General features: G+C 41.3%; 8 protein-coding genes and 2 long non-coding RNA genes across 19 annotated transcripts; 3 read left to right on the top strand and 7 right to left on the bottom strand.

Moving 5' to 3' along the window:
* The first annotated feature begins 42,057 nt into the window (after window positions 1-42,057).
* LOC143172702 (uncharacterized) lies at window positions 42,058-44,084 on the top strand. The gene is made up of 2 exons (XR_012997394.1): window positions 42,058-42,214; window positions 43,157-44,084. It is a non-coding gene; the product is annotated as an uncharacterized LOC143172702 (long non-coding RNA).
* A 4,595-nt stretch (window positions 44,085-48,679) lies between these two features.
* Window positions 48,680-49,196, bottom strand: CARTPT (CART prepropeptide). The gene is made up of 3 exons (XM_076362653.1): window positions 49,050-49,196; window positions 48,872-48,955; window positions 48,680-48,787 (listed from the first exon to the last, which is right to left on the bottom strand). Exons 1-3 carry the CDS (start codon window positions 49,194-49,196, stop codon window positions 48,680-48,682), a joined length of 339 nt encoding a protein of 112 aa, XP_076218768.1.
* A 6,959-nt stretch (window positions 49,197-56,155) lies between these two features.
* Window positions 56,156-95,445, bottom strand: MCCC2 (methylcrotonyl-CoA carboxylase subunit 2). Its single transcript, XM_076362019.1, has 17 exons — window positions 95,305-95,445; window positions 90,601-90,667; window positions 87,505-87,589; window positions 87,161-87,262; window positions 86,455-86,582; window positions 83,277-83,389; window positions 78,461-78,574; window positions 72,157-72,221; window positions 71,122-71,221; window positions 70,087-70,182; window positions 68,753-68,825; window positions 68,471-68,547; window positions 66,315-66,381; window positions 65,886-66,042; window positions 64,982-65,096; window positions 63,654-63,739; window positions 56,156-56,593 (listed from the first exon to the last, which is right to left on the bottom strand). Exons 1-17 carry the CDS (start codon window positions 95,443-95,445, stop codon window positions 56,476-56,478), a joined length of 1,704 nt encoding a protein of 567 aa, XP_076218134.1. The 3' UTR covers window positions 56,156-56,475.
* A 782-nt stretch (window positions 95,446-96,227) lies between these two features.
* On the bottom strand, window positions 96,228-154,121 carry BDP1 (BDP1 general transcription factor IIIB subunit). 6 transcript variants are annotated; one of them, XM_076362973.1, is made up of 43 exons: window positions 153,904-154,121; window positions 149,332-149,881; window positions 148,579-148,682; window positions 147,491-147,550; window positions 146,979-147,122; window positions 145,953-146,086; window positions 144,843-144,937; window positions 144,186-144,240; window positions 143,359-143,502; window positions 141,438-141,716; window positions 140,929-141,106; window positions 139,768-139,927; window positions 133,966-134,042; window positions 132,377-132,521; window positions 132,133-132,209; window positions 131,381-131,540; window positions 130,865-130,947; window positions 129,402-129,633; window positions 128,724-128,911; window positions 127,210-127,426; window positions 126,529-126,716; window positions 125,760-125,970; window positions 124,158-124,273; window positions 123,231-123,450; window positions 122,522-122,706; window positions 119,697-119,913; window positions 118,436-118,653; window positions 117,066-117,462; window positions 113,941-114,039; window positions 113,762-113,791; window positions 113,585-113,621; window positions 111,032-111,115; window positions 110,137-110,368; window positions 108,982-109,139; window positions 108,184-108,325; window positions 107,426-107,606; window positions 106,153-106,213; window positions 104,402-104,591; window positions 102,726-102,942; window positions 101,789-101,831; window positions 100,612-100,906; window positions 99,053-99,293; window positions 96,228-98,681 (listed from the first exon to the last, which is right to left on the bottom strand). In XM_076362973.1, exons 1-43 carry the CDS (start codon window positions 154,074-154,076, stop codon window positions 98,553-98,555), a joined length of 7,146 nt encoding a protein of 2,381 aa, XP_076219088.1. In that variant the 5' UTR covers window positions 154,077-154,121; the 3' UTR covers window positions 96,228-98,552. The 6 variants fall into 6 exon arrangements, with proteins under 6 accessions (XP_076219088.1, XP_076219090.1, XP_076219091.1 ...); XM_076362975.1 differs by having other exon boundaries at window positions 117,066-117,459; XM_076362976.1 differs by having other exon boundaries at window positions 126,529-126,713.
* A 1,125-nt stretch (window positions 154,122-155,246) lies between these two features.
* SERF1B (small EDRK-rich factor 1B) lies at window positions 155,247-161,420 on the top strand. Of its 2 annotated transcripts, none has more exons than XM_076361883.1 (3): window positions 155,247-155,356; window positions 160,253-160,361; window positions 160,902-161,420. In XM_076361883.1, the coding sequence occupies exons 1-3, from the start codon at window positions 155,350-155,352 to the stop codon at window positions 160,972-160,974; spliced, it is 189 nt and encodes a 62-aa protein (XP_076217998.1). In that variant the 5' UTR covers window positions 155,247-155,349; the 3' UTR covers window positions 160,975-161,420. The 2 variants fall into 2 exon arrangements, with proteins under 2 accessions (XP_076217998.1, XP_076217999.1); XM_076361884.1 differs by lacking the exon at window positions 155,247-155,356 and adding an exon at window positions 157,650-157,788.
* A 1,052-nt stretch (window positions 161,421-162,472) lies between these two features.
* Window positions 162,473-168,009, top strand: LOC143172604 (survival of motor neuron protein-like). 3 transcript variants are annotated; one of them, XM_076362227.1, is made up of 9 exons: window positions 162,473-162,528; window positions 162,645-162,716; window positions 162,804-162,929; window positions 163,216-163,389; window positions 163,813-163,956; window positions 164,986-165,057; window positions 165,592-165,702; window positions 166,618-166,703; window positions 167,764-168,009. In XM_076362227.1, exons 1-8 carry the CDS (start codon window positions 162,490-162,492, stop codon window positions 166,672-166,674), a joined length of 795 nt encoding a protein of 264 aa, XP_076218342.1. In that variant the 5' UTR covers window positions 162,473-162,489; the 3' UTR covers window positions 166,675-166,703; window positions 167,764-168,009. The 3 variants fall into 3 exon arrangements, with proteins under 3 accessions (XP_076218342.1, XP_076218341.1, XP_076218340.1); XM_076362226.1 differs by having other exon boundaries at window positions 167,418-168,009; XM_076362225.1 differs by lacking the exons at window positions 166,618-166,703; window positions 167,764-168,009 and having other exon boundaries at window positions 165,592-165,795.
* A 1,018-nt stretch (window positions 168,010-169,027) lies between these two features.
* Window positions 169,028-205,325, bottom strand: NAIP (NLR family apoptosis inhibitory protein). The gene is given in 30 exon segments (XM_076362349.1): window positions 169,028-169,350; window positions 169,353-169,388; window positions 170,364-170,528; window positions 171,256-171,342; window positions 171,456-171,617; window positions 172,552-172,719; window positions 174,070-174,624; window positions 174,627-176,186; window positions 178,047-178,104; window positions 179,356-179,431; window positions 179,719-179,818; window positions 180,352-180,471; window positions 180,960-181,010; window positions 182,725-182,808; window positions 183,280-183,378; window positions 185,547-186,129; window positions 194,406-194,445; window positions 194,747-194,849; window positions 196,798-196,901; window positions 197,785-197,848; window positions 199,048-199,155; window positions 199,708-199,795; window positions 199,961-200,051; window positions 201,081-201,186; window positions 202,017-202,071; window positions 202,534-202,584; window positions 203,424-203,510; window positions 204,139-204,175; window positions 204,883-204,960; window positions 205,052-205,325. Coding segments are annotated over 30 exon segments (5,295 nt in total). The 5' UTR covers window positions 205,108-205,325.
* A 5,864-nt stretch (window positions 205,326-211,189) lies between these two features.
* On the bottom strand, window positions 211,190-219,132 carry MARVELD2 (MARVEL domain containing 2). Of its 2 annotated transcripts, XM_076362390.1 has the most exons (6): window positions 217,826-219,123; window positions 216,223-216,255; window positions 214,944-215,080; window positions 213,890-214,061; window positions 213,426-213,476; window positions 211,190-212,502 (listed from the first exon to the last, which is right to left on the bottom strand). In XM_076362390.1, the coding sequence occupies exons 1-6, from the start codon at window positions 218,945-218,947 to the stop codon at window positions 212,386-212,388; spliced, it is 1,632 nt and encodes a 543-aa protein (XP_076218505.1). In that variant the 5' UTR covers window positions 218,948-219,123; the 3' UTR covers window positions 211,190-212,385. The 2 variants fall into 2 exon arrangements, with proteins under 2 accessions (XP_076218505.1, XP_076218506.1); XM_076362391.1 differs by lacking the exon at window positions 216,223-216,255 and having other exon boundaries at window positions 217,826-219,132.
* A 32,244-nt stretch (window positions 219,133-251,376) lies between these two features.
* Window positions 251,377-260,055, bottom strand: LOC143172348 (transmembrane emp24 domain-containing protein 7). Its single transcript, XM_076361665.1, has 3 exons — window positions 259,808-260,055; window positions 256,746-256,991; window positions 251,377-254,307 (listed from the first exon to the last, which is right to left on the bottom strand). The coding sequence occupies exons 1-3, from the start codon at window positions 259,988-259,990 to the stop codon at window positions 254,071-254,073; spliced, it is 666 nt and encodes a 221-aa protein (XP_076217780.1). The 5' UTR covers window positions 259,991-260,055; the 3' UTR covers window positions 251,377-254,070.
* Window positions 260,056-270,937: 10,882 nt separating this feature from the next.
* Window positions 270,938-284,050, bottom strand: LOC143172370 (uncharacterized). The gene is made up of 3 exons (XR_012997336.1): window positions 283,663-284,050; window positions 271,116-271,264; window positions 270,938-271,015 (listed from the first exon to the last, which is right to left on the bottom strand). It is a non-coding gene; the product is annotated as an uncharacterized LOC143172370 (long non-coding RNA).
* Between the last annotated feature and the right edge of the window lie 4,308 nt (window positions 284,051-288,358).

Below are 288,358 nucleotides of genomic sequence, written 5' to 3'. Positions count from 1 at the left end.
CACTTTTAAAGAGGGAAAAAAAGCAGCCGCAAACTGCTCTGTGTTTAAGTTCAATGTGAAGCTGTTCAGTTGTGTTTTGTATTTAAAAGAAATAAGCAGAATTTACTTTGAGCTTGGAGAAAACAGTGGAAGTGCTGTTCCACCCTAAACCTATGTGAAATGGTATGTGCAACATAATGAATTGCGTGCATATTAAAGAGACACTGTGGAAAATTGGTTCAATTAGCTGTTCCTCACGCAAGAGGCTCTTCAGTTTTATTGGAAAGCAACCTTTAAGAAATCATCTGCCATTCTGCAGGCTGGCAGCACATTCGTTTCAAGTTTTCATTGTTTTAATATTGTTACTGTGATAGTCAACCAACTGGAACACTGGTCATTGAGAAGTAGCTGGTATGTGCTATTCATGCCTTTATCTTACAGGTAAATGAATTAATTTCACAAAGAATGTCTCTTTTACCCAGAAAGAAAGGACAAAAGAGTATCAAAGAGCACAGCCAAAGAAATATTTTACCAATACACACCGTATGGTGTTGACTAGCTCTTTCATGCTCTCTGCATCTCTGCATGCATCTCTTAGATTTCCTGAGGAAGGTCGGGAGTTTGAAAGTTACTCACTTTCTCTTGAACCCTCTTCTCCTTTTTGGCATGTCTGCAACCCCAGTAGTCTGTCTGAAGGTAGTGAAGAAGGGAGGTGGGTTGGGGCAGAGGAATAGGGCAGGTAAGCTGTCAGACAGGATGCTTCATGCTGTTTCTTATCACTCAAAAAGACCTACTATTGCCTCAAACTAGCATTTCCACAGAACTCATGGTTTCTGGTATAGATTTGAGACTTTCTGCATCTTATTAATGTCCTGTCTATACAATGCTTCTTATCACTTACTACTCTTCCCAATAAATAGAAAAAAAAGTGAGATCTAAGAAAAAAGTTAATTTCCATAAACCAAGAATTCTAAACATATAATCTCCTACACCTTTTTGCTAACCCAAGGCTTTCAAAAATCCTAAGTCAGTTTTCCTTTCCCCCTCCAAATCATGGGGTTAGGTTAAAAGAGCTCATACAAGATTAAGAAACACTGTCTTTTCATTCTGAACAAAAGTTCTCAGTAATTTTTAGTTCCCAGACATTAGTGCTTTAAAAGTCCTTTACTATAGGAGCACGGTTGGCTACAAAAATGGTAGAATTTTCAGGTCAAAAGAAGAAGAAAGATGCTCTTAAAAAAACTGAATTAAAACTCTAAACTGATAGGAATTTTTGATTCCCTGATAAAACTAATCAAACATTCCAGACAAACAGATAATTTTAATGAAAAATATAACTTAATTACATACTGAATTTTCTATCAATTTTTAAGGGGAAGTCAGCCCTGACCAGAGGGGATAAAACTGGGAGAGATGGCAGTGTCATGGAGCTGCTAAACTTTTTATAAGCTCTCTGTACCATTCTGAGCTGCCTTCTTTCTTTTGATGGACTGCATAAAATAAAGTCAGAGTAAAAGTTTACTTTGTGTAATATGTTGGTAAAATAACTATTTACAAACTGCTAGAAAAGCGACTGGAGAAATTTTCCCACCTCTTCTATGTTTGCCTTGCACATTGGACAATAACTAGAATTTACGATTTCTGAGTGACATCCTTACCTGTACTTTCACACTGTAATGTCAATGGGAAGGGCCAGAATTGTGTAAAACTCCCAGTTTTGCCTGAGAAGACAATATAGGTACGGCTGACCATGTGAGTGGCTTCCCCCAGACCATCTCAGATCTTGATGCAGAGGAGATGGCATGCTGCAGAGAATCCAGGCAACCAAGGGAGAGAGCTGTAATTTAAGATGCCATCCTCTCCACTGACCTCACCACCCAGAAGTTTCCAAATTCTACCAGGGAACTTTCCTGTCTTTCAAGGAGGTCAGCATACAGGGAACACAGCCGTCTGAGCTGACCCGTCCCGCTTTCCCGGGCTGCTCTGCTTTGTTTCTGACAAGTGAGGACAAAACCTTCTTTTTGCAGTTTCTTGCCCAGCTGTACCCCTGACGTGTTACATGACTTCAGCCGGCTCACTGAGCCCTGTTTCCTACCTGCAAAACACAGGTAACGGGTGACGTTTCAAAGAACTGTTTGCTTCGGTAGTTATGTCCTTGAGTAAAAACAGTTATATGCATGCAAAAAAGTTGCATTAATACACACTCACCAAACCTGGAGACTGGAATTTAAGTTTTAGAGCTTTAACATTCAACAGAAACAGGCAGAAGGAACTATGTGCAGTATTTCAAGCCAAGCAATGTATATCAAGATGAAAGTTTCTGTCAGTGGATTTGTAGGTGCTTCTAAAAATAAAGTGCTTTGGACAATTGCAGTTTTAAACATTAGGTGGACATACATGGCATTCAGTTTATTGACATTTGTTGAAATGAAATGCAGGTTTTCAACATAAAAATACAGTTATCCTTTTAGTATATTCCTTTATTCTTTCTCATTTAATCTACAATTTTAAGTAGTCTGAAAGCTTTCAGGTTTTGCCAGATGGGGAGAAAGACATACAGGACTGAGTAGTTTTAGTTTGGGATTTCATTTAAGATACATCTTTAAAACATCTGAAAGGTGAGAAAGCTGTGCTGTCATGAGCTTCTGAAGCAAACCCAGAACAAATAAAAAGCACTCCTGCTCAATAAAAATGTCAGAATAACTATTTAAAAAAAAATACTTAGCTTATGTCCACAAAGCACTTTATAATCTCTAACACATCATCATATCCTGTGAATCAACAAGCACGTATAGCTCCAATTTTACTACAAGGTAAGGAATAAGTTTGGCTGGACTACATACTAGTATCACAGTATGCATGGACAATATAAAGTGTTTTAACAAACAGCAGCAAAATTAATGCACACGCTACTTTGTAAACCCATGGAATCTGCAGTCAGTTCCTGTTGTATCCCAATTAACTAAGCATAAACAAAACCATGGGAAATTATAAGATCAACTTGATACACCCCATTTTTCAGCCTTGTGTAGTTGTCGTTGCTTTTCTCTTCTGAATAATCCTATTGATATCTAAAAGGTATGACTACAATTTAATCATTAAAATAATTACAATGCCACTCCTGCTAGGGGCCTGACTCCACAATAAGCTGAGTATACTCAACCGTCTTTGCAGAAACTAACTAGCCTTTAGGTTAGAAGACTGTTTGGTATCAGTAAGCACTGCAGAACAGTGCTTGGTAGTCAGCAGAGAACTGGCAAGAAGACAGTCTGGTTTGGTGGTCCCTTTCTCCAGCTGTTCTCTTCAGTTGTTCCTACGCTTAATTATAATTAAAAAAAAAAAGAAAAAAAAAAAAAGATTTTGCTGAAGGACACCACAGTTGCAGCCCTACATCCATGACCAGGATATTTATAGAATACTCCTCTAATATCACTTTTAAAGCAAGCAATTGCTGTGTTTCTCACAAAGTTACGCTGCATTAATTGTGATTGGAAGCAGAGGAAGCCTGATCAATACATGTGAATATTGCCCACGCCGTGGAAAACACCTGAGCAAGAGCTCCCACAGCCAGAAATGTCAGCAGTAGTCTCAAACCAGACTGAACTGAGTTGTAATGCACTGACACAGGTAAAAAGGGATTTTGCATGTGCTGGGAGGTCTGTCCAAGCCTTGCTTGGTCATGGAGTAAATCGGTGAGGGACTGCTTCTGTAGCTTACGTCGCTTCCCTCCCTCACCAAGCAGAAGGTGATTAAAACTGGCATAACTTTACAGTTGGTAAAAAACCTACGGCCAGTTGTTTTGCAAGGCAAAAAGCAGGGAATTAATGGCTATCCTGAGTAAGCAGACTTTCTTCTGGAAGACCATTGAGCCATCTCTTACAGAGGGCATTAAGGAAAAGCAGTCCACATGTGGCATAACTGAAAATCCTCTTACCAAGACACCTGAAGATTTTATCTCATTAGCTGCTCTGTCAGTTTTGTAGGTTTACAATTGCCTTCTTTTAATTTCAAAAGAATGTTTCAAATTGCTGTGAGAACACTGTACAAAAGAGCATGTCACTATGCAATTAACTGAGCATAGAAGGAAATATTGAAAATTACTATATACAAAGATTTGATAAGAGTACAAAACACAACTGGAATAAAGAAAAATATATTTGCCTAATCACTGCTTTATAGTAGCATGTGTTGGAAGTAAATGTAGTTAAATTTAGAAATTAGCATGATTTTTAATTAGCAGCATGCTTCTCTATGGTGTATGCCTGTGTACTTCTTGGAACGAAAGCTCAGAGCTGACTATCTCATATGGAAGTGTTACTTTGAAGGTCACACTTTAAATCTTTTTTTAGCTTTTCTGTGTTGCAGCTTCTAGTCTAACCTTTCCAAGTCAGACTGCGGGTAAAACATCAACGGAGAGAAATCATGAGGGTTCCCTTTCCATGAGTAACAGGATACAAACCCCACCTATCTCCCTGTTCCGCTCCACAGGTGTTCACTACCTTTATTCTCAAGCAGCCCGACGGATTACTTAAACAATTGTATCTAACCTTTTTGTTATTTTTAATCTTGCATTTTGCTACTTCTTTTCAGCCATGACAAGGAACTAGGTCCAAAACTTTGTCTGCATTTCCCAACTGTACTGGCAGGTTGTGCTGGTTTTGGCTGGGATAGAGTTAATTTTCTTCACAGTAGCTAGTACAGGGCTGTGTTTTGGATTTAGGGTGAGAACAATGTTGATAACACAGGGACATTTTGGTTACTGCTGAGCAGTGCTGACACAGAGTCAAGGCCTTTTCTGCTCCTCACACCACCCCACCAGCGAGTAGGCTGGAGGTGCACAAGAAGTTGGGAAGGGACACAGCTGGGACAGCTGACCCCAACTGACCACAGGGACATTCCATACCATATGACGTCATGCTCAGCATATAAAGCGGGGGAAGAAGGAGGAAGGGGGGGACGTTGGGAGTGATGGTGTTTGTCTTCCCAAGTCACCGTTACGTGTGATGGAGCCCTGCTTTCCTGGAGATGGCTGAACACCTGCCTGCCGATGGGAAGCAGTGAAGGGATCCCTTGTTTTGCTTTGCTTGTGTGCGCGGCTTTTGCTTTCCCTATTAAACTGTCTTTATCTCAACCCACGAGTTTTCTCACTTTCACCCTTCCGATTCTCTCCCCCATCCCACCAGGGGGGAGTGAGCGAGCGGCTGTCTGGGGCTTGGTTGCTGGCTGGGGTTAAACCACGACACAGGTCTGATGAGCAATGTTTTTTCTACACATACAAAAACTAAGACATTTGAGTTAAAAAGAAAAAAATTAAAATAATTAAGATGTGGTTGCCTTTACTACTGCAAGAACTGTAGAAAGGAGCAGTGGTGTTGATACTCTACGTAGACTGCAATGTCATGCCGGTTGCCCTGAAATAAACTGGAAGTGGCAAAAGCTGGTGAACGCTCGACGTTGGAAAGATTGTGTTTGAGATGTACATATTTGAAATAGTACATATAGTTGACAGTGTACATATTCTTGTGCGCGTGCATATGTTTACCGCCTGTATGAACAGTCTGTAACCAGGAAATCTGCTTTCCTTGTTGTCAGCTGCTGTCGCGACAGGGTGCAACACCTGGCCCCAGCGCAACCCCTGAAGCCCAAGCGCCTGTTGCAGTGGCGTTTGTGCACGCCCGCGGTCCCGAGTGACCCGCTGGCAGGGCCGCTCCTTGCTGGGCCCCTGCGGGGGACCTGCCGGCAGGTTTGGGAGCAAGGGACGGGTCTGCGGCCGGGATCTGCGGGAGGAAACACGCTCCCGGTCGGGAGCCGGCTGCCAGGCGACGCCGGCTCTCGGAGAAGGTGCTTCCAAGGCGAGCCTCCTCCGCGGACCCCGTTTTAGCGCTACGGGAGACGCGGCACGGCGCACGAGAAATAACACCTGGGACGCAGTGCGGCTTAAGGGGAAAAAGCAAACAAACCGACAAGAGGGACCGAGCGGGGGAGGCAGGACGGGGGGAGAAACGGCGGGCAGCGGGGGGAGAGGAGGGGGAGGCGGCCAAGAAGGGCCTCGCCGGCCCCCCGCCGCCGGGGCAGAGCCCCCGGCCCAGCGCCGGCCGGGCTGCCCGCCGCGCCCCCGCCCCTTCCCGCCTGACGGCGGCGCGCGCCCGCCCGCCCCGGCAGGGCGAGGCGTGTCCCCCCGCGGGCGCGGGGAGCGAGCGGGGCCGGTGGCGGCCGCTCCCGCGCGGCGGTGGCGGCAGGTGTGCGGCGGCGGAGACAGCCGGCCGCCCGCCGCGCCGCGGCTCGCCCGGTTCTCCCGTCCGCCGCTGCAGGTACGGGCGGGGCCGCGCTGCGGGGCCGGGGCGGGCGGCGCTGCCCGCGCGGGGCGACCGTTGGGGTCCCCTGAGGGGGTGGGGGGCTGCGCGGAGTCCGCAGCCGTCGCGGGCGGGACCGGCCTCGCTTTCCGCGGCCGGAGGCGACCCGCGGCGGGGAGCCCTGCCGTCGGGCGGCCCTGCCGGGCACCGTTTTGGTTTGGAGGGCGAAGAGCGGGGTGTCCCCCGGAGGAGGACCGGCCCCGGCGGGCCGGTGGCGACCGAGGCGCGAGCGCCCCTTGCCAACACCTGTGGCCGGAGGCGACGCGAATCGAGGTTTCGCTGTCCCGCAGCCTTTTAGGTGGGCGCGGGGAGGCGGCGGGAAGGTCGCTGGCTCGCTAACGGCCTTCTCCGGCGGGGTGGAGGTGCGTGGGCAAGGACGCGGGTCTCTCCGGGCCCGCCGGCGGCAGCGGCGCTCGGCTCCCTCCCGCCGGGGTCCCCGGCTGCGCGTGTGGTTCCTCTCATCGGCCGGAGAGTCAAAGTGCTAAAAGTCACTTTCTCGATAAACAGTAATTGCGCTAACGTGAAACGGGTATCGGGGTAGCCGGAAGGTGCTTAAGGAGGGAACGGTAAGGATTAAAGAATAAATTTCTCTTACCCGAGTAATGGGGAAAGGGATAAAGCCACAGCCAGACCCTGCCGTGGTTCTCAGGTGTGGTTTAAGGTAAATGCTTTCACAGGCCAACTACCGCATTTTACGGCTGGCTACTCGTAAGACGTACTGTTTCATCTCAATTATGTTTAGCCCTGCGCAGATCTCGGAAGTATCTCTTCCTAGAGATACTGTCAAACATACTGCTTTTTACTCACACGAGGGCTCCCCCATCATATTTACCTGGATCCTTTTATTCTTATGACTGGAGTTGAGGCCATAGGACAATAAATTTCTGAAAGCTGTGCTCTTACTAAGCAAAAACTTATAAACACTCCAAAATTTTGTGCTTCCCTGCTGTTCTTTCTCTGTATATACACTTCTTTTTTGTCTATGAGCTACTTTAGTAATATTTTTTCAATATGCTTTTTTTTGCAAGCCAGTAATCATTCTGTGCTAGTGTGTTTGAGACATTTCTCATACAGACTGCCACTGACATCTTCATCAGATGAGATCTCTAATTCAGCAAAACAGTGGCGGAGACTATGGACCTGCAGCTCGTGGTTTGCTGAAATCTCTGATTTTCATTTTTTGTATTAAGAAGGAACCCCTGAAGGCTATTGCAGTGTAACCTCATCATCCAGCTTCCCTTTGGCAGTATATCAGTTTAAGTCCACTTAGCTTAGTTTTTCAGAAAACTTCTTAAAATAAAACAGCAGCACTAAAATGGAATTAAGTGTTTGCTCTGCACGTGTACTCAGGGACACATAGTTTTAAGAGGGGATTTATTTACAAATTATTTCAAGATAGAACTTGTACTGGTGATGAATAAAATACCTTCTCAATAAATTTCTAAAAAGAAAAGATTTCAGTAACTTTTAACACTGAGGAGCATCTGAGCCCATGTGCAGTGGGATTAGGTACAAACAGGAGGAAAAAAATCATCTACACCACCTGACTAGCCAAAGTCTATTCTGAACAGGCATAATCTTTAATGCTTCAGTATTTAACATCTTGACTCTAAACCAGGTGTCATAGTTGTGTGTAGCCATGGATTTTTTTTTAATGCTTCCTGCATCTGATCTTGGGGGGAGTAAAGAAAAGTTAGATAGGCAATTATAATTAGCCCAGTTTATGATTGAATCCACAATTTAAACAAAACTTTGCTTCATAGGGAATGAGTTTTACACCTTTAAAGTCAAGAATGGATTTTGCTATCGAGTGAAACAAGGTGAGTGTTGTTTTCAAGGCAGCAGTCCACTGCTCATAGACAATAGCATTACAGTATGTAGAAACAGAGAAATCTTCAAGTATCTTTGTAGCTGTAAAAGTTGGATACAACCTTAAAGTTAAAAGGAAGTGCATTAGCACAATGATTGACCTCAGATTTTGGACTTTGTGCAAGTAGTTGCGGCAGGGGATTTGTGCTTTTTTTTTAACTTTGAAAAGCAAACAGGCTGCTTTAAATATTTGCAGCACACTCTGCAGTTACAGAAGAGTTTCTAGCCTGGGAATAGAATCTGGATTTTTGCTTTAAGGTGGTGTGTGTCAGTGTATTAGGATGCTTGGCCACACAGCAAAGAACGAGCCAGTGGTCCTGAGCTACAGGAAGCAGCCATGTCCCTGCTTAGTTTTGAGCAGTCCCTTGTCTTGAAGTTTCTCTTTCTTTGTGTTTGACCAAAATTATTCCAAGAAATGAAGAAAGCTATCCTCTTTTTGGAGGCTTCTTACAGCTCTAAAATCTCATATACAGGAATGATGTTTGTTCTAGTATGTGCAATTTTATTTTTTTATTTCTTAGTGCAGGAGTATTGCATGAAGGAACAGTGAACAGAGGGAGAAAGCACAGGGCTAGAAGAAATGAAAGAAATTGTATTTATGAGTAAAAAAGAAAGCCTTGTGTAAATCCTAATTGTTGTCTTAGGGGTTCCTTTTCTTGTGTTATTTCCATTTATTTCAGCAATCCATGTGGCTGTCATTGTGTCTCCTCAGGAAACCACTTGTTAAGCAGTGCTACTTCTCCTTAAAAATCAGTAGGGAGGACAGTCAAGTTCTGGCCAGAACAACAAGGCACTGCACCCCCTCCCATGATGTAAGAAATAACACGTCTGGAGGGTGGAAGAGTTACAGGATGGGCAGAATTAAGGAATCTAAGCAAAGTTTTATTCTTGGCAACTCAAAACCCACAATAAAAGTACAGTTCAGTGAAGAATAATACTGTGGGTTTGGTTGTTCTTTGAGGGGGTTGAGGGAAGAAGACAAAGGAATTTGCCTTTACAATATGGGTGGATTTTATGTCGGGCTCAGCTCAGAATAGCTCTGGCTGTCTCTTCTGCGTCTTGGTCTTCCTTCACTTGTTAGTGATGCTGCACGGTTGGCAGATGAACAGGTGCTGTGAGAACCTTCCATCAGAGGAAAGGTTAGGGGTAGGAGGAATGTCTTTATGGGAAGGAGCTATGAAAAGTTTGAGGATAGGGCAGATGAATGAGTTCTTAAAGTTTGCCATTTGGTTTTAAGAAAGACATGATGTTAAAAGATAGGATAGTGCTGTTCTACTGTACAGTCATTAAATCTTCCTTCTCTGGATTTTGTCTTTTGCTGCCTGTTTTCAGTGTTAGTAGATGTGTTGATACAAGTTATAAAATACTGTAAGTCAGATGCCATTCTCTTTTAGAAGAAATTACATCTCTCTGTTGTGACAAATAAAAAAAAAAAAGGGAAATTCACGACTTGCAAAGGCAAGAACTCCTGTTAAGAAATACCAGCATTGGTGGCACAGGCAGACTCATTTTCTTCCTGCCCTGGATCCGTGTACATGCATTATAAGCCTGTATATGTGTTGGCAAGCTTGACATTGCTATACAAATTGACTTTTTTTTTCTCCTATTAGTCCCACCTTCATTTGGTGAAATAATTATTCTCTACTTTTTTTATATCCCTCACCTGATTTATTTAATCAGGTCCTGGATTTATTTAATTTTATCCATTGTGCACCAAAGACCATTTTTAAAATTTCTTCCTAAATGTGCCTTTAGTACAAGCATTGTGTGTGATTTCTGAGTGTCTCGTAACAACCTAATTAAATTTCACAAGACCTGCAAATCTTGGGTAGATACTAGCGCAAATACGGTCAGATGCCTGGTAATTCTGGGTATCCTAGCTGGGTTTGAAATCCTTTCAGTGACTATTTCTGCAGCAAAGCAGAGCGCTTTTCCTCACATCTGTTGGTCTGTCTCTGTGTATTTCATCCTGGCTATTCAGAAAACAAAGTGCTAACAATTAGTAGGCATTTGGGAAAACTTTGAAAGAAGTCAAGTCCCAGCTTTGCATAGGAAATGTAGACTTGAGAAGGAATTCAGTTTGCCAAGAGGGCTTTCAGTGTCTGTACAGTAAGATCACTCTTTTCCTTTCTCCCGCCCTTATACTTAATTCACATATAGGCTGCAACTTCTGCAACAGGCAGAGCGAAGTCTGTCCTTTCGTGTACCACGCTTACTGATTTCCCAGAACGTAGTCTTTTGAATGGAGGTACAAGGTAGAAAACTTTTGAAAAGATATTATATGAGCATATAGCTAGGAACTATTGCTAATACAAATGCAAATTTCTTTCTGAAAGTCAGTGAATTAAAAACTAAGTTCATATTTGGCAGTAAATAAGTATCTGTTGCGATCTGATCTGGTAAAGTACTATGCACCAGTCATTTCCACAGACTTGGTTATCAAAATGAGCCCTGACATTCAGAGGAATTGAGCCAATACTTCATGTAGCAAAATACAAGAAGCAGTTGTTCTTACCAATAGTATTCACAAATTTTCAAGATAACCAGGAGATGAAAATTAGAGAGGGTAAAATATGTAAGGTTGGATTTTTAAAATGGAGCAAATGAGCAGTGAACTATTACTCTCTGAATGCGTTTTGAAGCTTCTTTGCACAAGCCAACAAACACACATTGGCACTTAAAATTAGTAAAATTTTACTCTAAAAAGAAAAAAAACAAACCCGTAAGACCAGAGTCTAATGTCAATATTTATACTATTTTAAATAGATGCAGCATTGATGGTTACTAGTAAGATGCCTTTTTTTTCTTGAATGCATGACTACAACACAAAAGGGATGTTTAGAAATCTGTTGATGGAGATCTCAGGACCACCAAATCCTGGTTTAATTAACTACTGTGATTTAGGAAAAAAAAAGCTGTTTCTTCCTGTGACTGTGTACATGTATATAACCCACTTCAATACATGATAACAGTAATGAGAAAATTTCAATCCATTGTAGGTTGGGTTTTTTTAAAATATAAAATATATGCCTAAAATTACTTTCTTGTAGGTTTCATTCTTTTATCTTAGAATTTAAAAATTTAGATAATGGCAACTCCCCTAATTTCTGAAGAACCGAACAAGGACTAAGTCAATATGTTTTCTGTAGATTTACTCAAGTAGACCTAAAAAAAAGAAGGTAGCTCCATATAAGCAATAGAATGCCACGGGATTATTTTCAAAATCCACTCCGAGGTTAACATTCCCTGGCAGTAGCTATGTAGACTTTCTCCAATGGGATACTGTTTTAGGCAAATCTTTCTGTTACTGGGTGCAACAAATAAATTCATTAACTGCACAGACTTTATGCTAAAACATTATTCTGGCAAATTAGTCATGCTCAGATATGTGGAAAACATTTACTGAGCATAAAAATCTTGTCATGTTTCTCAACAGGACAGGAAAAAAAAAATCAGTTTTCTTCTGTTACTGTGTTGGTCTTGACATCACTCACCTCTCAGAGACCAGTTCAGTGGGTCTTCTCCAGCAATGACTGCCCAAAGAATCCTCCAGCAGAAACGATCGTTCCCTCTGGAAATTCTTCTGTAGTGATGCCTTTTGCACCATAGATAGGGCTCAGTGTATATATCCACCAGGCACGCTACTTGTGTTCCCCAGAAACATATTCTTTAGAGGCTGCTGGGTTTAACCAGTTGTAGAGAGGGCTTGGTTCTTTAACCTATTCTGCATGAAGAAGAGTAATTCCTATGTGCTATCCAAACAATTTTTATTGGCTAATCATGGTAAAACTTTCCTTTTCCCTATGACTCTGTTTCAGAATTGCCAAGTTATTAAACTGTATCTATTTCCTTTAAAAACTCCACATTAAAGAAATACAAGAAAACGCACAATTCCTGCAACAATTTCTGTGTCCCCAGCATATCGTCACTGATTCACCTAAACTTCCAATAACCAGTCCTATCTTTACTGGCAGTGTCCGAAATGTAGGTTGTGGGATGAGTGGGGAGAAAGGCAGTGTTGCAGCAGACATTGGACAGCTTTCTATACAGTGAACTGAAAAGGTCTGAGCCCAAAACTGAAAAACAAAACTTCCATGGACTGGCCTGGAGCAGGATTAAACCATACTTAAAAATCAGAAATCCAGATCAACCCCAGTTAATTTGCCAATTTCTTTCTGATAAAGATGTTCTTGACACAGTAGGGAGCTTTACTTAATCAGTGTTTCTTAGACCTACTTAGGAACATGCTGCCCACAGCAAGCTATTTTAAGAACATTTTAAATTGCAAGAACACATTTGCAAGACACCTGCCCCTGTAAGAAGTTACCCAGGAAGAGTAATTAACACCTTTCTTTAAAGTGCAACAGAGAATTTCAGATAGGTAGGGTCAGGAACAGTAAAACAAAACAGCAAAGAACACAGAATAATTGATTTCATAACTAGATTAATTTAAAAAAAAGTTGGTTGCAAAATCACTAATGAGTAATGATGTGTTTTCAAATCTCCAACTCCATATAAGACTGATAGATGTCTGCACCATCTTTGCATTCGTTTGTAACAGGGTGCAGTTCTGAAAGTCCTAGTCTGTGAACTAGAAAAAGTGACAACAATCATTTATGTGGTGGGTAATAAAAACATGTTTCACGAATGTTACGGCTAATACAAACCAATCATAATGCAAAGGTAACTTGATGCATATTGTATACCTGCCTGAGGACTACACTGCAGTAACTTTCCCGAGAACTTCAGTGCTTTCCTGTGTTCAGGAATCAGTTTCTGGTTTCTACATTGAGTGGAAAAAAACGGGCTGAATAATTTGGACAACTGACAGCCTGTGAGCTGCAGAACAATTGATACTCTCATGTTGATGTACCCGACTTATATTTCCAGATTTAGTGGTTCATTTGTTAAACTGGGGAGGAGCAGAAGGTCAATAACTAATGCCACTATATGCATGCAAGTCTTTTATAAATGCCTTACAGTACAGTCCAAGTGAAACCCACAAGTAGAAATAACAAAAGGCTTAGACATTCTTAACAAATCACTGTGTTCTGCTTCTTGGCTCTATACATCTTTTGTTAGTTATCATAACCTATTGATGAGAGAGTGCTTTTGTCACACGTTTGATTTATTGTTCAGACCTGGCTGAGCCCTTAATTCAGCAGTGATACATCATGGTACAGTTAAATATAATTTTACACACCAAAGCCATTGTCAGGTGTCTTACCGTATCCCATGGCCATTCAGCATATGCATCCTACACCATCACGTACGAAGTGGGGATTTCCTTTTTCGGACAGCAGTAGTAACAAAGCAGTTTAGATGAACAGGACAATGAGGGTAACACTTCCATGTTGCTACCGCACATCTGAGTTTTTCCATTGTGCCTTGAGAACTGCTTCGTCTTAGTCTATTTGAACAAATAAAGGAAGTAGGCAAGGCTGTTTCTTTGCCAATAGAGAATATACAAGTATGTAGTTGGCTGACATTTTCACAAAACGGCATTTACCCTTGTCGCTTCACCTAAGAGTGTTATCTGTCATTTATATCAAACTTTGTTCCGAGCTGAAAGATGATTATCTTGTCAAGCAATGGGTAGAGAAGCTATCCATTAGATCCCCTTCACTGTGGAAGTATATACTAGCAGTAAACAAGATACTCCTGAAAAAAAATCACACCCATTATTTTCATTATTAAAATACTATTATCATGAGTCTTCCAGGGACAAAGCTAAATTTAATATGAGCTTATAGAATGCCCTGTTTCTATTTAAAGATTGCAGAATTTCCCATCATCACTGACCTCAATTCTAGCAATTTATTTAAGATACGTTTTATTGCATCTGGCTACACATTAGATAACTGACTTAATCAGTTCTCATTGGAGAAAGAGAAATATTCAGAGAATCTGAGCTACTTCATGTTTCTTTTTTTTTTGTGGGAACCTATTATTTCCCAGACATACTACTGCCTCACAGAGTGTGCTGGAATGACAGAATTCGTACAGGGGAGTGGAATACTGTTACCTGATTCTGTTTTCTTTCACATTCTGACTTCCAAACATAAGCATTAGTCTGTCCCTGCTTCCACCCAGTCAGTGGCAAAATCCCATTTACCCAGAAGGCTGAGTTGTCAGCTGTAAATAATTTGGATGTTTGGAGTTTTCACATCTAGTAAGGAGGAGAGATGTTCACATAACACTGACTCGGAATTCAGATATAGGGTTGAGAAATCTAAGGACCCTGTATTCTAAAATTCTTCCTACTGTATCACTTTTTTAATCTTAAAGACAGGTAAGAAGTTTAACATAATTGTGATAAACGTCTTTACCAGATTTACTGATGGCTGTCATCACTGCGTTTGATATTAAAAAATACTTTTATACCTACTTTCCTGCTTAGTCATGTGACTGACTTTACTGGTATCTCCTATAAGTTTATAGTTCAATTTTGGATAACGGGTATGATGACTGTCTACCTAAACAAAATTAAATATCTGAAAGTGTAGTATCACTTTTAACTTTTAAAAGTTGACATAATGAATGGACTTTATAGATAAGTTGAAAAGTTATTTGAGGAGCTGCATCCATCACCTGCAGTGAAGTTTAAAACCCATGGCTTTAGTCCAAGTATTTTTTAATGCAAGGGCTGACAATAAAATCACAGGGATTTCTTTTATGAATAAGGACTACAGGAGTATTGGTGTGTCTGTAGCATCGGATATTTTGGCTAGTTATATGTGGCACTATCCAGTTCTAGCTGATTCCATTGAAATTGTTTTTCTTCCCATCTAACTCATAAGCAGCGTGGCTCAAAGTTGTTCTTCATGTTGCAGACTTTACCATTGGAACATGCGAAGTGTATTGCTTAATTCAAATATTGATAAAATGTGTATTTTATTTATATCTGCATAAATATAAAAGTAAGTGACTGAAGTTAAACTGAAGTTACAGTCTTTAAACAAACTCACAGGTCAGTATTTTTTGGAAGTGAATAGTTAGAATCGGACACCTGAGTAAGGGTCAGCTTGCTCATTATCAGGTGAAGTCAGGGGTACTAGCCTGTCAAAGTTCAGTTCTTCATAGTTAAATGCTCAAACCCACCCAACTCACACACCTCTGTTCCTCGGTTCTGGCGCCACCTTTAAGATTGCCGATTCTCCCAGAGGCTTAGAATTCAGCAAAATCTGAGAAACCAGGCCTCCATGGATGCTTCAGTCTGGGATCTTCCAAATAATCTCTCATTTTGAAACTACACATTTTTCAGTGTCCAGAGGAAGACAGGTAACGCAACATTTCTCAAAAGACATAGTCTATACTATGTATCTCCATTATTCCCACGGCCACCTGCAAAAAGTTAGATATTTTTAAGGGCAAAAATTACAATTTAAAAAAGATTAGTTCAGCTCTCGAAATAATGTCCACTGCAAAGATCAAAGGAGCTCAGGCTAAATCTTATAAAAGTAATTTTAAATTTTTTATAGCTTGAGCTAAAAAATTATCAGAGGGATGGATATATTCATTTGTGGGGGAAGATGAGAATCAATCATACCTTAGCCAACTTCAACATGGAGACGTAAAGATCCACAAAAATTTGCACAGTCAATTTTTTTATTATTATTTTATAGATGCAAAATCAAGACATACCTTAAAAAAAAAGGAAAAAAAAAAAAAGCACATGTAGACCTAATAGGCTTAATTTGAAACCCACAGAAATTAATTGGAATCTTTTCAGCAGGCTTTGTAATCTGGTGCATCTTTTGAGACCGGGCAGGAAATTATGTGGATTAGGCCCTGAAGTAATCTCATAGGTGTTGGGAGCAGGGGAGAGAAAAGAGGAATTTTTTAATTTAGCCTGAAGAATACCCATGGAAAACTTAGCATGGAAGAATCGTGCAATTGCAGGAAGAGGACAGTTCTATTCAGTCAAATCCAATTAGAACTAATAATGTTTTATAGTGCAGTAAGTGAATAAATATTTCTGGATGAGTAATTTATAAAATTCTCTATGGCCAAGTAGTTTGGTGTGAGGGAGGAATATGTATGAATCCTTTTTAAAGAAATATGACAACACTCAAGTTTTTCCTCAATGAGTATTTTGATCAGCTGTATGTTCTTGTGTTTCCAGCTGCTGCTTTTTTATTGTTGATGCATTCCCAGGTGAAAACTTTTCATGTGAACTGTGATTGCAGGATCTGCTTAGAAAGTGGTTGCCTGCTCATTCCTTTCATCTGCTTCCTGGTGCAGAATGTTTTCAGATTTTCAAGAATCTACCAAACGTTCTTTGAGAACCCAGTCCACAGGAGAGCTGCCACGTCTTTGGCCTCGGTCTGCCTACGGTTTGGAGCACCTCCTGATTGTTCACCAATCCTGTAGGATTAAGAGTGTAACTCCTCAGCAGTGTTGTGTGTGCATATGTTGGGTTGGTCTCCTTGAAGTAAAGTATGTCTTTCCTTCAAAAATGTGCTTATTCTGCATTTAATGGGAAAAAATACTTTAGCCAGTGCAATAAATGAAAATTAATTAAAATGCAATTAAGTCAATTTATGACAGACTCTTATCTTTAGAAATTTCAGGCTATTATTCTGAGGAAATTAGGCATAGTCTCTATAATTAGTGAGAAAATATACTGAAATGGGTAATGCATGTCAGAGGCTGCCAAAATACTTGTTTTTAAAACAAAGATCCTTCAGGGAATGTCCCAAACTCCCAGTTTTATGGAGCTTCAGAATTTGTTTGCAGACCTTTGCATTACCAGGCCTGCATAATTACAGGGATTAAACCGTGCCTGTAAGGCTGCCTGCTTTCTCCTGATGCTTTCCCTCACACATGCACTGCTAATGCCAGTGCAGCTACTGGTACTGATAGTGAGAGCCCTATCATAGGAGAAGCTCCAGGCAGCTGCCAGCACTTTAAATACTGGTTGTCTAAACCTGCTCAGAGCAGGTCTATACACAATAAGCAGGTGATGCTGGGGGTTGGAAGGCATCTTTGCGTTCTCTACTGCAAGGTTCCCAGTGAATCAGTATCAACAATGGTTATTTCTTCCTTCCTTTCTCCCCTCCCAAAAGCTTAGTCTGCAACCTTCATGTGGAGTTCTTCCTTTGTTTCAAGATCCTTTTATACCTACAGCTTTGCTTCTGTGAGGTGCTGATTCTTCATCTGATTCAACCGCTTTTGCTGTCTCTCTTCCCTGCTCCAGCATGTTTGAAAACGTAAGAGCAGTCTGAGAGTGGGAAAGGCTTTAATGCAACAAATAAAGTCAGCCTGTAGCCTGTTTGCTTTCCCCTCTTATATTCTTATCTGGCCGTACTGAAGAGAAGTTGTGTACTGCTACTGAAGTTTTTAACAGAGAGAACAGATGAAGTTGGCAAGTCCTTAAGAAAATGCACTGTCTGCGTTCCCCCATCCCACCTCTGTTTTTATCAGTTACAATGAAATTTTCTACTTAATCAGAAAATGGTTCTTTGCACAGCTGGTTTGCTTTGTGCATTTGGTAGCATTTGATGTATTGCCAGGTAGTTAACTGTTTGTCTTGTTAGCTAGTAGGGTCTGTGGAGAAATCTACCAACTCTACAAAAAACATTAATTAGATTAGATTATTTACAGCTTCCTTTATTCTTTCACAATAAACTTTGTCTAAAATGAGCTGTGGCAGCAATGGTACTTTATCAGCAGATGGTCAGAATTGCCCTGGCCTGCAAGCTACTCATAGTAGTTCTGCAAGCTTTACACAGCTCTGCTTTCAGTTTCAGTGATAGATTTTTCAAATGGGATGTTGACTTCCAGAGGCAGCCCGTTACTGCTGCAAAGCATAGCCTTGCCGGTAGTTGGAACTGATTAGATTTTGGGTTGTCACAGCATGCCAAATCCAGTCTCTTTGGGTTAGTGGCACAGCTAGGATATGCAGCTTTGAAATAATACCTCCCTTGGCCTAAGTCCAGACTAAGCTGCAGTTCATATGCTGCCCTCCAAAACAACAGGCTTTGTTAGGACAGAAGTGATTGTATGAGACATCAGATTGGCAGGTCAGAGAACATCAATGTTAACACACCCTGATCTTGTCTGCTGACACTGCTGTTTAATTAATTCTTGTTTATTATATGTCATGTCAGAGTATAAGGACCCTCTACTGATGTGAGTACACTTACACGCAAACATTCTGCAGAATCAGATCCCAAATGTAGGCAGTGTTCAATTCAAAGAAGTCTTGGAAAAGTTGTTAGCTTAAGCAAATGCAGAGATATTACAGAAGTTTTAACATAACCATACTCATAAGAGATCTATAAGGTAATGGTAAAGAAAAGTTGTATATGAACATACCTGCTTCAAATATATTTATAATCGAAATTCTAAAGGCAGAAAGGCTTAGCAAACACAAAATAGGCAAGCAAACATGTTTTTTCTGTATATCCACAATTTCTATGAAATAAGCATTTTGAACTTACAAATCGCTTCCTATTTTGAAGAATTAAAACTTTTTCCCATCCTGAGATACAGTAACCTGAATAGAAGATTCTAATGGAATTCACTGATAATGTTTCCAAATGGCAGATTTAAGAGCTTTTCCTTAAACTGGATTTTAAAATAATTCCGAAGGGACTCTTTAAAATGTAGTGTCATTCACATGTCTTCAACTCTGCACTGTTTTCTTACAAGAGAGTAATTGGTGGGAAAACAGACTTTCAATTGACAGCTTGCATGTTAATTGTAATGTTAAAGACACAAGTGTTAACAAGGACAACAAAAGGTACTCTCTTGTGGTATTTTGAAATGTGATAAAGTGCTTAGTTCCATAATGGTTTCTATTCTATTTATGTAATACGGAAAAGTGTGCCTTCCTGTCTTCACTCCTCTTTTGGACAGTTCTGGGTTGTATATTGTTAAGTGATTTGATCATTGATAGCACAGTAACACCTGAAGGAGGCTACATTGTGCAACAACCACAGCTTTGAAAGGGTTTACCAAAACACAGCTTCTTCAGAGATTACTTACAAGATGTTATGCTACCAAGGTGTCTGGTGACCACGAATGCACTTGTCTTTTGTTAAAGATGTTATAGCCAATGTAAATAAATAACTTTTCCTTTGCTTTTCTCCTCATCCCCAAAAATCCAGTAGTAATCTGGGGGGGGGGGGGGGGGGAAGCCCCAATGCTGATATAACATTAAGGTGTCAGGTTTGAATACAGAGTTTGGAAATGAAAATTAAAGGTACAGTTGACAATTCCCGCAGTTGACAACATCGTCTGTTCAGTAATGCATGTGTTTGGTGTTGCGAATGACTGACCTAGTCAATGTGTTCTAGATACAGTTATCAAATGTCCTTAAGCTTATTAGACTCTTACGTTTCAGACTTGCTGTTTTGGCTACTGTAGAGCACCAGGTACATGGTAACAGAAATATATTCAAACATCTTCCCTCCCCCCCCCCCCCCCCCGCACCTCTTTTGTTTAAAAGAAAACAAAAAACAAACAAGCCAACCACCAAACAGCAGAAGTGTGGCACTGTGGGCAAAGTAAATTGCATGAGACTGTCTCCAGTTTTGTAACGACTACCACTTTCCTCCTGAAAATCTGTCTCCTTGGCAAATCTGCTGCCCAAAAAACCCCCTCTACAAGTATTTGTGCAAATGGAAATAGATTACAAGAAGGTGGCAGTGTGATTTCTAAGTATGAATGAAGCTGCTGATGTATTTTTATAACAGCAGATGTTTGTGTTTTAAATCTCTTCCTTTGGCATCACTTTTTTGTTTAGGTGAATCTAGGACAAAGAGACTGACCAAATCCAGAAAATGAGTATTTAAAATAAAGTCACTTGGGAATATATGCTTCTACTACAGTATATAGGATACATCTCTAGATCGACCATCCTCCCTCTTGGATTTTGTTGATGCATTGGTAAGGAAAGTCCTGAATACATTATTGCTTTATGAAAAATATTTAAGCAAACACTGTCTCTGCTCTGCAACTGTTATAGGCACAGAATTAAAAACTGGGCCCTTTGTCAGGGCTTTTTTTTAGCTCTCATAGCCTAAGGGGTAAAACCCAATTCACATTAGAGTTACTGTACACTGTACTGTGAGATTGATATTCTGATGTTTTACATAACAGTTTGAAGCTTCTACCTAAATTTTGGTTTTCTATTTCAGATCAAACAAATCACAGTAAAAGATTATACAATTCCCACAGATGCCTTTCCAAGAAGTTCCTTTATGCAGAGCTGGAAGGGAGGCAAGATGTTGGCATAGCTGTTGACCTAAAAACCTGCTATGCCAACATATTGTCATCTTTCCTGTCTGTTTGCGGCAGAGGGAAATTCTACATTGTAATGGGCATTTGGAACAGCTTTAGTCATTATAAATAACTTGAAATGCCATTTCTCTGGCCCTGATTTTGAGTCAATGTGGCAAGTGTTTATTAGTTGTATAACTACTGAAGGAGGCACAGAATTTGAAAGATTTTTTTGTTATTCAAATGACAAACAGCTTAACCTGCTCTGAAAAAGTTAGTGTAGAGATGCAGTAAGAAAGGGGCTGGGGAGGCTTGGGGAGGCCATCAGGGGACAGGACAAGGATTGAATGTTTCACTGCCTGACCCGTACGTGTTTGCAGAGACATTATGAGTTGTCAGTTAGCAGCCTGCATAGCAGTAATTCCGTTTACATATTTTTTCCCTAATTCTGATTATATACTCCTTCCCTATGTACTTTTAATGTTTGTACTTTCTGTTAAGAGCCATCTAGTAAAGCATTTAGAGCAATGAGAATACAGTGGTAGTCAAAAAATGAATGAGCACCTACTAAAGAAATGTTGTAGCTGCATTTCACTGATCTGTTTCCAATACTTAAATAAGAATAAAAAAAACAGTAAAACTTGGTCCTTATGATTGCTGTACAGGGAGCCTCAAGAAAAATGTAAATTACATGAATGATGAAATTGCTACATGTACTTATTCTACATAAGATGTTACTTCACAAAATTAGAGTTTTGCTTAGAGAATCTAAAATTAGAGTTGTGATTGGGAGTAGTAGTGCTACTTAAAAAAAACCGTAATGAAGCAGAACTTGATTCCAGATTGTGTGCATTTGAAGTAGTCCTTTTACATTCACAACTCTTCCTGTCACTTAAGTATTGAGTTTGACCTGTATATGAAAAAAAAAAAAGATAGATCTCTTATGACTAGGTTGTGTCATTGCCAAACCTAACTTTGGGTTAGTATCTGCACCCACCATAACAAAAGGATCACAAGTTAAATGTTTCTATCACTTTCAGCTATCTAGTATTAAATTTTATTTAATCTCTACACTTAAGCCAAGTATCTGCAGTGGGAGGTCACACAGGTAATCTATGAACTTCTTATTTTAGTATTCTAATGCACTCATGATCACAAACGTAGAACAGTGCACTAAATACAGTTTTAGAAAATTCCATCATTCTTGCAAACATACAGAATTCTCCTCTCCTGATCCACGCTGAAATTAATCTGGTATATAAATAACAAGGTCTGAAGGCCAAAACACATTACATTACTTTTGTTCTTAAAGCAGGATGCAGACACAACTAAAAATTCAGCTCCCCTCCTGCCCCAAGCCTACCATGGGTCCACAGAGCAGCTGTCATCTTTCTTGCGGCAAGATGACTTCTTGCTCTCTAACAAGAAGTAGCATCCCATTATTTCAGTGCCTAGCCTGTTGTTACTGGACCTTTTGTCAGTGCTACTGTTCTAATAATAAAATAAATCCTACTTGGTTTTCTGAAAGGAAAAAATGGTGGGAGGCTATCCTGTTAGAATGAATTAAAGAGAAATGGAGAAAGGTGGTTGATATAGGAAAGCAACGATAATGATCTGGTCTTCATTTTGGTGGCAATCAAGTCTTCAAGTAACTGCTGTAGAATCAGTGTTCTCTCCAGCACCTCACAAGCAGAGATGACAAAACGCTTGTTTCTGCAATGTAACAAGTCTTCCTTCTCAAACCTTAAAAGAGAACTCGGGCCTCTGTATTACTGACTTTTTAATACTATGTTTTGTCTGGAGCTTAGTGAAATCTGCTAGACTACCATTGTTCATTACTTTCAAGGGAAGAAGTTTAAAGCATGTGTACACAATATTCCAGTCCTAAGCAAATTATACCACTGGTGTGATACCTGAATGCTAGCAACGGAAGTGGTTCTGCATTTCTCTTTCATTGCCTCAGGATCATCTTAACTCTGAAAATAACAGAATGGACCATACTTTGTACTTACCTATCCAAGTTTTGCTTGCTTATCCAATACCACAGACCTGCTGTCTGCATGTTGTCTTACTTTTTACAGAAATTCTTTCAAGTTCAGGTAAAATATACCCATTTGAGGATTGCATTATCCTAAATGTAAAAGAGGTTATTAAACAGACAGTGTACTCTTAAAACTTAATAAAATTGCACTCCTGCTGTCTTCAATAGATTCAATAGAATTTAGGCTTGGTATTTTATCATCAAAACCAAAAATTCTGATTTTTTTTGTAGTTTTGCTAATGTTTAAAAGCTTAAGCTTTTTAAATTTAAAACATAAATTCATTTTTCCAGCATTCATCAAAAACAAATGCTTCTCTGTTTAGAAAACACTTTCTCTGTGCTTTCCACAACAGCTATGGCTTAGAAGAGCAGCATAGTAACTCAGCACAGTGCCACTGACTCCTGTCTTAAGCCAGGGTATAACTATCTGTATGTCTGGCAATTGCAGATTTGCAGGGAATGTACTTCCTTGCCAGTGAGTTTCTAGGCAGTACCTTTTAGTTTTTGTTCCTAATAAGCAGTGGATATAGAATGCAATACAAGTACCAGAAAAGCCCAGTTTTGGAGTAGCCATCTAAATAACAGGCCCTGGGTCTTGCAAGATAAAAGTTTGTGTCTAAAGGATAGTTTGCAAGTCCTAAGACAGTTTTTATCACAATTCTTAAGTGTGACATATACTCACAATATTTTTCCTTTCCCTCCTCTCCTCTAAACTCACAAGATTTTCAATAGCTATTTGTATTTTTTTCAACTTATGTTCACTAAACATGTGACACTAATATTTTTTCTGTATTTTTTGTCTCAATTTAGGCGCAGATAAAAGTTGTTAAAACTCATAGCACCATTTAAGAAAGTAGTTGCTTTTTTTCCCTTTGTATTTATTAAGAAGTTATTTTACATCTGCATACTAATATTTCATAGATGTTTCATGGCAGCTCTTTCATTTTGAGCTCTGTTTATGATTATGTTGCTGAATTGTATCATCTGTATTATGATAGAGCGGTGAATAGTCTTGCAGTTGTGGGCAGGCAGCCTTCTTTCTTCCCAAAACTGCCACAGAGCCTTAAGTCTGTTGCGTGTCACCTCATGAACCAACTAAATTAGAACAGGTCTCAAAAATCCCAACCAAACCCAAAACCCCAGAAAATTGCAACTCCAAATTTAAAAGGAAAAAATTAATGTAATTCCACTTGAGACTCCTCAAGTGTTTAGTAACAGGCCAAAGACAGGTGAGCTTTTTCTTTTCAAATTTGGAGTCGCATTTTAAAAAAAAAAACCCACTCCATGAATCAAATACTCTTTGTCTGACCTTTCTCCCAAATAAATGTCACTGTCATAATGCAAACATGTTACTCCTACCTTGTAACTTCAAGATGTTAAAAAAGATGGTTCCAGGTAAAACAACCCAGGCAAGACATACTTGGATCTGTACTGACATGCAGACTATAGTTTTCTTATGCCTTTCACTCTGAAAAATAAGGCATTTCAACAGCAGTTCATGAAGAAGTTTTGCTGTGGGTATTGACTGAACTGACTAAAGCCTTAACCAGTTAACTAGATGGAATGTAGCAGCATTTGTTACGAAAGACAGCATGTTATAGGATGCTTTTGATGATAATCTGACATTATATAATATTACAAATTCCCAGAGTTTATCAGAAGATGCAACTGTTTAGATATTTATTTTAGTGTGTTAGGCATTTCCTTTTGTCTGCTGCTTTAAACTGGATTTCATTCAGGTAAGAATGGATTGGAAACCAAAAGTCGCATCTTGTGAAGCATTCAGAATTTTTTGAGGTTTGGTGGACTGGGTCAAGAAGTTAAAATTTTTTAAACATTCTGAAAAGTTTTGTCTTGGCATTTCTGAAAAATTGCGTTTCAGCTGCACTGAAACTTTTTGTTTCAGCTCCAACTTTACACAATGCAATGTTTTAGTAATACACCTGTAGAAACTAAACAATACTGGGCCTTATCCTCAACAAACTACATAGAAATCAGCATATTCTGTGAAGAGAGATGAATTACGGCAAAATCTTATTATTTCTGTAGGAAACAACTGCGCTGTAGAAACAGCATGTCTATTATACTATAGATACTGTAAATCATACCTACTATATCATAAGAAACATTCTCAATAAGTACACTTCAAGTAAAGGATAACTGGTTTACGTGTTTTGTGTGTGTATAGATTTAAAATTTATGTTAGAGGTGGTCTGATGTGTTCAAAAGAATGATAAATGGTGCAGAAAAGAGCTGAGCAAGAACAAAGAAAATGATCTGTATCTTTCTTGCCAAAATACAAGACTGGGCAGAATTATAAGGAAGGGGAAGGCAAGGGCCTGGGGTGAGATTCTGACCTTGCTGGTGTCAGCATAACTACCGTTCCATCCTTGTTTAGGATGAAGATACAGCTGTGGAATTAAGTTCGCTGTTAACGAGGTCTGTTTTATAACTTTTCTTTTATGAACTACAATCCTTAAAATCCATTAAAAACTGTGTTTCACTTATCATCCTTACAGATATTCCTTGTTACTAGTGCTTATATACTCTTCTCCCCCTTGCACACAGCAGTAGAGAGGACTTGGAGGCCTCTTTGTGCTGCCAGAGAAGGAGATAATTTGTCCGGGAGGGAGCTGGGGAATGCAACACATAAGCACTCCACCAGGCAGACCAGTGGGCGACCTTCATTAGTCAGCAAGATTCAACAGCAGTTGTCAAGCTTGGCTCCTGTGATCATGGAAATACACTCCAAATATAGCACAAAGGTTGTCCAAAATAGGAAAATAGCACGGGGGGGGGGGGGGGGGGGGGGGGGGGGGGAGAGAGGAAAAGGTAATTGAAAACTAGTAACACAAAGTATCCTCAGCAATAAGTGGAAGAGGAAACAAAGAGACTTTGTATCTCCAGTGGTCCCGTTATCCTCTGGACTGGATTTGGCACTTAGAATCTGTATCTGATTTCACGTGACTACATGTTGTGTATAGCATTGACTTTACTCTCTGCTGCTACTTGATAATTTCTACCACAATTGAGACATGCAGTGAGGCAAGAAAAGGCACAGAACAAAGGTTTCTGTTCTTTCATACTTTTGTGATCATGGCACAAATAAAAACAAAATGCTTGTTTCAGTCTGTTGACTTGTCTGAAGAGTAGCTGTCAAAATTGTTCTGGAAGACAAAGGCCTACCCTCACCCAGATCAACTGCAAAACTTCTCTTCCAGAGGGATTATAACTGTTCTCTCATATCACACACAGACCTACCGCATAAGTCAAAACAAGAAATGCTCCTCAAAGCACTGTATTGGGAGCCGTTTGTCAACCATTGTTTGCTTCTTACTTTGTAAATTTTTTCAGTAAATGACAAAGATTTTGCTGACCTGCCATAATGAGTAAAATTAGAAGTATAGAAGATGACAAGGTGAAGTTACATCTTGATTAGAGAAATCAATTTGAATCTAGGTTGGCTGTTGGTAACAGTTTCTTAAAATATTGTCTTTCATAACCAAGTAATTTCTTAGATTGTTTCCAAGAGCATACACATGCTAGTACTTGAAGAATACTCAGTTTTCAATAGCTCCATTGACAAATATTCCCTAGCATTAAGTATTTTGGATGTACTTAGAAGCAGTTTCATTCATGGCTTCTGCCAGCTCCATAGAGCATGTCTGATCTTTAATCATTCAGGGATAAATTGGATTACTTCTGATAGATGGTTTCTACACTATTAACTGATTAGTTACCTATTTAAGTTGTGGAAGCTCACTTTTTATCTTCACTGTTGCATTTGTGTTCTTTTAGAGCTGAAAAGTTTTCCAGTGCTGAAATACATGCCTAACTGAAGAGTAAGGAAAAGGAAAATGGACATAATTGAGTAGGAAATGGAACAAAACTGTCTACTTATTGCCATTCAAGGAGGAAAAAGTAGGCTTACTTGGGAAACACAAGACAAGGTTAATAATGGTACTAAAGAAAGTAGTTCTGTTTGCTCAAGAACAAGAAGGAACTGGAGGAAAGTTGGCATATACAGAAGGAAAACTATTTCAAAGCTCTTCCCTCCTTTTCCATCACCTGATGAAACTTGCTTGTATCTGCTGCTGACCTGCGTGCATGTGTGTATACAGAAATGTTTATTGATTGATTCATAGGTAGGTAAGTATGTGTATGTGCACAGTAGCAATTCTGAAATATCTTGGTAAGGGTCTACTTAATGTATTTTAAAATTAACACAGCACCAAGTCATTCTTTAGTTAACTTTCCCACCTCAAAATCAGTCTTTCTTGAACCACAATAAACACAAAAAAGCACAAACACAAATAAACAGCTCTTTCATTCCCTTACACAGCACAAAATGGAGTAGCTACAATTTCTGTGAATAAAGGTAACATTTCTTATACCCCTGTTTTACAGTCAGAAAGCTGGTAAATAAATTCATGTTATTCATAAGAAATTATCATTAAGAGCACAAGAAATTGCTCGTCTATCTCTAAATGCCTATTGTTCTTCTCAAAGTGTGCATCTGGACTAACTTTAATTAAGGTGGTACCTCTTCAGGCAATGTACTGGGTTTACTGAAGTAACCGTCAGCTGGATGGTTGCTAATCTGGGCTCCTGGCTACTCACTTATGTAGATATCCCATTTTCAGGCATAATATACATAATGCAGCAAATTGATGTGATCATGACTCTACCAGTTGCTAAACTATTCTCCAACAATATCCCAACAAACACTATGCACACTCCACTACTTCCATCTTCTGCTGAATTTATAGAATAGGATGCAAGAATTCATCTGTGTATATATATATATTTAACAGTGCTTGGATAAGCATATTCTCATAATGAGGTCATAAAGCAGGTCAAAAGGGAGTAGAAAAGCTCATCCAGAATTTGGGTGGCATGAAAGGTCTCCAGTGCAGTGTTACTTCCGAGCAGGGGTGACTTTGCAAAAGCCTTGTCTGGGAGAGCTCTGCAGCTGCTTTATCCAAATGTCCAGACCTGCTGTAATGATGCTACAAGATTGCATCCTTTTTTAATGCTACTATCTTTCACTTTAGACAGGGTAAAAAAAGGACGAAGAAGGATGCAAACAGTAAAGACATAATATCCGTAAGCTCAGTACTGTTAAGGAAGCTTATTTTTGTAACTGTGATTTCATGCATACTGCTTACCTTGATCATGTCTCTTCAGTTCCCGGTATATAGCTCTTCAGGGCAGCATATTTCCCTCTAGCTTTTCCATTCCAAAACTGGGACAAAGTTATTTCCAAAAGCAAAAGTCTCCACAAAGTAACCAGCACACTCTTGTGTTCATGGTGTGCAGAGGCCAAACCCTGCACCAGTAACTCTGGATAACTCCAGAACCTCATTCAGTGCTCGGTGCACCTTCCCCTGCCCCTGATGTGATAGCAGGAACCTGAAGGCTCACACATGTTCCTCCAATAGCTGGCTATTGCCCAGACAGGAAAGCAGTAATTACCACAGCTACATGTACCTCACATGTTAATTTGCACAAACACCATCAGAAATCTTTGATCTGAACAACTTTTGCCCCAGTGTTTCTTTGGAGCTACCACCACCTTTCCAGGAAGCATGGAATTTTCCCAGAAGTTTTCACCATGTCTTCAACAGAAGGCAGAAAGTCCTCAAGGGGCTCTTCAAATCTCCAACACTTTGTAAATTGCACAAGAAATAGTGCAATAGCAATGAAATGACATAAGTAGATCCAAAGCAGAACAAATACACAGCTTGGCTAGGGTACAGCACTAGTATCTGAATAAAAGCACAACTGATGCAACTACCAGTGGATCAGTTCTCTTATTTCAAAAATGAAGACTGCCAGCCCCTAAACTGTCCATAAATTGATTTTTTTTCTGTTCATACTACTTCATACAGAAAATCAGAATTGCATATAGTTTGTAAACAGTTCTCTGTAGAAACTACTCAACACCTGTGGAGTTTAATAGACAACTGCGTATTTTTGCAGCTTTTCAAAATCCTCCTACAGAATTATGTAGCATATACTGTTCTTATTGCACAGCAGTGATTCTCCAAGCATCCTGCAGTATGATCACCACTTTCTGTTTAATTCTATGGGTTTCTCAATGAACGAAGTAGTCCAAGTATTTTGCACATAATATAACCGTATTTTATCAGGTTTGTATTAATGCCTATCTGCGAAGATCTTTGTAGCTGAGTCTTGAATAACTTTTCCACATAAGGTTATTAGTAAAACTAGGTAAATTTGGATCCAATTTAAATTCACAAGGTGCCAGATATAAAAAGATGTATAAGAGATTGTAGTAGGTGAGTTGAATACGTATAAAATATATTCTGAAGAATATGAGAAGCAACAATAGTGGTGAATACACTCATGAAGATATATTTAAAGAAAAAAATACTTCTGGCCACAATAATTAATTCAGCACCAGGGAAAAGACTTCAGTGAAATTTCTGGGCCTGGCACTGTGTCACAATTGCCATCAAAAGTAATTAAAGCATCTCAAAAAACCAGCTTTGTCTCCTGAACCACAGTGTTCCTTATGTATATAATGAGGGTGAAATATTACATACTAAAACCTGCTAGATCAGCTCAAATGAGGGTGTGATATATTCCAAAGTTCTGTCATCTAATGTGTATCAGGAATACAGCAATGTATAGGTATGAAGGGATGAGCAGCTGGCAGCCTGCTCTTGCAGCCTAGGTAGGCCACAGTGCACCCAACGGAGGTGATGTGCCCTCACATCTGCTAGCCTCCATTGGTGCATTATGGAGCACTACCTGTACCACTAGTGTTTATAATATACTGTCAGGAGAAAAGAAGGCCAGGGTTTTTTGGTGTCATACCTGTTGCTACAAATAAATGAGCTAATCCATCTTTGATTTTGCACTTTAAGAAGACTTAGAATCGCCATCTTTTGCCTACAAAAAGTAGCTTGAATAACATAACACCCAGACTGTATTGGTCTGTTCTTCAGGTGAATTTAGTAATACAGTTTAAAAAAAAAAAATAAATCTGTGCTCAAATGCAGAAAAATATCTCCCCCTGCTGGACTTTGTAAAGATGACTCAATTTCATGAATACAAATGAGAGGTGAGGTTATAATAAAACTACAGCTTGTACAGCATCCTCAATGGATATGGCGCACAAAAAGTTATAAACTCCCAATCGCCTTTATGCTTTTCATTATACTCTTAATTTTAGTTGTATTTGGTTTAATACATCAGCCCATTGTGATCATTAGTTTCATTTCAATGATCTCTGTTTGGCAAGGGTGAGCACATTGGTCTGAAGTGTTACCTGTTTTATGGATAAATGCAACCAGATAACAACTGCCAATGTCGTCTCCCAGATTCACAGCCAGAATTCAATTATACTTTAAACAACTCTGTAGATTAAAGAAGGGTTTATCTTGGCCTGGAAGATACTGAAGCAGACCTTTTAATCCTTAGTTATTGCATTTGTCAATTGGCTCTGTGGGGTGGTTTCTTTAATTCCTTATAGACGTTACGAAAAGGCAATAAAAAGAAAAAAAATGGCAAACCTATAAAGGAGAGTTCTAAAATTTGTTGCAAATATTCCTAAATGCACTGACTATTCTGAAGGTAAAAAAAAAGCTGAACAAATGCATAATTGCTCTACAGATCTTTTTGGAAAAAGCAGATAAATTTCTAGGTGATACGACACAAAAGAGTGTACCTGAAAATTGTGTGCCATTAATTAACTCTAAATACTTTGGAAATTCAGTCAGGGGAAGTGTACTTTGACCAGATCAGTGCAAATAGTCATGCCAGAATTCCAGCTCTAGAAGGGGGAAAATCAGCGCATCCAGTGTGACCTCTAATGTGAATAAGACTGTGGTTGGTGAAGAATGGTAGGGTATAATGTATTTTCACAGAATCATAGAATCAGTCATTTGGGCTGGAAGGAACCTCTAAAGGTCATCTAGTCCAACCCGTCGCAATGAGCAGGGACATCTTCAACTAGATCAGGTTGCTCAGAGCCCCCTCCAACCTGACCTGGAATGTTTCCAGGGATGGGGCATCCACCACCTCTCTGGGCAACCTGTGCCAGTGCTTCACCATCCTCAGCATAAAAAATTTCTTCCTGATATCTAGTCTAAATCTACCCTCTTTTAGTTTAAAAACATTATCCCTTGTCCTATCACTACAGGCCCTGCTAAAAAGTCCGTCCCCATCTTTCTTATAAGCCCCTTTTATGTACTGAAGGGCCACAATAAGGTCTCCCTGGAGCCTTCTCTTCTCCACAGTGAACAACCACAACTCTCAGCCTTTCCTCATAGGAGATGTGTTCCATCCCTTTGATCATTTTCGTGGCCCTCCTCTGGACCCGCTCCAACAGGTCCATGTCTTTCCTGTACTGAGGACTGCAGAGCTGGACGCAGTACTCCAGGTGGGGTCTCACCAGAGCAGAGCAGAGGGGCAGAATCCCCTCCCTTGACCTGCTGGCCACGCTTCTTTTGATGCAGCCCAGGGTATGATTGGCCTTCTGGGCAGTGAGCGCACATTGCTGGCTCATGTCCAGCTTTTCATCCACCAGTCCCCAAGGTCCTTCTCATCAGGGCTGCTCTCAATCCCTTCATCCCCCAGCCTGTATTGATACCAGGGATTGCCCCAACCCAGGTGCAGGACCTTGCACTTGGCCTTGTTAAACCTCATGAGGTTCACATGGGCCCACATCTCCAGCTTGTCCAGGTCCCTCTGGGTGGCATCCCATCCCTCTGGTGTGTTGACCGCACCACAAACTCGATGCCATTGATGACGATATTAAACAGTACTGGTCCCAATACAGACCCCCTGAGGGACACCACTTGTCACCGATCTCCATCCCGACATTGAGCCGTTGACCACTACTCTCTGGACACAACCATCCAGGCAATTCCTCATCCACCAAACAGTCCATCCATCAAATCCATACCTTTCCAATTTAGAGAGAAGGTTGTTGCAGGGGACCGTGTCAAAGGCCTTAGAGAAGTCCAGATAGATGACATCCGTAGCTCTTCACTGTCCATTGATGTAGTCACTCCATCATAGAAGGCCACTAGGTTGGTCAGGCAAGACTTGCCCTTGGTGAAGCCACATTGGCTGTCTCGAATCACCTTCCTGTCCTCCCTGTGCCTTAGCATAGCTTCTAGGAGGCATGTGCCTTAGCATAGCTTCTAGGAGGATCTGTTCCATGATCTTCCCAGGCACAGAGGTAAGGCTGACAGGTCGGTAGTTCCCAGGGTCCTCCTTTCTACCCTTATTAAAAATGGGGGCAACGTTTCCTGTTTTCCAGTCTCCAGGGACTTCACCTGACTGCCACGACTTTTTAAATATCATGGAGACTGGCTTGGCAACTACATCGGCCAATTCCCTCAGGACTCTGGGATGCATCTCGTCAGGTCCCATTTTGCTAAACCACAGGTTCGTTTGTCTACTTCAGACATTCTTGAAGTGTGGTGTACTTTCTTAATTTGGAGATCAAGAGAGCTGATGACAGTTCAAAAAAAAAAATATTTCTCAAAGCTGCTAAAATACCATTTTTTGCCATTAAACCAAGCCACAGCCAAAAAAGAAACCAAAGAACCTTTACAGAATCTAAGCCAACATAAACTTAGAGGAACAAAGTGGATCTCTAGCAACTTTGCAACATCTAAGATTTTTTTCCACAGAAGTTCTTAGCTCTGATTTATATAGCTAAAAGCAAGTTTTGTGTGTCATATCTAAGTGTCACAGTCTCTTGTTTAAAGGCAGTGATAATTTTTTTTTTTACTGACATGAAAAAAATATGTTTGGCTATATTAACTACACCTGGAAAAAACCACCTTCTTTGCTCTTTCAAGTTAATCTGTAATTAGGAGATGATTTCCAAAGTACCTACTTTGTGCCCCAGTCCTCTGTTATTTAGCATAATAATTTCTGCTTTCATATGTCAAAAAGCGGCACAGAAAAAAAACCACAACTGTTATATGTTAATCTAAACTGAGTAATGAAAGGATACATTCGTAATGCTCTATCTTTAGAAAGGTAGTCTAAAGAACCAAAGGAAAGAAAACAACTTTTGAGGGCAAGAGGTGTGATCTAACAAGAAGAAGGGCTCTTTGCCAGGAAGCTTGCAGAGGGATGCCTGTCAAGAGCTGGCTCTGCCCAGACTCAGGAGGCCAGGATTCACAGAAATCAGCATGAGAAGAAACTGCTCCTCTTCCTTGGCAAATCCCTCACCCAGAGGGAAACAGTCCCTGTATACACATACAGGAGGCCCTATTGTGCTCTGAAGTACAGCGGCAGAAATCTAGAGCCCCTAAGCTTTTAGAGCATTCCGGCCAAACACAGTCGGTGTCTGAGAGCAGGCTGGACCATAGCACTGGTATGGCTGCGTGGGCACAGTTTTTCTTGGCTGAAGCCAAGATGCTGCTTAAGAGGAAGCCCCACTTCTTCTCCTGTCCAGCTCACATGAGTGGAAGATGGCACTGGCCTTCCAGCCATTAGTACTTAGCTCAGGCTGTCCCTGAAACACCCCCCTGCAGCGGGGTATTTACAAGCCCCCCCTGCCCCTAGCACAGTGGTGATGTGCTGTGCCTTGTTTCGTACCCTGGCAGACCACAAGGTTTGACATGCACCTGCCCTAAGTGTCGCTCTGCATGCTCTCAGCCCCCTGGTAGGTGCACAGAGCATGAAGTTCCTGTTCAAGAGGGACACTGCAAATGAGCAGTTACAAGCAAATGCTGGGGAGACTGTGCAAGGTGGCTGCTGATACGGTGAGTGCTGTGGACTGGATGCATGTTTTGCAGCAAGAGGTGCAGAGTTTCCACCCGCCGCAGCAGCAGGGGTGTGTAGGCACCTGGGAAAAAAGGCACTGGGTTTCATTCTCCTGCCGCAGAGCAGCCTTATCTTCTGGAAACACTGGATGCTGCTGCAGGTAGGAATGAAAAGCAGATGGGGGTGAGGGAAGAGCAGGATGTCTCTGGTCCTATTCATTCTCTTTCCTTTGATCTCAGAAGCACATTCTGACTTGCCCACCTGTAAGTCCTAGCTATTGCTTTTGCAGTGATTTCTCCTAACAAGGTAGGAGAAATCACTCCTAACAGCGGTTAGGAGGGAAACCATGTAATAACATAGCAAAACTATAATAGCAGTATGTGTGCATATGTCAATCAGCCCAACATGAAGTATAAAAACTGAACCAATAAAATGAACTTTAAGAGCGCAATGGGATTGGGCTGGCTTCAGCCCACATATTCCTACCTAGTGACTGGGGATGCTCATCTCCAGCACCGACTGTCTTGATGGCCTCCCGTGAAATCCCTCCAGTTTGTCAATGTCTTTCCTGTATGAAGGGCCCAAAGTGGACACAGTACCCAAGTGAGGTCTGACACACACTGAGCAGAGGGGGATACTCCCTCCTCTTGCTCTCTGGACTGAGCCCTGTTCACACCACCCTGGGTGCTGCTGGCCCTTGTTGCTGCCTGGGCACAAGGCTGTTCCGTGCTTAGCTCATGGCCCACCAGGACCCATGGCCCCACCCATGGCATAGTCCCATCACAGCCATGTTGGGGGCTGCCAGAGAGAGGCAGGACAGTTACCCAGACCCTGGGTAACTGGTCACATCCATGTTCCCCGCCTCTCTCAGGCCGGATCCTGTGTCTGCAGTGAGGAGTTATTTCTCAACATTGAAATTAGTAGCTGAAAGAAGGAGAACCACAACTTATAGAGAAGCAAGCACCCGCCTTCATTTCACAGTTAACCTGACAGTAGGGACTGGAGATTCATTCTCTCCTTCTTGTGGGATGATGACCTTAACACATTTTTGCCTCAGTTTTGCATCAGGACACTCCCTCATACATGACACACTTCACTGCAGTGTTTATGGACCTGACATACCTGTCCTTTTTCCATTTCCATGACCATATCTGCCCCCGAGTGTGGGAGGCGTAAGAGCAGAGAGGGTGGTCTATCCAGAAATGCATCTGTTGGACACTCTGTATCTGTCTCTATTTTGTGGTCACTACACTCTTCTGAACACAGCTCTAGAAAGCAAATCATGTGCAATGACGTGACTTCTCAGAAGTAATAAAACCAAGAAGCAAAACCCACCTTAAACCCTATACCAGTTTTCTTCTAGACCCTGTTCTGATGCCCTGTTCTCTGTAATGTCTGCTGCACTGATTGGAAGTGCTTTGGAAAATGACATCTCAGTCAGCATATTTCAGAAGTCAGAGTCTAGACCATCAGGTTTCAGCTCACCTTGAAGAGTAAACAGTTCTGGATAGAGCTAACTGTGATAACACAAGTGCAAAATGGGACACTGACAGCATTACCACTATCAGGTGTTACTGAAAAGCATTTTTCTTCATTGCATGTTTGTCCTGAGAGGCCATGGCAAAACACTGACCGCAGGATGAGCTGGGTTGAGTGAGCAATGTTCTGTTTCCAGCCCCACCAGAAATGCCCTTGAGCTAAGAGCATTGCTTTCAGAGCCTGTGCTTAATGTGCATGTGGAGGGCAGATGGTTAACATCTGCTGTGAATTTTATTTTGTGAATTTTGTCACCGAACTTTTGGGAAGTCTTCCAGTAGGAAAAGACTGCCATAGTGTCTTGAGCACTTACTTAGAAACCCTTTGGCTTTTCATAGATGCAGTAACACATTAAGGAAAAAGGATCAGCAGCCCCAGCCTGTGATGATCCTCTGTCCATCTCCGTACCTGTGGAGCTGTCTATGGGCACTGGTGACTCCTCAACTGAGGGATTTAGAAGGCAAGTGATCTCCTTTCCAAATACTTCCATGCAGTTGTTAATAAGGAACTCCACCAGCACTTTCACCTGCACACATAAAACCACTGATTTCAATCCAAGGGGCAGAAAATGCATCAAACAGCCTTTCTGACTCCTGACCCTTTCTTATGTGCAGAAAGCTGCAGCCACATCGCTGCTTTTACAAAAAGCTCCTCCACAAGCATTCAAGAGAGGAGACAAGCAAGGTACCTCACAACAGGAATGCTCTGATTGGCCCAGATTGGTGTAGCTGGTTGGTAAATTCAGCGTATCTTGTCTTTTACCTCCATCAGCACCTCCAGCGGGAGCAGGTTCTCCTCGCTCAACATATTTGGTCCAATGCAGATGGTAAGATTGCTGGAGTCCATCCTGCTTGTTAACGAGTTTTGCCTGATGCAGTGCAGCACAGACAGCAACCACTTGAGGATGAGGAGATTGGCTCTAGGCAATTTGTCAGCCACCCTGAGGGAACATGAACATGATGTAACACCACTTCAGTGGCTGCTACTGCTTTAAAAGCGTGTATTTCATTAAACTTGTAGAAATGACATGACTTAATGGTGGATGAACAAGCTATTCAACTATCTCTCGATGCGCTAGCTTCAGGTACCAGGTTATCTATTAGTCGGTCTTCTCAGGTGAAATCAGCAACCCGCTGCATATAAGATCCTACGTTACTAGCTTCAGGACCATTCTTTCCCCCTACACCCCTAGCACAACTTGCTCTTTTGCGCCTCTGGTTCCTAAAGAGAGGAAAGTATGTGCTTTTTCATGACTTAGCAGCACTACCATTCAAAAATCACCACCAGCAGCTCAGTAGTGGGTTAACTGTAAGATCTGCACTGACTTGCTAGCATTACTGAAGCCCATGTCTTTGAGGAGATCAACAAATTAATAAATCGTATGTTGCCAAGAGAAATCACTGCAGGCATTCCTAGACAGATGAAAGCCTGCAGTTGTGTTGTGTAGCTTTCAAGGTACTCTGAGCCAGGTTTCAAATCTACTTTTCAGGAAGGAAGCATAGTAGTGTTTGCTAGCTCCTGGTTTCACTCAAGCCCCCTCAAAGGAAGACTTCTTGTTCATGCCTCATTGACAACAGAGGGACTACCTTCACTAAGACACTGCAACTGCTGGCCACTTCTTACAAGAGTCATTTTGTAGAGGAATCTCAAGAGCCTTAAGGAAGTGTTCTGACTAAAGAAATGCTTTTCTGTGCCACCTTCCCCCTAAATCCCCCTCCACAGCAGCAATAAACAGCTGTCAGAACCAACAGGATTTTACAGGAAACTCAATTTGCGGGGAAGTCCCAGGCCTCTAGAATCCCTCCATACCAGTGGCACTACTTGCAAAACTTACTCCCTCAGTTCTTCCAATCTCTCCTCCTTGCTCAGCTTTTCCAAGGGTCACATCCAGTCCTTGATAGAGGTCAGCCAGCAAGAGTTTCAAGGGGATGTTTCGGAATAAGTCCTGCAATGCCAAGAGCTTCAGATAAGGCTTTGAATGCTCCCTCTGATATCACAGGGGACATCCCGATGACCCTGACTTGGAAGAGGCAGGTTGGTTTCAATGACCTTGTCTCCGAGCTACCCATCAACGCTGACAGAGCAGGCAGCTGCTGGGTTATGGGCTAAGAAAACTCACACTAGCCTGCTAACAGAACTCCCCGCTCTTCTCTGCCCTCTGCTCTCCCCTAAATCTCAGTGTGCCTCCCAGAGAAGAACACTCAGGAAGAGCATAAGTGAGTTTCCCATGGGCATGCCAGAAACCAGGGGCAGAACAAGAGGAATAGAAAAGGAGACAGAGAAGAAAAACACCAAACTTGGAATGGTAAGTCTGAGAAACAGAGTTTGGCTACACTGTGGCTTTAGCGTGGGCTCCCGGCTAGGTCAAAGCCAGTCACTGAAGTGGGACCTGCAGCGTAACAAGGAGCTCTTGCAGCCCGAAATCAAAAGAATTCACCTTCACAATCACTGCCAGCAGGTGCACAGTTTGGCTTTCCCGGTCAACATCCCCTCCTGTGTCCAGGGCCTCCTTCAGCTTCCGGTGTGCTTTCTTGCTGGCAGCTGGTCTGAATATCCCCTCAGCTGATGGTCCTTTCACGTACAGTATGTTCAGGAGTTCCTGTGGGAAACATGGGCTGGGGTGGGAGAATGGGGACTTTGATGAAGATAGGCCCTGTGGCATGTAAACCTCTCAGAGACAGAAGCAAGTTTGGATGGGGAGGCACACTCTGCTTTAACTGGGATGGGATCTAGGTGTTGCTCCAAGGAGATCATGTTGGGAGAAGCTTCATCTTCTGCCAGCACAGAAGTCATTTTGTGCTAGTGAACTCCCCTCACTGCCACGAAGACAGTCCTGCTTCCTTTCTTAGAAAGAAACAGGGCACAGGTCAAGCCTTCATGTCCAAATCTCTCCCTGTCCCTTCTGACTCAACCAAGCTAGGATGTGTCCCCCACAGAGACTGCTTAAAAGGGGAAAAAAGCCTGTCTTTTGGAAAAAATCCCCATGGTGAAACTGCCCAAGAATCTTGTTAGCCCAAAGACAGTGTTTAGATACAATCAGTGCTAGCCCATTGCTGAGGACTTTTTTTCTGGAAACACAGAAATCCCTGGAGGTTTCCGATGCTGAGAAGAGTTCTTTGAAGGCTTTCTGTGAGACCACAAAGATTCAAGCAAAAGACCAGATCTACTTCTCTTATTCACAGCTCTGGGTTTTCTCACCTGGAGCTTTCTTCCCACAGAAGAGGTCTGGGCCAGACCAATCCCCAGACATGGCTCCTGCCATGTTTAGGCTGTGACCTAACCTGCAGGCTGTGGCTGTCAGAAGTGTGTGCTGGGAGGAAAACACACAAATCACCCGTCTCCTGAGGTCCGTGGTATCTTTCCTAGGAATGCTGCCTCTCAGGAGAATCCCTCGCCAGGCTTGCTTGCCTGGATCAGCTGGGACAGTGTGCCATCTTCTCCACAGCCACCAGAGGCTGGACAAAGGATGCCCTTCTGCAGCCATATCCCAATGGCCCTGGCACATTATCTGTAGTAGTAGACGTCTGTCACAGAGCAAAGGGACAGGGTAGCACCTTCCTTCTCTTTGTGGTTTCACCTGCTGCAAATGAAAACAAAAATCAATTAAAAAAAAAAGTGAGTGTTCTCCTACCCTCCCCTGTGTGCCATGCAGTCCTAAGCAGCACAGCAGGAAAAGCAGGGAGCAGAGTTGAAACTGCAGCTCAGACTCAATGGTGTCTGTGGCTTCTGAAAGTGTGCCACGACGGACTGTCCCAGATCTCGCCCTGCCCTGCTGACGCTCTTCTCCAGGATGTTGACAGCAGCAGAGGCTGTGTGTGCTCAGAGAAACAAGTTCAGCCACTGCTGCCAAGAAGGTTTCCTTGCTCTTGCAGAAAACGTCCGCGCTTGGGGCACCAGACCTCTGTTGCAACATTCCCGGGAGAAGTAAGCACAGCTCCTTCTGCTGAGGAACATGGACCCACCCGGCTCTGAGGACCAGAGCTGAGGGAGTCACCACCTGTAGCTCCCAGCACTGTCCTCCCTGCCACTGAGCACAAGGGAGGGAGGTTCTTGGGGTGGGAGGAACCCTCTGAGGGCTCAGCTCTCTCACTGCTGCGTGCCGAGGGCTGTGACTTGCTCTGTGTGAAGGGCAGCAGGCAGCATGGGTTCAGCTGAAGGGGAGGAAAGATGGCCGTTCCTCAGGTTCTTTTTTAACCTCTCCTGGCAGAAACCTCCTCCACTGCCAGCGGGGACCAGCAGATGACAGTGCGTGGTGTCAGCCTGCAAGAAGCACGTGCCGGCCACAGAGCAGCCCCCCAGCACAAGGGGCCACCAGCGAGCTGCCTCGGCCAGGCGGGAACCCGCCAGAGGGCGGGCGGGAGCGCAGAGGCCTCCTGCGGCCGTCCGGAAGTCTCGCCCCTTCAGTCACATGTTCTGCTGTGATTGGCTGCCAGGAGCAGCCACCCCTTTCAGACGTCAGAACGGGAAGTCCCTCCCCTCTGTGCACAGGGAGCTGCCATTTTGTTTCAGCCACCATTTTATGGCAGGGCGCTGCCGCTGTCTTGCCCTGCGATTGGCTGATTGCTGTTCTACCCACGTGGGCTGTGGTCTCCCTCTGATTGGCTCCTTGCTTCCTTTGGACCAGGAAATGCTGAGATATGGAAATATATACATTCATATACAATACTTGCAATACGGAAGTCGATATACAAAGGAGTGTACAATTATGTATATATTTTATTTATTTATACATAGATACACTAGTTTATACAGATATATACATCTACATGTATATTTATGTATTGGCATATGTGTATATGTATGTGTTTATATGAATATGCGTTTATACAGAAATTAAATACATACATGTCTGTAAAAGCATAGGTATGAAGTAGATAAAACATCTTTTACTAACAGCTAACGGGATGAATAATAAAGTTTTAGTGTGAATAAAAAGTACTTAAATAGAACTAAAAGGCAGGTTTACCTCCTCCCCCCCCCCCCCCCCCCCCCCCCCCCCCCCGTGGCTGCAGAAGGAGCACCAACACACCAGGGGACACCAGGAGAGGAGCATGGACCCCTCCAGGGAACCGACCAAGGGGGCCCTGTGGATCAGTAGGAGCACTGGGGTGTTGCAGAGCTTTTCAGCTCAGACCATGATTATTTTGGGGCACAGAGGAGCAGGAGGCAGGATGGTGGAGATAATGGAGCTGTTGGGGCTTTTACTTCTGGGGCTTTGGCTTACAAGTCAGCAAAACAGGAAAAACCGTTGCAACAAGATGCTAATTAGGAAAGCTAAATGAATTTTACATCGCTTCAAGCGTCTTGTTGGCAAGGGGTTATGGGGACAAAAGGGCCCTTGATTGCAGACTGGCCCATGTGGTGGGCCAGTGAATGTCTCACACTGGGGCAGAAGGTGACCTCAGGAGTTAATATATGCATCACCCTCCTATCCAAGGGGAAAAAGGGTTGGGGGATCTCTAAGCCAACGAACAGTCTTAGACACGCCAAGAGCAGTTTCCTCCTTTTACACAATGAACATTATTGTGGTGTTAGGGATGTCAGAAAGGTATTTGGGGTAAGAAACCTTTGTGGGCTTTGGCATACACTGTGTAACTATGGCCATAGCTGTAAATATTATTTACAGCTCTGTTATTGCACAACTGTGCAGTTAACTTGGGGGCACAGATAAGGTGCTCTGGCTGCAGGCTGCTCTGCAGGTCTGGGGAGTTTTTACAGAGGCACAAGACCCTGGCTATTAAAACCCAAACTGATTGTTTGGCTATGATTTTCTGTGAGACATGTAAGGTCTGTAAAAAAACATAATGAATGTAAAGGCTGGAAGTGTGTAACGAGCTAGGAACAGATCTGTAATGTTAAACAAGCACCAGTGATCAAAAATCATGCCCACGATCAAAAATCCAGGAGCAGGGCAGGGTTATATTTTCTATGACATGGAACACACGCAGGAAACTGGGACACATTTCCCAAACTACATTTTTACATGGAGATATCCCTGGATGACCCTTCAGCTGAAGAAGGGGCAGAAAAGAAAATGGAAAGAAAATGGGTGTTTAAAGGGAACACATCTTGTGCACTTTATTCAGCTGTTTATTGACACAAAGTTCAGGGCTACGCTGTCCTAGCACACACTGCCAAAGGCTTTGATGGCTACTTTATTGTAGGTCAGTTTCTGAAGGAAAAAATGGATGTGCAATTAATCACCCAAGGTGATAAGCTCATTTATATATGTACCCAGCCTGCATATGTTTCATAGAGTCTTTAAATTTTTTACCCACAAAACCAAGCAGTCTCTCCCACGCTTTGGGTATCAAGAGTTGCAAAGGTTATTTACTCCATTTTGTGAAAAATGCTGAAAAGGACCACCTAAAGAGAAGGTGTTTTAACACATTTATGGGCACATGAGTGGGTTGCTATGACAAAATGAGCTGGCGAGCTTGCAGAGTGCTTAGCCAGGACCAAACTGCCTACACTGTTGATCCCCAGAGATGTGCTTTTTGGTAGCAGCATAAATGCCATTTGTCTGTGTTACAAAGCAGCCCCCAATGAAAAGCTATATTGCTGTCATTTTACTATCCTCTTGTCGTGGTTTAATCTCAGTTGGCAACTAAGCACCACGCAGCCGCTTGCTCACTCCCCCCTGGTGGGATGGGGGAGAGAATCGGAAGGGTAAAAGTGAGAAAAACTCGTGGGTTGAGATAAAGACAGTTTAATAGGTAAAGCAAAAGCCACACACGCAAGCAAAGCAAAACAAGGAATTCATTCACTGCTTCCCATCGGCAGGCAGGTGTTCAGCCATCTCCAGGAAAGCAGGGCTCCATCACACGTAACGGTGACTTGGGAAGACAAACGCCATCACTCCCAACGTCCCAACGTCCCCCAGCAAACGTAACCACCAGCAAAGGGAGCTCCTTGCCACCATCTGCACTGTGTGCCACACCTTGAAATGTAATTTGTGGTTCACAGACCCACCAGCTGGTTCTTTGGGTTGCCATGGGCTTTTTTGGGAATCCCATAGGGTCCTACCAGCCAATCACAGTGGACCAGAAGAGGGAAGGGACTTCTGGGACAAAGTCTGGCTTCTGTGTGGTCCTTCTGTTGCTCCCAGTAGTGCCTGCAGGGGAGAAGGCATTCCCTCCACACCATGCAAAATAGGCAGGATCTCCAACCTCCCATCCAGTCAGTTACCACATACAAAACAGTATTTGCCATTTACTAGGAAGGAATTAAAAGGGTAATACTTGAATGCTTAATCAATATTTATGTTTTCGTTTCTGATCTGATTACAGCTGCCACTGCAACAGACCACATGGAAGGGCTCCAGGCATGTCCCACACCCCTTCTGCACAATCTTGCCAGAATCATGGGTACAGCTGCTGGCTGCAAGAGGAAGGGCATGAATGAGCATCTCCTCCAACTGGCTGTCCAGGGATGCCAGGCTATTTCCCAGGTAAAGACACTGTGTGAGAAGTACCAAGTTCCCCAGGGCATGCATGGCCTCATCTTTTGGCTCCTCAACAAATGGCCACCTCCACCAGCTGTGACAGAACAGGGTCCTCAAGCCCCCACTTGCCATGGCATGGGGGCAGCTTATTGCTTACTCAAGAGCAAACAGGAGTGAGACCTCAGGCTGAGCAGCCTTAAGTCTCCCATGGCTGCAGGACCACTTTTTCATTTGCGCATAAGTGCTGTGCCTAAACATCATCACAGCAAGGGCTGTCTGCTCCCCAAGGGAAGGTGAGCTGGGAGCCAAGGTGGGCCCCCACACAGGCAGTGCCCTCACCAACAGAGCACAGCTGGGTGCTGGTAACAGGGTCTGTCACCAGTCCCAGAGAGGCAAGTGATGAACCAGGTCCAGAGTCCATCTGGAAAGTGCAGTCAGAGGAGATGGGGCTGGAGATGGGACTGGAGACAAGCTACAACATCCAGACGAGGGGTCCATGCAGGAGACAAAATGCCTACAGCATAGGTCTGAGCTGCCTCCAGGAGACAGGGCTGGGGACTGAAGGCCTACGCCTGAGCTGAAATGGGGCTCACACAGGTGGGGTGAGGGATTGGGGGGTGGGGTGGGTGGGTGAAGGTCCCAGGTAAGGCTGTTCAGGTCCCGAGTCCCTTTTTGTTCAGCATCCCTTGCCAGCAAGGGGTGTCGACACATCTTGCAGAGATCTAGGTTTAAAGGTGATTTGCTGAGGGTTGTAAGGGGTCACAGATCCTGTAGCCAGGCAAAGTGTGCTCCAACTTACTTTATAAAAAAAAAAATCCAATCCCCAAAATTGAATAATCCAGCCTCCCATTCATCACAGTTAAGCTAACACACTCATTTAGACGAGAGACAGCTGCTTGCTGAGAATTTTATTCCGTTACAACACTGCCACCTCTTGTTCATCTGCAGATTTTATTTTGCCCAGCTCCAGCCTGTGGTGCATCCACCACCAGCACAGAGGCATAAAGCCCCCACTACTTCTGTTAAACTGAAACCTTACAAGGAATAGCAACTGAGTGGATGCAACATCATGTACTTCCATACAAGTTACAAACAGGCAGAGAGCCTGAAAACATCCACAGACACGTTCTATCAGTGTTGACTGGTATGTTAACTGTTTTCTCTGAAGAGTTCATATTTCAAAGAATGAGGTACTGAAAGAAAGGGGGGAAAAAACAACAACAACAAAAAAAAAAACCCAGAACCCAAGCAGCAGCAAAACCTACCCCAGCAGAAAATGTCATGGGATTTTTCCGGGGAGTGTGAAATGTACTGTGTCCATGCAACGTTATCTCCAAACTCTGAGACTTCTCCTGATGTGAATCTCAATTGTCTTCTCAGTACTTGCCCCATCTTCTACCCCAGAGGCTGCCACCCAAAAGCATACATTTTCCTGATGCTGGTTAATGAAGAGCAGCACCTGTTCTGCCTCCACCAGGGACACCAAGTCCATGAATTGTGTGGAAACCTCCTGGAGAAGACTTGGCTGCAGATGAGCAATATAAGTTTATCATCTTTGAGTTTCTGACTAGGTGGTTTCTGGGAGGAGGTTCAGTATGCCCTAGAAGAAGGTGGACCAGAAGAAGGTGGATCACACTCTGTGCTAGCAGGTACAACATGGGGAAAGCCCACAGAAAGCAGGGAGAAGAGACAAACAGCACAATCCAGCTGGGCTACTTTGTCCTGCTGCTTGCCATTCAACTAGATCATTTGGTTGGGGTTAGACTAGTGACAGAGATGGCTTTTCTGCATGGGTTCCTTGATTTCTAGCACTATATTTCATTTTTATTTCCTTCAGGTGGATTTAGAGATCAGTAATAAATAACACCACCCTGAATTACCACTTTTTTGCTTTTTCATGATGTCTCTTTGTGCTTCAGTCCTGGTGTGTACAGTAGTTGAGAAGGGGTGCAATGCATTTAGCCAGACGCAGGTGCCTGGGAGCTGCCAGAAGCCCCAGAAGCTGATGAGGAGTCCAGGCCCACAGCAGTGATCCCCTGGGCAGTGGGGCCAGCAGAAGCTGCTGGTCAACCCACCACGCAGAAAGAAGGGACCTGCCAGCCAGTCTGCCAGGAGTAGTTTTCTCTTCACATGTCTTTCCAGCTGGAAGATCCAATCAAAAAGAAAATTACAATCTTGAAATGGAGTTGCCAGCAGGCAAGGAGTTTTACCATGGTTGAGTCCTAATGGGCTGACACTTGAGGCAGCTGGTTTTTTTTACTTCATACTCAATAAACACATTATTTCTGAACCATAGGGTTGAGTCCAAACTCTCTTACAGCTCTTTCTGCTGTCTAAGCCCAAGATGAATCCTCAAAAGCTGTGGTGCTTGTTTTGGGCACTCAGCAAAGTGGTGTGTAGAGCCCACCTTGGAAGTGTTAGTATGTTCTCTGGCCCCCTCACCGATGTTGACTAAGACAGCCTCGCCTTCTGTTCTCATAGGTGCCCCAATCGAGCCACAGGGCTCCATTAGCTTTTCTCCAGACTCTAGAGTCAGCAGAGGCACAGGATAGTCCAAGAAGGGTTTATTCCTGAATAGTCTTTCCACAACAGGTCAGAACCATGGCAATAGGCATTTGATCTCTCCACAAGCTGCTCTGGGAGGCTCTCCCCCTTTCTGCTGTCTGCAAAACTGTCCTCCTGTTTCATCCAGAAATCTGCTGAGGAACATGTCCTTGATGTTGATCTCATCACTGACCTTGTACTCTGGATCAATGCCCACAAAGAACTGGGTAGGATCCACTCTGCCCCCTCTCTCTTTCTTTTAGGTGGGTAAAAAAGGGATACCTGCAGAACCCAGACCCTTTGCAAAGAAGCTGAGACTGCTACAAAGCCTCATTAAGTTCCTGTTGAGCTGCATGGTCCTCAGCTGTGTGGTAGGACCCAACTCTCCCACTTGGGCCAAGAGAGCCTGTCCTGGTGCATGAGGCTATTCGTCCCCAGGGCATTTCCCTGTATTGAACTGCATGGTTAACTTTGGACCATTGCCCAGGTCATTAATGACGATGTTAAATGGTATTGACACCAGTGTTGCCCCTGGGGTACACCACTGACAGCTGGCCTCCAGCTGTCCATCTCCCACAGCACCTGTGGGTGCATCCTGTCAGGTGCTGGGGTGCATTCTGCAGGGGCTGCTTGGGGGCTGGGACCATTAGGGGCTGTCCCCAGGGTGGCAGGGCAGAACCTCACAGCCAGACCCATCCCACCCCCCAGGGAGCAGGGCTGGCCAGGGGGCATCAGGCACCTGCCCAGGGATGGGGATGGGGATGGGGGTGGACCAAGGCCAGACTGGCACATCAGCCCACGGGGCCCATGGCTGAGCAGGACAGGGCTGTGGGCAGCTGGAGACCGGCACCCTATGGCATCAGTGGGGCATGGGCTGAGCGCCCCAGGCAGGGGCCCTGCGATGGGCAGGGTAGGGAGAAGCCCTTGAGGCCCATGGTTGCCCCTAAGGACATTACAACTTCCTATTCGAAGGACACTGAAGACCCCCAGAGGTATAGGCACTCCCCTGCTTCTAAAACACCATGACAGAGTGTGTCCAAACCCCTCAAAAGGAAAGGTGAAATCAAGAGATCTTCTAAATGAAAAACAGTGTCATCTCATGTCATTGATTTTAGGAGTGAAAAATATGCAAATGCCACCTCTATCCTGACACAGCACAGGTTTCCCTCCTCACCTGCTTTTTTCAATCTGTGCAATAGAAATAACTGTAATGTAATCTAAGTGGTCATGAGCATAATCAAAGTGGTAAGAGCCCTCAGGCTGGTGCACACACTCATGCAGAGAGTATTCTCATAATGACAGCATCATGCAAGTGAACCATAAATCCCAGTTTCCTTAAGTTAGGTTTTAGGTTTATAACTTTGATCTTTATTTAAACCACGTTTATAATTTTGAGCACTATGATCAGGCAAAACAAGAACTATAAAATTAACACACAAGCTGAATCATTCTTGATATATTTTAGTCCAGTATTTCATGTTTCAGTCCAATTTTGTGTAAATAAACCTTCAGTAAAAATGTTACATGTTGAGATGATCTACAGTGGACCCAGTTCATTGAGATGGCTGTGGTACCTGGGGCTGGACTCAGCGCTGAGGGGACCACCAAAGAGCCAGCCTACGCGCTCCATGCCTGAAAGCATCCAGCACCTAAATATAAGTCCTTTTTACTGTAGGCATCGGGGGGAACCAAACACAGATGCAACAAAAATTATTTCATTATTCCACAAGAAATCAAGAGTAAATGCCTCTACAGTGTCTCTGGGAAATACCATAAAGACATCCAGAAGCACAGTTACCAATTTACAAAACCTAACACAAGCCTTCAGCCCTGCGAATACACTATCACACCTCTCCCCCACAGGCCAGCACCCTCCCACGGGCACAAAAATTGCAGTCACAGCTGGTCACCACCTCTGCCTGGAAAATCCCACTGCTCCATCCCTGCTCACTTCATATCCCTTTCTCTTTGTAAAGTCCTCCCTGAACAGTGTTCCCACCATTTGCACCATGGCTCCTGCCATACTTTAACACTCCCCCCCGCCCCCCGCAACCTACACAGCCCCTCAGACTGGTACTACCTTGCCCGTGCACGGCAATCCCCCAGCCCTGTGGCCCCACCCACTCCACCAGCCTTCACACTCTCTCTGGAAGTTTCCAGCTGCTGTTTATTTTCTCTTTCTCTGGGCTAAGAAGAGCTCATCCCTGTCCTGGAAAACACAAACAAGCAAACAAACAAACAAACAAAACCAAAAGAACCAACCAACAATAATAGTAACAACAATAATAGTAATAATGATAACAAAACAAACAGTGGCATGGCTCTTTTTGAAGTCAGTTGTTCTGTACCTGTTTCAGCCAGGCTTGCTCATGCGCTCTTACTCTTCAGGAGTAAAGCAAGTGCCTTGCAGAAATCTCTTTTTTCTCACAAGTCTCTGGGTTTCTCACTTAAGTTTGTGCTCTCTTCAGCACCAAATATGAAGCCTGTTTGGAGGAGTGCTTTTCCCCCCCATCTGCATTGGCCCATGCAGCCCCTCATCTCCCTGCTAGTAGAAGTAAGAGCTGATTCTGGCACAGACACCCACAGATAAATTGTGACCCAGGGAGAGGCACAAGTTCCTTCAGTGGTCCCTCTTTTACGGGAATAAAACGCAAAGCAGCAAAGATGATCCAGCCCATGGTGGTTGCCCCCCTGCATTGCCTCCCCAGCCCGGTCCCTGCAGCTGGGATGAACCCTGCCCTCTCCCAGGGGAAAACCTGAGGTCCAAAGTGTCTGCGCTCATCACAGTCCCCCTGGGCACCCGTGGGGCAGGGAGCAGCCATTGGCCGAGCCAGCGCCAGAAGACATGAACCTCAGTTTCCAGCCCTGTCCTGACCTGGCTGACAGCCTGGCTAAAGCACACAGTAATGCAGGTGGTTGCAGTAATTTTGGAGTAACCCTCAGCCTCTCCCTCCGAGTGCTAGGGATTCCCATGCGTGAAATTAAAACTTCTTCCAAAACACTGTCATCAGAACAGTGACTTTATTAAGAGAGACAAACAAAGGATTGAAACATGTTATGAGTTTGCTGACACACACAGTGTACCTGTGGAGGACAGACATATATATATACATCAGTTCATTGTAGAAACGTGAGCAATTTGGTCTAGATGACTAGGATATCCCCTGGTAGTTTGCAACGGATCCAGACAGCTTTCTCTCCGTGGTGGCTCCGGTAAAGCAACCGATTTCCCCCCAGCCCCACCCCAGCCAGGCTAGTGCCGGACCCCTGAACGCCACCGGTATCTCATGCGGGACTTTCTCCAGCACAGGGTGAGCATGGTTGGACTCGGCCTGAAACCGGCGGTGCAGACGAAACCCCGCCGCCGGCTGCACGCCGCTCCCTCTGGGGCGTGCCGAGTTGGGCCCTCTCAGCTGCGGGGCAAGAAAAAGGGGGTCAGAGTGCTTTGAACACACACACACACCCCCCCCCCCAACCACCCAGGGGATCCCCTTGCCCCGGACCCTCCGGCCGGCAGCGGGTGGATGTTCCCCGCCTCGGGAAGGAGCCGGGCACCCCGGGGCACGGCACGGGGCCAGCCCCGCTCCCGGGCACGGCTCGGCACGACTCGGCTCTGCACCGGTATGACACTGCAACTCCCGGTACCGGCACTTCTGCTCGGCAAGGCACGGGCTGGGTTTTTCCTGGACGGACAAAATCAAACGGGGAAGGAGGGGAGGGAGGGGAAGGCGGGGTGGGGAGAAAGAAAACAGCTCCACGGATGTCGGATGTCACGGACGGCGTTACACGGGCGACGCGGGGGCTTCTCGCTGCGTTTCTCGGGCGGACGAGTCGCGGGAAGTCGCCGCCGCTGCCCCGGGCCGGCACGTCGGGGCGGGGAGACGTCGGTGCCTGCGCTCCCGGCGGCTTGTCCCGGGGCGCCCCCGCTTACAGGCACTTGAGGAGGAAGGAATTGCACGAAGTCCCCCGGGGGCAGTCGCAGAGCTTCCCGATGCGGGCCCCCTTCCTCACGGCGCACTGCTCCCCGGCGTCGCACTGCGGGCAGCGGCAGGCCGTGAGGGGGGCGCCCCGTCCCGTCCCGTCCCGCCCCGCCCCGCCCCGCCCCGCCGGGGCACTCACCATGGGCACCTGCCCGAACTTCTTCTCGTAGTGAGGGACCCGCTTGCTCTTCAGCTTCTCCAGCACCTCCTGCAGCGCCTCGATCTGCCGAGAGACCCCACAGCCCCCGTTAGGCCACGCTCGGCCGGGCGGCGCCCCCGGCCCCTGCCCCGGCCCCGGCCCCGGTCCCCCGCCCCACCAGCTCCTTCTCTCGGGAGGCGCCGCCGCCGCCGGCGGGGGGCCCCAGGTCGCGGGCGCGGCGCGGCGGGGTGGGCCCCTGCCCGCGGGCGCCCAGCAGCAGCGCGGCCGCCACGGCGCAGAGCGCCAGCGCCCGGCAGCTCTCCATGGTGCTGCCGCCCCGCCGCCGCCCCGCCGCCGCCGCCGCCGCCTTTATAGCGCCGCGCCCGCCCCGACGTGCGTCAGCGCCCCCCGCCGCCGCGCCGCGCCTCGGCTCGGCTCGGCACGGCACGGCACGGCACGGCACGGCTCCACGGCTCGGCTCGGCTCGGCTCGGCTCGGCTCGGGGCCCCCCGTCTCCCGACTGCCCAAGTTTTTGCCCCGAAGCCAGCTGCTCCGGCAGGAGTTGTCCCCCGGCACGGCTCGCCCTCTGCCCAACCGGGCTCGGCACAAACGGCGGAGCCGTCTCTGAGGGCGAACGAGGGGAAAGCGCCCTGCCCACCCGCCTGCCCGCACACCCTGTGCCCGCACACCCTGTGTCTTGTCCACGGCGAAGGGCCGGGTCGCCCCCATGTTGTGCGAGAAGAGTGGGAGGCTCTTCCCTCGCCCGTGGGGGTCGGGAAGGAGGAGGGAGGGGGAGGCCGGTGGACACCCGGAGAAGCGAGTAGAGGTTGAGCCATCAGGGAGACCAGGCTTGGAAATCAACGCAGGGATCTGAGGGGAGGGAGAGTTAGTAGCCCTTGGGCTAAGGAAAAGCACAGTGTGAGGGAGCTGGGAGGAAGAGCCAGCATGGGAGGATTAACCTGAACGAGTCGGGGGGGAGGGGGAGATAAAGATGGTGAGCAACCAGCTGATGAGGATGGGATGCGTGAATGAGGACAGGTGGGACTGCCAACAGGGTGGGAAGGCTCAGGGCCATGCAGAGCAAGGTAAGAAGCAGCATCAAAAGGCCCAGGATAAAAATAACTGCTGGTATTTGGAGCAGAACTGTGAAAAAGTGCTTGAGGCTAAATATCATATTACTGAGCAGGTGCTCAGTGAGCATCATCCATCCTCTGTGTGTGAAATGAGGCCACCTCCTTTTGGGGAGAGAAGAAGCACAGTCACCAAAAGGAGACCTAGCATCAGTGCACTCATCTCCATTCAGACCTTCCTACTGACACTTGGCTCTGCAAGCTCAGTGGCCTCATGTTCATCAACACCGTGGCCGAAAAGCTCCCTGGCAGGCCCAAACCTGCCCAAGCCTCATGCTCATGGTTGGGCCAGGAGGAAGACAGGAGCAGCTTCCCCCACTAAGAAAAGCAGTGGTGCACCACAGAGAGCATGCAAGACGAGGGGCAGGGCTCAACCCTCTCCAGGCTCATGCCTCCAGGCCAAGGCTGGGGCTAAACGGGGGGGGGGGGAGCTGAGCAGCAGCTTTGCTGGCATGAGACATTTGGCCCTCTGGCATGATGGTTGTGGGGACAAAGAGGCAGCGAGCAGGGTTTGCCTGTGAGGAGGCTCCACTCCCAGCTCCCAGCTCTGCAGTGGCATGGGGATATTCCTGCCCTCCAGCCAGCAGCAGCAGGAGCTGGGCTGGGTCTCCCTAGGTGGAAGGAGAATCATGCGGAGAAGGAGGAATTTGGAAAGCCTCGTTAACAAAACTCTCCTAGCTGGTCGTTTGTAGAGGAGCTAGGAACAGCCTGAAAAGGCAAAGCAGTGTGAGCAAAAAAAAAAAGTTGTTTAAAGAAAATTAAACAAGCCCAGGGATGTATTTTTCCAGACAGGAAGGCAGTGTTTAAAGGGACCAAGAGGAACGTGGCTTAACCAGTAATTTTCAACAGCACCATTTTGTTTGAGGCAATAAAAAGACTCCGATCTCTCTGACTATCATGTTGCTTGTCTTCAGAGCTGCATGTTCACCTCTTGCTGTTACCTCCTCCCACACACTCCTATTGATCATCACATTCAGCAAAGGTCTCACTTGTAATTGCTGTTTGGAGTAGAGATCCTCTGTGTGTTTGCACGAATTCTCCAGTCTCCTTTTGCCACAGGGAAGGCTAAGATGTCAGACATCAGGCTGGTGGTAAACCACTCATAGCAAATCCCACGTCCCAGGCTGGAGCAAAAATGCAGCTACATGAAGTACTGGAAATGATGGGCTTGCCGAAGCAAGGTTTCTTAGAGCAGAGAAATAACACAGGCTAAGAAAAACGCAACACTTCATATGGAGAGGCAGATATATGGCCTATTCAACTTTGAAAGCAGCGTCTGTGAAGCCTGACCAAAAATTCAAGCCATATTTTATAGTACGAGGATTACTCATGCAGTGTTGAAAACACCACAGAGATGCTCAGAAAACATCACTGTGTTCTTTCCAACTTGCACTTCCAGTAAAAAGCTGAATTTGTTAGTTCCCCCAGTAAAATGATTGTTGAATGTGAAGGCAATTACAAATTCCTATTTCCAAAAGTCATTGTATCTGTCTGGCTACAGACACCCACAGAACTGTACGTTTCTGTGCCTGTTACTGCCTGTATCACACCATCTCTGCAAATGTCACTGCACCCTGCTCCTTATGCAGCCATTCTTGTAGACGTTGTCTCCAGCACTAGGGGGTAAAAAAAGGTGTAGGATGCAGGACAGCTGAATATTAAATAAGAATGTCAGAAGCTACTCTGTCAAGGAGCAGAACAAGGTCAAGGTATAAAAACGCAAAATGACTGTTGACAGCTTCAAAAAGGCAGGTGCTTTTTGGCAGCATCAGTAGCCAGTCATAAGACAACTGGCTATGAAATTAGGGGAGTCTGTGGCACTACAGAGCTCAGCTCCAGATAATCTACACGAAATGCCATCAGACCTCGGAGATGGACAGCTCTGTTCTAGCTATGCATTAATTCAAGCTTCTTAAAGTTAACTTACTTTCTCCATATGAATGTTATTGCAGATGAGGTACAAACAGGACACAGCCAATGTGCATTAATATCTGTGTATCAAATGGATAACTTTTGAAGTTGTACATGGTATATGCTTTTCATAATTACACTCTTCCATCATGATCAATTAATTGAATGTACTTCTAAAAGCAGGAAAATAATGGAGGTTTCTGTTGACGCTGGTGTCAAAATAATGGAGTATCCATTGAGCAGTTCTGATGCATTTATGCGTTCTAGTTTTGGCTTGACGTAGACACAGAGTTGGGTGGATTTTATGGCTACTAGACCATAGAGATTAGCGTGAAGCATTTGTTCAAGTGCTCTACTGAATCAGAGCCACGAAAGTGGACATCTGGCTTTAAGTGGATGCTTTAAGGCTTTGCTGAAAAGCAGTGGGCTTTTATAAGTGCTTTGTTGAATTGCCTTAATTTATAAACCTCTGTTAAAAAAAAAAAAAGTTTATAATGTACCATTGTTGGTTTTCTGAATCAAGACATTTCTTTGGCTGAAATCTGGAACAGCAAGGAAACATCTAAGACAAATTAGGGTTCTGCCACGTTTGAAGCAATAACAGAGTACAGAGGCATACTTGAAAGATAACATCTGTTTCAGCAGGAGATAACAATTCATCTTGATGAGTAACAGATTGGAAAAATGCCATCTAAATAAAAGATGGGTTCTCACAAGAACAGCACATACTCAAATGCCAACACAAACACTGAGGCTACAAACTCCCCATTAAACTAACCCCAAAATGGGTGGAAGAGAGGTGGGAACAGGCACCCAGTGGCTTCTCAGAAATTACATTTACAGCCTCTCCATTTCCACAGGCAGAGCTATTGCAGAGGCTGTGCACTAGCCACATCTCATTTCAGCCTTGGAAGCAGGCACACAAGCCTCACAATGATTGTGTATCAGAGGCTCTGCCTTTGACATTTGTTACACAAACTGCCACTGATTTTGGTTGGTGACCACATTGTAATTCCCAGTGGTTCCCAGCACCTTCCTAGTTGCCATGAGAATAAAAAGGAAAATGGCAATAGGTAGGTTTTTATGATCCATCCTGAATTCACCATCTCAGCCCAGGTAATTTCAGAAGCACCCTTGGTTACTGCGACGGTCCCTACGGACATGACGAGCAGCTTAGCCCACCTCATTCACAGCTTTCCACTTCCTTCTAGAGAGGCATTTGAAAACACCCTCAAGGTCACTGTTTTGGCCCTTTTAAACTCCTTGTACTGAAATGTTGACCTCTTAAATACGCCATGTACAGCTATCAAAGAGAGCTGGAACTAGGTAACCTCTTGGCCTTGCCACTGCTCTGAGGCAGAAGGGAGGCATACAGCTGAGAAGACCAATCCCCAAGGTGAGACCAGATGGGAGCAGAAAGGTCTCCTGGAAGCCTAGAGCACTGAGTTCGAGGTCCTGGTCCACCACAGCTTGTGCGCTTGATATGGCAAAGCCATTTCGCTTGTTCCTCAACTTCCATCTGAAAAATCAGTGTCATCCTAAGTATCATCCTTTCCAGTAAGTAAAGAGATTAATGGCTGTGGGCTGCTCCAATTCTATAGTGAATAGGTGACACTTACCAGAGACAGGTAGGACGAGTCTTGAAGTAGTCACCCACAGCTCTTACGTTGCCTCTGCCTTCAGGAATCTTACGCTCTTGCAGTGGCAGCTACCTTTTCTTTAGGTTTGTTAATCATGGACTCCACTACATAGTCATTCTCACTTCCCGTTGCCATTGCTCTACCAGTAGGGTATCTTTCGGATGTTCAATGAAAAGAAATGTTAAATAAACCTAAAGAAAAGGTAGCCACCACTGCAAGAGCGTAAGATTCCTGAAGGCAGAGGCAACGTAAGAGCAGTGGGTGACTACTTTGAGACAGCATAAATATATCTACCAATATCACTAGGTGTGGTACCAGCATGGGGTCCAACTCCTCGCTCCTGGTGGGTCCACAGAGATCAAGGTTTTTCAGCAAACCTCTGGGCGGTAAGAGGCCACCACTGCCATCAGGGTGCCATCGCACACAATGTCCATTGCACAGCCAGTGCTTACATAGGAACCACAGCATGTTGACCTGCAAAAGCTTTTCCAAAATAGTCTGCTATGCAGTGGGGGAGTCATAATTGCTGGCGATACCTTGAATCGTTCGTCTGCAGTGAAGGTCCGGCTTTGTAACCTCCGCTAACCAGAACATGCTGATAGGATGCTAAGCCCATGCTGATGAATTTCATTTAACAAGTTTCCAAAGATAAGTATTATTAAAGTAGAACATCCTTATTTATTCAGAGACATGTTTTGACTTGGCTTGCACACATATTTAGAGGAAGAAATTTTGATAACCGTAAATAACTGTCCTTTCAGATGTAACAAGCGATACGGAGTTATCATTCTCAGAAGCATGAATCCTCCCAAACATACCTACTTCCATTATCTGTATCCCAGAATTATCTGTCACTGTCTCCAACTCAGAATGATTTCATTATCAGTCTCATTGAAAGAATATATTCAAAGCAAAAATATTATTCCCAAGGGATCAATTCTCTTAGCAGAAAAAGGCAGTACTCCTTACGGCTTTGGGAGTAACAGACTGGGGAAAGTGACCCCCATAATTCAGAGCAGAAAGACATCAGGTGCCTGAACTGATTACTCAACTGTAGTAGGAGAAAATACAGAGTGTTTCTTTTTTATTGGAAGCCATTAATAGCAATCATTTCAGGGTCTGAAATCTTTGTTCTCCCTGGCCGTATTTTATATATATATTTAAAAGTAGGGTATTTTTAATGGCATTTCAGAAGTCCAGCAACCATAAATAATGTCACTGTACTTTCAGGATAGAGAAATCCCGGGGCCATGCCCAACGTTTACAAATTCAGGTAGTGAGACAAAACCAAGAATCAGTGGCACAAAAGCACAGCTCTGTGCCTCGTTGCCATTTACTGCAGTATTTTAAACTATTACTCTCTGCTAAATATATATTTAATATATGAAGAACACGCATGTGAGCCCGACAGTGAGATTACATGTGTGCAGACCTACAAAAGTAACCTTTCTAGCGGTGCAGAACACACCAGGTTTTGGATAGATTTCCTCTCAGTAAAATGAGAGAGAAAACTGGTCGTTTAGTGCTATGTAGAGGCGTACCAGAGACCCCACAGCTCACCATATGCTGGGCTGTCTGTATTCTACCTTGAATATCCCCATTCCAAAGAATTATTTCATTTTCACTTTTGCCTGAGACACAACTGAGAGGGCTAGTAGCTAGCAGACCCTCCTTCCCCCTCCTGGGTCCAAGGGGAACTCCTCTGCCACACAAGGACAGGAAGACTACAGCTAGCATGTTATCCAGGATGATTACTCCTATTAGCAATCTTTCTTCTCCCCACAGGCCAGCACAGGATAGGACCTCCATCCATGTACATTCACTCTTCTTGGGTTTGGTTCTCCGTCAACAGTGTTTCTGCCAACAGTTATCTGGGCACCTGTAGGGCAAAGCTATATAAAATCACCTTCCTAGTCCCAGCTAGCACAGTATTTGCCTCCTTGTTCTAGGCACACTACATGGCAAGCATTTACCTTCTACGAGGTGCAGTATTTCTAAAGAGCACAAATGAAATGACAGACACTGAATTCTTGAAAAACATTACACTGCAACAAACTATGATAAATAAGTAAGATTAACCAAAGCACTCCAGCATCTCAGTAGCCCTAAAGTCACTGGGATTCAGGCATGTACTCCGGGTGAAGCACTGATCCATGTGGGGAGAACGCTCTGTCTTCATGAAACTAAAATTGCCAGAGGGATCACAGAGCAAGATGTTGAAACATCTTTGCAGCCAAACCCTGTCCTCAGAAATGCTCTCAGCAACCTGCAGCTCCCACAGATACCAACATATGCTCCCCCAGCTCTTCCAGAAAACATTATGCATCCATCAGGTTCTCTTGTTGTTTTAACTTCAGGGAACCGTACAGAAGACCAATGGTTTTTGGATGAAAGCCAGAGAAAGGCCAAAATGCCAACAACTGCGTGAAATCTATAATTTCATGCTGTGTTAAACTCCCTGGCTGCCCTTACAGCACTTCTCTTCTGCAAAAATTATTTACTAGCAAATGTGGGTTTTTTTGTTGGATTGCAAAAGTATTTTCATTTGTAGGAGACATACAGAGAAGAATTAAAGAAATAAAGGAGCTGATAAGCACCAAATATGTAGCTTATTTTGCAGATTTATTTATATGAGATAGTATCAATGGTTTCTTGTCAAACATTAAACGTAACGCTAGAAGTTGCAGTTTATTCATGCAATGCAGTGTTATACAAGCACTGTAAGTGACTGATCTCAAATCACTATCAAAACACTGAAGCACTGTGTGATGATTACTCAGTGAAAATAAATAATTACGACATTTCTATTAAAAATAGCATTGTACAAATCTTTATTTTTTAATCACCTTAACATTGTAGTTAGTTTGCTCTCCAGCCCCTATTAAAATATACAGAGGTAATTCTGATGAGCGTATGTTTAATGTTACATCCTGAAAACCCCAAATTCTGTCTTCTTCGTAGGTGCATTTAATGCTGCACTGAGACTGAGGCCCAAAACCAGTCTTGTGTCAGCTGGATCAATAATTCCGTCATCCCATAATCTAGGGGGAAAAAAAAAAAATAATTAAAGGAAATTAACATATACAGCAGGTTTTCAAGCACATGAAACTGAAAATAGTTATACTAAAGGGAGTGGACTAAAGAGCTAAATTGTAGTTGAAACCACTGAGTTAATTCACCTTAACCATCAATACAATAGACTAGTGTGTATTACTCCGTGGAATTTGTTTTCTAGAACAAAGTATAAATTTTGGATAAATGAAGAACGTCAGGTCTACATATTTTAAATGAGATTCTTCATACTTATTTTTAGTATGAAGTCATCACCTTAGAGAAAAGAGACCCTCTTTGTTTTTTAATATTCACATGGAAAACGACCTTTTGTCAATGACTTATCTTCTTCTATTAAGAATGCCAGTATTTTAAGGATTATGTCACATCATCATTTCCATTATTCAGGTTAGTTCAGCTGCCAGATGAGGATGATACAAGTGTTTATTCTTTCATCATTAAAAGAGCCAGAGTAAATTTCAAGTATTTCCAGTATTCGTTGTATTTATTTTTCCTTAAGTCCAAACAACTGTAAGATAATACCCTCCTTAATCCAGCCCTAGACAATTAAATTATGAATGAACAATTACCAAATTCCCAAGTCCCCAAAATCACAAACACTTGTAAATACTCTCTTTGGTATTATCCAAAAATTAAAGTACTTGTGGCATCAGTTCTCAATGACAGCTCTATCCTACCCAAAATAAAATCCATGTCAAAACCCCCAGCAGGCCACAAAACTGTAAATACTGTATAACTACTACCTCCCCCGCAAGATATTTAAACAAGATACCACACTGCTCATTGCAACCCAGTCTCGCTTACATAAGCATGCATTTTAATCAGGGTCTGCAAAACATATGCACAGTATCTGGTTAAGACAGTGATGCTCCTCCTCCATCCCATCTTTTCCTAGGGAGACTTATTTTGCATTCTTTTTTGAACTTACTTCAGTGTTGGCTAATGTTTAATTATTCGTCTGTGGAAAATTTAAAAATACAAGAAAGGCTCAATGAATACAGAGCTAAGACTGACTCTACCAAAAGAAAACATAGCCATTCCTTTCTAACTGAAGTTTCCAGCTGCAAATTTCCAGCTGCAAAATTTCCTACTGTTTGAAGATCAATTGAAAAAAATCTGTTAGACAGGAAACGATGTATTTTGCACTCTTCCCTCAATACTAAATGTGCCAACCTCACCCCCAAAAGAAAGAGGACCGCAAGCTGTACATAAATACATGCTGATAAGCTCAAGGCAGCAGCAAACACTTCTGAGTGTTTTCCACCTTTGCTTTATTTTGCCATTTGCTGTGAAAGTAATATTCATCAAGTCAGATACAAATACTGAGAAATTGACAATGCATGCTTTTTATTTTACAACAATTGCATGTATCTAGGATGCACAAAGTGGAATTGTAATAAAGGACACCTGTAACAAGATGAGGCACAAGGGATCAGACTCAGCTTAGGAGCCTGTTTCCAGCTAGCAGAGAGAGAAGAAGAAAGATACCCAACTCAGAAAGAACGTTCTACTATAAATACATCTTATAATGGTGCAGCTCCCCAAGCAGAGGAGACTGCTACCCTAAACAGGGCACAAGAGTGAAGCTGAAGTACAAAAGGAGAAACAGGTTTGGAAAAGGGAAGACACTGCTGTTAATTGGGCAACATTACCCTGTTGCTTTTTTGGGACTGAAAACAAAAGCTTGATTAAAGAAATTTTACACCACAGTAGCTGTGGCACTCACTGACCTGGCTGACAGGTCCCAACCAGTATAGAAAGAAGTCTGGAAAAAAAAGAACTTCTTTCAATGGAAAAAAAAATGCTATAAATCCAAATAACAAATATAAGGAAACTGTAGCTCTATCTAATCTATTCTCATTTTAGGATTCTCAGTGAGTATCTCCTTTCTAGTGGGCTAGTAAACTGTGCATTGGAATATTCTAACAGCCATGCTTGTGTCTGCATGGAATTGGTACTAACAGCAAATTCTGTTGCAGAAGACACACAAGAATTGCCTGTATCATATTCTGGATAAAGTGCACGGTATAAGCTCTTCCAGTCTGGTTCCTGTGAATAACTCCTTTCCTAATTGTAGCTTTAAATTGCAAGTAGTAACTCATTAAAATATTCTGGCATATTTTAACAATACTCCCTTGAAAAGAGACTTTGAAAAGTCTTTGCTTCTTACCACACAGCAAAAACAATTAGAAGCTTTTTTGTTCAAAATAACCAAAGGACCTCAAGAGTTTTTTGAATTCTCTTGTTCTTCCCCAAGATAGTGGTTATACCCGTTCATATAGTGTGACAGAATGGCCAAGATAGAATCTTTCCTATACTTTCAACATCATGAAGTATGCATTACCAAAGTTTAATGCATGTGCTTTTCTTTCCTCCTTCTTGCATTTTAGATCTTGATTTACTTTTGATGAATATAGTCAGATTAATCCGCCAGAAGGATGGAGAGGATCCCTATTAATAGTGAAAAGCAAAGTAGTTTTGTGAGGTCAAATCAACCACAATCCCTTTGTTTTCTTAGGACTGTGAAAAAAACAACTGTAAGAACAATCTCAAATACAGTAATTTCTATTTTTAAGCAAATTTGGTATTTTTGACTGTTACAGCTTCGTTTGCTCTGCATATCAACTTTTTTTAATTAACAGTTGCAATTAACTTTTTTATTTATGAAACACATTGAAACTGAATGAAGGAATTAATACTTCTTAAAAGCGTTTAATAAGTCTGCTAAGGGCCTGGGGAGGGCAGGGATGAACTGAATCAAAAAGAACCACCAACTTAATGCGGTACCTTCCAAGCTGCAACTTCATAGTGACTGTAATAAACGCTTCCAAACATGAAGCACATTTTAATGGCAGATTTGGTTTTTGGTAACAACACAATAAACTTATATTGACAACCACAAAGATTTTATGTTGCATGGAAGTCAAGCTGCTTTCATATGGTCATCCCTGGCTTCTGCTTCTCTTTGTTTAATGAAAACTACATCCTCTACTGGGATGTAACATTAATAATTAAACTATCTATTAAAACCCCATTGCTAGAACATGAGTCACAACTACATTCATAAAATATTTGTAACCGAGACACTGTGAGTAAAAGAAATGAAGTCCCCAAAAGTAAAATGCTCATGTAATTTGTTAAGATGCAAACCGCTGCAGTTCTTTTAGAAACCTGTAAGCAGATTAATATAACTCATTAAAAAGGGTGCTGCCTAATGACTCCCGTTAATTAAGACTGCTCACTGTGAAAGGTTCTAATCAAATAATTGATTAAAGTTTGATTAGAAAATACAACTGCAGGGAACAATATTGACATCCTGTACATATAACAAGTTATAACTTATAAGCAAAATTATGTAAGCAGAGTAAATAGGGAAATTTGCTTGTATTTTAACATCATTAGGGCATTTTCCTTCCCTCTCACTATTACTGCTGAAAGCATTATTCAAAGCCTAACGACATCAACTGGAAGAGTCACACCAATCTCAATGCACATTAGGGGTGAGGCAGACTGCTCCCCATATCTTAGCAAGAGGACAGAGGGACCTGTCCAAAGGATCAGAGGGACGGAGCCTCCAAACTGGCTGCGCCCAAGCAGCAATACAGACAGCATTTTTTCTGCCCATCTATCATTCTTTCCCCTCAGTAATGGAAAGCTGTTTGTTGGGAGTTTTCTTGTTGCTCTTTTTGGTGGAGGGATCTAGTTAGCATCTGACAAAACCAAGGCTATCCAGATTCAGTTTCAATACAGCACCCTGACGTTTCATTGACGGTCAGCTGTTTTTTCTACCATGCTTGGGACCAGACAGGAAGCATTCTTTAGAACAAAGGGAACAGGTTACTTCTTCTCCCTGACCTATGGTTGCCAATAAGCAGCTGCTGATGTTGGCTGACAAATGGGTTTGCTCCAAGGTACAAGGTGGCTAAATCCCTCCCCCAGGTACATTACTTGCTGCAAAAACTGTAATCCTACTTCATCTCATTGTTTCTGCTTGGGCAGCCTACTCCACAGTAATGAAAACTTTTGAGCTATTGGTCTGAGATCTTGCTTAGGAATTAGCAGTAAATGACAAGCAAGGTACACATGCGATAATATTGGCAGGAAGGCAGGAAATCAGGACAGAAAACATAACAATATCTACCGATATACCCAATTATCTCTACAAGACAGCAGAGAGCAATTAAGAGCTCCTAGACAATGCAGACTGTACCTACATGAATTGAAGAGAGAGAGAAACCAGCCCAGACTGTCTTGACCTGAGCCAGTCACACACTGTTCTCACAAGCACTCCTCAGTGAAAAGGGGCATTTCAGTTTCATTGCTTTTAGCCAGATGAACCTCAGCGGGATTTCAGCTCTGACATTTGACTTCATGTCTCAGCTGGGCTTATTAGCTTGAGTGCAGCATCACATGAACCCAACCACATGCAACCCAGACCCATGCTAGTTCTCAGCCAGCTCACATCTGTGCACATTGTTTCCCTTCCAAGCTACAGGCACAATAAGAAGTACGTAACTATCCTGCTTTTTTAAATGAAGGACCAGACATGTAGCATTAAGAGCACTTCCTAACCCCTAGGCTAGGCAAACTTAGGCTATTTACTGAGGTGCCTTCTGGATTTGCAACCTAACTTCACAAAATGGCCACATATTCTGGAAGCATGAACTGGTAAAAGTTGCTCAGCAGAGAGCACAAAGCTGGTGTTAAATACTCCAGTTTCCTGTCTAAAAACCACTGGACAATATTAAAAATTTAGAATGTGATTTTAATTCTAACCTTTATCTTACATGTAAAACCACTTTCTTGCAGATTAGTAACTTACTGTTGTAAATATTGACAATGGTCTGTTGTTTTTTGGGAGAGAACAAGTTTTTATATTGCTAATATATTGAATACATTGAATGTTAAATCCAATTATTTTCAATCATGAGTACAAAGAGACTATGTCTGTGTTTCCAGTGAACATATAAAAAAGCAAATGTAAAAAAAAAAATCAAACCATTCATCTTCTCCTCCCTCGCAGGGATTAATTTTAAATACAGACAGTTTGACTCACTTTTTTAATGATGTTGTATCACTGGAAAATTCTTCTCCTTAAAATCCAGTTATAAAAGATGACAAATGTGTTTTCATTTTTGCCTCAGGGCACAAGGTTTTGTGACACAGGTACTAGGCTTGATCTTTAAGGGGTACTAAAAGAGCACAGTAGTTTTTAACAGCTGACACCATCTCTCAATTTGGGGAAAACCCTATGAAATTTAAATCGATTAAAAAGATTTAAAAAAAAAAAATCAAAACTAGTGTGCCACCAGAAAGTCCATGTCCATAACAACTCAGGATTTCACAAAAGTATCCTCATTGATTATATGTAGAAACCCCAATAAACTGTAACTTAGTAGCAGTGAGGGTTGTACACATGCATGAAACCTCAGGAAGTTGACAGTATCTATGACTCTCTGCAATACTACCACACAGGCCTCTGCCAGAAGCAGAGACCAAACCCAGGAGCAGAGTCCAAACAGTAACCAGACCAAACTCCTCCCTAAATCCATGACCCACATGCTATACGACTGCACCACTGAAATCTGCCTAGATGACACCACAAACCCTGTGCTACATATCCTACTGAGAATACTTATCCCATCACAGCACCAGCCAGGGCAAAATGGCAAGAGTTTCCATTTGATGAGGGCACTCATTTGATTAAACATTAAAATGAATATGGATCCCCCAGGTACGATTAATTCAGTTAAGTTCATTCCACTATCCCAACAGAAAACGGAGTAAAAGCTACCATTAATTTTATATCTTCCTTCAGATAACCATGAACAATGCATAAAGGAGCTCACTGATGCTATGCTGCTGCTGTTGCTGCTGTATCAAATTTGTCATACATGAGATTAAGCAGGTATCAAGTTAGACAAAAAGGCCCCAAACTCCTTCTCTTATTGGCATCTCTATGACATTGCAGAGCATCTTGCACCCACCTGTTCACATAATTTCTGCCCACGATGCCCACATCAAAATTTATCATAACCCAACCACTCTGTACTCAGTTTGTTTCCAGACTTTCCAGCTTGCAGGTAAGAAAATCATCAGTAATTCTAATTCAGCTACACAAACACATACACACAGCAGACTCCACAGTTGTACGAGACTAATATTCTTCCTGCAAAATGAGAAGCCACAGAGGCACAGTAAAGCCCCGTTATTATATGCAACCCTCTATCATCATTAGCAGCCAAGAGCCTGTGGAGAATTAGCTTTTGGATACCACAAACAGAAAAATGTGCAGGAAGATTAGTACAGACAGGATGAAACTAAGGTAGAGTAACAATCAGAGGCCAAGAAAGCCTCCAAGCTAGTTTCCAGAGGTAACACTCCAGGATGCCACCTTGCTTCATTAGCCTAACTAGTTCCTGGGCATTTACTAATATTCCATTAACCTGAGCACAAAATGCTGCAAAGCACTTCTCATCGAATATGCACCCATCAGCTAATGCTCTATCCAAATTGCTATCATCAAATACAGTCACCTACCAAGATCATGACCTGAGATTTGCAAATGGCTTCAGGTCTTCCTGAAACTTCTCCTTTACCACTGGCCTCTTCTACTTGCAGAATCCCACTAAAATGAATCCTTCCTAACACACATGCAGCCACTCATTATACTGTTCAGTGGGCTTTAGAAAGGTAACCAGATACTACATGGGGGAGAATGATATAAAACTTATCCAGAATAAAATACAAAGAATATAAACTCCATGCTACCGTATCATTACTTACAGAATCAGCAGAATAATTCCTGCAAGTGCATGCCTTCTTCTGACACTGTACATACTACCAAAGTCTCAGAGACAAGGCAGAGAAAACATTGATTTGAAACTTGTTGATTACAAAATCCTGCACATCAAACACAATCTTTGTTCCAGATTGCTCTGTTCTGCTGTTCTTCAACACCAAGATTTAGACGTTATTGTTACGTCCTGTGATTACAATTAAGTTTTGGAAAAGTCATTTATATGTTACCTTGCACTGGAATAATACGGGTTTCCTTCCTCCTCGAACCTCCTAATGATTGGCTCCTTCAAAGCTGCTTCATCTGCCTCAGATAACTAAAAAAACCAGGCAAATAAACACAGATAAGATACTCTTTAATATTTTCTTCCATGATGACAGTAGAGCTTTATATACAGCATCAAACTCAAAGAAACTGATTAAATGGTCTCCCCGAAGTTTTTCCCCCTTTTTACACACAATTATCAATTTAGTATATTTGACAATGAAATTAAAATACCCATTTTCAAAACGGGTGGGTGGGAAAAGGAGAGAAAATATACTTAGCTGAGTATAAGAATAATTGGGGATTAGCACCTGAAAAATTACTGATGCCACTGTACTGAATAAACCCTGTTCTGAGTTGCCTTTGGCAAGATTTTTTAATAAAACAAGTCTGTGCTATTCTAACACTGGGTTTCTCTATGATCCAGGGTGGTCACCATTATAATTCACAAAATTTTCAAGTTTCTAACACATTTTACTAACATTAACTATAATTATGTTTCTCAAACTTCTTTCTGGGTATGATCCTGTCCATCTTAGGGATTTGGGAAATTAAGACAGAGAGAGATGAGGGTGAATATATTCTATCCACAGAAAGCCCAAGTAAAATGTAGAAAAAAGAACTGTTGAGATAACATGTACACACCACTTCATTATTCTGAATAACTACTCATGATAAATACAAGCAATTTTAAGACATCACAGTAAAGGCACCAGTACAAACATAAACCATGTAATTTAAAAAACTCAGCAAAGAGTGTACAGAGAAACTAGAAAAGATTATTAAAGAAAATACCACTAATTTTCAATTAAAATGTTGAAATGAGTCAAAACCTTTTCCAAACCTCTACAGACTTTTGCTGTTACAAGTTTCATAATTCTCAGGTCACTGAATAATTCGAAGATCAGCTTTCTATAAAACTGCCTACTTCAAAAATAATTGGAAAGACACTTTGTTCTCACATATTCCTACTCATACTCCCAAACCAGGGAGGATCCCTGGCTGCTCATCTTGGGCAGAACTAATAATCTGGTGCACAAAATACGAAAAGAAGATGATATGAGAAATATTCCTCTTTTTAAGCAAAGACAAGAAATGTCATGAATGATATTCACATTTAGAAGATATAAACAATAACATTTCATAAATGCTTCATGTTTGTCAATGCACGTGTCACTGGGAGAATGATAGTTCATTGGTGTCTCACTCTGTAACATCCTTTCCTAGCTAATAAAGTGAGCAACTCCAGTGAAAGAGTAAATGATAATGACATTACTGCAAATGAAAGAAGTACCTGTTTTCCCTCCCTTGCTTTTTGGTCCTTAGCTATTGTAGCTAGAACAGTTGCAGCTTGTTCCCCTCCCATCACCGATATGCGAGCATTTGGCCACACGTAAAGAAATCTCGGACTGAAAAAGACCATATTAAATATTAAAATAAGACATTGCCTTATTTCCTAGTAAAGAACTATTTCTCACTCAGCTAAGAATTCATTTCTATGCATGAGAATCTTACAATGTATTGGTTTTTAAAGAATGCAAATTAATGTACTTCAATGCTTGCAGCATTATGTTTGAAAATGCGAAAATTCTGCTCATTTCCTATATTCAAGCACCTTAAAAATTTATTTCTCTCTTTCTTGAATCTCTTCATCTCACACCCCCCCCAGGAATTTTTCTCTTTAAAAATATCACCAACAACTTCAATAGTATCAGGGACCTTGAAAAATGAAAAAAACATTTATGTGAGTCATGTCCAAAGGGTCAAAAAAAAAAATCCTTAGGGGTTCTGCAAACATTACTCATAAAAACAGGCTCATCAAAGTGAATAAGGATTTTTTACACAAGCTGGTACTCTTCATATGAATGCAGATTGAACGACCAGCCCATACTGCCTAATGATTGTTAAAGGACTGTTCAATTTTTCCCCCAAGAGCTAAAATGGGAGAAAAGCATATCAGCACGTTTACATGTTAGAAGATCTCCTCCATCACCTAATTCAAGGTTAAACATGAGCCTATCAATCTCAACAGGTTTGTCAGGCTGTTATTTACTTATAACCATATTCACTGAGAACTGGTTTGTTTTCCAAATAGCACAACTTCTGCAAGAGTTTAGACAGTTTTTCAGAACGGTACTTCACGGTTACATTCTCTCAACTTAGTCTTGTCTCCTGTCATAATTTGAAGTAACACTTACCTATATGCTCTTCCACACATCCCATAGTTTCCAGCTCCGTAAGAACCACCGATAATCACTGTTATTTTAGGTACATTGGCACAAGCTACCGCAGTTACCATCTTGGCACCATCTTTTGCTATCCCTCCAGCTTCATATTCTCTACCAACCATGAAACCTAAAGAATTACGACATCAAAAAAAGGCTCGCTAACTTTATATTACTATACTGTGCTATATGTCATACTATCTGCTTTTTAGCACATGCAGAAAAAACTGAAGAACAAATCATAAGGCAAGGCCTTCACCAGCTGCTGACAGGCTGATTTCAGAAAAGGCTGGAGATATAAGTACAACAATGCACAGAAGATGCTGTCTAAAAGTCATAGCCTCAACAGTTAACAGCTAAGACTACAACATAGTGAAACTTCAAAATATTGAGCTTATTCACCTGTAATATTCTGCAAAAACACAAGGGGAATATTTCTCTGGCAACACAACTGGATAAAATGTGTACCCTGTGGAGAGGAAAGGGAGAAAAAAAAAAAGTAAGCCATTAATGTTGTATTAGTGAAGATACCACTACCAGCACTCTGAAGTCTGTGACAAGTCTCCTTCCACTGAAGTCCACGGGAGTATTTGCATCATGAAGTGCTGTACTACTTCTGCTTCATCCGAAGTCAACTGCAAAACATGCATTCACTCTAGCAGAAGTAAGAATATGCCAAAAATGTGTGAGACCAAGGGTAAAGCAGAAATAATATCCTTAAAAAGCATTACTGCTGATACTGAAAAGCTCAACTGTTTTGACTCAGCCAATGTGTAGTTAAACCACAGACAGCTTCACAGTGTGGCATCTGACACTGAGTTTTGTAAGACTGTCATGGAAATTAAGACAGCCAGTCAGAAAAAAAATACATCCCCATTTCCTGTACAAAAGAAAATTATTCTCTGAGACTGGGAAAGGCCCACATACACTATTTGCTCATGGCCCTGCCAATTGCTGTAACACTCTTTCCTTTTTCTCAGGGCAGATGCCCTCTCCCGATTTTTGAGGAAAAGACCATTTTCCTAGCAAATATACAAATAGTACATTCCAAGCTTCTGTTTCAACTAGAAATAATCTAAATCAATAAAGTTCCTCAGCTTATTTACACACTGCTGGTAAAAAAAAAAAAAGGTACATAGCCCAGTAACTGAAAAAAACTAACTTCTTCACAATACAAAACCAGCAAAATTTATGAAAAGAAAACAAAAAAGAGAGAAAAATCATAAAGCATAATCTTCAGCTAGCTTTTTCAGAGAAGCACTCGAAAAGCATAGTGATATTATGGGAAAAAGATGTGTCACAACTCATTACAAAAATGGAAAAGAAAAAAAGGCATATTGTTAGATTATGATGCTTACAGAAGCAACATCATCAACAAAGGTCTCTCTAGAAGTGAAACAAGTGAAACTAGCCCATCTCCTCTTACAGTACTGATATGCCAGCAGAAGTCAGCAGAGGAAGATTCCTTACATTTTTTCATTGGTAGGAAAAAAGTTGCAGCCCTAAATTATCAGAACAATACCGAAAGTATTAGAAATACTGAAAGAGTTATTTTCAATTTGGAAATTACTGTGTTAAACAAATACTAGCCAAAACCAATGTCACTTACTGCAGAGCTCCAAGTTGAAAGTATTCCTACAGTACATGAAACTCAATTTCGTTTATTATTTTATTAAAGCAACAAATCAAGTAAAATTACTTCCTTTCTCCAAATATCTCATCAAGGCTTCCTTTTTCCTATAGATTTTTAATACTGATTTCCTCACCATTAGTTTGAGGAGCCTGCTAGAACAAAACTACCATATATAATGGCTATTACAAAAAATTCAACTGACAGTAGTTTCCTGAAGAAATAAAGAACTAAACTAAACAACACAGAACAAGGTAAGTAACCACTTTGCCCAGAAACTCTTTATCACCACCAGTCCCCCAAGCCCAATCTGTAAAGCACTGTTAACTGTAATGCAATCACAATATTCCATCAAAGATGGCCTTTAATTCACAAAACAGGTATTTTAGTTCACAGATTTTATGAGACTGCACATGTTTTCACTCATTAGTCTAAGCCAGGAGCTGCCGCAGCAAAGTATGAAAATTAAATCTCTGGTAAACCAATGAACTGAGTAGTGGAATGCAGGTTTGAAATTTTCCAGTTATTACAAAAACAATGACATGATGTATTGTAGTACTTCACAGTTTAGAGGTTAGGAATTATAACTAATAGGGTATTTTATGCAATCAGCATGGACTTTTCTTGTACTTGCTGTAAGTTTCAGGATATACTATTTCAACTGTGTTGCAGTCATACAAATTCAAATGCTGTTTTTCTAACTGTATTTCCCTATTGACCTATTCACTTCATATCAGGAAAATCTACAGAACACTTTCTAAAATATGGTCAATTATTTTTACGGCTTATTAAGCTATTCCATGTTTACATGAAAAACGTGGATGCAGTCCACTTTCATTATTTAAAAAAGTTCCTCATTTCAAAACCAAGTTGTCCACCAGCAGCTTTGTTTCTCAATGACAAAGAAGCCAATAATCTATTTATTTACCTTTTTTGCTGATTCTGAGAAAAGAACTCCATTGTTTCCAATAATTCCTACTGGATAACCAAATATTCTTGCGAATCCTGAAGGAGAAAGATAAGTTTGTAAAATCTTCACATATATTTATTCTCCCACAGCGTATAAGGGTAAAACTTTCTCTTGGTAACAGAAACTGCCATTCTTTTGAAGAAAAATGTTATTAAAAATATCAATGGGTGAGCCAAACAGAATGAATCCAATCTATAAAACCAGTGGGAACATGTACAGAATAATTATATTTCTAAATACCTGTAATTAAAGTATCCCCATACAAGGCTTTGAATTCATCAAATTTACTTCCGTCTACAATTCTAGCAATGACCTTAAGAAAAAAGAGAAAAATAAAATGAAATTCCTAATCCTTAATAGTTTTTAATATGTTTAGAAAGAAAGATCATGCTAACATATAACTTAAAATAAATGCTTTCCATTTAGAGAACGTCAAGCAGCCCACCATATAAATAGTCTGGATGGCAGGCAAAGCCCATTTACTTTTTAAAGTGTGATTTATCTACATGTTTACAAAAAATGGAATTTCAAGATTAAGAATATTCTAACCGAACAGTTTAATTTATACAGGAACAAAGTTTTCCTGATTAGTTAAATTTCAAAGAAAAACTGCTACCTCTGGTTATATTAAACATTAATCAATAGACTCACATTTATAAAGAGAAAAACATATACAGCCATGAGTCACTTTCTCAGAGAGAAGTTTATTTTCAGCTTTGCTTAAGTTTGTGACGTGCAAAAATAATGAAGGTCTGCTCTGAGGTTTCTCTGAGATGCAAAGCAGCCATTTTATATAAATATAGATCCACTGCTAGCAAGACATTTGCCAGAAGATATTTATTTCAATTTTAAAAGAACATAAATCCAAGCTATTACAACTTTCGAGAGTGTAGTGTAAGTGAGAATCAATGAAAGTCTTCATCTTTTTTTCCCTTAACACAAAGCAAATCCTAGTAATTTCTGACAAAAGATTTCACGAAAGGTACATACTAAGACTCTTCCTAAAATAAATACTTGGTTGGTAGTGAAAAAGGCTCTGAATATGGGACCTATGCAAAATATGAGAAAGGATGTGGTCTCGGATGAAGGTACCGAGGCAAATAATTACACTAGACCTGCAGTAGAGTACAATAGTCTCCATATGTGGTTGGGAGAGCACTGAATTGTTTGGGGTGCTTACACTCCATAATTTTTTAAATATTTGATCTTTACTTTCACAGGATTAACAGAAAAAGAACGCTATCGCATCATTCGGCAAGTCTATAGAATGCTTTGCCAATGCAAAGTTCCCTATTTTCTGTCAGCTTTTTCAGAATGTTATCAATCTCTCATCCTTGCTCATTCTTCTTAAAAGTATAACCAAAAAGCATTATATTTTCAACATGTCATAGCATGGATCTGCTGGACGAAAATATAAAAAAATACATTAAAAGATTTTATGAAATTTAAATATTCACTATATACACCAAATCAGATTTCTGTAGACAAACCATGATGATATAAAGAGTGATTTCCTGCAAGAAAACTGAGTGCATGCATGTATGGGCATGCGGATCTTGCATTTGTATTCATACCTCTTTGACATCAAAGTTTCTTTTTAGCTTGTCGCCAACTATTCCATATATTTCATCAGCAGGAAATAAAGGCTCTTCTGATGGTTCTATAGTCACCTGTAGCAATTTAACAAATCAATTTACACAACAAAGAAATTATTAGTCCACATTATGACTTAAAAAAACAAACAACAATTATTTTGCCAACTGCTTTGAGCACAGTATTCTCTTCATCAACCACATCAAAATGCCTGTACTGGCTTGTCTTCATTTTGCGTAAAGATCAAGTTTCTCAAACTGAAGGTTGATAACACTTTCTCACTTACTGTTACCTTTGTTTCTACTCCTGCGTATACCTCCATACGTGCTCCACTTCTTCCATGTTATCAAAAATTAAGCATGCCCTCCCATTGCTTACCCTCCCCCTGTGCCCTATTAGGCAGGTAGTACTCTGAAAGAGCAGTGAAGATTTTTGCCATGCAACTGAATACAACATCTTGCCTTCCTTCAGCTGCTGAGCTTTAATCTTCAATTCACCCTCTGGTGTCTCCTGCCAAAATAACTTAAGGCAATTCCTCCCCCATATGCTATCCATCCTGTCTTCTACAAAGAATTTTTAAATCAATACAATACAATGACATGATTTAGGTCTATCCCCTCAGTTTTATACCTTTCATTAATAATCATAGAAAATGTGTATTCAAAAAGATGCTTTAGCAGGTATCCAATTTTAAGTCTATGGGAATGATCATGTGGGCTTAAAATTAAATTAAGCACCTTGCAAGACCGCGTTAATCTTAAAGCGTAATTCTGTGATTCTGAAGCACTGTTCTGGTTGCTTCACTCCTGCATGTAATCCCAGTGATTTTACTGGGAATAATGCAGCAGGAATGTAATTGCAGAACTGAAACATTAGAGAAATCTTTAAGGACAAGAACCATAATTTCCATTTTCAAAGTGTCTAAAGTCAGAGACAAAAAATGTGTTGTATAAATCAGACGAAGAAAAGCATTCCTAATTTAAACAATGCAATGTTTTCAGATTCTATACACTTACGTCTACTTTCTTTTGGAGATTTAAGCTTCTTACAGCTTTTCTTGCTAGATGAAGTGCATGATTGTCATCCAAAGCATAATGATCTGTTACACCAGATTTTCTGTACATAAGTAACAATAGCAATATGAAGACTTAAAAAAAAAAAATCTGACAATGAAAATTTGAAGTTTTAAAAAATTTTAAGACTTTAAAAGTTTTATATTTATCTTTAAAATATAGATGCCACAATACAGCTCCCCATGTTTTGTTATGGAGTTTATTTACTTTCAAAATAAAACCCATGCCTGAACTTTTTTTTGAAACAGTACATCTGAGTTATCAGACACGACATAGAATAGCAACTCTATGAAGTAAAAAATCTAAATGACAATATAAAAGATGACAAACATTGTTCAAATGAAATTAAAATTCATTTGAAATAATAAAGAAAACATGTTTACAGAAATGTTATGAACTGCCCTTAAAAATAATTATTCTCTTCAGTAAACTGAATTAAAATTAAGTACAGTAATACTTAACCTATTGTACAGTAATACCTAACTTTGTTTACTATTCTTTTCATTTTAGAACTAGAAAGTGCGTAGAATTCTTTGTTTTGATAACAAGTATTCCCTTACAAAAACACAAGCTATTTTCATCTTGTTTGTAACAGGTTCTAACTGACAGTAAGAAAGACACAATCTGCAAAATATGTTCTCTTTCTCAGTGTGTATTATTCTATTAACACTCAGTATTAAACAGTACAGAAAAGTCTTCCATATTATGCGTGATGCTGCAGTACAATAGACACAAAAGTATTTTAAAGTAGTAAATGAAAGAAACAAGATCCTAACTAGAGTAACTTAAGGTAACTATGCTACTCTAGCAATAAAATGATTCATCAGCACCAAATAAGGACACAGAAGATCTTAATTTTCAAGATCTAAATCTAGTTTAAAAAAGATCTACATATAAATTAAAAAAATAAAATAAAATATACCCTACTAAAGTCTAAAGGATGGAAGAAATTAACTCTGGGAAAATATTTCTTTAAACCTGCAGTGAAGATCTGCCCCTCCAAGATCCTCTGCTGATACCTCTTCACCTGTTGCTGCTTTAACCTACCACAAGAAAAGGAAAATGAGCTTTAGAGTTGACACTTGTCTTGCATTAATGTTTATACTGGCTTAATTATAGCAATAAGAGATCTTCACAAAATGCTTCTTCATTAATAACATTTCCTCAGTTACTCTCCCTCAGAGCATATAAAATGTGACAACACAGAGTCTTGTCAAAATTATTTAATTTCTCTGACTTTGTATCCTTATTCTAGCATTAATATGTAGTTTTTATTGAGAAAGATTCTCCACTTACTGTTGTATTTATTGCTGTGTCCATTATTAGTGTGAGTATACTTACACACCCTTTAGATATATGAACATGCATTTTCACAAAAAATTTTTTAGCCCTTAACAAGCAATTTCAAACATGATACTTTCCTGCATTGTTTCAAACAAACAATACCTCAGTTGAAATTTAGCATTCTTTGACTTTGCTTTCTCTATACAAACTCTTCTTCCATGAATTTTAACTTATTTAAATATTATCCATAAAACAATCATTAGGAGTTTTTATTTTCTAAATCTTCCATTAAACACACAATAATTTAGTAAGAATAATTTTCTTTAAAAAAGCATATTAATGGCATAAAACTGTTTGGATCAAGTATGACGTCTCCATAAAAATACCTGGAATGCACAATCTAAATCCTAGATCTGTCAAATCTTAGACCTGACAGGGTAATTCGAGAGTGAGTGCACTCCTCCTTAAAACAAAGCAGTATCATTTACTGCATGGTAAAAAACCAAACTTCTTGATGCATTTCTACTCTACCGTAAGTCCTTTGAAAAGGATTCCTTGCAAGCTGGTGAAACCATTATTCATCACGCACGGAGAGTACAGAGGTAGTGTAAGAGACAAGGGAAGAGAAAACTATCATCACTTCTAAAACAGATTTCAGTTTCCAAGTTTTGTGCCTAAAACCGAAGCACACTAAATACATAAATACACACACACGCACACCTCCAAACTGTCAAGTTTGTAAAATTAAGCATAGGTATTTCTTCACTAGTAGGATTTTTGCTTTTAAATTTGAATGGCTACCCATGTAATATGAAAGTGTGGCATTCTGATACTAATTAATGAAAAGTTTCTGTCAGAGACATAATTAACTTGAGTCTTCATCAAACAACAAACAGAAGAACATACTTTTAAGAGAAATTAGGAAAAATTTCTTCACCGAAAGGGTTATCAAGCACTGGAACAGGCTGCCCAGGGAAGTGGTTGAGTCACCATCCCTGGAGGTATTTGAAAGACATGGAGATGTGGCACTTAGGTACATGGTTTAGTGGTGGACTTGGCAGTGTTAGGTTTACAGTCAGACTCGATGATCTTAAGGGCCTATTCCAACCTAAATGATTCTGTGATTCTATTCTATGATTCTATGAAACAATTCTATATATCTCTCTTTATGTGTCTGACACAGTATGCAGTTATACTACAATTGTGTGACTACTGCAGAACTTTGAACAAATCTGAATAGAGCACTGATTTCTATTAGTGCTGAAATCTATACACTCATTTTAATGAACTTTACAAAAATGGCTTTTTTCCTCTTCCACAGAGGTGAAGTTTTCCTTCTACAAATCACAGAATCGGAGTTGTGGAGTCAGTCAGCCACCCTGGGAGATTGTCTAGTTTAACTCCCCTGCTCAAAGCAGGGTCAACCAGAGGAGGTTGCTCACGAGCATGTACAGTTAAGTTTTGAATATCTCCAAGGATGGAGACTCCATAACCTCTCTGGACAACTTTGTTCAGCATGACCACCCCTGCAGTAAAAAAAAGGGCACATTGCTGGCTCATGTTCAACTTGGTGCTCACCGGGACCTACAGTGCCTTTTCTGCCACGCATCTTCCCAGCTGGTTGGTCCCCAGCCTGTTCTGGTGGCCAGGATTATTCCTTCCACAGAGCATTTGCCTGCTGTGTTTAACTTCAAAAGGTTCTATTCAGCCCCCTTCTCCAGCCTGTTGAGGTCCCTCTGAAAGGCAGCACAATCATCTGCTCTATTAAAGACTCCTCACAGGTTTTTATCATCTGCAAATTTGCTGATGGTGAACTTTGGACCATTGTCCAGGTCACCAATGAAGATGTTAAACAGTACTGGTCTTAGTACTCCCCTCTGGGGTACACTACTAGTGACTGACCTCCAGCTTGAGCCCAGCAGTTCAGCCAGTTCTCAGACTACCCCACTGCCCATTTACCCAGTCTGTAGTTCATCAGTTTGTCGAGGATGTTACGGAAGACAGTGTCAAAAGTCAAAGTCAACATAAACAACATCCACTGCTCTCTCTGCTTCCCCTGAGCCAGTCATCTCAGCATAGAGGGCTATCAGTTTGGTCAGGCCTGATGTCCCCATTGTAAATCCATGCCGACTACTCGCAGTCACCTCCTTGTCCGTAGTGGTTTTGGAAATAGCTTCCAGGATTATTTCTTCCACCACCTTCCCAGGTACTGCAGTGCAATAGAGCATTCTACAAACCGTAGTTTAAATAGTACTAACTTTCTTAAAGTTCATTAAATTCTAACAGACTGCAAATAGAGCCTTGACAAGACATGTGAAGATTTTCAAAGAAATCCCTGTTCAAGCTACTTCAGCTAGCAATCATCAGGAGAAATAAACAAAAACTTTAGATAGAATGTGCATTTCCCACTATAGATCAGGCTGACACGTAGAAGAGTCCCCAGCATATAAATACACACGAATTTGACAAACTTATCCTTTTTTACCAGACTTTCCTTCACCACTGAGCACAGAAAGTAGCAAATTTTCCCTGGGGAAGGAAGACTCAGAAGTTTCTGGAATGGGATGGAGAAGCCTACAGGTCAACACAGCATCCTGAGCTACCAAGCAGTATTACCAAGGGTGAGGATATAGATTACTCAGCTTGGGGAGTGCAGAAGAATGGCCCTAGATATTACTGCTACTGTGACACTTCTCTTACTATTGAGATCTATCTGTTCATGAAGTCATTACTCCTCACCTTTCTAAAAAGAAGGCCAAGGAAACTTGTGCTTTATACTTTGGACTGCACCGGCAATTCACTTTTTTTTAGCATACACATCCCAATTATAACTATCATCAGGGATTTTCTTTCACTTCCTTAGGATGTTTTCTTTTAGGCAGGTGAGCGATAAAATCCAATCCAATTTTCTTCATATAGCAAAGACATTTTGGGGAACAGAGCATACACAATAATGGCTACAATATCTGCTACAACATGGAATGGAAGTTTCTATGGGAGCCTGAAGTAATTTTGATGCTTAGAGAAAGGCAAGCAAAATATTTTCAGTGAGAACATGAAAAGCTCTACCAAACAGAAAAGCTGACAGGTAGTGATATTGAAGTTTGATCTATACACACAAAGATAAGGATCATTACATCTGCAGGTTGCTAAGGAACAAATTAAATTGGAGGATAGTTGTGAAATCTTCCTCGGGAAGTGGAGAAAAGTTTTCATCCTTTCTAACTTCACAACATCCTTGCAGTCGCTGACTTGCCTAGTGAAGTCTTCCCTTTGAGACCCGACTCAGGCCACTCTTTTTCAGCTGCCTATCCTGGCAAAAGTCTCCTGCGCTACATCTCAGTGATACACATGTATGGCCTAAATTCCCTTGCGATGTTAAATGATTACCATCCTCCTAGAACAAGAGAGTCCGGTTCCCTTTTTTTCAGCTTCCTAGCCAGCTTCCTGGGTAGTACTGGGTATTAGCTGTCTTATTTTGTATCTGCTTAATGCTGGAGATTGAAAGAAACTTTCTTTAAGTAATCTCTCCAGGACACATTACTCCGTGCACCCAAGGGGTCTCCCAGGGTCTGATGAACCCTTCCAGCTCTAACATAGCTCCAAGCAGAATCACTCAAGGTGCACAGCACTCTGCAGCACTCTTGCCAATGGAAATGCCATGCCAGAAGAGCTGAGTTTACTCAGGTCTTTCAGATTTACTAGCTGAGCTTCTGCAACAGATTACTCTGAACCTGAGCAAGCCCTAGAGGCAGTACTACCACTTTATATGCCACTGGCTCTAAGCTAATGAACTCTGCTGAACCTAGAAACAGTTTGTACTTAAGACAGCTCAGGTGTTCCTAAACCAGGGCAGTTATTTGTAACACAGTAACAAAGCTAATAACAGCCTGATGTAAAAGTTCATTTCTGTCATCATACGAATTTCCTTATCTCAATAAGATGATGTATGAATCACCCAATGTTACTCACTCAACTAATACTATTCTCAACTAGGATCTTCATTCATATTTATGCCACTTTTCACCAAGAAACTCCTAATACCCAAATTACAGTGATAAATTTACAGAAAATTGCTTAATTTTGATGGAGGATTTGTCTTTGTTTACCTATAAACAACAAGCTGAAAGAGACTAATACAAGATAAAAAGGAACAGAGACATAGGTAAGACGTTTGAAACAATTACTGCCAAAGAAATTCCAACAAAGAAATTACAGAATTCTAAATTCTAATGAGCATTAAACAAATTAGCATTAAATGACATAGTTGCTATTAATTACTTCATCTGCTTTTGCTGATTACTTTGTTGTTCTTGTCAACTTGGAAAGCCTTCACTGAAATAATAAAATACTTCAAGCTAAATGTGTTATTTTATTATGGTAGACAACAAAGTAACCTTGTACTTAGAGGTGTGTGTGTGTCCCTGCTGCTTCTGATATGCCAGTTACATTCTGAATTTATTTAAGATGTTCTGGAACAGTAATTAGCATTTACCAGCCATAGAAAAGTATGTCTGCATAAATGATAAGACTTTTTTTTTTTTAATGCTGCACAAGAATTTAAAATCCATCTATACACTGAATTTTGGAAGAAAAAAAGGGTATAAAATGTTAAATCCACTTTTAGCATCAAGATGACACAGTGGGGAAAGAAACACCCTACAGTAAAGGCAAAGAATGAAATGCAAAAATATACTGCGGAAATGAGAGCAGTGCTATACAAGTAAACACGAAATGACATCAGAGGTAGGTTCTTCATGCTTTTAAGGAAATTAACACAACCATGCCTTAGGAACTGGTCAACAAAAAAATCTGTCAGTGGTTGTCTTCCCATAGTTTATGGGACCTGCTACATTTTCCCAGTATCTTAAGTGGTGGAAAGAAGTGACTTCCAGCAGACTCCCCTCCTCCATTACTACAGGAATTGAGTGGAGCAGTATCTTCATTAACAATGCTGTTACAAAGTGATTTCTCCATTTAGGCCTGCTCAGGTTGGAAGGACTTCTGAGAGATATTCGATTTGCACTTGGCTTTGTCACAGGAAGCACACCTAAAAGTTCCCAAAAGACTATAACCGAAACAGAGCCAACATGCTGCCTCAGACTGGTTCGTTCAATGAAGCAAATACTTGACTATTTCAAAAAAGCAGGTTTATCCAGTCAGACTTGAGACTAGAACAGTTGTGCTGGGTGCTGCCCTACCTGTTAGCTCTAGGACTAACATAACATTTACTACTGGAAATTCCTTTCTTCTCATAAAGCTTGTGTTATGTAAAATAATCTTTGTTAGCAAAGACTATTACTTGTATTGGTATAAAACTGAGCCTACACTAGAACATACACTGGTGCAGCTGTTTTTAAAAAAAACCAAACACTCAAGCACTCCCCTTCCTGTTCAAGCCAAGCTACTGTAATTTTAAAGCTGTCTTATGCTGCAACAGTTTGCACAGTCACAAATTCCACTATGAGTTCCACAATAAAGCAAGTTTTAATTCACAGGAGTTCTTCAGGTCAGTTTCCTTAGAAACAATTTCCTTACTAAGAAAGTAAGGAAATGATGACAAACTCCATCATAAGTCATCTCTTTTGTCTGTAAACTGACATAAAATATAGCAGATCAGTCCTGTTTCTAAAGTTCTCTGATCTTGACTCTGAGATATAATCTACATGCTTGTAATTTTGTTTTTTTTTTTTATTTCAAGTCAAACCTAGAGACTACATAATTGAACATAAAAAGCATATTTATCATTTAAATGTGCACAGCAATCTAAAAGCAGTACTATAAAAACACCTTAACAAAGTCTGATTTATATATACACTTGTAACAGAGAAGATTTAATTCAGGATATAAACATTCAGATATACTTAAAAAATGCAAACTAATCTACAGAATATCCAGAAATATCTCACCAAGAAAGGTCTCAATAGTTTAAGCTGTACAATTGTCAGCAGCACAAATTTTTTTGGGGCTATGTTACTAGAAACTTCTGTATCCTTACCAGTGGTGGCCCTCCCAAGAATATTGTTCCCTGTTTGCCAACAATAATACTTTCATCAGCCATCGCAGGTACATATGCTCCTCCTGCTGTACAGGATCCCATTACTACTGCTATCTATTGGGAAAACAAACCACAAGTTAATGAAATGTCCAACCCTTAAAAACAGCAAATGCACATGCTACTATTATATATTGTATTGATTTTAATACAGGTTCCGGACAGCACTTCAAGATTATTTTTGCCCGACAGAGCAAACTTTTTATTTATGTTTTAGCTTTTCTTCAAAAAAATAGGGCATCCCTCTAGTTTTCAGCAGTCTGTTAAACTATGATCTTCAGGTCACCCTGCAGGAAAATTCATATATGAAGTACCATGAGCTACGTATGTGAAACATTTGAAGAGGCGCATGTTCTACCATGAAATTTTTTACTGATGAATGGTAAAAAGGTTGAAACCGAGAGGTTGCTCCTGGTATTTACGCTTAAGTCAGAGCTTCAGTTGTTACTTATTGGCATAATTTCACCAATGTTAACATCCTTTGAAGAAAATTCCTCACATCTACTAGTATGTAACTTCAGTTCTTCAATGGATCAACTAATTAACTCTGCCCCTTCAAGGTGTGTGGAGTATCTTGTTATAGGCTTTATAGTACAAATAATCTCTGCTTCATCCTTATGCCTAATTTTGAGATGAACATCTACCCAGTGAACATTTTCTACCAGTAATATTTTGGTGACACTTTTACAAAACCAACTTGACCCCAGACATGATGAATACTGTAGCAGTATATGATCATGAAAGTGAAGTTTCTCACTTCTCCTTCAGGGGAGCTCCTCCAAAGACCCTTTCAAAACGGCTTGTAAAGCAGAAGAAATGGAATACTCATATGGAAAAGGCAGACAATAAGAAAGTAATTGTCTAATCTAACACTTTCTTTCACAACCGCAAAAAAACCCCCCCCACAAAATAATGTTATTTTGCATTGTTTGGAAATATTTCTAAAGCGACATCAAGTAGTGTTCTGTGTTAAATAATAATCTAATGTTTGCTCTTAAAAGAAAACAGCACACAGAAATAAAACTTCCAAATCACATTACCTGTATCTAAAGCAGGAGTAGATGAACTATGTCAACCTGCCATCATCAAATCAAATAGCTTTTTCAGCAAACGGTTTTCAGTATCTTAAATTATATTCAGAGTCACATCATTAATCAGCAGTATTTCTGTTGTGCATTTAATAAATACCTCCAGGTAAATACAAAGATAACATATGCCTCTAGATATGGGAGAAACTTGGGGAAAAAGTTAATTTGATTTTTTCCCTAGGATTTGTGGTTTTTTCCTACTCTTAATTTTACCATGCTCGTGTTGAAAAATGTGCCTGCATTTAAACTTTAACTCAGGTGTTACTTTTTCCAATACATAAATTGGAATATGTATATATTGGAAAAAACAAGATCTACTTTTCAAATAGCACAACCTCAAATTCCCAACTAATGTGCTACTTCCTGACTTCATTCTTTGAATTACTGCATAAGAAATTACTTAGCATAATAAAAATCAACAGTTCTGAATGCACGTACAGTATTTTATACCCACTGATCAGCTCCCCATTGTATCCATGCAGCATATGAGTGCGAGAGAGCTTAGGAAGCGGCTAATGAGAAGCTAATCACAGCTTTCTGATTCACAGCCATACAGATATCAATGCAATTTAAAGCTGCAGTAGGAGTATAATAAATTAGTCACAGGTAAAAGTGGAGGGGGAAATTAAAAGCACCACAGGCAACTGGAAAAAAAAAAGAAAAAAAGCAAGCACTTTAAGGGCAAAATTCAGAAGGGCTGATGAAGCAGACCTTCAGGCAGGCCACAACAAAGAACAGCACGTAGAAAATCCAGACTCCCGTGTCAGAAGAATTAACCAGAATGGAAATCAGAGGGAGCATAATTTCCTAACACCATTTCCTAATGAAATATCCTCTCAGACAGGGAAGATGATTCTAGCTACCACAGTCTGTTAGCACAGAATCAATGGCAGATTTACAAACGTTAATAGTGCCTTTCTGAAATGAAACAAAGGATAGAAATATCTGCCAAACAAAATACACCTGTATTGCATCCCTTAAATGAAGGAGGCACTTCAGTAAAACATTTTTCCCAGTCTTCTATAAATATTTTAAGAAAGTTAAACTTTCATCAGTGTCAGACCAAGAAAATTAAACTTTCATCAGTGTTATCCCAAGCAGAAATGTGTTTTATTAAAAGGCAAATCTTTCCTACACTTAGTTTTTATTGTATAGGAGTACAATGCCACTCTTAATGCAACACTATATGGTAATCGAAATAAAACCAAATTCAACTTTATAAGGAACTTTACAAATACGTTAAAGTTGTGTCAAGTTATTCAGGAAAACACCAGCATGACTTTAGGGCCAGGCATTTCCAGAAAGGTCATGCCTAACATCAGTAATTTCAGCCTTGCAAACTGGGTTTACATATTCATCTTTGAAATAACATCTAAAAATCACTACTCCCATACCAGATAATGAGTGGAGTCTCTAGCAAAAATAAGGTTTACCAAAACTTCTCAAAAGATAATTCAGCAAAACAGCCCTGTGACTGTCTCCTTTGACACCTGGTGTTCCACAAAAATGCTGGGACCAATTTTATTCACAGGTATAAATCTAAAGTACAACCTAGACCTATTAGTGACTCCGCAGGATAGCCAGCTTGTAAACTGTCTTTTTTCCTAAATATTTTTGTTCTAACTAAACAGTGCTTTTCCTCTGGAGACCTAGCTAATCACTACAATTGCTCCACTTTTATTGTTGGAAAGAAAAGAACTGCAGAAGTTAAATTATGTCAGACTTTCTAAAGAGATTTAGTGTATTGTTGGAATCTTCAGCCTTGGATTTCTCTGGAGGCAATGTATTTTAGGATTCGTTGGTAGAGGAAATTATGGTTGAAGTCTGACTTGCTTCCGAAATCTGCCAAAAAGGTACCAAGGTAACAAATGTAGTTTCCTCAGAAATCATGCAAAGCCAATGTCTGCCATGTAAGGAGGAGTCAGATGGAATACTGTATATAATACAGACCGGTGCATCTGCTTCACATAGAAATGAAGTATTAGCTTCTAGTTCCTCCTTTTGGACTAGGAGATTCAAACAAGCACAGCTTCTCACAAAGAATAAATAAAAATGGTTCCAGCCCAACCATGCCTCTCGATGACAGACGTTGGTAAGAATGAAGAAAATAAAGTCCTATTTCCACTTTACATTAATGATGAGTTCAGTAGTCAGGTATGTCAAAACAATAAGGTGGTGAAATACTTCCATGACAGTACTCAGATGAAACAGCAAGTTAGCTAAACATTTACTCTGCCTGAGGTTCCAACAGCTATTTCTAAACCTGATGTTCTAAAACAATTTTTCTTCTCAGGTGGAATATCCCGGAAATTTCCTTCACCTTCTTTCATCCAGCCAAAAGAAAGTGACAGGCATTGAATTGACAACTACACCTAGGAGCAGGCTCTTGAAATTAAGATAATTCAGTGAAAACACCAGCTCAGCGGCCAAAAAAATCAAAGATGTTAGGAACTACCAGCAAAGGAATAGAAAAGAGAATAGTACGTATCATTATGCTATTACATATATATCCATCATTAGTTGACATATTGAGTAGCGCAGTCTGGCTCCTTCATCTCAAAAAAGATATGACGAGACCTGGGAAAAGGTTTACAGAAGATAAACTAGGTCCATCAAAGGTATGGAACACTTTCTGTAGGAAGAACTGCTAAGTAAGCTTGAATTCTTTGGTCTGCAAAGGGGAGTAAGAGGCAGGTATATGAGAGGGCTACACAACCATATGAAGAGCCTGGGAGTTGACTGATTAGACAGAAACTCTGTAGGAATGACCTGATCGTCTGCTTTCCTGGAGCGTTCCTTTATTTGGAGGAGGTTATCTTCGAAGACCATGGACTCCCCTGCCCTCCCTGGCAGCCTCTCACAGGTCCCTGCTGACAATTCCCCTAACAAGCCCAAGACTACTCTCCTGAAGCCCAGAATCTTTATCCTGCTACCTGCCTTCCTCACCTCCATTGGGACCTTATACTCTGCCCTCTACTTTCACTGCAGCCAAGGCTGCCATCAGCAATCACATCCTCAAACATTTCTACATTCTTCATGAGTAATAGATCCAGAAGTGCACCTCCCCTAGCATGCCACTTGCATCAAAAAACTGACTGCAATGCACTCCTGACCTACCCATGACACAAAAACACTTCTAAATCCAGGAACTGTGACTAACAGTAATTCTGTGCATCACTAATACATTAGAAAATAACCTCATTGTTAGGGCAGTTTTATCATGCAGCACATCAGTGCAGAAATGAATATATAAATATACGCATACCTGTTAGTAGGAAGTATGTCTCATTTACTAGCCATCATCAAAGCGGTCCTCACCTTTACAGCGTTGATGCAGAATAATCAACTGTTCCAAGACATTTCCTAGTGCTTCCTCACATGGCCCTACATACCATGTTGTCAAGTCCCTTTTTTTCCCACTCCCAAGATAGGAGCAGGTAGGTCATGTCATTAACACTAAGGCCAAGAAAGAAGACAGCTTCTTCAAAACTATGACTTTTTGTGGACAGTTATTGTGTTTACAGTGCCTCCAAATCCCTAGACTGGGCCATGAGGTCAGCACAACACAGTGCTGTCAAAAACAAAGCATGGGTACAAGCCTTGAAACCAGATAAAAGCAGCAAGCATAAAAACTAATTAGTACATTTCATTCTTAAGTAAAAGCGAATTACCTGTGGAATTCCTTGTGAGGACATGACTGCTTGATTATAGAAAATACGGCCAAAATGATCTCGATCTGGAAATACTTCTGCTTGCCGAGGTAAATTTGCTCCTCCTGAATCAACTAGAGTGAATGAAAATATATTAACATGTCTTTGAACAATGTTATATACTTAAGTTGTTGGTAAATTATCTGCACATTACTTAAAATATACAGCAATTACTATCAGTAACACTGTATGTTTTTCCATAAATCTAGGTATATTAGGATATTCTTCTTGGAAAAAAAAAAGAAAAAGAAAACTAGTAATACCCCCCACGCAATAACATTCAACCAAATCATTCTAATGGAAAATAAATTCAGATGTGCTTAGAGATGCAATCGTACCTCCCTATACAAACTTCTAAGCCCATCTTATTGCAAAACATTTAAACTACAAACACTTTCAAAGTACAGTTTTAACTCAATTATTCTATTGCAATTCTGTCACAAGTTCCAGAAAAGGGCGAGACTAACCACTGAGTTCGAGAGGTATAGCATGTGTACTTTCACACCCCGATTATACAGACATACCGAAGACCTTATACTATTGTTGTGGATTAACCCCAGCCGGCAACTGAGCACCACACAGCCGCTCCCCCACTCCCATCCCCGGTGAGATGGGGCAGAGAATCAGAAGGATAAAAGTGAGAAAACTTGTGGGTTGAGATAAAGACGGTTTAATAGGTAAAGCAAAAGCCGCGCACGCAAGCAAAGCAAAACAAGGAATCCCTTCACTCCTTCCCATCGGCAGGCAGGTGTTCAGCCATCTCCAGGAAAGCAGGGCTCCATCACACGTAACGGTGACTTGGGAAGACAAACGCCATCACTCCCAACGTCCCCCCCTTCCCTCTTCTTCCCCCAGCTTTACATGCTGAGCATGACGTCATATGGTATGGAATATCCCTTTGGTCAGTTGGGGTCAGCTGTCCCAGCTGTGCCCCCTCCCAACTTCTTGTGCCCCCCCAGCCTACTCGCTGGTGGGGTGGGGTGAGAAGCAGAAAAGGCCTTGACTCTGTGTAAGCACTGCTCAGCAGTAACTAAAACATCCCTGTAATATCAACACTGTTCCCAGCACAAATCCAAAACACGGCCCCATACTAGCTACTGTGAAGAAAATTAACTCTATCCCAGCCAAAACCAGCACAACTATCTTTAGGAACCTTCATTTATTATGTGTCCTTGCCTCATGATGTGCCCTCCAGCTTACAGGTCTCCAACTGCAGCTGCCTCTCCCCTCCCAAATAATGAAAATACATCATGTTGTAAGACTCCAAAGAAGGAGAGAATACTAGCAGGAAACGCACAGGGAGGCCAAGCATCTCTGAGAACTCTGGCTCCTGGTAATTAATTTTTATCTACGAGCAACAGTCCACATGCACATTCTCATGTTGCATGACTGCAGCCAGTAATGCTCTACATTCAGCTTCACCACGAAGCCACATTTTGATTCTTTCCCCTGCCTTTGCAGAACTGCGCTCCCAAACCAGCATCAACTCTGGCAACTAGACAAAGTCCAACCTGGTCAACATACCAGTGTTGCGAAACAGGCCATCCCTGAACACAAAAGAAAATGCCCACACCAGTGACTGACTCAGTGACAAATGGCACCAGGTGTCCACATCAGAGAATTAACACCTAGGCAGCTACTACTGAGGGAAAAGGCGGTTCAAATGGCATGAAAATTACATGGTCAGCAAAGTGCTGACTGACTACAAAGCACTCCCTCTTGATCGCACAACTGAAACGAACTGAAACAAGCCCAGGTACAGAAACTGCAAAAGTAAAATAATTCACCAGTTTGAGCGACAAGCACTATATATGCAGGGACTATACATCTCAAAGGTGGCATAAAAAAATTAAACCTTTGTTTCAAAGGCGTATCCATGTCCCACAGTTCCTCATTTCGTAAGATTTTAAACCAGTAGAATCACACATAACTGCTCACTGATGACTCACTAAAAAAGTAAGAGTTGTCTGAACAAATAGAATTTGCTCATAATTCACACTAAAAAAATCATACAGTTGTTTTGCAAACAGCAAAGTTAAGTTTCTTTGGTTTTTTATGACTGAGACAAAATTTAGCCCTCCCCTTGCCTCCAAGACTCTTCCCATTGCAGTGTGACAATCCCACAAAGTCCCCACCCACAGTGTCCCTGTAGCCACCCCACCAATACTTTCAAGTTCACATTTCTCCTAATCCTTCTCTCAGTATTCTTTGCATGCTTGGCCTACCAGCAGGGCAAGAAATTACAAATGCTTATGCTGGCCAGGACCTACATTTACGTTGACTATTTAACTAGAACAAGCATCCCGACTGGCAAACCAGTTAATGCCTCTCAGCTGCTATGTAAGCTGCTAAGCCAAGGAGAACTGACAAGGACTAACCCACCCTGTTTTTTAAATGGAGACAGTAGAAAGGTCTTTCTCCTCTGATGCTGACTTATGCAAAATCCACAGGAATACACACTCTTTTAAATCTCTCTGCCAAATTTGACTGAAATTGGCTAATGGGTTCTAAAGTTATTGGATTGGGAATTGAGACTGAAAGACAGACATTGGCAGAAAGCATTTGTATTTGTTAAAAAACAGGCTAAGAAAATACTGCCTGTAATATACTAAAGATATTTAGCACTCTGATCTTAATCTTTAATAAAAGTACACGTAAGTAAAACTTACATGAGGGTTTGGCTAAATACTGATTTAATAGACTATACTCAAAATGCAAAATAATACATAATGAAGTTTCTGCTTCAGTAAAATTCATCCCAAATTGTAAAAATCTGTTATTTCAAATTATTATTGACACTTCTGGAACTGAGACTTTTTTTTCTTTGGGAAGTTTTCTCATACAGCTACATGCTCCACCAAAAGGCAAAATAACTTCTTTTTTTTTAAAACTGTAATTTGGATTAAGACTGGATGAGACTATAGAATGGATTGTTCAAGCATGACAGAAGGGAAAGGAATAAGAAAGAAGTGATACAGTGGCATAGTTATATCTGTATCTTATGAGCCCAGCCCTACAGCAGTGCAAAAGATAGTACTGAGAAGCTATGGGTACCCTCCGGCTAAGATTTGCCACCAATCTGTAGAGGTAACAGTATTGATGAAAAAAGGACATTTGCTATTTCTGCAATGGGACTTACCCAAATATAGGCAAGGGAGATGATTTTGCATTGCAATTTCTTGAGCACGTAAATGCTTCTTAACAGTGATGGGATAATAGGTACCACCTTTGACAGTTGCATCATTAGCAACAATCAAGCATTCCACCCTAAAAATAAGACAAGTTTATGAGAGAGAAAAATATTTCTAATGAATAAGTATGTTTGTTGGTTAAGAACTGCAACATGCCAAGGACCCTCGAAGCCCTGATGATCAAAAAGAGCCCTCCTCACCTGCATTCCCTCAAATGCACATTGTAACAGCAGTCTCAGCGCTATGATGTCCTGTTTCACAGCCTCTTAACTCCCTAAAATAATGCTGTATAGCATCATATTTAATTTCAACAATAGTCTTGGAGGTACTTTAGTGAGCAAAACTAATTCTTAGCCAAGAATACCACCCTATTTTTTGAAAATTGCCTTACCGAGGTACTAATCTCTCTCCCTTATCAGACACCAGAAATTGTGTGTTCTGCTTTCGTATGGGATACACTAACTAAAAAAAAAATAAAATAAAATCACTCCCTTTTAGCTAAGACTGAACAAATTAAGATACCAACTCTGTTAATTTTTTGGGTGTCAGAAATGAAAGACTAAAAATGCTAATAGCTTAATACTGGAAACTAACCAAAATTATACCTTCTTCCTTTTCATATCACCAATAATGTAGATCACTGGTATCTCTCACCCAGATACTCGTCCAATGCCTGTGATAATGCCTCCTGCCGGTACCTCTTCATTACCATACAACTGGTAACCTGCAAACTGGGAGAACTCCAAGAACGGAGACCTGAATAATGACAAATACAACACAATTTTAAAAAGGAATTGGCCATATTTGCCATTGAGCCTCACTTAAAAGGTTAATGAGGTTTGTTTTTTTTTTAAAAAGAGTATTTCAAAGAACACTTCTGTAAAATTTCAGCTGTGTTATTTGCCAGTGTTTATGGAAACTAAAGAGAAAACAAGCCTGTTGCAGTAGTTACCTACAAAAGAGAACCTGAAGTGTTTTTAAAAAAAGAAAGTACCTACCCGGGATCAATAAGCCTGTCGATTCTCTCTCTGGGTAACAGCTTTCCTCTTGATGTGTGAAGCTTACGAGCTTTTTCTCCACCTCCTGTGACACAACAGTAAATTGTTAGATTTAGTATGGACACAGATAGATAAATCACCACTTATATTAAAACCTGGAATGGAAACACTGATGAGTTCCCAGTTTTTGAAGTATGGACCTTAATAATGAATTTACTAAATAATGGTTTTCATTGCAAACAGATTTAATGTATTGATAAAAATGCTTGCTTTTCAGATCTACTCCATTTTCCCCCTCATTTTTTATAGTTAGCCTTGAGGTAAAGACTTTAATAAACAAAGTTGTCTGAAACTTTCTCCCACTGCTTGGCATTGAACAGAAGGGTTGAAAACACAAACACACAGACAGAAGCACAGCAGTGAGAACTACAAAAATACTATTCCCCAAAATTGGTTCAAAATAGCCATCTTGAAAGACTCTACACAATCTGGATTAATTTCCTTAGATTACTCCAAAACCGTAAGCAGAGTTCAGACACACAGCATTTAATATCAAGTTTATCTTTGCTTCACTTCAACTCTTTACTTGAGGTCATCCTAAATCATATCTTTTGCTCTCTAGAGCCTTATGTCATTCAATACTTAAGATTTGTTGACAGACCTCAGCCTCTTTATAACAACAGCTTATACAAATATTGTCTATGTAGACAGATCACTGATCCACCTCATCACTCTAAAATTGTCTCCCCTGTCCAAAATTAAGAAGGTACTATTTTGCTAACATTTCTCCTGAGACTTCAAGATTTCTTTGTCAGCTATGCACCACTGAAACAGAGCTTTTAAGCCTACCTTTCAAGCCCTTTCTCTTACCTCCTTCCTTGATCACTATGCACATCATTTCCTACCTGCTAGGCATGCCAGAAAGCCCACAATTTATTTCTGAGTCAGCCTGTTCTTTAGGTGTGTATATCCAGCCTAAGTCTAAATCTTGTAAATTCTTTCTGTACAAGTTTCTTAAGATACAAGCTCTCATATCGACCCACAGAGCTAATACTCTCATCCAAGTGCTCAACATCCCACACCGTAACTACATTTTCTCTGACCTCCCTCCATCTTGCCTTTCTCATTTACACCCAGAGTCATGCTGCAAAAATAATTTTCTATCCTGTGATTTTTCACCTCTGTGCACTCTGCCTCTTCACACACTAATTGTAAATGCTTGCTCTCTGGGCCCTGTAGCCATTCTATTGAACTTTTCTCTTCCAAGATCAAGACGTTCGCTCTACCCTATGCTAGCCTCCATTCTGTAGACTGTGAGAAGCAGCGTCCCTGACAACGAAACAAACTTGGAGGCATTTCATTTTAAATCCCTTCTTTAATTTCTCCTTTACAGTAATGTCTATAAAAACATCACTGTGACTGCTGATGTGCTATGATTGCTGCCAGTCAGAGAGACTAAAAGTATCTCAGTTGCTTCTTGTAGTTGTCATCAGAAATCCATCTGTTGTAACTTATTGTAGCCTGTAAATTCTTTGGGGTAGGGACCATTTTCCTGTTGCACAGCTGGGGATGACTCCGTAGAATGGGATATGGGTTCACAAAAGCCCTACCCACTGAAGTAACAGGTAAAGAATGAAGCATTCATTACAAAGGCATCAAGCAAGAGCTCACCCTCTGAAAGACAGCTCTTACAGAGAAAAAGATGTTGCACTTATCCTTCAAAAGTATTCAACATAAGTACCTAATTCTTCTCATATACTTAAATGACAGGCAAAGCAATCTCAATCGATGTCACTCAAAATGGTGTATTAACATCCTGGTAGATCTCCCTGAGATGGAGAAAAGATGAGGGCCACGTTCTTGACCTGTTGTCATGCAATGGGCAAGAACAGGAAAACGTGCAGCAGTGAAGGCAGCCATGATCATTAGTTCATGAGCCACATAGGGAATTCCTGAATAGTCTCTACACACATAAAAGACAGAGGTAGTCCACGGGTTTCAGCATCTCTTCAGGAAATCCTGGAGCTTTGTTTCACAGCAAGCAATAAAAAACACTAAGCACAAAATCTTAACTGTGCTCCGTTCCAAAGCTGTAAAAGAAACTGCATTATGTAAGAAACAGTATATGAAGAGACAAACAGTATCATGATGGACACAAGAAGGGGAGAATTAAAGCTGCATGCTCAACCTCTGGCACCACAGTTAAGCATTTATAAACCATTTTCATTTTATCATCCCCATTAATTATAGTCAACTGTAATTAATTCAAGTAGTCTTACAAGTCAAGAAGATGAAACACAGATTTCAATCTTTTAAACTATTACAGACTTGCTTTTGTTTGCCAGCACAACTACAGCTGGGGTCTTTGAAAATCCTCTTTGCACGTGAAGAGACTAACATGCAACTCAAACAGAAGCACATTTGCCAAACCAATTTGTTATAAAAGCAGGCAGCAGTGGATGAAGCAAGTGAAGTGGACAGTGTATCAGTAAAAGCCTTTTATTAATAATCCTATTTTAAAAATATTGCCATTAGAAACATACATTCCATTGATTACTAAGATTGGAACTAATTAAAAATTAACTGACTCTAAATATCCAGTTTTCACTATCTACTTGCTTACTTTTTGCCTCTCTGGCAATGAAATTAATCTTCTGTTTGCCTAAATCAGCCTTGCTTTCATTTATGTCTGCTTCTAGTAATTTATGGATTTGCTTGCATTAGCATGTTGCTCTGATACTCAACTGGCAAACAAAAAAAATGTGTTAACACACTAGATACTGTGGTAAACAAAGAAGTGCTAAGGGTATGGACATTTTTCTTAGCTAGCCTGAGTTACTAAAAAAAACCCTAAATTTTGAACAAAGTTAGCTTGGACATAAAGCTTTTAAGATTTTTCAACTGACAGAAGATGGTAAATCTAGATTTAAGCAGATGAGCTAAAATGTCAGTAGGACTACTACAGTCCAGCAAATATGTCCTATCTGAATGAACTGATTAATGAATGTATAGCTATAGGGGAAAAAATCGAAAGAACAAAACTGGGGTTTGGACCAAATTAAACAAGTGTTCTAAAATCTAGACTATCATACTTACCCAATCTGATTTTTTCTGCTTGCTCTTGGAGTTCAGTTACCAGTGCTTTCATTCGTTCATAGTTTTCCTAAGTGGGGAACAAAACAGCATTTTAAGTTTAACCAAGAGTGACAGTATTATTTTTTAACAAACAAACACAGAAAGTACAAGATTTATTTATCTTCCAAATTTCATTTAACCTTATTAAATACTGGCTCTGTATTGTCTTTAAAGTAATAACATTTCTACCTATGTATTGGCTTTCCTCAGGCATCCCAAAGCATTTAATAAACATGCTTCATGAGAAATCTCCAGTGCAATAGGATTGTAAAAGACTAGTTCCAAATTTAATAAACAAAAACAGAATTAGTCATTACAGAGTGCTATTCTTCAGGTTTTGTTAATTTTTTGTTACAGCTTTGTTTTTTTAAATCTAATTTTGTCAAAAACATCACAAGGATTCAAATTAAGTGCTGCTACGTCTCTTGTACCAAAAGATGAATGACCTAGACTAAACAGAATTTGGTAAACACTTTTTTACATTCCTGTTGTTTGGGTAGAATGTAAAGATAAAACAAAGCTTGTAAAAAAAAAAAAAAAAAAAAAGTCTGGTCTTCTTGCCAATATCGCTCTTAGAAAAACAAAACCTCTTAATTTTGAATATGTGTGATCCAGTACGGAGCTCACCATTTCTATCAGAATTACCCAAAACTGTGTGCTCATCACAGCAGTTTTTTACCATTTCTTAGGAATTAAAAGGTATTAGTCAAGCTTAATTTGTTTTCCAGACATATTAAGAGCTATGTTACCTCTTTGAAAAGTGTAGCTGCAATAAAGGAACATAATAACTGCTGCATAAAAAAAAATCATACTGTCTTGCCTAATTCTCATTTAGAAGGTATTAGAGACTACTTTGACAGAAAAAACAATCTGGTGACTCTATATTTGGACTTGAACACTCAGAATTAAGTTTTCCCCTAGAAGCAAAAAGCGTTGCAGTTAAGTTTGTTCAGCTCTGTCATAGCCACTGAAAGGCACAAAGATCCAAAGCAGGAAGAAAATAAAACCACGTACACAGGCACCTTGCATTCAAACTGTTTTAGCTGCATAGTAAAGACTGTCGAAAGAACACATTTCTCCCCCTTTGTAATTGCTACAAATAGATTAAAAATATGCTTTTACCTTTCAATAGAGTATCAGGTGAAAACAGGCCTTAGCAATTTTATCAGCTCGTATACACAGTCAATACAAAAGGTGAGCATTTAGAGGTCATCCAGCAAGACCAAGGTGACATACTGAAACACTAAGTCCAACTCTTGTGCCTCTGTTGGCTCTTGGGAAGGATTCCCCATGTTCTAACGAAGTGCCATCTGCAATATGGCTCACAGCCTGCACTTGTATGAATTTTGTACCACCCATTGCTAGCCAACACCTAACGCATCCCAAGATACCAACCTCAGTTAACAAAATCTCTCTGATGTGTGGTGTCACCCTGCTGCCCCCTGACTACTGAGGACATGGGAGGTCACCAGACTTTTCCATCTCCTCTCTCCCTTGTAAGGCTGTATCAGTATGTCCACCACATTATTCGCCTTTCAGTCTATTTCTTTTGACACTTTAATTCTCCCTCTCCCTGCCCCACCCACAGCACAGCTCCAACACCTACCTCTACAAATGTTTTTCTTCCTCGTAGTCTGTGAAATCACACTGCAATGACCTACCGGCAGTTTTACTACTGTCACAGCATCCCAAAAACCAAGAAGAAAACAAGCCACGTCCTGTTAATTTGACCGCCGCTCCTAGGAGAGACTACGAACAGCCACACAACCACATGCAGCACTGAAGAAAACAAAACCTGCTTTTAATCCTTTCCAAAAGACTCTGTTTACAAGTTAACTTTTTTCCCCTGTGAAAAATCTGTAAAACAGCCATGGTAATTCCATACTTCTAAAAATCTGCAGTTGTTACAACACCCAATTTTATTCTATGTTTGAGAGATCAGCTTGTCCAGCTGGCTCATTTCACAGCATTACACATATTTTCCCCATTTCTCCTTGTTCAGTTTTCTGTTTTCTCTAAATACACTCACCTTTTGCACACAGTACTGAGCTTAAAAACTCACCTTTCACATAGCAAAAAAAAAAGCAGCTAAAAATGGCAGAGTAAATTAAAATGGGCACAGCAATCACAATCATAGGCTTGTTCATTAGATTCTGAATTAACAACTCCCTGTAGCTACTTTAGCTACTCTACATGAAAAATTGTGAAAGGACTTTGCAGATCATCTATAAAAAATATTGTACTCAAATACCTGAGTTGCTTAAATTGACTTAATTTCTATCCTTATCTTCCATGCCTTTAACCAGAACGCAACATCATTGTACTTTACGAAGAAGTAAAGATGCCTTGAAATCTCAATGTAGGTTTTGAATACACACAGAGAAGGCTCCTCTCAGAACCAAACGTGCTAGTTCTACCATGTATTTGTGGGCTCTTGATTAATTAACGACAAAAAGGCCCGTGAAGTGATGCAAGTTCTTTCTGGAAGCTGGCCCTTGCACCAGTAAGTTCTATAAAATTCTGCTGTTAATATGAGGGCTTCTACGAACTTTAAAGCAAATTCACGAGGCAAAACCTACAGACTAATCCTACAGTTATTGCACAAGCTAAGTGAATTACTGCTACACAAGCAAAGCGGCTGCAAGAGCTAATCCTTGGAATCTTTACATAGGTTTTCCTTTATTTTCCAGAATTTAAACTTACTTATTTTTAAATTACATTTTTACCTGTCTGGTTTGAAAGACAGTTTACATTATGAAGGCCAGCCTGTCTAGCTGAATTCACAGCCCCAAAGGCAAACATTAGCTAAAGAAGGCAAGACCTTCATCATGTATCGTTATACCTTCTTGTGTTTGCACTGTTATTCCCTGTATTACTTTTATTTCAGATGGTTAAGTGCCTCACAGCAGGAACCTCAGTTCTTCGCGTCTGTAAAGCACTACATGCATTTACAGAGCTCCACAAATTATTTCTACCAAATACTAACACGATTAGCTATTTTACTGCTTGAATGACGTACCAGATGTATCCAACTAAGTGGGCTTGTCTAGCACAACTAGGCAAACTTTTCCTGTTTTCACATCCCATTGGAAACCGCTGCCAAAATACATGAACATCAAAAAAAAAAAAAAAAAGTAAAAAACATGTCCTATGAAAGTTACCAAGCCTTTTCTTTTGAGATCAAAAGGTACACACACACAAATGCAAATCCAGCGACAGCTTAGCTGAGTAAACACATTTATTAAAATATTACTTTTTTTGGTATGCACAATATGACTATACACACATATATACACACACACACTTCATACACACGTGTTGCATGTGTGTACATATACACATACACACTGAAATTTCACAAAAGTTTCAGTCACCTAACTTCTGTCCCAAAATTTTATTTCTGCAAAACCAAACACAGAACAAAAGGAAATATTTCAGTAAGAATACATGTTGCTTCGCTTGCTGTTTGATATTTTACTTGAAACAAATCTGAAAACAAATGCATGCCCTCCGACCAGTTTTGATCCACGCCCAAAACCATGGTTTTCTCAGCCTGTGAACACGATTTTTATCTTGAATACGATGACGTTAATAATGCCCCATTAAAAATAAAACTATTTACACCAGATATAAGTACTGTTCTCTTCATAAAGACAACTGGAGTTCCACCTATCCCTCCTCCTTCTCCTCCAAAGATGATTCTTTCTGCTGGTACCGTGTTTTCTGGAGGCATGCCCATGACTTTGTAAAACTATTCCACCCGTCTTCAACTCAGGAATCAATTTGCAAACACAAGAAAATTTCCGACTTTGAAATCACCAGACACCACCTTCAACCGCCTACAAACTCCCTGTCTCCACTTCATTAGTACAATATCGACTAGCTCTTCAACACCGAAAGTGCAGTAAGAGCTGGCATTTTGATGAAAAAAAAAGGAAGTGTAAAAAAAAAATCCATAACGAGGCAGACGATGGTACAAACCCACGTCCTTTTTATACGGTGCCTTTACACACAGCTTGAATGAAATAAACAGAACTTGGCATTTAAGGAGTCTGAAGGGGGGAGCAGCACTGTAAAACCGGCCTGCGCGCAAGGTGACCTGGGGCTGATTCACAGAAGCGCATGTCTACCACGTACCAGCGTACGTAGCGGCCACTGTGACACCAGCTATGAAGGGCCACTGCGGCACTTTCACTCGGAGCCCGCGTCCCCGTTTTGTTTTTGTTCTCCCGCGGACGGTCCCGGGCAGAGCACGCCCGGCCCACGGCGCACACGCACCCCGAGCTCCCGCAGCCCCGGGGCGCCGCTCGCAGGCCGCGCCTCACGGGTGGGGGCTTCCCTCAACAACCGGCAGGTTTGTCACAACTACGGCGTGGAAGCGGACGGCGGGCGAGCCGCGGGCCGGGGCAGGCCGAGAGGGTCGGCACCGGCCGCGCCCCGGCCCGCTCCCAGCCCGGCTGCCGGCGGGCAGGGGTGGGCGAGGCCCCGCGGCGGCCTGGCTGCCGCAAAGCCAGCCCCCGACTCCCGCGGGTCCCCGGGGCTCGGCACCGCTGCCCGCCCCCAGCCCCCGCCGCACGGGGAGGCGGCCCCCACCCGCCGGAGCCTCCCCTACGCGGCCTGCGGCCCATCGGGCGGAGGGAGCCGGGCCCGCCCGGCCCGGCCTACCTGGTAGAGCGCGGAGCCCGCGTCGGGGCGCGAGCCCACCGCCGCCACCGCCTCGCCGCGGTAGGCGCGGGCGGGCGGGGAGGCGGCCGCGCGGCGCAGCAGCCGCCAGAGGCCCAGCAGCCGCCGCGGGCCCAGCAGCATGGCGGCCGAGCCGAGCCGAGCCGGCCGTCCCAAGCCCGCCGCCGCCGCCACTCCCCCCCGCCGCAGCCAATGGGCAGAGCGGGGCCCTGGGGCGGCCCCGGGCGGCGGGGCAGGGCCGGCCGGGGCCGGCGCGCCGCGTCCTTGTCTGCGCCCGGCGCTGCCCGTCAGGGGGTGGGTGCGGCGCCGCCGGCCCCGCCAGCCCCGCGGCCGAGCCCCGGCACCCGGCCGCTCCGTCCTGCCGCTCGTGGGCTGGCTGTCAGTAGACCGCAGCTGCACGCTCCATTCAGTCCCCGTAGCACTTGGTGCGAGATAAAGCCAAAGAACTCCCTTTGAAAGAATTGTTAGTATGCTTCACTTCTCGGACAGGACTACATACTTGTGCAACCCAGAAAGGTCCTTGGCAGTCTTACCATTAACTGCTGAACTGCGACAGTAACAGTTGCAGATCTTTTTTAAATCCTAACCTCTTTGCTTGAGTTGCTTCCTCGTTGGAAAGCTTTGCCGTTTTCCAGCATTCATTTTATTTTGAACAAGGCTGTATTTTTTTATTTACAGAGAGATGGCATGGGGAAGCCAGATACCAAGTAAATTAAGCTCCATTCTAAAACAAAAACAGAACCACACAAACAGGTGTATTCAGTCTCTTGCCACCATACAAGCAGGCCTGTATGCATCCCACTGTTGCAGCCAATACTTTAGCCATTCATTTAGCCCACGCTTTTGTTAACTTACTATACCTATGAGCATGTAAAAAATGCAACTGATATTCTAAGAAATGGAAACACTGATAATATAAAATAATTTATTCACATAATTTACATACAGAATACGACTACTTTCTTTGAAACAGAAAGCTTATATGTGATGATACAGGGAGTCATATAACTCTAAGCAAAGCAGTCTTATGCCACATCTTTGTAAAAATGCTAAACTAATAGGCATTGAGATTTCATTGATCTTTTCTTACATCCTTCACCATTATAAAACTTTCATACACAAAACAGAACACAAAGTTGTCTTATCACTATTCAAATTAAATTTGTTCTTAAAAAAAAAATCCTCTAACAAAGTGCATGTGACTTACTGCAAGGGAAAAAAAATGAGTAGCCCCAATTAACAAGGTAGATAAGGCACCTTAAATCTTAGTAATGAAATAGTTGTGGTTTTTTTTTTCCTTGTAATATGAATGCAAGCTAAAATGTACACAACTAAATGTAGAATGGTTATCACCTCAGAAAGTACTTAGGGCAATTATTTTATAGCAACTCCCCAGAAATCTTATTTTTAGGCTCTATCAGTGCAAGTGATTTAAACATGCCACATGTATCAAGAACTAAACACTTGCATACCTAAAATAATATCTATAAGATATACAATACATGGAGCTTTATGTATAGATTAATCTATTTCATAATGTTTACAGTAAGACAATATTTAGATAAACATTTCAAGTTAAATGGATTAGGCAGAGCACAAGATACTGAACAGAAACTGGTGGTGGTGCTCATTTTGGTGTTTGTTTTTTTTTTTGGGGGGGGGAGGGATGTTGACAGTATGCTTTCAAGTAAGTTACTTTACACTGGGACTGTTAGTCCCTTTTCCATCACCTCAAGAAGATACTGCTGCTAGCAACATTTGATTGACAGAGGCCTGATAACATAGCAATCTGCAGTAACAGTAGCTTTTCTGTGTATTTTTCCTTGTTGACAAAATTTTAAAGGCTCCTTCAGAAGCCTTGCCAATAACTTCTGAGGAGGCAAACATGCTCAAACTTCAAGTTCTTCAAAATTAATTAGATACTTATATGAAAATATTTGCCAGTAAATGATTATCCAGTCCGAAGCTGAAGACAGATTTCTTGAGAGCATAACAATACCATTTAAACATCAGTTGCACTTTCATAATAAATCATTTGTTTTGCAAAAGTACCTGCTGGTATTAAGTAACAGGAGAAAAATTTAGACTACTTAAATCTATACACTCATTTTTGTGTAATAAGCAGTTTCAGAATAAATATTGAATCTTTCAACAACCACCTGACTTTGAGACTGCATGAACCTTGTTACCTCATCAAGACAATCTTCTTGATGAGGCAAGTAAAAAGTTAGACCAAAATCTAAAGCTACACCAGCATTTCATAGCGAGTTACAGTATAAGTAGACATGCAACATGAGGAAAACCATTCAAATTCAACTGCTTCAAAGTAGCAAATCCTCAAAGCAACCACATTGTATAGTCATGGTTTAAATCCAATCTTTGTGCTACTTTGCACAAGGGAAACCAAGGAAGTCAGCAGAGATAAACACCTACACATAAAACCAAGGAAAAGAAATGGTATCTATCCCCTTATTTTCAAATTTAGAAGGAAATTAGCATTTATGCTAGTAAACATTAACCTCTTCCTCCCACTCCAATAGGACAGTTGCAAAGATTAACATTGTGTAGCATCTTTTAGTAAATTGTGTTTTTCTGGTTGTTCTCAACACATTTTTAAGGAACTAAACCCATTTGGCTTTTCAGGTTAGGATCTTTTAATTTATGTAATTAAAAACTCTTACAAAAATATGCCATTTGGAGATGCTAATAAAAATACCTGCAGTGCTTGACATATGTATTTACTACACTACTTCCAGTATTTGCATCCTGATCTACAGAGATTACACTATGCATAAAAGGTTCATTCCTCCTTCTAACACACTAACATAACATACTTCACAAAAAGAAGTAAAGAACTTGTATAACCAGTACCACAAGCTTTAGCATTAAAATTCAAAGTGATATTTGTAACAAGATTAAGCATTTTTTCATTGCACTTTTCTGGAAGAATGTCATGGACCCGTTATTGGCGTCTAAACAAATGAAACTATAAGTGAGAAGCCGCTGGTCTGGTCCAATGACATCAATGTAGTGGTTTAGATGTCAACATTTTAAAAGTATCCAGGTCACTTCAGAAGGAATCCATTTCATCTTTATGGAATTTATTAACAACAGCTTGGCTGACAGTAAGTGTGGCATAATGAACATTAGAACAAATCAGAACTTTTAAAAAATATTCTTGTCTTGTTGCATTATACTATCAGATCCCAGGTTTTTATAAAGCCAATTTGCTATTCTGAATCATCCACTTCCATAAAGATGTCACTGAAAAAATACTCGGAGATTCTGGTTGGCTCTTCTTCCTTTTCTTGATCTTTAGCACAAAGGGGTGGCTTCTCACATGGCTTGTTACTTGGAACCTAGTAGAAAAAGAAAAGGCTGCTCTTAACAGTCTTAATCTGTTTGTGTGTAAGTGTGTGTGCATATATATATGTGTGTGTGTATATATATATATATATATATGCACTTAACTTCCTATCTAAATTAGAAGCTCTAGACAAAAAATTCAGAGTTTACTGAAAATGGCAAACAAGTAGATATATGTGCAGAGAAAAAACAACTTAGTTCCCTTATAAGTTTCCTAGACATGTACAAGTCAGGATTTATTCACTGGAGCAGGTATCTCTCTCAAAGCATGAACACTACATACCCACCTACCCACTCCTGAAACAACTAATTCACTGTTCTTCACATCTCAAAAATGCAAGGGCATTCAAAAGTAAACACATACCGTAACTGCAGCATCAGCAGCTACATTCTCATACTCCACAGATGATGATGTGCTTGTAGAGGGAAGGGAACAAGATTCCCTATCATCCTTAGTGGATGGAGTGGGTTTTTTTAGACTTCGCTTTGCAGTCACAATCCGAGGTTTTTGGATCTTCCCGCTATTCCCTTTGGTATCTTCTGCAGATTCAGAACTACTTTTTTTGCAAATTAAAGATAAAAATCCCAATGGTTTTCGTCCACCCCTGTTCAAAACAAATAGAGTCAGGATGTCATAGGATTGCTCCATAAAAGGAAGATGTAAATAGTATTACAGGAGTTCAATTCATTACACAGGAAACACACACCTCCGAGATCTATGAAAATTCCAAGACAAAAAACCCAAAAAGTCATTCTGAGAAAGGCTTTTGTGTTACTGAATACTCTGGCACAAGAGTTTTTTGAAGAGTTACAGAGACTCTTGACAATCTCCAACCCTGAGAACAGGAACCTGTAAAAAACCTCTACTAAACCAGAGCCCTGTAACAAGCTACCAGATCCTCAGAAAGAGATTCCAAGAGGAATGGAGACATACTCCTAAAGAACGAACTGAAAAGAGCATCCTTCATGTAATCAATGGAAAAAAAAAACCTGATTCCCAAGGATGGGGCCACAGCAGACTGTCTCAAACACTGGAAAGAAGACTATCTGCTGCAGGGTTTCAGCCTATTAACAGCATCATACCTAGTACCAGTGAACTTACGGAAGTGATAAGGGAAGTACAGAGAGTATCAACTTTTCATGTTGTTAAGAGTTTACAACTTAGAAAATAAACTTTAAGGCAAGAATTCTGATGTTAATGCATCATTACCCAATTGCTGTGGATGTCCCAGGTATAAATAACCAGTTTTGGTACTCACACAAGCAAAATGAAAGAATAAACGACAGGATCAGAAGAGACTAGTGGAGCACCACAATCAAAATCAGTGAGCACAAGAGCAATAGAGAGCAGGAACTCAAACACTTAAACATTATAGAAAGGAATATTAAAAAAAAAATCCACAGTCAGATGGATAGATAAGAGGAATATCCTCTGACCTGTCAAGATTGAAACTCCTCTGGGGAAATGACACATCTTAAGTAGTCCTAAAAATCCAGTGTGCTCAGTACTATACCAGTAACAAATCTTATTGGCAGGAGGACAAAAATCAAAACAAGTGGATGAGTGTATGTATCACAACATTAGACTGAGCTAAGGAAAACAACAATTATCTTAAATCCATATCATAGCCAATGGATGTCTGCCTCACGAGGCATCTGTCAGCGTCTAAATAGACATACTATACGTCAGTAGTGTCCCTTGGTCAATCTGCTCATTTAATGAATAAAATAATTCAAATTTCAAAGCAGACAGTTTGATCCTTTCTAATTTGCTGAGGAGTATAGATACTGTAACCCTTAGCCATTTAGATCACAAACGATGGTACTGCCCTTCTTGTAAGTGGAAAAAGGATATAAAAACCTCAATATGGAAACAAGGTCTTTTTTACAGAAAAGGTTGACAAAACATTAGTGCGTAAATACCTGAGTAATGGAGTTTTTGAAGATGATGCTGGGCTTCCAGAAAGTTCTAACTGTCCAGATTCATGCACATCCCCCTGCTTTCCTTGTCCACTTATTTCTGCTTTTCTGTTAGAGGTTAATCTGGACATCACCTCCTCTTCCTGTTTGGATGCTGAATTCTCAAGTGGTGCTTTCCCGAAGTTCTCCAAAGTCTCAGGCTGGCTGCTCTCAGCCAGTGGTGACACAGACTCAGACACCAACACAGAGGTAAGTACTTTTTCCTTTGCTGAAGCCTCTGTTTTTTGAAAAGGATTCCCTGTAAAAGGAGTTGAGAGTCATTCAAGGACTTCAGTTATGTAACTTCAGTGATAACACAACAGCCCAAAAGATGCATGTGACGTTAAGATGGCTCGCACCATTACAAGAGAAGGGCTGAATTTTTGTTCTTTTTTTTTGTCCTTTTTTTTTTTTTTTGAAGTCACCACTAAGAATTAAAAGTTCACGGTCTACTTTTAAAGGCTGTAAGATCTTAAAGATTTATGGGGGAAAGCTGGTAGAAGTGTGGTTTTACAGCACACTGCTGCCCACAGCACACCACAGAACTTAGTCAAGTCATCTAGCTGTTTAATTTCCCTTTAAAAATCTTTTTCAGGGCCAAAAAGTAGTTCTCCAAACCCTTCACAGGCTCAGATCACTGAAGATTGCATTGTCAGCAGTTCTGCTTTCCCTCTAATTCTTCAGACGCAGATTAAGCTTTCAAACAATTACATTGTGCATATTTTTTTTTAAAAGACAAATACAAAATAATATAAAAATAAGTTATTTTGGCATAGTATGGTTAAAATACCAGTTAATACCTTTGGTTATTAGTGCTCTCCAACAGGTGGAAATATTTGCTTAAGAGAAGATACCATGTTTAGTCAAAAAAACCTCCCAAATTTCACAAACAGACTATCTACAGCAATGTTTTTAGAACCACTATTAAATTAACAGCCAGTTATGTAATCCAACACATCTAGTTTATAGCAGAAAACATGGAATGGTGCTATTAGGGTATTACCGGGAAAATTTTTTTCTACTTTTATGTGAGATAGCATCAGACAGGACTATTTAAGCACAACAACAACCAGTATTAAACTGTGATGTAGTATGCATTCACATTTATTATACTTTGTTTTACGAGTTTAAGTTTACCTACCAGAAGCTATCACTAGAGCATTTGTGGATTTAACTGAATAACCCTGTATTTAAAAAAGAAAAAAAGAAGTTATTTCTCTATTTCTTTCAATATAGAAGAGAAAATGAAAGTTGCTAAAGTCATCTCATGCAGTTCATACCAGTGTACAGTTCTAAGAACAGGAGTGATACAGAAGACTACATCTTCATCACTTAACTCATTTCCTGAGCAGGCTTTTCAAGGTGTTCTTATGACAAATGACTCAAGACAAGGATGTCAAGATGAGAGGTCAAAGAAGGAAGAGGATTGTTATTCAGTCCTTCCTAGAAAAGCTTTCTGAATCACGTGGGGAATTATCACCCATTCCCTCACCCAGACACACTACACAATATTAGCCTACTCACAAAAATGAATGGTAGTCACTGTGACAAGCTTGGTCATATTCTAAAAGCACAGAGGGAAGCTGGAAACATGCTGGCCATTTTATTTGCAGCTTGTTCTTTTAAACTAATACCCGCTATGTTAAAAAATGGTAGGAACATATCTAACAACTTCTTCATGTAACAGACACCATGAGGAATCATAACATCATTCAGTGAACCTAGACAGTCTGCCAGTCATCCAATATACATCCAGAGTTTCCCCTCCTGCAATGTCATTGTTGGAAAGGCTGTCGTGAATAAACCAAACAAAACACATCACCAGTCTGCCTATTAGGAAGCCTAATAAAAAAACCCTTAGAGCCTACAGATTCTCAAAAAAATTAATACTAAATCAACAGCCCAAAAACTGTCATAAAGTTCAAAATAAAAAGCAATCTATGGGTGTTGATTTTCCCTTTAAGTTGTACAGGCAGTACATTTTTAAGCAAGTGACACCGTTAAACAATAAACATAATTAAAATGCTCCATTACGTGTTATGCATCTACACTATGCACTTACCAAATTACCATCTCACCTTGTAAGTGGTTTCCAAGTTACCTTCCACTACAACAGTAGACAGAGTTTTCTTGGCAGGAGGAAAATCATTCTCTTCAAGCTCAGCAGCTGACCTTTTTTGAGTTGTCTGCAAATTTGGAATGGCCTCTACTGATGCACTCTCTAGTTGTTTGGTTTCCATACTGCTGTTTAAAGGTGCAGCAAATTCATCAGGTGCAGTTGTCAAGGATCCAATGCTGTTTATATATAAAGTCATTATTGTGACCAAGAAGCCAAAATTTACCTTGTATAACATTTTTGTATGGAAATTACACATGGATCTATGGTGATACTCTTTCTTGCTTAATGTCAATATTAACTTCAAATGTACTATTTACTACCAAGAAACATTTTGCTGTGCTATCTTGAGTTAGAGAATTGAGTTTTTCTAGTAATAATTGAATCTAGTTACTTTAGAAGCTGTTCTATTTGAACTCCATGTGATATTTTCATAAAATGTAAAAATATGACAACTGATAAACTGCCCTAGAAAATCCTAAAATACAGTATTATTTATATGCGCAGCGGAATCTTCATCCTCATGTGCCCAGACCCTTCCCCACACACCCCTCCCCCCCAGTATGATCTCAAAAGACAGCAAGACATCTAGGGAAGCAGCTGAAACTAGGGAAATAGGGTAAAGCAGTAAGGGACGGTGAGACAGAAGATGTACCCTAACTCTGCCTGTCAGCAATTCTGTCTATCATCAGTAGTTCCACAGGAGTTAGAATTCTTACATTGTGTACCCAAAATTCATTGTATAGCCAAAATTCACTCAAAGACCTATCCTGTCAATAACTAAAGGAATGACATTAACATCTGATGTCACAGGGCAAGGTCTTCTACAATGATGTGGAATTGCATCACACCTCTAGTTATGATCTGATGACTTACATTAACATAGTAATAGGGGTTTTTTTACAACTTTGCAACACTTCCTATTCTTCAGAATGTCTTTTTCCTTTGATGTTGGGTTTTTTCCTCCCAAACTGATCAGGAGATTTAGTTCAACTGTAATGTTGAAATAACAATTTTGTTATATTGCATTGAGGAGTACTCCTTGTAAAAGAAACTCAAACCCTTTGTATCGCAGTACTGCAAACCAGCTATTATTCTGTTGAATAATTCATTTGTTTTTCAGCACTTCTGCCTTTTGAACATGGCACAAACTCAAGAGAATGATACCTCAATTTATGTCCACTGTTAATCATGTTCGCCAGAAGACCATCTACACTAAAACTTTGGAAGAGCAATTAACGGACAGCTACTTTACAAAACTGTTAAAGTACTGTAAAAAATGCAAACATGTTTAGATTTTTCATTTCAGTTACTTTTCATTTTAAGTATCCACGACAGAATAGACTCAGGCTGGACAAATGACTTCTACTAAAAAGGAAGACTTGCTTTAAAGGATAAATCACAATTAAGGTTGACACCAAAATCCCAGCTAACTAAAACACTAACTTTAAACCACTGATGAGATCTTTCCGAAATCTGATTAGAGCCCTTTTCACGTTCTTAATTCTCTGACCAGTCTGCCAAAATTATTTCCTCTTGCATTTCTTCTTTTGAGAAGTTCTAATCTGTGATGCACATTCAGGGAACAATCAAGGTTCACAAAAAGTGTTTCACTTTGCACAAAAAGAAAGCATTTACCTCTCCACTTCAGTCATGCTTGTTTCACTTGCATTTATTGGGCTGATAAGTATTGGGGCTGGTAGTAATGGTTCTGAAGTGTGTTCCAGCAAAGCAGATGCATCAAACTCTTTTGAGTCAGCTGGGATTTCCACCAATGTTAAAATGAATGTCTGTTCCTCCTCTGGACATCTATGATCATCGTTCACTACTATAATTTTTTCACAGAAACAAAGAAATAACAAAAATCTATTATTCAAGTTTGAAATTACACTGTTCTCTTCAGGCCCTCCCTAGCTTGAAGTATTAAATTTTAGGCACTCATTTCTCCATGGAAAGAGGCACTGGGGATATTCTTGAGACAATATGCTTCCTTTCTTCTTAGATGAGATACACATCATCTCCCCCTGGAGCCTATTCATTGCAGTGGAGTCCTGATTACCATTCAGAATGAAGAGTATTAAAAATGCCTAGTAGGGATGGAGCTTTTTAAATGGGTGTTCTTGCATTAAAGAACAATCTGCAGTTTAATTAAACTTATGTAATGGTGGTCAAATGGCCCTATGTCTTTAATTGCAACTGTCAGGTATTAAGAGTTACTTCTTTAAATGGCAGGAATCTGCTGTTTTGATGGTAAACACAAGGATTTTCCCCCTCACTGCGGACTTGAAGAAGAGGACCTGAGAATTATAGTCTTGAATTTAATAAATGAAAAATATAAATAATTTAGTCAACAGATGGACATTAACAGATAACTGCCAACTGCCATCCATTAGAATGAAATTAAGGAGAGAACATTTGTAAAGTTTTCAAAAGATGGAAAACAACAGTGCTGCTCCATTACTTAAGACAGCTCTCATTCCTGATGATGCAAAGCTGCTGTTATTCCAATCTCAACTCACTTTGGTTCTTTATTTAATTAAAGATGATTTAAGATGCTCCATCCCAAGATCCTTGCAACAACAGAGCGTAACAACAGATGTCTAAGAAGAAGTATTAGCCCTGTCTTTTGCACATGCTCTGGAGTTACAACTTCGGACTGCAGTTTCCATGTAAAGTAAGTATTCTGGGCTTCTGACGCAGTGATTTTCCCATACCTTAGACAAGTATTGGTTCCAAACCAGCTCCATTTCAATTTGTTTTAGGGAAAAGCAGCCATCACCTTCATACCTTTCATCACATCTAATCAGTTAGGAGTTAATCTGCTGACTCACTACAGCTAAAGAGGGAAGTCTGGTTGTTTTCTTCCTTTTTCTTCCCCTCTTCTCCTTTCTCCCCTGCTCCACACTTCCACAGTCCAGCCCCTCCTACTCACACAACTCTGACACTGGCATTCACTCGACAACTTCACGAGCCACTATAGCTCACTAAGCCAGTGGAAAACTACACAGGTCCTCTCCCTCTGTCACATTCGATTTTTGACTGGTAAGTGAGTCAGAGGCTCATAAAGGGCTCTAACAACTGCTAAGCTTTGCACCAGGTAAGCAGCAGGAGCTCACAGCAGGGAGAGGAGAGCAAGAAGTTGCCCTTCCACTGATACTTAAACTTAATGAAGTGCCATTCAAAAAGTTCCCAAGTCTAGTTTGTGTTAATGAAATGTAATGATGAGAGGCTAGGGAGGGGAATGGCACTGCGCTGTGGGTCATTATTTTTGGTAATGAAATTGATTGATTGATCAAGTCAATGAAAACATTTTTTTTAATTCAGCTTTGCGTAACCGCAATATACACAAGTGTGGGCTTTTGCTAACTTAGAATATTAGCTCATTATACCTGAAGTTTCTTCTGTGCTGCTTACACATAGTTGTTGAGAATCCTGAGCACAAGCTTCCTTCTAGAAATAACACATTTGAAATAAAACAAGTTAATAAATCTGAGAAATAACTCTAGAAAACAGGAAAGAAACAAAGCATGTCAAATGCTGAAGAGCCAAAAAATCTAATGACATCATCATTATTGCATTTTGTCAGCTTTTACTTCTAGCTATTCTAGGTTGAAGTTTATTAGCCTGACAAGGACAAGAAACACTTGGGCAATACAAAATTTATATGCAGCTCATTGTCTGTATTGATGGTTTGTCAAAATAAATTTATAATTCCTACAGCACAACTCTGTCAGAGATGACTCACATAATAAATTGCCCAGTGGCACTAAGAACACAAATTCCCCCAACCATTACAAAACCACCGAGTGCTAAAGAAAAACACTAAGCTCTGCAACTCATCTATCCCTTCCCTTTCATGGCATGTACCTTTGCTAAAAACAGGAATACTCCACTGCAAGTTGCCTCTTCTTACACTCTCTGCCAGTCCTGTAAAAGCCAAATAATTCTTGTACTTTGTTCTAACATGAGATCAGCCTTGACACACCAACAGGTTGCACTGCAGAAACAAGCTACTACCCATCAGCTGTTCCACCGTAGCTGCATGTACATTGATCTCAGGCAACACTAGAAAACCTGAGGGTACTCAGAATGAACCTTTCTCTCATGAAGAAATAGGATATTTCTTGTTTATACTAGAACAGGGATACATAAACCACTGCAAAGAAATGGATGTGAAAGGTATACTGTTTATCCATGATAATATGCATGTAAAACTCTTCATTGGGTTTTGAAATAAATGGGAAAGAGTATAGCAAAGGATGAAGTTTGTTTTAAACAAAGCAAATGAAGGTGACGATGAAAACGCTGCGTTCCGCAGTTACATTTTAACTTAGTTCTAATTTAAACAAATATAACAGTTAGAGGTCAGACTGAATGAATACATGAGTCCTAGGTAACTTCTTCCATCAAAACTCTTTAAAATTGCTCAAAATTTTGCTAATATATTAATCACTTACTGCTGAAACGCTATAAACTGAGGCTTGCTAAGATTACGTTTGTTTGAAAGATTAAGTTCGGTTATGCCTTTGCAAAAAAGTTTCATTCACCAGCTGAAGTACCAAGTCTTTAAAATGTGTGAGTACATTTGCACTGAAAACCTCTTCCTTTACAGAATTTCAGAAACTGGGCACTTCTAGACTGTAATGAAATTAAGTTCTTTACCTGAGTAAAGTTGATTGTGCATATATTGTGCTCAGGAGGACAAGGAATTTGCTCAGGAAGTCCATCCACAGAACTTTTATTTGGATAATCCTCTAGTCCAAGGTGAGATTTTTCAGCTTTTGGTGATGCAGTTACAGGTCTTAAATCTCCTGAATTTCCACAAGCATCTGTAATCTCTGTTCTGCAAGGTATATATCTAGTTAATTTGAAACCAATTGAAGATACCCTGTGCATGGGGCAAATTCTGTACAACTATTTATTTAATATGAAGCTTATGTAGTTACAGAGAAACAGGGCACCTGTTTAAAAACTACATCATTCTACTAAACAAAATGCATAATCTTTGAACAAGTCTACATAAAGTATTTCAGGAAAAAGCCTCCCTAACACCACTAATTGAGACTTTACTACTAAAAGCATGACCAAGCAGGAAGCCTTACAAGCTCATTAACATTTCCAAATTGATCAACTCTCTAACATTTCCTTTCAGACACAGTTTCATGGGAGACAATTAAGCAGCAAGGTGATTACTAAGTTCTGAAACAGCAAACATAAGTTAATGTTTTACCTCCAAAAGCTGTAGGATAACATGCAAGAGAGAAAAACCTTAAAAATAAAAGTCTAAACTGTACACTTACGTGCATAAACACACACAGTATCTGTAAGCACACCGTTTCCATCACAGACGCATGCACTTCAGCTGCATATTTTAAGAGACTTTGGGAACAAAGTCAGTATTAACTGATGATTCTTCCTACCTCTCAGTTTTGTCTACTTGCTTGGAAAGTTCCATACTTCTAACTGTAAAATCATGAAGAACTGAAGAAGCACCTGCAGCTGGTCTGACCTGTTCTAGTTCCACCTTCTGCATTTCTGCAGTACCTCTCAGGGTTGTAGACTCTAAGGTATATAAGAATAAAAATTAAAATAATTTTTTGTGTGTGTGCATGTGCATATATATATCATTTTTACATACAAGCTTTTGTATATTAAAATGTATGTATATGTAGATGTGTATATATAAACACACTACAAAATTATTAACAATTTTACTGTATATGTACACGTCTTAAATAAGTCAGACATACACATATCTCATCTTGCCTTTGGTATGTTGTGCATTTTGCCAGTGATATGAAGATAATTAAGAGTTTGAAGACCACCTTTTTTTGTAACTGCTTTAAGAATACCAAAACAGTTCTGTATATCTCCCCTTCTAGTTTTAATAGAAGGGAAAACAGTAATAATAGAAAAAAGTGCACTGTATTGTACTGTATATCTGTAATCGGCAGTTCAGTAATTTAAGGGCTTTCCAGATAATTTTAAGACCTGCACAGAAAAACTGCTATTCAGATTTCATTTAATTTTATACTGAAAGGTACACTTATGTATAAAACTATACCATAAATACATGCCCTGTGTTACAGTAGTGATGCATCATCTGTGAACATGAACAGAAAGTGAAGACTACTTTCAGCTTAGTTTTATTTCATAAAGAGATGTGAATCCATCAGAAGAAACCATTTTCAGAACCCTAGGATAAGAAACAAGCTTACCACTTTGAACTTGCTCTAGTTGTTCCACAAGTACATTTGTATTAAGTGACTTCTGAATTATGTTTTCATTGGACCTCAATACTCCAAAGTCTGGCTCAGGCTTCAGGAGTCTGCCTCTTGTCAGTCTCATACTATTCACCGTAGGCAAAGAGCTATCACTGCAAGTAAAAAGGAAAATTGCCATCAGCATAGTTCTTGATTTTTGACAGTTAGTTGTGAGATGAAATTAGTACTTCCAGCAAAGATCACTGTGCAGAGAAGAGAAGAGAGATGGAGTAGATGAGATGAAGAGCTGAAATACAGGCTGCAGCTGGCAGAGGAGACAGACGACTATTTAGCAGAACAAAAAATAAAGATCATCTGGGAATCGGAACAGGCAGGTATACTGCAAACTAGGATGTTCCCTACCTACAGAAAAAAATGAATAATTGAAATATTTTAAAAACATGAGAAGATCAGAAATCTAACACTGATCACATGGTAGTAAGCTCTGGTTAATAATATAATAAAAGAACCACTGGACTTAAGAGTAAAATATCTTTGATTATAATTTTTCAGAGGAGTACAATCTGATAGTTTGTTCAAGCCATCAACAAGTTAAATTGTCTTTCAAATAATACAACATCATCACTAGCAGATTTTTTCTGAAAAGGTGTTCCATCAAGCTGTTTCAACACTTACAAATGCTTGAACAAAATTAAAAACCATAAAGCATTAAAAAACACAGAAGATCAACCGGTTCCTTGACATGCCTTTGCTCTAAAACTTTGATCTATATCCCACAGCAGCAGTGACACTTAAGCAATTTGCCTTGGCCTGATTAGCTGTAAAGTACTTTGGGAAAATGAACCTGGTAATTAACAGTGATCCATACCAACTAAGTTTGAATATTCTTTTCTCCCCCACCAGGGTAAACTTAACTTTAGCAGTGAAGAACAAGTTCTACATCCCCAAAATTATATACCAACATCCCATAAAAGTTATAAGAAAGAGACAAGAGGGGTTTTCCAGATTACATACCAAATTACATAAACTGAGAAACCTTCGCTAAAGCAAGACTGCTTGCAATTCAATAAAAATGCCAGAAGGAACCTAGCAAAAGTAAGCCATGTCAGAGGATCTCTCTCTCTAAAGAAAATGAAGTAGTAATTTAACCTGGTATCCGTAGCATTTTTCTCAAAATACTCTTCGACACCTATTCTTGTGCCAGTACTTTGATCCTCTACATTAATGTTGCTTCCATCCTCAGAAGGGATCAATTCCTTGGTAGAAGTGTCTGAAGAAAGTAAATACTGACTAGGAGTTCTATTTTGTTTGCAGTAGGCATGGGTTACAAGGCTATTGGCCATGTCCAACTCATGTTGAGCAGGTAACATGTGTGTCCATTCTGGTTAAAACAATAAACAGAATAGAAAAGCAGAATTTAAGAGACTTGGGTTTGGCATGTACATAAAGCTATTTTACAGATGTTTAACTTCAAACCTCATTTAACAAAGCCTGCATTCTCCAAAGATGCAAAGTCAAATCCCAGGTAAATGCAGTCCTAAGATCACACTTTTGATAGTAAGAATGCAGAAACTAACATTTAACTAATGAAAGCAGATAATAAATTCTAAATAAAAGTCTATCAAAAAGTAGACTAAAACCAGGTAATTTCAGGTTGTAACTAGTTAGGTGGAAAAAGCTATGCTTCAGGTTAATGGTCTGAAAAGACCACTGATAGTTATGGTCATTTAAGCCTGATTCCTTTCTTTTGTCCAATTTATGTGACCAGATTAATTCAAACATGTCCTTCCTAAAACAGGTCTCAGAAACATCTTTCCAGCACAGTGATGTAGTTGGCAGTATCCAGTAAGGGGCCTTACTTTTGCCAGCCAGCCTGCATTGCTTAGTCTCACTATGCATTAAAATTCAGCAGGACTAAAAGCATAAAAGACTCTTGACCTCCTGCTATGCAGTGGCACGTGGAAGAGCTTTGCAGCCACTGCTGCATCCCTTAGGTGGACACAGAAAGTACAAGCAAGGCTTTGTCCCATAAATCAAATCATACCTTCAGTGCTTGTTTTTAACTGGAACATAGGATCACCCATTGCAAGTAAAGTCATGGCAGCTTCCGTGCTTCCATCATTAATTCCTACAAAGTTGTTCACACACATTAAAAGTCACAAGGATATTAACCAGAAGTCCACTTACTCATATTCAAAAAACATTTGACGCTATCATCAATATAGCGAAGCATATATTTTTTAAATTGTTGCCATTCATGAATCAAGATGCTTGTAGACAGACAGCAATTCTCATCCACTAAATTCAAACTATTGGAAAAACACTGAGCAGAAACATTGTTCCCTTTAATGGTGTACTGGCTACAGGTGGCAAGGTGTTGGCAGCAGGGGGGACTGCCCTGGACACAGCTGGTTCCAACTGACCCCCGCAGGACACAGCTGAGCCTGTCAGCCAAGATGGCGGCACCTTTGGGAAACATATTTAAGAAAAGGGGAAAATGTTGCACAGCAGTGAAGAGTGAGGGGAAAAAGAGTCAGAAACAACCCTGCGAACACCAAGGTCAGTAAGGAAGGAGGGGGAGGAGGTGCTTCATGTGTGGGACCAGATTCCCCTGCAGCCCATGGAGGAGACCTTGGTGGAGCAGGTAGATATTCCCTGAAGAAACTGCACCCTGTAGAAGACCCATGGTGGAGCAGACTTATCCTGAAGGACTGTACCACATAGGAAGGACCCCACACTGGAGCAGTTGGTGAAGGACTGTATCCCATGGGAACGACCCCACACTGCAGCAGGGGAAGAGCGTGAGGACGAAGAAGCAGCAGAGATGAAGAGTTAGGAACTGACTGCAACCCCCATTCCCCATCCCCCTGCACTGCTTGGGGGGAGGAGGCAGAGGAGTGGGAAATGAAGGTGTGAAGTTGAGCCTAAGAAGGTGGGGAAGGGAAGGTGTTTTAGTTTTTGTCTTTATTTCTCGCCATCTTACACATAGCTGGCAGTGTGCCCAGGCGGCCAACAAGGCCAGTGGCATCCTGGCCTGTATCAGAAATAGTGTGGCCAGCAGGAGTAGGGAAGTGATCGTGCCCCTGTACTCGGCCCTGGTGAGGCCACACCTCGAATACTGTGTTCAGTTTTGGGCCCCTCACTACAAGAAAGACGTTGAGGTGCTGGAGCGTGTCCCGAGAAGGGCAACGAGGCTGGTGAGGGGTCTGGAGAACAAGTCTTATGAGGAGCGGCTGAGGGAACTGGGGTTGTTTAGCCTGCAGAAAAGGAGGCTGAGGGGAGACCTTATTGCGCTCTACGACTACCTGAAAGGAGGTTGTAGCGAGGAGGGTGTCAGTCTCTTCTCCCAAGTAACAAGCAATAGGACGAGAGGAAATGGCCTCAAGTTGCGCCAGGGGAGGTTTAGATTGGACACGAGGAAAAATGTCTTTACTGAAAGAGTGGTTAAACATTGGAACAGGCTGCCCAGGGAAGTGGCTGAGTCACCATCCCTGGAAGTATTTGAAAGACGTGTAGATGAGGCGCTTAGGGACATGGTTTAGTGGGCATGGTGGTGTTGGGTTGACGGTTGGACTTGATGATCTTAGAGGTCTTTTCCAACCTTAATGATTCTATGATTCTATTTTATTTGGCAATAGATTAAATTTGTTTTCCCCAAGTTGAGTCTGTTTTGGTAAGTGATCTCCTTGTCTTTATCTCAACACAGGAGGTTTTCCATTTTATTTTCTCCCCTCATCCTGTTGAGGAGGAGGAGTGGGAGAGCAGCTGGGTGGGCATCTTGCAGCCAGCCAAGGTCAACCAACCACAAATGGAAAAGAAAGAGGTAACAGTTTAATTGCAGAAATCTATAACCTATAGTGTTGATCCATATACCAGTTTAGACTCCCAGTTCCTAACTTCTACCCAGAATACATCCGTTTGGTCATTTCACACAAAACATTTCCATCCTCAAAGCTATTGTACTGAACTAAATTGAAAGAACAAAGTAGGCTTCCACTCCTTCAACTAACACAGTAGCCCACTCAACTTCCAGTGCTTCCTAGGAAGATGTATTGAGAATGTATTTAAATTTAAAAGTGAAAGCTATTCTAAAAATTAATAGATCCATAAGAGTTTGTAGCATATCTCATACAGAAAGAATATTTGCTTCTGGAAGACTGTGATCACAGTCTGTCACACATGCTATTTTACCAGTTTAGGATATTAAAGTCAGAGACCACAGAGATGACAAAGCTATGAATCCGCCCACTCTTTGTATCACTCAACCGCACATCAAGCAAGCTGCAAGTAAGCACTTGCAAAGTTTCCTCTTCTCCTGGTACAACTAACCACAGCATTGGAAAGTGATAGACGGGACACACAAAGGGCACATTCTGACCCTGCAAAACAGAACCCTGCAATGCTTGGTCCCCCTACTTGATAAAGAACAGCAAGAAAGAAAATGGTTTAAATCTCCTCCAAAACATAGAAGCATCCAGTACCTCATGAGCAGATTTTTTTTTCTAAGATATATAAACCTCCAAACTTCCAGCTAGAATAACTACATATTGGTAGCACGTTAATGGGAAAGATATGAACAAGATTGTTTCATATCTACCTTTGTCCACCTCTGGATTTTCACGTATAGTTGTTTCCTTAAATAAAAAGAAAAACAATATCAAAGTTCTATATAAAATGAGTCCACAATTTTAATTTAATGCTTACGGGTAAATTCTCTGCCCAAAGATTACCTGGCTTTGAAAGGGTATTTTAAAGGCTGACAATATTTACTTACATAGTTTTCCCACAGCTGTGTCCTTCGTATCTGTGTGGGACAGGTAAGAGTCTATTAAGCTATACTGTTACAAGCAGACATGGCAACCAGACATTGTCCACGTAGCTTTGTATGTGCTATGAAACAAAAAAAAAAAACCCCAAACAAAAAGACATTCTTACAGCTGTTGAGGTGCTTACTTTTTCCTCCTTCTGTACCACCGGCTGCACAGATGCATATGAGAGACTTTCAGCATCAGTAGGCACCTGCACATCTGGTATATTCACAAGTATTTCCAGCTGTAAAAATAATTTAAAAAGTGTTTCAGTTCATCAGCCCCTACAGAAAATCTGTCAAATGCAAATTTTTATAAGCCACATATACTTTCCGGATCTTGAACATTTAGTGGGATCCTTCCCAAAAATCAAGTCTTATACTACATACCTTCTGATTTAAGAAGGCAGCAGTTATATGAACTGCTGGAGGCAGAACTGGTAGTGCTGCTTGTAACTAACTTGAAGCATCAGACAACCTAAGACCTTGTTTCTAATTGCTTACTACTCCACCAAACTAAGCTATGCGGCTGAGATCTTTCATGGTGGCCATTTACCTCAAATGGGGTTTGTTCGTTTTGACACTTTTTCTGCTTTTTAAGTCTTCAGGAAAGAAAAAGAGTTCAGCCTTTTTCCAAAGTAAGGCTAGGGAATACACACACACCCCCCCACACAGGCACACACTCATTCACCATTTTATGTTTTTTTTTTCTTAAACGCTGTCTTTTCACTGAGAACTTCAGATATTTGACGTTTTCAGAAATGAGGACTTGAAATTTGGCAGAAAGGTTACAATATTTCCAGTGAGGTTCTTACGAAAAACACTGCTCAATCTGGATAGCTTTCAAAGGCTTGCACTTTTACATATACTTTCCACTGATCTATTTAAATTTGACAACAGCTGAATCCTCAGGTATCTAACCATATCCCTTACTAGCACTCATGGCTCCTGTGTGTTAAACCAGGAAACTTGATCATCAACCCCACATGTAATATATTCCACATCTTTGAAATTAAGGGATTCGGCAAACTTTCTGTGCCACAACTTTCCTGTCCATTATTGTTCTAGAGTCTCCCTTGGTGTTTTGACTGAGCTTTAAATTCTCTTGCTGTTTCACCCAGAGAAAGAAACAGTGTGATTAATTCAGGAGACACAAAAGCAGGATTTCAATGGGAGAAGAGAGGAAGATGACTAGTAGTAGTAAGCAAAAAAAATTGGAGTGAATGGAAAGAAATAGTGATGAACATCTGAGGCATGAATGGAACAGACCAGACAAACAGATTTGGAATGAAGCAAAAAAAGAAAAAAAAAAAAAAAAAAGAGCTGTGAAGACACATCACTGAGACAAGACAGGCTAGAAGGGATAAAAAAAGCAAAGAAGTCATGTTGAATGATAAGGAAAAAAATAGAAAAATGTCTAAACCTTTGAGCACAATCCCTTTCAAGGCCTTGAACAGATTCCACTGTTCACAAACCTCAACAGTTCTCTGATGACAAAAAAGTATGCCATTTCCTCTCTAGTGACTGGTCTTAGTAAATATAATACCAAGTCTTGCTACAGTCTTACAGTCTTGAGTTTTATTCTAGTCTAAGAGTACAATTAAAGCATAGGCCTGCACTCTAGGCTTAATGTTTACAACTCTACAAATGGTCCATTTGTAGACCAAGAGTCAAAACATACAGCTTTTGAATAAAATTGACAAAGATGTAGATGGTCTCTCACTGACAGTAGCAGAGACTGAGGCCCATGGATCTGCCCATTGCAGACAGAGCAGGAACATCCCTGAATGGACTGCAGCCCATGGAGGACCCACGCTAGAGCACGGGCAAGGAGTGGAGTCTATTGCAACGTCAAACCCTACAGCCTGAACCAAAGGGACAAGGGCTGGAGATTTTAATGGATATATGTTTAAACATTTTGAACCCATTATTTGAGTAGTAAGCTATAGTAAGTACTATAGCAAGAACAACATGAATCAAGGGAAGACAAGCCTCACAAGAAACCAGGCAAGTGCAGTGGTGACCAACCTGAGTTGGCTTTGGCACCCAAAAACTCAACACAACATGCCACCTCTCCCAAGCAACCACGTAATACATGGAGCCCAAGGCATGGACCAAACTCAAAGGACATTTGATGGACATTTTAAGGGGGTGGCCCACAGACCAAGGGAATAATATCCATATATATATATCTCAAAGGACAGGAAGAGAAGTTGTGGTTAATAAGGATGTACTGGATAGTGTAGGACCTAAGCATGACAAATGGTATGAAATAAATGGTGAAGATTGTATTGGGTGTGGCTGGAATGAAGTTAATTTTCTTCATAGCAGCCCACATGGTGCTGTGTTTTGGATTTATGACTACAACAGTGTTGATAACACACCAGTGTTTTTGCTATTGCTGAACAGTGCTTGCACAATGTCAAACCTTTTGTTTTCCTACTCTTTGCTCTAGCAAGTAGGCTGGGAGTGGGCAAGAGGTCAGGAGAGCACACAGCTGGGACAGCTGACCCAAACTGAACAAAGGGATATTCCGTATCATATGATGCTGTGCTCAGCAATAAAAGCTCAGGGAAAGGAGGAGGAAGAGGAGGGCATTTGTGGTTACGGCATTTATCTTCCAGAGTAACTCTTACACAGGCTGAGGCCCTGCTTTCCAGGAAGCAGCCAGCCAATGGAAAGTAGTGAATAAATTCCTTTTTTTGCTTTGCTTTCACCTTTTGCTTCACCTATTGAACTGTCTCTATATCAATCCATAAGTCTTTTTACCTTCCTTCTATTTTCTCCTTGTCCCACAGGAGAGGGGAGTGAGGAAGCAGCTGTGTGTGTGCCTGGCTGTTGGTTAGGGTCAGCCCACCACACAGTTAAAGTTTCTTGGTGAGGGGGACACCACATACAGAAACATCTCTCTCACTCCCTTATTTCCTAACATTCAAATGTGAAATTGAAATGCTTCATTTGTTCCATCTTGGGCCTCAAAACACGTAATAAGCATGGTAGTCTGTGCCTACATTCAATCCCAATAAACAAACTGGTGAGCACCCTGCAGACCTATATACAGCTTGTAAACATAACTGGACCTTAGACTGATATAGTATTTTGTTCAAAACCAAGCACATGTGCCAAGTAACATCCCTGCTACTCTCAACACCATTCTTAACAAATTAAACTAAATTGCGCTAAAACCCAAGTACTCAGTGATGCAATTAGAATAAAAGCTGTTTAAATAACCAAAACAAAAGTACATATGCAGAACCCAGCTACATGATACCTCCTCCATGGTTTCCTCTATCTGAACAGGAACAGGTTTTGGAGATCGAAGACCTATAGGAACAAACACTGGAGCTTTGTTTACTTCCTCTGGTGCAAAGCATTCATCTTCATCATCAGGCTCAAAGTCATCTGCCGCTGCCTCCTCCTCCTCCTCCTCCTCTTGAGAAGCCCGGAGGGTCACCAAGGCTGTCTTTGAACTTCTGTGCTCCTTCCCAGATTTCTTCCTATGTGTAGTTTTCAAATTTTTCCCTCTAGTAACACTCAGTTTAACTTGTTGCCTTTGATTCCCCTTCTCATTGCAATCAGCCTCACATTCAGAGGCAGAAGAAGCAGTCCTTAGCTTCGAGACGTGTTTTGGCAGCGCTATCCGTTTTGATGACCTTCTGGACTGCCTTCTAGTACAGAAGTACAGAACAAAAGCATGTTTAAAAAACAATTAAGTCCAAGACATTCCAAAAAAAGGAGTACCACAAATCAAAACAAACTCAATGAATAAAAAAAGGATCATTGTGACCAACAATACAATCTATTTACTTCCTAACATATAGTGACAAAAATGCATCCACATACCATTTAATCAGAAATCCTAATTTCTTGATGCATGCACAAAGTACTGATTGTAAATGTGTATTAAGCAGTTTCATAGTGTTGGAAAGCTGTGCAATTAAATTTAAAAGATACAGAATTCTTTGATTAGAAAAGGATGAATTAATTTTCATTTTGAGGGACATGGAAGTCACATGCTTTTTACGTCATGGGAACATTTCCAGTTCTCTTTTGCTAAAGCTAAACTAGGAGCCCCAAACTATGATACTTTAGTTGATCAGACTAGTGTCTAGAAACTAGAACCATTAGATAATAATTAGTTATCTGCTCCGGTTTCTCAGACAGCAATCTCTTCAATAACCAACTGCTTACTGTTTCCCTCCTCAAGATGATGGGCACGACCACTTTGGGTACCAAAATTCTAAACTTCCCCCAGAAAACATACTCCTTGGTAAACTGGTGGGGAGGTGAAACAAATAGCAGCAGAGGACACTTCCAGCACAGAGTTTCTGTTTAGGTTAATCCCACAATCCCTGTGCCCCCAGTACAGGTACTTCAAAGTCCTCCCCTTTAAAATCAGGAATTCCTGTTGAAACCAAAGGTGGACCCTGGGATGGGTTGGTGGGAGTGCTGGCTGTGTTCATTTTATGAGCGTACAGGTAGGGTAAGAGACATAGGATATCTGCATGCATCTGGTAGAGTTCAGATGGAAGACACAAGGATTGACATCCTGCATGTGCTCTCATAACACACTGCAGACTAATAATTACTTTTAAAAATAAAAATCAGTTGAGCTTACAAGCCAAAATTAGTTTTTTTTACCTTGTGAGATTGTCTGAATTTTTTTCCTGAGAGGTAGAAAGCTGAGAATCATCTTCTTGTTCTACTTGACTCTCACTCTCTGATGATATCTCTGGAGACTGGAGTCTACTATCCTGCCTGATTCTTTTACAAGAGGTTTCTTCAACAGAGTCTGTAAAATTGTGTTTTCTTGTAGCCTCTGAGAAGGATGCATCTTCCACTATGTTACTGGAGTTTTGCTGAACAGAGGAGACAATTACTACCTTATTAAGTGCCAAACATTTTTAATCGGGTTTGGTGACAAAAAGATTTAAAGAACTGAGTTTGAGGTTCTTAAAAACATGTCCAGCTGTCATCTCTGATAGCTTGGGACATTCTTCCCCATTTTGTTTAATTTCAGGCTCAATAGCAGAAGTGTCGTTAGATGGTATTATCTATGATGCCTGAGTTCCCAGTGCTGCTGCTAGTTAATAGACCAAGGCCATGCTCAACTTAAGAGCAGGGACTCTTCAGAAGTTGGAAAGATGAATCATTTTCTGAAACTACCTACTAATTTAAAGAACAATTTGAGGGAAGGATGAATTATTTTTTTCTGCCCTGGGAACAAACTAGGAAGAAAAAACTACCATAGTTTACAGAACAGCTTTTAAATATTATTCAAAACACACACACAGAAACATATCCCAGAACATAAAAACCATCAGTAAGCACAGTTCTGTCAACTATGGATGCTTTGCTTGGCTAAAATAATATGTTAACTGAAAGATTTTAGTGATCCATCTAGAAAATAAGGAACACCAGATTCAGGTATTGCAACTTTAGACAGAGAAGGAACTAGTCTGGGCTAGGTTAGGACTGTTAAGTGAATTTAAGCAGAAGGAGGTCTGAACTTTGTTCACATACATTTCAACTTAAAAGTATACTTATATGTATTTTAGGTAGTATCTGATGTTAGACAGCTGCCTTAATTTCCATTGTTCAGTGAATAACAGACATTAAATTAATTGGTAACAGTATTAGCAGGTATTTATGATAATACAGACCTCTGACCATATAAACTCTAAGAGTTAAGACAACAATGTACATTAAATATTTCCACAGTTTTTAGATTCTAAGTCCATTTATTCATCATAATTTCCAATAGTAAATTAAAAAAAAAAAAGAAAGAATCACATTAACCTTTCACAGCCATATACTGGATTTCTGTGCCATCTATGGTTCCAAGAACTTAAACACAAGAATTGCGGTATAAATTGGCTCAAAACACATGATCAGCACTTACCATTGATACACCTGTTTTTTCTAACACCAAACACACTTCTGCATTTCTATTCTCAGCATTGTCCTCTTCTCTGTTTTCACCTTCTTCAGCATAAACTCTTTTTCTAGTAACTCTCATTAGGTTTGGCCTTGGGTTCCAGAGGGTTTCCCTCGCTTGATGCAAAGGTTTTGTATCACTCTTTTTACTTTCTTCTCCAGAACTTAATTTATCATTGGACCTACAAAAATATTTTTCAACTTTTACTTCTCAGGAACTACAAAATACACTCTACAAGCTTGGTTTACTATCAAATATTTAGTACTTCCAGCTAGAAACGAACTTAGATGTTCTGCATTTTTATTTAGGTAGTTGGTGAAGTTTAAAAAAAATAAGGGAAGAAAAAAAACAATGTGAAAAGGAGACGATTGGCTTTTCTGCAGTAGAGGACCTTTCTGATTACTTTTGGGAAAATCTTTTGGAAGGAACACAACATTAAGAAGTCAAGTAGAGCAGAAAGTTTCAGCTATACTACCATAGGTTCCAAAAATTAAGCAACCATAGGAACATTACATTAATTAATTCCAGTGTTCAAGGTACTACTGCTTTTAAACAGGATGAAATTCTTACATCTGTTCAAGCACATTCAGATCAGTAAGACAGAAATCTTGGGCTTTTAAACTCATGTCTTGGGAAAGGGCAAGAAGGAGGATCCAGGGAACGACAGGCCAGTCAGGCTCACCTCAGTCCCTGGGAAAGTGATGGAACAACTAACCCTGGAAACCACTTCCAGACATATGAAAAACAAGAAGGTGACTTGGAGTAGTCAGCATGGATTCACAATGGGGAAGTCATGCTTAACCAACTTGATAACCTTTATGATGAAATGAGTGGCTCGACAGATGAAGGGATAGCAGTAGATAGTATCTACCTTGACTTTAGTAAGGCTGCTAACACGATCTCCCCTAACATCCTCACAGCGGAGCTGATGAAGTATGGGCTGGATGAGCAGACAATGAGGTTCACTGAAAACTGATTGAATGGCCAGGCTCAGAGGGTGATGATCAGTGGCACAAAGTCTAGTTGGAGGCCAGGAACTAACAGTGTACTTGCAGGGGTCAATACTATGTCCAATCCTGTTCAACATCTTCATTAATGATCTGGATGATGGGGCAGGGTGTACCCTCAGCAAGTTTACAGTTGATGCAGAACTGGGAGGAGTGGCTGATACACCAGAGGGTCATGCTGCCAACCAGAGGGACCTGAACAGGCTCTAGAAATGGGCTGACAGGAACCTCTTGAAGTTCAACAAGGGGAAGTGCAAAGTCCTGCACCTGGGGAGGAACAACCCCAGGGACCAGTACATGCTGGGGGCCACCCAGATGGAAAGCAGCTTTGCATAAAAGGACCCGAGCGTCCTGGTGGACACAAAGATGAACGTGAGCCAGCAATGTGCCCTTGCAGCAAAGAAAGCTAACGGTATCCTGGGCTGCATTAGGAGAAGCGTTGCCAGCAGGTTGAGGGAGGGGATCCTTCCCCCCTATTCAGCGCTGGTGAGGCCACACCTGGAGTACTGTACTGGAGTGCCCAGAACTGGTCACAAGAGAGACATGGACATACTGGATAGAGTCCAGCAAAGGGCTATCAAAGGTGAAGGGACAGAAGCATCTCTCCTATGATGAAAGGCTGAGAAGAGCAGGGACAGTTCAGCCTGGAGAAAGAGAAGGCTTGGTGGGAGTGGGTGGGGAAATCTCATCAATGTATATAAATACCTGAAGGGAAGGTGTAAAGATAGACAGAGCCAGGCTCTTTCCAGTGGTGCCCAGTGACAGGACAAGAGGCAATGGGCACAAAATGGAACACAAGAGGTTCCCTTCTGAACATCAGGAAATACTATTTCACTGTGAGGGTAACCGAGCACTGGCACAGGTTACCCAGAGAGACTGTGGAGACTCCCTCCTTGGCAATAGTCAAAAGCTGTCTGGACACGGTACTGGGCAACCAGCTCCAGGCAGCCCTGCTTGAGCAGGGGGTTGGACCAGATGACCTCCAGAGGTCCCTTCCAACCTCAACCATTCTGTGATTCTGTGAAATTCCGCCATCGCAGAAGCCAAGATGACTGTAAGGTAAGGTCCTTGTCTTGTTAGCACGAAGCCTCTGGGATATGATTTCAATGTAAGTTATAGAAGAGATTTTAAGCAGAGGCTCAGGGACAGATGGGAACCAGAAGCTAATTTTAGAAAACAGCAGAAGTAAATGGATTTGAGGCTGCTCTGTATCAGATAAGATTGAGCAAAAGGTAGCTTATAACATAACTCAGAACTTTTACATGTAAATGGCACTATCTGCCTCATATTGCACATACATAAAAAGCATCCCCTCCACCAAAGAACCAGGACACTGCACATCCTTGCATGAACTTCTTCTGGAAAGAAAAAGTGAAGAGGCTCAGAATACATCTTAGACAGCAAGCTCATTTTATGTTACCCTGCCTACCCCTTCTCAATTATAAGTGAGTGCAAATGGCACTGCTCAGTCTTCCTTTCAACGGTCCACATTCATAGTGCACTGTACCCTAAGAACGTATTACTGAGAAATTCAGACAGCTAAACTCTGATTACTTGTGTCTACTCTCACTTGCAAAATACCTTCTAAAAAGGAAAACAGCCTTGAGAAAAATTCTGTTAAAAACTCTTCTATTACCTAAGGATGCCACCTAGTGACCTTCACAGCATGTAGCATATAACTAGTACAGCTCAGAGCCTACACTTCAAAAAGCAAGTGTTCTATGAAAACAACTGGACAAATACACAAAGAATTTTTTTTACTTTGTCAACAGGGAACTTTACCTTTCTATGGTATCCTGAACGCTCCCTATAGCGTCTGTAGATAGACCTTCTTGTTCTCCCTTGCTGTGGCAGTTAGGTGATTTTTTAGAGGAACAGAGCGTTTCTGACTTCATACTTTTTGGATTTATGTCTATATTATCATTCTTGGCCAAATTCCCCACAAACAACAATACTTCCATGTCCTCCTTAGATTTGAGAAAAAAACCCAACAATATTAGCACAAAATACATCATCTGTAAAATAAAGCATTGCAAGTTAACCTGAGACAAAACTTTGCTTAAAAACTTTCAAGTAGTTTATGGCACCCATCACTGTTACTTGTTCCTTTAGAGAAGGTATTTATCTAATAAAAACAGATACTTTAACCAATATAGTCTTTCATGAGCAACCACCAAGGAGCTCAGAAGAAACCCAGCAACAGAAATATGGCATGCAGGTAACTATTCATGTATCATGAACATGACTGAAGTTTCAAAGTTTAAGTGAAGTCTTTAGATTTGTTAACAGAAGTCTATATATTATCAATGTGTCATTAACAGAATTTTAGAAAACCTCATATTAGGGTGCAAATATTAAACAGGAATGTAATTCTTACTAGTCCAAAATTAATTTATGCATTTAAAACAGCTTATTTAGATGTCCTAAAAACAACTGGTGCGGAACCAAGCATCAGAAAGTGTAGTCAGAAATATCTGAACAGAATTCTCACTTTTGAGGAAAGAGGTTCCTCAGATACTTCTGTCTCAGGAAGACTCTCTCCTTTATTTGCTTCTTCCTTAAGTGGAGCAGCAAGTTTCTGTGCCACTGGAGATTCTTTTTCGTTATATGCTCTTTCTAGGTTTGGTCTAGTTCTCCGAGATCCATTCCTTATGAATTGTCCTGGTTTCAGAGCACCCAGCTTGCCTTCTTGGGAAATGGATTTTTCAGCACTGTTGAATTTAAAGCAAACAAACAAAAACAAAAAAAAAAATTATGTCACTTGACTTTGGTTGGGAGGGGAAAAAAGCAATTCTGCATTCATTAAGTTTTGAATCAACACTTATACAAAAGGGTTAGAGACTGATATACTGTTTTGTTTAAAATCAAGAAAATTATCTTTTCAAATATGTATTTCTCATTTTGGGCATTTATGGTTAACATGTGAGAAGGAATAATAAGATTTCTTTATCAAGGCATTTTTAGCATCAAGAAAAAAGTTGTGTTGCTACCCATACCAACATCAAAGTATCAGCAGTCTAATACATGCTTAAGATCTTATTTTAAGAAGAAAGGCAGTAAAATAGAAGAGCACGCTGGGCTCAGTGAAAGACAGATCTCTGACATTTTGCAAAGTTTATATTTGTTACATGTATGATCACTGTATAAGCAAATACAAACCCAATAAAAGAAAAGCTTGGTCAAAAAGAGCTATGAGCTCATACAGATCAAGTATGTACCAGATAAACAATGACAAGTAGTTCAGCTCAACTAAAAATGTGCTCTGAAAGCATGGGAAGAAGCTGCCTGTAAGCACTGAAAATTAAACATTAGGGAAAGACAGGTAACAAGGAACAAAAGAATTGACACTTACAAAGGTGTCTCATCATGCACCACATGAAAGCTTTTCAAATGCAATTTTGCTAAACTCTAACCTCACCTGCTTCGTTCACACAGTATGTTTTCAGAAATACAGGGCACCTGAGGCACCTCTTGCTGTTCCTGTTCCTCATTGCTCAATACATCTGCTTGACACAATACAGCTTCATTTTCACCCTTTAATTTCCAATAAAAAAAAGCATGAAGAAAAAGAGAATCAAGCAAGTTTTTTTAAAACAGAAGTGTATTTTATAAAAAAAACAAAACAAAAACCTACAGATCTCTGTGCTGTTTTCCCAATCTGAATCAAGAAAAGAATCTCATTATATTTATTAAGAGTAATCTGCCTGAGCACATAATTCAATCTATAGGCAAGTAGGAACAGAAGTATTTTTAGTCCTGGGCTACCTAGAGTTAGGCTTTTAAATACTATATGCACCCAGGCATTATGGGTAGCACTTTTCTATTCAGCATTCAGTCAACTCTCTTACGTGGAATACTACAGAAACAAAATACTTTGGCAAATGGAAAAACCTTTGAAAACTGGGCACTGCAGAGCACACACAGGCACACCCAAGCCACTATAACATAACCTCAGATTCAGAAGGCCTTATTAGTTTTACTTCTGTATTTGCCACACTAGTTCCACAAAGCAGCCACTCAAACACATCCCTCAGCACTCCAGGTCTGTGACAGCTTTATTAGTACAGAGAGGCATCAGACCTGCCATGGTTCTACAGATTTGCACAGCACAGAGCAGATGTATGTGCATGCTCCACAAGCCACAGGTCTAGAATAGCCAAAGCTGAACCGCAAGCAACTATCTCAGCTAGGGATGAGCTGACACTGTGGCACTGAGAGGGAGGCTATAGATGCAGTGCACCCATGCTCCTCTCTGGGAACGCTGCACACAAGTACTCCAAGCTAGCTCTACACAGGTTCAAGAACAAAACCAGCTATAACCACTCCAAAAAATGAGTCACTCTTACAAAGCTTAGCTATGTTTGAGATCTAAGGCAAGACTACACAGAGACAATTCACGCCCACATCCATGACATGATTCATGAGCAACCCACAAAACGGTTGCAGAAAGTTCATCATACTACAATGGCTTTCGAGGATTTCAATACCTTTTACAGTGCCTAGTAAAGTGTCTGTGGGGATAGACAGTGTAGGTGAATGACTAAATTAACCTATGTAAAGTAGAGGAGTGTCAGGCACTGTAGCGATAAAGCCAGTCAAAGCTTACCAAATTAATAAGACCTTATTTTTTACAGAAAAATAGCTATCCTCTGCCTTCTCTCGATACTCTATACTAGATTCGTCAACACAGACTTGATTCATCCAAACAGGAAAGATAAAATGAGCAAAAAAGCTAATTTATGTATTGCAATATATAACACATTTTTATTCTAGAGTTTACCTTAAATGTCCATAATCCTTTTTTCTATCATGCAATCCAATCAAAATCAGATCCTCGTTTGTAGACTTTACTGATTTCATACCTGCAATACCTCAACATACCAGGGTTTTGGGGATTTTCTTCATCTAGTATGGTGTCTCAGCTTCAGGGAATGCAACTCAAATGTTCTAATTTAACTTCATAAAATAGAACTTGCAACCATACTTTTGAAGGTAAAGCACTTATTCTTATTAGACTTACCATGACAGTATTGGCAGACTCATCTTTTTGCAATACTAACTGCTCTGCTTCAGGCTTTTTCTCCCTCTCATTTTCTGATATTTGTAATTCTTTCTTTCCAATAGCTCTTCCCAAGTTTGGCTTGTACCTCTGGAATCTGCTCTGCACTAACTGGACAGGCTGAAGAGGTGTTTGTTTACTTTCTTCTTCAGTGGTATTTTTGCTATCAATGCTAAGTCAGACAGAGAAAAAAAAGCTTTTGTTTTAAGTTTCAGATATCATTAACAAACACAGGTTCATTATATTTATATATAAAAAACAGCTGAGTTTTTAAAAGAAGCCATGTAAATGTAAAGTTCTGCTGAGTTTAAGTTACAAACACAAAATTTTGTTTCAGCAAAAATTGCAAAGCACTGGTCTCCTAACTACTTCCACAACAGAATTAACTAACTCACTGGAGGCATTAGCTTACTGTCTGCTTATTACTATAAAACCAAAGCAGTTTTCACACAGTTTCTCCAATAAGCAAACTACTATTCCTCTGCTTAAATGAAATGAATCTAGTGTTTCAGGTGATGAAACAGTTGTAAAATAATGCTCATTAATTTAATGCTTAGCATAGAAGTAACTGGAATTTTAGTATAACTAGTGTCGAAACTATGACAACTGAGATTTCGTTCAGTATTCTTGTTAGATTTTCTTTGCCAGTTAGCAATCCATCGACACAATGATTTCCTTTTAAAATACCTTCATTGTTACAGTCAAGAAACAAAAGTAGCTAAGCCCTTACTCTGCATTAGTAGTTGAGGCATCATCTTGGTTAATTTCAGGTAGACAAAACTTGAGTTCATCATCCTCTGATCTTGAAAGTGTCTTTGGGGACTTACAGCTCTGCCTCTCAGAAACCTCCTGAGAGCCAAATGACTTCCTCTTTCCTAAGGATTCCAGTGGTTGCAGGACTTCATATTTTCCTGCCTTCTGAAAAATGTAAACACCAGAACCAGAAAAAGTCATGATACTAAACCAAAAGGAGACATTATGATGTCCATGAAGTTTGGTACTAATCACTCTCTGAAGTGTTTCCTGCAAAAAACCCTCTGTTAACTCCTCACTAACAATTTCCCAGTCTTCCCAGGACAAACACACATTTGTTTCTTTTAAACAAAATAGCTTGAAATCTAGATTTCCTTCTTTGCCATCTTCGATTAATACTTTTCTTTCTTCACTGTCAACTCTACAAGGCCTCCTCAGGTCAGAAAGACATCTGGACGCATAACAAGAGATACAGAATGGATGTAATCTGTTTCTCCGCACAACAACCAAGTAGAAAGTACAGGAGTTTTCACGTAGAAAAATATAGCTTTTGAAAAATTTGTTTCAAAAAAGATTAACTTGTATTTTTTAAATAACCAGTACTTCATTTCACAAATCCAAAAGCTCAAATATAACTAAAGAAGAAAAAAAGCCTTACATCTGTATCAGGAAGGATGCTACATGCACTGTCACACTGTGTCAAACTCTCTGCCTTGTTGGTATCTTTCTGTGATACACCTTTATTATTTACATCCAGCACCTCCCTTCTAACAGTTGTCGTTCTTAAATTTGGCTTTGGTCTCTGGAATCGACTCCTCAGTAGCCGAGCTGATGATACAACAGTTTTCTCATCTTCCTTCCGAGGACCTGATTCCCTACAAAAACAAACAAAAGAACAATCGAAAGCATGGGACAACAGTGGTTCTCCAAGTTACACATGACATACTTACTTGTATGTAGCTCTCTTCAATACAGTAGCCAAGTATAAAAACTTAGCTTTCTTAGAGGAATAACAAAGTTACTGACATTGTGAAAAAAGATCCAATAAAAGCACATTGGACATCACCAAAACCCTGTGTATCTTATAAACAGATGAGCAAAGGTAAGTTAAAAAAAATACATCATTTCAGAACAACTGCAACTTCCAGTTGCACTTTGAGAGGAATATAAACATTTTACAAATGCCCTTCTTTGCCTAATCATGTTTAAAATTACCCAGCAGATTTACAGCACAGTTGTCTTTTTTTTTAAAGGACATTTTAATAGGAAACCAAACCCTATACTCAAGGATTTACATAAGCACACAGGGATGCACTGTTAGGACCAACATGGAGAAGATAACCAGAGGAACCGAGCATCAGAAAGACGTATTTGTTTGAAAACTGGGCTCACAGTCTAAAGACCAAATTAACATCCAACAGCATATAACCTCAGTGCTTTTGAGTTCTTGGGGTTTTGTTTGTTTGTTTAAGTCTATGTCCTGGTTTTGGCTGGGACAGAGTTAATTTTCTTCCTAGTAGCTGGTACAGTGCTGTGTTTTGGATTTAGCATGAGAATAATGTGGTAACACATGGATGTTTTAGTATAAACACTGCTTAGCAACAACTAAGTCAAGGACTTTTCAGCTTCCCATACTCTGCCAGCGAGGAGGTGCACAAGAAGCTGGGAGGGAGCATAGCTAGGACAGCTGACCCAAACTGGCCAAAGGGATATTCCGTACCATATGACGTCATCCTCAGTATATAAGCTGGGGGGAGTTGGCCAGGGTGTAGCGACCGCTGCTCGGGCACTGGCTGGGCATCAGTCGGCAGGTGGTGAGCAACTGCATTGTGCATCGCTTGCTTTGTATATTCTTCTATTATTATTATTACTACTATTTTACTTTATTTCAGTTATTAAACTGTCTTTATCTCAATCCATGAGTTTTCTCACTTTTACTCTTCCAATTCTCTCCCCCATCCCACCAGGGCAGGGGGAGTAAGCGAGCAGCTGTGTGGTGCTCAGTTGCCAGCTGAGGTTAAACCACGACAGTCTAGCGTTGTCTTGATTAAACATCTCATTATAGATATAAAACTTGTTTTTAATGCTGGAGTTGAATGTAAAAGTGTAGAATACCTAGAGATATTGCTGGTTTTGAACCATCCCTTCTCTCCATTTAAAAAATAACCTTACCCTGTATTGAAATCTGAAACCTGTTTCAAGACATCTGACAACCCCTTTTCACTTTCATAGCTTTCTGCTTCTGAGGACTTTTCGTGGGACCACTGCCTTGTATGTATTGAGTTCATCTCAGAATCTGTAGAAACGTCCCCTTCTAACATCACATTGCATGGCTGAGCATCTTCATGAACCGTCACATCCTAAAAGGAATAGAAGTTTCACTCTATTAAGATGAAATATTTGCTGGACCTCTCTTTTAGAAGAGCAGGGGAAAATAAAAAGTTTGTTTTAGTATCTTTTACAAAAACACTCAAAAAGATCTCGTTTCCTGTGCATCCAACTAATATCAGTAGCTACTTTAAAAGTAAAAATTTGTTATTTTTCTATATACTTTCTATCTGAAGTGGTCTCTTTTCCAAGAGACTTTTTTTCTCTGCACGTCTCTTTTCAGACCTGGTAGCACAAATAACCCAACAAAGGGAGATATAATCCATCTATCCATGGAAAACAGAACCCAAGTGCAAGCATGAGGAAATCCTATGACAATTCAGTTCATTCTAAAAGAATAAACAAAGCATGCAAAGGCTATGCTTAAAAATTATGTGGTATGTACCTAGATCTTTTTTACTAAAAGCTTCTACTTAGGCCCCAGCAAAACAGTGTGCCTAAGCAACTGCTCGAGAAACTTACATTTTTGAGGCATGGATCATTGTTTTCATCCCTATGGTGTATAACAGCTTTTTCTACTTCTCCACCTTCAGTCTTCTCCTCTTCAGGAACTTTTTCATCTGTCAGGTCTTTTTGCCTTGCAACAGTTCTTCCTAGATTTGGTTTTGGTCTCTGCACTCTGCCTCTCTTCAGAGGTGTTGGTTTCAGCACACTCTGTTTGCTGTCTTCTTGGAAACCAGCTGTTTCATTAGACCTGAAAAAATACATAACATCCATAAGTACATACCACATCTGAAAGCAGAGGAGTCTTGGAGAAGTGATACTTTTTTTCTTTTCTTTTTTAAACAGTTATTGACATACACTTATCTAAAATGGAGCTATGCATTACTAACTTCATGAAACAATAAAGTTAGAAGTTTATCTGCTAGAGACTGAAAAAGTACCTGACAAGTTTAAACTTATGTTTGCCCTGTTCTTTTTCTTTTCCCACTGGAGACAGGATACCACACTAGACAGACCTTTTTCTGACCCATAAGGGCTCTTCTTGTATTCCTATCTGGTCTAGAGGCAGATGGACCTAATTTAATGAAGGGTTAAAAATCATAAACATTCAGAAAATACATAAATATCTTCATAATCTTACTAACGTAAAAATATCAGATGCACATTATTACAACTGTCAGATACTTCTATGCCTTTTTACCCTGAGCACCAAGTTACATAGCATGTTAATGAAAGAAATAACTGTTAAAGTATTTTTCTGCCACATTATCAAACCCAGTTTACCTCCTTCCATCCTCTTCAACCATTCCCCTTTAAAAACAAAAGTTTGGGGGTTTTTTGGTGGCTGTTGTTGCTTTGTTTTTGTTTTTTGTTTTTGGGGTTTTTTTTTCTTTTTTGGTGGGGGTGGCTTTTTTGTTGTTGGGTTTTGGTTTCTTCCTTTTTTTTTTTTCTTCAATAATCTCTCCTGTAAAACACATTCCTCGTCTCACACTACAGCTGCCATTTCTCCACTGAAGAGAAATACAAGAAACACTTCTTAATTAACATGTGCATTAAATTGCCCACACGTTGGAATTTTTTCCCCTCATACCAGACACCAAACACTTAACTACACTTTAAGAACAAACACTTTTTCCTATTGTTTAAATACTTTACACTTTCCACCACTGAAACAGATGCATTTCAGTATTAAAGCTAGTGGAGAAGGCTTGTTTGAGTTTTCAAGGGACTAACTTTTCAGGGTTTTTTGCATTTATCATGACTGACATCTCATTTAAAAGCACTCCTTTAAAAACAAAAGCGTTTAATCTATTTGTTTCATGTGTTAAAAAAAATTCCTATTCTTCCCTCAATTTCTGTCTCATTGCAGAAGTTTCTTCAGAAACGTCTATAATTACCACACTATGTAATACTACCAGAAGTGAGAGAGATGGCGAATTGCTGGAGAGCAGCACATGTCTTCTCGTTTTTCATATACTTACTGAGACACTGTCTCCAGGACTTTATCATCTTTTTGTGCAGCTTCTTCACTGGTAGCATCAGACCTATTGCTTTGATCAGTATTCTGAATAGAAATAGAACATCAAGACATTAAGTCTCTTACATTTATAAAGTACAGCATTACCTAACAGACCAGGTAACTGTCCATTACAGGATAAAAAACGGATTGCTTATGACAGACACAGGCAATTACAGGGTACCTTTCACATAGTCAGAAAGGTGCAGTAAAATCTAGATCAAACAAGTAAAGCTGCATTCACTGCAGGACATGAAATATTATTGGCATCTACTGTTTGTGTGACAAGCTCCCAGCTTAGCTGAGGCCTCTAAGCAATATCACACTGTCACTGCAGGTTAAATAAGTGGTTGACTCCTGGTCATACTCAGCGGAAAAAAAAGGGGAAAAAAAAAAAGAAAAGAAAAAGATAATGTTGCTGTTGCACCCAGCAGCTTTTTAGCTAGCACATTATCTCCAGTTACCTTACTCTATTGAATACCTTTTCGGTTTCTCCCTTAGGCTGTGGATGGGACATTTTATCATTTCTTGCATCTTTTCCAGGCTCTTCTTTCCTTCCAGACGCTCTTGTAACATTAGGCTTAAACCTCTGTCGACATCCTCTAACTATTGCCTTTGCAATTACAGTTTTTTCAGGTTCTCTGCACAAAGTATCCACAACAGTGACATTTACTCCATAATATTCAAGCCTATGTAATATTCAATGACTTGCACAGCTTTCTTTACTGGAATTGAGTTGTCTTTGGAGGGATTTGCACAAACTTATGCAAGTTTCTTCACATGAGAACCAAACTTTGTTTAGTCTTACAGAGTGTGGAAACTCTATTTATCTACCTATGAAAAAGATACGAAGTTATCACACAGGGGAGGAACCTAACTAGACTGCATACCATAGCTGCTTCTGCAGGTGTCAGAAGCAGAACCATTAGCTGTCAACTGAGGGTGGGAAGAAGACGAAGACATAGTTATCACTTCCCTCCCTTCCCCCTCCCGAATTCCAAGCACAGATGGTACTTCATAAAGTAATGCTTTCCTCAACTGCCCAGAAAAGAAGTATGTACCTTCTACCATAGTACTACTTGATATCATCCAAGAAAATGCCAAAGTCAAATTTAAGATTTATATTAAAACTTCACAATTACTGTTGTCTTTTTATAGCGGCACTATATAGAATAAATTAACAGTTATAGTCAGTTAATTCCAGGAGACTGGAAAAGCGATCTCAATACTTACTCAGATTTAGTATCCAAATACTTGTTCTCTACTTCCATAGCTTCATCTCTGTTTCTTCTACTGTCTTCCTCAGAGCACTGGAATTGAGGCAACGAATATTACTCTTGGACAAGTGTACAAATACCTCAGAGGTAGTTCTCAGAATACTACTTATTAGACTGTAGCTGGTCCACAGTATCAGCATTAGTCAAAACAGATACAGCATCAAGAGCACAGCATATTAAGCAACATTCCTCCTTCTGACCTTTTCATCTGTATTCACAAGGTTTGGAGAGGAAGTCTCGGCCTCCATTTTTTCTTGGGTTGCTGCTTCTCTCCTTCCAGATGATCCCACTGAATTGGGTTTAGGTCTTTGCAAGTGCCCTCTGTCTGCTGGCTTCTCGGTTTTCCTTAAGATATAAAAAGAGGTGGTATATGTTATTACCAAAGAGAAACTTAAAGTCTTATATGGTCCAAGATGTACTTCAAGAGCACCACAGACTGCATCGGTAATGCAGCAAGAGAATAAACTGAAAAAAATTATATTACCACTTTCTGATATTAGAAGATATGCTACTACTTAATGCAAAGAACATCAAATAAACCTTAACAACTTTGCTGGCTTTCAGTGGAATCTACTTAAAAATATCTGAAGGAAGTGCTTCTTGCTGTTAAATAAATAGAACACCTCTTCTCCTAGGGATTCCCAACTGATGTCAGTGTCAACTGTGAACAGATTTCAACAGAAACAACAGAAATCTGCTCCAAAGTAGAGCAGATTTACTTTATATACAAAATTTTGCATCTGCCTTTCCTGTCCCTCCATCCCCTTTCACAGCTATCCCACTCACACAATTATGAACTGCTGTTTTCAAACACCTTGTCCTACTGCCAACATCCATACATTATTGAAGAATGGGGTACATACATCAATCTCTGTGTCCTTAACCATTGCAATGGAGTGTCTGTGGGATTCACACACTGTTTGACAGAGCCCTACAGCTTATCAATAATCTTCAGATTGGGAACTACTAGCTTTTCTTATATTCTTCCTAGGACAGGACAAATAAAGCTTTGATGGTCTTTACCATAAGAGTGAGCTGCCCTTCAATAAGGCAAAGACAGAGGCATGAAAAAGAATTTAACGTTAACTAGTAGCCCATCCCTAAATCACCTTTAAAAAAAATTGTATCATGGAATAGGAAGTTGCTGATCACACAAAAATGGGATCTTTAGGCACAGACTTGTTTAAACACCACTGCTCAGTTACAGCAATAAATGTAAGAAATAGTCACAAAGATTAACTTCATAAAGGAGCACAGGTAAGACAGAGACAGCTTGGAGTATCTTCTAGAGAGGTGTGTCTCAACTTAGACTCTTGCACTAAGTTCCAAAGAGCAACAGTTTCCAGTTAGGAAGGTATGAATACACCATACACATGATGTGTGCAGCTAATAAGCCCTGATGGACAACTACGAATTTCAAAGCATACAGTGAGGCCCTTTTATAAAAAAAAAAAAATTTAAAAAAAATCAACTTTCACAACCAAGGTTCACTCACAAAATGGCAGAACTTCTTCAGAGAAATCTCTTGTTCTTGCTAACTGTAGAGCAGCTAGCTTTTTTCTAAGCTTGGTTGAGTCTTCCTCCTTGTTCCCATGTAACATTTTAAATCTTAGTCAAAGCATTACTCCTCAGTGATCAAAATTTCTATCAAAGACTTCATTGAATATGGAAAAAAGTTACATGATCTATTGTCTAGTCCAACCTACTATGGTCAATCAAAATTATATCCAAATTAAGTAAATGCAGGTTTAGCTTAAGTACCACTGCAAGGTAAAATAATTCTACTTACATGATCTCAGACTGAGAATCACTTTCTGATGCACTCTGCTTTTCATCTGGTCTAAGTAAGTCAGGTATGTCTTTGTTCTAAAAAGTAATAAAAAAAAAGTTGTAGAAATGAAACGATAAATGTAGGAGAACTCTTTGCTTTAATGTAAATAAAAGCAGAAACAAGAACAAGATTCACAGAACGGCTGAGGTTGGAAGGGACCTCTGGAGGTCATCTGGTCCAACCCCCTGCTCAAGCAGGGCCGCCTAGAACTGGTTGCCCAGTACCGTGTCCAGACAGCTTTTGACTATTGCCAAGGAGGGAGTCTCCACAGTCTCTCTGGGTAACCTGTGCCAGTGCTCGGTTACCCTCACAGTGAAATAGTATTTCCTGATGTTCAGAAGGGAACCTCTTGTGTTCCATTTTGTGCCCATTGCCTCTTGTCCTGTCACTGGGCACCACTGGAAAGAGCCTGGCTCTGTCCTCTTTGCACCCTCCCTTTAGGTTTTTATATAGGTATTGAAGAGATCCCCCAGAGCCTTCTCTTGCTCCAGGCTGAACTGCCCCCGCTTTTTCAGGCTTTCATCATAGGAGAGATACTTCACCATCTTCATGGCCTTTTGACAGGCTATCTCCAGTATGTCCACATCTCTCATACCGGGGAGCCCAGAACTGGTCACAGTACTCCAGGTGAGGCCTCACCAGGGCTGAATAGGCCACAGGCTCGCCAAGCTGGTGAAGAGGGCTTTAAACTAGAGATGCTGGGGGAGGGGAACCTCAATCCATCCCACTCCTACCAGTTTGATGCCAGGGCCAGCAGTAGATGCCCAGAGCCTGGAGAAGGATCACAGGTCAGCAGGAGAGCGCCTGAAGGGCAGCACAAAGGAACTCCAGCCAGTAAGACAGCTTCATCGGGGGCCCAACTTAAATGCCTCTATGCAAACACATGTAGCAAGGGGAATAAACAAGAGGAGTTAGAGGCGTGCGCACGCCTGCAGGGCTACGACCTCATTGGCATCATGGAGACATGGTGGGATGGCTCTTATGATTGGAGTGTTGGGATGGAGGGATGCAGGCTCTTTAGGAAGGACAGGCAGGGGAGATGAGGAGGGGGTGTTGCCCTCTATGTCAATGACCAGCTGGAGTGCATGGAGTTCTGCTGGGGATGGATGAGGAGCCGACCGAGACCTTATGGGTCAGAATTAAAGGGAAGGCAGGGACAGGTGACATTACGGTGGGGGTCTGCTACAGGCCACCCAACCAGGAAGACCGAGCAGATGAGGCCCTCTACAGACAGATAGGAGCAGCCTCACGCTCACAAGCCCTGGTCCTCATGGGGCACTTCAACCACCCCGACATCTGTTAGAGGGACAACATGGCAGGGCATAAGCAATCCCGGAGGTTCTTGGAATGCGTCAATGATAACTTCCTTCTCCAAGTGGTAGAGGAGCCAACAAGGAGAGGTGCTCCGCTGGACCTTGTTCTCACCAACAAGGAGGGGCTGGTGGGGAATGTGAAGCTCAAGGGCAGCCTGGGCTGCAGTGACCATGAAATGATGGAGTTCAAGATCCTTAGGCCACCAAGGAGGGCACAGAGCAAGCTCACTACCCTGGACTCCAGGAGAGTAGACTTTGGCCTCTTCAGGGACCTGCTTGGCAGAGTGCCATGGGACAAAGCCCTGGAGGGAAGAGGGGCCCAAGAAAGCTGGGTAATATTCAAGGATCACCTCCTCCAAGCTCAGGAGCGATGCATCCCAGCAAAGAGGAAGTCAGGCAAAAACGCCAGGAGGCCTGCATGGATGAACAAGGAGCTCCTGGACAAACTCCAACACAAAAAGGAAGCCTACAGAGGGTGGAAGCAAGGACAGGTAGCCTGGGAGGAATACAGAGAAATTGTCCGAGCAGCCAGGAATCAGGTTAGGAAAGCTAAAGCCCTGACAGAATTCAATCTGGCCAGGGACATCAAGGGCAACAAGAAAAGCTTCTATAGGTAGGTCGGGGATAAAAGGAAGACGAGGGAAAATGTGGGCCCTCTCCGGAATGAAATGGGAGACCTGGTTACCCAGGATATGGAGAAGGCGGAGGTACTCAATGACTTTTTTGCCTCGGTCTTCACCAGCAAGTGCTTGAGCCTCACCGCCCAAGCCACAGAAGGCAAAGGCAGGGACTGGGAGAATGAAGAGCTGCCCACTGTGGGAGAACATCAGGTTCAAGACCATCTAAGGCACCTGAAGGTGCACAAGTCCATGGGACCCAATGAGATCCAACCACAGGTCCTGAAGGAACTGGCGGATGAAGTTGCTAAGCCACTATGCATCGTATTTGAGAAGTCGTGGCAGTTCGGTGAAGTTCCCAGAGACTGGAAAACAGGAAACATTGCACCCATTTTTAAAAAGGGAAAAAAAAGAAGACCCAGGGAACTACAGGCTACTCAGTCTCACCTCTGTGCCTGGGAAGATCATGGAACAGATCCTCCTGGAAGCTATGCTAAGGCACATGGAGGACAGGGAGGCGATTCAAGACAGCCACCATGGCTTCACCAAGGGCAAGTCCTGCCTGGCTAACCTAGTGGCCTTCTATGATGGAGTGACTACATCAGTGGACATGGGAAGGGCTACAGATGTCATCTGTCTGGACCTCTGTAAGGCCTTTGACAAGGTCCCCCACAACATCCTTCTCTCTAAACTGGAGAGCTATGGATTTGATGGGTGGACTATTCGGTGGGTGAGGAATTGGCTGGATGGTCACATCCAGAGGGTAGTGGTCAACAGCTCAATGTTCAGATGGAGGTTGGTGACGAGTGGCGTCCCACAGGGGTCCGTATTGGGACCAGTACTGTTTAATATCGTCATCAATGACATAGGCAGCGGGATCAAGTGCACCCTCAGCAAGTTTGCAGATGACACCAAGCTGAGTGGTGCAGTTGTCACACCAGAGGGACAGGATGCCACCCAGAAGGACCTGGACAAGTTCGAGAAGTGGGCCCATGTGAACCTCATGAGGTTTAACAAGGCCAAGTGCAAGGTCCTGCACCTGGGTTGGGGCAACCCCTGGTATCAATACAGGCTGGGGGATGAAGGGATTGAGAGCAGCCCTGCCGAGAAGGACTTGGGGGTACTGGTGGATGAAAAGCTGGACATGAGCCAGCAATGTGCACTTGCAGCCCAGAAGGCCAATCGTGTCCTGGGCTGCATCAAAAGAAGCGTGGCCAGCAGGTCGAGGGAGATGGTTCTGCCCCTCTACACTGGTGAGACCCCACCTGGAGTACTGCATCCAGCTTTGGAGTCCTCAGCATAAGAAAGACATGAACCTGTTGGAGCAGGTCCAGAAGAGGGCCACGAAAATGATCAGGGGGATGGAACACCTCTCCTATGGGGATAGACTGAGAGAGTTGGGGTTGTTCAGCCTAGACAAGAGAAGGCTTTGGGGAGACCTTATTGCAGCCTATCAGCACTTAAAGGGGGGCTTATAAAAAAGATGGTGGCAAACTTTTTAGCAGGGCCTGTTGCGACAGAACAAGGGGGAATGGCATTAAACTAAAGGGGGGTAGATTTAGACTAGATATCAGGAAGAAATTTTTTATGCTGAGGGTGGTGAAACACTGGCACAGGTTGCCCAGAGAGGTGGTGGATGCCCCATCCCTGGAAACATTCAAGGTCAGGTTGGAGGGGGCTCTGAGCAACCTGGTCTAGTTGAAGATGTCCCTGCTCATTGCAGGTGGGGTTGGACTAGATGACCTTTAGAGGTTCCTTCCAACCCAAACTATTCTGATTCTATGAATAGGGGGGAAGGATCCCCTCCCTCAACCTGCTTGCAACACTTCTAATGCAGCCCAGGATACCGTTAGCCTTTTTTGCAGCCAGGGCACATTGCTGGCTCATGTTCAACTTGGTGTCCACCAGGACACCCATGTTCTTTTATGCAAAGCTGCTTTCCAGCTGGGTGGCTCCCAGTACATACTGGTACCTGGGGTTGTTCCTCCCCAGGTGCAGGACTTTGCACTTCCCATTGTTGAACTTCATGAGGTTCATGTCAGCCCATTTCTTTGTCTTTTAATTGGATGAGGCTGATAACAGACTCCTTAGGCAGTATCAGCTATCATTACTTTCCAGGTATAGTATTTAAATAATTTTCCTAGAGAGCACTGACCATCACTCTGAAAATGAAAAAAATTAACAACCCAGCAAACTAATCACAATTACAGCAAAGATTTTATGGACTCTATTTCGTGAATTAAGGTAAAAGCCTAGTGCATAAAAACATTATTTCTCTACTTTATTTACCTCTTTAATAACATTAATAGAATCATGTTTCACATCACCGGTTGGCTGAGAATTTCTAGTTTTAGGTCAGTGATTATGTTCATATACTTTTAAAGTAAATTAACCACAGCAGGCCAAGAGAATTAGAACTGACATAAAAGGTCTTTTGAAATTACCAGTTTTAGAGATTATTATGCCTTTTTCTCATGTCAAACAGCCATAATTAATCAGCCAGAGAGCTTAGCTACTCTTGCTACTGACACCACTGTAATAGGCTGGTGTATATACATAGCACATTGCCCTGTTCAGTTCATTGATTTTTACAAACATTATTCCAACTAATATCAGGAGATTGTATTGTTATAACATTTCCAACTACAGGCATTTAGTATTTGCAAATATCCTAAGTAGCTGATTTTCTGTTAAGATGAAGACATTATTTTAGGTAACAGAATCGAAAATAAGGCTAAAGGACAAATAATGTGCCCATCACATTAGGGAAACACTAACACTTAGAATTTCCTAATCTCTCACCACAAACTTTAACCATAAGATTAACATGAGAAAATAATTCATTCCTCCTCAGCACAAGTCTTTAAAGTATGAAATTAAGTTCCAAAAATGACAATGATACAAGGATAGAACAATGATCAGAGGAATGGAACTTCCTCTATATGAGGAGAAATGTAAGATTAGGACTCTTCAGCTTGAAAACAATACTGTTGGAGAGAGGAAAAAGTGGCATTATAAACAAGAATAGCTAGAGAAGGTGAACAGGAACATCATAAAGATGAACAGGAACATAACAATGGAAGTACAGTGCATATTAAACTACTAGGCATCAGGCTTAAAACAGTAAAAAGGTGTATTCTTTGGATTAAGTGAAAAATTAAAGGAATGAACTCTCAGCTGTAGTATGCAATTCATGACAAAGGTAGAGATCAATGCAAAAAAGCAGCTAGACAAACTCATGACTAAGAGGTGCCTCAAGGGCTTCAAAAGAGCCAGACACAATCTCAGGAAGTTTCTAAGCGGCTGGACCTGATTAGAACATACCCAAAGATCATTCAATCTTGGTCCAGTTTCTTGTATCTTTCCTGAAACAGCTCTTGGCAGCCAGTACCAGTGGACAAGAGTTTACACAGGTTTTCATTCTGAGGCAGCACAAACAACCCAGTGCTCACCCTGCTCAAATCGGTTTCTAACATCGCACTAGTAAGTGTATGCCAGCAAAATCTTGCTCCAAGGTTTTACTGTTGATATTGTACTGCTTCACTTTTGAATAATTAAACTGTTCAGCTGTTTAAATTTTCTATAAGGTAAGCCAGGCATGCACAGTATACTCTCTGAATGAATTTAGTATAACAAACAACCCGTTAAAGCCAGCCAAATTGATAGTATTTAAATTTTGGTGATGTTTTCAGGCTTGTTGCCTTTTTTCCACCTAGTGGTAAAAACATCACAAAACCAACCAAAAAATGGCTTTGATTTAAAAAAAAAACACTTTTAATGGTAAAGAGGAAGATCTTAAGCAGCAAGAATTACATAAAAAATAAAAATACCTTTGTTTCTCTAGTTTCTTCAGATTGTCTTTCTTTGCTTCTAATCTTTGGAACCTGTAACTCTGAAATCTGGCTTTCCTGTGATGTATCATCCCTAATATTTAGGGTTCTCAGTTTAGCAGATTCTGTTTCTAGTATAACATCACAGCTATCTTCAAAGCTGAAATCAATAAAAGCACACAAAAACATTCTATTAGTGTATTTTAATGAAAAAGCCATTATTGTTTACAGATAGATCAAGTTGCACAGAAAAATTATGCAATTTTGACATTAAATAACTACATGAGTTTCAGAGAATCTGACAGGTTTTAGTGATGTTTGCAGGATATGAGCTTTAAAACAACTTTTGTACTTCTGCAATGCTGTTACATGAAGATGTTAAAATCTCATCTAAATATTCTAGACTAGACACTTTTTTAAAACAGACTTTACTAATATAAACATTGTATACAGAAGCTTTTTTTTCCTCCCTGACCTTCTGTAACAATCTATGTTGAGTTCAAAGACAAATACTGTTCCTTCATACGTCTCCAATGAGGTATTAAAGCACATAAAAGTTCTGGCAATCTATATGAAATAACAAACAATTACAATACAGCTAAATAAAACAATTAACATGCAATATTCTGAAGTAGCACTAACAGCTTCATAATGACTTTTTAGGTTTACCACTTTCTTGTATAACAAGTTTAATAAAAGAAATATTCAGTTTCTTTCTAGTAAAAGAATGACCAAAATTGAAACTAAAAGCTTGCCTCCCACCTAGGTGCTGCACAAATAAAGTCCAAGCAACTTTCCTTTCCCACAAGAACCATCTTATTAAAAACAGATATAAATTCCAAGTGTATAGCAACACTACTTAGCAACATTACCAAGCAGTGTTTTGAGAGAAATATTAGGAGTTAGAATAAACCAATAGCCTTCATGAATACCCTAAAAAAAAAAGTGAAAGCAGTTTTGGATGGGATTTTAGTATTAATGTAAATTAACTTTGCAAGGGCAGCCCATCAGGGTAGAGAATATGAGAGCATAAATTAAAAACAAAAAATCTGTCCATTCTGTGCCAGTTAACGTGATGGTAAGCATTTGAATAAATAAAACCAATATTAAAAACTTTAAACTATTTTTTATTTTGCCTAAGCTTTCCATTGTAAACATTACCTGCATAAATTGACATCACTTTCTCTCTCCATTATGTCATCCACTGATAAACAGGACTCTGATCTCTCGTCCTCTGTAACAGCTGTTTCATCTTGTTTTCCTTCAATGACACTATCCAGTTCTTCTCTACAGGTAGTACGACCATCATTGTTTGCATCACATACCATTTTTTTTTCTGCTAATGAATAATAATTAAATCAATTTGAACATTCTGGGCAACATCTTAGAATTCCAATTCTCACATCCTAGCTACAGTGAAGCAAAAGTGAATTTAAAACAAAAAATCCCAGTAGAAAATGCCTAAGTATTAAGATTTAAGAGAACTATTCTCAGCAAAAATAAAATGCTTAGATTTACTATGAAAGCTGATTTTGAAAGGCATTGTTCCACAACCTCCCAAGGCAGATCAGTGATAAAAATGAGAACTTGGGTTTTGATTTGTAAGTTTACAGTGTCTTTATATAAAATTTATATTTGAACATTTGAAAGTGAGCATTTTTGCCTCTTACTTTTCTTAGAGGATTTCCCTTCTTCAGCAATTTTTGAAGGGACAGCCATTTCTTCTGGAAGATTCTCCACTTCCTGTTCAAGACCATCTTTTCTCTTCTTTCTCTTTTTTGCTAACGCTGGCTCTAATGCAACCTGTTCTTCTGCCTGTTCAGAAATGCCCAAAGATTCCTCATTTTCTTTCTCAGCCGTCACAGCATCTGCTTCTGTTTCTGCATCAGAAATTCTGGCTTCCTGAAGATCATCTTGATCATTAGCAGCTTCTGTGCTGGCAGCTTTTGCTGTTGAGACAATATAGTTCCTGGTCAATAGACTGGTGGAGTATTAGGAGCCATAAATTGCAAAGATATTTCCACTAGCAACACCTTCTGAATTCATACATCACTGCCAATATACTGCCAGGCATATGAGCAGGACCATGAGAAGTCGGTCACTGACTTAACACAAAAGCTTCAGCATAGATTAACTTCAACTCTAAATGCAAAACACATTCCATCCACAGGACAACACTTCACCAGGGTAAAGTCAATATAGGATATAAAGCCAATTTAGTAAATGTTCTTGGTTCCTATACTTTTTAGCAGGTTACACAGTCACTTTTGGATGCAGGAAAAATAGGCATTGCTATTCCTGAAAAGAATTATCATATCCCTGCAGAAAGAGGTGATGATGGTTGCAGAAAGTATGCCATGAAAAAGTAATTTCAATCAACAGATGTACTGTAGTTAATCATTCTTATTTACATAAGAAAGCTGAACTATTATCTAGCTAATAATTCACAGGTTCTTTCCTGGGTTTGAGTTTCTAGAATTCTCCTCCCTCCCCTTTTCTGGACATTTTGTCTTGACCTTGTATTTATGCAGAACATCAACCACCAAGAACCTTTCCCTGTCCTTTTTATTATTCTTACATGAACTTGTTCCCCTGTAATTAAGAAATCCAAAATGCAAGAGAAGTAGAAAAGCATGCTCATATTGCTTTACACATAGTACCTTCAATCTACCGTTAAAGTCTATGACCAGAATTTCTATATGTAGCTGTAAGTCCTAATAGGTGGGACATTTTACTTAATCAAATCTGAAATGAAGGCTACAGAAAAGCAGCAGCTATGTCAATTTTAAGAATTAAACAGCGATGTTGCTTCCTAGCTAGCATCCCCTTTAAAAAGGTTGTTCACTTGTCTGTTCCACAATACCACTTAGAAGTGGGTTCTTGTGGAACAAACAAGTGAACAACTCAACAGAATTAGCACGGAATTTTTGAAATGGTATCAGTATAACTGTTTTTAGTTCAAGCACATCTGTGAAAGGTCCTTTCACAGGTACTGAGGTAGTAAGACACTATATGGTGATCGATAGTGATTAAACATAATCTTTATCCTTTTATTTTGAACAGACCAGAAAACTAAAACAAGTTTTACAGGACTCCTTGAAAAGAGTCACACCCTTCAGACTTAGGGAGTCAAACTATAATTAAAGGTGAAACAGAACCCTTAAAAGAAAAGGGTTTAAAATATAAGAAAAATTTAAATTAAAAGTCACAGAAGACCTTGCCAAAAATATGGGTTTGGCCCAAGGATTCTAAAAGTGAATTAGTTAGCAACTCATGGAGATACTTATCAACTGTTAAATTAGAATATCCTGTTTAGAATATCAGTGCTTCAGACTGTGGAAGAGCACTAATCTCAGTGTGGTCTCACATTCCTGCCCAGAGAAAACGCACCTCAGGAAACTGGCTGCTACCAATTATTACCATCCTGCACATCAGTAAACTACATCTGAAAAAGTTACACTATGAAGCCAGGATCCTCTTGCCCTGTCTGGAACAGGGAAGGAAAAGATTCCCTACGTGATGTTTCCTCTGCTAGCAACACATTACTGACCACTGCTCTGTAATGATCTCTCAAGCATTCTTTTGAAGTACCTTTTGGCTTCTTCCGAGGCCTTGATGGCTTCTTTTCCTTTGGCTTCTGGCTTTTAACAGTCTTTTGCTTCCTCTTTTCCTCATCTGCTAAGACCTTCTCAAGCAGCTGGGCAAAGAATTCAAAATCAAAGGGCCGCTTTTCTTCTATCAGATTAAAGCAAAGAAATAGAAAAGATTTCAAAGTTGATAACTTTTCCAAGTTTCTGCTTTGTAAAATAATCAGTGGTACATGTTATGATATTAAAAAGTGAAGGTTATATAAATTTAAACAGAGAATTGTTTTTGAAAATACTTTGTGTATCACTTGAGCACGGACTAGAGTTGACATGTATGTGGATTATGGTAGCTTGGTTTTAAAAAACAAGTAGTAAAAAGCTTACAGTACTTAGTAGTTTAGAAAATTTAAGAAGTGACAAATACATGAATTGTACCATAGTATCAAATAATGTATTAACATGCTGCTCTAGGACTTATGTAGCTCATTCAAATAACACACAAAGCTTTTAAGGATTCTCAAAGCAGTTTACAAAAGGTAACTGTGCTAGAAATTCCCATGAATCAGAATAATATTCAACTGAATATATATGGAAAAGTTTATATTAATCTAATTTATCAGACATATAGAAAAGCCAGAAATTAAACCTAAAGATCTTTACTGTGAACCATGCTTTTTATAAAAACCTAAGATTCCCCAGCTTCTGAACTCACCTATGAGCAAAAACTTCTTAGAATTAATTCAAGCAAGGCAAAGCACAAAAATTACCATGAAAAAAGATGCCTACCATTTAATGACTCATTGTAGGGTGGGGTACATTTACTTTACTTACTGAAAGCTTTGTCTATCCTCCATCCATTAGCTTTTTCCTCACGTTTGAACTTGTTCTAAAAGCAAAGGTATATTTGTCTTTTTCAGTAAGCAAGAAATGCAACAGAGTATTGTACAAAATGGCAGATCAAGATAAACCTTCAATGCAACAAAATCTTCTACCAACTAAAGTTGATTAAAACTTACAAGCACACTCACAGAACACGTTTGTAATTAATTTTTAAATATAAACCCTGTCACCAATAGATATCACCAGTCATAATTTTTTATTATTTTCAACATTTTTGTCCTTATTTCCAATCTATGCAAGGTTTGAAATATCAAAGATTTTCCCAGCTGGATACCACGAAAGAGGCAACACAGAAGACCCTCACCAAATATCCACTTATGCTTAGCAGCATTTTTCAATTAAAATAAAACCGAGACAAACTGTGTCTAGATATGCTAGATTTACGAGACAATTTGATTGGAATTCAACCCAGCATATTAATGTTTCAGATACTTACTACCTCTTGGAAACAGGTATTAAAAAAGCATTGCTACAGAGCCAGTTAGCATCAAAATTATCAATACTAATAGGAAGCACAGGAATAGCAAATGAGAAACAGAAAAGTGAAAACAGACGTTTAATTGCTTTATTGAGTGTTTTAATTTTTACCTTAATTTCTGCTCTTGCTCTATGAGGAAACAGCCGTCCAATCAAGGAGAAGTCTGTTCCTACCATACTGATAGCTAAAAAGAACATGTCTGTTTCTGGAGCGGAGCGGGGCGGGGTGGGTGGGAGAGATAAACACACTTAAGTATTTAGTTAACCATTCTTCTTGCTATCTAAAATAAAAACACCTTTCAAACTTAATGCAATGAGATAGGTAACTTAATCCAATGAGATAGGAACTGCGGCTGCAAGTTCAGCTGGGCTGGAGTATGTGTGTTATTTTACTTAAGTACCTCTAATAACATCTGCTGAATGAACTATTAACAGAAAGAACTGTCTAATCTATTATAAAACTGCAGAATGTAAAATACGTTTTGTAAAGCTAGTAAATCAAAGCCAACCAACTCGAAATTGCCAATGTTCATTTTTATGAACACAACCACAAACAGAAATCAGAAAAAAGCATGTGTAAAAATACCATCTCCATTATTACTTGTTAACAGGAAAAGAGTGCATTCCAAAAGCAGCACAGTGAATTCTGAAGCTCATTTTTGCACCTACAGTTGTAAAAAAACATTTCCAATTGTGAAAAGTCTTGCGCAGTGTTGTCAGCCTAGAGATAATAATCAATTCACAGCAGGCATAATAAAAAAAAACAACCCACCCACTCATAAAAACACAGCTGTCCACGTACACTGAAATCAGCCCACACAGAGATGGCTTATAGAATTTATTCCTGCCCATGCTGGAAGAACAAAATAAAGAAGCTGTTAAGAAGTGCTAACTGTTCCATATAGAGCTCAAATATTTGGACACCAGAATCCAAAATTATGCTTTTGATAAGGCAGACTAGCATTTCCACAGCATCTAAACGTCCATGACAAAAAATTCATAGGTAGCCTGCATATCATAAGGCACTGGATTTTTTAAACATGCCAGTTTTCACAGTAGACATCAGAGCTCTGCTTGTTGTAAGAGTTTGGAGGGTTGAGACTACGTCACATGTAAGTAGATCCATTTACTTCACTGGAAATAAACATTCTTGAGTACAAAGCATAGATGGAAAACAGATTCTTCTGCAGACTAAAAACTTGAAACCAAAAATATACTCACCTTTATTTGACCATGGTTTTGTGTAAAAACTTTTCCTGAAGCTGGAATATGTAGTTGTAGAGCCACGCTCAAAGATGGGATCATTTTCTTCTACAACACATGGACCTTTTGTTCTTAGAACTTCTACAGTTAAACTGGAAAAGCAAACACACAAAGAGAGTCATCTGAAAATATTGCTAACAAGACACATAAATGTTTATAAGCCAGCTACTCAGTTTTTTCCTGCCATAAGTCAGAGTTTGTACTGTAATCAGGTGTAATAATTACATTAACATATATTTTAATGGGCGAATGCAGCAAGAAATCATTAACCTATTCAGCTTGTGCAAGTAAATTTGCTTTTCCCTTTTTATAAGGTACAGTACAGACAGACATAATTAAATACCTAAAAAAAAAGACTGTCTTTTTAACATTCAAGAAAATTATTTTGCAAAACCACAAGAGCCTCTCCATATTTTTTTACAATACTTTCAAATTCCTTTACCAGGACTGCTCTGGCCTTACACCTTGGCCTAAACCTCATGCTAATAATATGTCTGGGGAACTGAACAATTTGGTAATCTAATACTTTTAAAAAAAATCATATTCTAAGCAAAGTTACCGAAAACAGGCAGCTGAATAAAGCAGCAACATGCAAGATGCAAAGCTGGAGCAAATCATACTGACAATTGAATAACAGTAAGCAGACACATGCAACTGTGAGAAACAAAGAAGTTCACTAAACAGAAGACACTTGGAAGTTGGACAAACATTCAGCATTCATTCACTGTAACAAAATACATCATCTTCCTCTCTATCTGCTTCTCCGAAAACATTTCTCAAAGAAAATTTGCCACTACTGAGATGCACATAACTGCTGCTTATACTTTGCCATATATTTGCGCTGTTTCCTAAGTTAGGATAGCTCAACTCTCAACACATAAATACACTTACGTTTGTCCCTGTCCAAAGTTAACTGTTCTCTATTCACAAACTAAGCAGCAATGTAGTATATATTGTCCTTGAGTCAGGCACAGAATTTGTTACCTTTCTTCGTCCAGAATAATTGAACCATCTTCTGCTACTTTCACACGAGGAACTAGAAGTGGACCGTCCTGACTCTCCTCCCCATTCTCTGCTTCTTCCTCCTCATCTTCCTCTTCATGGTCAGGGGAACTTTTCTCTTCCTGTCTACAATTTTAAGAGACCAAGCAAAAAATAATACTTTTGTTAGTGTTTTGAATTGCTGCTCCGTATGCCAGACATTTGACAATTTAATGAACCACCCAGAAATGCAACCCACCAGCAAGTTAGTCAATACATAAACTCTGTAATCTGCTTTTCATTCTATCGTAAAATGGACAAATCCAAAAACATAATATTGAAAGCAAAATGCTCTTTAACCACCCTCCCCTCCCAAATTACAATTTGTTATAAATAAGGGCTGTGACATCGAAACAGTAAAAAAAAAACCTACACTGTTAGTATTACCACAGAAACATGTTTTTTTCCAACATCAGAAAACTTTGACTATAAGTACTTCCATCACCAAGACTTACTCTTTCATTTGACCCAGCGCAGAATTTTTTTCTGTTCTCTTTTCTTCTGCCAGTGAAGACCTAGAATTTTATAAAAAGCTAGAGATGAACGTTTGTACAGACACATTTCTGCTTCATTCCACAAAAACTGGTTTTAGTGGATAACGGACAAAGAAACACAAAGCTTTTTTTCAATTCTTAAGTCTAACTGAACAACCACCACTGCTTATACAAAAAAATGCAAAATTCATTAAGCAAGGACAAAAAAAAAAAAAAGATATTTCAAGCAGTAATCCATTGTAAGGGTACAGGGAATGTGAGAGCGTCTGGTTCATTACCTGCTTAAGGACTACTCAGTGTGAAAGAAAAAATAACAAGGAAAGTGATAAATAAAACACACAAGCACACAAACATTAACAAGCAGGTGATAACAGACAATAACAGAAAACTCATCTGCTACTGAGAGGAAGAAGAGGACTTGTATAGCTGTACTTATGTTTATGTGATTGGTTTTGGTAGTTGCAGGAAAAAGGCCCTGCTCTGCCTGTGGTAGTCTGTGCAGCCAGCTGTGTTAGTGTTCCCTGTGTATGTGCACCTCTGGGATGCTCACTCAGCCTTGCTACTGGCAAAACCTGTAAAGGGAACAGTAGCAGCTACATCCATCCAGCTGGAATGGAGAGACCTCCTGGGTCTTGCAGTGCGTTTTGCACTTCAGCACCTAGGAAGGAGAAATGCTTAGCTTCCTGTAGTCCACCAGATTTGGCAGGCAGTCATAACATCCTTAGCAGCCATAACTAAAAAATTTAACAGCAGCAAGTTAAAAAAAAAAAAAAAAAAGACTTTCTGTTATTCTGCATTTGTACAGATACAAATCAACACTAGGGACAGGTTCATGTTTTTGTATTTCAACAAGTACACTAATCTCCATTCTCATTTCCATATGAAGACTGAGTAGATGTGAAAATGTCTAGAAGCTTTTGTTACCATTCCAACAATACTGTATCTGTGCTAATACTCCAGATTTAAGAATTCTCCTTTTCACAATTATTAAATTGGTAGAAAAAGAGAAATCATTTCACCTAAGGGGAGAGAGAGAGAGTCATACTTACTTCATAGGATTGTTTTCTGGCAGATAGTATATCAAGTCTCTCATGGTCATTTTAGAACGATCTGGTGGAGAACGTCCTTCAATTATTGGAGGCCTGTGTTTCAACTGTTTCCATAAAAAATAATAAAAAAACCCAAACTTAAATTCACCCTGAAGGTACTTTATATTTCACAAATGAATATTTTTCTTTGTTTACAAAGTACCCCATTGGTTCCCCCCACCCTGTCCCCAACAACTGAAATAAGTTTATCTTAAAAGTGTCCCTTTGTCAGAAAGGACACGACAGACCCTTAAGTGATGTACCCCCTCAGAGAAATTCAATACTTGGCACAAGTAAAAGTGAAAAGTTATTCAAAATTACAGAACTCTGTCAACGATGAAGTTGAAAAAATGAGAGAAACTCCAAATCCCAAGCTTCTTACAGCACACTTCCCCATTGTATTACCAACTGTGAAACTTTTAAAATTGGAACGTTGACTCTAATATAATAGCAGGTTTCACGTCAAAAAGGCTTGTGGGTCTAATCAAATGAAAAGATATACAATTTCTCACAAAATCTGTATTATGAGGGAACACAGTGCTACTACTGCTCATAAACAGGCTAAACCCATACAGAGTCATGAGATATCACGGACTATTAGCAGTAAGCAGCTGAAGATCATCAGAAAACACTACTGCAAAGAGATAATGTATGTTAGGTGAATCACATGTCTTTGCCCTTCACACATCAGCACTGCCTAACACAGAGGCCTACCATCCGCTCTTTCTTCAGCTCTTCTTTAAGCATTTCTCTTAACTTCCGAGCTTTGAGGATCCTTTCACGGTCAGAACACATCCGTTTCTCTTTTATGGGAACAGGTTTCGTAGGTAGCTTTTCCTCTTGTGCTCCTGATCTTTCCTGTGTTGGCCTCTCCTTGAGTGGGGAGGGTACATTCTTTTGCAAGGTATCATCATTTTTTTGAGCAGCTACACCTACACTTTGCTCTTTGTTCACTGATTTTTTTAGTGGGGAAAACTGTGGCACTTGTGGCACAGGTGTTTTCTTTTCGGGCAGCATAGGAGACTTTAAGGAGCTTTCAACATTACTCTTCTCTGATGGAGAGGAATCCTTCTGAAATGAAGCAGTGCCATCAGGAGCCTGTGATGCTCGCCTCTGCGGTTTTGATGAACGCTGAGCAGATGAAGGTCCAGCTCTGGGTTTGACAAGATTGGGCATGGTGGAGATCCGTTTTCTTCTCTGCGTAGGCATCTCTGCAGGTTTACTAGCTTCTCCAGCATCATTTGAGCTATCAGCCTTGTCATCGCTGGAAAATTTAAGAGAGTATTCTGAAATACTTTACAGTGACAGATTTGTAACTCTTACTTTCCAGATATGTTTATGTGCCAATCAATATAAACATAGTGCTACAGAAAAATACAGTTATATACAAGAAGCCACACTAGAGCCAACCTGTAGCTGGTACTTTCTCATAAACTAATCTGCTATAAGAACTGGTATATTATTTTCTAATATTAATTACTATTAATTAATGTTACTGTTACAAGCTAGTTGACCAATAATGCTAAACTCACATGTTCCTTCCCCACCCCCCTCTTTTTTGGAAGGCTCTCTACTTTCACCTGAGAATACCAAACATCATAATAAAGCTTTATAAAAAAAACCCCACATAACATAGGTGACATATTACAAACATTTTAATAAAGCTATATGCAATAAGTAGTTTGATGATTTTTCTTACAATCAATCTGAACATTCCTCTTACACATTTGCAAGTAGATGATATGTAAACTGTGAATTCCAAAAAAACCTCAGCAGCACAAGTAGCCTTTTAGAGGATTTAAGTATTTTTTCCATCCCTTAGGCAGAAATAATTTTCAAATTGGTTGGCGAGCAAAAATGCCAACCGTTATTATCATCCTAAATGTGCAGATTCCTCCAGTGTTTGTCTCCGTGGCTGTTGCTCACAGTAAGACTGCAGCAGAATTACAACTGAGTCATAAAGAGTTTTTTTTAATTTTACATTGGAACTATGCCTTGTTTCTGTACATAAGGACAACCACACCCATGGTTCATTTAGCCATCTTCAAAAACAGTCAGAAGCAAATGCCTTTGTAGGAATATAAGAAAAGCATAAATATACAGTGAAACGTTTCCAAATCCTCTCCAGCTACTATCTGACTCAGGCAAATGCTGCACATGATGTTTTTGTATTTAACAGCCCCAGCAGACTTTTCTGAACCAATTTGTCCCACACTGTGAGTTCATATACGTTTTTAGTATACATAACATCCCTCAGCAAGGAGTTCAGCAGCCTTACTACATGGTGCCTGTCTGCGTGTTTTGAATGAGATCCTTGAAAGTTCCATTCAACATCCTCTGGTTTTTGCACAGCAAGAGACAGTGGAAAGTAATTCTTCCTTCATCTTCTCCATACCAGCTATGTTTTGTGGAGTTTTTAATCAGAATGCCACACCAGATTTCTGAACAGTTAAATGTAATTTAGCAGAAACTGTATTTAAAAAAAAAATATCTTATGCTCAGAGAATTTTTCACGTCCCTGATAATCAACAAAACCATTCAGCATTTAGAAAACGAAATAAAGGAAAGTAACTGACACTAGAGATACAGGTTTGAGCAGCTATGAAGGAATGCCCTTAGGTTGGAAGGATAAATACGCAAGATATTTTCACATTTGCCTTTACTTTTCTTGCAGACCACACAACAAACACATTGTGCTGCATGTCACCAATTACTGCACTCAGGAAATTAAATTGTGTGACTTCCCCCAAATCCACTCTTCCTGAATCTTCAGAGACACCCAGGCAGCCAATCTTCAAGATGCATCATCTAGAGAGACAGCTCTCCAAGAAGCTAATACTGCGTACACTGCAATAAATCCCTAGGCCTGCTCTCTCCTATTTGGTTGCCGTACACCTTCAAAAGCAACCAAAAACTTTAAGAACCAGCTATTCAGTAGAATTTAGGGTGACCAAACAGGGGCAAGAAGGGAGCAGCTGTCACCTGTGCCTCTTCTACTTGCTCCCACGACTAAAAGTTCCCCTGAGAGTATCCCAGCAGTTTTAGGTTGCATACTACCTTCTCCCTCCAGCTGAGCTGTGGAACCCACCACAGCACTCCAGCAGTCCATGTGTCTCTTCTAATAAGTGCATCATTTTCCAAACCTCTGCTTCTCCAAAGAAGCTCTTTCCTAGCCACTTCCCACACATTTCACTGTGTTGGCAAACTGTGAGGTCTGTACGCTACATTCAACATGAACAACTTCCATCACAAACAGTCTTAAATTTCTTACAACTGCTCTACTTTTTCTTTAAAACAGCAGGATGTGGTTTTGTGGATTTGTTCACTTGGATATTTTCCGCATTTATTGAGGAAAATATTTTATGAGCCTGTTACTTATATGGCAAAGGTCTATTTTTCAAGCCACATGAATAGATTCCTTAGAAAATTCTCCCTTTTGGAACGGCATTGGTGTCTAGTTTTGAAACTTACAATTAGATTACACTGAAGCACCCATTAAATTACAAACACAAAAATCTTTAATAAATCTGCTGAATCAGCAACAGTACCACATAATTTTAAAATAGCAACTATATCTTCATTTAAGAAAAAAGTTCTGGATAACAAAAGATCCAGTAACCTGATCTCCGTAACACATAAATTTTATAAATAAAATTTGAAAGAAAAATATCCTTACACCACATTGCAAAACAAGTTTTAAGTAAAAAAAGATGGAAGATACAAGTTGAATAAAAGGCAGCATGGGTTTACCAAAGACATGTCATGCCAACTAGTCCGATACCTGAATTTCTAGCCACAGGAAACAGAAGACTGTAAGACAACCATGTATTATGCCACAAAAGACAAGTTTCAACTAAAAGAATACGGGTATTCATGCAAGATGCAAAACCAACTAGTTAAAAGAAGGAAGAAAGTTGTTCTGAAGAGCAATTATCAGACTGGGGAAATGTCCTGAAGAACTGGTCTCTACTGCTTTTGGCGGGAATAGAGTTAATTTTCTTCACAGTAGCTCATATGTTTCAGATGTGGGACCAAAACAGCGTAGACAGCACACCCATGTTTCAGTTATTGCTGAGTAGTGCTTACACAGCATCAAGGCCTTTTCTTACACCACCCTGTCAGTGAGTAGCCTGGGGGTGCACAAGAAGCTGGGAGGGGACACAGCTGGGACAGCCGACCCCAACTGACCAAAGGGATATCCCATACCACCTGGTGTCGTGCCTAGCAGTAAAAGCTGGGGGAAGAAGGAAGAAAGGAGGACATTTGGAGTGATGGCGTTTGTCTCCCCAAGTAACCGTTATATGTGATGGAGCCCTGCTTTCCTGGAGATGGCTGAACACCTGCCTGCCGATGGGAAGGGGTGAAGGCATTCCTTGTTTTGCTTTGCTTGCACGCGTGGCTTTTGCTTTACCTATTAAGCTGTCTTTATCTCAACCCACGAGTTTTCTCACTTTTACTCTTCTGATTCTCTCCACCCCCCCATCCCACTGTGGGGGGGACAGGGATGGGACAGGGACGAGCAGGCAGCTGCGTGGGGCTCAGCAGCCAGCCGGGGTTAACCCACAACAGGGAGGTCCTGAAGGACTGGTCCTAGGACCAGCCTTATCATGCATTTCCATTACAATGAAAAGCACTTAGAAAATTAAACAATCAAAAAAGAAAAAGCCAGAAAGTTCTTCCTCACTAATGCACGAAGAAATGACTACAAAACAGGAAGCGCTGTAAGAATGCAAAATCAAAGTCATTCAGTTATGCAGCGCAAAGAATTTTTGCTGTACACAGCAAACTGGAGCTCCCTGCTGCTGCAGTGCCAGAAAAACTGAGTATCGGACCACACTAGGCCCCTCCTTTGCAGTCTTAACTTATATACTATTTCAAGCACCTGCAGTGCAACCGCAGTAAACAAATGCCGGTTTTGCTTAGGTTGCAAATGCGTCAAACGCCCACAAGTCGTTGTCCCATTGCCACATACACCACTTTCACTAGGCACCGACCGGAGGGCAGTGCAGCAGCTCTGCTTCAGGAGGTCTTCAAGATGAGACAACTCCAAACCAAAGCAGGGACACCCAGGAGGTGACAGGCTGTGACAACACGCGTTACTGGAGAGCCCGGCACCACTACATCCCCAGGGGCTACTGAAGGGCGGCGGGCGCCCGTCCCACTCCCGGGGATCCGCGGCCAGGCGGTGGCAGAGGCCCACGCAAGACCCCGCCGGGGGAGCCCCGCGGCACGGCCCACCCCCCTCCCCACACCCTGGGTTGCCCGCGGGGCCTCGGTAGGACTCACCTCTCGGCCTGCCGCGCGGCCGGGGGGGGCTCGGCCGCCGCTCCCGCCGCAGCCTCCGCTCTGGCAGCCGCCGGGGAGCCCGAGCCCTGAGGCTCCGGGTCCGCCGCGCCGCCGGCGCCCCTGCCCGCGGGTCGCACGTTGGGCCGCACATTGAGGCGGGCCCGGCGGAACATGGCGCCGGCGGCTCGCTCCGAACACTCGGCAGAGACAGGCACGCACGAACGCGCCCGCCCGCCCGCGAGCTCGGCGTCAGCGACGCGCGGCCCGGTAACGCCGGGAGCTCTGTTGCCTCACGGCATGTCACCCGCCTCCGCGCCCGGCGCGCCCCGCAACGTCATCAGCGCGCGGCGGCAGGAAGAGGAGGGGCGAGAGGGGGCACCGCCCGCCCCGCGCGGGCCTAGGGGGAAGGGGGCAGAGGGGGCGGACGGGCGGGGGAGCCTGCGCGGGAGAGCGGACAACCGGCGGGAGTGCGGCGCCGAAACGGCCGCTAGTGCCGCAGCAGGCCAACAGCCGTCTCTCCTCCTTCGTTCAGACACCCCCTAAACAGCCTCCCAGGCGTTAGTTTTGCCCGCGACGGTGGATTTGGAAGGGTCGGGGAGGCTCCTGCCGTCGGCAGAGCGTTTTCCTGCGGGAGGGCTTGGGCCGTACTGAAACTAGAGCGCCCCCGGGTGGGAAAAGCGCGCCTCCGCTCTCCGTGTGGAAAGCTAGGCGGGGCAACTAGTGCCCCGAGAAGGCGGCAAAGCAAGCGGCTTGGGTTTCTCTCACGTCCCGCGGTGATTTTGGCTGGCAGCGGTCGGTAGTGGTTTCTTTTCCCGCTCGATTGTCCGACCAGAAGCCCCGTGCTCTTGCGCGAGGGTGTTTCGAAAACGTGTTTCCCTCCAGTCGCGTAAATACAGCCTCCTTTGAAATCTCCCGCTCCTGCCCGGAGCTCAGCCAGCTCGTCGCGTTGCCGCCGCTACCTGCTCCGGCACCGAGCGTGCCCGCCTCCCCGCCACTTCTCGGGAGCTCGACTCTCCCGACCCCCCCCCCGTCGGGAACGCCACGCCCATCACGCGCAGCATCCCTTCGGCACCTACACGGAAACGCTCGCGGCTGGAGCGGCGAACCCGAACGCCGCTGCCTGTGGCAGCAGCCCTGTGTCCCCCCGCCCCCACGGGGCGGGCGGGGGGGGGGGGGGGAGGCGCCCTCGCCCCGCAACGGTCGCCGCGCCTGCCGCCGGCCACGCCCTGCCAGCCGCGCGGCGGCAGCGCGCAGCCCGCTGGTTGGGCGAGGCATTTGGGCGGTGTGCCGCCTCCCGCGCGCCGCGGTGACGTTGCGGGGGCCGGTGAGGTCTTATACGGGGCGTCAGCGGCGGGCGGGGAGGTAGAGGGTTCTGGCAGCCGCAGGGGTGTGTCTGCTGCTGGCGGCGGCGGCGGCAGTGGTGCTGCGTGGCCTGAGCGTCTCGCGATGACCCGTGAGTGCCGGCAGCCCTCGGGGGGGGCTGCTCGGGGGCTCTCTCGGGGAGCGGAGCGGGCGGTGGGCCTGCGGCCGCTCCACCGGGACGGCCGCGGGCCGGTCGGCTCCAGGCCAGCGGAGAAGCGCGGCCTGGGCGCGACGCCGAAGGCAGCCCGGCGGTCGGGGCGGGGGTCGGGTCTTGGTCCTTGTGGTCGTGGCGTCCCGGTGGCGGAATCCCGCGGTGAGCGCGGGGGCTGAGGCTTCCCACGTCCTGCCGCCGTCCTAGGCTTGAAGCAAAAGCATCCTCACCCCATTCCCCTGGCGTAGCTGTATTGGGTGGCGGGGAGGAGGAAGAAAGATGGTCATCTGCGAGAACAGCAGTAACGCTGGGTTGCAGTCCTGGCTGCTGTCCGGTCTGGAAATAAGGGGCCTGTATATCGCTAACGAATAATTAATACTACGTTGCTTAAATGGTGGTTGTTAAGGCTGTCGTTGAAAGGGCAACAGGACTTGCTAATCATCACCTCATTCAAAAGTAACGTTGGTATATCTACTCTAAAATGGCGGACAACTGTGAACCAAACCTAGAATACTCCGGCTCACCTAACCGGCGGGGCTGCTGTTTTGGCTTCTGCGTATTATGCTTGGCGATAGAGAAACTGCCTGTGTTTAACTGCTTTTATGTTCACGCTTATGTACCTTCGAAGTCACTGTACTGCCAGAAGTGCAGATGGAGACCTGGATAGTAAACAGTTTGTGCACAGATCAGATCTTGAATGTGAGGAAGAGGCAGGTTTATGGCTTTTGTTGATTTCCCACACCCCCCCTGCTCTGCATGATGCTAAAATAAACATAGCTTAAGGTTAAAAAGAGGTACAGCATCCCACACCTGAACATAGCAGAATCATAACATTTCATTTTCGGATGATGTAGTTTTAATACAGTATTTGAAATACTAGAAGTGTAGAAGCTGTGGTGTGCTACCATACAGTCTAGTCTTAGCTTTAGTATGTGTGAGTTCAGCGCTTTGTTATCAATCACAGCTGGGCTAGACCCTGTGATTTCAAATGGATGTATAGTAAAATAGAATAAGAATGGATTGCTTATTAACAACTACTTGCTGTGCCTTCAAGCTCATAAATTCATGGTACTTGTTGCACTGCCAAGTTCAGGGTACCTGAAGACTGAATAAATTTGTGAAGATGGTGATGACTGGATGAATTGGAGGAGGGTTTTGTTGCTTGTCTTCCATTATTGCCTTGTGCTTGCATCAAAACTGCTCTTCTTACTTTTGCATTCTATTTTTGGGACATGGCGGCAGGCACTTTTCTTCTGCTTTAAGTTCTGACATGTGATTAGATCCTTTGCTGCTCAGAAAGAACTCCAGGGATGATGACCTTGGTAGCCAATCCTTACTGCCACTCTCTTTGACCTCCTTACAGTAGAGATGATTACTATTTGTTCCAGTGCTATTCAGAGGTCTTTTACTTATCTTTCTCTTCAAGAATAGCTGGATCTTGGAGTTGGAAGAGCAGGGACAGATTGCACTAAGGCATATGTCTTGAAGAGGCAGGCAGGGATGGGGGTGCTCAAGCATAGGTATAAGCAGGGAGGGTGTATTGGCCTTTATGTGGCAGTTCATGCTTGAATTTCACGTTACAGGAAGCTGAATTGTCTTCTGTCAGGACTGGACCACACTTCATGGAAGATTTAGGTTGATGTTACAGAATGTAGAAAACAGCACCGTCTCCCTTGGAGCTAGGGATACTCATGCAGCATCCCAGGTGAAGTACTGGGGCCAAACAGTCCTTGGCAATGTTTACTTGGAAGCAGGGATGGTACAAGTAAGTTTCTTTTCAAATAGTTGTTTGGCTCTGTATGCCTTGTGTGCACACTGTATTGCTCTACTTTTCTACCTGCTCTGCTTTGCTGTGCAGAAGTGGCAGCCAAGCTTTTCAGTGATGCCATTCAGTTTGGTTCTTTAAGTTTACAATCTTACTATGTGTATGGAGTAACTCTGCAGGCACCCGGCACAGTGTTTGCTTGGAAAGGAAGGAAGTGCATAAGGTTAAGGGTGGAGGATAACTGCTATATGAATTCTGACTATAGCAGTGTGTTTTGACTTTCTGCATCTTTTTCTTCATGATAAAAGAAGCTACTTCATTTCTTTAAGCACCGCAGAAGAGCTGTTTCATTGCTGCTAACTTGTTCATATGATACTCGTGCTTCCTGAGCACCACAAAACTCAAGAACCATTTATAGCTTGGAATGTATCATCTGCTCATGAGTCATCAAGTTCTAATCAACACCAGTACTGCCAGAGACAGACAGCTGGTTTACTTCAGTTTCTGAACAAATAGTGGCCCTTCTTCTACATGGACTTTGGGGACAGGATCTCACTGAATGCTAGTGAGGAAGATGGAGCAGGAGTTCTCTTAGCTTTTTCAAAAGGTGGTACTTGATGTCCTGTCACAGATGAAGTATATCTTCCAAGGCAGGAGCAAGCCCTCAGGAAGCAGCAGTCATAATATGCTGTTTTCGTTTGGGCTTCTGGCACCTCTTGCCAGACAGTACACGTACTGGTGTGAAGAATGTACAGAACCCCTGTTTCTGCAGGGCTGCTCTTTTCTACTTGTTGACATGGCAGGTACCTTTATCAGCTCAGAAACGGGGTGAGTACAAAGCTGTGGATCGTATCAACAGGTTGCTGTTTAAAATTGACCTAGTCCTAAACTGCTTCCATATACCTGAAATTACAGGCACCTGAAGATTGGAGAGATCTCTGTGTTCGAGATTGAAAGATGACGACATAGGTAGTCTTAAGACTGGAGAGAGACTGAAAAGAGGCACAACAGAAATTATGGGGAGATGGAGCTTTCATTTTTGAGCATAGAAAAATGTGATCATGTTTGTTCAACAGCACAAGTGTTTATGCCTAGCATATCTGGAACACTCTGAGTCCAAAAGAAGCAGGGCAAGAAGAAATACCAAGCAAGTGAACCAGCTCTGGCAGGTTCGAGCAGACTAGAACTGCCGTAAGGAGGTGCATACTAAGGAAAGATTGTCAGCTAATGCAGAAGAGCTTGTAATTGTGATAGCTGTGGCCGTTGCCTGGAAGACCCTGAGTATTTAGATGGAGAGTTGCATTTGCTCTGAGCAGCAGTTGTGTTGTGCTGGTTTTGATGTCATGCGTTCAGGAATGTTGTCTGATCAAAAAGATTGCATAGCTAACTTGGCAGCAGTTCAGGGGATTGGTAGTCCTGGCTGTTCCCTGAAGGTGTCCTCTATACTGGCAACAGTGATGTGTTTTTGTGTCTTTATATATATATATATATTTTATATATATATATATAATGTTTCTCTTTTGTTGAAAGTGAGGCTAAGCACTTGCTAAGGCCATGCTTAAGTGCTGCGCTTGATTTCAAATAAAAAAGTCTTTTGAGGTCACCTCTTTAATAGTATTTGAGTGTAATTAATTGAATGGACTAACAGTCCGTCACAAGGAAAGTAGGTAGAACAACTGTAACTGTGCCCTTGCTGCCAAGTTAAGGGAACACCTACATAGGGAAACTCATAAAATGAGGAAGATTGAAAAAAACAGACGTTGGTTTACAATGAAATCTAAAAAGCATGCATGGGAAAGAAAGCTGTGAACAGAAGCCCGTAATAGTGCATGGAAGGAACCTTGCCAAATGCTTGTTTGCTAATTCCTTCAATGGCATGAAAATACCGTCGCATGTGAACAGCATTAGGGTTGTCCACCCTGTGCAGGGACATATGCACACACCTGTTTTGGGAAAGTGGTAAGTCGTTTTATTCTGAACATGGTGTCTTGATGAAGAACTGGAGTTTTGGTTATGTGTTAACTTCAGCTTTGTCAGCCCCACTTCTTTTGCGGGGGGCTCTGTGGTATATGGTAGGTAAACAAAATCTTGGGCTGAAGCTCCATAGCTGCTGTAGCCTTACACTGCATACATGTCAGCTGCCTTGGGGCAAAAACGAATTAAACCTACATACAGCTGCTCGTGTACTATGTGTTCTTCTCTGCTTTCATGGTTCCCAGAGTAAGGCAACTTTAGCATTTGATAGCGTTAGCTGAGCTTCTGGGGCATGAGTGCACAATAATACATTATGAATCCTGTGTTAAATAGTTTTGGGGGCTTTATCCAGTAAAAAGTAAAGCCCAAGTTCCCATATGTATCAACTATACTGGTCATCTTCTAAGTGGCATCTGCAGAAGTGTATCCTTTCTACAAATACATGTAAGGGCCCTAACTGCTATTACTAAGTACAAGCAAGGCTTAAAAAGTTCATGGTGCTTGACCATGGGATGTGATGGAATCCGTCGGTGATTTTGCATGACAGTACTACAGACTGAAAGCAGGTGGATGTTTCTGGATTCCAAATACTTACAGCCATTTGCTTTTGATTTCTTAAAGAGCCTTGGGAAGAGCTTGAGGAATTTTATAAACTCTCAGTCTGACCTCATTTTAATGCTGTTCTTTCCGTCTAAAATTAATTTGTAAGCTATATTGGATGCCGGAATCTGTTTGAGATAGAGAGGATGGCTCCTCTTTGGATGAGTTACTGTCTTCATTTTGCCCGGGCTATTGATGGGAAGGTCGGCCTTCAGTCTTTTATGGGAAACTGCATTGCGTTTCCCATGGATTTTGGTCATCTCTTGGACATGACCTGTAGAAATGTAAATGTGAGAACTCACAGGCTTTCACGCCTCCCATTGTGCACTGAAGGGGGAGACTGTGATGGAAGATACTGCCATCTACAGCAGATACTGCAGTGCCAACTCTACAGATTGAGCCAAACCTTACCACCTTTATAATAGACTTCTACACAGGCAAACTGTGGGGGGGGGGGAAAGTAGTAGTACCTGTATAAACTGTGTATTACCTTGCAGGTGGGAACCAGCGTGAACTTGCCCGCCAAAAGAACCTGAAGAAGACTCAGGAGACCCACAAAGGGAAAAGGAAAGAGGATAGCTTGTCTGCTTCTCAGAGAAAACAGAGGTAAAATCTAGTACAGTTGAGTGAAATGGTTGGGCAAAATAGGAGGGGAAAATGGGTCAGAAAGAATCCAGTGTCTTGGCTGAAACAGCATTTAAGTACTTTGCCTTGATTCACAGTCCATTCACATGCCAGAGCATAAACCGTGGATGTAGGTTTTACTGTGTCTGCTGTTAAACAGATATATCTTTGGTAAGACCTGTAAAGCTTTTACTTCTTTTGAGCAGCTTTTTGCCTGGTATGAACAGGAAAAGATTGTGTAATACTTTCTTGAAGATGTTTGATCCATTGTGTCCTTTACTTCTAAAACTAAAAGAATTATATAAGGTCTACTAATCAAGTAACTTGTCTACCTCATGGGGTACTGTACTGAAAAAAAAGGATAATAGAAACAGTGTGCTCATGGCTAACTGAGAAGTTTTTATACTAATCTTTTTCCCTTCTTGAAATGGGGGTTGCTGAAGGGCAAAAACAAGGTGGAGGAGACTCTACTTAGAAAAGCAGCGAGCCAGTATCTGAAATCCAACTTTTTTTTCTTCACAGAGACTCTGAAATTATGCAGCAAAAACAAAAAGCGGCTAATGAAAGGAAGTCTCTGCAGGCAGGAGCAAAATGAGCTGCCTGTATGGAGAAGATAAAAGTGCACCAGTGAAGCCGAAGGGCCTAGAAGATCATTCATAAAAGTGTCCAGCCATTAAATGATTAAATGTCTATCTTGCGGAGTTGTTCAACTAGCAGTAGTTTAGAGTATTTTCTGGTTAGCATAGGCTTAGTTGTCTGGAGTGCTGTTTCAAAACTGACTACACTCTTCTGCATGCATATGAATAAAAGTACCAAGCAATAGCTTTACTCCAGCTTTTGCTGTATTTGTTGGTTTCACTTAATGGTTTCGGTAACAATGAATTTCTGAATCTACAGTAGACCAGATTTTCTTGTCTTAATTCTTGAAGTACGGCTTCATTCAGAATGGAACACACTTGTAAAATGTGCTTAACCTTACAGAGGTCTGAACTGTAAATCTCATCTTAAAGTATTTTTACAATAAAATGTTGCATGAAGTACTGTCTAATCTGAAATGGTTATGCTTGATAATCAGTTGATTTATAAGAAGTTACCAAGAACACGAAGAGTAGATAGAATTGTGGAGAAATGCAATATAAGTAGTAAGTATAAATAAAATTTATATTATAAGAAATGCGTATTATAAGCGGTATAATATGCCGTGGTAAGTCTGCACTATAGAAAAAGATGCCTATCGAGTTGCAGACTTCGTTGATGTACGTGACTGTGAATCTACTGCCGATACTAGCTTCAGAGAAGCTGCAGGCTTGAAGTTAATGAGTTGCAGATGTAAGCAGATGTTGAAATTGCTGCATCACTAAAATGATTTAAAATTGCTGCTTAAACTAGCCTCAAGAATAAAACTTGGTATGAGAAAACACAGCACTGGCTTTACAGACACACACTTGAGCGTGTTGAGTACTGACTGAGGTGAAACCGGTTTACATCTCCGGAAGGAGAGAACTTGGAGCTTATACAGGCAAAGGCTTCAAATGGATCAAAGCGCATTCATTGTTAGCAGGTCCCTGGCGCAGCCTGAGGCGGGTTTGAAGGAAAACGTAACTGGTTTTGGCAATGCCGAATCTGCAGTTGGTGGGAAATGAAGCGGGTTTTTTTTTGCTTGCTCTTAGTTGGCTCGGTCTTGGTTCCCGCTCTCAAGTTTGTCAGGCTTTTCAAGGTGGGTTTCACGGGTGTGAGCCCAGGGCGCTTGCACCCAGTTCAGCCAAACTCCTTCGGGACGGGGCAGTGCGTCCTGACCGACGCGGACTGCTAAAACTGAAGCTGGGCGGCGTTCTGCGCGGCGCCTCGGATGCGGTACCGTCAAATACGCTACCCAGCACGGCGGAGGGGACGAGCTCTACGGGAGAGCCGGTCCCCTCCCGGTGACCCGAAGGAAGACCCGAGGCCGAACCCCGCCGGTGCGGGCCCTGGCGGGCGCCCTTCCTCCGGGACGGGGCGGGGCGGGCAGCCGGGGCCCGCCGCCACCGACAACGAGGCGGGGCCGCGGCGCGCCGGAAGTGGCGAGTGCGGCGCGTGCGCAGCGGGCGGCCGCGCGGGGCCGGGGCCGGCCATGGCGGAGCGGGTGCTGTTCCGGCGCGGGACCGGGCAGGTGGGCGCCGGCCGGGGCCGGGGCCGGGGCCGGGGCCGGGGCCGGGGCCGGGGGGCGGGGGCGGGAGCGGAAGCGGGGCTTTGGATTGGCGGTAAAGCGGTCTGTGGCCTCCGCAGAGCGACGACTCGGACGTGTGGGACGACACGGCCCTCATCAAGGCGTACGACAAGGCGGTGGCCTCCTTCAAGGTAAGGGGGGCGGCCCGGGCGCAGCTAGAGCCTGGGCTGAGGCCGCCGGATTGCCTTTTATTGTCTTCCTCCTTTCCTTTCCCGCAGAACGCTTTAAAGAATGGAGAGTGTTCAGAGCCTTCGGACAAACAGGAGCAGCGCCTGGGGATGAAGAGAAAAAACAATAAAAAGAACAGAAATAGAAAGAAGAGCAACACAGTGCCTTTGAAACAGGTCACCTCGCCTGTAAATGCTAGTGGTGCTTGCGTGTTGTACTTCTCTGTGGTGCTAAAGAGTAGCTCTTTCATCACCTCGAGAATAACGTTCTGGGGTGGGGGAGTAATAGCGTTATAAACCTTATTTATAGATTACATTGAGCAATTTCACTAAATACAAAGGAAGAACTTCCGGGGTGGGAGTCATCTTTCTCATGGTTGGGACAAAAAGTATTTTAGAAAAAAGCATCTTTCTGCATCTTTCTCTCTGATCCCTGGTGTAGCCGCTCTTGCTTCTGTTGCAGTGGAAAGTTGGTGACAGCTGTAATGCTGTTTGGTCTGAGGATGGTAATGTGTACCTAGCAACTATTGCCTCTATCAATCAGAAGAAAGGCACATGTGTTGTTACTTACACGGGATATGGAAATCAGGAGGAACAGAACCTGTCGGATCTACTTCCTCCAGCCAGCGACGAAACAGTAAGTGGGATGGGGAATTCGGGGCGGGTGAGGGACACTTTTTCATCCTTCTGAAAAGGAAAGAGAAAGCGGGAGAATCAGCTTTTTCCAGTATTTCTGGTACCACTGTGGCGTTCAGAGTGAGAATCGATACCCGATTCCATTGTGAACGGACACAAGCTGATGGAGGGAATTAAAGCATCCCCTTCTTGAACTCAGCGTGGAAGAAAGGGAGGGCACAACAAGAAATTCATGAGTGAAAGACAACATAGCTAAAATGGCAAGCAGATAAGATTATGGGGTTATAAAATCTTTCCTGAGTAGGACTGGGAGGGCCAGAGAGAGGGAAAGATGTGGATGGGGCTTTCCAAGCTTTTTCACACCAAAATTGCTTGCTGTAAACTCCTGTTTAGTGCATCTCATAAAAATGTCTTGGTCTTCTAGAACGAAAATGAGACTCCGTATTCAACAGATGAAAGTGAAAAATCTTCCCAGTCACCTCAAAACAAAAACAACTGCACAAAAGCAAGATTCTCCCCTCAAAACCTACGTTTTCCCGCACCACCAGCAGCCCCAGGCCTGGGAAGGGTGAGTTCAGCCTTATCTGAAATAACTCATATACCTCTGTTAAGCCTGGTGTCTGAATTCTGAGACAGTAGGATGATATTTATTATTGTCTAGAAACCAAATAACAGCATTTTGAGAATAGATATACAGATAAGCATGTTAGAACCTGTTGATACGTCATTTTATAATAATCTGGCCGCAGTGTAGCCCTTTTGCAGTGCTGCTGTCTAGTGAGGAAAGCCTTCTCCCTAGCTAACACTTGCTTTGCAATTGCTGTGTAACTTAAAAGAGGGATGTTGTTCCCTAGACTGTGATAGTGCTGTTAATGATAGCACTGTTCACGTTTTAAGATTGCACTTCTTCTAGCCAATTGATATGTTTCAGTACACAGGACATTGAAGGCAGCAAAAGCAATGTCCAGATGTCAGAAGCTCTCAGCTGTAGCATCTCTGCTGAATTATGAGGGCTGGGGTATTGATATATTCTTCAGTTCTCCTGTTGTTGTAGGAGTCTAAATAATAGTGCAGTTGAATGCAGCATTATGTTTTCTAAATATTACTGTTTGTGCACGATTTCTTTATAAGGTTTCCTTTTTATCTTTTTTCATTCATATCAATAGATTTGTATCTAAGTTCATTTTAAAGACATTCACAAGCATAATGGAATTTAGTTAGCATATGCCCCCCGCCACACAGGAGCAGAGAAATTATCTGTTTGCCTGTGGGCAATATTAGATATGTTTCTTCATGTGAGAGTGCAGCCACTGACTTCTATTTAGAAAAAACTTTTTAAAATGCTTGTATTAACTAGAAGCCTGTTTCAGCACTGTTTATCTCAGTGGCACGTGTAATGTAGGTTTTACTTTTCCAGTCATGGAATGATCCACAGAAATAGCTACTGTGTGTTGTTATTGCAGTTTCATTAAATTGCTGGGATGTGTTGTCTTTAGTTTAACGTTTGTGAGTAGCTTCAAATAATTCTTTAAAATAAAATCCTAATGCCTGAAATTTCTTTAATTTTCACTATTCAATTTTTTTTTTTTCAATGTAGCCTGGATCAAAATTCAGGGCACCTCCATCGTTTTTATCTTGCTGGCCTCCACCCTTCCTAGCCGGACCACCGGTAAGTGATAGGAGAATGAGGAAGAAAGTGTCAGAGATGAGTACTGGTGATCTCAAGTTTTCTAACGGAATATGCTCACTGCCTGTGTTTTTAGAACGCATTTCTGCGTTAGAGTCTGTATTTTCCAGGTATTTGATAACGCATTCAGTTACAAATATTACAAGAATCTAATGCGCAAGGTCTGGTCTGCACTCACTTTGGTGATAGTGAAGCTGTTGGTAAGAATGTCAAGAGAAAAATTATTTGAAGAAACTACACCTTACGTTTGATTAACAGCATTTCACTGATGCAGATAAATATTTTCCCCTAATAAAACTTTTTTTTGTATGTTCAAGCTACAGGAATCCTATTTCTCCCAGGCTTTGGAAATTACATGTTTTCAGAAAATACTGTCTCATTTGACTCCTTTTCAGAGAATGCGTTGAGGATATGTTCCTATTTTTCAGTTTTATATTTTGATCATTTAGAATTGGTTACTAACTAACCTGGGATATACCCTACTGAAACACAGACGTTTCCTTTGTGTTTTCTTAGTTGATTCCTCCTCCACCACCTATGAGGCCAGACTCTCCTGAGGATGATGAAGCATTGGGGAGCATGTTGATAGCCTGGTACATGAGTGGTTATCACACTGGGTATTACCTGGTACGTGCTACTTTTGTCTTGAAATGTCTTTGTAATTTTGCTTTTGCGTTGCTGCTGCTGTTTTCAGCAAGAAGTTAGAGAGGGAGGGCTGCTTTTTAGATCTCTTACTCTAATTTATGATAGCTAAATTTAAGGGTATTTTGTATTGTGTAAGTGTTCTTGTCCTTGAGTAGGAGTCACATGAGCCAGCATATATGTGTAGTCAATGTTGGTTTAGTTCTTTGTTCCACTGGAGGGGTCCCATTAGGTACTTTCATAGCCAGTGTTTTATAGCCATTCTGAAACAACCAGTCCTGTCTTTGTGGACAGGTGGAGTAAATCTGAGTATGTTTATATTCAGTAGTTTTCTACGTGTTTTCTTTGACTATGAGTGGTGGTATCACATTTAGGATCAGATTTGGCATTTTTGCAGAGACTATTCACCAGTAATTGTTTCAGGTGATTGTGAAGGTCCAGCAGGAGCTGTCAGCATAGTTGTGAAAAATCTGTGACATGGAGTATTGATTTCTATTTTCCTTTGTACACTTATGAAGAAAGAAGATTACAGGAGGAATTAAACTCTTTGCATTGGGGAAGTTGGAAGCGGGGGATTGGTGCCATAGGGTATCTTCAAAAGACTAGTTTTGGAATTTCTTGCTTCAGATTATATATAATTGTGGATTGCTTTAATTTACTTCTAATTGAACAAGAAATACAGATTTGAAATTATTCTGTAGAGCCGGTGATTATAAAGAAGACATGTAGTTTGGCTTTTGTCCTCTTTAAACTGCCCATTCTGATTTCCCCAAAGAGTTAAAAGCTGTTCTTGATTTGTAAAGGGCTAACAAAAATTGTTCAAAAATGTTTTTGTTCTGCAACTAAAGCTTTTATTTCCATGTTAGTAAAAACAAGATTGTACTAAATTGTATCCTGTAGGGTTTAAAACAAAGTCGAATGGAAGCAGCACTGGAGAGAGAAACACATGCAAAATAACTGAATATCCATCACTGTTTTGAAGGATTGTAAGTATTGTAATTTTGTGCTAAATGAAGTTACAGTGTTGCTTGACAAATTTGTTTGAAACTACAGTTCATTTTACAAGCTCTCAACAAGTTTTGAATTCTGTGCAAAAACTGCAAACTTCGGGACTTCCATCCGCTCTTACGGGTCTCTACAAAGACCGCTTCTGCCAGTAGTGATCCCTTCTTTGCTTAGCAGCTGTGGAATGTTATTTTCTTGGCTAGAATGAAGGAAAGTATTTCATTGCTCTGAGAGGTTTAACTACAGCATCTCTCTACATCAGGATTAACAACACAGCTTACTTGAATTATTGAGTTACCTTCTTTGTTTATGGGCTGTTTTGAAAATAAAAGGTTGTTAAGTGAAATGCTTTTTGCATCTATGTACACATCTTCAGAAGCAACTGCTTCATTATACAGATGGGATAGCAGCATGTGCAGCTAAACTTTGTTTTCAGGACAAGATCAACATTTCAGTTTGATGTCATTGAGCAATTCTGTTCTCATTGCTTCAGTGCCTGTGCTTTTATTTGAAATCCTTTGTTTAGAATTCTCCAGTATATTGTTCAGTTCCTTATAGAACAAAACTATATTCTCCTGGGGATTTGTTTTTCTGATTTTCTGTGACAACATAATTTCTGTGCATTTGAGTAATTCTTGTTTGTTTGTTTAAAAACAAAAAGCTCTTGTATACTAATTTTTGCTTCTTTTTTAAAGCCAGGTACAAATCTTTCCCACTGAGAGGTGTATATCACTTATGCACTGATGGTTGATGGTGAAGATGAGAATTTTATCAAGACAGTTAATATTAACATTTTCTTAACATTGAGCTGTCCCTGATAACAAGTAAAGAAATAACTTAAGATTAGTAATTATATGTGCATTGAAATGAGCTATTTCTTAAAGACCTCTAGTCAAATGTATTTAGAAAGCACTGTGGCAATAAAATATTTTTTACTTCCCTGAAACAACTTTAAGTCTTTTTAGCACATGATAGATTTAAGTCTTTTAACCCCACATGATAGATTTAATCTCTCATTTTAACACCTCTTGTATTCCTCAGACTTTTTATCTGAATGACAACACCAGAACTAGCGATTACAGTAATTCTTTTAGGAGACAGCTATGGCAGCAATGTATGTTACAGTGGCCACTGGTGGCAATGGCCTGGAAAACGGTATACTATCATTTTAAAAGAGGTATCATCTTATGGGTCTGATTAGAATCCTGAATACCACAGCTGGATTCGGAAAGGCTCGGGTTTTGTTTCAAATGCTTGTTAATAAAGTTCTACTTTTCAAACTTTGAATTTAGGGGTGTGGTTTGTTTTGGGGTGGTTTTTATTTTTAGCTTCTGTAGACATCTGTCAGTTGGATGAATGGCTGAAATACACCAGAAAGTTTTGCTGTGTGGCCTTTTTCTGAGTACCGTTACTGAAAGCAAATTAAAAAAAGCAGACTGTGGAAAGGTAACGGTAAGTATGGACTTAGATTTCAGCCTTTACAGTCTTAACTCTTGTAGAGTAGAGGCTGCAGCCACAAAACTAGACAGTAATGTAGTTAATGCCACTGGTTTGCTTTTCAGGGAAACTAGCCAAATACAGGTCTGAACTTTGCTGCATTCAGTTCCTTTTCCTACTGTGGCCGAGTGTCAGAAAATGAGTTTTCCCACAAATAATTGAGCAAAAAGAGACAGACATAATTTTAAATTCCCTAAGCCACTTTGAAGGCTTTTTCTTAATCATCTAGCTGAAGTAAATTAAGATTGCTTGCAGTGATGCAAAGCTTCTAAATCAGTTGTTCAGCAGCTGTTCATTGCTGAAGATGCACAACTGCCATCTGCCTTAATCAGCTAGTCCTGTGTTAGTAACTGGCATTACATTACAAAAAGTGGCCTTTATCAGTTTTTAACACTGGTAAAATCTAGCATCCAATACTATTTTTAGTGCAGTACTTACCATAAAGGGTTTTATGATTTTTATTTCATAAGTGATTCATGTAATTGATTTCATTGCAAGCAAAACAACTGACTAGAAATAATTTATTTTAAATAGGCTTTAAGCAAAATTTTACATTTTTCTTTGGAAGGTAGCACTTGGGTACAATCTATAACCACATTTGCAAAGCAAGTCAGGTTTTCAGAGTTACGTTAATCCTGTCTCCTATTCCTTCATCCTTTTACGTTAACCTAACCCTGCTGTAGAATAGACTGGCATGTTTCATCCTGGTAAAAATTTTACAATATATGTTCATTTGCAGTGCAGGTGTATAATTCATAATACAAGAAGGAAGAGAAAAAAAACCAAACCCTAATGCTTTCAAACTGTTCTAGTCTTGAAAAATTGGTGGAAGTGGCAAGACCCATTGCCAAGATAATTTTAAACTCCTAGACTAGGGGTGCTGCTCCTTCATGATATCAAACATTTTAAGGTCCTCTGCGTCAAGGAGCCAACCCATCATTACTATTGTCACAAGACCAGGCAATCAAGAAACGCACTGGACAAAAGCCGTCACTGTTGATGCACTGGCTTTGATCTGATGTGTGAACATACGTCTAATGTCCGGCTCTTCTAAAGCAGGCGTGTTATTAAGTGTTCTACAGAAGTTTCTCCAACCAGTTTCTGTAACATCGTGATTTGTTAACAGAGCTTTTCAAGCTTCTGGAAACCTCCATGGTTTGCAACCTTTGCTGCAAAAATAAACAAGACATCAGTAAGGATTTAAAGATGCTCCAAACCCATATGAAATGAACAAAAATACAGCAAAGCTGAGGTTTTGCACATTAAAAATAAAACAAAGTTGTTGCTATTAGCTTGAAAAAAGTAGAACTTTAACTCAACTCATTTAAGCATTTTAATACCTCAGGCTGAGGAGACTGATACGATAGAGGATACTCTACTCAGCATTAATGTGCCTGCTAAAGTAAGATACCGATGTGTTTTACGAGTGCTCGAATACCACTCTTACAGAGCAAGGCAAATACAACGCCAGCTTAGGCAACCACTTGAGGTCAGACGCCAGATCAGCTTTGCACAGATGTAAGATACTGAGTTTAACCGTCTCTTTCCTGCCTGTGTACCATCACATACGCTCTTCCGTCTTGCCTTATGGTCAGCCTATTTACAAGATGGGACTCTTGTCATCAAGTCACTATTTATACTAAAATGTATGTCAAAAATAAAGAAAGATGGTATGACAGACTTAGCATTTGCTTACAAAGAAATTTCCCTCAGCCTATGTATGAGATGGTAGTTTTAAGACTATACTAAAGTAAAGTATTAAATTCAAGAAATATTTTGGTAATACACAGTTTTAACAGCTAGGGCATACAAGCTAATATAACTAGCAACAAAGTTATGAAGCTCTATTTTAAGTCAGTTTTTTTTCATTGATTATTTTTCTTGTAATTCACATTACTTTGTAGAAGACAAGGGGAACTAAGGCATTTCAAAAAAGGTTTCAGCAAAGTTTAGTGTATAAGCAGTCTGAATACACTTTGATGAGCAACAAATATTTTGGGCTGAGTATAGAACAAACAGGAATAAATGATACCCATTAAAAATGACAAGTAATTTGCAATTGTTGTAATGTATACAAACAGAAGCAGTATCTTCTCTACCCAGAAATGTTACTTCATGTTTGAAGTTCTCTCCTTCAAACTCACCTATTTCTAACAGGCTGTCATCATCCAGACATAGGATAAATGAGAAGCATCTGAGGTGCAGCAGGTGTAGACACTGCTGAACAATCAGTTTGGCTGCAGACTTTATTCCCTTCCCTGCAGGAAGGATGAGCTCCTCCAGGTTAAGACCACCACCTAAGTTGTATGCTTCAGAGAGAAGAAGATAACCTTTCCTGTTAAGATTAAACAAGTATATGTTTCCTAAATCTTGTAACACCAATGAGTGACAGCAGCAGAGCCAAGTAAAAAAAACATTTAGATTCTAGGCAATAGGTTACTATCAGCTTGCTTTCCTCAGGTTCGCCCCTGCCATTGTTGCGAAGGTCGCTTCCCTCTGTAACTTAATAGCTTGAAAAGGTCGTCAACAGAAAAGGCAGAACTACTTCTCCAGAAACGGTCTAAGAGGTCTCATGAGTCCTCTAGAGATAAAAGGAATATAAATAATAAAAAAAGAAATAAAAGGAATCTTCCATGTTGCCAAACTCAAGGGACACACAGGAAAGAAAAAGAAATTAGGGTAATCCTCCCCTCCCAAAATGCAAGCCTTTTCAACCTTTCCTTGTTCCCTATAGATATGGCTTTTGCAGGAGGACAATCTTGGCTTTCAGAGGTGCTGAACACCTCTGATTCCATAGTTTATAACGGCCATCCATCTCCCTCGGCTCATCCATCTCAGAAGGACATGAACACATGCCCTTCATCACAAACTGCTTTGTGAGACCTGGTTTAACATTCTAGTTCTAGACATGCTCCAGTATCTCAAATGGCATTTAAGCTGTTCAAGTTATTTCTTAAGATCTCCAAAAGAACCTGAAACAATAGTTCTGTCAAATGCAACAAATCACATCAGCCGAAAGGAAAGATATGTACAAACCAAAGATTTCACAAGCTTCCTTGTCATCAAAATATTGGCTTGTAAGATCCAACACTTTGAGAGAGACAAAATTGGGCAGAGCAGCAGCTAGGAGGAAAGAAAAAAAAGTATGCATTTTCATTCTTGGAACATAAAATTAGCAGTTTCTCTCAACTATTAAGTTTTAAAAGGTGAATTTTCTGTATTAAAAAAATTCCTACCTAAAGAAAGCAAATCTCGATCTGTCAAAAATGACCTGGTTAACTTGATTTCTTTTAATTTCTTGCGTGAAGAAATTGCTGCCAGAAGGGATTCAGCATTGAAGTAGCTGGAGCAGTCCAGGTGAAAAACAGAGAGGTCTTGGAAGCTCTTAATAAATTCAACTACAAAACAAAGTGTTGCAACACTGGAGATTCACTGTATAGTGAACAAAGGTCAAAAATCAAGAAGGTTTTGCTAGCTCCACCTGTGAACTTTACTGTGGAAGGAAGCATATTCTATCACAACAAAAGCAAATGAGAGAGAGAAAAAGATGAACGGGAGCAGCAGCTTGATTCCTCTGTTTACATGTTAAATCAGATGGCCTGTGTTTTATTTTAGAACTAGAATCATGATGGATCATTCTGGCCTTAAAATGCAAACAAGTTGTGCTATAGATTCATTTCTGGTTTCTTTCACACGTGAAAAATATTCTAGTTTTTCAACATTTAGTGGGACTGAAACTCTTTAAACACCTTCCCCCTAAAGTTATTAGTTTTAGGTACATTGTAAAACCCTATCCAATGGCCAGATATTGAGGGCACAGTTCACTGAATGTTGTTGATTTGTACTCTATGTTTATATTGAAGTAAAGCTAGGTAATTGTTATAGCATACAAAAAATGGGTTATCTAGGGGCCCTGAACTGAAGACTAAGCTTCTTCCTGGAATAAGGCAGCTAAAACAGAAGTCACGACCCGTTCATTGACATGTCAGAGCAGCTATGCACATCATCTGGACTCAGTTGCCAGTTGTGCTCCCTCTCTTCTTCCTCCCGGTGGACTGTGAGTGGTGAGAAGGGAAAATACTCACTCTAGGAAAACAAAGAGCACAGTCCTGCTCATTCCTCCATACAAACTTATTATGGAGGTCAACAAAGTTACAGCACTGAAAGGTTCAGTGCCTCTTTTGTTGCCCAAGGTAGAAGCTGTAGGGCAGAACCAACGGGAAGACAACTTGGAGATGCTACATGCCTATTAAAACAAGAAATTAAAACTGCTTCTCAGTATCAGCAAGTGCTAGTGGAATACGGTACCTAAAGTTTTAAAGTGCACCTTACCCAGCCTAGAGCTGTTTTCAAGCTTCATTTTGCTCATCAACAATTTCTTCATGTTACAGAGATTTTTGAAGCCATCAGCTATTGTATCAAATACATTGCAGTTCTCACATTGACTCACTCACAGTTCCTCCAGGCAGAGGAATTTGTCCAAATTTGAAAGAAGTAGTTCTATGACAAAGCCAGCCAAACATACAATGAAACTGGGTTGATCTGCTTAATCCCTCTGTTCTTCTGACAGTTTGCCAAGGTTTTTGTAGCTGAACTTCACTATCTCACATCCTAACGTCTTTGGCTTCCCTTCTCTTGACTGCTGCTTCCTATCCTCCTTGTACCACTGCCCTTCCCTGCCAACCCATCCTTCACTGAGGCTTCTGCTGCTTACAGCCTGAGCATATGCCTGGCAGGATCCCATAAATGCAGCTGTACTGCCCAATATTCTTCTATTTTGAAAGCCCAGTGCAGACCCACTCAGATTGCCCCAAGCAGAAAATGCATGTCTGCCAGTGCCCGCTAGCTTGTCCTCCATACTTGTGGTGGTGTGCTCCCCCCCGCCCCGCCTAAGCAACAACCACCAGTGGGGGTGGCAATGGCTGCATCCAGCTTATGCTGGGCTTCAGGGACGGATGGCCACACAGTAGCCAAGGGCTGTCCGGAGCAGAGAGCCGGAGGTGTTGCTGGTATGCAAATATGACTATGGGTCAATCCTCTTACTCTATAAATAGCGGACAGCCCAAGAGCCCTTTGAGCTCCTCTGCACGGCAGCGGGCTGCACGGCGGGATCTCCCCTGGAGTAGGGACGCCTCTCACAGTTACTCCTCGAGGTTGAGAGATTCCTTGCCACAACAGATCCTCGGTAAGTGACTAATAGCATGCTAAACTTTGAAATCTTAGCTGAGTGATATAAGGGATTGGTTGTGCTTATATAATCCTTTAGACATAAACTGTTGACCAAGTCTGGGACTAGGACTGGATCCAGCCGCACCCAGACTCCTCTCTGAGAAGGAGTCTAGAAAGCAAGGGGGTCCTTTCTGAACCTCACGGCTCAACGGGAGGGTCTTCCTGACAGTTTTGTCTGAGCCTGTCCTCTATGCAGTAAATAATCAAGTGTACCTTGCCATTGAATCTTGTTAAACCAGTGTCACATTTACCACTGAACTTTGTTAACTCACTGTTTTCTATCAATAAAGTGTATTGTTGCTTCTCTCTTATGAGTGAAGTTCAGTCTCACTCCACCTGCGACAAGACTGCACTATCCTCTGCTGAAGTGCAGTTCTGCCTCTGTAGTGACATACACCTCTTAGATCAAAAACCGGTATCAAGGTCATAAGCTGAAATTAGGGACCAGGATGGAAATCTGTTAATGCAGAATGGCTGCCTATCCCCTGAAACGCATACGGTAGAAGACAACTTTACTATTCATGGGTATGGAGCTGTTCACTTGTCAGGCACCAAGGGGAGAGGGAAAAAAAGGGAACTAGAGAGAAAAATTACATTCTGCCAAAATTCAGTGTGCTGTACCTGGCATTTCTTTTTCATCTATCTCAAGACATTCCACAAGAGACATCGAGAGAAGTAATTCTTGCTCTGTTATGCTCAAGTTAAGATGATGTAAGCTACATTTTTTAAAATGTTCCTCGTACTGTTCAATAGCAGGTCAGATAACTTCTATGAATCCAGGACTATTTTTCAGCTGAAGTTCAGTATAATCTGAAACGGAAAAGAGTGTCATCAAATTTCTGAGGTCAGCTTCCTGAAAGGAACTGATGTTGCTGAATATACATTTTAAAAGTGGCATCTTCCCTGTTGTAAGTAGGAAAGGACACACGATGGAGTCTGGTAGATGTCTTTGTATCAGTGAAAGAAAGCTATTAATGTTTTTTTCTTCTTCTTTCATTTTTTGTGCCATGTCATTAAAAAGTGTAAACACAGGAGCGTAATCCCGATCAATTGTTGACATCTCCAGTGAAGAATAGCAAGCACCTATTTCAGATACATTAAATTCTTATTTGTGTTCACTTCCTTGTACTGCAACCTGAATACTACTGGGTAGAGACAGCGATTCTGGGTAATCCTGAAAAAACGCAACTTAGATTTTTGTGATTATAAAAATGAACTTAACAAAATATCTTTGCCTCTTAGGAACTGAGAAATGATTGGGGCACACACAGAGACAGTATTGCTCTCATAAACTACAGAAATAGCGAAGTCCAGTAAATACTGAATGAAAACTGGAAGAAGCAGTTTTGGATCAATAAAACTTAACTGGTCAATGAAGAACATTCTTACTGGAAGATCTGAATGGTGCTGCAGATGTTCATCATTTTCTGACTGGCTTTCCAATGACTCCTTGTAGTCAATCAATTTAAATAAATAGGATATAATTTGGGGGACTGCTTTGGAAGAAAAGCTGCAAGTGTAAACCAATAAAAAATTATAGCACCCAGCAACTTCTCTAAATGTGTTGATTTGCTGCAAATACTGCAGCCCTCGCTCAAGTTTTTCTTTTTCATCAGAAACCAGGAGCTCACTCAGTCTTCTCCCTGCAAGAAACTCCTGGAACAAGGGATGAAAGAATTTATAAACTGGATTAAGCCTTTGGGCAGTAAATTTGCTGAGTAAACCCAGCCTAACAGCCTCATCTCCATCAACTCCTGCTTCAGATAGATCATACTCAGTGAAATCAAAGGATGGCTTGAAAAGACTGGTTAAGGCAAGTTCACTACGTGAGGAAAACATAGCCAGTACATGTTCTCTTTCTTCACCGTATTTTAGTAAGTGGTAGAACAGGTTGGCTTCAAAAATAGCCTTATCACTGATTATGTTACCCTTCGGATTCTGTATCCAATACACAGCCAGAGACACCATAAAAAGTGGTGTCTTTAGAACGGTCTGCATAGACTTTTCAAACTCCAGCTGAACGAGAAGCTGCTCCACAAGGTCAATATTGTAGGATAACAATTTCTTTAGTACGTACAGAGTGCTGGACAGAGGGAACTCTGCAATGCTTAGAGTGGTGGTTGCATACTTGCGAATTTCTCTCATCCTGTTAGTACGGACAGCAACAACCAAACAATGCTGGTAGAGGTGGTTCCTTTGTATAAGTTCTACAGTTTGGGGCACTGAATTCATCTCACTATAGTCATCCAAAAGAAATAAGACCTGGTTTTTCAGCGGCTGAATTACATCTCTTAGAGTTGTTTCTGTTAATGGTCCCACAAATCCTACTGGTTGATTGCATATAATATCAGTCATGCTCTGACCTGATCTTGCATAAGTCAGGGAGAGATAAAATACAAACTTAAACCTGCTCAGAATGGGGCAGCAGCCTGAGGCCCAAAGAAGAGCTATTTTCCTGAGCAATGCTGTTTTTCCATTTCCTGCTTCACCTTCCAGCACAATGGTGGAGTTAAGGTTCTCAATGATTTAATGAAGAAAGAGCTGTTGTATTGGCTGATCATTAATATCCTTTAAGACAACTGATAGGTCCCCATAGAGTAATTTAAAGTCAATAGCCAAATGGTTTGAGTTCCCAAAGGAAAACAATTTGCTGAAGCTCTTACTGTTGTAAGCCTTTGTAAGTTTTTCGGTCAAGTTCTTTGCTTCTTGAAGACACTGACTTTCAACAAGTGTCATGTCTGCAAAAAGGATGACATTACATAATAAAACCTAGTTGATTCTGTACACAAAAGTCAAATACAGTCAGCTGTCCATTAAATTGGAGTAATAAGAACCTGAGAATTTCTAGATAATGGAAAAAATTGGTATCACTTCTAGGTAATCCCAGTTCCCACGGTTTCTCTTTGTTCTACTCAGTTGGCTTTGCACCCATCTAATTTAATGTGGTCTTAGTTAGTGTGTAGCAAGTAATCAAGTGATAAACTTGAGCTAAAAAGCTTTGCTGGACTGACCTAGCTCTGTGCAGAGACATGCTTGTATCTCAGTGCAATGATCCCTAGCCCTCCATGGACTGGAAAGAATAACTGGCTTAGATGCAGCACTGTGTCAATAAACGACTGAATTGCCAGGCTTGCAAGCAGGCTCAGAGAGTGGTGAAGACACATTCAGTTGGCACCATGCAGGCAAAATAGTATTAAACTTGACCTAAACATCCTTTCTAGACCCACATTAGCTTCCTACAGAGCCACTGAGTCTCTGCACCATGCTCTCTAAAGCTGTTGCTCTGGCAGGGTTTCTAAGTTCTGGTACAGAGCATCGATTCTGGATAGAGCCAGCTATGTTGTCTGTGCCCATAGTACAGTTTATCCACAAAATAGATAATCTGCCCCAAAATAAATGTGTGGGGGCTGTACTTTGGTATTTCTGAATAGCTGAAATAAAGTAAATGTACTTCTACATCAAGGTAATTATACAGATATGCAGTATATGTATTGCCAAAAAACCCCACAGTAATCTGTTATATCAAATGAAGCAGTACCATTTTATTCTTTGCATATTCCACAAAAGTACAATGAACCCCAGAAATGTTCACTGGCTCTTCCTGCACTTCGCTAAGAGATGACACCAGAGAGCTCCTTTTCTGAAGACTTTGAGACAAGATAGAGTGTATTTATGACATAGCCTGGGGAACTAGGACTTCCTACCAGAAACAGCCCCAGTCACTTTCAGTAAAATGGAGATGTACATGTTGGTGAATACAAAGAATGAACAAACATCTTCATTAATAAACTGGCAACTATGACTCTTATTGTTCCCTCCACCATTTCAGTACTATGAGGTTTAAAACTATTATTATGCTTTCAGAGCTCTAAAATGTGCTTTTAGTGCCTTCAAAAATTACAAAACTGCTCTATCTGATACTTATATCCCAAATAATTTTGGCATTTCTGGGAGACAGTAATAGCCATTTTCGAATTAACAGGAGGCTGCTAAAGAAAGCATCTGGACAGTACCACTATAGCAAATTTACTTTCGAGTTATCAACTCTGTGCTTGCACATCAGTACTGTTCTGCAGCAAATCAGTGCAAACTCATTGTGTGTGAACTCTTCCCTCAGAAATCCAAACACATGTATCAACAAAACCACTCCCTTGAAATGGCCATAGTATTTGGAAAAAGGAGGCATCAGAAGCAAAAGGTAGTGGAAGGTTATCCCAACTTGGTTTCTTTTGTATCTAAAAGCATATACATATAATATGTAGTACGTGGCTGATACACATTTGCAATTTTCCAAAACATGAATGAAAAAAAATCATACCATATTGTCACAAAATAATTTAGTTTGCTTATATGCCTCATCTGCACAGAAGTGACTTTCGCCTGCTAAGGGATTGGTTTATATTCGTAATTAAAAAAGCAAACAGTAGCTGCCAGATTCTCTATTATTTGTTGTCCCTATATATGGACAACCCATAAATCCTAACTCAGTCCTTACTTCAATGAAAATTTTGTCTGACTAAGTAAGGTCAAATCCAGAAAACCATTAACAATCCTCTCAAACTAAAATGTAAATTCAAGTGAGGCTGCACAGTACTCACCAGCTCCTACAGAATGTAGGGTTGCTTTCTCTTCAAGATTTGCTTTACAGGGAGTTTGCTAGAACAAAAATAAATCCAGTTATACCCCCGTAAATATTTATTATTTAGTTCAAACTGGGTTGCTTAGGTACCAGCAAGCACCAGCTGCTACAAGGGCAATTTACAACAGATGCAGTACTAGCTCTGTATTTTTCAACACTAGCAAAATTCTTTTACTCCTCCCAGAAGCAGGACCTCAGCCATAATGCCCCTCTATCTTTATGTCTCTGTCTCTCTCTCCCCGGTAAGCTTCTTCCATCCCAGGGTTTTGCTGCCTGCCTACCAAGGATACGAGGCCCAGCTCTGATATGGCACAGATGCATAACCTTGACACAGACTGCGGAGAGAAAGCCATGAGACAGTCTGCAGAGATGCAAGGAAGATACCGCTACAGGCAGAGGGAGCAGGGTGAGACAGGGCGGCTGATGGCTGGAGGACTCTGCCATGTGCCTGCCCAGCAGAGACCCTTCGTTTGCCTGAGCGGGGTGGTGAGCATGCTAATGCTCAGCCTCAGAGCTCATAACATCCCAGCTATCTTTAGCATGAGTTAGCGAATGAATAATCGCTTTGTACTTCTCAGTTGTGTGTATCTTCAAGGTGCCTGAACAAACCAACCCAAGAGAGGAGCTGTGAGATCTCCCACAATAACGTCCTGCACAAAACCTCTCCATTAGCTTGCTGCAGTCCCACAAATTGGGACTTGGCTTTCCCTCTCCCACGAGCCTCTCTGCAGTGGTTCCTTGGCAGCCCTGTGGTTCCCCTGTCTGTGCCCGGCACCCCGGGCTGGTGTACTTTGCTATCGACGGAGCAGCCCAGGAGCACAGGCACTGTTGCACACATTACAATTTGCCAGCAAAGGATGATTGCTGTTAATTACTGAAAAGCTGATTGCCAGTAGCTGCCCTGCAGAGACGCTTTCTCCACAACTTGGGTCAATGCCTGCAGGCAGGCAGCCGCTGTTTGGGGGTACGTGTTTGAACGCTGCAGGTACCTGAGCCACGGGGCTCAGAAACACCTTTCCAGAGGCAGAGCGGAGCTGCCGCTGCCTGCACCACGCCGACGCAGGTCACATACCCCCCCAGCTGTTCAGCAACCTCTGAAATGCGGTGCATTCAAAAGGTTGTCCGGCAGGAAGAACTGCAATAAGCTGCCTTTGCTGCTCGTTCTGCGCACACACGTGCAGAGGCTCCCTGTGGCTGGAACTATCATTTAAAATTGCAAAGCACAAAAACTGCTTCACTAACAGCAAATACTGCAGACAAGCGCAAACCTGTGCAGACTGTAATGTTGATGAGATCTCTGGTTGCTCTTTCAGTGACTTTCCAAGTACTTCCAAGCAGTTGGAACTAGAATGGTGTTTTCAAAAGACACAGCAGTTAGTGCAATGCATTGCTTCAGTTGCTTACATTCGGCAGAAGGATGGAACTATTTCACAAACATTCCTTTTGTTTGGAAACTTCTACTGTATTTCTACATTTAAACATTAATTTAAAAAAGGTACAACATCCTATACACTCAAGAAACATATAGTTATTTATATACATTTAAAGTAGTATTAAAAAAACAACTGCAAAACTATATGGCAACTTTCATTGCACGGCAGGAAATTGTCTTAAGATACTCTGTCACTCACTCAGGGAACCATTTTGCATGTTCTTCCATAGGATCTTCATCTTCTTCCCATTCCTGTAAGCAACCTGCACAGTTGAAGCACTGTACCCTATCGCCTTCTCCTGCAAGCAAGAAATTACACACCTCAAAAATGGACATGTACATAATTTTTCTTCCTTACTAACATGCCAGCAGCATAAAAACTGCAACAATGCAGTCATTTCATGAGTTTACTTCAGTGGCCTCTACCTGTTACTGGAATCACATGCTTTTTAAATCATGAATAATAAAAATTAAATCAAGGAAAATAAAATGCCGCAGAATTGAGAGATGTGCCATTATTGTCCTTTTAGTAGCACCAGACAAATGAATATACAAGTGCCCAGATAAATGCTTTCTCCTTTCTAAAAATTTATCCTCCTTGCAACTCTTTGCTCTGGCTTTCCCCTCAGAGAGGGTCATTCTGTTTCGATTCCCTTGCTCCGGCTTTTGCAAAAGCCATTCTGATTTTGCAGCTGCATTACTCTCCTTACCAAAAGCTAAAGCAAGATTTTAATTAGGTACCGGGACTATCTTGAAGCTCTGTCCCACCTGCATTGGTAAGTGGATCTTTTACTTGTCCTGTGTTTATATAGCTAACAAACTTGGTTCAAACCTGTATAGAAAAACCTGGCTTTAGCAAGAGCAGTGGCTTCCATATGGGCTTCTGCTGGCCAAGTTTTAAAAGAGTCCAGTTGAACTCCTTCATCCTCAAAGATGTTCAAGACAAGATCGCCTTTGCAACCAAAGATATTTGATTAGTTAGGAAAGCGTTAGCCTGCTATCCAATTCTCCAAAGCAGGGACAGAACTAGATTGCAAATATCTCAGGCTTACAGCAAAGCAAAAACACTACTACAGAACTGTATCTTTCAGATAACTATAAATGTTTATTTTTGATTTGTAGTACAAATGAAAATCTCTGGTTTTCTTTCAAAGCCTTCAGGTTTCATTTATTTTTCACATTTCTTACACAGGCAAATGCAAGAGAGAGATATCTACTTAAGCAGCACGTTTTATACTTAGCTTCTATAGAGAACAAATTTTTACTTGTGCTAAAAATTTCAGAAATACAGAACCAATAATCTTTCACACATGTAATCTTGCTTAAAAAAAAAAAAGCAACAGTCTGGAGCAGCTTTCATTGTTAATGGTGATGTACAATAAAAATATGAAGGCATTAGTTTCTAATGAAAAGCTAAGTCAGTATATTCTATTTTTTTACCTGTTGCAGTAGGTAAATTCCCCTTGATAAAGGAAGCAGTGAAATGCCCCCTTGAAGTGGACAGGCTGGATCGATGGGCCCAGGCCAACTGTATGAGGTTCAGCAAGGCCAAGTGCCGGGTCCTGCACTTCGGCCACAACAACCCCATGCAGCGCTACAGGCTTGGGGAAGAGTGGCTGGAAAGCTGCCTGGCGGGAAAGGACCTGGGGGTGTTGGTCGACAGCCGGCTGAACATGAGCCGGCAGTGTGCCCAGGCGGCCAAGAAGGCCAATGGCATCCTGGCCTGTATCAGCAATAGTGTGGCCAGCAGGAGTAGGGAAGTGATCGTGCCCCTGTACTCAGCACTGGTGAGGCCGCACCTCGAATACTGTGTTCAGTTTTGGGCCCCTCACTACAAGAAGGACATTGAGGTGCTGGAGCGTGTCCAGAGAAGGGCAATGAGGCTGGTGAGGGGCCTGGAGAACAAGTCTTATGAGGAGCGGCTGAGGGAACTGGGGTTGTTTAGCCTGGAGAAAAGGAGGCTGAGGGGAGACCTCATCGCTCTCTACAACTACCTGAAAGGAGGTTGTAGCGAGGTGGGTGTTGGTCTCTTCTCCCAAGTAACAAGTGACAGGACGAGAGGAAATGGCCTCAAGTTGCACCAGGGGAGGTTTAGATTGGATGTAAGGAAAAATTTCTTTACTGAAAGAGTGGTGAAACATTGGAACAGGCTGCCCAGGGAAGTGGTGGAGTCCCCATCCCTGGAGGTATTTAAAAGACGAGTAGATGAGGCACTTAGGGACATGGTTTAGTGGACATGGTGGTGTTGGGTTGACGGTTGGACTCGATGATCTTGGAGGTCTTTTCCAACCTCAATGATTCTATGATTCTATGATTCTATGAAGTGGAAAATTAAAAATTAATATTTATTTCTATTATGCATTCTATTTTCATGTCACTCTTCAGCTAAACGAAAGAAATAACTATAACATATAAACAGGGCTAGTACTAAGTATCAACATTTTAAATGGTTTCAGTTTGAGAGAGAGAATTTTCTGAAACAGAATTGACTAACGACAGGTTACTATTAATGAGAAGAAATGGCTCTCCTCAGACAGTAGTAGCTCTAAAGAAAGAAGGATAGCACTGATGCTCTTAAGATATCTGAGGTGGTGTTTTCCAAGCAATACTTGCAGTCCTCTCATCTTACATCAGCTAGTGGGTTTAGCTTCCAGATTTTTTGAGGTTTTTGAGGCACAGGAGTTTTAATCATGAAAGATCTTACATACATTATATTTTTTTCTGTTGAAAGTAAGTCCCCCAAAAAAAGATGAAGTCACACAAGAAGAGCTGGCAGGGTAGAGTTCACCTAACCTGACTTCAGCCGTGCAGAAGTGCTTAGTTTAGCATACTTGCCTACGGTCTTCTTAATAATCAATAAATATGTGTAGGTGCCATGAGGAGTTAATTCAACCATCTGCCTTCGAGTAGGATAAATGCCAATTAGAGGTATGTGGCTTTTCATCAATGGACTACCTAGGTACTGCCCAGGCAAGCAGCTTGGATGCACATATCAAGATAAACTTAGATGAAACAAATGCCACCTAGAGTGCATAGTGTTAATTGCATATGCAATTATATACAGCTTTTAGGTTGTTGGGGTTTTTTTACGAGAAAGAGGGTGGAAATCAAGATCAAGGCCTAATTTGCCTATCTTCAATCCCAGATAGCGTCTCCTTGGGGAGTATTCCATGACAAAGGAAGATTGAAATAGATTATAAGATTACCACCACTCCAACAAATCCACTGTAGGTTTCAATGTACTTTTTAATTTCCTCACTTGATTTCTTACTTTGAAGGAATTCACACTTATAAAAAAACCCAAAACATTATTCCTAAGCATTAATTCCAATTAAAATTCTGGAAGCAGTGTTTCAGTTATCAAGAGGTGCATACTCAGGATTTTTCACAACAGAAAGACAATGAAACAAAGGCAAACTTTTTGGTGCTGTCAGCATTGTTCATGCAACATAGTGACTATCTGAGAGAATAATCAGCTGGCTTTTGCTCAATGAAAAGCCCATGGGAGATCTCTAGAAAGTATGTAAAACAATATATATAGAATAATTATAAGGTTAAGGGCAACAGACTTATACTGTTCAGTTCTCAGAAATAAAGATCTGCTGAAATCAATTATCTGAATATAACAACCTTGAAGACAAGAATGTGGGGTTTTTTTGTTTGCTTTCCAGCATCATTGCTGAGGGAAAAAAGAGATATCAAAACAAATCAACCTTTTTGTATATATAGAAATATTTCTACGACAGTCAGTCAATTTACTCAGGAAACTATTTAGCATGTTCTCTCCAAGGATCATCACCGTCTTCCCAATTTCCCAGACATCCACCACAAGCAAAACACTGCACTGTATCTTTCTTGCCTGCATGTAGGGAGTTACAGATCTCAGAGATAATCACACATTTGTGTGTTTTACTTCCTCACACTCTAGCCACCTGGTCACGACTATACCAGCCTGTACCGTTGGTCCAAAATTTGTAGCTCAGGGAAGCCTTTTTCTTAGATTATAGCAACTGAAACTAAAAAGGTTTACAAAACTGCTTAGATTTCCATTTAATTTCAGTTGGGTCAGTCTGGGTCTAAACTTGGTGCAGATCCAAAAGTCAAAATATAAGGTAGATCTTTCCATCAAGATATAACTTCAGAAATATCTGAGAAATTGTACAAGCTTGATAGAATAAACATATCTTTTTTTGTTGGCTATTTTTTTGATTTTGCATTCTAGCTAGTCAGTTTATTTGTAAAAGCTAAGTAAATGAATAATTCTAGAAACCAATGGAATAAGATGAGAGAACTAGAATTTCTGTCTCTAAGTTAACATATTGATAGTCAGCATAAACGTGGTGGAAGAAAGACAAGTCAGTCAAATGCTGTAACGCCAGTAGATAAAATATTTAGGGAAAATTGAGTAAACAGTGCTAGAAGGAAAAGGAATATCAGATCTTAATGATATCTTAGAACAAAATCAAACTAACCAACAAAGAGCAAAGATTTTCTACAGACTGGAATTTCAGGCCTCTATTGGAATAACACAGTTCTTGGTCCATATGACCAGCCAACCAACCAGGATGGCAAAAGTGAGTATGTAATGCTCAAAGAAATGAGAGAGGCACTGTGGGCAAGAAATAGAATTGTACCCAGTGACTCCAATTATCCCCCAAGTGGAGTGCACGCATACCACCTTGAGATGCAAAGTAGAGATGACTTTTTTTTTTTAGAGTCTTTCAGGCATAATCTCATGGGGCAGCTGGTTACCAAGTCTACAAGATGATGTGACTTGGTATTGAGAAATGCACTGGGAAGAGCTCAAAGTCCCATGGTGGAAGTGTTGCTGTGTAACCATGACTGTAATTTACCTAGATGCAACATCCCACACAGAAACAGGGAACCTACTAAGACTATGTTAAACTTCGAAACCAGGAACTATGTAAAGGTAAGGAAGCTGAAATGGCTGACTAAATACAACCAACCAACCAACCCAAAAAACCCACCAAACCCAAAACCCCCCAACAACTTTTACAGGCATTTGAGAGTTTCCTGAACGATATTTTACTGGAAGTGCAACACCACTATGTGCTATTTATTAGAAAAGACTTATGAAAAGTTACAGGAAATAAGTATGCTGATAGGAAAATAAATCAGATATTACAAGAATTAAGAAGGTATCATTCAAAAAGCTGAAGCTTTTGAGCAAAGAAAACAGAGGGCTCAAAAGCTCTCGCCGATGAAGTGTGAAAATAAAATCAGGCAGGCTGGAGGAAAAAAAAAAGTCCAAGAGCAACAAGCTAAAGGAATCTAAACCTTCTTCCAGATAGCAGGAACAAAAAGCCAGTGAAGAGAGCTGGTAGAGCCAACTGCTAATCAGGCTGTAGAAGAACCATTCCAAGGGGACAATGCAATTGCAGAGGACTTGAAGTGACATTCTCTGCAATGTTTGCATTAACGTTCACTGCAGAAGAATTCAGGGAGATTCCCATTGTCTAAACCAGGGGGGGCATACAGCAGAAGGTGGATCCAAAATCAAAGCAATTATGCAATAGATTATGGCTGAGTGGGGACAATATAATGCCAATCTTAAAAAAGCAGTCTGCACCTCTGGGGGAGAGGAAGAGACATCAGATCTGTAAGCCTGGCATCTGTTACAGACAAATAAGCAGAAAAAACTATCATTATGCCACTGTACAAACCCACAGTTAATCCACATCTTAAACAGTGCATGTGATTGAGGTCCCCTCAACTCAAAAAATACTGTATTAGAAAAGGAAAAGGTGCAGGGAACAGCAGCAAGGACGATCAAAAATGTGGAACACCTTCCGCATGAGGAACAGTTGAGTCGCCTATGATCTTCAGCCTGGGAAAGAAAGTATTTATGGGGGATACAGTATATTACAAAATGATGAGTGGCGTGAAAAAAAACATTATACCCATTCAAGTATTGTAAGTAGACATTTTATATGTCTACTGTAATGTAATGTAAGCACCATTTTATAAATCAAAAGAGAAACCTCTCCAAGGATCGCTTCCAATTACCTGTAAAGAAAAACCCAGCTCTGGCAAGCAAATTGGGCTTCGTTCCTTTGGCATATAATGGCCACCCATCAAAGGACTGCAGCCTCGCATCCTTCGCGCTGTACCTGTAGGCGTGCTCTGCTGGGTTCTTCTCCAACTTCTGAACACATATGTCGTACTTTGAAATATCACCCACCTCTTTGCCCAGGACAAATTCACAAGTGGGACAAAATTTCTTGGGCTGTTTGTATGGGGTACATCTAACCTTCGTGGTAAATAAAACTAATCCACAGCAAAAACACTGCACGCTGGATTTAACAAGCATGTGATAAAACCCAGCAGCTGCCATTTCTGTGAAAGACCATGATGAATGAGATGTATAGGACAAGAAGGACTTTAATCTGTGGTGTTCATTTCTCATGGTAGGGTTGTAACTGTTCTGCAGCTGTTCACGGACTTCTTGGAATTCTGCCTCCATGACTTTGGCAAGCTTGTGAAAATCAAAGGCTGCATACGGGAAACAAGCTTGCAATGCAGAAGGATTCAGCTCACGTATTTCATTGTCACTCGTCTCCACTGTAGGGTCCTCTTTGGCAGACATTTTCTGAAAAAACAAAGACGACTACCAAATTATATTACCCGCATCTTTTAGATAACATTGTCATCACCTCTGTTACCTTAATAACATGGTTTCTACAGTTTATAAACACTTGATTTCACCTTACTAAGAAGAGATGAGGTAACTGGAGAGTTGCTACAAAGAAGTGTATTATAAATCTGACTAGCCAGAGACTTCTGCTAACTCTGATAGACCACAATGACAACAGCAAGTATCCTGAAGCATTTACAACCAAAACAGAGAGAAAGAAGAGACATAAACAGGTGAGATTTGAGCAAGATGACACAGATCAGTGGCAGATCTAAGAGCTTCATCCTGTAGCTTGAAATCCTAGAATAGCCTGGGTAAACTAACACACCTCTGTCACCTCAATTCTTCCATCTCAAAGCCATGACTGAATGTTGCTAGCAAACTTTGAATTTCTCCTTAAATTAGGAAAAAAACTGAGGTGACAAAACATACAATGCCAAATGGAAGATAGGAAGTAGAAGTGAGAAATAGAAAAAAAAATCAAAGCAAGCAATTGTTCTATTGCAGTATTTTAAAATTTCAACTGTTTTCAGTATAAATAATGACTAGCAGGAGTTGCATGAAAAGGAACTGGGATTTCATAATCTCAAAAAGAAATTAATTTGGCAATGAAATTTATTGCCAAACTTACACTGTCAACACTTCTCTCTAGTAAAGTGGTTTTATTAAATGTTTGATATTTACACTAGTCTTCTCAAATATAGCTTATCTTGTAGAAGTAGTAACTTTTTGTTATTAGTACTGTGGTATGACAACCGTAGAAAATATTTTGCTATGTGATGGTTCAGAACACAGCAAACATGTCTACGGTTCATATAGTTAAATTATGCTCCCTCCCTGCCTCCAAAGAGCTTTGCTTTGTTTTCTCAAATAATTGAGGGATCTTAAGAGATTTACAACATTTTCCAAACAAATTAATCCTTAAGAAAGTGATTCTAAATCCAGAATCTCCAACCTGTTGTTTTTACTCTTTTTCACTGGTTACAAAAATCACATTCTCCTCTCATAGGAAAATGTGTACTAAACAATTTAAGTGCTTTCAAATCCCAAGGCGAAAAGTGCTGCAAAAGTCGTAAAAGTCTTCCAGGTCTATTATATTTTGAAAAATTACTTTCATGAATTGCACTATGGGCACCACGTTTATTTTTCCTAAATATGGAAACGTGATTCTCATTCAAATTTGATGACTTTTAAAATAACATTCATCTACTCTCATTCATAGAATCATAGAATCATTGAGGTTGGAAAAGACCTCTAAGATCGAGTCCAACCGTCAACCCAACACCACCATGCCCACTAAACCATGTCCCTAAGTGCCTCATCTACTCGTCTTTTAAATACCTCCAGGGATGGGGACTCCACCACTTCCCTGGGCAGCCTGTTCCAATGTTTAACCACTCTTTCAGGAAAGAAATTTTTCCTCACATCCAATCTAAACCTCCCCTGGTGCAACTTGAGGCCATTTCCTCTCATCCTATCGCTTGTTACTTGGGAGAAGAGACCGACACCCACCTCGCTACAAGCTCCTTTCAGGGAGTTGTAGAGAGCGATGAGGTCTCCCCTCAGCCTCCTTTTCTCCAGGCTAAACAACCCCAGTTCCCCCAGCCGCTCCTCATAAGACTTGTTCTCCAGACCCCTCACCAGCCTCGTTGCCCTTCTCTGGACACGCTCCAGCACCTCGACGTCCTTCTTGGAGTGAGGGGCCCAAAACTGAACACAGTATTCGAGGTGCGGCCTCACCAGTGCCGAGTCCAGGGGCATGATCACTTCCCTACTCCTGCTGGCCACACTAGTGCTGATACAGGCCAGGATGCCATTGGCCTTCTTGGCCGCCTGGGCACACTGCCGGCTCATGTTCAGCCGGCTGTCAACCAGCACCCCCAGGTCCTTTTCCGACAGGCAGCTTTCCAGCCACTCTTCCCCAAGCCTGTAGCGCTGCATGGGGTTGTTGTGGCTGAAGTGCAGGACCCGGCACTTGGCCTTGCTGAACCTCATACAGTTGGCCTCGACCCATCGATCCAGCCTGTCCAGGTCCCTCTACAGAGCCTTCCTACCCTCGAGCAGATCAACACTCCTGCCCAACTTGGTGTCGTTTGCAAACTGACTGAGGGTGCACTCGATCCCCTCATCCAGATCATCGATAAAGATATTGAACAAGACCGGCCCCAGTACTGAGCCCTGGGGAACACCGCTCGTGACCGGCCGCCAACTGGATTGAACTCCATTCACCACAACTCTCTGGGCCCGGCCGTCCAGCCAGTTTTTGACCCAGCGCGAGTCCACCTGTCTAAACCGTGAGCCGCCAGCTTCTCCAGGAGAATGCTGTGGGAGATGGTGTCAAAGGCCTTACTGAAGCCCAGGTAGACCACATCCACAGCCTTTCCCTCATCCACTAGGCGGGTCACCTGGTCATAGAAGGAGATCAGGTTGGTCAAGCAGGACCTGCCTCTCATGAATCTGTGCTGGCTGGGCCTGATCCCGTGGTTGTCCCGCTCATGCCTTGTGAGCGCCCTCAAGATGAACGGCTCCATAATCTTCCCTGGCACCGAGGTCAGGCTGACAGGCCTGTAGTTCGCCGGATCCTCCTTCTGGCCCTTCTTGTAGATGGGCATCACATTGGCAAGCCTCCAGTCGTCCGGGACCTCCCTCATTAACCAGGACTGCTGATAAATGACGGAGAGTGGCTTGGCGAGCTCCTCCGCCAGCTCCCTCAGCACTCTCGGGTGGATCCCATCCGGCCCCATAGACTTGTGAGCGTCCAGGTGGCGTAGCAGGTCGTTGACTGCTTCCTCTTGGATTACGGGGGGTTCATCCTGCTCGCTGTCCCTGTCTTCCAGCTCGGGAGGCCGAGTACCCTGAGGATAACTGGTCTGCCTGTTAAAGACTGAGGCAAAGGCGGCATTGAGTACCTCAGCCTTTTCCTCATCCTCGGTGACAAAGTTCCCCCCCGCATCCAATAAAGGATGGAGATTCTCCTTGGCTCTCTTCTTGGCATTAATATATTTGTAAAAACTTTTTTTGTTGTCTTTAACGACAGCAGCCAGATTGCATTCTAGCTGGGCTTTTGCCTTTCTCATTTCCTCTCTGGACGACCTAAGGAGATCCCTGTACTCTTCTTGAGTCACCTGCCCCTTCTTCCACAAGTGGTAAACTCTCCTTTTTTTCCTGAGTCCCAGCAAGAGCTCCCTGTTCAGCCAGGCCGGTCGTCTTCCCCGCCCATTCTTCTTACGGCGTATGGGGACAGCCTGCTCCTGCGCCTTTAAGACTTCCTTCTTGAAGATCGTCCAGCCTTCCTGGACCCCTTTGCCCTTCAGGACCATCTCCCAAGGGACTCTCTCAACCAGCGTCCTGAACAGGCCAAAGTCCGCCCTCCAGAACTCCATGGTTGCGGTTTTGCTGCCCCCCCTCCTTACTTCACCAAGAATGGAGAATTCTACCATTTCATGGTCGCTAAGCCCAAGACGGCCTCTGACCACCACATCTCCCACCAGTCCTTCTCTGTTAGTAAACAGCAGGTCGAGCGAGGCACCTCCCCTGGTAGGCTCACTCACCAGCTGCGTCAGGAAGTTGTCTTCCACACACTCCAGGAACCTCCTAGACTGCTTCCTCTCTGCCGTGTTGTATTTCCAGCAGACGTCCGGGAAGTTGAAGTCCCCCACGAGAACAAGGGCTAGCGATTGTGAGACTTCTGCCAGCCGCTTGTAGAATGCTTCACCTGCCTCTTCATCCTGGTTGGGTGGTCTGTAACAGACTCCCAGCAGGATATCTGCCTCGTTGGCCGTCCCCCTCATCCTTACCCATAAACACTCAACCGTATCATCATCACAATCGTTGAGCTCTATACAATCGAAACACTCCTTAACACACAGGGCCAGCCCACCACCTCTCCTTCCTCGCCTGTCCCTTCTGAAGAGTCTATAGCCATCCATTGCAGCACTCCAGTCATGAGAGTCACCCCACCATGTTTCTGTGATGGCGACTAAGTCATATCTCTCCCGCTGCATAATGGCTTCCAGCTCCTTCAGCCAGGAGCCTGCACAATCCAGTCATGCTTCAGAGTCAGTACTTTATGGCATTTTTTCACCCATAAGGTACATCACAATCTGGAATTAAAACTGTTCCTCATATGCATGAGACAGACCAGGATGCCATGTAAGTTCTTTGGGAGTTGTGGTTGTTATACAAAACTAAAACCAGACATTTCTCTTACTCATTGTGGTGAGTTGACCCTGGTTGGACGCCAAGTGCCCACCAAGCCGCACTATCACTCCCCTCCTCAGCTGGGCAGGGGAGAGAAAATATAACAAAAGGCTTGTGGGACGAGATAAGGACAGGGAGATCACTAACCAATTACCGTCACAGGCAAAACAGACTCAACTTGGGGAAATTAGTTTAATTTATTACCAATAAAATCAGAGTAGGATAATGAGAAATAAACCCAAATTTTAAAAACACATTCCCCTAACCCCTTCCTTCTTCCCGGGCTCAACTTCACTCCTGATTTTCTCTACCTTCTCCCCCCGAGCAGCGCAGGGGGACGGGGAATGGGGGTTGCGGTCAGTTCATCACACATTGTCTCTGCTGCTCCTTCCTCCTCAGGGGGAGGACTCCTCACACTCTTCCCCTGCTCCAGCGTGGGGTCCCTCCCACGGGGTGTAGTTCTTCAGGAACAGACTGCTCTAGCATGGGTCCCCCATAGAGTCACAAGTCCTGCCAGCAAACCTGCTCCAGCGTGGGCTCCTCTCTCCACGGGTCCACAAGTCCTGACAGGAGCCTGCTCCAGCGTGGGCTTCCCACAGGGTCACAGCCTTCTTCAGGTGCATCCACCTGCTCCGGCATGGGGTCCTCCATGGGCTGCAGGTGGATATCTGCTCCACGGTGGACCTCCATGGGCTGCAGGGGGGCAGCCTGCCTCACCATGGTCTTCACCATGGGCTGCAGGGGAATCTCTGCTCCTGGAACACCTTCTCCCCCTCCTTCTTCACTGGTGTCTGCAGAGTTGTTTCTCTCGCATATTCTCACTCCTCTCTCTGGCTGCAATTGTGCTGTTTTGGGTTTTTTTCCCCTTCTTAAATATGTTATCCCAGAGGCGCTACCACTGTCACTGATGGGCTTGGCCTTGGCCAGCAGTGGGTCCGTCTTGGAGCTGGCTGGCATTGCGTCTGTTGGACATAGGGGAAGCTTCTAGCAGCTTCTCACAGAAGCCGCCTCTGTAGCCACCCCCGCTACAAAAACCTTGCCACGCAAACCCAATACACCCGTATTTTAATTAATATATTTTCAGCACTTCCAGTCTTGGAAATTAGTTATGACTGTTGATACAGATGATAACTTTTATTCCTGCAAGGAAGGTATAAAGTGGACAGTAAAGCAAGGGCGCTCACCTTTCCAAAATCCCCTTCACTCCACATGGCAGTGCGCTCTCTAGTCTCACTGTGCCTTTCAACCTCAAACTTCTTGCCACAGTTGTGTCCTCAACCCCACCACAGGATGTTTGTGTCTTTTTGTCTCGTCCCTCAACACTTTATGTCAAAACCGTATTACACAACATCTTCAGGAAGTATAGGAATTTCTCACAGGCCTGCTAATAACCTCACTGATTGACAAATCTTGTGGCAGGTCCAGTAAATAAGAAAATACAAGAACAAGAATTAAGCAGGTTGTAGCTTCCCACAAGCAAAGGAGACTTGAGATCCAGTGAATCCCAGTCAAAGAGTACAGATGAAAGAAGCATTTCTTCCGTGCTGCTTTAAATACAAAGGCCACAGCTGAAATTCTTTACGCATCAGACAAATGTTGCTGTCATAGCGATTTTTCAGGACCTAGTTTGAACTGCTCTTCCTACCCAATGAGAAGGGTGGAAAAGTACAAACCAGATTACTACTCAGACCACAAGCAGATAATGAAGTACATGGCCACAACTTCTACATAGCTTCTACTTCTAAGTATGTTATTTTGGTATCTAGCAAGAGAAGAAGCTAGAACAGATTTAAAGTGTGTTGACAAAACCTTTTCTTCCATTAGGAAATGCTGATTGTGAAGATGAAAATATTATCAGAAAACATCGTACCAAGACGCCATCACCAATATCAGAGTATCTAAGAGCCAGATGCTTAGGACATTCCTTTGGCTTGGAATTGCCTACCAGACCACACCAAAACCCATGAATATGTCCTTTTTCTGTTAGTTTTTAGGACACCCTTACAGCAACAGACACTGCAACCACCTGATAGCACAAAGGGTTTATAGGGGTTGTTTGACTCAGCACAAAATGAAGCACAGATGCCAAAGCAGTCATTTTTCTGCCAACACAGTAGAATTACTGCATTCTAGCCAGCCTGCAGGCATAAATAGTAGAAAAAGCACAGAAGGAGCTATGTTAACAATTGAGAATTTGCATATTGAAAGGGCTTTAAATGAAAACTGCCTGTGAAAACTGAAAAGTAGCATGTATTGTTTGTATGTGGTGAGCGTGAAAAACAGGGAACTAACTTAAGGGTTTTGTTTGTTTGCACTTTTAAGATTCAGTGGTTAGGTTAGACGATTGCTGTTCCTAATCTGACAACAAAGCTCACAATTTTAAAAATTAAGTCAGATACATCCAGAGTAACTCAGTTGCTGATGTATTACAAACATCACGACTTCAGAAAACCAGATGCGACATACTGCTTTAGACACTGCACCATCACAATCTCCTCTTACTGAGGTGTAGCATGTTACATTCTCACAAGTTCGAATTGCAACCACACTCTGAACAGCCACTCTAAAATGGCAGCGAGTGTCATGCATTTGTCTCAATTTCCATTCTTCAATGTCCAGCTAAGGACACATGCTTCCCCTTCTCCCCCCACCTTATTGTCTGTTGCTCTGGGGGTTTAGCCAAGGAGAGAAGATGACTTGCAGTTCTGGCAATTCATTCTAGCCTCAGAATCACAACAGCATTACCGTCTTCAGTGCTGTGACCATCAAACAATAAACTCAGGTCTTACACCTTTGCAAATTCATTGCCTTTCAGTAACCTTACACTCCTACAAGAAAGTGAAACTTAAACCACACAACTACAGACACAACAGTAATAGAATTCAGTTAGTTTTGGGCTGTACCACTAAAACCCAAAATGTGTTTTCAGCACGTTTATAACAGCTGTATCTGAGTTGCCTTACTGAAGGCCAAGGTTAATAGCCACAATACTTGAAATTAATATTTGAAATGTCCCCCAACTAACTGCTCAAAAACATCTTCATTAAATTCTTACAAAAAATATTGTGATCTGTAGAACTCCACCATACACGAAAAACAAGACCTTATAACAATTGATATATAAAATGTATTTTCAGGGCTTCTTTTCTGAACAAACAATGAAACGAAGATGCATCACCACATTATCATACAAACCAGTTTTATCACTTTCACATTTACAAATATACATGTTACTCACAATAACATTCAGACAAAGCCAGAGCTTTTCAGACAAGAACAAAGATAATAAATCAGATACAGATAATTCAAGAATATATTAACAGTAACAGAATCATTAATACATTAGGTAAAAATTAAAAGTTTGCCCCCAAGCCAGTGCTCATCCTTCTGTAATCATCTAGGTCCTTCTTGTTTTGAGGTGCCTCAGTGAAAGCTATGGTTGAATAAACAAAATAGATTTTTGCAAGAATGACATAGATACGACAATTTCTAAAAGAGATGGCATCATACAGATATGGGAGCAGGGTGCTCGTGAATACAGCCAGGACAGCAGTGCAGAGAATCATGAACAAACAAATCGCATTCCACACAAAATGCATTCTGACACACTTTACATATGTAAACCTGTGTGGAAAAGAGAGAAAAACAAGTCAAATTAGAAAAAAAATCATCACCATCATAGCACTACAGTAGGGCATCAGTTGTGTCATCAAGACAGTGTAAATAGACTATATTGCTAACATCACAGAAACCCAACTGAATTAAAGTTTCTAAAGGGCTGAGCTCAAGTCACTGTAGATGCTTCCAAATGGCTAAGAGTGGAAGCTTATTTGTGCAACTCTAGGAAATCCCTTCCCACACTTCTATAGACTTTGCAGCCTAAAAGGCATGACTCTGTAACAAAGAACTCTAGCTAACCATGAGATAAACTTCTACAAATATTTTTCTGGTCTTTGGAAGACTATACTAAAGGATCATCTCTACTTCTGACAACCCTCAATGCAAATTCCAATGCAGTTCAACATACTTACATTTTGGTCTTTCATTTCTCCCTGGCAGCCCTGACAATACCTAAAAGCAAAATTGTGTATTTTAACTGAAAAAAGCCAACATTCTGTAAAACGGTTTTTAAGAAACATCTCATACATAGTAACGATTTATGGCAATTATTTCAGCTGTTCAACTGAACACACAGGATAACAGTTAATGGGAACTACAAATATTTCTTATTGCCAGAGGTGCCCTGAAATGCCCCAACATTCAACAGTGTCTCCCAGCAGCAAAGAAGCTGCTGCCAGCTATTCTTACTTCCACGACAAAAAAATTACAGGGTCCACAAGTACACTCATTCTCTCAAGTATGATTTGCATACCGTTCCCCCTGATATTCTTCCAGAGGAACTTCCTGAAAGGCATCCAAAGGAAACAAGTGATGGTAAGACCGAGCCAGGTGAGGTGCAGACACTAACGTAAGACCTGCAAATAAGGAGACATCAAAATATTACAAGAGAAGACTTACTGAAAAGCTTTTCTGTATTAAACAAGGCAAAAAGGAAAAAAGATTTTTTAATTACTCAGTGGTTCACAGCTTTTAAGAATTAAAACACAAAATTGTTCATTAGCTTCCATAATCCAAACCTGTAATCCTTTCCAGAATTAAATCCAAATATGAAGAACAAGCAAGTTGCCCAAATTTCTAATTAAAAGGTTTAACTCAGTCTTTAGAAGTCCATTTACAATGCACAGTTGTAAAGTTAGCAAGTTTTTCATCCTCATGCCATAAACAAAATGCAACCATAGAAGAGTCTTCCAATTAAATCTAAATGCACAACTCCTCTTTGGCAACGACGGTTCCGCTGTTTCACATCACCAGTTAAAATGGTGCCCAACTACAAAGCTCTGCTGCAGCCTGCTATAATACTGCCGAAGCCACGCTAACACAGGTCTGCCGGTTTTGGCTGGGATAGAGTTAATTTTCTTCACAGTAGCTAGTATGGGGCTGTGTTTTATATTTGTGCTGAAAACAGTGTTGGTAATACAGGGATGTTTTGGTTACTGCTGAGCAGTGCTGACACAAAGTCAAGGCCTTTTCTGCTTCTCACCCCACCCCACCAGCGAGTAGGCTGGGGGGGCACAAGAAGCTGGGAGGGGACACAGCCGGGACAGCTGACCCCAACTGACCAAAGGGATATCCCATGGCATCATGCTTAGCATATAAAGCTGGAGGAAGAAGAAGGAAGGGGGAGGACGTTGGGAGTTATGGCACCTGTCTTCTCAAGTAACCGTTACACGTGATGGAGCCCCGCTTTCCTGGAAATGGCTGCCGATGGGAAGTAGCGAATGAATTCCTTACTTTGCTTGGCTTGCGCGCATGGCTTTTGCTTTACCTGTTAAACTGTCTTTATCTCAACCCACAAGTTTTCTCACTTCTACCCTTCAGAGTCTCTCCCCCATCCCACTGCAGGGGGGAGTGAGTGAGAGGCTGCGTGGGGCTTAGCTGACTACTGGGGTTAAACAGTAACAGGCTAGTGTTAGCTGGGGCATGGGCTGGCACAAAATTCTTCATCACTCACTCACATGCAGTGTAAACTTCCGAGCTCTTGTTCTGCTGACAGATGCAGCTGTGGAGAATCTGTTGCTGATACACAGGATTTCTCCAGTTACACTACTACCTTGCTGAAACGAAACTCATGCCGATACAAAAACCTTGACATGAAACTAGGATGGGTGACCCAAAACTAGAATTATTTCATCCTCTTGCCAAATACACACATCTTGATAATACCTATCACGTTTTAGTCATATGCCTGTAGAAGCTAACAGGAGGACAGCTGTTACTCACACAATATTAATACCATAAAAAATGCTAATCCTCCCTCCCGCCCTCATTAAGCTGTGGGGGGAAAGGCACCGTTGGTTGCACAGTCCATTAGCATTTGCAAGACCGAAGGGCTTCCGTTTACAACTCTATAGCCTTTCATGTGTCACTGTGCAGCCTGCCCTTGGGTTCAACTTTGAAACCTTTCATCCACATGCTCCCGGAGGTGAGGGGGTACTTCTGTCCTTTTACTCCAAAGCACTCTATCTTCATGGCCTTGCACTGAGGAGTCTGAAACATTGGTGTGTCTGTTAAACCAGGATTCTTGAGGAAATTATTACCGTTCATATGTGAATCACCCTTCTTCCCCCCTTTGCTTTAGTCCTTTTAGTTTATAACATCATACTAGGGAATATGATACAGCTTTACTGTTACAGGTATAGTCCTGAAAGTCCCTCGTACGAAGCTGACATCCCAGGACACAGGAATGCAGGCTTCTTAAAGCAGAGCTGGCTTTTAATTCCTAAGTATAGTTGAATTTTTCTACCCCTTAACTCTCTTACCACTAACTTGTAATTCATCTGCTCACCTTTTCCGGCTACTCACCACAGATTTTGCATTCCACAGGAAGTTCACAGTATTTGGCTCTGCACTGGGGACAGAAATATCCACCCAGTGTAAGACCCGGCTCACTGTTGTTTTCCAATTGCCTAGAGTAGAGAGAGACAATTTAATACCTAAGAGATAACACCATAACACTACATAACTACAAATACTACATAGTTCTCACAACAAATAGTTTAAAAAGTTGCAGTAGCTTCCATGCAACAGTTCCATGTGCATGGAAGTGTCAGAAAGCAATTGATAGGGTGAGATACCAGTAACCACATTTTCCCACAGAAACAGAACAAAGACTAAATTTCCCCACATAAATGAGCCAATATATATTTAAAAAATAAAGTTATGAGAGATAACAGCATTAGTATTTCCACTTACACACACACACAAATATTCTGTATTGACTTTAAGATGCACGTTGGTACTTATTCTTTCAAACAGCAGACACTGTTTCCTTCTGAAAATTCAGACTCCCCTATCATTCCTGAAAACTGTGATCCCTTTCATTGATAAGAGCACTGGTACACTAATCAAATGAGGCCTCTATCTTAAAATTCCCTTTAAAGTCACATTAGTAAATAGATAAAAAATACTTTATTCCAGATAATACCCTTCACCCTCATCATTATGTTTATAGTGATAAAACTACTTGAATCAAGAAATGCAGGTAAAATTGGTAGTAATTACTTTGTAGCACCCTTGTGTTCTAATCACTGCACAACACAACTAAAAGCCATTTACTACCTTCAAAAAAATTTAAATGTAAATTTTAAAAAGCATATTTAACAGGGGGAACTATGGCCACATACTGGATGTGCAAATGGAAATAAAATTTCTACTGAGAAGTCACAAGACATTACTTACTATTTTTTCATGTTATTTTGCAATATTTTCACTGACAAGCAGATTTTCTAAATATGACTAATTATTATTGAATTCTTATCAGCTCATTGAATTCTAATCAACTCTACTTACGCCATGCTAAAGGATGGTTTTGCATCTTGATCAGATAGAGAAGCAATAGTATGCTGAGGAAAACCTGAAGAGAAAAACATCCCATATTACCAATTTTAAACATGCCAGTAATCTTTCAGTTTCTTACTTCAATGGAGAAGTTCAAAGATTATTCTAAATATTAAGGCCTATCTCTTTCTTTGTCTGTTTGTTATTACAGGAGAAATAATACACTCTTATTAGGTATCAAATTCTTCCTAAAGGTCTCTAACTACATCCTCCAACAAATCCTTCATTGTATTTCCCCCAACTGAAAAAAAAATCTTTTCATGGACTTCATATTAATTGAAGCTCACTGGAACCCCATTTTTGAAGAACAGTTAAAAAGAAAATTATGTGCAATGGTAGGAAAGCAGAAAGAGCACTACAGGAATGTTCACTTGAACAGTGGTTTCTAATTAAGGGGAAAACATTTTTATATGCAGACACCAAGCGTATATTCACCTTCCCAAGTGCAGTATGAGACTATAGCACTTTACGGAGGCTGTAACAGATAGCATTCTTTCTACCACTTATTTTTTACAGCTCATGTCAAGTGGGCAGTTAATTTTTCTGACTGCCATTTGGGCTTTACCTATAACAAGTAAATCTCTTCAGTATTTAAATCTACACATAAAAATACATACGTTCTTATTTGTGAAAACGGGTGGACGAAAGTGAGAAATCAATGCTGTAATTCATGGCGTTAAGAGTTGCTATTCTGGTTTAACTCCAGGCTTAAATTTATTGAGAAATACATCAAGAGAAAAAAAGGTACCTAATCCATTTGTTGAAAGAACACCACAGTAGTGCTCCTAACAAACATGTATTACATGGCCAAACAGATGGCTCTTACAGTCAGTTAAGCTTATAATAGTTGCCTTCTGCAGGGAAAAAAAACAGAGGGAAAAACAAAATAGTTTTTCATCCTTCAATTCTAAGTATTACATTTATACCAATTACTGTACAAGCAATATCATTCCACTTTAATGTTTTCAACTGCAGTTGAATAATGTGTCTTATTTAATTCTTAACTTTATTTAAAAGCTGACTACTTTGCAGGAACAACAGCAAGAAAATTGGTATGTATTTAGCAAAATAGAAGTTTAAAATAAAGACCCCAATTGTTCAATGTCTTTATTATGCTTCTAACTATTTGCATGGCTTTAACACAGAAGATGCAAAGAAAGAGAAAGACAAGATTTGCAAATCTTTTGCTAGGACTTTAACAAAACCATATCCTACCCATTCGAATAAGGGAGCACTCAGAAGTTGAACTGGCAGGTGGAGGACTAACATGATGCATCAGCAGTTCCTTATAATGACTTTCATCTAAAATAACGTGGTATGTTCCTGTCACAAAGAAAGAAATGCCTTACTCTCAGATTATGAGCAGATAAGAATACAAGCATATTCTCCAAATGCAGAAAACAACTTGAGTAAAAAAAATAATTTACCCAACCCTGCTCCTGAAAAACAGTCCTGTTAATGCTACTGAAAATGACAAGTTTTTAAACATTCTGGTGTTATTAATTTTATTAGATATGAAGGCTCATAGCTTTTTCTCCAACATTACACTGTAGTAATGATATTGTAAGAGTTACCACTGTAGTAATTGATATTAACATATTACATTAATTAAGTTCCACATCAGATAGCTTTATATGTGGAACACTAGGTTTTAAAATATATGTATTTCTTCTCTCTAGAGATGCAGCTACCAGCTGATAATAATTTCACTGTGTATCTTGTAGATTTGGGAAACGCTTAAGTTTTCTGCCAGCACAACAGAATATTCATCCTTAAATATCAAAATGCATTAATGAATAGATGACAAATTAGTTACTTAATTTCAATTTTAAACTTGTGTATTAGTAGTATAACTACTGAACTTCAGATACATACCACCAGTTTCTCGGGCAAGTACTGTACAAACTCGAACTTCAGCACTTAGGCCGATGACAGATACTCTGATCTTAACTGCTTTTAAACACTTCAAATGGAAAAAGAAAGCATACTCAAATTCATATGCAGAATAGAAAACAGTAAAAAGGTTCAAAGGTTTAAATGAAAATTAATTGGCGATGACACTGCAACTGTCTGTTTTTAGTCTAATAGCTTGGATGTTCAGCATAGTAGTCAAACTTCACTTCTGTACCTTAATTAGATCATAGATGTTGGCTGGATCGCATGTCGTCAGACTGCTGAAGACTACCAAAACCTCTCTGCTTGTATGTCCTGGCATGTGCCTAAAGAAAGTATATAGTTAATTTACTTCTGTACACTAAGCTACTTTTATGCTAAAGTTTCCAAGGACTTTAACATACTAAAGTCAGAAGACAACATGATATGAAGTCCCCTACAAATTATAAAAGACTGGCAAGATCCTTCTCTGAGCACCAGAATTTCACTTCCAAAAGCCAAACCTTTCCAGTGTCTAAAATACGGTATTTGATTGTGTAGTTGTTATCTGATTGTTTTCTCTAATGCTTAAGTTATCCCTGTACCTTATCTGTATTCTCACAGGTAAAATTCACCTTCAAACTAGCAACGCTGCATAAGTCTTCTTGACTTCTTAAAATAAAAATCTCTAATCAGTTTATAGGTGTAAATCCATTACTTTTAACTACTGTCTTTTAGTTCTTAACAGAAACCTCTCTTCCAACTAGTCATTCGAACAATTTATGACATTAACTACTAGCTTTGTTCTGGCCGTGTTTCTAGCTATAATTATTTGTTGAAACAGTCTTCCACAAATGTTTATCCCATCTCAATACCTCACATAGGTAAATTTTCAGGTAGGATAGATTTAAAAAAACTTTTTTGCTTTCTAAAGCACGCCAAAACTCCCACCAGATTACTGTGATTCAATGCTGTTTCTTTTCCTGTTCTCTTATCATTATTAACCCCTAACTCTGCCCTCTCTCATATCTTAGCCCTCTAGTAAAAAATAATTGCAGGGTCCTTCATCACCATATTCACACACAACATAAAATCATCTACTTCGTTTTAAAATATTGCTGCTTTTTATAAGCAGCACACCTCTAAATAGAAGCATCTTGTGTTAGAAAAATTAACTTCTGCATTACTAACGTATTTAACTTCTTAACAGTTTGTATTGTAAGAGGACATAAAGCTGCCTTTTAAAGACTCAGGTCAGCACGATGGAAGATGCTACTTGTAAAAAACACTGTCTCTGCCCCTCCAAAAATTCACAATCAGCATTATACTAATTATGGAAAACAAAGAAAACAAAAAAACCCCACGTATATACTAACTTTAAAGTCTGCATGGCCAAATTTAGGGAATTATACAGAGATGGCTCTCCACTGCAGTTCATATCCACTGCTTTCTTCAGAGCAGTTATGTGCTTTTTTGAGTTACCTGTAAGTGAAAAAAAAAATTCACCTGAAATAACAAGTTAAAAGAATTGAAATATTCAAACTATATATTTAATGAAGGGTACTTGTACAACAACAGTTTTCAAACTATGACTTGTAACTCTATGTTTCTCCTTAGAAATTGACCTGTTGATCAGAATGTAGAAAACAATAAAACAATATATTAACAGAAAGACTATTACTCTACAAGCACTAAACTGTTAGAAACTTCAAGAAGTCAAAAAGAATAAAATCACCATTGCATATCATTAAGTGCTTAACATGACTGTGAAGTGGCTCACAAAGTGTTTCAGCAGAAACAAAGTTTAGTTTCCTCTGTTGTCCTCAAAGTACTGTTCAAGGATTGACTGATCCTCAAATTCCTCAGTAACGTTGCTCCAGTTTTACAAGTGAATAAAGAGAAAAAATTAAGACTTCATGTCTGAAGCCACACAGATTGCTAGTGACAGAAGGCAGGAACCAAAGAAACCTTGCTTCTTAACATCTGATCAGATCTCACAGAACACACAGATGTCATAAAATACAAAATTAACAAACAGGGTGAGAAATTAACTATAGGGGAAATAAAACATACTTTAGTTGTGGTCTGGATAAAACTTGATCACAAACAAGCACGCAATGGCAATTCTAGATCAAACCAGATCAAAACAAAGACTCTGGTTTTAGATAACTTGCAATAACTTATTTTTTAAATTAAAAATATTATGTTAATGCTACTTCACTTTCAGCAGTGTCATCCAGGTAGAACTTAGAACATCAACACAAGGGATGAAAACATCTCAAATTTAAAAAAAAATTATACTACCTCCCTACCTGAAAGTTCTGTCATTTTTTCAGCTCTTTTACTCTTGGTTACAATTAAGCCAATCTGGAGAAGGAAAAAAAAAGGCAAAACTTTTCTTAGCAAGTTTAAAAATAAGTTGATTTACATTTTTGCTGTATTTTGCCTAATACTTCTTTATGGATCAGAATTACTTAACTATGCAAGTTTTCTTGTAAGTGTAACAGCAGCAGCACAACACTAGGCATCAGTTAACACACATTCCTGTATTTCCAGTACTTTTGCCACAAGGTACAAAAAGAAATCTTTCAAAATTCTAAATGCCTGAAAAAAAATATAATCAAGTCTTCTGTGCTACAATTTATGTTTAAGAAAAAGGGAATAGATGGGTTCTTATTTTCATTAGTTCCGGCAGAAACAAGAATTTCACGAGACTGGTGAGGAAGGAATGGGAAGGAATACATCAATTGAAAACAGTTTACTAGCTAGTGTTAAAACTAACTTTTAAAATAGTTTTCAGTTACTTGTTTCTTGCATGGTTGTACATACCTGACTAATAGGATTTTGGTCAAAGTATTCGTCAACAAAATATTCCAGTAACTATAAAGAAAAGTTAAGACCGTTAAAAACTAAATAGGCATTAAGCAGGTGGTACTTGCAGAACGTCCAGTATCATTTAAAAAAAAAAAAAAGTTGGAAAAAAAAAGGGGGGAATGAGCCATTCATGTCCATTTTCCTTTCACCCTAACCCTTCCATCCTTCTCCCTCCTTCCATGTTACCAATGCAATGTAAATTTCAGAAACTAGCCACCCCTTATTTTATTCACTTCATATGTTAAAGTTCTAGATTACTGTTGGTTCAAATGGAGGTTTACCACACACCAAAAAGCACTAATCCATATGAAATCATCAGAACCCAGGATTTCAATGCTTAGTGTTGTTAGAGAAGACCATATAGTACAAGATGTACAGTTCAAGTCCTCCACAGCCTGAAGCAGCAATCCAATTCAACTCCTGTCTAGCATCCATTCAAACCAGAATTCATCAAAACGCAATTGTAAGGAAAAAAAAAAAAATTCTAGATGTGTAATGAAAGCATGTTTGTTCTTCTTTCATCCCTTATTACAGGCAACACTTCAGCTTAATTTCCACATACTTTTCACAATGTGTCTTTCCATAATACATACTTACAAAGTGTTTTTACTGTACAGAAGTACTCATGCAAGGCAAACTAGTGTCACACAGATTATACTACTCAAAAAACAGGAAAATTGCAGACTAGCAACAGAAACAAGGGAAAAAACGTAGGGATGAGAGGAGAAATGAGGCCAAGCACGTAACCTAGTCAGAGGAGACTGCCATTCTTTTAAATGCAAAATGGAACTGGTTTACAGAGAAACAGTGGATTAGTAAGAGAAAACTTTTGAGTACAGAAATACCTTCAAAGTGCAAGTAAGTCTGTTCGGTTTTAAATCTTGGTCCTCCATCGTTCTTGATCCATCAACAACAACGTAAAGGTGACGCATCTGCATTTTCACCATAAGTGATAATCACTCACAGAACAGATATTTAAATGAAGTTCATTATTCCATTTACTTAAAAAAGCAACAACTTCCTCCCTCAAACAGGGAAAATTCAGTATACTGAGCTATGCAATCAACAGCAACTGAAAAAGTAATGCATTTTTTCCACTATTCCTTCAAAGTGGAAAAAAAAGACTATCTTGAAAAATGCACATTGTTCTTTTCCTCTCTTGATAAGCTACAAAACATGCACAGTTTGCACCTTCACCTCTTCATCTGAAGAGCTCAGCGTTGTATAAAGCAATGTTATTATTTACAACTCATTTAAATTAGGCCCATTTTTCACATGAAGAAAAATCGACAGTGCTAGTGTGTGTGATCTGACTGCTGTTGCAAAACACACCCTGATACAATGAATATGCCAAACCTCCACCTCTGAATATTCATGCTTCACATCCCACACTGCCAATGAACAAAGAATGTTTAAAAAAAAAAAAAAAAGTCTGGTGAAAAACACAAGCTTTGGTCTCAAGCACATTAAGTCAGCAAAAGTGTATTTCAGATTAGGCACACCACCTCTGTTCAAGTAGTTTTGGACTCAGGACAGACAAGGGTTAAGACATTAACATACCATTCCAAGTCGAACTTGTCCATGGTGTTCATAGAGTCTAATAAAACACAAAAGGATATAAGTAAAATGCAAATGAATGGTTCCTAAAACAAAAGTCTGGAACAAATCCAGTACTAGACTTCTGGCAAATATGAAGCAAAAACAAACCACACTTATTTACACTGAAAACCAGACAATTCAATTACAGATTTCATGCCTCTCAGAAAACAAACAAACAAAACCTATTTCTTACTACCAGGTTTAATGGAACTTTAAAATTTTATCCAAATTTGAATATTTTAACATAATTTGAAATAAAACAAGTCTAGATTTTATCTAGCAATTTTCTGACAATTTGAAACGGAAATCTGGTGCCATGATACCAAAACCCAGCTTGGTATTTATATTAAAAAAATGTTGAAGGATTTTCTCTAAGCAGTGCAAATTGCAACTGCAGTGCTTTGCACCGTGTTTCATCAGATCAAGACCTGACCTCTTTAACTAGCATACATCTGGGGTATCTAGCCTGTGTACATTCAGTCTTAAGGTTAAAGACAAAAGTAAGTTTTACTATTTTTTCTGGCACAGTTAGTAAGTAGCAGGCAGGAAGCATGCACCTGGAGCTCCGAAGGGGTAAGGACACAAAAATATATTGCAGGCGTGCTGATATGCTAACTCAACCTAGAGGACCCAGTTTCAGAATGATTAAGTCCTTATAACTGACCAAAGCAGTATTATTAGCAGGCTCGTGGCACCACATACTACCTTTTCCTCTTTGCCTTGAAAAGAATGTCCTCGATGGTCGCTTTCAGCGATCCGGATTCATCTTCTTTAAGAATTTCCCTACGCAAAACAGACTGTTATTGAGCAGAAGGGAGATTCTTTTTCCCGTCTTTCACCAACAAGAAGGTGAGGAAGGGAAAGGAAAGCCTACCATGTTCTTTCGTAGCCTCCTTCCCAGCGCTTGGTCCGTTCGGGTTCGTCATCCATCTCCGCGGCTTCGCCCTGCCGCTGCGGAGGCCAACGGCGGCCGCGCTCCTGACTGAAAGCCGCTCGCCCCGGCCGGGGAGGCGCAACTCCCGCCTGCAGGGAAGCCCCGTTACGGTGCCGCGCGGCGGGAGAAGGGGCTGCGAGGAGGGACCGGCCCCACGCGGGCCGCCGGCGACCGGGAGGGCTGAGGGGAACCGGACCCGTGCTCTGCCCGCGCCCGCCGTCAGGCCCAGCCGTCCCACCGCGCCGACCCGGAAACGCCGGCGCCTGCCCTCTTCCGCCTCGGTGCGCCGGCAACCCCTCCCGGCTGCCGCCCGGGCCGCAGAGCGATCGTTCCGGGGAGGAAGGACAGTACTCGCCGGCAGCCCGGGGCCTGGCGTCCCCTCTCAGGAGGGAGTGGGACGAGGCCCGGTGGCTGTCACCGGTAATGCCGGGTTTAACTTGCCCCAAGCTTCAAAAGGCTCTGAGGCCGCACCGGCCCAGCCCAGTCTCACCGCTAAGCAGGAAACGGACCCTCGGGGAAGGCGGGAGCGAAGCTGTCCGGCCTCTCAGCGTCTCCGGTGAACGGGCGACCCTCGGCATCTCAAACTGAGGAAAATACTGCTGCCGCTACAAATAAATACAGGATATTTTTCACAACAACATCAAAATACTCCAAAGAAATTATTAAAAGTATGGTAGCATAGCGAAAGCGCGTCGTGGATACATCACTAGTGTGGGCATGGAGCCCGTGGTAAGTTTCTGTCATGTCAAACCGGCTCTCGCCATCTCTCAGGGACCAGTTAACAGGATTAAGGCGCTATCCGGGTTTACATGGTATTTCTGTAATTAACTGAAGTAATTTCAGTAATTAACAGAAGAATCCAGGAGCCTGGAAAAAGACCATTATTTACAGATACTGTAGCATTGAATTTTAATGCATAATTACACTCATCAGTTACTTAATGAAAATAGCTGCCTATTATCCCGGTAGCAAAAGCACTGCTTTAATTCTGTTCTAAACCACCAAACTTGGAATTCATTCATTGCTGCACAGTTTAAGGTATATTTTCTGTAATTTTAATGTCCTCATGGGAGCAAACTGAGTAGTGGAGTAATACAAGTTTTTTTCAAAAACGCAGAATAATCTCACTGTATTCAGAATCACCTCTTTCAGGCTGGGTTCTTGTTTCGCTGCAATAGCTTTCTTTGAGGATTTCTTTTAATAAATTATTACTACAATGCTGTGAACAGTTAACTGTCAATTGCATTTAAAACATGGGTTGGGATACTTCATATTCCATTGAATGAGTGTGCTAATTGCTCTGACCAAAAGAAATTTAGTTTTTCACTAAATGTTGTGTACATTCCATTTTTTCATATATCTTTAAATTTACTGTTTGTCTCCTTTGCAAGCACATGATTTATTTTTAAAGGTGGCCAGAAAGATAGATGAAGGACTCCAGTTCATTTCCAGCAGCTCTTGGCGTTACAGATCACAGCAGAGAGATTTTGAAATATTGATTAATGTAGTAGAGCGGTGCCCGGTCGAGATACTGGGCTGGATGAGTTCTAACCATACATGCCAATGCAACTTTGAAAAAGTTTATTTTTGGTCTATAAAATAGCAAAAGTCTAGATGAGAAGATGATGTAGGGATTTCTTAGAGATGAAAACTTCCTGAAGCTACAGCTTTCCCTTCTCACTTGCTTTTCAAAATAGGGCAACAGGCTATTTTGTTTGCACGCACAACTCTGACTAGACACTAAGAGAAAGCATCAAGAAGAAAACCAGTCACAGTTTTAACACCCACTAGAAATACTGGGGTTTTGGCTGGTACATAAGTCTGGAGGGGCTTTTATTGTTCTCTCCAAAGAAGAAATCCGAAGCACTTGTACTAGTGATTATCTTCATATGCAGGCAGAAAACAGGTTGGATGTCTCACACTGAAAATGCAGTTATATTTATAGATGTTAACTAAACACCTTTCACAACTACTGTAGTAAAGATTATAAAACTACGTTTAACTATGTAACAGTAACTTTCTTTTATTACCCTTACTTTGCTATGCCCAGAAATTGACAAACAATTCTGCAGTATCATACCAGTTGATGCCAAATGAAGCACAACATGGTCCCTACATTCAGGAGTTTACAACAGCAACTAGTTCACCTTGTTAAACCTAGAGGATGATTTGTTTAAATACAAGAAAAGCATTTTTCAATTGTATGGATTAATGTCAGAGTACTTGAGAAGAAGGCACAGTGACAAAATGTTGCCATAGGATGGATTGGCCTTTGTGAGAATGAGGCAGCAGGGGAAAAACACAAATACAAGAGTACAAGGGAATAGAGGGACAGATTTGTTAGCAGAACAAACTCGCTAATAGAAAAACAGGATCAGAACTATGAAACATTAAGAACTACCAAGATCTGAAATTTGTTGTGAAAAAGAAAAAAATTATTTACATATAATTTACACATGCCTATATATAATTTGTATGTATCTCCAGAACAGAATACTATGCACAGTGGTAGAAAAGAAAAATTACTCTAACTACTCAATTATAGGTAGAGAGGAAGAAACCCAATGACATCTACAGAGTGCACATATTTTAGGAATAGTAGGGAATAAGCAATCTTTCAGGATGAAAGAATACATCATAGCCATTTTACATGTTCTGGTAATTCTACAAGGTCTTTTTATTTAAACAGGATTACAGTACAGGTTCTAGAACTGTATGAATGTCTCTAGTTATTTTGTTAGAGTGAAAATTACTGGTTTTTATGTAAAATGTACATGTAAAAATGTAGTTTTAAAAGCTTGCAAATGTTTGCTTTCCCACAACACAAGCAAAAAGAAAATGCAGTTATGCAAAAGTGAAACTCTTTCTGCACGTGAAAGAGTAGAGATCTGTTCAGATTAACATCAAAATGCAAGAAGAGGTAACAAATTAGTTTCAGGTATTTTGATGTTACATGATTATGTTTTGCTTCTACCTAAAATAATTGCAAGCAGCACTGATCCATCTCATGTCACCAAGAGTTTCCATTTCATAAGCATCGCAGTGAGGATTAGCTCAATAAAGCTAGAGATAGTTTTAGCCAAATTTCTGTGCAGAGCAATCATAACTTTACTGGATACAGTGGAAGTGTGCCAAGACTGGGTTTGACCTCTTGAATTACAGGAAAGTTGCTGAGCATCCGTTTCTAAGGAGTGTCACTCTGCATCCAAGTAAGACAATAGATGAGGAAGAAAACATTTAAACAATAGTAACATTTCCTTAAATAGGAGACAGGGAAAACACTTACCACTCTGTATCCTTCAGCCTGCTGCATTTATCAGGAGTAATTTATAAATATAGGGGAAACAGGAGAAATTAATTCGCTTTCAATTAAATCATACCTGGGAAAAATCCAAGATATTTTGAAGGAAAGCAATGAAAACTACTGAAGATGGACAACGGGGAATTCTTTAGTTTAAGAAGTCAAGATTTGCTTCTAGGAACTGAAATAAAGTTGTAGTTTGATCTACTCCCATTAGATCACATGCCATCCTTTCTTAAGAAGGAAAAAGCCCAATTTATAAAATGTTGAAATGGAAAAATTGCTGCAAGTTGACAATTTTAATAGAAGAGAGAAATGAGACTTCTTTCAGACAGGGATTTTTTTTTATTCTCAAGGCCAAGAATTTCAATGCTGGACAGGAGTGCAGGATATACAATCATTTTGTATATTATGATTGTCCAAATGCTTCAAATCCCACCACAATTTTGAGATTAATAAACTAAATACTGGATAGCTTCTTCTACAATTTCAAATCAATTAGGTTTTTCATTGCCACGAGTATTTTTAGTTGATACGCTGTCATGAAAGGTAGTCCACCCTACTATGCGATACAAACTTTTGGTTACATTTGTTAGCCGCTGCTTTATCTGCCCTGCAAAAATGTACAGATTAGTAGAGTATGCAGATGTTGCCACAGTTATCTTGATCAAGGATATCCAGCTGTTTATCAATAAAAATTTTATTGATTTATTCAAGTCCAGTTTGAAAACTATTATATTCCTGGAAACTGTAAGTCTCTTGGACATTTCCCTTTGTAGATCTGTGGAGCCAGGTGGGCATTTTCTAAGAGGAAGACTGAAGGATAAAAGTTCTTGTTAGATACACTCAGTGTCTGAGGACAGGCTGTAATTGAAAGTGGATGCTATATGCCTATTGATGTAGAGCAATATTACTTGGTAAGATTCAAATAAATGTTAACTACCTTCTGCAAAAAACCCACTCACAGGAGTAAGACCACATAGCAGACTGTTTACACGTATATGCAACAATGTAGATTCACAGGGTTGAGACTAGAGAGACTGCATAGACAGAGGTGATAATCATCTAGTAACTTTAGTTTTGTCTGAAGTATACCTTCTATTGTTTAAGGATATCAAGAGACCGCTTTCCCTGATAGTTCTGATTGTAACTAATTCTCACTCAATTTCCTCCTAATTTCTGTCTTGCATTTACCTGGCTTCAACTCTCAGCCATTAATTCTTATTTCATTAATCTCAGTTTCTCTGAGAGATAAAAATGTTTAAGACTAGTATTTTTTTCTTTGGCATGTTCAGAACACTGTTGACAAGACCCTTTTCAGTCCTCCATTAATAGGTTAGAGCAAAACCAGCTCACCAATTGTATGTACTGGAAGTGCCTGCTTAGCAGCGTTGAGGTCTGTAACGATGCAGGACTGAGCACGTACTTTACTGTAATGGTCGCAATGTGTTGCCCTGTGGGACTTCCTAAGCTGGGAAGGTAAATGCCTTCTCCTGGGGCTCCGTGCTCAGCACGCCCCACTGCCATGCACTGCACTAATCCTATTTGAAACCCAAAAGGCTGGCAGAAGGGAGTATTCCTACATACCTTCTCTCCCCAGCTTTTGGAAAATCCACTCAGCCACACCTGTAGCACCTTGCTGGGAAACGTGGAGCAATCCACATACAGCTGTCTCCGCTTGGTTTATTTCCTCGTTCCAGCCACAGGCATGGTATCCCCCTTTCCCAACACATTTGTTGGAAACTTTGCAGGAAAGGAGAAGCACGATGCTTCTGCAGAGGCTATACAGGCACTGAGGGGCCAGGAGCCAGTTTCTCAGAGACTGAAACTCGGACCACTGTCAAAGGGAGCCTGGAGCTGGGTCTCAGTGTCATATGGGAGGAAGAGCTGTTAAGGGTGCAGACTGCGAATCTGCCAAAGAAAACATCAGAGTCAGCTTCTTTTTAGCACTTTATAAACATCAGTTGATCCTTAAACTTGGATTAATCTTCTTCCCCTGGTACTGACGCAATGCCCAGAACTCCCACTGAGAAAAAATGAGAAACCTGGGTGTACAGTGAGAGGTCATTTAGATTGCAGGGATTTGGACAAGGACGTCTCTTACAAAGAAAATTTTAACAAGTATAGAGCACAATAGGTATAAAACACTTGGCCCAGCTCCTTTATAAGGTAGAGCAGCTTCCTCCTCTTTGAAAAGAATAGAAACCTGAACCAGAGAGAGGCACCTGAAAAGAGAGGGAGAACAAGGGACAGCACTGACTGCCATCTGATTTCAGACTGATGAAAAGATTGAGACACCTTGCGAGACACCTTGCAGGTAGATGAGACTGAAGGCTTTCAAATGAAGAGGTGCCAAGTTTTCAAATTCTCTCAGTGTTCCCATGGTGTCTTGTGTTATTTCTTCATCCACTAAAACTCTTGAAATTAAGTCACTGATAGAATTAGAAAGTCAACTTTATGAATATGAAAGTGGGTTTGTAGCCATCAGGATTGCAATGTAAATGATAAGGGCTCAAAAGTCAGAAGGGATATAACTGCCAGAGCAAGGTATATTAATGCATTTCCAGTACTGAAGAACAGAGGTGGTACTACCATCACTGTTCTAAACTGGAAACATTTTTCCTGATGTCTTGCCTTTAAATTAAGGCAAAAGTTGAAAACTTTCTTTTAAAGAAAAAACGAGCGCTAACAAAAATTTGAAAATAACCTTAATCAGAACACCTTCTTCTAACAAAATGTCTTTATAAGCAATAGAATAACATGGCTACACTGGTGGGTGTTTTTTCAAATTAAAATATATTTTGGAACAGACACATTGCAGTTGTAGAAAACTGTACAGAGAAACTATCAATGCTTCTAACAATTTTAGTAAGTAAAAAAAGTAAACAAAGATGTGAAAAAGAATACAAAGAAAATTTACTGGCTTATGAAAACATTTGCATATGCAAACCTATCCCCAAGATAAAATATAAAAATGTATATTGAATTTATGCAGATATGCTCTGGAAAGCATGTCTATTAAAACATTTTACCTAGCCTTATAAAGGACAGTGATAATTTATACTTCGAATGAGAATTAATTTTGCTGTACGTACTCTCTGAATGCCAGCTCACAAACAGCTGCTGCCTAGACAAAAAGTCCTGTTACTTGCTGATGAAGAATGAAGTGTTTTGCCTTTAAACCCATGGATTCCAACTAAGATGAGCCAGAAAAAGTATGCAGAGCATACTGGCCTATAGCAACACTAATGGAACATTAACATGAGTCTCATCCTGTACCTCTATTCCTTTAAGGCCATATATAAATTTGTTGCATCACCTCTAAAGAGGGGAATAAAAAACCCCCAAAATCAAACAACAAAACCCCAACACCCACCCCCCACTATGGTTGCTTAAATAGGAAGTTATTTTGCATCTCTTGTTGGGTGAAATTCCAGATAATTTCTGACATACAGGAGAGCATTTGGAAATACAATACAAAAAGTCTTATTAAACTAATTGTGGACTTGCCAAAATTATTCAGTATGATTAAGCACTCCAACAAACCCCAGACAGAAAGAACAGCTCAACTCTTTCTGATATCATTAAGCTGTCACCTATAAATAAAATCTGAAATTATTAATGGCATCTCTGTGCAAACTTTTGACAGAGAACTGCTTTCTCTGGTGGGCTTTGCAAGTTTACAAATACAGTATTTTCAAATAAAATATTGATATTTAAGAGGCCAGGCTGTATACTGTCCAATAAAAGCAGAATGTTAGCACAGGTTTTCTAAACTTATTTGATAACTTCATTACATTGATTTAAAATTGGATCTGCATATAAAACCTACCAGTAACGTACAACATCTAAATAAGTGACAAAGTGATTAAGCAATCCCCATAGGTGTACTGTTCTGAGAGTAAATAAATAGTTTAAAATATGTATAATGATTTAAAAAATAGAAAATAGTATCCACAAAGTGAAGGCATAGCTAAGTTTCTACATTCCAATTCATAACTTTATCATAGTCCTGAATCCGTTGTTTTATGTGAGAAAGCTTATTCTTTAGGTATTCACAACGTTCCTTTTTCTCCAGAAATGCAGGATCCTGCCAAAAATACAAAAACCTTTACATTAATATATTACACTTTCAGACTCTTCCAAGAATAGTCTATTATCACTTATGTTCTTGATTAAGGACAGTATACAAATATTCTCCAAAACCACACTCTTTTTCCCTGGCCACAATTTCTTATTTCCTGTTTCCCCTTCCTTCATGAAGGGGTGGAAAAAGAGGTTCTGCTTTTATATGCTGTAGTTACTTAGTAAACAGAGCAGCTTTTAAACAGAAATCTGCAAATATAAACGAAATCCTACTACATAATTTAGATTTTATAGGTGTGTTGTGGTATGTCTAATAAATCCCTCCCCCAAAAAAAGCAATGAAGTTTAACTAACATGGACACAAAATTTGAATTCCATGGAAAAAAAAGTATTTGTAATGTATTATGTTTTTAATGGAACACAGGTATACATTTACTGCCCACATTTAAAAATTACAAAGTGAAACCTCTTGGATTACACTGAAAATTACTTTTTGAGAGTCTAAGTCTCATGCCACAAAGAAAACACAAAACTTCTTTTCAAGAGTAAGACTGTTTTCTGTTGTTAACTTATCTGTTGGCTGTGTCAGTCAGTGAATATAACTGAACTGGATCCCAAAAAATAACCAGTCTTCTGAATGCAGAACGCTGAGAGATGAGACATACTTTCAGAAGATGAAAATGCTTAAATGTTGGGGTTTTATTTTTTCCCACATCTGGCTAATGGAATCATTATTCTCAAAGCAGGTTGTTGGCAAGAGTGGAGCGGGTGTCTTAACTTTGCCAAAGTTTTAAAAGACAAAATATACAAAGCCCTGTAGTAGCTACGGATACCCTGAGCTAGCGAATTGTACCTAGTGTCAGACATGTTGGCTATTTACACTCTCTTCGTTAGATTCACTAGCAATGTAAAGCTGAAAACACTCACATTTTTCTTCTTCTTGTATTCTTGCAGAACTTTTGATATCCTTTCCTGTTCCTAATGAGAGACCACACATTTTTAAACACTGTGAGTGTGCTCCATATCTTCATGTAAATTCTACAAAATACTCTCAGAAGTAAAATTCTCATTTGATCAATCCAATCTAGCTGTAACATTTTAGTTGTAAATCTTGTACTTGAGAAATAGTGAAAGTATATTAACTGTAACTCAAAGTTGAAAGCTACTAGGCATGAAAAAAACCCCAAAACAAACCAGAAAAACATGCATACAACTTAATTGCAACTTGGTATCCTTGACTGATGACCAAACAATAAATAACTTATTTGGGGAAACTTTCTCTCCCACCAACTCACTGCCAGTGTTACAAGACATTGTGCCCTAGCTAAAGACGGTCAGAAACTGCCTAATACCACACCTGGTTTCCATGAACCCATTTCACAGGTACTTACGTATATGCTTTCAGGATGGTGAGGAAGCTGTCTCATCAATGCATCCAGCTCATCAAATTTTTTTAATACAGCATGAACTTCCACAGACAGTTCTTTATACTCAGCAAACTGATCATTGAATACTGCTTTGTACCGGTCTCGCATTTCATTTGTTTGAATTGCTGGGTATTTCCTTAAAAAAAAAAAAAAAAAAAGAAAACAAAAGTTTTCAAGGACTAGTTTTAGAGATAGGACTTAACAAACACATGGACCCTTCGCCTTGATAGTGTATTTCTGTATTGTTTGCTAATCTCATAACCTGCTGAAATTTGCATGTATGTAAAGGATTGAAATCACAGAATGACAGACTGGTTGAGGTTGGAAGGGATGTCCGGAGGTCATCTGGTCCAACCCCCTGCTCAAGCAGGGCCACCTAGAGCTGGTTGCGCAGGACTGTGTCCAGACGGCTTTTGAATATCTCCAAGGATGGAGACTCCATAATGTCTCTGGGCAACCTGTGCTAACCCCCACAGTGACAAAGATTCTCCTAATATTCAGGTGGAACCTCCTGTGTTTCAGTTTGTTGCCTAGTCTATGGCAAATCGTATAAAAATTAATTTACGATCTCACACTTCACCATGGAAAGGCCTACCCTTTAAAAGGGAGCATGTTACACATTTAGCACTCTGAAAGTACAAAAGTAGTCAAATTTCAGGGGCTAAAATGACAAGTAATTTCCCATGTATTTTATTTTTTCCTAAATTGTCTGTGTGGTGGTGGTGGTCTGTTCCTTTGGCAGTTATTGTACTTGCTAGATTATAATACTCTGCTTTAACATTTGAGGTTTGGGTGTTGTTTTTTTTAAATTTAAGATTCTTTATTTATATTACTGGTTCTATGCCATTGATACCAGCCCCCATCCTCTCTATTTTTAACATTAACTTAACAAAGAATTATGAGTTCCCATAGCATATGCATGGCAGAGAAACCACGAGTGTATATATGAGAAATGCTGAGTGAAAAACATTACCAAGTATTCTCCATTAAGTTTCTTCATCAAAGTCAAGTCACTTACGCTAAGTAGTCTGGCATCACTATAGGTTTAGGAATGTGGCCTGCAGGTATATGACCATTAAGTAGTTCCGGTTTTCTTTCCACTGATTTAAGCTGCCTGTAAGTGACCTCTTCCCTTGGTCTGTCATCACTTTCATACTGTTTTAAAAGAAAAAAAGAATAGTTCTTAATGAAGTCAGTTTTACTTCAAATGCAATACACATAAACCACAAAATACCCAACTCATTTGAAGACAGGGATACAAGTATTGAGCAGCAGTACAAGCAAATCATAGATATTTCTTACAACCCTCATTGTAATGAGAAAATTAGTAAAGAGTTACAGTAATGTTTCTCACACAGTATCCACTTCAGTTTGTCCTGACAGTGGTACCAGTGACAGATAAATACCTCTTGGGGCTTGGAAAGATTTGTCTTGTATGTCTTAAAAAAATAATTTAAGGAAGTTTCCTTGGATATCCATCTAATTTGTGAATGAACAGGAATCACTCAGTTCTCTGGAGTTCCCTTTTCCCCTGGTTTTCTATTGCACAATTTATCCCTTGATCCAGAAATAAAAGCACGTGGAGTCTTGTTGGAACATATAAAAAAGGATCCTGATCCAGTACTGAAGCAACAGAGAAACAGTGGTAGGAAATTCACAGTATCTAACAGGAGACATTTAAGACTGAAATAAATGCATGCTAAATTCTCTTGGAATCATCAACATCTGCTGTTAAGATCCTATACAGTCTTTGCAGTGTATGCAACTGCATCTTTGTGCGGCAGAAGCACTAAAATTGCTGGTACTTCAAAACCGGCAGGGAGGTCTTTGGAGCAGTCTCAGAGACACAGGAACAAGCTCTACTCACCGAGTACCTACCACTGTGCCTCCACTGGCTCTCCTCCAAATTAAGCAGACAGCCAGGAGGAAAGAGAGTCTTTAAAACCTACAACGCATCAGATGACCTGCTGTTCTAGCCATGTCTGCCAAACTCTGTGATAAATGCTACAGAACTTGTCACTTCATAAAAGAGGGTAAGAGCACATACAGAGGCAGTCATCGGTTTTGCTATTCACAGTAAATTTTATAACCTAGCCTAACTAGTAGTAACTTCTTTACAAGCTTCTTCCGAATCGTCTAGGTAGGAGAATGTTGTCTGGACTACGTTAAAGAATTAAGCCTAATCTCTTCCAAGCCAAACAAGTAAATAAATAGATAGGTCAATCAAAATAGTCACAAGAAAAAAGACAACCATTTGGAAGTACCAGTAAACAGAGAAATAAATTCCTATTTCCTACCTTCTTTTCTGGAAAAGAGGACTGTGTTTTCATCTATCAAAAAATGGAAAGAACTGTAAGTTTTATTTTCAGCAAAAATAGTATGCAAAAGCACAGACTCTTAAAATCTAAACTTTTTCGAAATGATGCTGTACAGAGAATTACATTTATATTTGGGTATGAAGAAATTTAGCGTAAGGAATATTTTCAGATCAATTGATTTAGACTGTTAAGAACGGTGGAATGAAAACAACCACCCAAAACCCAGAACAATGAAAGGATCTCCCAGAGCATAGCGGTAAGGAACAGCTTGCAGAAAATACTCCATCCACTTCCCAGTCTCCTTTATTATTTCACATTCCAGCCCGTATTAACTCACTGACACTCTGCAGCCTAATTCATTGCCTGGAAAACACAACAGCGCGCTAACGGTAGCTTAACCAGCAGCTGTTTTGCACAGCACTCTCCTGAGCCTAACCTATATTATAAAAGTATTCCCTTTAGAAATATTAAGTAACTGGAATAAAAGAACACGGATAGTAACAGGGAAGAGTGACTGAACACCTGTATAATAATTCCAGCGATCACCTCATTCTTCCAGGACATATTAAAAGTCGGTTGAAACACTTCTTACCAAAGAGCTGCAATATACTTTTCAAAAGGGGAGTCTCAGTTTTATGCAAGATGGTGGAATGGAAAACAGTGTTAAATGAAAATGCTGCACATCGGACTGCAGTCACAGAGCAGTGGAAATGCAACTTTAAACTCACTCTCTCATACTAAAATCACTTAAATGCTGACCCCTCCTTAAGTTAGGCTTATGGAGGCTTCACATACATTAATTTTTATGCTATATTAAGTTTTATTAATTTTTTAAAGGTTTTTTGGTGGTGTTTTCACATGAAAGAGGTTTTACACAAATGACTTTGAATTCTATAGTTGACAGTGGTAACTTTCTACTATTACAGTTTATCATTAACCAGGCGAGTATTGAATGCTTCTAGTAAGGGCAAGGTCAGCAGCAATGCAAAATACTTGATGTGAAAAAGATGAAGTTGATTAAAATCTCACCAACTCTGTTGTTACTGTTATTTTCTGATTCGTATTGTAAGGAAAACTGAAAAGACATAAAGAAGCAGCTTGGAGTTTTGCTTGCAAAGTAAAAGTAAGTACTTCATGTTCTTACGGTCATTCACACCAGCATTTGATGTGCTGAAAGCACAGCCTTCAAAATAAATGCTGGGTGGCTTTAAGCCTAACCCTACTGAACAGCTGAACAAGCACATTGTTCATTTCTTCCTTTGTTTGGAAAATACACACCAGGAAGTAGTTCATTAGCTGACGCAGGAAGAGAGCCGAGTATTACAAAGAGAACAGAGCCTTACCAAAGTGAATTTAAAAAAAAAAAAAAAAAGTCCAAGAATTTGGATCAGATGTCTTAAAAAAAGCCTTTCATTTAGTGACCTCAAATACTATTAAGGCTGGTGAAAGTTCGCCCTCAAAGGCTATAGACCTGCTGCAGAGAAGACACCTGACACAACCCCATCTATGGCATGGAAAGATCTTACAACTGCTGCCCATCACTCCATACCCAGTAGATACAAAATGATAACTAATGACTTACCTCTCGCTCCATCAATTCCCGGTGCCTCCTAGCTCCTTCATGCCTCCATAACTTTAGAGAAACCACCGCGCTAATTAGATAGATGACCACCGTGACAAACAAGAAGATGATTGCTGCTGTCTGACCTCCCTCTACACGGCAAAAAGATGCATTTATTGGCGTCTTAAACAACTGGTAATAGCACAGCCCACCGCGGTTGGTATCATTTACGTACACTATGGCAGCCGACATGTACAGAAAGAACAAGGCCACGTTAATTCCGAACTCGGTCAGAGGCCACCAGTTGGAATCGAGGAGGATAGTCCGGTAGTACATCGACATGCCCAGCACCAGCAGCACTATCGTGACTATCCATGCCATTCCCGCCACCACCAAGATGAAAGGCGTTTTGGGTCCGCTGTAGGAGTAGCCCCCGTAGGCGCTGCCAGCCCCATAGCCGTAGGGCTGCGAGTACCCGAACATGTTGTACCACTCGTTATCCTTGTGCACGTAAGCCGTGACGCAGGCGAAGACGGCGGCGCCCAGCAGCAGCTCCGCCACGCAGAGGATCCTGAGCAGGCCGGCCCAGGACTTCATGTAGGCGTACCGCTGGTTGTAGGCCTCCACCCGCTCGCTGTACGTCTGCCCGGTGGCAGCACGGTGCTCCAGCGACCCGAAGGGGTCCCCGGGCAGCATGGCTTCGGCTTCCTTCCGCGAATTGTAGCTCCCGCCCGATCCTCCGTAAGGATCCTTGTAGGAGCCGGGCACCGACTTGGGCTCCGGGTGCAGAGGGGCCGGGGAGGGCGGCGGCGAGCATTCGACCCCGTCCGAGACGTACCTGATGTCGGAGGCCGTACTGTCCCAGCTGGAGCCGTTGTTGCGTCTCCCTTTGAAGAAGTTCTTCCACGAGTCCGGGATGAACCGCCGGACCGGCTTGAGCTCGGCCGGCCCGCTCGGGCCACGGCTGCCCTCCCCGGGGTGGGCGTCGGGGCCGAAGGGGGGCTGCAGGGGGAGCGGGGGCGGCGGCAAGGGGGCGGCGGACCCCGGCTCCGCGTCCCAGGGGAGCGGGGAGCCCGGGCCGGCCCCACTGGGCAGCAGGGACCTGCCGGGCCGCCCGCCCTCCGAGGCGGCGCTCCTCGACATGGCTAGCGCTCGGCCCGGCGTCAGGCGCTCCCCGGCCCCGCTCGGCCGCCTCTCATTCACCCGACGGGAGGAAGCTGCCGCGGAGTCCAAAGGGCGGCTGGCGCCGGGGGGAGGAAAAGGGACGATCCCGCCGGACAGCGCGTGGGGGGCCCGGCCCAGGAGCACCCGGCGCTCCGCTCCGCTCCCCGCCCGGCCGCCCCCGGCACCTGCACCTGCGCCGCCCCGCCCAGGCGGCCTCACCTGCGGCGGCCGAGCGGCCTTCGCCCGGGGAGGCGGGAGCTTCCGGCCGGCGAACCCGCGGCGGGGAGCGGCGGGCCTTGCCGAGCCGGGCGCGGCGAGCCGAGCCGGCACGGGGGGAGCGGCCGCCTTCCCGCCCGCTGCACCGCCGCTGGCGGGTCGGCGGGGGAGCGGGGGCGCGGCCCGCCGGTGAGGAGCGCCGGGTCCCCGCGGTATCGGTAAGCGTGGTGACTCACGAGAGGGACCGGCCTGGAGCCGTCCCGGTTGCGGTGAAACCCTGGAGTATCGAACAGTCTCTCCGGAGAAACGAAAACCGCTTCTCTCGTGTCGGTTTTCGAACCGGGGATTGCGCTTTCCCCCAGCGCAGCTGCAGCTTAAGGAGCAAACCGGCACGCTGCGGCGTTCGCTTCTGCAGAACGCGAAGGACGCGAGGACCTCTGCTTGATGGTTAAACTTCCCCCCCGGTAAATTGTGGAAGTGTTTTACTCCGTAAAAAATGGAGTCCATAATAATCTGGCATACAACATGTATTCAATTTATATTTTAAAATATTTTATTTGTTTTACTGACGTTTGATTTATATTTTGTTTATATTTTGTGTTCACATAAAATATCTGTGGCAGAGTACAAAACAGCATTAATACGGTAGGCGTTTTATTTACATTGTCAGTATGGGATATCACACTTTTTACATATACACTATAGTCTCTTTCAGAAGGTTCAAACTTCCCAACAGCAATTTTTTTGAAGGTATAAATTTTAATAAAACCTTCAAATGCTAACAACTTACCAAATGTAGACTCCAGAAACCTGGTGTACAAATGCAAAGTAAATAAAAAGGTGTTAAATATAAAACTAAAGAGTGACACTACCTATCTGTAGTGTCTTTCTAACTCTATTAGTCTTAATTTATTGTTACCTCTTTTTATAAATATGGATAACTCTCATGGCTCAGAACATGGAGGGAATGGCTTGTGATTTAGTATTCAGCTCAGGTCTGATCCTGCAAAGCTAAGAGGAAGCTGAGGAAGCTTGTCTTGATGCTGACTTGGCCTTCTAGCCCACCTACATAGCTAAAGGAGTACTTTTGTGCAGACTGCGCCCTCTTTAGCAAAGGTCTTTGTAGCATACTAACCTATTCTTCTGAGTTAGTGGTTGACATTTTGTTACATTCAGTCACTATACTATTCCTCTATTTTTAATTCGTCTTCCTCCACAATTGCTTGAGCTGCAGCAGGCAGAGGCTGGCTGCGAGGCAGTTAATTTCCACTGCTTTAGCTGGAAGTAGGAAGGAATCCATCCCACTCGTTCTCATTCATTCTGCTTTTCTGGGTCTGTACAGCCATCGCCGTAGCATTCACGTCAGCAGGGTCCCCCTCGTAACTAACAAATAATTCTGGCGTGCCACGATCTTTTATCAGTAAGTGTCTCAAACTTTAACCTGTAAAATTATCACGCCAGCGGTAAGTTACCATGGAAAAAAATGTTTCCTGCTCTCTCAGCACAGAAACTGCAGTATGAAGGACTGCCCACACACTACACAAGTCTCTGCCCTTCACTGATGCTCAGCTTTTCTGGCAGTAAAAACCTCTTTCAAATTTTCTGACGGTAAGAACCTGTATTCACCACCATTAATTCAAGCCTTACGCATTATTGTCTTACATCACTACCATCAGTATTACGTTTTATGGCTCTGTGCACATCTTCCAATTATAGGTGTTTGTGCCCAGAACTCAACACTACATAACTTACATGAGAACCCACGGAACATACTGAAGTTTCTCTGAGATAAAGCTTGAAATGGTACACACCCAACTAATTAATGCAGATACAAAAGGTTTACCAGTATTTAAATGTGTACTGCAGACAAAATTAATGGCATAAGGAAGTCTACAACTGATTTCTAAAGTTATAAATGTTTTGGCTTAGACTAGGGAGATTGCAAAGAAACACACCAGTTTGGGATACCTTTCTTTCTTCCTGACTAGCAACCAAAATTATGTTTAATACATCTATTGGGGAACAGGGTGGTTCTTGGGTAATACAGCCTTAGTCTTACAGGCCGGTATTTCATAGTTAAACTCAGATGGCAATAGTACAGTGATAAATATTAAATACTTTGTCAGATGCCCTGACAAACTGTCTCTTGGCTAAGAAAAGGAAAAGTTAGTCTCATTTCAGTTAACTGTGATCGCAATCCTTTATTAGAAAAGACCATCACAGTTAAGCCTTTTTTTCGATTTCAGAGATATCAAGGTTATAGAAATGCAACTGCGGCTCTACGGGTATAAATGATCCCTACGGTTCAGAAGACCCACTAGAGCCACAGTATAGCTTGTCATGCTGTGTCACCCCATTAGCGCTACACGGTCTACAAGTACAGCACTACAGTCTCGCAACTGAACAAAATTAGTATTTTTTCAGCATTCTAACATCTAAGACAGGCACTTCAGTAGCTGTAGTTTTATAAAAAACTTCATTCTAAACAAAGGTGTACTCTAACTAATCTGACAGGCAAAAATTCCACAAAATAAAAATCAGTGCTGCTATCTAATTTCCAAAGAAGTGCTTGTTAAGATGTTTTTGTAGTTCCATAGGTGTACAACTGCTTCAAAGGGAAGAAGAATAATGTCCCACTATACCTTCTTTATCACACCTCTCACTAACACTACATGTAAGTAGAGAACATTCTATCGCAGTTCCAGATGAGTGTTTTGTGTCATGATAAACAATGGGCAAAGCGCACCACACCCTTTGTATCAGTTCAATTTTATTCTCGCTTAAATCTTTTTGTTTGCAAAACCAAAGGTTTTATCCAGGTCGTGCACTGGACAAACAGACCTATGCCTAGGTCAGAGAACTAATATTCGATACAATGGAAGAGAAAGCTAAATAAGGACTGAAAACAAGATTGTAGTTAAAATGTTGCTACTAACATTGTAATTCTAAGTAGATTTGAACTGAAAAAAGTTTTAAGCGCCCAAATATAAAATATAAGGCTGCAAGTGAGGGAAAATGTCACATTACAGATGTACACTAAAGATGTTTCTGTATGAAAGGATTCTTTTCCTTAATTTATTAAGAAAGAAGGCGTTCTTAAAGAAAGTACATGTCAAGTTTACCTCCCAAAATGTCTTTTTAGTGGTAGCTTCCCAACATCTTGGATAAAAGCAATCTCAGCTGAAAAAAATAATCACCGGCATCATATTGGGTAGATCACAATGCACATAGAATTAAAGACACTGGAAAATAAACAATTCATATGTTTAGTTAAGTGGTCCTGTATATATTTGCATTATTTTGGATACCAAAACAGTTTATATATATTTGAAGTGTTTATCACATTACCGTAACATATTTACAGATTACCTCTAACAAATCCCTACTCTCCGTCAACTGTGTATTTATTGTGTAGAGTTATTATTACATAGCCTGCAAAATTAATCTGGATGTAAAGCCTTAGTTAAGACATAAAGCCTTTTATTAGAAGTAATTAACATAGCATAGGTGACCCAGCTGTCTGAACAGTGATTTTTGGATTACATACCAGAGTATTAAATTACATACAGAGTAACCACCTGCTACTGGATTGCCTCATGTTACACAAATTTTTTAAATGCACTGCAAACTTTGGTTTTGTTTACTTTATCTGGGAAAGGCTTTTTAAAGCCTTTTGAATCTGTTGATGTTACTTTAAAGGGATCAGTAAGCAATGAAGATCTAGTTAATATAGTCTACAGGATTTCCAAAAGGCTTCTCACCAAGTCCCCCAACGGCTTGTAAAAGAAACCTTAAGCCTTAAAAGAAGCCTTAAGCCTAAAAGGATGACTTAATAATGAAGTCTGATAACTAGCTAACAGACAGGAAATGCGGGAGGGGAGTATGAGTTAACAGTTAACTCCTGCAATGGAGGAAAGTTGCCAATGCCGTTCTGCAGAGATCAGTGCTAGGACCTGGGCTACCCAGTACATTCCTAAACGTAACCCTGTGAAAGAAGGGGGTGAAGAGTGAGACTAGCAGCTTTGCTGATGATGCTAAGCTAGACAGCCTAGTAAAGATGTGGGCTGTCAGAACTGTGCCAGGACTTTATGAGACTGAATGACAGGGCAATAACATGACGAAATTCAACGTACACAGGTACCTGAAGTCCATGCAGTAAAAAAGGGAAAGAAGGATTTAAAATACTTGCAACATGAGGGCCTTGGCTTACATATTTATAAAGCATCACCTGCGCCTCACTTCTGGCAAGACAGATACTTGTTTAATTCTTTCAGTTAAGTAAGTTTTAAAGATGTTCTTGGTGTTGTTTCAAACCTACAGGAGAGCTTGAATCTTGGCTATGTGTCTAGCATATTTATGTACCAGCTATACGTGTTTACCATATGTGGTTCTTTTAGTTAGGCAAAATCATAGACAGTGTTGAAATTTTGGTTCCAAAAATGTATCATTATGTTACTGATAAAAAAAAAAGAATCTACATGCAAGAGTTACACTGATCTTACCTTGGTTTCTCATTGGGTTTGCTAACATAGCAAGATAAGGCAATAGCTCCATCTGAAGACACTCTGGTGATAAACAGAAGCTTGAAAGGTTTTGCAGCAAGACAGTTTTCTTGATACTGTAAGAGTTGGGGGGAACAAAAACACAAGTAAAAAACCTGCTAAACCATAATTAATGTATATATTCTGTACCATAAAAAGCAGCATGATGACTTTAGTGACAACTACACTCAAGTTGCTGAAGAATGAGTTCAGAAAAGAGATAAGCAGTTGGAGTTAACATATACAGATCATAAAAATGGTGAATTCCTTCATTTTTGCCTTCACTGGATATTAAAGTTTCCTGACAATTTTTATCCTTTGATTATAGATTTCACCACCAATGCAGGCCAACATTTTTTTTTTTGCTAGACTCTGCGAGAGTATTGATTCAAATGTAAAAAATTGCCAAGAGCTTTGGTATCTCATGAACGAGCTATTTCTGATAAACACATAAAACACAACAGCAGTAATCTGTTAAACTCACATGACAGTTTAAAGTGGTTTAAACTTAACACAAACTTAAACTTACTTTTAGGAACACTTTGCAGTATTTCAACACTAATTTTGTCTCCATGAACATGGGATTAAGACTCTCCCGTAAGTATGGAGAGAGACTAACTTGGACAGAGAGTAGACTTTGTCAGGGGCTCCCAATTTATTTTTCCATTAAGGGAACAATACAAACGTACCTCTTCAAGCAAGTATTTTTTTAGAAGTAGCTTATAGTAAAATAAGATATTCGACAAATTTAACATTGCATGCAAATCTCATCTGTACTACTCACTTCCCTAAGAAATCTAAGTGTAATACCTTCCTGAAAACATCAAGCATTTACCTTTTAATTGATAAGGAACTCCTGGGGCTCATATAAAGGCCAGAACCCCGTTCCTCCTTGGCAATGGGCAAAGGCCCTGGATGTGTTTGAATGTGTCACCCCTCGGGTAGCCACAGATGCACGGTATTTTTCCGTGCCAAATTGTAACTAAGATAGAAATCAGGCATTGCATGAACTCAGGGTCTCTGTACAGCGTGTCCCTTTTGAAGTAAACCGCACTCTATCACGGCAGTGACACAACGTGCCCAGAAGATATTCAGGTTACTGTTGAAAGCAACTGAATGAAAAAGCTAGCTCAAGTGCTTTAGGGAAAAGGCATATGGCCTCTGATACATTTTTAGCGTAAGTTTGTTCTACTTAAAAATACTTTGTGGAATATTTTACAAACACTATGACCTGCTATAATAAAATGCTGACAGAAGGTGGAAAAAATCTGTACACAAATAGCCTGCATCTCTCCTACTTTTGATGTAGTTTAGCATTCATTAACAATTCACCGTCACCTATACTATATTAGGTGTTCGAAGCAATACAGCTTGTAATAAAATGATTGCCTTCTACCCTTCATGAACACTTAGAGAAAAATCTAGAAGCTCATTTTCAGAGTATAAAAAAAAAATGTATATATGCATAAAAAAATGACATTTACATTCCTAAATGCTTGTTCCTATGAAGGACATCAGCAGTGTTCTAATATTCACTGGCTTTCACAACATCATCTATATCAGCAAAAAATCTATATAGTTCTGGTATAGATTAAACATGCTTACAGACATATGTGAAATATCCTATTTTAAAACAAACAAACAAAAAAACCCAACCCAAAGAAATAAATTTTTAAAAAATCAGTTCAGGTTTTGCACATTGTAAAAGGAAAGACATCCTATAAAAGTTAAGATACGTTTAGTTGGTTAGGGAGCGGGCACTCATGACCTGCAAAGTGATGCTCATGAACAAGAGGTAGGCTGGTTTCTTCCCAGAGAAGGCTAATGGTGGGGTGGCGGGGCAGAAGCCATTGCTGTCTTCAGCTTTCTAATGGGTGGTAAGAGAAAGGTGAGCTCAGATTCCTCCCGGCAATGCCGAGCAGAAGGATGAGAGGCAACAGGCACAGCTCGCAGCAAGGGAAAGCCCGCCCTCCAGCACGAGTCAGTCAGAGAGCGAGAGAACGTCTGTCAAAATTAGAATATAGATGAGATGGGAGCAAGAACAGAGATGTGTAACTGCGTGAATAGCAATTTTCAGGTATATTGAACAGGATTTTTAGCAACTGCTGACTCTACCAACAAATACGTTACATCGTTTTCAGTTGCCAGGACATTCTTGATGCAGGCATAAGTACTTAATTGTATAGTCAATATTACATAGTAAATAACATGTAATTAATTATATTATGCTTTATATAATAAAATTAATCTAATAATTTTCATATCCCCTCATCTCACTATTTCTCCTCAACTGATTTTGGAACGGATACTGTGAAGTATTACCTAAACATGGACAGCCAAAGGCATTATGGATCCTGATTTAGCTGAACGCAGACAGTACTACAGTACAAGTATCAAATTCTTATGAATCATAGTTTTTAAATGTCAAAAAAACAGTACTATGGCTATACACAGGAAGCAGATAGGAAGTAAATTTACAGAACCCGAGTGTATAAAATGTTGAATTTTCAATAGTAGGAAGGTGGAAAGTATTTTGGAGTGGTGGAAAGGGAGGCAGGGTAGCAAAGAGAGGTGGAAGAGCCTTTCATCTCAGAAAGGAGACCACACGTATCTCTCTTAAAGGGAAAGGAGGAGTTGAGAGAAAAAGGAGGGAGGAAAAGACAGCAGAAGGAATCTCACCCATATACACAAATAAGGGAAACAGTAGCTGAGAGGTTGCAGGGCTGTTTTGCAACCTTTGGGAATACGAGTACAGAACATAACCACACAACTGTGTATAATTCTGCACAAAAAGCAAATTTTTGCTTTTGTACAGGGAAAGAAATGTGGTGGCTACCTGCCTAGCTTTGTGTGTGTGACAGCACATGAACCTAGTGCAGCTAGAGTTATCTAATTTTGTTACATACATGTAGTGGATCTTTAATGAAGCGTATGTTATTTACCTAATAGATGTAGACAGCTGCTGTATCAGTTACCACAAATTTTATTACCCTTTTTATACTGTCATTAATGTCCAAACATGAATTAGAGGTCACCCTAAGTCTTACTTTAGCAAATCTAGCTATTAGCAGCTGACATTCTTTTCTCATTGAGAAGGAAGAATGAGTCGAAGCCTTCTTACTTTTGCAGTAAATTATTTTCCCCAGAACATGAAAAGAAAGATGGAAGCATCTTTGCCACTTTGTATCTCCTGTCCTTCTGAAGTATCAAATTTGCTTTCCTTTCTTGCCTTAGATACTGCTGCTGCTTCATATTTGAGTATGGAGCTCCCTTTCTTCCTTGACCAAAGGTCATTCTGCAATGAGCGGTCTCTCAAGAAAAGCAACAATACAATCAATCAGGATAAAGAAAATTATTAAAAAAAAAAAAAGTCCTCTATTTATTACCTTGCTACTGTTAATGTTCTAAACTGAAAAAAAAAAAAGAAGAAAACTATGAACAGAAAACATTTTATAAATAGGGGCACTAAGAGAAAATTTGTTTATTAGGAAGGCAACGCAGTCACCTAAACTAGCATGCTTCATTCCACTTTTGTACCTTAAGACAAAACCAAGATGCCAAGTATTCTTTGAATAATAAATACCTGTTCTAAAAGAGAAGCTGGCATTCTTGCTTACTCATTCTAGCTCTGATGTGTGCACAGCTTGCCTTTCTTATAAGTATCTTCTGTATAAATAAAGTACAAATGTAAATATATAAAAATCGTATTTCAGTTACATTTTGTTCAATTGTCAATTTCTCATCTATTTGTATGACCTGTATAATGTCCCCACTGAAATATAAGAAGGCAAAGAAAACTAACCTTTCATTTAGGTGGTTCCTTTCATTTATTGTTCCAACAGCCTACTATTTTCACAATGATCTGAGCTCCAAGGAATAAAACCCTTCTTTTACTCTAATCTAATACTCAAACTTTAAACCCACAATTTGGTTTAATGGCAGGTGAATGTTCTTTATCGAACTAAGGGAACTTATCCTTTAGATAGTTATCGATCTCTTCTCCCATGATTACTGTGGATCCATTTTATCCATTAATATCCAAATGAATATATCACTTGTGTTACACACACACACAAACGAAGAAAGAAATTAATCATAGAATCATAGAATAGTTTGGGTTGGAAGGAACCTCTAAAGGTCATCTAGCCCAACCCCACCTGCAATGAGCAGGGACATCTTCAACTAGAACAGGTTGCTCAGAGCCCCGTCCAGCTTGACCTTGAATGTTTCCGGAGATGGGGCATCCGCCACCTCTCTGGGCAACCTGTGCCAGTGCTTCACCACCCTCAGCGTAAAAAAATTCTTCCTTATATCTAGTCTGAATCTACACTCTTTTAGTTTAAAACCATTACCCCTTGTCCTATCGCTACAGGCCCTACTAAAATGTCTGTCCCCATCTTTCTTATAAATCCCCTTTAAGTACTGATAGGCTGCAATAAGGTCTCCCTGGAGCCTTCTCTTCTCCAGGCTGAACAACCCCAACTCTCTCAGCCTTTCTTCATAGGAGAGGTGTTCCATCCCCCTGATCATTTTCGTGGCCCTCTTCTGGACCCGCTCCAACAGGTCCGTGTCTTTCTTATGCTGAGGGCTCCAGAGCTGGACACAGTACTCCAGGTGGGGTCTCACCAGAGCGGAGTAGAGGGGCAGAACCATCTCCCTCAACCTGCTGGCCACGCTTCTTTTGATGCAGCCCAGGACACAATTGGCCTTCTGGGCTGTGAGCGCACATTGCTGGCTCACGTCCAGCTTTTCATCCACCAGTATCCCCAAGTCCTTCTCAGCAGGGCTGCTCTCAATCCCTTCATCCCCCAGCCTGTATTGATACCAGGGGTTGCCCCAACCCAGGTGCAGGACCTTGCACTTGGCCTTGTTAAACCTCATGAGGTTCACATGGGCCCACTTCTCGAACTTGTCCAGGTCCTTCTGGGTGGCATCCTGTCCCTCTGGTGTGACAACTGCACCACTCAGCTTGGTGTCATCTGCAAACTTGCTGAGGGTGCACTCGATCCCACTGCCTATGTCATTGATGAAGATATTAAACAGTACTGGTCCCAATACGGACCCCTGTGGGACGCCACTCGTCACCAACCTCCATCTGGACATTGAGCCGTTGACCACTACTCTCTGGACACAACCATCCAGGCAATTCCTTATCCACTGAACAGTCCACCCATCAAATCCATAGCTCTCCAGTTTAGAGAGAAGGATGTTGTGGGGGACCGTGTCAAAGGCCTTACAGAGGTCCAGACAGACGACATCTGTAGCCCTTCCCATGTCCACTGATGTAGTCACTCCATCATAGAAGGCCACTAGGTTGGTCAGGCAAGACTTGCCCTTGGTGAAGCCACATTGGCTGTCTTGAATCGCCTCCCTGTCCTCCCTGTGCCTTAACATAGCTTCTAGGAGGCATGTGCCTTAGCATAGCTTCTAGGAGGATCTGTTCCATGATCTTCCCAGGCACAGAGGTGAGGCTGACAGGTCGGTAGTTCCCAGGGTCCTCCTTTCTACCCTTATTAAAAATGGGTGCAATGTTTCCTGTTTTCCAATCTCTGGGGACTTCACCTGACTGCCATGACTTTTCAAATATCATGGAGACTGGCTTGGCAACTACATCGGCCAATTCCCTCAGGACTCTGGGATGCATCCTATCAGGTCCCATATTATATATATATAAATTAAATGTACGTAAAAACTAATACTACATTCTGATGGCACTCAGGAGATCAGCATCAAGGTGAGGTCTCTCCAAAGTTTACAAAATATCGTTGACTACCCATCTGTTATCTAACGAAACACCTGAACAGCTAAACAATTTCTATTCGACATGGTCACCTCTTCTCATTAATCTCTGTTAAATAAAATGTGAGATGGGAGTGTTCGGTGCAGTATGATTTGAGTATCTGATTCTGAGATGTCATGTGTAGAAGCTGTCAAACTGTTGCCTTTGTTTTCTCCCAGGTTCTCTTTGTAACTCTCATGTTTTTACAGTTCAAGGTAAAGGTTTCAATGTAAAATTTATGTTCTTTTAAGACTATTTAGGTTTTCTACAGTATGTACGAGCTCTTTACCATCTGCTAGTGAGCTACAGTGAACTTTTCTTGGGTATTCCCAACTGTTTACCCATTTAATGGAGTTAATGTCAAAATGCTTTTACTGAGAGGAACTTTGTATTTTTTTTTCTGATGCACACAAAACAATACAAACTCAGTATGCTAGAAGACACCACCAGAAGAATTTCATTTCCATGTTTACAAGTTAAACCTATAAACATGACTCTCTCCCCCATGAAATACAACAAACACAGCTAATATATCCCAAGTATAAACCCAGCTCTTCAACTTAGCAGCAGCTGTGGCCACTCCAAAGCAAAATCAGTAATTTCAGAAGTGCCGTACACAAAGTCAATAGGCTATTTCAGAAATGTTGCAAGTGTAGAGATAAGGACATAAAGAAGTATACAGAACTGAGCAATGAAAATATCTCCTCCAAATTAAGGTTACATCATAAAAGCTTTGATCAGTAAAGACATACTAATTACAAAGCTCTCAAGAATAGAGGGCATTGCATTAAATTACATCAACACTACATAACAAATATCTAATATTGGATTGGTATTAGCTAATTTTGATGTTATATATAACACACATAACCCCTCACCTTCAAAAAATATTACTCCTGCTCCAGAGCAATACATCAAAAATGTTTTTGCACAGCTCACTTCACTGAGCTTCGACAGTCAACAGAATACCTTTACAGCAGAACTGGTCAAAATGTCATTTAACTTTCACCAAAACCATAGGCATTTACCTTCCATAGAAAATTGCAGACTGTTTATTGCACTATGCATATCACCTGAAAAACCTTGCAAATCACCTCCAGAGACGTTCTTTCAGGAGTATAATTCTTATCTTTATTCTACAAGGAAAAGCAATAGTTTACAACATCCAGAGTGATAAGAAAAAGTAAGAAAATAATTTGAAAATTATTCTGCACTTTAATCACAGAATGACAGAATGGTTGAGTGTCCTCTGGAGATCACCCAGTCCAACCCCCCTGCTCAAGCAGGGCCACCTAGAGCTGGTTGCCCAGGACCATGTCCAGACGGCTTTTGAATATTTCCAAGGATGGAGACTCCACCACCTCTCTGGGCAACCTGTGCCAGTGCTTGGTCACCCTCACAGTGAAAAAGTGTTCCTTAATGTTCAGAAGGAACCTCCTGTGTTCAGTTTGTGCCCATTGTGTCTGGTCCTGTCACTGGGCACCACTGGATTCAACATCTTCATGGCCCTTTGTGGTACTCTCTCCAGTATGTCTGTGTGTCTCTTGTATTGGGGAGCCCAGAACTGGACCAATACTCCAGATGTGGCCTCACCAGTGCTGCATAGAGGGTGATCTTTCAAACACCTCCTTCAGTCTGCTGGCAACAGCCTTCCTAATGCAGTCCAGTATACCATTAGCCTTCTTTGCCACAAGATCACTGGCTCATGTTTAACTTGAGCCAGGATCTCCAGGTCCTTTTTTGCAAAGCTGCTTTCCATCTGGGTGGCCCCCAGCATGTACTGGTCCCTGGGGTTGTTCCTCCCCAGGTGCAGGACTTTGCACTTCCCCTTGTTGAACTTCAAGAGGTTCCTGTCAGCCCATTTCCAGAGCCTGTCCAGGTCCCTCTGGTTGGCAGCATGACCCTCTGGTGTATCAGCCACTCCTCCCAGTTCTGCATCAACTGTAAACTTGCTGAGGGTACACTCTGCCCCATCATCCAGATCATTAATGGAGATGTTAAACAGGTCCTGGTATTGACCCCTGCAGCACACTGCTAGTTTCTGGCCTCCAACTAGACTTTGTGCCACTGATCATCACCCTCTGGGCCTGGCCTGAATCAGTTTTCAATCCACCTCACTGTCTGCTCATCCAGCCCATACATCAACAGTTTCTCTGTGAGGATCTTATGGGAGACAGTGTCAAAAGCCTTACTGAAGTCCAGGTAGACAATATCCACTGCTCTCCCCTCATCTACGAGGCCAGTCATTTCACTGTAGAAGTTTATGAAGTTGGTCAAGCATGACTTCCCCTTGGTGAAGAGATGCTGACTACTCTTGATGACGTTCTTCTTGTTGATGTGCCCGGAAATGGTTTCCAGGACTAGCTGCTCCACCATCTTCCCTGTGATCGTGGTGAGGCTGATGGCCTATAGTCCCAAGGTCCTCATCCTCGCCCTTCTTGAAGATAGGAGTGGCATTTGCTTTCCTCCAGTCCTTGGGTGCTTCCTCCAGTTGTCATGATAGATCAAAGATTGCTGAAAGTGGTCTTGCGATGACATCTGCCAGCTCCTGCAGCACTTGTGGGTGCATCCCATTGGGACCCATAGACTTACATATGTTGAATTTGCTTAAGTATTCCCAGATCTGATCCTCTTCCACCAAGGGTAAGTCCCTTCTAACCTCAAACATGCTGTGATTCTGTGATCCCTCCAAAAAGCCAGAGAGGCTCTCTAAGTCATAAGAGCACTACATTCAGAGAAGTAAGCAGGTCACGATCACGTAGCAAAGGCCATGGCAAAAGGAGATCAAGAAGCAGAGACAGTGATCGTTATTATAGAAGAGAAAATGAGCAAAGTAGATACCAGCAGGGTTCTGCTTTTTATACTTGTAAGATGGTTGGAGATGACTATGAGTCCTCCTGCAGGAGGAGGATTCAGTCTAATAATGTTCACAATTCATGGCAATCTACTAGTTCAGTATACAGGATACAATCCTCTACTGAAAGGAGAGGTCTGTAGAGCTAGAGGGGACCCCACAGCAGATGCTACTGCTCTTACGAAAGATGCAGGTCAAGGAGCTGATCAAGCAACAGATCAAGAACCCCTTCTTGAGGGATGAACAGAAGGAAAAGTGAAAAGCTTGTTTCCCTAGTTGAAATTCTGTAATAACTTGTAGTCACATATATTTGCTTTACATTGTCACTGGTCCCTGGACGTCCAAGGCAGAGCATCTGGAGTATTAAGTATACCTCTGAACCAAAAGGATGACACCAAATTCCATCAAAATCATAAAAAAGGCAAAGTGAACATATATTACAGTGTGCTGCATTAATTCCCTTTTAATGGATGTGGCAAAAAGATACCAAATCCTGCAAACTGTCAAATATATGATTAATGAATGCAAAGCCATGGATAAACATACGCTTTAATCAAAGTTCAAAATCTGTTCCACAAATGAGTTGAAGCAACATGTATGGACAGTGGGAATCAGACCGAAAGCAGTGAAAGGATTCTGGTTGGTTTAGATGATGACTGGAGTAAGCCTACCTGCTACAAAGGAGTAGTATCCACGTGCTCTGTGATGAGAAAAGAGCATTAAGGAAGAAAGAACTTGCCTCTGATCAAGATTTTTATTTCATTCACCTACACATATGCCAACAGAGACATGCAATGGCATATAAGTATGGTGAGAAAAATAAAATCAGGGAAAAGTGAATTGTTTAGGGTAGCACACTTGCATTAAAATTTTTGTCATCAAGCTGCCACAATTCAAGCAGTGTTTAAGAGGTCACAGTCATCAACTACAGACTTACCTTTTTAAGACGGTTATTTTCTGGTGAATCAATGCAAAAACTAAAGGGTTTATGACAGCTAGTAAATTATTCTACAATGGTTATTTGCAATACATGAATGTGTCTATGAGCCCTAGATGCTATTTTGGAAATTTTTAATTGAATTGATTCAATCCGGAGTAGTCTATCAGTTGGCAGGTCCACCGGAACCTGGGGGTCCTCCTTTGTTCTGGTAAACCAATACCAACTTTAACAAAGCAGAGAGTGGTTTGCTGGTAGACTTTATCAGACAAACTGATAAAGTTGGAAAAACTAGATCACCTTTTCAGTCCTCAAACTTTGAAATCTGAAGAGGGGCTTGAGTGCCTTAAATTTTGACCAGTTCTTCCTATCATATCAGTTATTTAATAAAACGTATTACTTCTTCCAGCAGCCCACGTACCGTCTTTTTCCTTAGACCGTCATGTTTATGATAAAGTATCATTCTGACAAAGGCACAAGGCAAAAACGTAATTTAATAATAATCCAAGAGTTAATTTTACAAATAAGATTAGCTGTTATATCTTAGATGTTTACTCAGGAATTTAACATCAAGAAAAGGGTGAGTTCACCAAAAACAAAACTGTGACTCTAATCCCATCAACTGGCATTTATAAACTGAAATTCAAAAGGCTGTTTTCTGTATCATTTAAGTGCTTCCTGTTTATGAACATCTCAAGAAGCTTAAAACTTTCATTTTCTTCCCTGGCAATTTGCTACTCTTCCACACCATACCCAGGGCGTGCTTATCATTTGTTTGGTGCTGATTTGAAACATCTGTTTTGAAGAGGAACGCATACATGCTACGCAGATACAGCACAAGAAAACCTCAGTACCTGACTTACCAGCCATGACATCAATGAAAGACAGATGAATGGTTCTTGCACTGTCTGACAGCCCCTGTGTATACATAGACACACATGCATATACACACACACAAACCGATAAATTTGCACAATGGGAGGAGCCTATTTTTTCTTGGCAAGAGCGGAACAGATTTAGTTTTTGCTGAACAGCAGCACTGCCATGCAACTCACATATGTAATACTCTATAGGGTTATATGCTGCATATTAACGCTGCACTTAACAGAGCTACTGCGCAGCTGCTGGGGTTTGTGCTGGTCACAGGGGCTGCTGCCCCCCTCCCAAATCATTATGTTCACAGTTAGTTCAGCTTTACCCCGTTTCATTTGCACTCACACTTGAAATGCAGACAGTTCATCCAGTGATCAATCAGCTCTCGAATCCCCAGCCCAGGAAGGTGAACTGGTCTCCAGATCTGGTCATTCTGGATGTTTTGGAAGGACTGCTTCTGTCATTACAGGTACCCTGCTGATGAACTAATTCTTAACACCGTTAAAAATACATCAGGATTTAGGCTAATCTGTCTTCCTTGCTGGCACTGAGGAGAAATACGGAAGAAATGCAACCCTTATGTGTCGTCAATGAGACGATGCCATAGGATTTTTGAAGTTTAAGAAATGATACCAGCATAGTCTCCAAGCAATAGATAGGAAGAGTGGACAGAGGCTTGTAACAAAAGAAAAGAACAGCAATGAAAGTTGGTAAATCCATGTCTATATCGCTTGGGGAGACAATGATTTTGTCCAAGATCTGAAACAAAGTCCTATATTATTATAATCCGCTCTTTGTGAGTTGTATTTTTGCAGGCACAGCACAATAATGCAGTGTGCTTCCATGAAGAATTAAGGTAATTTCCCCTTCTCTCAGATGCCAGATTTTATAATATTACAACCTTCTAAATAGGCATATCATGTTGAACTGGCATTATGTCATTCCCTCAGTACTGGCCAGGGCTATACTTGATCTTCTGAAATGCTGAATAGAGAACTGTTCTGTAGAGGACAAAAAAGGCAATATTACATCTTTTTCACGGCACACGTGTGCCCAATATTTACTGTGTATGTTTCAACAATTTGGGTCATTAGACTTTTGGCATGGTGCTAATGCCTGTTTGGGCCACCAATGCGTGGTGGGAAACAAACCGGATAGTTTTCATTGCTGGGGAATGCTGTCCTCCATGGACAGCCCATCTCCCAGCAGATCAGCTCCTGTGCTTGGATCAGCATATTATATCAAACCATCTCCAGCTTACTATGTTATTATACCAAGCTGGAAACTGGTGGCTGAAGATCTGACTGTGAGTTGAACCCCCTTCCTCCAGGACAGCTGAGTCCCACCAGAGGGGCAAGGAGGGTGACAGTGGGGGTGGCAGCAGCACCCCATGCCTGATTTCTGCCTGCCACCACACAGCTGCTAGAGCCCTAAGTGAACCCAGCTGAAGCTCAGCTGTACACAGCATTTGGCATGTCCTGACACGCACCTGCCCTAATAAAACAGCCAGTGTTGCCTATACCCCGTTAGGCACAAATTAAAAGCTCCATGCAGAGAAATATTTGACTTTGCTTCAAAGACCGGTTTGAGCACAGACAAGTCCATCAGCCCCCTCAGAAAAATCCTGCTGCTCAGGATTTCGTCGGTGTCTCCTTGTATAACTCGCTTCCAGCCTTCCTACTTCTTTCATTCATTTGGATCGGCCCATGCCCACACACGCCATCCAGTACCAGAAACTCCATGCACTTGGGTGATTATTTTAATAATACTTAAAACTCATGGAAGGCTGCCATGGATGGTCCACATTATGTTCAAGCATAAATGTTTTTCCTTTGTGCATTCTGCGGCTCCTATACTCTCATCTTGCCACCTCAACCGTCCGGCCTTCTAGCACACATACAAAGAGCTCTGCAGCTTTCTGGTCCCATAATAAAGCATTACACACACACAGATATCATTCTGTATGTGCATTGTTCAGGCAATGCTTTTGCATTTTATATTATATTAATCACTAAAATTCATGAGGTTGCTCTTCCTTTATGGCCATAGTTTTTCCTACTCAAAGATATGCAAGTCATCTTCCTCATTAACTCGTTCTTTCTCTTTTTATTTTTTTTTAGCAGCCTCCAGGATGATTCTGTTCTGGTTCTGTTTATAAAGAGAACCAAAAGATCTGAAAAAACTTTGTCCCTAAGATTACCATTCATTTTTTACTTAAAATTTAAGGTCTGATCTCACCAAGTGCATTAACAGTGAAAGACACACCCAGCCATCACCTTTTTTTCTTATTAAAACTGCAGGTTACTCAACTAAAGTTGTCACACAATTAAAACTACATTCTGCTGTGCTAGCTCTACAGCAGTAATTGCACTTGCACGTCATTTATGTTGCTGTCCTCTTTCACGGTGCAGGGGAAATTCAAATTGTAAGTGCTCAGCAGTGGTACTATCTGGCACGGAGGGCAAGAAGGCCCAGCTGTGGAAGGGGTTGAACTGGCTGGAAGCAGGGATGCCAGAGGCAGAAGGACTCCCCGCAAGGAAGTGAAGTTTCCCTTGGTGATAAGAAACAGCCACAGCATTGCCTTGTGGCCATCCTGGAATGGGAGTGCTCAGGGGCCACTTTTGGGCAGCAGAGCTGGGCTGGGGGATGGACCAATGGCCGGGCTGAGGTGCCCCATGCAACCACTCTCAGGATGGGTGCTGGTGCAAGTGTACGTAAGCAATCGGCTCCTGACGCACCTCTGCAGACTCCATGTAGAACTGCTTATGGCAGTAGGACTCTGCCCAATGCATTGTTCATTAATTTTTTCTTTTGTATTTAAGCACAAACGTGAGTTTAATTAGCCTCGAGGAGTACCATGAGAATTCCCCAACAAAACACTGCAGATGTTTGCTGCTTGCAAACAAGGCTAAGCATAGTCCTTAATCAGGTGTGGTTTCCTGATGAGGGACCATGAGGGACAGCAACTACAAATCCCGGCATTGCACAGGGGAAGGCCAGCAGGAGCCCCGCGGTGCCGGGGGAAGACGACGGCCCAGCAGCCAGCCCCAGCCCCACCGCCGCCCGAGGCGGGGGAACTCCCGCCCCTCACCCGGCCTCCTGCAGCTCTGCAGGCTCCGACGTGGAGGAACAACCCAGCACGTCGGCGGGCACCCTCCGCGGGGGTACCGGCCGCCCCCCATCTGCGCCCGTCCCTGCAGTCCCAGGAGGAGCCGGGGAAGGCGGCGGCGGCAGGTCCCTCTGCCCAGGGCTGCCGCCGCAGCCCCTCCGCTCCCGGCCGGGGCAGGGACCGCTCGCCCGGCGGGGCCCCAGCGCCCCCCAAAGGGGAGAGCCCCCGGCCCCCAGGACTCTGCCCAGCCTTGCAAAAGGCCGCCCCGCCGGCGGCACTAGCAGGGCTCCATCAACTCTTTATCCAAGAGAAGGGAAATAAATTCCTATCTCCTTGACACAGTCTGTGGGTGCTGCTTTCTCCCCCTTCGCCCGGTGCCTTTCCCTGCCCCCCACGCCCCACCGTGGGTGGCACCAGCCTGCTGGGGGCACGGCCACGGGCCCCCGGAGCCCCAGAGCCACGTCGGCGGCGTCTCCTCCCGCAGGAATTCCGGCTGCAGCCGCGCACCCGCAGCGCAGCAGTTGCCGAGGGCAGAGCGGGCGGGGGGGAAGCCGGTTTTGCCGCAGGCCCGATGTTCTCAACCTGCATCCAGTGCCTCCCCCTGGCCAGCTACCGACACTTCTGCTCTGCTCTGGTTTCTCTCTGCTGTCTGACGTCAGCCAGGGCAACCTCCCTACGGGGAGGGCTGTCAGCGAGGCACGGACAACGGGCAGGGGCATCCGAGCCAGAGGCAAGCCTTGGGGTAACAGTATTGGGCAGGTACAGAGTGATTTCTACCAGCCCAAGCCTTTACCAAGAAAAACAAGTCCTTCGGCTTTCACCTCACACAGGCTGGCATTTCAGTTCTGATTTGGCCAACAGAGAAAGTGCACTCACCCTGTGCACTCATGTTCTCCTAAAGTCCCACAGTTACAGTACCAGGAGGGCTTTGGTAGGGAGGTGTCCTCTTCTAAGCTGAATCCTATCAGCACTAGCTCCGAGAGAAAGTACAATGATGGTTGGGTTGTGTTGGGCTGAGCTGGTTTTCAAGCCCAGGTTGCACAGCTGTAGAAACTGCCATGCCATCAACCCACGGTGTCACTTTATAGCATAACACAGCACAGCACAGCATAGCATAGCATAGCATGCACTAGACTAGACTAGAAGAGAATAGACTAGTTCAGTTGGAAGGACCTACAACGATCATCTAGTCCAACTGCCTGACCAATTCAGGGCTGACCAAAAGTTAAAGCACATTATTAAGGGCCTAGTCCAAATGCCTCTTAAACACTGACAGGGGCATCGACCACCTCTCTAGGAAGCCTGTTCCAGTGTTTGACCACCGTCTCAGCAAAGAAATGCTTCCTAATGTCAAGTCTAAACCTCCCCTGATGCAGCTTTGAACCATTCCCACACACCCTGTCACAGGATCCCAGGGGGAAGAGCTCAGCACCTCCCTCTCCACTTCCCCTCCTCAGGAAGCTGTAGAGAGCAGTGAGATTGCCGCTCAGCCTCCTTTTCTCCAAATTAGACATGCCCAAATTCATTAGTCGCTCCTCACAGGACATTCCTTCCAGCCCTTTCACCAGCTTTGTTGCCCTCCTCTGGATGCATTCAAGAACCTTCACATCCTTCTTAAATTGTGGGGCCCAGAACTGCACACAGTGCTCAAGGTGAGGCTGCATCAATGGTGAATACAGTGGGATAATCACCTTTTTTGACCAGCTGGTTATACTGTGTTTGGTGCACCCCAGGATGCGGTTTGCCCTCTTGACTGCCAGGGCACACTGCTGACTCCTATTGAGCCTGGTGTCAACTAGCACCCCCAAATCCCTTCTCCAGGGCTGCTCTCCAGCCACTCCTCTCCCAATTTATACTTGTGCCCGGCATTACTCCATCCCAGGTGCAGGATCCATCATTTGGACTTGTTAAATTTCATGCCATTATGATTGCCCAATGCTCCAATCTATCGAGATCCCTCTGCAAGGCCTCTTGTCCCTCAAGAGAGTCAACAGCACCTCCCAGTTTGGGATCATCAGCAAACTTGCTAATGGTGCATTCAACTCCTGCATCCCTGCAATAAAAATACTGAACAGAACCGGCCCTAGAATTGAGCCCTGAGGAACACCGCTGGTGACCAGTTGCCAGCCAGATGTAGCCCCATTCACTACAACCCTTTGAGCCATGCTGTCCAGCCAGTTCTTCACCCAGTGCACTGTAAACCTGCTCATCCCACGGTTGGACAACTAGTCCAGAAGGATGCTGTGAGGGACAGTATCAAAAACCTTGCTAAAATCTAGAAAAACTACATCCACCGCCTTCCCTTCATCCACTAGGCAGCTGACCTTATTGTAGAAGGATGTCAAATTAGTTAGGCAGGACTTTCCCTTTGGGAACCCACGTTGACTGTGCCTGATGATTGCGTTGTTTGTTAAATGTCTTTCAATAGCACCCAGTATGATCTCTCCCCTTTTCTCCCTCCTTTCTCGAACAGGAAACTGCAGCCAGGTAACACTGAATCCCATTGATTCTCCATATCCCAGCTCTCTGAGATGCCTGTTGTATCAGGGTGCTCCGTGAAGGCAACCATTTCAGCCCTCCTAACTTCTTTTTCAGGCTTCATGCATGGGTGTGCCAGCACCTCTAAGTTTTGCCCTTACCCCACACTTAATTTTGCATGTGCCAGTCAACTGACATTAGCAGTCTAATTTGCTTTCCTTATTTATTGCAATTGTTCTTTTTTATTACCCTTCTGGTATTTCCTGCGGTGCATTGAACCGTAGCTGTATCCACTTTTTAGATCACATCAGTCTGAACTAGGCGCTCTTCTGCAGCTGTGTGCTTTTCCCAGCTTCTACTTTAAATATTCCTCCAGGAGCCTTTGATTTTCAGTGCCAGAAGCCTCCCTTCCTTATGGTCAAAGTGCAGCCTTCTCTTCTTGTTTAGCCTCCTCTAGTCCCAGAAGGCTTCCTGGTGCTTCACGTATCTAAGTCCTTCCTCTCTACATCTCATTTGGGCACTAAGACTCTGGATTTCTGCGTATCACTGGCTTCACATGTGGAATTGACAGTGTTTCAAGGAATGCAAGGTCTTGATCCTCAGCCACCTGCCTGACAGCCAAAACTCAGCCTCTTCCATTTACCTGCATCAATGGTCTGAAGATGGACCAAAATAACGGGCTCTCACCCTGGAGCCTCACATCTAGACGTTGCATGATGCCTGCTGCCTTTGTGCCCAGCAGCAGGTTGTAATTTAATTTCATGAGCCGTTGTAATTTCATTTCACGAGCCCAGTTACCGGGGTCTAGTAACGGAATTTTCTGCCAGCACCAGCTGCTTCTTGCTGTCCTTTACTCTCTCTGCTGCCTCCAAGGTGCACTGTGATCCCAGCTGTAGGTTGAGTCTCACCTAGGAAACGCGGGCACTCCAAAGAGGTCATAATTTGCAGAGGACTGCCGCAATAAAAGTGGGACTGCCCTGCAGCTCCCCTGAGGTCTCTCCATGTCTCTCAGCTGCTGCCATGCGGAGAACTCTCCAACTGAGAGAACAAACATGTCCTCTCCGCACCACCAGATCCTCTCATAAAGCAATCACGCACTTTGCATCCTGCGTAATAACTCCTGTAACACTGGCCTTTGGGGGGATTTCTATTTCCTTGTGAGCCTTAACATGCTGTTTGGGGGAAGCTTGTGTTAATTGAACTTCTGTAGTTCTGTCACTTCAGCTCTGCACCTTCCCCAGTGCAAGTGGCCACAGCAGTTTCTCTGTTTGCTGTTCCCCACGTTGCTCAGTTACTGCCCTTCACCTTTGCCTGGGCCTGGGAAAGATCTGGCCATGCAAGCTAAACACTGCCTATACTTACTTGCACTCTTCATCCTCCCAGCCACCCTACACAAAACTGCTACGCAGATTGTCCTGTTCACTGTCCCTTCATCTCTACTTTGGAGAATGACACTAAAGGCAATCTCCTTTGGCTCCACACATGGAAACACATCATCTTCCATTCGGGTTTTAAGAGGGTAACAAATCTCAGGAGAGGATAGGAAGAAGTTCATCGTGAGTGTTTATAGGACACCTGGTTTTCAAAAAGGTTTGGTGCTTCTTTGGACGTGTGCATCCAGGCTGACTGTTTTTCCCTTACTGCTTGCTGTAACAGATACCCCCATTACTTTGGCCTTTTCATGTTGACCCCTTACCCCTCCATGCCAATGGTCTGATGTGGCTGTATGCAAAATGCCGTATAAGGAGGCAATGGATGAGCAGAACAAAGAGAACATAGCTTCGGCAGGAATCAGACGTTTCCCTTTTTGCTCGTTTTCTTAAAAGCTCTTTTTTGAAAGGTGAAATAGGCCTTTTTTAGCTTTCTGGTCTTTCACAGCAGAGTCTGAGATACATTGAATGAACAGGACTTGCTCCATTGAACTAGACTCAGCATCACTGATACTGTTGCTTCTCCAGGTTTCTCGTACCCTCCCACTGGTTTCAGGTTCCAGCTATCTCATCACCTGGGGCATTACCAGAGTCTCTCCTCCACCCTTTGGGAATGATTGCCTCCTCCGGGAGAAGAAGGTGATGTGTAACGGGGTATCATTACCAGGGCCCCAGAAGATTTAACTCTCACGCATTTCCTTCTGCTGTCTCTGTCTGCTATTCATCCTCACTAGACTTTGGACAGACACCCATATCCAATACCCAGTCAATCAGACACTCCTGAGACTGTTTGTTGTGTCTGTTATGAGAGTCATTACTTTCTTGTTCAAGAGGAAGACATTTCACTTACAGGGCACCAAGGGATTTGGCTCTCCTTGTTAATGCCTTGCCTTTGTGGAAGGGCTCAGATCAATATCATTCTCTTTCCCTGGAAATAAGGTGAGCTACCAGCAGGCTACAAGTTCTCGGCCTCGTAAAAAGAAACGCTGAGGAGCAATATAGCCACGGTGTCTGGCAAACATGGGTTGTAACAGGTTGAGCAAGAAAAGGCTATGATCTCTCTGTAATGAAGCCTGAATCCATTGTGCTAAACACTCACCCTCTCTGCTATGCATCCTGAAGGAGAAGATGCTGCCCTACTGGACAGCTGGGGGAAAGGGAGTCTAGGGTCAGTCTCTATTCAGCCACTGTTTCCCTCCCCACAGTTGGCCTCATGATAACTGCAAGACTTCAAAGGAAGATGATGCTGACTTCCGTTAATGAAAATGAAGGCTCTGAATAATTGTGTGTGTTCAGTTCTTAAACGCTGCATTTTTCTTCCTGCCTGCACAGGGTGTACGAGTGTGCCTCCTCCAAGTCCTTTATTTTATCCCAGTTAGACTGCAGGTTCTTTAAGGCTGGATTTCTTTTTCTTTCTCTATGTGTATATGTAGGAAAGTGCAAAGCAATACTCTCTCAACAGAAGTCTTACAGCCCAGCCACAGGGCAGGCAAAAGTGGGGGCACTGTAGTTTGGAAACACCCAAGCCAACTTCAACATATACACCAGTTCTGAGGGGGAAGGGCAAGGGAGCACAAGTGGAGCTTGAAGTCAGAGGTACCTAAAAATTATGGGATCGTGTCTTTACTCAGAGTGCCTGGTAGAGCACAGTAAGCATTATTTATTGGTCTAGAGAGTATAAAGATGTCCCCAAAGTACCCAGCTACTTAGCCTCAGGAGTTTGCTATTACGCTGTGTTATCTCAAAAATCTAGGTGCATAAGCCATTTAGTAACAGTTGTTGTTCTTGCAAGTCTCTCGATGTTGGCAGAAAAATCAGTAGATCACTCAGCATCCACTTGCTGTCCTGCATTAAAAATGTTAGAGACCAAAGATTTGGGGTATCTTTCATACCTAAAAAGCAATTTTCTGAAAAGAATAGGTGAAGGAAACTCCTCACAGCCTTTTACCATCCAAATCGGGAGATAAAAAAGATACTGAAAATAAACCTTCCCAATGAATTTTGCAACACGTTCCCCTGCCCCGACTCCCCATGCTTTCTGAGGAGCTGGAATTAATCAGCAGCCGCCTGCCCTGCCTAAGGGCATCCCTGGGTGTCCTCAGACAGGTTTTTCACTGCCATCTGCTGTCCTTTAGATGGTGTTTTAGCTTCTACGGCTATGGCTCAAGGCTTGCGCTAGATGCCGTGCAACCGTTTTGAACCATCGTTGGTCACCACCGCCTCTGAGTTGCCCGATGCTCCACGTCCCCGCAGGCGCTGGGCGAAGCACTGGGAAGCGATCTGCTGCATCTCCCCTCTCCTCTCCCCTAGCCTCAGTGAGCCTTCACTGCCACTTCCAAGTGATTTAATCCATGATACCAGCCATGCAGGCCTATGTGGGCTGAAAGCATAAACAAGAACAAGCCTTGCTCCATAGCCCGACTCAGGTATTGCCTTGGAGTTCCTTCCCCAAGCTCACTGAAGGATTTAAGACAGAAGGATCTGCCCTCCTCTGGTCCACTGCCTTGTCGATAAAATGGGAAAAGAACTTCTTGCTTCAAAACCATGTCAAAGGAGCTAATGCTTGCCACATGGAAATTAAATACCTGTTCAAATGCACCTGTTTCCTTTTCCCATCCGATACCACCATCTGGGTGTCAAAGTCTGGGCAATTAACATCTTTGCATCAACCTGCATGTTTGCTACGTCATGTGAGAACGATCCTTCATCTAGAAGATCTTTCTGGTGCATCTTGAAATCCAGGGCTTGTCTCGGCATTGCCACTACTATTGGGGGAGTTTGAGACAAGAAACAGCACCTGCTCTAGAGCTTCCTTGCTTTCACCACAGAACAATTGTGAGCAGCCCCGAAACTCCACCCAAAGCAAGAACAGAGGAGCAAATCTGTGTGCAGAGCTGTGTAGGGTCTGGTATTTCCAGCACAGTGCCAAACAGTCACCTGAGCACGTGAGTTTTGGGGGCATGATGGCTCTGAGTCTTTCAGAATTCCCTTGTTTCCCCTTTATCTTCTATCACTGACCTTTGTTTCTGATCTGCTAAGGTTTTTCCTGTTGGCTGCTGCCTGAGGAATGTTCATTGAGACTGGGGAGCTTGTATTTTATGACAGGCCATTCATTTGCTCTTGAGTGCCGAAGGCATCCACTGTAGTGGCTGGAGGATGTTCTTTGAGCCCTTCTGGAATAAATGCTCATTTCATGGTTGATGCATCTGCAGGAGATGAGATTTAGTGATGCAGGTAATCCCTGTTTTTGTCTTGCCAAAAAGGGGATATCTGGGCTCCTTGTCCCCAGGAGTTCAGGGGAAGTGGATGGCTCTTTGTGCCATGAAAAGCGTAGATCCCCTTGAGGGATCAGGGCCTGCAGAGGAGGAGGCACATCCAGATGGCCCAAGTACCAGGCTAGCCCCAGTCTCCTGGGGTTTTCATTACGACTTTAGAACTACTTTTAGTCTAAGCTTATTGGGAATTTGGGCTATATCAGTATACACCATAGGTATCACAAGGATGGAGGCGTTTATCATTATCATTATCATTATCACTATTTGAATATGGCAAAAGCTCTTCTGGGCTTTCTCTGTCTAAACATCCAGAGTAAGTGAGAGTGCCAAGTGACAGTTTATATTCACCGAGCACGGATCTCCTTACTACAATTCAGTGTTTGGATTGTCGGTAAATGGAAATGATGGGAAGAAATACCATTCCTGCGGTGATTTCAGGCTGTTGAAATTCTGACGTTACAGCAAGATGTCCCGATTTCAGCATTTCTGAATACCTTCCAATGCAGAACCTGGCTCCTGCCACCCATGGGCATTGGTTTTCATTATGCATCAGTGAACAAGGTGTGTTACCAATGAGTTTATTAACATCACTGCTCTGAATCCATCATCCTCACCTGTATGAAACACTGCTGGATGACTTTCACAACTTCAATATTATTATTTAATTTTGGAAATTAATTGGATTCTTTTATCATGCACTAGTGTCGGGATTTATAGCAAGAAAGTTCCATCCCACAGAGATGAACTGAAGGTAGGCAGCAGCGTCTCTGTCTTGGCATTCACAAAGTGTATTGATTTACACTTGCAGACATGTGCCATTCATCCTGTTTCTTTAGCTCTGTGCATTCAATGTACTTCTTCCTTCCCACTCTTGTCCAAGCAAGTGCATCAGTAAAATCACTGCTTACAGCCACGCGCTCAGAAGCAATCCTATTTTATAGCAGTCCTGCATGCACACAAGGTCATGAGAGAATGTTATGGGAAGGAAACAGATATCCCAGGCCCATCCCTACAGAGCGCTACGGACTTCCAGGACCCCCACAAGTGGTTTCCTCTTCTGTTGACTGCAGTGGGTGTAGGACTTTTGGCTGCGTACAGACTCAACTTTCAACTCTGGGGTTTCTACAGTATAACTAAGAGGAGGTTTCGGTTTTTGATTATTCTTACTAGTAATCTGTAGGAAGGTGTTTTCAAAAAGGAATTCTGGCAAGATAAAACTTCGTTTCGACATATCGTTTCAGATGTCTTGTCATGTGTTCTGTTCCAGTGTATTGTAAAGAATAAAAATTTATAACGGAAACTAAATCGCAATATTTAGACTGACACATCACATACTTTCACTGAAAACATTATTTTCCAGTGCTTTTCAAAGATCATGATTGTATTTTGAAATGCAAGCGGATTTCTTTCTAAGGTGGAATTTGCAAAAGGGTACAAGTTCCCCTTGCTGCATAACTCCACTTAATGAGGTGTAACCCCCTAGGGGCTTGGCCCATGGATTTGTGCAAGTGATGAAACACAGCCTCATTTTCCGCCCTGTGAATTTTCAGATTTTTGGGGCTTTTGTTCTAGAGAAGGGCAAGCGTGGTGTGTTACCAATTGAGGCCTTTAATGTCTTACGCACCTTGGACTGTGAGTGAAAGGGACGTGCAGAATTGGTGGGCAGCTGACCATCTGACATCAGTTTAAGACGAGCAATGACACTGAGAGCTGCGGAGCCATTCTGCGTTTGCATCAGTGGGATGAAAGGCCAGCTTGGTGTGAGGCAGAGTATTTCACAGGTCACAGCACCTCCTGGTTGTTACCATACTCTATTCTTCACATTCCCCTTCCGTAAGAGCCTACTGTTCTTCTGACCTCCATCCACCCTTTGACAAATGTTTCTTCTAATTTCCCTTGGGGCAATTTTCATTGAATCCCTCTTTATAAGTGTACCAATATGTGTTAGAGAGAGTGGATTCTGGTGTCAATTACAGCTGCTATCTGCAGATTGTGCTGCAGACCCGTGCTGGGGGCAGCAGCCACCAAAGGCCGTCCACACCCCAGGAGAGGGAGCACCTCTTGTCCATGGGGAGCAAGCTGGGCACTCCTCAAGCCTCCCAAACCCGGCACATGGGCTGCTCTCCCCCTCCCTCCCTCCGTCCCGTGCTTCCTTCCTCCCTCCCTCCCTCCCTCCCTTCCTCCCTTCCTTCCTCCCTCCCTTCCTTCCCTCCTTCCCTCCTTTCTTCCTTCCTTCCTTCCCTCCTTCCTTCCTTCCTTCCTTCCTTCCTTCCTTCCTTCGTTCGGTCCTTCCCTCCTTAGGTCCTTCCCTCCTTCCCTTTCTTCCTCCCTTGCTTTTCCTCTTTCTCTTCCCCCTCTCTGCTGCCTCTCCTTCCCCCTTCTTTCTGTCCCTGTTGAGATACTTCCTTGACACCCAGTGGTATTGTGTTCTCTGAACACCAGAGCAAAAAGCAGTGCTGTGCCAAAAAAACTTTTGTCTCATATTAATACATTAACATGCCCAAAGCCTTTTCCATCATGTTTGATTTCTTCCAGAAAGAAAATGCTGCTCCTCAGTTCTTGATATCCTGCATATAAAAAAAGTCAACATACTTTCTTTTAGGTAATTTATAAAGAATACTCATTTGTAGTAAGGAATGAACAAATCTGCTGTCCTTGGCATCAGGAAAATCTGCGTATATAAACTTAGGAATCACAGAATCATTAAGGTTGGAAAAGACCTCTAAGATCATCGAGTCCAACCGTCAACCCAACACCACCATGCCCACTAAACCATGTCCCTAAGTGCCTCATCTACACGTCTTTTAAATACCCCCAGGGATGGGGACTCCACCACTTCCCTGGGCAGCCTGTTCCAATGTTTAACCACTCTTTCAGGAAAGACATTTTTCCTTACATCCAATCTAAACCTCCCCTGGCGCAACTTGAGGCCATTTCCTCTTGTCCTGTCACTAGTTACTTGGGAGAAGAGACCGACACCCACCTCGCTACAACCTCCTTTCAGGGAGTTGTAGAGAGCGATGAGGTCTCCCCTCAGCCTCCTTTTCTCCAGGCTAAACAACCCCAGTTCCCTCAGCCGCTCCTCATAAGACTTGTTCTCCAGACCCCTCACCAGCCTCGTTGCCCTTCTCTGGACACGCTCCAGCACCTCAACGTCCTTCTTGTAGTGAGGGGCCCAAAACTGAACACAGTATTCGAGGTGCGGCCTCACCAGTGCTGAGTACAGGGGCACGATCACTTCCCTACTCCTGCTGGCCACACTATTTCTGATACAGGCCAGGATGCCATTGGCCTTCTTGGCCGCCTGGGCACACTGCCGGCTCATGTTCAGCTGGCTGTCGACCAGCACCCCCAGGTCCTTTTCCGACAGGCAGCTTTCCAGCCACTCTTCCCCAAGCCTGTAGCGCTGCATGGGGTTGTTGTGGCCAAAGTGCAGGACCCGGCACTTGGCCTTGCTGAACCTCATACAGTTGGCCTCGACCCATCGATCCAGCCTGTCCAGGTCCCTCTGCAGAGCCTTCCTACCCTCGAGCAGATCAACACTCCCGCCCAACTTGGTGTCGTCTGCAAACTGACTGAGGGTGCACTCAATCCCCTCATCCAGATCATCGATAAAGATATTGAACAAGACCGGCCCCAGTACTGAGCCCTGGGGAACACCGCTCGTGACCAGCCGCCAACTGGATTGAACTCCATTCACCACAACTCTCTGGGCCCGGCCGTCCAGCCAGTTTTTTACCCAGCGCAGAGTACACCTGTCTAAGCCATGAGCTGCCAGCTTCTCTAGGAGAATGCTGTGGGAGACGGTGTCAAAGGCCTTGCTGAAGTCCAGGTAGACCACATCCACAGCCTTTCCCTCATCCACTAGGCGGGTCACCTGGTCATAGAAGGAGATCAGGTTGGTCAAGCAGGACCTGCCTCTCATGAATCCGTGCTGGCTGGGCCGGATCCCCTGGTTGTCCCGCACGTGCCTTGTGAGCGCCCTCAAGATGAACTGCTCCATAATCTTCCCCGGCACCGAGGTCAGGCTGACAGGCCTGTAGTTTGCCAGATCCTCCTTCTCACCCTTCTTGTAGATGGGCGTCACCTTGGCAAGCCTCCAGTCGTCCAGGACCTCCCCATTAATCCAAGGAAAGAATACCCAAGACATGGATAGGAACCGATCACTTCCCTAACAAGAAGGTTCTTGCTTAAACCAGGAATACTCCACCACATGGGACCTCTCAGATACGCAGCTGATCACTGACCATGCCCTGTCACATGTGGCTGGCAGGAGGTGGGAGCACACCAACAAAATGCACTCAGCTACAAAACATGTACGTGAACGATGCAGGTTGTTGAAGGGATGGCATCCTGCTGTACCACGTCTCATTCACTGCACTCCGAGCTGGACAGTGTCTCACGGTGAGAGATACAGACTATGAAAATATTTAGGAAGTCCTGTTCAATGGCCTCTATTGGTAACCAAACACACAATTAACAGCAGTGTAATTGAGGAACGTGGTGTTCCTGTCAGGATTAGTTTCTGCACTCTGGCAAAACCACAGCACAGATGTCTCAGCAGCAGAGGACTCTGCATCTTGAAAACAGGAGGATGGCAACAAGGCTACAGCATACCCCTGTGTCACTCCTTTTCCTGTTAGCCCACCAGCAAAACAGCTCGCAATGTCAAGCAACATGAAACGCAGATGCACAAGGCAGTCAAATTGCTTAAAATCTCTGTGTTGCACACCGGTGATGCTGACCAGACCACTTGCACGTGTCCTGGTTCTTGTCAGCAGGTGGGGGAGAAGTCGCAAGTGGGTCAAATCAATCTGCTTAGAAGTATCGCAAAGTAAAACCACCTTATGCTTACCTAAGATCTTCCCCTGAGGTTTGTAACATGGACTTTTTAATACAAATGAACATTTTGAGAGCTGCTACTGCTGGGTAACTGGAGTATTTCCTAAGCTGAGACGAGTCGCCGCTTCCCCTCGTGTCTCACAACATTTATTCGCTCAAGATCAGTAGCATCCTCAGTATGCACACAACCTAACCTGACTTTTCTGAAACTTGATTTGATAACCATGGACATCAAGGGGAGGAATGTGAGAGAAAGACTTTGCATCGGTCTCATTTAGGGCCAGTGTTAAACTCTTGGTTTCACCTCACCCCTGGAGGACCGCTCCTCCGCTGAGCTATACAGAAAAAGGACTTTAATCTCTTTTTAACAAGAAATCAGGTGACGTTGGAAGATTTTGATCACTTCAAGGGACGTGTCCATGGTCTTACTGACAAGCAGAATTAGCACGCATCAGCTGTAAATGCATAGAGACTACCTCAGTGGCTGAGGGAAATTACTCAGCAATGGTAATGAGGATTGCTAAGACTTAGTTTTAAATAATCATTGACATTAGATGATCCCCTTACTGGTGGATTTCTCCGTGAGTATGAGCATGGCTTCTTCCTCTGATGAGCCCCACTAGGCAGAAAGCAAATGCATGAAATGTTTGCACACAAAGAATAACGATTAGGAGACACACTTTGATGGGACCTGAAGGTAAATCCACACAAAAGCCTCTGAAGTCAATAGCAATGACTCCAGAGTTGTGTTAGACAATGCAAATCTGAGTTCTTGATAATATGCAATAAGCTTGCTTTCCTTTAGAAACGTAGAATATAAGCTGCAAAAAAACCACATTACTTAGGAAACTGGATCCGTATCACGTAATGAACTTCACTCACATATCAAGCACAGAACCTCTCCTAGAGTAATGAGGTGCAGTATACCAGCTTTCTGCACGCTGATGTGTTATACCATAACTCCCCGCTGAACTGCAGGGTCAGGCTTTAAAAATTTCTTTCAATAATTGTTGCCATTGTGTAAGTCATACAAAATCCAGGTTGCGGTGCCCCTGCTGCAGTTGTGCCCTCAGGCAGTCTGGCAGTCCGAGAAACTGTTTAAAATGGGTTGCAGTGGTCCAGAGCACATTTCTACTTCCCCCGCAATAAAAGCCTTCATCATCATACAAGTCAGCTGATCCACTGACTCATCTTTTCACTTTGTCTAATTTTTTTTTTTTTGTAAGATGATCAGCTTTCAGTGGAAAAGTGCTTCAGACCACAACTTATCTTAAGCTACTTTCAAATCCTGGGTGCCAGGCACCTAAAAAAACCCCAGACAACTAGTAGACCATAACAGTAACATATCACTGGAAGAGTAGAACTTACCCATACTTCTAGACAAAAGCTTCTTTTAATCCAAGTACTGTAAATATTCTTGAAAATTTCTGAACGTACAGCAACCCACATAGGAGAAAACACAAACGGGAAGAAAAAGCCATTTTGGAAGGTGCCCACACAAAGCAATGATGCCTACTCTGTCTGGTTTTAAAAACCAAACTGGTTTGTGCTAAGATTCAGCAAGAAGCTACACAATATAAAATATCTCCAATGACACATTTAGTTACTATCTAATATTTGAAGTTTATACCCCATGATTAGACAACACCAATTGGATGCACCTGTCTAGCTGATCCCATATTAACCTTGTATCTGTATAATTAATGTGAAAAGATGCAGTAGGTCCCAAATCATTCCTGGCCATCTGTAGTCAAATACTTCAAATTCCACTCCCACAGGAACAGATTTATGAATATTACTGCCTGCACTGCTAAAGTGCTGAGCAAAGAGCCAGTAACCACACTATCTTGCTGAAACTTGAGTTTTTCCAGTGACCTGAAAGCACAGCTAATTATGAACAGCAGGGAACTGGTACACTTCTTGATGTACAGCAATAGAAGTAATGATCAAGTGTCAGGTGGTCGGTTAACTATAATGTGTTAAAATACAAGCTGACTACTCAAATCGTTATTCAAAGCTTTTTTGAAGAATAATGCTCCCCACTCCCACATGCAAACAAAACAATCAGACCACATTCATATATTAATTTTTATTTTCCCATACAATATTCACAGGGTCTGCTTTTTGTCTTATTCAAACTAAACATTTCCCCCCCTCCCCAAACTAAAACAAGAACTGACATTTCAGGACATGAAAAGAAGTTCTGTAAACATAAAACATCCAAGGAATAGCTGAAACCCAGGGCCTTTATCAATTAAAAACACAGTTATATCCCCTTTAACGCAGGGTGTTTACTTGTGTATCACACCATTAACCAAACTATTCTTTTCATATATTAAAAAGATGCAGCTTTAACCAAAAGTCACAATGCATTTCTTCACCCACTGCGTGTTAGCATGTGTTTTATTATATCCTATTCAATCACTTATTTTAAAAACTATATACAGCTATGTTTAAACATGTGTATTTGTGCCACGTTTTTAATAACACAAAAATAAAAGGCATTTTTAAGCTATTGCTGCATATTATGCAGCAGGATACCAGAGGATTGGTTCGGATACCTAACTTCAATGCAAAAGTCAAGTCCACTAAACCTCTGCAGTGGGAGTAATATTGAGCTGAACAGTCCCACTTCACACATTCAAACATTATGGAAGAATAAACAGACATGTACGTGATGGCCGACTGTTACCTGTTTTATCCCATTGCTTGCCAATTTTGACAGCACATGGAACAACTCAGTGGAAAAAAACCCAACATGTTTCAGTCTTTAAAACAAATCCTTTTGCTGTGATTAAAGCTACACAAGTGATATTCAAAGTCCAAAAGATAATAGTGGACACTATCAAAATTAAATTACGTTTTCATCCGACACTTGCACCCAAAGTGTACCACTTGCTTCATTATTGTGTGCAATGCAGCACAAAAAGTTCTGAGCATCAGTTGCTGAAACACAAGAATAAAGCATGTAAGTACAATCAAGAATGTTGTGTGCAGGCATAGACTTGTATCATAAGAAGAAAGCACTAGTTTTTTTTGTTTTCTGATCTTTGTGTCTAACTATTTCTGGGAAGCTTGCATCCCAAAATGGGACTGCAGTATTTAAAATTCAGTATAGGATAGAAAAACATTACATATAATCCTGCATTTTACATACACTAAGCTTTTTAATACCCCTGTGACCTTTTAAATAATTTTTGAGCTGTTTGAGGTTTTTTTTCAGTTTCCAAAGGAGCAGTCATTCAGTTCACAACACAGAGTAGGTGCACTTTTGTTTATTTTTTCCAGCCATCACAAGATTTTAAAATCAAGTCATCTTAGAACAATTCTTCAGACTGCTCAAGTGTCACCTGTACATATAATTTCAGATTTTTGCTAGAAATAATACAGGCAATTAATAAGGGTTTAGCATTCTTTCTCTGCTTGCTGAGAACTTGTTTAAGAAGCATCTTTTGAATTAGCCAGTAATATATGACAAATTTTTTCACCTTAGTTTAGTTTGCGTGCCCTTAGGAGTTGGTCAGCCTACTTATTCCTCCAGAGCCATTTGAAGTTTAGCCTTATGATGACCAGCTCAATTCAAGCTACTTGTAGGTACATACATTTACTACCTTCCACATCCAAATAAAACAAGACTTTACAGTACGTAAGCTACTAAAGACATGAGCAGTGGAAACAATGTAACTATAGCTCTACCAAAAAGATAACCTGAAATATTTAAAACATTTCCTGACCACCAGCTAAAAAGAGTGGCAACTAGATGCACAAGGCCATCAAGTGTCAGTGCACCACACACAGGAAAGTAAAATTTACAGCACTCGTGCAATGCAGTATCAATATTAAATTGGCCTCTTAATAGGAAAACAATTTAGTAAAAAGCTTTGTATGTGCCTAACACATAATATAACCTCGTCCAGTGCTGGTGCTGTGCTGCTTAACAAGCCAAGCTACTTCTGGTCTTAAATCCAAAAAGCAGTAGCAGCATAAATAAGCACAGAAACTGTACAGTTTCAGTGACAAAGTTACAAGATTCCCTATTTATTGCATGTTTTTTAAATAAACTTGGGAGATTTGGATTTTTGAATACAGAAAGTGGATCTCCTGAGTATTCTCAGCTTACAATTTTTTCAGTGAAACAAACACTGTAAAAGAAGAAATGCATTTATTTCAACGTAGAAGAACTACGTAGAAGCAAACATACTCAAGTGTACAATTTAGCAAGTTTTGAAGGTGGAGACTTAACCAGGCTGATGGAGAATTTGCACAAATAAGCAAGGGGTATCATTGGATTTTTTTTTTAACAGCAAATCAAAACAGTGCACTACAGTTCATCACATTTGCCTTTTTATAATCCAATACATTCAGCCTGAAAATTAAAATCAAATCAGATTTTCATATATATTGGCTCTCATAATCAGACACTAGACTGTTGGGTTCTTTTAAAGTGTTATACTGCAGATGGCTAATCTTACTGGTAAAAATCAAACTCGGTTTGGATTAAAATCAGTAGAAATGAAGAGAGGCTGGTCACTGCCAGATATTTGATACAGGAATCAGAAAAAAATTAAGTTCCAAAGTAATTTTAAAATATTTCAAATCGTGTCCCTTTCATAACTTTTCGGGTTTGTTTTGTGATTTTTCAAGGGAAGAGGGGTAGACACATTTGAATGTTGCATATATTCAGATCCTCTGTACCTGCAATTAACTGGAGAACAGTAATTTTTACAGATGAGTAGCAGACAATGACCTGAAGCATTACTACTACCAGTTATGATCCAACACGGGTTGTTGTGGTTCTTTTATCTGAGAAGAAGCTTTTGAGGAGAAACACCTGCCCGATACTAACGACAAGAAGAATGATAGCTTCCCCTATTGACCAGTAGGCCACCCTCGTGTTTAAATCCTCTGCTCTGCTGCGGCCCTGCGCTTCCCTCAAGCGGAAGTGCGTCTGATAATCGATGACAGACTTCAAAGCTTCATGAATTGAAACACACGCAGACTCCATCTAGAGAAGCAAACAAATACACACCACTGAGTTAAGAACCCTTCTAGTGCTTTTTCTCCAAAGTTTTGTGGTTTGATATTTCAAATTAGGATCCATGTAACTTTGCAAGCTAAGGATTAACTCAGTCCATTGTCAGACTGAAATACTTCAAATGCAGTAAAATTTAACTTGCATTGATCAAACTCTATACACAGGAAGGTGACAGGCTATTAAATACAGAAGCGTGTAAAACTGTAGATCTAATAAAAAGCAATGGCCTCTGAGAACGACTAAACAAATCTTAAATTCATGTATATTTGGGTTCAAAATGAACATGAGAAACACTTTTGAAATGTCAGTGATCTCCCAGTTGTTAATTCCACACATACCAGGAAAAGTTACTTATAATATTAAGATACACATAGTATATATTAAATGCTTCTGTTTCACAAGTATGACATTCTTCATTGCATAATTCTCAAGCTGTACAACATCCTAAAAATCGACATTACTGAACTCAACATGTTCTTTTGGCAAGAGACCCTTCTCTTAGTCATGTACACAAAAAGTGGTTAGAGAAAGGACAATTCTGTTACCTTTCAGTGTTCCTGAATGCTCCATAACATAATCATATAACAAATACTTAACAAATTGCCCAACTTGTCATTTTTCATTAAAAAAGTATTACCAGTTTTCCAAGCCCTAGATCATTTTTCACATAAACTTCTTCCACTTTCAGTTTCTCTCCTGTAAGCAGAAGTCAGTACCCCTCACTGTGTTTTCATCACCAAGAGATTAATCAATAGATCTTCAAAACACTTAATTTCTAGTCACAGTTTGTTTTTCTGTTTTATGGCTTAAAATCAGTATTTCCTGAAGACCAAACAGCACAACATATCATAAAAGGAAACGTTTAACAACCTGATAGGACCACTCTCAGTTACTTATGTCTGTGTCTAACCATCTTTTCAAGTTGATGACTTTGAAGACAGATGTCTGAACAACACTAAGATATTCTCAACAAAACTCAGGAAGAGGTTTTCCAAACTAAGTTCTGCCATTGGTCTCACTGATAAATTACAGAGCTCTCCTAGTCTGCACAAGGGATTTAAATACAAAGTCACTCTGGTTTTAGGGATTTACCTTTTACTGTCCCTGTGAAAGGCTGCCCAAATTTGGTCATGCTGCAAGCCTCAAGAAAACTGCAACAAGAACATTCTTACCAAAGATGTGTTGTACTCTGAAAATTAACTTTCCCTTTCCCAAATACCTTATTTGCATTGCATATGCTACAAACCAGTGATAAACTACTTTTTTATATATCTTCTCCCACAGGCTGCAAGGGGCTGCAGAGATGCTAGATCCAGGAACCCCATGTTCTGCATTCTCAAAATCCCTCTGCTGATGCCAAGATAGCAAAAGAAAACACAGATGTAACAGAACACAGAGTGAACAGAATGAAGACTGAAGTAAGGAAAAGAGATGGAAAAATACAGGATCAAGAATCAGAATACTAAATAAAGCAGAAGAGTGACAAGAAGAAAGAGGTAAGAGCTGTGGTTGAACTCACAGCAAGTCATCTACTCATTACTGATCTCAGCTACTGCAGACGTATGTGTGGTAAATTCAAGTGAGATTGGTATTTGAGAAGTGGTATTTATACCACTGAGTCCAGACTAGCAAAATAGCAACCATGCCCAGCATTCTTTAATGGTTGTTTAAAGTGAGGTTTGGTGATGGTTATAATGTAAGACCATTAGTGGAACTTCATGAAGCAAGTGTTCCAAGGGAAGTTTTGATGGATTTAGATTGGGTAGAGGTGGTACAAAACTGTAAGATCCTGAGAATATAACAATAATGCTCTGACACTTTGTAGTGATTATAAAGCACAAATATCTAGAAGCCAGCTAAATATGCCTGATTTTGTTCATTTGTTTATTTTGCTGGAATTTTCTTCTCCATTTTAAAAATGGCAGTTACATGAGAGGTCAACTTAAGTCCTCCCCCCAAAAAGACTCTGCCATTTTAAATGTGAAAACAATTCTCAAAGTTTCACCAAGGTTTGGAAATTTTGAAAACCCTGATCCACCGATATTTACAGTTTGTGAAATCCATACTTCAAGAGGCACAGAACCATGGCATTAAAAGGGAGTTCCTGTAAGCGAAAAAAAGCCCCAACAACAAAAAAAACCCAAACAAAAAAAGAAAATAGTGGCTTAGAGTTTAAGGTTTAAGTTACCACCCTAATTTTCTCTTAAGCACTTGGTGATTCCTTCTCAGCTCTGCTCTGTGTTCTATAAATCCTACCTTCAAAAAGAAAGCTTATTTGTAGTAACTCAGATTATTTTAAAAGCTCCAATCCATTGATTTTCAAAAGCGGTACAGATATTTAATGCAGCTGAACTTGAAAAAACATCGCTTCCACCTAACAGCTGCTGGCAAACACAACAGCATTTTACCTGGGTAAGTGCAGTTACTCTGTTCTCACTAGGAAACAGTGGTGGATCTTCTCCAACCTGGAAATCAAAGTACACAGTTTTGTGGGTGAAAGTAGAGAATTCGTTGCTGAAGCAGAATTTGTATGTTCCGTTTCTGGATGCAGTAAATGTGAAACTATCATATTGTTTCTTCATCTCTTTGTACAATACAATGCCGTCAGGATCTTCCAACCGACAGTCAACATCATAATGACCTCCAGTGATCACCTGAAAACAAAAAACAAGAAATAGTCTTTTTAACAAAACCGACATTTATACATTTCTTCTAAGAAGTACGATTTGTCAAGTGGCACTGCAAAAATTTTTGCTTTAACAAATATTTTAAAATATAATGCATTAATTTGAAAATCTTTCAAAGCAAGTCTGCAAAATTACTTTCTTACAGAAGACATTCAAAATACTTTAGGTTCAGGATATGTAATGTCAACTATATTTTCAAACCATTTACGAGAGCAATTTTAGTTACTTTGTTATAAATAATTGTACAACAGCAAAGGCTACAATAGGTGAAACTTGACGGGGCAGCAAAGACACTACTGTAACAAATCAACCACTTGCTGTGTCCACAAGTCCTCCATGGAATTGGTTCAGCTGGAGGAGATTGCTAACATGCAGTAAGATGGCTCCTTTCTGTTCGGCCAGAAGAGTGTAACTACCCTATTAGCTCAAGCTGCTTTAGACTGCAGGAATGGCATTCTACCAGTAGAACAGGTATTTCAACCTGGCTGTCTTCACATGTGCTTGTGAACAGAGCAATGTTCTGGAGGGTCTGCTGCCTCCCTCCTGCGCAGTTAGTCACAGCATTTCTTCCCAAAACCAGCAGATCCAGATAATGCCTACAAGTGACTCAAAACTTCACGATTGTCTCAAGGGTTTTTTCAGGCTTTGATTATTGTTGGTCTACAGCATATTGCTCTGCAGACTAGCTATCCCACCCCTACAGAAAGACTATTCGGTAGCTTAGGTATTTGTAACTTGGGTGTTCTGACGACTCTTAAGGCTAGTAGTTTTACACTTAATCCTTGCTCCAAACTTTTTGCTTTTAAGATAAAGCATGCTGAAGGAGGAAAAGACTTATATCTGAAGGCCTGTCCCTTTTATATGTGTGCGGAAATCACTGAAATATTTTAGTATCTGCGTATCTGCATTTCAGTTCACATAGTATTATTTAAACTCACATCAGTTTATTTAGGTATCAAGTCATTAAAATGATAACGTTAATGGTACAACTGAAATAACAAGAGATCTGAGCAGTAGCTGCTCCGTAAACAGGAAGTTTTAAAAATATTCCACTGGCAAGCAGCATCTTTACAGTTTTTCAAAAAATGTGATGACAAGATACAAAGAGCAAAAAAATTTGTGGATGTCTGGATCTCTGGATGTTTCTCCTTGGATGTCTGCATCTACTTGGGATTTTCATACAGAAATGCTTACCTGGTTGGAAGGAATAAAAAAAAAAAAAAAAAAAGATTTTCTATAATGAAACGATGGCTCGTTTTTGAAGTATGATCTCAAATTTGACAGGGGTGTGCTTTTTACCAATTACATGAAAGTCGCTCACATTCAGTTATATCACACACCCTGAAAGGGCCAGTTTACACATACAAGGTAAAGATTTGCCAGAGCTTTAAAGTTCCCCTAGGATTCCTTCCCACAGAGCTTGCTTGAGCGTCCTCTCAGCTCCTGAGACATAGCACCAAAGGACATGCACACAGCACTTCAGTCTGCCAGCGGCTGGTCAAATCCAGACTTTACTTTTAACAATGCTACTCCTCTTCTGATCACTGACAAAAGTGACAACAGCAGGCCTACCTGTCCAGCAACCTCCAATGATACCCACTTCAAAACAGGGGGGAAAGTACTGCACAGAAAAGACTATGAAAGTAACAGGCAGGGACAAGAAGCATTTGGGTAGGGAAAAAGATGTATCTCAGAAAGAACTAGAACATGCAGGACAGAGTAACAAGGACCCATATTTGGCAGCAACACTCCCCAAAATATGAAAGGCGGGCCAGCAGCTGGGAAAAAAACAAACAAGGGACTTCAACAAGAAAAGCTGGACCATAAAAGTACACAGCCCTTCAAAGACCCTCAAAGGTAACTGCGATTCCCATCGTCAAGGACGATTTCTCTCTCATGCTGCTGCTGTACTGCCCGTGACTTCACCAGCTGAAGTGACAGACCGAAAGGTTCAAACCCTGCCGATACACTCAAAAGCACCAAAACTGTCAGGGCTGTCTGCTCGACACATCTCCAGGCTGCACAGTGTGCTCTACCATGATGGCTGCACGTTCAAACTGTTAGAAACTGGGAGAAGTAAGAAAAACTGTGCAGCCTCACTTAACACATGCATGTTAACCACAGTCTTTGATAAGATGTCAGTTGCCTGCATGTTTTATTTTTCGTAAGACTCCTGTCTTGCTATGTGCCCGGAACACTTTCCTGGTACCGCATACCTATTCCATCACTTTCTTACTGCTTGCTATGTGACACCCATTTGAACCAGACTCTGAAATAAGAAGCACCGGCTCCTTAAGTTGTACCGTGCTCATCATGCAAATGCTTCACAAACCGCAAGGACATGACTTTCGCGGCACCTTGCTGGCAGGGGCGCTTTAGGTATTCTCCACGCTGTTCAGGTGGGGCACTGCATGACGGTGACCAGGGCAAGAGACACTGCCAGTTTTCAGGGCCAGCTTCACGCGTCTTGCTTAGCTCTGAACTACGCTCGCGCCTGCCCGCCGCTCCCCCAGCGTAGGCGGCAGCCGGCAGCACTTCCTCAGCCCAGCTGGAAACTCCGCACCGGCTTCGACTGCCGCTCCCGTGCCGGGCGGCTCTCCCCACTGCCCCGAGCAGCCGAGCAGCGCGCAGCAAACGGACGACGCCCAGAGGCTCCCCCGCCAGCACAAGCCCCTCGGCCACCGCTCCCCGGCGGCGGGCCGGGCTCCGGGCTGGGGACCAGCTCCGCCGGCGCGGCGCGCCCAGGCCCTGGGCGGCGGTTCCCCGTGAGGCCGCCCGGCTACCTGGAACTCGAGGGTGCACTTGGTGCCCTGGGCGATCTCCTCGTAGAAGCACTGCTTGGCGTTGTCGGGCAGCTCGAAGGTGATCTCGGAGGCCCGCGCGGCCCAGGCCGCCAGCGCCACCAGAAGCAACGACGGCGGCAGCCGCCCCCAGGGCCCCGCGGCCCGGGAGCCCCGCAGCGGCATCGCCCGGCGCGGGGAGAGGCGAGGGGGGACGCAGAGCGAGGCGGGGGGACGGGGGGAGAGGGCGGCCCGGCGGACGGCGGCGGCGGCGCCGGCGTGGCGGAGGGGCCGAGCGGGGGAGCGCGCCGGCAGCCGGAAGCACCCGCGCTGGGCGGAGCCGCCCGCCGGGAGCGCTTCCGGGTGAGCGCCCCCCTCCCGCGGGCGGTTTTGCGGACGTGGCGTGCGGCGCGGAAAGGGGCGGGGCCTCGGGGCGGGGGGAAGAGGCGGGGCCTCGGGGGCGGGGAACGGGGCGGGGCCGCGGGGAACGGGGCGGGGCGGGGGCGGTGCTGCCCGCCCCCCCGGCGCCGGCGCGGGGGCAGCGGGCGCGGTGCGTTGCCGTCGGGGACGCGCCGCCCGCCGTCACAGGGCGCTTTGTCCGCCGGCGCCTGGGCCTGGCTGCGGGCGGAGCCCTGCGAGGCACAGCCCGCGCTCCCCGTCCCGTCGAGGCTCTCGGCTCCGCGTCCGCTGGATGCCGTCACCCGGGGGTGAAATCGTCTTCAGGGTCCCACGAAGCACGACCTGGAGCTGAAATAGCGGGCTCGTACCGCCGAACGCAGGTGAAAGGCAACCTCCGTACTCCCCGCCTTCAAGAAATCGAATACGCAGGAATGCATCTGAATGAGTTCCGCTTCACAGGTCGTCAAACGCCCGTTGCTCCGGGGAGATAAAAGACCGGTTAAAGTGCTCACGCTGACTGCAGCAATGCCGGCTTTAAGCGTTACTCCAGTAAATACTCAGTTATTTTTACAAAGTAGAACAGATTCGAAAGAAGAAATCAGATCACCCTCATCCTTATATTCATTTTAAGTTCTGTGCTAAATCAGGCAGAGTAGGAAAAAGGAAAACTCGGCTCCAATCTCCCGGGCCGGGGAATGAACTTGCAATGGGGCAGGTCTGACCTCCCACTGTGCTCCTCTGAACAAGGGGCTAACCTGCGCGAAGTACCTAGTGCCGAAAGAGGCACCACACTGGGATGCCACTTCGCAATCCTCTAGCCTCAACGAGGTGGCTCCCGAGCTAGCTCGTGGAGCCTGTGAATTTCGTTCTCAGCACTGTAGGAGAAGCCTGCGCATCTGTTTGAGGACTGTGGATTTCACAGGACAGAGGTACCCAAAATTCGTACGTTGAAGGCTCAACACAACTTTAGTGTTGACTAAAGTGAGGTGGCAGATGCTTTACCAATTATCCAGCCCACCTCTGAGGCGGGCATTATCCACCTACAATTAACCCTCAGATTTCTGCTGTTTTCATTTAAACACACTGGTTTTATTTCGGGTCGCATTTAAGCGTTGGCTGATAGTTGAGATGGCTTAAAAGCAGATTATGTATCTGTGCCATAGGAGGCAGCTTCAGCCATTTTACTTAAATTGGTGACTACAGGCTTGTAGGACCTGTATGCTTGTGCAGAGCGTTCCCAATCACCTTCTCCTTCATGTGGCAAGAAATACATTTCAGGAAGACTCACTTTGTGATTTTTCACAGCGACTGAAGTGGTCCTGTACAGCTTATGGCTTCCTAGTTCACTCTTTCCGGCTATTTTGTTAAAGCCTCACTAAATAGGCAAAATCAAGCTTACCTGTCACCAAATAACCAAACAACAAAGCAGAAGGGGAAAGATGCCTGGTAAAACTGAGATAATCCTGCAGAGCAGGCAAGAAAGGTGTCCGGTGGCACCTGCAGAATAAGCAAAACCCAGAACATGTCCTGATCCCCAAAATAAGTCATCAAGAGCAGATGAGATCACTTCCTTTTCCTTTGGATCGGGGACAGAGTATTAAACATCAACTGAGTAAGGAAGAAATATGGCAAACTGCCTGCAAGGAGCTCTCAAGCCTGATCACCTTGGCCCTGGTGACTAAGGACCACCAAGGAGCATAACCATCAGCACTACCTACCTAGCGTCAGCTCCACTGTGTTGTGTGGTCACAGCTCATCTAGGACAGATTTGCTGAGGACTATTTGTTTTGTATATGTAGCGATAATGATTGATAGTGATTAAGAACTATTAGCAACATGAACTGCTTATGAACGTCAGTACTTCTGAAGCTTGAAACTGGCTTGATTTGTCCATTTCCTAAACATGCCAGTCACTGTGATATCCAGTTCCCTAAATTATATATGGAACTATATATTAATTTGTAACAGTAAGGATCTGAGCTTTCCTCTTTCAGAAGAACATTACATATGCCTTTGTACTTGTTGATTTCATTATGGTTTTCCTTGAGTTAGCCAGTTAATAATTGGTAATCCTTACAAGGAATAAAAAAATTAATCAGGTTGCTGCTTTTCCAGGTTGCTGGTGCTGCTCTTGCTGTTACCAGATTCTTCCCAGTTTCCATTGTTCTGTCTCCATGTGTAACCATTCTGTTTGTGAAACAATAAAATTTCACAAGTTGTCTTTATTATCTTACTGTGCAAATAACATTTGAATGTTAAACCCAAAATAAATTCAATAAATATATTTTGGAGGGAGTCATATGAAGAGTTTTTCTTTCCTACTGGACAATCTATTTAATTACGGTGAGGCTCAATTTCAGATGCTTTTCAGCACAGTTCTTGCTTGAGAAAAATCTGTATCATTTTTTCTCTATCATGACAGAATATTTGCAAGCAGAATTCTGAATTACAACCTTCCCCAAACATATATGCATAGCTAGTTAATTTTGTTAATGTGCTTTTTTACCTTATGTGTAAAATTAGAACACAGTTCTCAGTCAAAGACTAGAAAAAACAAGGATTCATTTTACTGTTAGATTAGTTTGACTTCAAGTTTGTAAACGTGTGGTGTCGCTTCCTGTCTGTGGGAAATTAAAATTGTCAAACGGCAAACATTTCTTGTGCAGGCATTAATTAAAATATGCTCTCCTGAAGAATGCTAATGAGCCATAGTGGTACAAGCAGTTCATTTCTTCAGAAACACACATGGAAGTGGCTGCAAAGAGGCTGAAGAAACGTGCAAAGTAGAGGAAACTCAGGTGTCTGTATTTCTTCTTCTCTGCATAGTAGCTGAGACAACTTTCAAATCTTTTCTCCTGAGGTAGTTAGAGACCTTTTGCCCATATTAGAGGCTGTGCATATGGATGTAATTTCAGGCAGATAAAATGAGATCTTATGACTGAAATAACATTTCCTGTTATTTGAGTAGTAAACCAGAAAAAGCTGTCCTTCACCTTTACAGTCCTTCAATATGCAATCCCCCCCACTGGAGGTTTTTAAAGGTGTTTTCATAAAATTCCTTAGTCTGTGTGGCCATCATACCTTTCTAGAAATCTAATTGCGTTTAACAGTTAAAAAAATCCACTTTACTGTTGTCATATAATTCTCAAAGTACATTCCATGGTATGCTTTATCTTGCTGCTCAGACTCGCCTAACACGGTAAAGGTTCACCATTTTAAGTACCTCAGCTCTAAGAAGCTCTGCTTTGGGCTTGCTTTGACAGATTTAACATGAACAGCAGACACTATAACACTATAAATAGTGATATCCAGATATTAATTCCTGCTTACTTGCCAGTACAGTGCTCAATTTTTGATAGATTAAAATGACTAAAATAAGCTGGTCAGGCTATAATACAAATTAATCTTCCTTTTCACTGACTTTCATACTTGAAGAACCAGCCCTGAACAACTTTGGCACCTGCAAAACACTTGAAGGGCAGTCAAGTAGACTAACTACTAACACAGTTTCAGCCCACAGTTTCAGTGTGATTTGTGCAAAGTCATGCTGTGGAGGAAAAAATCACCAGACCTTAAAACTGCTTGAATTTATCCTTTCTTTTAAGGTTCAGTGCATTTTCTAACCTCTGTTCTCATGTTTTCAAAACTGCAGTGAACAAGAAATGAGCTTGTTTATGTCTAAAAAGTCAGTGCACTACTGTCTATGCTTGTGATAGTTGATTACATAAAAGCCAAAACACATCCAGACAGGGCACCCCAAGAAAATAACACATTTAAATAAATGTTTTGGATGAAAAACAAATTTAGCTGCACCCAAAATTAAGTATTTACTGTATTTCCACATGTACAGCTTCACAGAGGAAGAGCTTGAGAGCTGCTGCAGTACAAGGAGTTGGCCATCATGGAGATGGGAGATTCATCCCAGAAGAAGGGAGATTATTGGGAAAGTTGTGACCCTTGTTACCTTCTGAAATACCCCACGTGCACCCTTGCAGAGTCTCAAGTCTTACTGACAAGACGACTTTGTGAACCTGTATTCATGAAAACATAGTACTTTGATTTTCAACTTTTTTTTTAATATATTTGTAAGTAAGTTCAAATGGATAAGAATTTGTTTCAAACTGTCAGTTGTGTGGGTTTTTTTCTCTCTTTTATTTTTTTTTTAAGACAAATTAGTGAAAAAAACATGATTGCAAATGTTGTAAAAAGCTTTTACATTACGGAAATGTACTTCCAGGCCGCCACGAGAAAGCTTGGGACACAACCCGGAGCAGAGCTAAGCCGAGAGCTCGGGAAGCGGCTGCCGGGGGCTCCTGCGTCCCCCGGCGCCGCCCGGGGACCCCCACCGCAGGGTGCCGTGGCTCCGCAGGTGCTGCCGGTGGTGCGGGGCCCCGAGCTGGGACCTGTGCAGGCACGGACCTCCTGCTCTTTCTGTAATACACAAGAGGGAGCTCTTGGTCGTAACAACTTTCTTTCGCTCGTCTCAATCTTTGTTGAAAGTGCCTAAGCTTTTCTTGCTTTCAAATTGGATCTTTCAATTCAGTGATAAAGGGATACTAGAAAGCTAAAAAAAAAAAAAATAGTGACAATCTCGGCCGTACATGATGTAGGCATAGCTCTAAGGAATGGGTTACAACACCCAAGGCTTCCGCATCAGTTAGGCTTCCAGTTCAGCAGTGAAAGCCACGCGTTACTTCAGGCACCAGGGCTCCCCATATATAACATACGGAGATCTCCAGCAGCGAGGCTCACCAGCAGCCACATCCTGAGCAGGGAGCTGCAAAAGCTGTTCCGTGGGAAATGAAGAAATGTTGCCCCGTGGGAGATGGCAGTGTGTTCTGACATCGTGGCAAACGCGGCCTGCTCTCGGCAATAGGCAGGAATTCATCTCTGATTATCATTCACAGCTCCCTGTCCTCTCTGCGGACAGGTGCCTGCACCAGCCCTGTTACACAGCATGTAGCACTGGCGTGAGGCAGTAGGGACCATCCCCGTTAATTCAGTTTCTTTAGGACTTGGAGGGCTCAGGATGTGCGAAAGGCCGGTTCCCGTCTGTTCTCTGGCTGAACCTGGACTTCAGTGGACTGTGTGAGGGGGAGAGATCTGGGGAAGGACTGAAAAACCTCAGAAAGAGACAGACAATGGAAGGTTGGCTGCGCTAAAGCAGATAGGAACCCCAAATGATGCCCTGGCCCGATTTTAAGTGAAGAATCTGGGGAATCCAGGCATCCTTCCCACAGCACTCCTCCCAGTGGCTCACCTTTTGTTTTGTTTTGTTTTTTCTCCCAGTCGTGGCTCAATTTTGATGCTCTTACACTTACCTAATGAAAGAAAGACTTGTTCTTTCATATGTGCACTTTTATGCACTCAGATTTAAGGTACTTACAATATGCTATAAAACACTTCATAAAAACAGTCCACTCTTTACAACTATATGTAGTCAGTCTAATAAAAGGATCATTCTCTCTACAGAAACTGTTTCAATTAAAGCCTTTTAAGCAATATTGTGGCTTCATAAGTAATGGACAGGTTTGAAAAGACCAACAACACCTTTATGCAAAAATAATTGTATATATTTTTCTTTTCTGTTATATACCTAAATGGTTCTTCCCCATTCATAGTAATCCCAGCTATTCATGCTCAGACCGTAGTTGTGCACTGAAAAATGAATGTCAGTCTGTTACCTTCTGTCATGCTGTAATTATTGCTTATAAGCAGCAGCCAATTGAGCAAATGAAGCCATTAGCGTGACTGGCTCTCTAATAAATATGCTACTCTTAATATTTCCCGAGGGAAGCAATACAGAATTTCATATAAGTGAATAAGGATACCCATCTGGTACACTAACTGGCTACCCAAGTGTAGTCTGTTGATGCAAAAACCATCTATCTTAATCTTGGGTAAAAGAACACAAGAAATTGAATATTTAAAAGATACCAGATAAACATTAGTTTCTTAAGTATCGTCAGTATTCTAAGCCAAAGGGAGTTTCCACATTTCATCTTAGACATAGCCAACACAGCAACAGCATTGTTAATAACCTGGAAAGCAAAGTAATCAGGTACGCTGTGAATCAGCTGGTGTTTTGTTTTACGGCTTTTCTCATCTGTTCTGTATGCTTTGTTGCTTTTAAGATATTTGACATACTGGTACATTCAGGTATTCTTTCAGAAAATAGAAACACCTGGAAAAGCAATTTATTTTCAAGATGTTTAAAAATAGGAGTCCAAGCCTGGATGTGGCAATTTGTAACAGATGAAGCCTAGGCAAAGATCATCCATTAAATAAATCCAGGGGAAAAAAACCCATTTAACAGTGCCATGTGTAGATAACAGAGAAGAGAGAATCAAATGTGTTGCTGAGGTGGAATAAGAATGGGGAAAGCAAGATTAAGGGGAAAAGCAAGCGTCTTAGGTGGGATTGAAAAGAACAACAACGAAGCTGCTACCCAGGAGCTCACAGCTGTTGTAAGATTGCCTTGCCGTTCTGCAGAACAGGATACACACACACATGAATGTGCATTTTGGGACTTAGAGCTAGATGAAGAAACATGGGAACTCTTTATAGTCCTCATTCTTCTCTCTTTAGCTGCAAAAGAAGTGAAGGGTCTGTAAAGTGCATATTGCAGTGAAAGTCACACTTATATGATTTTTATATGATTCACCAAAGCATTCAACAAAAATAGCTGGCAGGTGAAGACTGGCCAGAAATGCTCAGAACTTGGGTGACAGGTGATGATACCTTCTCACTGATAGGCAGGAGGCGTTGTCTACCATTGTCACTGAGAGAATGAGAGAGGGACGCTCTGTGAACAGTTACGCAAAATGCTTCACAAACATTACATTGATATGAGTGTGTCCAAAAAATCTTGGTTCTAAAAAGCGCCTCAGTTTGTAAACTTCTGCAAAGACATTACAGACACCATCTTCTGGAACTGGTACCAAGAGAAGTGGAAAAGGGGTAGGAAAGCCCACAAAATCATTTGGCTTCTTACATGTCCACAAAAAGATGAGTAATGTGCTGACTATTTTAGAGCACAGGGCAACCTTGGATTTCACGTGGTGAAATCGTGGTTGTGACAGAAAACAAGTTGTTGAATCATGTGTTCCTTTTTCAGAAAGAAAAATTTATGTGCACGCTGTTTCTTTCACCCATTTATATAGAAAAAGCAAAGGATTAATTAATTGATATGAAAGAGGTACAAGAATACAGTGTGCCTCTCTGATTTGTTCCATAACTAGTCTGCATAAATAAATATGGACATAGGAACCTAAGAATGATCTTATCTGCATCTAAATCCAAAGCCTAATTTGATGGAAATCTCAGAGAATATGCTAGTACAAGACTGATAATGAAGATCCTCTGACCAGAACAGAGTCTTTCAGAAAATGGTTCTCTTTACTACAAATTGGCTCAGAGTAGAAACCTCTAAAAAAGAGCCTTACCACAGACGGACAGAGCTTTCTCAGTGCAGATTGCTCAAGACTTTGGGCTGGGAGCCTGGAGTCAAAACTGAATAAAAGCCTGTCTGCCTAAGAAGAATTTATTTCCAGCAACCTCTGTTCCACAATGGCAAAGCTCTGCCAGCCACATGAGGCACAGCAGGAGGAAGAAGAGAATCCAAGAGAAAACTTGGCTTTGTACCTATTGCAGCCTTAGTCATCCTTTTTGAACAGAATTCAGCTGTCAGCCACGCGGAAGACAAACACCTGCGAGGGAGTACAGAAACAGCTGGTATTAGAGGCGATATTGCAATCAGCATCTGCTGCGCTCTTTACCAAGTCCTGCTGTTCTGCTAGATGAAAACAGTAATGCAAGTCCTGTCATAAAAATTAATGCATTGGGATGAATGAGGACATCCAACAGGCAACTGGGGGAAAATTTTCTTTGAAAGAAAGAAAGAACAAGGATGCCATGTTTTTATGGATTGATAGTTACTGTTGCAGTTCTTTACTGTACCTTGGGCACAGGGAAATAGTAACACTGATGCACAATAAAACCTGCTCACTTTTTTCCTCTTAAGGCTTCTATTCCAGAATCATAGTTTCTGTTTCAACGTCCTGTAATTTCTCTGGCAATCATCTCATCTGGCCCTTGAAAAAATATTTTCCAGGTATTTGCTTAGATAATCCACCTAAACTTGAATTGTTTATTGTTTGTCTTTATAAGGGATACTATAAAGTCCATAGGACCTATCACAATGATGTAAAACAGGTAGCTATCACTAGGTTAATAGATAACCAGGGTTTATACCAGTTCTGACTATGAAATCAGAGAGATGTCCATGCTTGTGTTTTGAATTACATATTGAAAGCTTTGATGGTGGCTGGTACTTAATCACAGAGTTGGAAAGATGATAAGCTTGTGCCAATCTGCAAAATTAAATGTATACCCATGGCTGCCTTCAAAAGATCCTTCCAGTGACTTCTGTTGGCAGTTTTGCGACATACTTTGAGCACCAGGAGCTCACAGGTTCTTTCAGTGCAAGGAGTTAGTCTGTTTTGTTAGAGAAAGTGGCAAACAGAGAATCTGACAAACCTGGTCTGGTGTTTTAAAGCAGACAGGGGAATTTTGAAGTGGCTGTGGGAGGGAAGCAAGACCAAGAACACAAAGGCTTGCTTCAACAGTTAGGTTTGCTTATGGGCAGAGGAAAGGTTAAGACACTATTGAAGATGAGTGAGAGGCTGTAGCAAAAGTCAGTCTGCTAGGACTGGTATTTGTGCTGCATTCTTGAGTGCTTGCAGATCTTGGTGCCAGAAACTGCAGTTGTTCGTTTTTCAACTTCTTTTTACAGCTTATGATACTGTTACTCATTTTCAGTACAAAAATAAGATAGACTGAAAGCTGACTATGGTGTAAAAGTAGGTAATAATTGAAGTTGTATATGGAAATGAAAAATAAGATTCTGGCTTAATGTTATAATACGTTTGAAGAAACTGCAGAGAAAATAAAGTATTTCAAGGGATTCAGGGGCTTAATTTAGAATTCTGATTCCATTTTTGAAAGTCACATGAGCCTGCATTTTAATTCCAGAGGACTTTAAAAATTGTACCTGTTACTACATTGCAAAATATTGATGTTGATACTAACAAACTTTGTAGAATGAGGCTGTATGGAGGTTGCAATGAGTTAATGATTTTTTCTGGAATTTAGATGCTCAGAGTATATGTTCTGCTCATTTCTCTAAGTTAGAATTTATGTCTCTGAGTGGACATTATTACTAACTAATGAGGACTTCAAATTGTAGGGTTGCATCTGCAAAAATTATAGTAATCATCATTACTGCAGTCTGAAAGTCTGGACACCAATACATGTAGTTCTGGTGACAAAGAGAATAGGTGGTTTCTTTCATTCACAGATACCCTTTGTGTTTGTACATTTTTAAGGTACTAGAGGTTGCAAAAAGTGGGAGAACATGAGAAAATAAAAATACTCTGTTTCCTTCCTGGAATAGTAGGCATGTTGTGTATTTGCATTCTTGAAGCAACTTTGGGCTTGGACAAGTGATAAAGATAAAACTGAGACTATGAGTCTCAAATACTTTTCATAACAGTAAGTTTACAAATTGGAGAGGAAACCTTTATAAAATTACTGGATTTTTTTTTCCAATATATGCGCCCTTTTCCTTTTTAAACATATTGCTATGTCTCCGCAGATTATCACTAGTTGTTGATCATTCTTAACTTTCTGTGTGTGTCAAAGGACATATATGCATTTCTTCCTTGTGTTCATCTATTCAGAATATTAGCCGTAACTGAAGGAGAAGAGGAATCCAGCATGGCTGTTTTCAACAAGACTTTCCTATTTTATCGGTGTTACATAGAGAGTAGAGGAAACTATTTAGTCCTGAACTCATCTATCCAAGAAAATAAAGGAATACAAGGAGGGAAAATAAATATTCCTTTTTCTTTCTCTGGAAATAGCTAACTCTTTCACTGTGAGATCAGTTCTTCCCAGTCCAACAGGATCACCTATTTGAGTGCAGAGATATCCAAAGTCTACCGTGGGTCAATACATAATACCCCTAATGTGGCTGCCTGATCATCTGTGCAGCTGCACCTACAGGTCACCCAGCTGAGGGCATCACATTCTGTCCTCTGTTACTTCTACAGTAGGACACGAATGTTACAACTCAGCACATTTCTTAGAGAGTAAAAAGGTGAACCACCTAACTGGGTAGAGTGTCATTACAGACAAGGATTATAGCACTGAACATGATATATTCAGCCGCAGGGTAGCGGTGTCTCAAAACCAAAGGTGTTCTCTATCTTGTTTTCATATTAGCAGGTTTTTAAGTTGCACATTTATACAATTAGTTATTTGCCACACTGATTAAAATAGGAAGCATATGTGGTTATATAATGGCACATATGTGGTTGCAATTGCTAAATCATTTGCACCTGCGCAAAGGGAATGCAAAACGGAGCAGGTTTATGCTTGCCTTGCAAAATGGAAATACTAATAAAAGATTGGGAAATAGATGTAATCAGAAATGGTGAGTTTGGGCGAAGGAGGATCCTGCATTACTCATTTCTTTTAAAATTAAGTGGCTGGGAGCAGTGATATTATAGACTGGTGTGCCTAAAGAAGGTCTCTCTCTTAATTTGTGTTACAACATACTAATACGCATGCTTCTAATGTTAAGCAAGTAGTCCCTCCCGCCTTCCCCCCTACAAAGAGAGAGAAAGAACCACTGTCTTTTTGGACAACAGAAATCATTAGTACAGCTAGAAAAGAGGATGATTATTTACTTTAATGGAAAAACACAGAAGATCACTTGTTCTGAGACTCACTTCAGCAGATCAGTTTCACCTGTGAAGAGATGCATTTCAAAAGGAGATATATTTGAATATGTGAGGTATATTTATACCTTACATTTTTATTTATATACCTATTCATATATAATATTTACCTTCCTGAAATTCCTCTACAGCTTAGCTATACCATTCTGCTAGTCTTCCAATCTATCAGGTGCAAGGCCTCTGAGGGTTAGTTGCTCATCTTCCTGAAATGATGCTCTTCCATCCTGTTGATACAAGTTTTGCTATTGTCGCTCCATACCTAGAAAAGACGTACAAAGCTTTCTTTCAAAACTTTAAAAACCTTGTTCTCCCCCTTTTTTTTTAGGCCCATTTAGGCAGATCAACAGAGATGTTTAATTAAAAAAAAACAATAGTGCTGAAAATAAAGTACGAGGGTTATCTGGCACCATATAGTTTGGAAAGCTCAGTAAAAAAAATCCCAGTGATTCAACAAGCTGTGGGTGAAATCCAGGCTATGAACGAAGTCAGTGGCAAAATTCCCATTGAGACCCTTAGGACAGATTTTCTCCCTAAATTCCCAGTAGGTAACTTGAGACATAATGCCTTTAGGTGTTCACTGCAGTAACAAAGCAGTAGTTACGGCGTTGCCCCGACAGATTAGAGCACAGCACTGAGACTCAGGTTAGTTAAAAGCCTTAACTCAAACTTTGATTTTATCTGCTTGTCAAACAAAGGATCACCTGTAGTATAGCTACACCTCTGCCAGCCAATTAAGGTCAAAGAAAAGGTTTTTGTAGTGCTTTAGGTTAGATTGCTTACCTTCTATTTAAGGAAATACACAAGTAATACGTATGTAAAATTAAAGAGAGTTTTTCCTTTCTTTTCATTCCTACTTCTCGATCCTGTAAGTGAAGAACACTAGGTTCTTGTGTCCTACAGCACCAGGCTTGAGAGAAGCCACAAAATTTGTTTGTAAATTAGCCTATATCATCTGCATTATTTCACTTCAGAAATTAAGATCCTCTTTACTGTTTGAGTCCTGAGCATGAAGAACAAAGGCAATAGTGACTCCACAATGGAGAAGAGCAAAAATTGATTTAGGAAGAGAAAAATAACCTTTGTTAGGTTATTAAAAATGTTGGGGTTTTTTTGGGGGGGATTGTTTTTGGTTTTTTTGTTTGTTTGTTTTGTTTTTTGTTTACTAATTGTTATTTGTCTTCAATAACAAATTATTGTAATGAAAATTTCAGGGGGGGACTTACCAACATTGTGTCTGTACTTAGGAACTCGTGGTGATATCCTTTTTTCTTCTGAGTAATTGTTCAGCAAGCTCCCAAGTCCAGTGTTTATATCTTACGCTTTTCAAGGTGGAATAACAAACATCCTTCCATTCCCATTTAAAACCTCTCTAACAATTAATTTTCTGACCCCCTCTGCAGCCGTATGGATGCAATATCATCCAACAGTCATTGCCTTCTAGTGCTCCATGTGTCTAGTGCTCCATGTGTACCTAATGCGTCCACAGAAAAACAACCTCCCAAATTGCTGGTGATCTGGACAACAGCCACTTTCCCCAGCTAAAACTCTCCAATCTGTTTCCAATGAAATGCTGTTCTCTTGCACACAAAGCATGTGCTTATTCTGATTAAGCACCGTTTTTTATCAGCAGGGTATGCACAATCAAGCATGTTTGACATACAGAAACGTAGATTGGTTTACTCAGTTAAAAGCTTTGATCTGTCAACTACGGATATTAGGTAGAGCTAAAGGAATCCATAGTGCTTATGAATCTTGGTTTACTTTCAGCCTCTAAAGCAGTATGCTAAGTGTAGGCAGGAATTTCTTCACTGACACTAACAGAGCATTTAGTTCCTGAGAGCGAGAGATGTGTTCTTCCTCCTAATAACTTTGCTTCTTCATATGACCTTCCCTTGCTAGTCTGACAAAAATACGCTTCTAAATTATCATTATGCCACACGTAACTACAAAATTGACAAGCATCCCTGTCCACCTCAACTCAAAATTAAACACTGACTGCAAGCTGTAGGAGCTTCAGTGAGACATACTCAGAAAAGGAATCCTGCCCTTATTCAAGGGCATAAAGTTTACTTTCAGATTTCATTCATTTCATTGGGTGGATGCAGCCAAAAGAGGTAGTCATCAAAAAGGGTATGTATATTTTTAAAATATTCCTTTAGGATGTGCCTGCCATCCTAAGAATTGGAAATAGTCAACATACTGTGTTCTGTTCAAAGAACTGCTACAAAGGTAATACGAAATTTTTATGACCATTAACTTGAAACCATGCAATGATTTAGCTATAATCCTCAAAATTACTGATCAACCTTTTTCACCTAGTCAGCTATTTGCTGTGATGTGAAATGAGGAAACAGTTGCCTGGATGAGATAAACAAGCAACTTCTTATCATTGCAAAATTGAAGTGTGCAACTGCACAAGCAAAATAGCTTTTTATATTCTGTTTTTAACAGTTACCACTTGTTGTCTTACTGTTAAACTCCATCTTACCATTTCTGTATTCCTGTTTTGTGTTATCTTAAAAAAACCAAAACAATTGTCCTTCCTGCCCACTTTTTTTTAAAGCATTTGCCACATTCCCAGCTGTTACAAGAAATTTAAGCATACAGACTGGTTTACTCAGGTGTTTTAGCTAACAAAGGTCAATAGGATGGGGTTATAAATATGTAAATCATTAATTGTAGTGTGTGTTCCTTTTACTGTGTTGCCGAGAATTGCACAGAACAGAGATTAAATACTTTCCTATAGGCTGTGGTTGTTTTCCCTCTATGCCAGAGTTAACCCTGCCCTGGTGCAAGAAGGCGTCTGCTCAGTTTTATTGGTTCTTTCTGCCAGCCACTTGAATGTTCACAAAGAAATAATGTAACATAGGGTTTTCTGTGATTGGAGCCCTTGCTTTTCCCGGAGAGCAGAGCCTTGGTTTAAAGTGCTACAATATCAAATATTGTAAGGGTGTCAATCTGCAATTTTGTCAGATGCTTTGATACACATACATGTTTATAACAGCAGGGGACTTCAAGCAGATCTGGGAGCTCATAGCCTCAGGTGACTGATCCCAGAGCATTTAACATGTGAATACTCCCACTGAGTTCAGTGGGAACATTTCTGAGCTTGAAGTGAAGTTTGTGATTTATTAGTTGTATATTGGTGTCTATCTGAGTACGTGGTAAATAAAAGCCTGTGTCCCAAGAATATGCTTGCAAGTTATGGGTCAAACCTACTGCTGTTCCAGTGTGGTACCCTCTGAGGGTAGACATTAGTTGTGGGGTAAAGACCAGGGATCTAGGGCAGATCCCAGCTGGTGCAGCCCGTGACTTTTCAAATTGCAGTGGTTATTCACTGAGTGCATTCATACAGAGTGTGTGGTTTAACCTCAGCCGGCAGCTGAGCACCACACAGCCACTCACTCACTCTCCCCTCCCCTGGTGGGATGGGGGGGAGAATCAGAAGACTAAAAGTGAGAAAACTCATAGGTTGAGATAAGAAAAGTTTAATAATTGAAATACTAATAATATAAAAATAATAATAATAATAATAATAATTAATAATGATGATGATGATGATGATGATGATAAAAGAATATACAAAGCAAGTGATGCACAATGCAATTGCTCACCACTCGTGGACCGATGCCCAGCCAGTCCCCGAGCAGCGGCCCCCCCGGCCAGCTTTCCCCAGTTTATGTACTGAACATGACGTCACATGGTACGGAATGTCCCTTTGGCCAGTTGGGGTCAGCTGTCCTGGCTGTGCCCCCTCCCAGCTTCTTGTGCACCTCCAGCCTTCTCAGTCGGTAGAGCATGGGAAGCTGAAAAGTCCTTGACTAGTGTAAGCACTGCTTAGCAACAACTAAAACATCGGTGTGTTATCAACATTGTTCTCATCCTAAATCCAAAACACAGCACTGTACCAGCTGCTAGGAAGAAAATTAACTTTATCCCAGCCGACACCAGGACACAGTGTTAACGAGGGTCAGGCTTGGGATATCACTGACAGGGCAGTATTGCACTCAAACTTAATATGCTCCATTTCTAAGTGGAAGCTTGGACATATTTTGGGGATCTCAAAAAGGGCAGGCTGTCGCCCTCCGAACATGTCTGTGGAGCTCAGGCTGAGGCAGCCTCTCAGTGGGGCTTTGGGGGTTGCAGTGTGGCTGACTGGCAAATCCGGACCAAAGAGCAGGCTTGAACTGCACTGAACTGATACTGCAGACATATCCAGGGCATGCAACACTCGATGCATGTGCTTCCCATTGCAGAAGAGGGACCTCCATCAACAGGTACCACTGAAGAGGAAACTTTTAGTATGCAAGATGCTTTCTTACCAGCAGCAAGATTAGCGCCCAAGGAAAACTTGGAAAAGCAAGCAATGAAAGCTTATAGAAGAGGCAAAAATGACAAAGTATCTAGCTTTGGAAAAGGATGTGTAAGAGCCAGTAGTGAGAGCGGTGCTAATGCTTTGGCATCCAAACGCAACTAGCAACCTTTGACTTTGTGCCAGTTCAGCACTGGGTGTGAAACTCTTGGCAGTTTGCCTCGACTTCACAGCATTTTTAGGTCTGGAGACAGAGAGAGCAAGCAGAGCGAGAGAGAGAGAGAGAGAGCGCGAGAGAGAGCAGAGACCTGAGTATTCAGAAGATTTTGTAACTCTTGTTTCTGTTTCCCTTTTCCACTTACAAGAAACTATTCATGCCTTTTGGGACTATGGAGGACCTAACTTGCAAGGGTCAGGTTAGGAAAACAAACCACATCCCCAATTTCTTTAAAAGTGGTATTTAGAAGTATTAAACTGTATTTTGTGCTCCCTTAATACAAAAAAATATTTCTTGTCAAGGAAAGATATTATCAGATGTGATTTTCAGGAAGTGAGCTATCTTTCCAGCTTGAAACACCAAACATCCTTGTTAAGAGACAGGAATTTTAACACCTTCCCCTCTCCCAGAAATGTCAGAACTGCTTAGAGTATCTGGAAACAAATGGACACAGCTCCTAAAAAAATTAGAAAAAGTAAAAATATAAGAATGTTTGTTTAATTATTTAATTTGTGTTTGCACAACAAATACACTACATCATGATGCTTAACCTGATGCTTCAACCAAAGTAATTTTAGATTCAAGGGGTGCTTTTCCAATTCAGTGGAGTAATTTTCCTTGTGCTTGCAGGTATGAGTTTACCCAAGTGAGATGAATTTTTTTTTTTTATATATATATATATATATATATATATATAAAATGTATGGTATAAAATCAGCGGTCCTCTCACTGATCAAATAACCCTCTTTCTAAAAGTTTAAGTTAACAGGAGCAAAAGTATCTTTGAGATTCTGATAATTACGGATTTTGCTCAGAGGTCTTTTGCCCATCTGCTGTTTAAGGCAGCAGTCCTCCTCTCACTCCAAACTGTGTGTGGAAGGAGAGGGAGGGCAGGTTGTGTTTCCCAGCATTGCTGCCACAGACTTTTGCTGCAGAAAGCCCTGTCAGGCAGAGGGGGTGATCTAGAAGCAGCAGGGTTAGCAGAGGCAAAGCCTGCTAACCTTGGGTCACTGGCATGTGAAAGGATTCCACTGGCCCTTTCCTTCTTTGCTTGTATTGCCATACAGTCACGTACACTGATTTCGGTGCACGTAGTACCAGCTTTTATTGCCGTCATCTTCTCCTATGGGCAGCACAACCCACAGGTTTGCTACTTTGGTTATTCCAGCATCACTTTGGGAACCTCAATGCCAAAAGTATGACTGTGCTACTTCAAAGCAGTGATCCTACAGGAAGATATTGTGGCTATTCTTACAGGCATTACTGAGAGCAGTAGTGTATCCCACAGTCTGCCAATACACATGCCTGTTTTTTCCCACGCTGGCTTGGAGAAGGAGGCAGAGCAGCAGGGACGTTCATTTCTCCATGTTGGCAAATCCTATATACCCTGTTTTGTACTACTCACACTGTTTTGTTCCCCTGCATGTCTTGAATAGGATTAACAAATAGAGTTTTTCCCTTAAGCTCTGGTGAACTTTACTAAGATACTCAGAAACTGCGTCAGAAGTTTTAAATAGTCTTTCTCACTGGTGGTTCTCTTGGCACTGTAATGTCTTGTCTTAATAGAGGCACTGACGCTTTGTCAGTGACAGTTCTTGTTCTATATCACCATCAGTGTGTGACATATTAACTTTCAAGCAACCTAGAGGTTTTGTTTGCTGTCACAGATCTCTTTAAATATTGACCTCTTTAAACATTAAACATTACGGACAAAGACCCCAGAACTGACGATGCAGAGATTGCAAAATAAATTACTGTTTAAACCGTGGAATGTGCAATATGACAATTCAGAGCAGCTGTCAGGGCCACCTCCGGCTACCCTCTGGAAAGTGCTCTCACCAGCTGCGATATTGGTGCTAACGGTGGTTTCAGACTTATTTCAGGAAGCATTATCGTCAAATAAGCATACTGATGAATTGCTTTAATGACTCCAAACCAATCTCTTATTGTCTGTCCTCTGACCTGTGGAGTTATTACTTTGTGAAAAATAAAGTGTCATTCGTCATTTGGGCACACCAAAACTGAAAGTGTATGACTCAAGAGGTTTAAGACTTCAGTAGTGAGGCTTATATCTCGGTAATTTCCTCTCCAGGTAAAAATTTATTGGTCAGATCTTTGGATGTTGAAATCACTGCGGAATTTGTGTCTGTATTGCCTCGGGGAGCTTGCCCAGGTCCAGTTTCAAGTTCTTTGAGACAAACACCTTGCCTGAAGAAGGGAGCACAAATTCTAAGCTACTACCACCCCCTGTCTGAGTTTTCCTGACAGATCTGTCTCCTTTTCACTACACTTGAAAAAAAAAGAAACAGCTGTTCTCTGGCAAGCCTCAGAAGAGTGTAATCAATGCCGTAGTCATATGCTATACACCAAATATGTTTTACTTCAGCTCAGAAATAATCCTTTTGCAAGCAAGCTTACCTCTAATCCAGTAGGAAGACTTTTAACAAGGGAAGAACTCGCAAGACCATACCCAGACTGTGCACTTATTACAGGATGTACAACCAATGACCTGTCTTCAGGACAGAGTGAAAAACCATGCTTCTACATTGCATTTTAGGTGGGACCAACAGCGCAACTTCGAAGCAAACCTCCTGATTTTTCCCACATACCACACTGCAGAGAGGTCTTGAAGGACATTATCTGGATTACCTGCAGATAACACTAACACAGACGATGTGCCCTTGGAGCGCTCCAACCACTAATGAGTTTTCCATTCACAGGTCAGCCAGAAACAGACTGAAATAAAACCTACTGAAATTAATACATTGTGGAATACCCAGTCCTCAGCACCAATTGTTTTACTCTACAGATCCACTCCTACTGTGTTACCCTACTTGTCAATATATGCATAGCCCAAATGATCTCTGATATTCATTTAATTACCATCCATTAGATTTTCAACTGGAGTACCAACTTTGGTAGGTGTTGTCTAATTCATAAATAAACTAATAAATGAAAAAAAAAAAAAACAAAACCAAAGCAAAACAAAAGAAATGTTTTTTTGTTCCAAACAGAAATGTCACTTCTCCTTAATGCTTTTTCTTCTGCTACTGCAAAGCATGCGAGGGAAACACCAAGAGCCAGGGCTTCCAGCTACAGGCAGGATTAAGGTTCAGGTGATTTAGGTCATTGTTACTTCATTGACTTCAGTGGACAAAGTAACTACACATCCCAGATGAAGATCTAGACAGAAACTATTTTGCTATAAGCACTGACTGCACATTCAAAACTCAAGGATAGATTTTAATTACTACAATAAGGATGCTATGCCAGGACAAATAAGATCCACCCAGCTATTTTCTGCTCATCATTCCAAGCCTCCAGTTTTACTATTTTAGTGAGGATGGGCTGGAAGGATCCCTGGTGCCAAGGTGAGAGCCACGGGAAACAACAGCTCCATCCCACACAGCTCCACAGAACGTGAGCCAAAACCCTACACTTTAGGCTTCCCTTTGGGTGCTAGATGTTTCCGTATGTGTCCCTCCATCTATCCACATGCATATATTCTCAGCTCAGGCAGTATTTAGAAATTATTTCTGTCTCAGAAGTTTACATTTGTTTCCTCCTGTTTGAGCAATCTTGCATTGTTCTGCTTTAAATTAAGAACACGAGTTATACCTCATAATTTTAAGGAGGTTTATCCCAGCCTGTGTTCTAGCTAGCGGTATTCCCCTCAGCAGAAGCTGCAAGCTAGTTCTCCACCTAAAGATTCACATTTGTATCTTAAATTTCCAGATCCTATTTCTAAATGGAGAATGATATGCTGAAAAAGAATCTACCTGGAAGAATCTCTTTCTGTTTGGGAAAGAGATCCCTCCTTGGCACCTGCAGTTACTTAGATGCCTTCCCCATTCGCCATTTTTCAAAGATACTGGGGTTCCAGCCATCTCCTGCATCTTCAGTGCTGCTAGGTCTTGGCATTTCAGAGAATTTCTTTCTTTTCACAGTGACCAAAGAATTGCAGACCTTCCTATCAAGTGCACCTGGAGGTAGGCAACATGACTGCAATAAAGGGAATATTGTTGAGTGTACATAAACTGGAATTTTACTGCGGCTAGTTGAATTTTAAAATCTAAGTGGAAGGTTACAGTCAGCTGAACTGACCTTAGAGGACCTACAGATAAAAGGCACAGGTTAATTCAGCTGTAAATCTGTGCAGAATGGTATAGCAACGGGATGACTGTCCGAAGGGGAACTGTTGATCTAGGTAACTGCTGAAAATTGTTTTCATGAAAACATAACAATTCTACAATAGACTTATGCCCTTCCAAAAGGGATTAACTGGTGTGCAAAAGATGCCAGATGACTTTAAAAAAAAAAACCAACCCAAATTGTTGTATATGAGCACAAAGCAGCTTATCCTGTAAAAAAACCAACTTTCCCACAAACACAAGGCCTAGGACACAGAGTCTCATGTTTAGTTATCATGAGTGAATTTGGACTCCCAGCCACCTCTGAGCAGACTGACAGCAGTGGTGCTGCTCTTGAATCTGCTAGATTTTGGATGAGGTACTAACAATTCTCCTGCCATCTCTGGTGGAAGTTAAAATACAAGACAAGTTATAATAAAAGCAGCAGATATATTGGCAGCTTTAGCCAATGTGCCCTTTAATCCAAACAAGTCTGAATATTCAATTTTGCAAGTGTGATTGTGCAACTCAAGATAACTGCTCCACTTCTGTCCCACTGCTCTTTAGTTAGTCACCACCTGCAATGTTTTCCACAACACACGTCATTGAGACTATCCTATACAGATGATTATGAACGTATACGTATGAAAAACATTTTCTTTGTGTATGCAAGGCTCTTCTTTTCCTACTGCCTCTTAAAAAATCCTGCTTCTCTTTCTTTGCCTCCATCACTGCTATCTGCACTTCACATTCAGAAAGATGTTACTGCAGGAGTAACGGCTTCAGTGGAGCCACTCATGAAGTACAAGCAAAACACCTCAGAAACTGGCCAGCAGTTCAGCAATTTGTTTTTCTCTCTTTAAACCTATTAATAGTTCAAATCATCCCTGTATTTAAAGTCAGGGATATGCTTATGTGACTTAATTGAATTGGGACATTACACAGACAAAGACTTTATCTAAGCCTGATTTACCTACTGCTTTCTGCTGGTGCTACCAAAAAGTTAGGCTGAGCCTGTGACACCAAGTGCAATCAGCATTTAAAAAAGGAAACAACACAAACTCAAATCCTGAATCTTTCAGGTAAGGAAATCACTCAACTTGGGGATTTATATGGCAGAACTTACAATATATCAGATCTGACAGAAGGTGTGGAAATTGCTTAGTGTCTTGCTAATGCCTTTAAAAGGGAAACTCGCTCAAGATGAATACAATGACAACTGCAAATGCTTCATGAATGTGAATAAAAATTCAACCAACCAACTCACACAGCTAAGAAATGCTTTTCTAAGGCATACAGCTGCACTGTTGGGCTGCCTGATGGTCAAATCTCAGAACACAAGCTTTCCTCTGCCTGACAAAGAGCATTCAATTTTAAAGAGTTTATATGGCCAGCTTTCTAGCTGTGAAAGGCTGTTGAAGCATTTCAGTTTTGTTTTTCACACACTGTGAAAAAGATTTTTTGTTTTGGCTTGTGTACTTTCAAAGGCACAACAGAAATATTTACAAAGGCACTATTCATGTCAGTATTTAACTGTTGATTGACAACTCTTCTGCGTGCTGGTGAAAGCTTGCTGAAGTATAGCTTTGGCTGGAAGGAGCCAACAATGAAATTGAACACCTCTTCCTCAATCCCAAATATCTGCAAATCTAAAGGGCCTTTTGTTGAAAGAGTACTGAGTTTCAAAAAACCAGGCAAGAAAGGAAAATAAATCTTTTTTCAGTTCTTTCCTTGTGCTTATTGCTACATAGTCCAACTCTGACCCCTGAACTCAGGGTAGATATTTCTACCACCCTCATCAGCATGCCATCTGACAAGAGGTTGTTAGCTTCTGTCAGGTGTTTTGTTTCCTCCTACATCAGTTCAATGAAAGAAGGACAAAGTTAAAAATGCTGGCTGTTCTTATTTTTAAAATATCTATGGTAGAAAAAAAGAAAAGTTGAAGAAATAGACCTTGTTAAGTAATGAGACCTTGTTTTCTGTACATGTCACTGCAAACTTTGCCTTTTCAAGGCATGAGTTAAAAACTGAAGAAGTAGGTGTGTATTTTTTGCTTCACATCTTTTATCAAAAAGTGATTTCAATGTTTTTAAGCAGTATTTACACACAATTGTCTACTAAAAGAAATTCAGCAAAGTTTCCATAAAACAGCTGCCACTTTTACCTTTTTCTAATATTGTGAGAGTTCATTTTTAAATCTCCCATTTTAAAACACTCAGCTGAGTATTGCAAGACAAACATGCTGGACTTTGTCTTTCAAATACATGGAAACAACTCGGCATTTTCATGGGCCAAGATACTTAGAAGAGTTTCCATTTCAGAGGTGGAATTTTTGAATGCTCATACAGCAAGTGAGACAGAATCAGCCCTAATATTCTACAATATAAGTATATACCAGGAATAAGGAGTCTACATCCACATTAGCATTTGAATTGTCTCTCTGGTACGAGAAAGATTTATATAATGTAATGTTTCAGAATACTCTGACACATCAAACAAATGTGAAATAACCGAGTCAACAGAAATATCAAGCTGATTATTTTTAAAAAGAAAGACAGTAAAAAGAGGAGAAAAGCAGCAAAAAGAGAATAGCAAGCTATTAATAAATGCACATTTCCTATCCAGCATTTTGACGAAATTTTGTGTAGATTTTATTCTCTGTGCGCCCAATACTTTTGCCACACTTGTAAGTGTGTAAACTCTGAAAGTCACATTTGTCTCAAGAATTTTCACCTGTTCAGGTATTCCTCCATTACTTGACACAGAACAGACTTTCTTGCTCTTCACATTCTTTTACACTTCAAAACACATCAGAGAGAAGATGACTGTGGCAGTCAGGCAGAGGAGCCTTATGTCAGCTTTTCACAGAGTCTATCCTAATGAAGGAGGTGTTTTCTCCCATTACTTTAGTAAAGCTGCTTGTGTCATCAGCCTCTCAGCAGTCAGCATGTCTATGGATCTCTTTGCAACCTTACCGTCAAGCTTTCATTTGAAACTGCTGTTTTATATTGTTCTATCAGCCTTTTATCATGAACTTAAAGACTACATTTCTCCAATTATTGATTTCACGCTTGAAAAAAAAATCGACGACCATTTGTGGACATCTTATGGACAAGATTTTGGGAGCCCAATGGTAGAAGAGGAGAACTTTGAGTAGAAGGAATAGGTTTAAATAGCAGTTTTGTCTTCCACTTTTAAACTTTTTCTTACATAAACTTAAACCAGCAAATCTTATAATGGAGAACTATTTTAAATGCTTTCAGAGGAAAATCAGGAAAATGATCCTGCCAAAATAAAATGAGAACTGTGCCTCAGCTATGCAGCCATCACTTTGGTAAGGCCTGTGTACATGAAGTAACCCAAGACTCAAAAAAAAAAAAAAAAAAAGCAACCCCACAAAACTTCTTAAGAATTCAGAAAGGAAATTCTTTCCCTGTATATAAAAGGAAGCCTCTTCCAGCCCTACGTCCTTAAATGAATATTGCTTTACAATCCTTTCTTTCTACTTTATATGCATCTAAGTCTTGTACATACGTATCTAAATACTTAGATGTGTGTATAGGCATCAACATTCTTTCAAATTCAATTTTCCCTAGCCTTTTTTGAAATTCAGTCTATTCCAAAACTTGACTCCCAGGTTGCTGCAGGAAAGAACTATTCTAACATCAGAAGCGCACTGCCAAAATTCAGTACAAGAGCCTTAAAAATTCATAGTAAACTGCACAAAATGGCTTCAGAAATGCATACCTGTTTTATCAGCATAACATGGGCTCTGCCACAAGCATTAGAGTATTTTAGATAGACCTATTCTGTGGTGCTTTCACCCCAGCAGTAGCTGTGGTCAGGGGAGCAAGGCTGTCTTAGAACTTCATCTAAACACTCATAGTCTCTTTTTGCCAGTAAAATTGATTCCCCTCTTCCCCGTGTCTGTCGCAGTTCTGCTTCTAGTACTACCTAAAAGTTTGATCAAGGTTATCCTTCTGGACAGCTTTTTTTACCTGTATTATTGAAGACATAGACACACTATGTGTAGACATAAACCACCAGCTGATCTGAACTACTTTGATTTGTTATTATGTGTATTTATGCTCTGCCATGCACAATGTTAAATATTACCCCAAAGAGCAAAATGGAGTGGAAAAATACTCCAGTGCCTCATCCAGGAGCAGTGAGTGCGGTTCCTCAGAACACCACACCTCTGGTAGCTTTGAGCAAATCATTCTTCTTTCTTTGCCTACGGTTTTTGTCTCAGAAACTGTGTAGTAATACTTCCTTTCCCCAAAAATTTTTCCTATTTTTATCTTCAGACACTGTAAGCTCCTGGTGCAGGAAACTTCTTCTGTGTCTTTGACTGGAACCAGAATGAGAAAACTCTGTCTCACCTTCAACTTTTTGTGCACTCTCTTGGAATGACACTAACGTAAGTGCTAAAAATATTTGGCCAGTTCTGTTGAGGCCATTCAAACTAACATTACTTTTGGCTGTTTTCAGCTTTTTCTAATTGTGCAAGATGGTAGTTTTAAATATGTTATTGCTAAATTAGTTTCAGAGTTCCTGTATAAACACAACTAGTTACAATCTAAACAGCTAAAACACCTTTTTTCACAAGGTGCCTGGCTAGGGAATTTCCAATCAGAACTGACGTAATACTTCTGCTTGTGAAACAGACAGGCAGGGTCACCTGTGTCATCCCTGGGCTGTGCTGCAAAGGCATATGTTTGTATCAACAGGTCGATATGACCTGTCCTCATCATTGATGCAAAAGTACTAGCAAGTTTGGAGAACTACAGTTGGCAAAGTTAGAAGTTAGCTTTGTGACTTTCACTTAGGGTTGGATGACGGGAACAGATTTCTCACTTTAGACAAGCAAAAGAAAAGAAAAACAAGTTTAAAATGGACAATGTTTTGATATATCCTCTACATCAAAAGAAAAGCAAAAACTAATACATATTCTGACTGAAGGCCAAATGCTGAGCCTTGGCTGCATATGCTTGGCTCTCATTGTAATCAGCAGGAACTCTATGTGAGTATATCGAAGGTCAGAACTGAACCCTGATTTGAGCTCAGATCAATATAACCACGTGATTTCACCAGCTCCACCTAAGCGTAATAAAGTAGCCATTATATCACTGATTAATGCATTTCATGTTTAAGTAAAGATACAGAACTTTATTTAAATAAACGGCAGTCCAAGGAAATGAAAGTCAGTGTAAACCAAATGAATGCCTTGCTGTACAAAATGTAAAAAACCGAGCCATTTATCAGAGTGTAGCTTAATTATTCTGAGTGCAGACAGTAAATCTGAAGGAATGAGAGACGTGCTAAGAAACCAGACATTAAAGCTGCAGAAGGAGAAGCAGCTGATGGGTGGATTTAAGTCAAACATGTCACCTCAACTACAGCGCACAAGTTTAAAGTACAGCAAGCAATCTTTATCCTTAAGTGCTGATGAGAGCTGGACACTTCCAGTTGGATCCAAGAGAAAAGTACGCAAACTGTACTCCAGTCCTTCTGCCACTGAAGAGAGGAGCATTTTCCCTTTTGAGACTCCTACTGCCTTGAACTAGCTTTGCATCGTCTGTTTCATCTGTGCCTGCCATGGCGTCAGACTACAATGAATCTTCTCCTTCCAGAGCATCACGGTTTTCATTCCACCCTCTGTCTTGGCTGTCCCTTAGCAAGATGACTGTATGAAGCGCAGGCTCTGACGTACAGCATGAGTTAAACCCCCAGGCTGTCTGCTCTTAGCAATGCAGGGTCTGAAGTACAGGGCAGTTTTAACTCCATTCCAGCAGAAGCCATGCAGGACACCTGCTTTATCTCTAGTCACACTTCTGTGCGTCCTGTGAAGGCAGCCAGGCAGGAATTGCTATTTAAATTTAGTTCTTGAATAAATAATTCCTATTTCCTTGTTTAGAAACAGGCATATATACAATCCATACATACAGATATAGATACAGCTGTTTAGAGTTGGTTGGTTATATACACATAGATACAGTTGGTTGTGTATAACAACCTGTCCTAAACTGGCACATATACCATTGTAATTATTTTTATTAGAAAAAACTTTTGGCAAAGAATCTTCCTCATCCATTTGGGATGCACTATTCAATTTACATTCTTAGAACAGGAAAAATTACCCCCCAGAACCCTCCCAATTTGCTTTTCTGTGAATATTCAGTTTAGCTCAGTTTATATATTTAGAAAGTAGAAAATTAGTACAGCCAAGGAAAGTATAAAATGTTAAATAAATCTGAAGTGTTTGCATATTATGAAACATTTTTTAAGTTTTGGTCTTCCCAAGTGAAAGTGGAGATTGTGCGTTATGGTGTGACATAATATGTGCTCTATTTTAAACTGTATTATGATTTAAAATATTTTACTACTACAGGAGAAGCACTCAGATCTTAAACAAGCCAGGCTTAGAGTAAGAGCCAGGAGTAATAAAACTGTCTTCCAGCTGCTACTGGAAGAGCAACATACCTGTTGCTGCAACATACCAGCAGAGCCTTTCCTGTTGGCTGCTAGGGTTTATGTTACATTTAACCTTGAGCTGTTCTGGTAATGACGTGGGGCATGGTTCCACTTCCCTACTCCATCACGGTCACACTAGTGTGATGACACACCATCAACATGGCACAGCAATGAAGACATCTACCAGGGCTCCTCCAGAAGGTACTGAGCATTTTGTTTGCACAGACAACAGATCTGGCTCTTGAATTCTTTATTCCTGCTTCCCTTAGCCATATACAACCTTTGAGAGTTTGATCTTAAGTGTTAAAAGAACTCCCAAAAAAAGGTCTTGCAGATTATGGTGACTCTTCATCCTGAAATGACGATTTCTTTGTTATTTCAATATCCTTCTCCTTCAATGTCCCAATTGTAAGTGCAGCATCCTATCTATTTGACTTAAAGCAGGAAGCCTTAATGCTAGCAAATATGAGGTCCCTAAGGAAACAGATACCTCTAATGCTCAGAGGCCTGTTAGCCTTGATATAACCACCACGGACTAGAAGGGAGAGAGGCAAGACAGAGAATCCTGTCAGTTTGGTACATTTATTTAGCAGGTTCAAGCCCTGAAATAAGATACAGCTTGAAGATGTTTGAAAAGAATATGGTAGAAGAGTGGAAAAAAATCTATACATCTTCCACACTAGATGTGTTGCTTTGCCTATCCATTTAAACCATGCGCTCTGCTTTGTCAGAGCTTCTCCACATAATCAAATTCCCTATCCTGGCTGTAGCCCATGATGCATACAAAATAAGATGGGGGGGGAAGAAACTAGGATAGAAAGTCAGGAGGAAAAAGGAGAGAAAACAAGATGGAAAGAGGAAAAAAGGAGGAAATAAAAACAGATTGTGAGCTAATACTACATTCCCACAGACCCAAGCTAATGAAAAATAAGTTACAAACCACATGAAGACTGTGCTTTAAAATGCCTGGCTTATTTTCACTGCTTTTACTCCAGTGAGATATTACTGGTCAGCATCCAGCAAAGAAGACACCCTCTTAACTTGAGAAAACCTTCATCCATACTGAAAAATATAGCTGCAGACCAACCAATGTTCTTCAGTGAGTAGTAATGCTACTTACCAGAGTAAGGCAAAAAGTTGAAAAAAGGAAGTATCTAATCAGAACTGTAGAGGAAAAAATATGTCTGTGTAGAAAACGTAATTTCCGAGTTGAAAAGTAACCAGGGAAGAGGCTTGGAACAGTGAAAAACAGTAAACAAATTCCTGTGAGATGAACTAACACGGTGCCCTGCAATGAAAAGTAATTGGAAAGTAAAGAAAACAAGGGGTTTGATGCCAGAACATGACAAAAACCACCACAGAGTCTCAGATCCCAGCTAGCCCAGGCATTTCTGGTGCTAGGCACCTCTTGGAAGAACAGTTTGTCTCCTGTTAAACCCAGGAGAGTTCACAGGAATTTATAAATGATAGCTGCCTCTGCTGAAGGTGAACTAACAAGTATAAAAAACATTACAGCATAGGTGCTGCCCTTTCCAACCCCATAACTGCAAAAACTCACCATTACATCATTAGGATAGAGATCAAACCACTGAATCCAGTTCTACTTCTGTGGGAGTCAATGGTAAAACTCAAGATTTATTACAAAAGCACTTGTCTGAAAAGCTTTTCTGAACTTAGCCATTGTCTTATTTTGCAAATCACATTTTATTGCCTTTTTTTTGTGTGTGTGTGTGTTGATATTACCCTTCTATAAAAGAATCCCAACTCCATCAGGAACCTTCCTGTAAACCAGTGGATTGCCAACTTAGACATAAATTTCATCTGAGATGAAATCATATGTGCTCACTGCCTCCATGCAGGAAAAGGTTGGATGTGCCTGAAACTTGTCCATCTTTCTTAATTGTACTAGCTGGTCTAATGATGCTTGTGGAAAGAAGTAATGTTTTATTTTGTATAGGTCTCTGGGGCATTGTTCTTACTAAGTTATGAATCCTAAAAATGAGTTACAAGGCCCACCCTATCGCAAAGACCCCCTATCATGATCATCTGCAAGTCAGTTACCTTGCTTGTGCCTCATCCAGAAATGTGATGCCAAAGGATGAGTGCATGGAAACTACTGACAAATCTGGAAGTGCCAGTGTGTCGTGGTTTAACCCCAGCCGGCAACCAAGCCCCAGACAGCCGCTCGCTCACTCCCCCCTGGTGGGATGGGGAAGAGAA

The sequence above is a fragment of the Aptenodytes patagonicus genome, chromosome Z, assembly GCF_965638725.1.
Source record: "Aptenodytes patagonicus chromosome Z, bAptPat1.pri.cur, whole genome shotgun sequence".
Classification (NCBI taxonomy): Eukaryota; Metazoa; Chordata; class Aves; order Sphenisciformes; family Spheniscidae; genus Aptenodytes; species Aptenodytes patagonicus.
Note: the sequence above shows the minus strand (reverse complement) of the source record. Positions and strands in the feature narration are given on the sequence as shown.

What these genes read in the sequence shown, in the direction of transcription:
- MARVELD2 (XM_076362390.1), bottom strand. Translation starts at nt 218,947, where the DNA reads ATGTCGAGGAGCGCCGCCTCGGAGGGCGGGCGGCCCGGCAGGTCCCTG. An exon ending in CCTCTTTTCCAGAAAAGAAG is followed by an intron (nt 215,081 to 216,222) that starts GTAGGAAATAGG and finishes CTTTTAAAACAG; the next exon opens with TATGAAAGTGATGACAGACC. An exon ending in GTGATGCCAGACTACTTAGC is followed by an intron (nt 214,062 to 214,943) that starts GTAAGTGACTTG and finishes TTTTTTTTTAAG; the next exon opens with GAAATACCCAGCAATTCAAA.
- SERF1B (XM_076361884.1), top strand. Translation starts at nt 157,713, where the DNA reads ATGGACTTTGGGGACAGGATCTCACTGAATGCTAGTGAGGAAGATGGA. An exon ending in TCTCTTAGCTTTTTCAAAAG is followed by an intron (nt 157,789 to 160,252) that starts GTGGTACTTGAT and finishes ATTACCTTGCAG; the next exon opens with GTGGGAACCAGCGTGAACTT. An exon ending in GCTTCTCAGAGAAAACAGAG is followed by an intron (nt 160,362 to 160,901) that starts GTAAAATCTAGT and finishes TTTTCTTCACAG; the next exon opens with AGACTCTGAAATTATGCAGC.
- LOC143172604 (XM_076362225.1), top strand. Translation starts at nt 162,490, where the DNA reads ATGGCGGAGCGGGTGCTGTTCCGGCGCGGGACCGGGCAG. An exon ending in TCCGGCGCGGGACCGGGCAG is followed by an intron (nt 162,529 to 162,644) that starts GTGGGCGCCGGC and finishes TGGCCTCCGCAG; the next exon opens with AGCGACGACTCGGACGTGTG. An exon ending in CTCCAGCCAGCGACGAAACA is followed by an intron (nt 163,390 to 163,812) that starts GTAAGTGGGATG and finishes TTGGTCTTCTAG; the next exon opens with AACGAAAATGAGACTCCGTA.
- BDP1 (XM_076362973.1), bottom strand. Translation starts at nt 154,076, where the DNA reads ATGTTCCGCCGGGCCCGCCTCAATGTGCGGCCCAACGTGCGACCCGCG. An exon ending in GTCCTGGAGACAGTGTCTCA is followed by an intron (nt 129,634 to 130,864) that starts GTAAGTATATGA and finishes GTATTTTTTCAG; the next exon opens with GTCTAATGAAACAGCTGGTT. An exon ending in TCAAAAACTCCATTACTCAG is followed by an intron (nt 99,294 to 100,611) that starts GTATTTACGCAC and finishes TGTTTTGAACAG; the next exon opens with GGGTGGACGAAAACCATTGG.
- CARTPT (XM_076362653.1), bottom strand. Translation starts at nt 49,196, where the DNA reads ATGGAGAGCTGCCGGGCGCTGGCGCTCTGCGCCGTGGCGGCCGCGCTG. An exon ending in CCTCCCGAGAGAAGGAGCTG is followed by an intron (nt 48,956 to 49,049) that starts GTGGGGCGGGGG and finishes GTCTCTCGGCAG; the next exon opens with ATCGAGGCGCTGCAGGAGGT. An exon ending in AGTTCGGGCAGGTGCCCATG is followed by an intron (nt 48,788 to 48,871) that starts GTGAGTGCCCCG and finishes CGCTGCCCGCAG; the next exon opens with TGCGACGCCGGGGAGCAGTG.
- LOC143172348 (XM_076361665.1), bottom strand. Translation starts at nt 259,990, where the DNA reads ATGCCGCTGCGGGGCTCCCGGGCCGCGGGGCCCTGGGGGCGGCTGCCG. An exon ending in AGTGCACCCTCGAGTTCCAG is followed by an intron (nt 256,992 to 259,807) that starts GTAGCCGGGCGG and finishes TTTTGTTTTCAG; the next exon opens with GTGATCACTGGAGGTCATTA. An exon ending in GAGTAACTGCACTTACCCAG is followed by an intron (nt 254,308 to 256,745) that starts GTAAAATGCTGT and finishes TTGCTTCTCTAG; the next exon opens with ATGGAGTCTGCGTGTGTTTC.
- MCCC2 (XM_076362019.1), bottom strand. Translation starts at nt 95,445, where the DNA reads ATGCTGCTGGGCCCGCGGCGGCTGCTGGGCCTCTGGCGGCTGCTGCGC. An exon ending in ATCTCCAAAAGAAAGTAGAC is followed by an intron (nt 70,183 to 71,121) that starts GTAAGTGTATAG and finishes AAATTGCTACAG; the next exon opens with GTGACTATAGAACCATCAGA. An exon ending in TGGGGATACTTTAATTACAG is followed by an intron (nt 68,548 to 68,752) that starts GTATTTAGAAAT and finishes TTTCTCCTTCAG; the next exon opens with GATTCGCAAGAATATTTGGT.